Here is a 264,798-nt window from a genome sequence, read left to right as displayed (position 1 = left end):
AAAACATTTAAGAAACCAATAAACAACCTTTTGGAACTTTTAAGGACTTGCAGAAACCTTTTGGACGTTATAGACGTCAGTAAAACCTTTAAAGAATATTTAAAACGTTCTGTGGACGTTCTGCGGACGTCAAGAAAAGCTTTGTAAATCGTCTAGCACGTTCAAAAAACGTTTTAAGAACGTCTCAAAAAGTCTTATGACCCGTTCCAGAACGTTTAGAGAACCTTTCATATCCGTCTAGAACGCCCAGAAAACCTTTTAAGAACGTATAATGTTTTTATTGGGTATTTAAAAAAAGAAGTATAGTTACGAAATTATACAGGCACAATCTGGGATTAATGTACTCTAATCCTAATCCCATATAATCCTATCCTAACCTATTACTAATGTCCTACCCCTTATACCTGTACTACGTCACGTTCCCAATTGATGAATCTGTATCGCATTATTCATATACCAGCAAAATTTTGTGATGCATGAAGACATGGTTACTAAAATTGAATCACACATACCTTATAATTAAGATTATTAACATATGAAAATACATCTTCATTACACAAATTGTGAATAACTAAACACTAACGTAGGTACAATTTTTAACAGAGAAAGTTTGAGCCCAGCATAAATCTTTAGTTTTCTATGTCTTTTATTTATTTCCACTAGTTTTCAAATCTTATATTTTCTTATTTGAATATTTATAAATAGGCATGAATACTTATGATACAGAAACCAATGACGAACACGTAGCGGACCAAATAAAAACGTTTTTTCAACGTTCATTAAGGACGAAGTCGACGTAGCAGACCTCATAAAAACGTTTTGTGGACGTTTTTAAAGGACGAAGCGTACATAATAAAAACGTTTTGTAACGTCCATTGTTGTTTTTAAAACATTTTCCCCAAAACCTGTGCTTTGCGGTAAAAAAAGTCCCATTTTTGACGTTGTATGTACGTTTTAAAAACGTTCATTTTGTACGAAGACGTACGGAACCTAAAACAATAAAAAACTTTAGGAAACGTTTTGAAAACGTTATGTATTTGCTGGGTATTTGGTTCTTCTGGTTCAATTGGCTCTCCATTAATATTCTGTCATTCATTACACAAACGTGTACACCTATGGGTCGAAGGGGACATGTTACCCAGGTTACCACCGTTTGCTTGGACCAGTCACTGCTTATTCTCCGATCAAAGTAACATTTTAGTGAGAGGATACGATAGAAAGTGATAAAGTAGCTTTGAATTTGATTCAAATGTCTTTCTTTTGTCATGGCGTATTGTGCCAGCAAAAAACCTGAATCGTTGATGCCCAGTTGATCAGTATTAATCTTACGACTTTCAACTTTCGTGATGTACTGATTATAAGCTCATGGAAGAATATCATTCTAACCAAAAATCTTCACTACTGTAATCGAGCATTCCGACGGCCAAAAAAGTCGTGATTTTTCTTTTTCTCTGAAATAACTATGAACATCATCCATATTGAAAAAGAAAGTGATAAAAAAAAGAAGAAGATAAGAGACAGCAAAGGACAAAGAGGCAGACAGGAGAAAATAATTTTCACATGGTATAATCTTGCAAGAATGATATTTTAAAACATTACGTGAACAATTCCTAAGTGTTATTTCCACTATTTGTAAAACAAGGTGTGTATGTGATATTAGTGTATGTCAATATACTGTTATTTTGTTGTCCGTAGCATGTCCTAGTACAGTACACTCCCGTTATATCACGAACACGATTATAACGAAATTCCGTTAACAACGAAATAAAGATTTAGGCCGCAACATTTTCCGCTCTGTTTTTAAATTGTTTATTTGTTTGGTTATGATGAAATTCCAGTACAACGAAAAAATGCTGGTTCCAAGGACTTCGTTTAACGGGAGTCCACTGTATACTGTTTCGAGTTGAAAATAAAAAACGGAGTCGTGAACATGCACCCGCACATGCTCCTGAACATCTGCTAAATTTTGTCGAAACTCAACATTAAGCCAGTCAAATCTGTGGACATTGGGCTAGTGACATATACGTTAACCCTCTTGGAATATATTGAAGCTGATTTTGGACCACCATCTCGAATTTTGAGGTATATTTTGGAACCTTCTCAATCCTGTCACGATGGTTTGGACCCGAGCAACCGCCCCTACGGACCCTAACCCTAATCCGGACCGACTCACTGGGGGAAACACGAAGAACACCGATAGCACCAACAGCACGTCCTCTTCTGGTCCGCCATTGCTGACCACTGGTGCAAGACCAGACATTCAACCTATTGTGGAAGCTATCATCTCAGCTTTCACTGACCAGCGGCTGATGGAAGAGCGATTAGCACCTGCCCTGGGCCCCGCTCTTGCCCCAGCCTTACACAGTTGCTTCATGATAGAGCTTGAAAAAAGAGATAGTCAGATCAAACAGCTTGAGAAGAATCTCAGCATTGCCGAATCCCGCATCGAGGAACTTGAGCAATACTCAAGACGAAACTGCCTTGTCATTCACGGAGTCAAGGAAACAACCGGCGAACGCACTGACCAACTGATCTGCGATCTCGCGAAGGGGAAGCTGAACGTCGACATCAAACCGGAGGACATCGACCGATCGCATAGGATAGGTGAGCGAGGAAGGAATGACAGAAAAGGACGGCCACTTCATCGCCCAATCATCGTCAAGTTCTGCGGCTACGGACCGAGGTCGTCAGTCTACGCCTCGAGATCCAAACTGAGGTCGACTGGCATCTACATTCACGAGAATCTGACAAGTGAACGACAGAGTCTCCTGAGAAAGGTGAAGCTGAAATACAACCAACATGATCACAAGGTATGGACCCAAGACGGAAAAATCAAAGTCAAAACAACTAACAGACTGTTCACGATAGCAACACATTCCGACTGGAAAGAACACTGCGAACGGTTTTTGAAGTAACTCACGCGACCCATATTACCATTTCTATGTTTCCTTACTCCGGCCTAATTTAACTTTAATTTATTTGATGTAAACATAGGAGGCTGTTGAGAATCCAGGCAAGTGAACTTTTGAACTCCTCTTGAACTTTTCTCTCTGTTATTTCTTTTCAATTCTGCCTGCCTCAAATTCCGCAGGCGCGCTTGTGGTCACGGTGTTATGTAAGCATTTATTGTTGTATATGTTGTAATGAAGTGTTGTGTCTGTCTCTCCTGTGTACGATGGAATCAAATCAAACTAGTATGTTCATGTGGTAGGCAGTGTCATGTAAAATGTTCTGGCATTAACCTGGACTTGCACTCTATCCATTGGAAATGTGATTTTTGTATATTGAGTGAGCTTCCTTTCAATCATTACATCGACGATCAAGAATTTCAGAGCACTTTGTATTCATGTTTCCATGGCGACAGAAACTCTATTTCCCCAAATCTAAACTCCTATGTGTTTGATGCAGTGCAAATGAATGATTATCATGTTTCAGGTGATGATATGGAGACCCCATGTAATCATTATTTTAGTGACGATTTCAATAAGAATTTCTGTAATGTGAATACTGATGAATATTTTTCCATATTTCATTTAAATTCCAGAAGTTTATCCGCTAATTTTTCAAGTATTTCTGATTATATTTCAACGTTAGATCACAAGTTTTCGATCTACGCGTTTACTGAAACCTGGTTCAAACCATTTGTTCCGTCTTTGTATAGTATACCTGGATATTCTTTTATTCACAAACCGCGACAAAACCGGAGAGGTGGTGGCGTCTGCATATATGTTGACAGCGCATTGACATATGATGAGAGAACTGATTTGTCTTTCTCAAATGATTTCGTTGATACCATATTCATAGAGGTGAAACAGAAACGCGATAAAAACATTATCGTGGGAGTTGTTTACAAGGCCCCGGACACTGATTCTAGTGCATTTAACGACTTGCTCGGAAATTGTATCTCTAACATAGCTAAAGAAAATAAATTTTGTTACATTGTTGGTGATTTTAATTATGATATATTGAAATATTCTACACATTCCGCCACTGGTGATTTCTTGAGCATAATGTATGAAAATTGTTTTAGGCCTTTGATTACTAAGCCCACTCGTTTAACTCAATCTTCCTACACCTGCATTGATAATATATTTACAAATGTCATGGATAAACCTATTATACCTGGGGTACTTTTCTCAGATATAACAGACCATCTACCGATCTTTCATATTACAAAGTCACATTGTGCTCAAGATACCCACTGCCCGAAAAGACATTGTAAACGGACCTTGAAAAAAATTGTGTGTGATGATCTCTTACGTGAATTGTATTCTAACAACTGGTCATGTGTCGAAAACTGTAAAGACCCCAATATTGCATATGAAGCTTTTATGAATGAATTTGAGTCCATGTGTGAAAAACATACGGTAGAATACAATGAGGCATTTAGGGGAAAGAAATACACTCCTAGGAAACCATGGATGACAAAAGGGATTATGTCATCAATTGCAAAAAAGCAGAGATTATATCGGAAACATATCACCTCCCCTTCCAAAAGAAATGAATTTTTGTACAAACAATTTAGAAATAGACTTAATAGACTTATTCGATTACGGAAGCAAGAGTATTACACACGTTTACTGGAACGAAACAAAAATGATATTTGTAAAACTTGGAAAGTTATCAATGAAATTCTGGGCAGACAAAGCAATGCCTCTAGATTGCCTCAACGTATTCTGAAGGGTCACAGATTAATAGAAGATGATCAAATGATTGCCAATATATTTAATTCTTATTTTGCATCAATAGGTTCTTGTATTTCAAAAAATGTCAACAAATCCTCAAACCATTTTTCAGATTATCTGGGCAATCAAGTAAATAAATCAGTTTTCTTTTTTCCTACTGATGAAAATGAAATCATCAAGGTCGTACAACGTTTAAAAAATACTTTGTCTGCTGGACATGATGATATAAGTGTTGTATTTATTAAGAAAACTGTTTTTGCAATTGCCAAGCCTCTTTCTATTATATTCAATTTATCGTTAACCACAGGTGTTGTACCAGATGCATTTAAGATCGCCAAAGTAATTCCAATTTATAAGAAAGGCGACAAACAAGCAATAGAAAATTACCGTCCTATTTCTCTTTTACCTGCATTTTCGAAAATCCTCGAACGCATTATCTATAATAGATTGTATGATCATTTGCTCCAGAACAAAATACTGGCCAAAGAACAGTTTGGATTTCGACCTTTATACTCAACTGAATTAGCTCTTTTACATACCCTCGAACAAATCCTTTCTTCACTCGACAACAAAGAAACCGTGATTGCCCTGTACGTTGATTTAAGTAAAGCTTTTGATTCGCTCGACCATAGCATTTTGCTGCACAAACTGGAACACTATGGTGTTAGAGGTGTACCCCTCAGTTGGTTCAGGGATTATCTGACAGATCGTAAGCAGTTCACATGTATTAATGGCACAAACTCTAGTACTTTACCTTTGACGTGTGGGGTCCCTCAAGGCAGTATTTTGGGCCCTCTTCTTTTTTTAATATACGCTAATGATATAATAAATACATCAAAGTTTTTACAATTCATTCTGTATGCAGATGACACAAATATATTGTTTTCACATAGAGATGTAAATACTCTGTATAGTACTGTCAACACTGAAATGATGTACGTTTGTGACTGGCTCCGAGCTAATAAGCTACAGATAAATGTTGATAAGACAAAATATATGATATTCCACTCTAACAGAAGTTTTCGGCAAGATGTTTCATTGGTTTCGTATTCAGAAATTAAGATAGATAATCGAATTATTGATCAAGTTGATAGTATTAATTATTTAGGAGTTATTATTGATGATAAATTGACTTGGACTAAACATATAAATAATATTCATGGGAAGATAAGTATCTCTATTGGTATAATGCGTAAGCTTTGTTCAATACTGCCGAAACATACTCTTTTTATGTTGTATAATGCCTTTATCTTGCCTCATTTTGATTATTGTAATCTCGTATGGTCTGGAACCAGCTTAACTAATTTGTGTCGTTTATTTGTTTTACAGAAAAAAGCAATTCGAATTTGTTCAAACGCCAACTCTCTTGACCACACCGCTCCACTTTTCAAAAAATTGAATACTCTCACTCTGTCTGACAGTGTCTTAGTCAAACTTGGTCTTTTTATGTATAAATACTCGAATGCAATTTTACCTGACATTTTTGATGGTTCTTTTACACTGAATTGTGCATTACATACCATTGAAATTCGAAATAAGGATAACATTGTGTTGCCATTTTGTCGCTTGAGCATAAAGCAAAAAAATTCTGTTTTATATAAAGGTGCTAAGTTTTGGAATAATTTGGATTCAATTTTTAAGAATGTATCCACTCAAAGTGCTTTTAAGTCTAGATATAAACAATATCTTTTAAATGCCTATTGAATTGTATCAGTCCATCTTTGTTAGTCTTGTTCTGTCTGTTTGTTTTTATTTGTGTAATGTAGTAGCATATGTCTTTTATTTCATCTTATTTGTCTATGTTATCTGTAACTGTCATTAAGTAATCTGAATGTAACTCTGAATTTGCATTTGCATGTATATTCTTATGTATCCAACTCTCCTAAAGGGGATCACTTGTCTCAAGCCTTTGGCTTTCTTTGTGAACTCCCCTACACATTTTACTCTGTATATATTTCCATTTTTATGATTATCAATAAAGTGAATTGAATGAATGAATGAATAAAAAATGAATAAATGAATACATGATTGAACATGTTCTAACTAATCCGTGAGATTTTCAGATACAGATACAGATACATAGGCTCTCCAATATCAGAGACAACTCTCAAATCTGTTGTAAAAAAAAAATGAATGATTTGATGCACTTATTATGACAAACGTGACAAAGATTCAACGAAATGTGTCCGTCGAATACAAATAGTTTGTAACACTAAATGACTGTGACTAATTACTTATCTAGTATTTTGACATTCTAATCACACTGCAAAGTCAGGGCTAGAAAGGTTTTAAGCACTAAAAAGCAAGACTATTTCCTTCAAGTAGAAGCTAATTGTATCAAATAATACTGATGCGTGGTGGCTTACCTATTAGTGCCAAGCTATTGAGCAGCAGATATAATCCAATGTGTGAAATGACCGTCATGATGAATGGAAGCTAAATGTCCGGCCCGTTTCAATCGGTCACTTTATTTGGTATACTATCGGTTGGGAGGCCCAAAATAAGAAGCGCTAATCCGTTCATTATCACAGCCCGCAAATACGAAATGTATGTACAATTAGCTGAAAAAATCTTCTCCCGAGTGACCAGCATTTGTTTGGATTATTGTTACCCTTTGAATCAACTTTGTTTGGTTAACTGTTGATTTCAGAAGGTTCGGACTAAACCGACTTTGTTCTAGATGGAAATCTCCCGACACCCTTATACAACCGCGAGTCCATCGCAATCACTGCAGTGTGTTGGTCGAGACGAGGAGCAATCGATTTTTATCAGTAACTATAAGTAGCGTCCTGACAGTATTGCTAAGACATAATACAATTAGGTTTGTTTTTCTTTTCTTTTTTTAGTATCTTGCCTTAGGTTTTTCCGGTGAGTTAAAGGCTAGGCAAACGGTCAAGAACAGTACAGGTTTGGCTCTACCATACATAATGCTTCTAAACTAAAACAAAAGGGTCAACCCGTCCCGGTTGCCCGGTGCTGGTAATTCACATGAGAAGTTCTTCAGTGCCCCTCATGTTACAGCGGCATAGGAATGAACACGAATAAGGTATAAAATACATGTATATGAAATAAAGTTCCTAAAGCAGTTGTAGATGTTTGGGAAGAATACAAAAAAAAAAAATACTCATCGTCATGAAGACTATATTCGCGTCCTTTGCCAGGGTAACGCCAATTTCTCCATCCCCCTCCCTCTCCCTCCCTCTCTCTGTTTCTATGAATATAAATATGCCATGTATTCTGTGGTCAACGAATCCTTGTGGTGTATCATCATCGTGAGATCAGCATTATCAATAAGCCAGTTCGGGGTTCCACTTTGCACATGAGCAGAAAAAAAAAAAGTAATTTACACCAATTTACACCACGATGGTTTTTACATTCACTTAGTTGAGCATCTGTGATGCATTACTTAAGTAATAAATCCTCATAAATTCAGATGGTGCTCATATTATGACAGCCGTATTTGGCGATATCGTTAGAAAAGGATTAGTATACATTCATTTTAAAACCAATTGAAATGGACGTTTTCCGAATTAAGCTAATTGATGGACCATTTTGGTTACCTGGTCTAGGCAAGCTAATCCCTTGAACATGATTGATGAATGTTTTTTTTTTCTGTATTGTAACGTCAGACAATCTTTTGCATTACCAGGTTTGTTGATCTTCTCAACTACAATGGTTACTACGGTGAGTGATATCTGTTGACAAGACGCCGCGCAAACACTATCATGGGTTCGATCAAATTTGCAGAAAGCATTCGTAGCCTCGGAGATTATCATACGACTGCATCAATCTGCCAAACTCATGTTCAATGTGTGTAGTAGCCATTTGTACTGACGCGACTCTTTTGGTGTGAAGACCAGAGTTTACCACATACAGATATATATCCTTTTTGATATTTTCTAGTTAAAAAAAGTTAAAGTTGTTTGGAAAGTTAAAATCCCACATTCATATCTCTTTACAGTAACAACCAATACCTTCTCCTATGGATTCCTTTTATATCACGTGCCTCTTACAAACTTTATGTAAATGTAACTGCAACAAGAAAAGCAACAAAAATGGAAAGACTTTTTGATATATAGAGGGCGCAACGGCAATCTCGGAAAGGTTTTTCACCGCTGCAAAATTTTGCCCAAAATTCCGGATTTGACCGCGCCCGCCGACATCCTTATTGTTATCACTGTTTTGGTGAGTGTCTCAACATTATAACCCGTCGTTGAATTTGATATGTTATCGGTTGATATTTAAGATTTTAATGCGGATTATTGTATTAACACTGTGGATGATAACTACATCACTGCTGTTATTGTAACACAGAAATAGTATTATGTATTGATTTTTTTTATTGATTGATCACCGGTAATATTTGATATTCTATGTGCGATATGGGTTGCAATAATGTAAACTCTAACATTGTTGTTTTGTACCCCCATGTACGTGTCTAAACCTGCCATTCGTTTTGAATGAAACGGTGGACCTGGTTCTTTTGTATACTTGTTATTCTCACACTTTCTTGAACTTGAATAAAGTCATGATTAAACAACATCTTCCCATAAGACAGGTAAATGTGTTTGATTATACGATGAACATGTAGAGAAAACGTTGATAATCTGAATGATCTGATTTGAGTTTGATATGGACATTTTCGTCGTCGTTGGTGTTACCAAGTCTGCGTTGAAATTTAGACTCAGGTTATCACAGACACACACACAGACACACACAAATATATATATATATATATATATATATATATATATATATATATGTTTCTCAAACTTTGTCGTTAGTTTGTCTTTACCTTCATATTCATCGGTATGTGAGAAGAGGACTACCGCCGTCTATGCTTGGTATGCTTGACTTTGCCATGTATTAAAATCATACATGCATCATAATTTCATGCTACATCGCCGGAGATCATGTTCGACTTCCATCATGTCTGCATACAAACCTTGACCCATATTTCAAATAAGCGATATGACATGATGGAAATTCACGACAGCATTGCTTAGCTTTGTGATAGCTTCGAACTTGAGCTCGGACTTGAACTAATCGCTCGGTATACAGTAGGGCGATTCGTCATCTGTCTCCAAAAAGAATTGGCCACTAAGTTCCTTGTACTGTTCAGCAGGGTAGCCCATGACGGAGCAACCTGTGCCACAGGTCCTGCACAAGCCGGCGAGGTAGGCCTTTAGACCGGGGCAGGGGAAAGCCTCGAACTGGCAGACGTCTACGAGAATGCTCTCGGTGAAGTATCTGAAAGCGTAATCATGACTGCAGCCGCGTAAAACGTCAGCCCCGTAGGGACATTCCGGTTGGTGGCGCCCTCCGTTCGGATAGAAATCCTGATGACCCATCTGTCGTCAAAAAGGGGGCAAAAGAGAAAAAAATAAGCCACAACATATTGCAGAATACCTCAATTTCTAAAAAGCAGAAATCGAAGCCATAACAAAAGGGTTAACCATGACTATCTGCACTTGAACCTAGTAGGCCTATTTACCGGAAGTGCCGTGCCAAGTCCAATGTTGTCGTTGCTATCACTGTGGATGACGTCAACGAAGAGGGCGTCTGTAGGGTCGAGCCGACATTCAGGTTCGTCTGCTCTGTAGAGAGGACCGGCTGGATCTGTGCCTGCGAAGATGTGGGCAAAGCAGAAAAAAAAAATATAAATATTCATAACAGTCGAGTTCTATATTATACCATGGAGACAGGCAGTGGCGTATCTAGGGGAAACGGCGCCCGGGGCAAGCGCGAAAATTGCGCCCCTAATTTCTGAAAAAGTGTTCAACCCCAACCCCATCCCGGTAGGGACTTTAAACAAAGTCTACATGATATGCTTTTTTCAAGCACTTAAAAGGGGTCTTTTGAGGGTGATTTGAAATGTAGCGAATTTTGATAAATTTTGGCGAGCGAGCGCAGCGAGCGAGCCGAAAATTTTTGTATTTCAGCTTACAAAACATGGAATTCTTGTCATTTTTTGCTTATTAAATCTTACAATTCTAATCAAGATATAGTGACGGCCTTACAGATAACAATTTATACCAACAAACTGAGGACTTTAAAAAATACTCTAAATTAGTGCGCGCGAGTGAGCCGAAGTTTGTATATTTCTGCGTCATCATCACGTTTTGTTCTTATCTCTCTTTTTTATAATAATATATATAAATTTTGGCGAGCGAGCGCAGCGAGCGAGCCGAAAATTTTTGTATTTCAGCTTACAAAACATGGAATTTTTGTCATTTTTTGCTTATTAAATCTTACAATTCTAATCAAGATATAGTGACGACCTTATAGATAACGATTTATACCAACAAACTGAAGCCGAAATTTGCATATTTCCGCGTCATCATTACGTTTTTTTCTTATCTTTTTTTGATTTTTTTTTGCGCCCCCCCCCCCCCGTATGTTCGAAACCGTTGGCGTCCTCTTTTGATCCAATCGGCGATCGCCTTCAGAACGAAAGAAATTGCAGCCGCTGCTCAGTGAAACATTTTGCCTGCTAAATATTAAATGACATGTGTGAACACAATAGACATTGTCATTTTGTCCGCGTCGTCACGTTTTGTTCTTATCTTCTTCTTCCTCTTTTTGATAGATTTTGGCGAGTGAGCGCAGCGAGCGAGCCGAAAATTTTTATATTTCAGCTTACTAAACATGGAACTCTTGTCATTTTTTCCTTATTGAATCTTACAATTCTAATCAAGATATAGTGACGGTTATAGATAACGATTTATACCACCAAACTGAGGACTTGAAAAAATACTCTAAATTAGTACGAGCGAGTAAGCCGAAATTTGTATATTTCCGCGTCATCATTGCGTTTTGTTCTTATCTTGTTTGATTTGGGGTTTTTTTGCGCCCCCCCCCCCCGTATGTTCGAAACCGTTGGCGCCTTTTGATCCAATTGGCGATCGCTTCAGAACGAAAGAAATTGCAGCCGCTGCTCAGTGAAACGTTTTGCCTGCTAAATATTAAATGACATGTGTGAACACAATAGACATTGTCATTTTGTCCGCGTCATCATCAAGTTTTGTTCTTACCTTCTTTTTTATATATATTTGACGAGCGAGCGCAGCGAGCGCGCCGAAAATTTTTGTATTTCAGCTTACGGAACATGGAATTCTTGTGTGAACACAATAAACATTGTCATTTTGTCCGCGTCATTATCATGTTTTGTTTTTATCTTGTTTGATTCGGTTTTCTGCCTCCCCCCCATCATTCTCCCCCCCCCATCATTCTCCCTCCCCCCCCCCTTCCGGGCGAGTTTTTTTTCTTCTTCTTCTTCTTCTTCTTCTTCGTTTTTTTTTTTCTTCTTTTCTTCGCTTTTTTTTCTTCTTTTCTTCGCTTTTTTTTTTCGTTTTTTGCGCCCCCAAGGAGTGGCGCCCGGGGCACGTGCCCCCCTTGCCCCCCCCCCCTAGATACGCCACTGGAGACAGGCGAGCCTAGTACCTCCTTGATCATATTGTGGCGTGTACCTTGCAGTACAGGTGTTTTTGGTTGGGCTTTTTTTTTTTGTATTTTCTTTTTACACGACATCAATCTCCCCACAAAATCAGACAGGAACCACACTGCCGGGCTATACTACAATATTGTCATCGCTAGACAAACCATCCACGTTTAACAACGCTTACAGCGGTGATGTGATAGCGAAGAATAGGATAACGTTATTTCTACTGACTATCAATTTTAAAGATAATCTATACAAATCGTCAAGATTCCGAAGTACCAGCGATCAAACACAAAACACATGTTTTTTTTTAATGTGTCAGTATGTAACACTACTCTTGTACAAATCAACAATCTTCCCATTGAAATATAAGACAGACAATTTTCTGTGCCTGCGTCTTTGTTTACTGTGCATGTACTAAGTCTACCGAGACGAACCAAAGGGGGAGAGTGTGGGAGGGGCAGAACATTCTCAAGCAGTAAGGTAGAAAATGATGTTGGAAAAAAATGTTTGCCTATTAAAGGAAACCAATATCCAAAATGTAATGTGGACTGAGTGAAAGCAGCAAGATCAGTAGAACACATCAGTGAAAGTTTGAGGAAAATTGGACAATCGCATTTTTAAATCTTTTGTGTTGGAACCGCTGGATGAGGAGACTACTAGAGGTTATGACGTCTTGTGTGGACAACAATATAAAGAAAATATACTCTCTTAATTTCTAGGACTTAAATTTTAAATCTTTCTTACGACTTAAAATATTTTAAGTCTTTAAGACTTATTTTAGGTGGCTTCGATTAAAAGTTGAGTGTCGAAGCTGTTCGCAATCTAAATCTAACAAGGACTTAAACTTTCAGCCAATCAGATGACTTGTAAATGACGTCATGCGCTATCTTGAACCGCCTAAGACCGGAATTGGCGCTGGCCGTCACTTTGCTTCATGCGATGCTAGATAGCGTAGTCATACACACACATTCAGTTATATAATATTGGATGGCCTTGAGATTGATACAAGGAAATATTGGACGAGCTATGCACAAATATTGGACGAGTCGAAGACGAGTCCAATATTTTGCTTAGCGAGTCCAATATTTCCTTGTATTAATCGAAAATAGGACATTCAATATCATCATTATTATCCTACAGAGGATTTTAGCAAAGAATGTTTTCACTTTGGCGTACCCTTTCTGTCTCCGACTCCGAGTGCTGTTCCTACTGTGTAGTGATCCTGACATGGGGTATGGTACATGTACACTCTTCAGTGCAAGTTAATCCACTTCAGTCTCTGATAAAACAGTGATCTATGTATCCAAGGTAGCCGTCATGCTACTGTTAGACCGAGATCTAGCTAATTTAGACCAGAATTAGATGTATTTCTATCCGAGATCTGAGAAACAATTCACGTCACATCTACCGTAGATCGTGAAAGATCGAATTAGGCTACCACTACCACAACTAGTCCTATACTGTGCTGTATATAACGTACTTGTACACACGTACGTACATGTACGGTAACTGTAATACGCATATATCGCGCATGCAAATGCAAGCGCAGCGGCGGCGGCCGGCTACATTGATCGCGCGCGGGCTATCAGTTCTAGCAGTAGCGCTGAGCATGCAGAGCTGCAGATCAATCGTCGCCTTGCGCCTGCATGCACAAAAAAATGCAACTTGTTTTCATCAAACCTAAATTTAACTTCCTGTTATGAAAGTGATATTTTGAAAAATTGTGTGAAAAAAAATTTCAACTAATTGATATATGAAATTTGTTTGTATAAACACAGAATTTTAGAAGAAACGATATTCTAGTTAATTCGTGATTGACCAATCACAGACGTTTTTACTTCTTATTTCAGGTCATCTCGTATATCTCAACCAATCACGGTGCAGTTTATAAAAACTTTGGGGAATCCCCCTCTGCCGTCCAATATTTTAAATATTGGTCGCCTCAGCAAAAAATATTGGTCGAGTTCAACAAACTTTTTAAGTGGGTTGGAGGTTATGAGGTGCGTCGACAAAATAACACTTGTATTTGGGCTCTAAAAATCCTCTGTATGGATAATAATGCACAATATGTACATTGTACATGTACTATAGTACTTGTACCTACCATCGACCATTTGCAAACAAACGCTATTGACTCGAACAGTTGAGTTGGTCTTGAAGGCAGAAGTCATGCAGGCCAGAGTTTTTTGAGGGCATGATCTGACGGAAGCTTGACCAAGTTGCTTAAAGGTGAGCATATTACTGTATGAATGCTTAAGAATGTGTTTGATAACTCTGGGACTCAGTAACCAAAGATAAAAGATGTTAAGATGTGCACTAACCGCCCTACATTTTTGGCGAGTTTGAGCCTTGCCGCTGTATACAGCGCTGTCCATCCCTGAAGCGCCAGTGCTAACGTTAGCTGTTCATGGCTAATGTGTCTATCCAAACATGGTAACAAGTTACATGTAGGCTAACGTTATACTAGTATTGTGGGGGCTCTATTTCGGTGAAACTGCAAGTACAAGTGTAATAATACAGGGACTCTTATAAAGCGCCCATTCTACCTAAAGATTTACGATGTTGGTGTCTTGACTGAAAGGTAAAGCTATGGGCATTTAATTAAACACAGGCTACTGTAGCGTAGGCCTAACTTTCGTCTAACACTGAGTAACAGTAACAAGTTAGTGTCAGTTCACCCCTTCCTACACTCTTGTAAGGTTTAATTTATCAATTTCTACGTAGAAAGGCACAGTTCTAGGCCTTATCATGCCCCACTATGCTGTGATAAAATGAAGGGCATATGCTGTTAGATGGGTTTTATTTTTAACGTTGTGTTTAGGCAGGGAGATGCTCCCTGGTTTAGGCCACCAATAGTACGTAGACCCTATGGGCGCTACAATAGAACTGCGACCAGCCCAAACACGAAGCCCCCTGTGTGATGAGCGCCCCAGGGTTTAGGGCGCCAATGTTGCAATGCCAGTGCAGTGGCGTCAAGCTCTGAACTGTAAAAACTTCTATCGCATGGGCCATATTGGCTGACATCACCAATTTCCATTGACTCCCATATTAAAATAGGGGGTCTACAATTAATAAACAGTTTCTGTTCCATTGCATGACTAGGTCTACTGAGTCTGATGTCACAATAAACAATTACCTTTGGCGTGTGCACTCAACACTCTTACTATCAAGCGTGTATCATGTCACTCATTTTACTGGAATAATCAACTTCAGTGCTACTTGCACTCGGCTGTGTACATGTGTATGTAATGTGAATGTGCTACTGATTTGCATTCCATGAAAATACTTCTACTATCATTACTACCACTCAGTAGTAGGCCTGGACACCTAGGCCTTATGGTTGCCATTTCTGCACTGAATTCAAGACTCTTTCTTGAACTAGTAAGTCTGTTAGTGTTATTGTTGAAGGCGTTGTATGAAACAAATAATGTATGGGATTAACTCGTGCAATGGAACAAGATTTCGCACCTGGATAAAGGTATTCTACTCCAGTCTTTCTCTTTGTAGCATAATCAATGTGGTGATCTGTGTTTGAGTAGAAGGATCTAGACTTAAAAATTCTACAGATCTACACTTCTGGCTGAGATGTATGCATTAAGCATCACATACACCAGTGAGAGAATGTAGTGAAGTTTTACAATATATGAGGCCTTTTTTTATTTTTTACTTTTAATATTTTTTAAGATAAAGGGAATGCAAATTATCTGTTATTTGTATAATTTGTACTCCAAGGAGTACTCTGTCAGGACTATCCCTTCTTGGTGTTTAGATATGCAAGACATCCCTGGTATTTCTAAAAATTGATTTTAACGATAACATCTGAAACAAAAATCAGAGATATCGGTCTCATTTTTTCCTCCAGCATGAAATACAACCCTCGAGACCAATAAGAAATAATTAATTACATAAAAATCTAGAAATGTGGCTATGGCGACCGTTTATACCCCCGAAGCATATTTGTTTTCTTCTTCTTTTTTTTTGTCAAGCGTTTCTGTTTTTCATTTTCCACTTCCTTATCACTGATATTTCACAGTTTTTGTGTTTATTTTCAGATCAATGCGGACTTTGCCCAGTTGTACCGAGAAAAGTGCAGGAGATGGTGAACAGATGGGGGCCATTTTACGTCAATAGAATCTTGCACTTGCCAAGCGAAACCACCCTTAGTTGCAAGACATCGTAAGAAGATGTGAAGACATGGATGGAGACAGTAAGTCCTTCCGCCAATCCTCATAGATCTTGTGGCATTGATTATAATTACTGGAACAATTTCTGTCCAAAGTGTAAGAGTAAAACTTACTCATTTGTTTATGCTTCATTGCTATTACACCTTTCAGGAAAGTGAATGTGTACGAGTTTGCTCTTCATAGACTGATATTGATAATAAGTCGAAAACGTACTGAATATTAGGGATTGTCAGAGCTGATACAATACGTCATATCTAATATGTTAAAGAGAATGGGTGAAATACTTAAATTTGGAAAAAAAATTGTATTGTGTTCCATTCTATAGGAATTTTGTGGAATGTCACTACTTGCAGCGATGCTTCACAGACCCAACATCCCCATGTAGAAGAAAGGGAGAGGACCTCTCGTGCTCCCGAGGGATGCCCAGCAGTACATGGTGCAGAATGACTATGTGCCTGTAAGTACAGTATATGCTTAATGTTTATAGACTTGAAATCAGTTTATGATCAAATCATTGAGCTTCCAATTTTGAGAATTATCAATATGCATGTTTCATTGGGCTTTTAAGTACCAGCTCATGTTTAGAGAAGAATATTTGAGCTTCGTATCTTACAAAGCAAGACTCGTGTAGAATCTGCATGTACTCAGTAACAGGTAGAATTTAAAAATCTGAATTTCTCATGCTGTCGTGAGAAATGCAAAGTTTTCTTCTCTGATATATCAGTGTTTTTGAAGCGATTCTTCTCAAACAAACTTTAGAACATTCAGCAATGAGTATTGTGTAGGGGTATCTACCGTGTTTTGACAGTTTTCTTTTAAATTCATTAAATTACGGATTAAAAATGCATGCTGACTTCTATTGATTTGTAATAATATGTACATCAAATATCTTATGAGTCTGGAACATGTAAATATCAAGTAGGCCCCACCCCGATGATGGCAAAAAGTAATCTGATTTCTGGGAATTTTTTTCAAGGCTTTGAGGTTTACCAGATGAGACAAAATGTTTTAAAATAATATGTTCCGAAATATATCAGAAATATTTACTTGTACATCACAAACTAAAAGTTATGTGATGAATATGTTATTAGTACATTGTATTTAAGATCAATATGTAAAATTATATTTTAATATTTTTTCCCTCCAGAGTGCCCTCTCACTGAGAACTTAACTTCCCTCTATGTGATGCAAAGTTTATTTGATAATAATTGTAGCCTTTGTCATTTGCTCAAACGATTCAAGTGAAATTTAGTTCGAAATATCAGTAGTGCTATACATGTTTAATCTCTTTTCAGGTAGGAACCAATGTTCATGGCATTGCTGATGCAGAGACTCCAACCCCAGCCCCAAGCATCTTCTGATCTGGAGATTCTCCCACCTGAAAGCCCTAGCAAACGGGAAACGCCAAGTTGATCCGCGCGAAACGTATACATCACGAGCGAGAAGCGCGAAGTTCAGTGATGCTAAAGATGCCACCTTCAGCCAGCCCTGCTTAGTCAGATAAGGGAGTGACTAGACGTACATCCAGTATTTTCTCATCCTGGACAAGACCATACTAAGTCCAGGCTGGAGATGACCGGAAGCAAGAATTTGACAGACTCTTTAAAGCCCACTGTGTCTTCATCGTCAAATATGCTTGGGTGCTTGAAGCATTCTTTGATTTTGTGGCGGCATATTCATGTACTGCTACAATCCCAAGTGAGGGCTTCGTTCTGGGCATTAGCCACGAACTTCAAGAACACGTCAGTGTATGATGCTAGTAAGATTTTCCGACATTGTGCCACAAACCCATGCACACAAGAAGCATATCTGACTTGCCCTGATGTGCAGCAAAGTTTTCTTAATTTTCGGTGAATTCTTAAATCAAAGTAACACAGGTAAAATGCTGCAATGTTTCCTTTGAAGATACTATCATGCATAATGTTTGACTCATGGATATTGAGTTATGTTATGTGTGCCTCACTTTTCCATTTATATTGAGCTACAAATCCATGCACACAAGAAGCATGTCTGTCATGCCCTGGTTGTAGTAAAGTTTCCTTGTAATTTCTTTTTGTGTGCATTTTTAAATGAAAATAACACAATAAGGAAAGTTAATGCCGCAATGTTTCCTTCAGAGGTGCTATCATGTATGTGTGTGCCTCACTTTTACATTTGCATTGCTACGTGAACATTTAAACAATATTTCAAGTTTTTATACATGTCCAGTTTCAATTTATTTATTCTTCATCTTTGGCTTGTTTTCTGTATATTATGTCTGGTTGATTATGAAAAAAAAAAGTAATGCCAGATCCGCATTGATTTAAATTGAAAGAAGAAAGTTTAAGTTCCCCTGAACACTTTTGTAATTATTCAACGATTACCTAATTTTCATCACTCCCACAGTGTTGTTGAGCCATTGTCCATCACATTTATTGAGCGCTGATTTGTTGCTATTTTCATTATGACGTTGTGGCTAAACACTGTAATATGAAACTCTCTATTTATAAAGAAATAAACTTTGGTTTTCCAGCCAAAGTATGTGCTTGAACCCACGAGGAAGGATAGATTCAGCGCAGATGGGCACCTTAAACAAATTTAGAGCATTTGACTTGAAATTTGGCACACATGACCACTATGGTATATAGATATGGAAACAATGTGGTGAGCAATGCGTTGCCATGGTAACAGCTTTTTTTAAACCAAAAAACATACAAAAATATTGTGGATTCAGCTAACTTCCTTTAGTCTTCGAGCATTTAGCTAGAAATTTGGCACAAAAGACCACTGTGGTATGTAGATGTGTAAACGTATTCTTTCGTAAGTGTCGATCAATGTGTTGCCATGGTAACGGCATATTTTGAATGAAAATCATACAAAAATATTGTGGATTCAGTTAACTCCCTCACTCTTTGAGTAATTGGCTTGACATTTGACACATGCAACAACTTTAGCATATAGATGTGCAAACTTAATCTTTCATCAATGGTGAACAATGCGTTGCCATGGTAACAGCATCTTTTCACTAAAATGCATACAAAGATATTGTGGATTCATGTAACAACCTCAGTCTTTGAGCATTTAGCTTGAAATTTGGCACACCTGACCACTATGGTACGTACATGTGCAAACTTAACCTTTCGTCATTGTTGATCATTGTGCTGCCATGGTAACAGCATAGTTTGAATGAAAATCATACAAAAATATTTTGGATTCAGGTAACTCCCTCAGTCTTTGAGCATTTGGCTTGAAATTTGGCACATGCAACCATTGTAGTTCAGAAATATGCAAACTTCATATTTCATCATTGTTAAACAATGTGTTGCCATGGTAACGGTGCATTTTCAATGAAAATCATACAAACATTTCGATTCTCCTGTCTCTGTTTAGAGCATTTTGGCTTCAAATTTGGCACATGTTACCTCTACATTACCTAGATGTGCAAAAAATCTTTTGTCAGTGTGGAAAATGTGTTGCCATGGTAACAGTATATTTTGCATGAAAATGATACACTAATGTGAATTCAGCTAAACCCCTCACCCTTTTAGCATTTAGCTTGAAATTTGGCACATATGACGGCTATGATATAGGGCCTATAGTTGGGCAAACTTCATTTTTTTCTTAATGTCCAACATTGTGTTGCCATGGTTACACAATTTTTAGTAAAAACCATAGAAATCGTCAGTTTATTTATCTTGCTCACTCAGTTTTTGAGCACTTGATTTGAGAGGTGGAACAGTGCATTGCCATGGTAATTTTTTTCTTTATTAAAAAGTAAGAAAAAATAATCCTGGTTGAGCTAATTCCCTCAATTGTGGGTGGGGGTATATTAATCACAATGAGTGATAATTCTAGTTAAAAATTCAGATTGCATCACTTCAACATAGTGCTTTGTTACGAGATATGACATCAAAGTAATTAAGAAACTAGTGGTCCATCTCACTTGAACAGTCTCTTGAGATGGTTCCCTGTCATCAGTTGAGATGGATTCTTAAATATCAATAGATTACCATAAGCAGGAATTTGTATATTCTTTTGTCAAACAGTTTGTCTACCAAAATGCAGTATGGAAATGTACTTATGTAAATCAATTTCAATCGATATTCAAGGAATTTTAGAAGTAAGTTTAGAATGTTAATTGTTATTTGAGCTTCTTAATGTTTTAAGGTGAATTTACTTCAGAGTTTACATAGATCTTGCTCCCTATTGTTGTATGTAATACAGTTTGGATTCAATTGTAAATTTTCCCTACGGAATAGTGGAAAAATTAGGGAAGTCTGGTAAGAAATAAGGAAATGTAACACGTTTTCAGAAAACATTTCTTGACTAGTCCGTATGAATATGCAAATACATGCAGGTGAAAAGTGTAAAAATATTTTGAAGGAATGACATCATCAATTCCCTCATTTGGACGTTCATAAAGACTGGACAAGATCTGTTTCCTGGAAATGTGTGAAATTGAAAAGAGGCATATCTTCCTTATTTCGTAGCTGATTTTCATAGTCTTTACACCATTTTGTGTAGGGAAATTTCTTCTCTTTTCTAATTTGATTACACTAATTTTGGCCTTTACTTCCCTCTTGATTAAATTTATACTATGCATCATTCCAAAAAATCAAATAATTCTTTAAATTGCATGCATGGGACGTACAAAGCGTGTAAATCTAAACGTCAACTTAATGGAGGCTGTATTGTTTATTACACAGCATCATTTCTAAAATTTAAGTTATTAGAATTTTTATATAATCTTATATTTGTTAATAGTTTCCATCTTACGACTTAACGATGCTCACCAGGGAAAGAAATACATAAAATGAAAGTGAATCGAGTCGTATGGAGTCATCTTGCAAGATTTAAAAAAAGTGAAAAAAAGTAATCTATTTGGCAATGAAGGTTCCAGTCGTATTTCATTTTTTCCTACATGTGTATGACAATCATCTGTATATTTTGTAACTTATCGATGTTTGTGAAAAATGCATCAGTTTGATTTTGTTAAAATAAATAGACCTTTACATGTGAAGAAAGTGCATCAATTGGCTGTCATTTTCAGTAGTCTGAGTTTAAATCCATGATGGATTTATTTGAAATAAATCCAAGGAAGGCTTAAAATAAGTCTTTCGTCGTTTAAATCCAAGCTGGATTTATTTTAAAAACAAGTCTAAGAAAGATTTAAATGTAGTCTAATAAGACTTAAAAAATAAATCCTATAGACTTGAAATTTAAGTCGAACATAGACTTAAATTTTTAAATCCTAGCTAAGACTTACTTTTAAGTCCTAAGGTTTTGTCTGTATTTACAGTCCGCTAGGACTTAAAAAAATAAATCCTTAGGACTTAAAAATAAATCCTAGAAATTAAGAGAGTAAAGGGAATTCCACAGAGATTCATTTTTCATGAAAATTGCGCATTCCATCAACTTGATACTGACATAATTATGTTATGGGTAGCAATCATTCCCCCTGCATTCTGAAAGTGGTTAGTCAAGTGCTCTTTCATTAGGCTAGGAAAATGATTTTTTTTTTTTTTTTGCCCCTCGGGATTTCGCCCTTGCTGCAAAGACCTCACCTGTAATTCTACCAAAGCCTCCCTGAAACGCCCCAGCGTAGCCCGCCGTGTGCGCACCAAGACTATGGCCCATCAGGTGAACATCTTTGTAGTACATTCCATGCAGGTTGAGCTCACGGGCCATCAGAGCCACCACTCGTCCAACCACCCGTGTGTTCTGGTGCTGTTTCCAATAATTCATACCGCTAGCCCCGCGACGCCAGTCCACCAATATGTAATTAACGTCCTCCTAAATGCGTATATATATCCATATACCACAAATTAGTATTTAATTTCATTTCTTTATTTGTCCAAATTATTCATAAAAACATGGTATGGAAATGTGGTTGCGTCACTCATAGTACATCATGGACACATCATTATAACAGATAAACAACAAATTACTTTAAATGTAACACCGAATGGATACAAAAAAAAAATTCCAAGGAACTTAACGTTCCATAAAAACACAAACTATCATCGTAATATGGTGAACATACTAAATTGTATACACAGAAAACTATAATCAATTACTGCCAAATATATATATATATATATATGTTCTAAGACACATTCCATTAAAAGATACTTCATACAAACTATACACCAATATCATAATCCATGGATAATTACACATATTGCACATTCATTGCCCCCAGCCAAAGTCTGCTTCCTTTCACGAATACCCTGTGCACAATCGCACAATCGTACAGCTATAATAGGCCTACGAATCTATACAAAAATAATGACTTTGTAGTGACGATCTTATAGCGACCGCACTTGGCATCAAACAAAAATATTGGCATGGCCCTATCCGATATTTTTAGACATATATATATATATATATATATATATGTTATATACAGCAATAATAATGTCACAACAGTGGAATGCATTAAATGCCAATCTTGATTTCAATGAATAATCCGAATTTTCGAGGATCCTTCCTCTCCATCAGGGATGAGAGTGCGAATGAATTTTCACAGAGATATTAACAGTGTATATCACTGTGAAAATTCATTCGCACTGTCATCCCTGATGAAGAGGAAGGATCCTCGAAAATTAGGATTATTCATTAAAATCAAGATTGGCATTTAATGCATTCCACTGTTGTGACATTATTATTGCTATTTCTAGTACTGCCAATACGCGGAGCAACTACTATGTTATATATATATATATATATATATATATATATATATACATAACATACATTGTATATATATATATATATATATATATAACTTTGAGCAAAGAAAATGGGTCTCCATCGGGATTCGAACCAGAGACCTCCGGATTACTAGACCGGTGCTACCGACTGAGCTATAGAAAGCCTTAGTTCGATGTTCGTCCCACAAATCCTTTATTCTCTTTGCTCGTGTGGTCAGAAGCTACAGTGTGCGTATGTGTGCCACGCACACACACACACACACACACACACACACACACACACACACATTAACCTGACATAAACCCAAAGGATGTAAAATTAATTAACTTTGGAATGAATGCGAGGGATCACCGAAGCGATGCAGCTTTTTATCTTTTTAATATAATTAAAACAAGGTAAGGGAAAACTGACCAGAAAAAAATTTAATGATAAATAGCGAAAAATTTGAGCGGGCCTTCCTTGCAGTCCTTCAATCGGTCATGATTAATTACATAAGTACTCCGATTGTAGGACACTTGATAAAGGTAGGGAGTGACCTTACGAATAACTACCGCTGGCCCCTTCCAAGGGGGCTGCAGCTTTCTGCCCCTCCCAGGTCGTGTAACTATAAGAGCAAACTTCATCGTTTGCTCTTCGTAGGATTACTGCGCTTGTTGTTCAAGCCTTACAATCGTGGCGAGTGGTTTGTGCGGCACGGAGACGAACGCAACACGCTGCCTCCCCCATTCTGTACCAAATGTAGTGACACCGAATGAGAATAGCGCTGGCTCAATGGTCAGCGAAAAACACAAAATGGCTCCCCGAGCCACGAGAGCTTCCGAATGGACGCACACTCTCAGTGCGCATGCGCATGAAGAGAGGCCAAAAGAGCCACGCGTCTTCTGGCCTCTCTCCTCCAATCACGGCAGCTCGCGGTCACAATGTTTGTGTATGATGCGTACACACACACGCACACACAGAGTGGCAGCATTGTCCCACACGATTATGGATATAGCACCGAGTCTGGCATTGCGCAATTGCATGCACAAACTTCGGTCGTTCGGGAGATTACGAATTATAAAATGGGTTCAAGAATGTAGCCAATTGGAAGTGCTGAAATGAATCACGTGTGCGTGTATTGATTTCTCACTAACATGCACGGCCTGACGTCACAATGTTTGCACTAGCAGTGCGCACTCAATCAGTTGTTACAAGTGCGTCGCGCGCTACTATACGCGCTGTCAATCCTGTAGACAACTTCTAGTTCGGGCTGCTTGCCGGCCTTTCTTGTGTGCATAACATGTGTGGCGTACATGTACGTATACCCTTATACGTACAGTACTTATATGTGCGGGATTTCCGAGTGCGATGTGCGTAAATGTTTGGGACGAACATCTTCGGACATCTTGACTCTTGAGCGAGTGCTACATGTAGCTGACTGGTATTGACCCACAAAGGTACGTGAAAAATGCTGTTAGTTTTCGACCCATTTTATAAAACAAATGATGCACAGGATTATTTCGTGGCGTTAGCGGAGATGCAGCTCACTCTCGGGTATTTACAATGTAGTGCAACATGCACTCGGTTTCGCCTCGTGCATGTTTCACTTATTGTAAATACCCTCGAGTGCAATACATCCCCACTAACGCACTCTATCCTGTGCATCATTTGTATAATAACGCACCATTAGGGGTGACGATCGTCCGACTTTAAAAGCTGTAAGTACTCTGCATGCCCAACTTTTTCTGTACTATTTATCAACTGATAAACTTTATTTAGGGCCTATCGAGTGTTACATTGCTACTGTCGGTTACAGAAATGTTTGAAACATGATATAACGTCAGTGGTTATTTCAGAGCAGGGGAAACAGTTTCTCCTTCTTAGAAGTTAATAACCGCTTTATCAATATGATATCATAACATTGAGCCGATCAACTCTATATAGACGGGTACACACATAGACAGAAACAAAAAAAAAATGGAAGTGACGGTCTCTATCATAATGCTTGTGTTTTCCCGTTGAACTAGCAGGTTAACCTGCATTGTATTCCTCTTTTTTATGTGAAAGTTGAAATACATGCACATTCCAAGTCGAAACACTATTGAAGCGAATCAAATCAGAGATGAATGATTTCCATATTTTTCCAGTGCCATTTCAAAACCTCCCAGAAACAGAGACTTATTATCTAAGAATCATATTCTGTCTATTTATACCTGCGTAAGTGGATATATACGTGTACATGCACATCCTAATCTCTCACTCTCGTGATGTATCATCTTATAATGCTATATATAGAGCTATAAAATATTGCTATGATATTATTGGGTGTTTTTACTTTTGTTTTATTTTTCTTTGCGTAAGATATCAATACAGCAACAGCGCAGGAGTAGCAAGAATATGGCAGAATCAGAGTTTATAGCATAGCCCATAATATTGTGATCATGGTCAATACTTGTAACTTTCAGAGGTCACAAATTAGAGCAATTGAATTACCTGACGAAGGAAGATATCTTTCCTGGATATCTGTCCTGATCCAAACGCACTGGAGTGCCATCCATGTATGGAGAACTTGGTCTTCTTCTTCGGGTCAAAGTTCGACGCTCGGATGCCTTCGGTGTCGCCTAGGACTAGCTCCTGCGCTGTGTTCAAGTTTCGGCGGGTGAAGAGGTAAAATCGCGTGTTTATGAACTCGGGTTCTTCGGGCGGGAAACCGATGGCATGACAGCTGTCGTCATTGAAACACCCCAGATCATCGAAGCATACCTCATGCACGTCCTGCGCTTGGCCTTACATGCCAGCCATAGATACAATAAATATGACAGTAAATATGGCACACATTGTAATGTTCAAGTCTGCTATGATGAACGGTAAAATATCATTTTAACAAAACAGTAAAACCCCCGAATAATAGAAGATTGACTATCAAATATCAATCTTACTGAGAAGTACTTCATGGAATTGCATTATTTCACATTTCCATTTCCATGATATAGCGATGGTAGGCCCTATATGTTATAATTAATCGAAACTTTAATGCAAATTAAATGAGACAGTGATGTAATTTCCTAGCAACTCTTCCATTATATGATTAGTCTGTATAATTGAATTCATTCATTCATCTATATGTCCATTTCCAAGAAAAACAAATTTTCACAGAAATTGAGTGCATAAATTACATTATGCAATGTACAATAATCGAAATTTACAATATTGTTTCTAATGTGCAAAATATTTTTAGTATATACGGGCGTAGGCATAGACAGTCACCCCGTCCCTTTTAGTCATCATTTTATATTGCAAGTTCCTCAATATTGTGATATTAATGAAGCAATTCTCTTTAATTTTATAATTATGTCACAAGAAAATATTAGAGATGATAGTTTACTTGTATGTCAAGACCAGACTGCTGAGGTTAATAAAGATGTCATCAATATGGATCTTGATTTGTTTCTTGATACACCTGCTTTCACATTTAGGAACATAAATAACTTATAATTGACCATATTGCTATATATCTCATTATTTTAAAAATCTAGAAATAAACCCATATACACTAGAAATGAAAACCCTGCTAACTTTAGTACCTGTGGTGAAGGATTCTTGTTTGAATTTAACCCTCCATGAAGAGCTATAATTACATTTTGTATCCTTCGAATCAATGGAAAATCTTAAATCAGGAGAAATACTTAAGTGAAAAAAATTCAAACAAACATGTCCATTTCGACACTCATCCTTACTCCCCTCGTCCTGACATAATATATATATATATATATATATATATATATATATATATCCAGCCATAAGGGGATATGCGGAATAAATGATAGTTATGGGGAATTTTGATGAAAAGCATGAAAATATTCAGAAAAATGCAAATATTGCCCTCTTTGAAAAATTATGCATTAATATGAGCTCAATGCAGAATTGAACTGACAAGAGCACGAAATGCATCTTATACCACTAAATTCTGTATGTTAATGAGAAAATACAACCCTTTTTTAGAAAAAGCAGATATACCTAAATTTCCCCAATGACCCATCAGGTATTTTTCTATGCACATCTGATACATAGGTCCTACACCCATTTTTTTTTTTTTTTTTAGCATCCCTGCCAATATCCCCTAAATTGTATGTACGGTACAGTCCTCAATCTATACAAACTATGCCATCTGTGCCCTACTGTGGAGTAGTCCCGAGGCCAAAGATCAATAATAAGGCTTTGAAAAACATTGTCAAAACCTTAGGGGCAATCAAAAATTTCCTCTTTGGAACGAATTCCCCTTAAGATACCTCGTTTTCAGACTTATATCCCCCTATGGACGCTTTTATACTTTAAGACTGAAACTGTTCTGGACAAAAATCAGCATAAACAGATGGCAGCGAGATTCAAAAACTTATTCCAAAATACAATGCAGATTCGGGAAGCATATTCAAAGATCACACGGCAATCTCTGCCTTAATGTTAATGATTTTTATGATCTGTGGATTTACCAGATCAAGTTACAAGCTGTCATTTTGAAGTCTCGGAACCATGTACTGCATTATTAAAGGTACTGTTTACCATTTGGAGCAGTGATTTTGCATATGGGGTGTGTAGGTCAGTTGTATCACAAAACATCCTACCATGTAAAAATTTTGCAATAAAGCCTGAAATATGAGGAGATATCACTATTTTTCGCAATAAACCATGACTGCTGACGGTTTAGTCCAGAAACATTTTTTGTTATGACTGTTGTTCACTTTTTGTATACTTTACAATATTCATCATTGACATTGGGCGTTTCTATCCCTAACTCACATTTTAGAACTATTTTGAAGCACTAAAGCTGGGTTTTTGTTTCATCTGCAAATGGTAAATAATGCCCTTAAATTTGTGTAAGAATTCACAACTGGCATCACTTACAGACGTTTGAATCACACTCAGTATCGAAAGCCGCTATAATCTTGTCTTCTCATATCTGTATTGGCTACATTGAGAAGAAGTAAATGTATTGCTCCTTATCAACGATCAAAACTAAAGGCTTAACTTCACATTGTAAGGCTTACATCATAAAACTTTAAGAAATAAAAGAGAAACATATACGTGTTGATGGAAGATAATAAGTGAATTCAAGAGATAGGGAGAGAAGGGTCTCAAGAAGAAAATCGTGCATTTTATACGCCAACGTGAGTTTACGTTCCTAACATGAATAATAGTTATGTCGAAGCCTCGGTGAAAAGGCTTCAAAATACAGTAATGAGAGTGACATTAAAGGTGTAAGTATACACAACGAACTCATTCGTGTTTATTTCTGAGGAGTGAGATTTAATACTACGTTCAGTCAACAGAGAAAATGGCACTTTTGCCCATGTTTGATTTTATTTCTTTATTTTATTTGAATTGATTTGATTTGATTTATTTCTGTATTTTTCACAAAGTATATACAACGTAATAAACAATTTTCCAATACTAATCACATTATATCCAACACAAAAGAATATAAATATAATCATTCTACCAACAATGAAATATTGCATAGGTGAATTATAATCATACAGAAACAATTAGAAAGTCATTGATTATTCAGTCGAATTAATGCATACAAAATGCAGGAGACCGTCATCTTAAGCTGAAGCTTGAATTTGATGACCGCCTCTGGAAAAGCATATGGCTTATACTTCATTACAAATCAATTAATACATATTAAATCATATAACCGAGTAGGGTATAGGTACCAAATGCATCAGTGCAAAGGTGAGTTAGGTTGCAAGTGTATGTGTGCAGTTTTGTCGTTTTATTTATTATTGTTGATGCTACTTTTAAAAATTATGTAGATAATAATCTTCATATAGAAAAATGATAAACATATAGAAAAATAATATACATACAAGTTCCCGCCAGGATGCCAGTAAACTTAGCTTAAAATTGTTATGTATAAGTTTAAGGTGATCTTGTTGCTTACCCTGAAAGGCTAAACTGCAGATAAGCAGACTTATGCTAATCCATGGAGCATCTGCCATGATGAAACAATCTTGACTTTTGAGATCTGTTGTATTTCTTTGCACGAATGCATGCACAGCCTAAATTACAAACCTTGCATCTTCTTTCATCACCATCCGTAAACAACGATGAACAATCAGCTGGCAACGAATATTACTTGTTATCTGTCAGCCTATATAGTTCAAGAGACATTATGTATTTGTTATGATATCATACTTTACAGACAAGTTGTTGGCATAACCCTTAATGTTTAGGAGGTCTCTGAGGTGATCAGATAACTGCTGAGAGCAATTATCGCAAAGACCCTTTAAACGAGTGCGCTCTGTTCCACTTCACAAAGGGCAAGGATCAATTTGCCTAAAGTCAGTAATCAATTAAATTAGGAAGACTTGAATAAAAGCATCCTTAAGTTCACTGCTTCTACCAAAATACTAATCGATTTTAACATTTGGTTGCAAGAAATGTTTCTTAGAAACAGGATTCATGTTGTACGAAGTTAGAAAAACACAACTACACCTGTTATTTCAATCACAATAATTATCTTCAGAATTTAGTCAGCTATTGTATTAGATGCACTTCTATGTGCAAGCAATTGACACACAAAAATATCACTAGTTTCAAAAATATTACAGAACAGTAAGAACGCGGGAGCACCGACTCGGTACTACAATGTCGGTTCGAAGGTTTAGGTGCAGAATGGCTGGTGCGGGATTGGGCATTTATACACAATATAGACCAGTTATGGCAAAATGCGTCGTGAAAATCGATATGTTCCCAATTTCAAATTAGTGCTAAACATTGAAATTCGGAAGAAAGGTTATTAGGCATTAAGCCCCTTCAATAAGCAACAAATTTCCTTAAATTTAGCTTTATTATATCACATGTTTCTCGTTTTCTCAGTTTCAATATCCGCGATTTTGTCAGGATGTCATCGTCAATGACGCAGAGGCACCGTAAGTATGGCGGAGTATATAAGCCTGGTTTTAAAATAGTGGACGGTATTCCTAGATCAATAACACAGAGAATACAGAGGGCAAATCAACTGGCAGCTACAGTTCTCATTTTCAATAGATAAAGAGAATACAGGTAACTACAGTCAGGAGCCTATTGTGATATCAATGTACTGATGTTCAGTAACTGATTACGAGTAAAGGGTGTTGTATTTATATACAATAACCTGACAACAAACGTCGAAAAGACCAAAGTTCAAGTTCACATGCTTTAATGTTATTACAGATAAAGTTTGAACACCTTCGAAACTTTGCTCGCAGCCCATGTCTAAACTATACGTTTCTTAAACCATGCAGTTGTTGATCATCCCTTAACTCGTTCCACCTTTCACGGTGCACAAGCGATGACGAGTACTTGTACTGGCCATTACAAATCGTCGCTATAGTCTACTCACTCGATAAGGGTATGAAATTGAAATCTGAAGATCTTTAGCTACGGTCACTCTTAAGGTTCGTACGAACGATGCGTTCGTACGAATGTCACTGTTCGTGCGAATTCTGGAGTTCGTAGAGATTCGTAGATGGGGCACAGATTTTTACGGCCTTCTTACGAATTTCGTACGAACGCTGTTTGATTCGCAAGAACAACTTAAGACCTTTTAGAGAAATGAAATAATTTTCAGTTATACAATGGCCCTAGAATTCGTACGTTTTTCGTAAGAATGCCTTGGGTTATTCTTTCGTCAGACTTACGGCAATCTTACGATTTCTTTATGTCGTAAGATGGTCGCACGTGCAACTCACGGCACTCTCAAGTCATTCGTAAGAAGATTTTACGATTTTTTTTTTTTTTTTTTTGGGGGGGGTACATTTTGTCGGGTTGTTAAAAAGGCGCTGCCGTGTCCTGTCGAAATTCTGTAACAGGTGAAAGTTTTATACTTCAAGATGGCAGTAGTGCCAAGGAGACTACAACTGCAGCTGCATCTGCAAGTAGAGGAAGAGGAGGAGGAAGAAGAAGGTCTTCCTCCTTTCTTTTCTCCCTCTTTCCCCTATTCCCTTTGATTGCCTTCCCTTTTGGTCCCATATTTAACAGAGATGCTTTCTGGTCGAACACCTAGAACAGAGTGAGGATTTGAACTTCGCGCGTTTGGCTTTATACCCCCTAACTCAACAGTTGCACAAATTGTGTACCTACGCCTTACGCGTGCCTTACGAACGCCTTACAAACTCGAAGAGTTGTTTGTAAGAACGCCGTAAGAATCTCCGTTCGTAAGGCTTACTTACGAAAGATGTAAGAGCCCTCTATGAACGACTTAAGGCGTTCTTACAATCATCGGAAGAATGTTATTTAAGGCTTCCAAAATTGTCTCTCGACCCTACAAAATCTTGCATGGTTCTTACGATGTTCGTACGACGTTCGTACGGCCGCCTTACGAAGAGAGGGTTTCGTACGAAGTTTAAAAAAAATCTTGGACAAGACCATCGACCAGGCTACGAACTTACGAACGGTTTACGAACGCTTGTTTCGTACGGCCTTCTTAAGATCTTACGAAATTGTCTAAAAATCGTTCGTACGGCGTTCGTAGCAGTTCATAATGGTATTTGTGACCGAGCCAAGCTGTTATGGCCACGTTTTACTCTTATCCGTGTGGATTGATGAAAACAGATGTAGTGCTTTTTAAACGAGTGCTAAATTAATATAGTCCCCCAAGCAAATGTTTTTGCTGACTAGTATTTAAACTACATGGTCATGGCAGTGACGAGTTGTATATGAAAAAACAAGTCAGGATGTTAAATATTCTGGCTCTTCAAGTGATCATCATCACGTAGGAATATACAAATAATTCATTTCATTTCATTTCATATCAATTCAGTTCTCAATTAAATTCAAATCAATTCAGTTCATTTATTTTCATTTTTTCAACAACAAAAAAGAATACAAGTTCAGTTATGACTTTCAAATTTCATCGACTGATTTGGTGATAAAGAGACAACGGAACGTTGCACGACCAAGAAGACGTTTCAGTTTCTACGACTAAACAATGCGTAATAAAGAACTGAGAAAAGTAAACTTTACTCTTTATTAATTTTATACTGCTTTCAAAGATGCTTTACATTTAATGCTTCGCATAATACTTCGCATTAGCATTTTCACTTGGTGACAATTTATCTCTAACGTAAAAGGCAGGTCTGTAAAGCAGTTCTCCCTCCCTCCCTCTCTCTCTCTCCCTTTCTCTATTATATATGTAGGCCCTATATATTGATTATATATATATATATATATATATATATATATATATATATACACACATTGTATTATGTATATGTATATATACATACAGTGTAAATATGAGACAGCATTACGTGTTTGAATGACAAGAGAATGGTCCTGGATTGCTTCAAAACATTGTGCCCCGTCTGAATTAGTGACAGTCTAATTGCTGCTCCCGCAGAATGCATTGTTGTTATTTTTGTTGTTGTTGTTGTTGTTGCCAAAAGTGTGGGTGAGAGAGTGTATTTGCGTGTTGTGGGGGGGGGGGGGTTCATCCCTCTCCCCCTCAATCGTTACGCGGTCTATCATATGCAAAATGTATGTATCACAGGAGCAGCTGTGCAATATCATTCAAAATCAAACGTCGTCCTGGATTTTAATGGTAAACGTCATCGTATTAGACACCAATTACATTGATTGATTGATTGATTGATTGATTGATTGATTGATTGATTGATTGATTGATTGATTTTATTTTCGCAAAATAAAATATGCAGATCACTTCTAATTGAATAATACAAAGAAATTATCACAAAAGTACATGAAACTGCGGCTGGATGGCCCTACTCAGCTCCGCCCTCATGGTGGAGCTGTTCTACCGAGGGGTCCAGAAGAAAACACACTATTATTGTCATCGCACCATTTTGTGTTGAAATCTTCATTTTGTAGCTGAAGAGACTATCATTATTTCATTTTATATTTTGGTATTACCACCTAGCAATTTAGTTTTGCACACCAAATCACATTTTCATATAACCTTTGAAAATCAAATCTTTGAGTAATAACATTCAGTATTGTTCTTCTGTTACTTTCACAAGTTTTAAGGCATTTTTAGTCGCTGTGTTCCAGAATTCGGTAAATTGTTTTTGAGGATGCGATTGCATACTGAGAAGTTTATTGACAAATTCTCGTGTCCTTTTCTGCTCTCTCTTTTCTGTACAATCATGTCTGTCTATTTAGACTTCTCCCTCGCATATTTGTCAGTGATATCAGTTTCATTTCTGCCTTTCTGTCTGTCCGTACATTCCTTTTAATTTCTTTCTTGATGTCCTCGTCTGATTTTGCCTACATCCCCTCTTTCCCAATCTCTCTCTCTCTTGCTCATAATGCATATTACATTGTATACACTGATATTTTTGATATTGTTATTTCATGTATCGTTAGGGTGACTCTGTATAGAAGGTATGTTGTGACAAAGCTGATACGTTGGCCTTGTCGCTGTTAAAAAGAACAACATATACACACAAAAAAAACCTCAAACGCTCACCATCACCAAGCTACAGTAGCAAAAGAAGAATGAAAGTGCTGCACACGGTAAGTTCATGTCTGCCGTCGTTCAATCTCCTACTGGGTTTATCGCAAATGTCCTTTGGATATATAGTGCCTTGTTAATGAGAAGTGATTCAGCCAGATAGCAATTAGCGTCTTCTGAAGAGGTTAACAACAATACCCTCTTTATTCAACGTGGGACATTTCACAAGAGTGATTTAGAGGTTAATTCTTTAATTGAGGAAATGTTAAGAAGCCACGTTCTTTCTTACTCACGTTCTTCCTTCAATTAGACAAAATATTAACACATAAAGGTTTCAAACGAAATCTCACTTCCCAAACAGCCAATCGCGCTATATGTAGGTACTCGCCTGTACGTATTATGTAGCTTATTTTAGCTTTATTTTTTCAAGTATACAATATACAAACGGAAATACAACAATAATGTAGAGATCTTGGCAATATCAAATGTATACGAAAAAATCAAGTTTTACAGACAAATTCAATTGATCATTCACATGCAAAATACAGTAAATTATTGCATTTTCTCTTCCATGACGTCATGCTCCACGTTGCAGGGGCAGTCACAAAAAAGCATACGTAATGGGGGATGCTTGATGAAATGACAGCCCTTTCCCCATGACAAACGGCAAAAACCAACAATAACAACCACTATTTCCTGAGATTTACGGGTGCAAGATCGGGAGAGGGGAGGATTCACGAACAGACTGGCTTAGTAATACTAAAAATGTAATAAAAACTAATTCATGATTAACATGGTTATGCTTAAAGCGATAGTGTATTTACATAGCTATATGATTATATTCCGGTGTAGATGTTGTCAACACAACACCTTATCTAAATATTGTTTGTGTTGGTAGTTTGATTATTCGGTTAATGATATTCATCTATCATCACTTTTCTGTGTTTCCCCTCTTTTTCCGGCACTGTGTGCTTGAAAACAAAGGGTAACAACATGGTGTTTACTCTCACCATAATATTCATTGTATCGGCTAACAGTACGTGACATATTATATCTGACTGTCTGGCTGACTGTCTATAAAATACAAGAGGGAAATGCATTGTACTAATCATCATCCAATCAGCTGGACTCGATACTATACATCTTGTGTTATGCAAATTTACATGCCACTGGCCACTGAGCCGTAGATCTGATAGTTTGACGCTTGGTTGCCTCGCCCTCTGGGGAGATAACATAACACATGGAGATTACATAACACTATCATCCTTGATGATTATTGCCATGTATAATTTTATGCAAACTTTGTAAAATCAATGATGTTCTTTAGAGGAGATACATGAAACAATGAAATGCATACGTACATGGAGGGGATGGAGTTGATGATAATTCACGCCTTTTTTCACCCGTCAAACATATTGATTGGGTATCACCCCTATGATACCCCATACCACTAAGATCACGGGACCTAAGTTTAGCCCATTAGCTTTTTATACAGTAGGGCGATTCGTCATTAGTCTCCAGAAAGAATTGGCCACTAAGTTCCTTATAGTGTTCAGCTGGGTAGCCCATGACGGAGCAACCTGTACCACAGATTCGGCACAAGCCGGCGAGGTAAGCCTTCAGACCGGGGCAGGGGAAAGCCTTGAACTGGCAAACGTCTACGAGAATGCTCTCAGTGAAGTATCTGAATGCGTAACCATGACTGCAGCCGCCTAATAGGTCAGTCCCGTAGGGACATTCCGGTTGGTGGCGCCCTCCGTTCGGATAGAAATCCTGATGACCCATCTGTCGTCAAAAAAAAAAAGGGGGGGGGGGAGAGAAGAAAACAAGCCACAACATATTACAGAATATCTCAGCTTCTAAAAAGCAGAAATCAAAGCCATATCAAAAGAGTCAACAAGGATTATCTGCACTTGAACCTAGTAGGCCTATTTACCGGAAGTGCCGTGCCAAGTCCAATGTAGTCGTTGCTGTCACTGTGGATGACGTCAACGAAGAGGGCGTCTGTAGGGTCGAGTCGACATTCAGGTTCGTCTGCTCTGTAGAGAGGACCAGCTGGATCTGTGCCTGCGAAGATGTGGGCAAAGCAGAAAAAATAAATAAATATTCATAACAGTCAAGTTCTAGATTATACCAAGGAGATAGGCGAGCCTGGTACCTCTTTGATCATACATGTGGCTTGTACCTTGCAGTACACTTTTTTTTTCACACGCCATTAGTCTTGGGTCTTAATACACTTACAGGGCTAGGAGTCGACTTGTTATACGCTATATTCCCGTTAATGTGTCTCTCTATTTCCTTGTCTTCCTTAGGCATCACAATATTTTTCTTTTCTTGACGATTTTTTTCTCTCTTTCGACAAACTTCTGTCTAAATTGCTGTCTCTGTTGTGCGTTATTGTCTGTTGTATTGTTTTACTGTTTGTTAGTCTTTTCTCATTCCGTTTTGTCTCATGTAGTTTTTCCTTAGTATTTATTGTTTTGAAATTTCTAGTCTCGCTTCATGCTCATTCGATTCTGTGTAAAGGTGTCTATGTGTTACTCTTTTTTTTTCATGGGGGGGGGGGGGAGATTTCCTGCCCTTGCTGCAAAGACCTCACCTGTAATTCTACCAAAGCCTCGCTGAAACGCCCCAGCGTAGCCCGCCGTGTGCGCACCAAGACTATGGCCCATCAGGTGAACATCTTTGTAGTACATTCCATGCAGGTTGAGCTCACGGGCCATCAGAGCCACCACTCGTCCAACCACCCGTGTGTTCTGGTGCTGTTTCCAATAATTTATACCTCTAGCCCCGCGACGCCAGTCCACCAATATGTAATTAACGTCCTCCTAAATGCGTATATGCATATGCCATAAATTAGTATTTCATTTCATTTCATTTATCTATTTGTCAAAATTATGTATAAAAACATGGTATGGAAATGCGGTTGCGTCACACATTCATCATGGACACATCATGATAACAGATAAACGACAAATTACTTTACCTATAACACCGATTGGATACTCAAAAAAATATCACATTGAACTTGATATTCCATAAAAAGACAAACTATCATCGTTATATGGTGAGAAACAGCTACTTAATTGTTAGCTAAGAATCTATTATCCTGTCTGTTTGTACTTGTGAGTGGATGGATATGTGTGTACACAACATCCTAATCTCTCACGCTCATGATGCATCACAATAATGCTTTCATGCTATAAAATGATGATATATTATTACATGTACTAGGTGCTTTTACTTTTTTTTTCATTCATTCATTCATTCATTCATTTTTTCATCTCCAACAAAACTTTTTTTTCCTCACATAAAACATAAGTGTATATATGTGTTAACAATTAAAAAATATGAAAAATGATATTTAAGGATAAACAAAATATAATGATTGGGTGAAAAAAAAACACAAAAAACATTTTGAAGTTTAGAAAATGCAGGAGATGGGGAGGAATGCTGAAGAAGCAATGCTTGTAGGGTGCATTCCCCCCAAACATAGTGAAACAAAATATACATAAGATATCATTGATCTTTTACTTTCGTACACGAAATTCAATTTACAAAAATGAATTACACAAATTACGAATAAGAACCTAACTAGCCCTATAGACAGACACCCAGACAAATCCAAACACTAAGTCGCTGTCATGCGGAAAATAGAACGGGAAAGAAAAGACAGAGAGATGATGAAGAAGAAGAAGAGAAAATGTGGTTGGAGAATAGAAGAAAGAATGAACTATGTCGATTGAGAAGACAAGAAGTGAAGAGTGAACGGAACCGCTAAGTCATACGCATATTATGAAGGGAAAAATGAAAGTGAATATTCCAGTAATTCTGCAATCATTACAAATTCAACAAAATTATATAACTTTAAAACAATTTAAACTTGGGGCCGTTTTCATATTATCAAGGCTATTCCAAAAGTTTGGTCCAACAAAAGTAAATGTGGATTGAGTGAATATATTTCTGGTTAAAAGTAAATGAAATTCATTAGAATGACGAGTCGGGTATCTGTGGAAGGAGTTGTTTCTCACAAACGTCCCAGTAATAAATTATTACTGAATTTATACATGAATTGGCCAAGATGCTACTTATACTTAAGTTCTGAATTTAATGTATCCATCAAAATGTGGGGATCCGAATGTGAAAAAAAAATACCTTTGAATCATCTGCAAACAATAAAAAAGATAGAGTGTGAGAAACATTTATCATAATCGTTATAAACAAAAGAGGTCCAAGTAAACTGCCTTGGGGAACACCGCATCTGACTGATATTTTAATGGAACTTTGACCAGATATAGAAACAAATTGTTTGCGATCAGTAAGGTATTCCCTGAACCACTCCAAGGCCTTCCCACAGATACCATAGTGCCACAATTTATAAAGAAGTATTAATTCATGATCTATGGTATCGAAGGCCTTGGAGAAGTCCAAGAAAACTCCCACTGTATGATAATGTTGGTCTACGGCTTTGGCGACTTTTTCAACAAAGGATGAAATAGCTTGGCATGTGTCGTGCTCTTTACGAAATCCAAACTGAGAGTTAGAAATGATATACAATATTTTCTAACAATTTAGAAATCGGAGACAGTAAAGAAATTCGTCTATAAGTACAAATATCTTCTTTATTACCTTTCTTATGAATTCTGATCACTTTGGCAATTATAATTTTCAATGGAACAACACCATTACTTAAAGATAAATTAAACACATGAGTTACTGGTTCAACAATACTCTCAATAATATTCTTTAAAATAACATTATCAATACCATCAGGTCCAGAACTTTTTTTATTTTCTAAATTCATAATAATATCTACTATTTCAAGACTAGTGACAGGATCTAAGAAAAATCACTAAGAGTTTGGTAATGCTTGAAATTCATAGAATGAGAGTGGTAATATTTTTAGCAAGTCATATCCAACCTGGGAAAAATAGTGATTTAATGTATCGGCTATCAACACATGTTTAAAAAGGGATATATGATCCATATAATACTTCTTTTTTTCATTACGCAATAATCTTGTGAGAATGTTTTTATACATAGTGTATATTTACGACGAGATTGTTCGGTGCGTTTAATTTTATCCACGTAATACAAATTATTTTTTTCGATTTATGGATCGTAAAAGAGATTTTGTTATCCACGGAAGTCTGGGATTTTTTTATAACCAGAATGTTTAACTTTCACTTATGGAACATGTTTATCTAAATAAGACTTCAAAATTTTCCTAATACATCAAATGATAAATCAGCATCTTGAGAGTCATATACTTCGGTCCAAATTTCTTCATATAAACTATTCTTTAGATTTTGTAAATTTTCAGGTGTCGTTTTCCTAAATGATTCTTTAATGGAACTAATAATGGGTTTAGAGATAACCGGGACAACAGTAAAATTGGGAAACGATCTGATATATCAGACAAAATAATATTCGACTTAGGAAGAGGCATTCCATTGCAGAATATATTATCAATTAAAGAAGCTGTGTTATTTGTAACCCGGGTTGGTTTAGTTATAAGTGGCAGGAAAGACTACGGCGGCAGAGAGCATAATATCAAGAAATTCCTGTGGGGCATTTAACGTATGACATTTGGAGATGTCTATGTTAAAGTCCCCATATTATAAAACAATCTTTATTAATGAAAATTGGATTATGGGTGAACTCCTGCAAATACTCTAAAAACAAATTACTGTTGGAATTACGGGATCTGTACATAATCGCAATCAAAATATTCCTGAAATTGGGAATATTTATTTCAATAATGAGAGATTCAATAATATCGTTCATAGAATTAATTTCGGTATGAACAAAATAATCTAGACCATGTCTAATATAAAAAGCAGCCCCCCTCCTCCTACCTTATTGATTCTATTACTTGTGATAAGATCATATAACCAGGAAGCGCAAAAAAAGAAAATGCAGAATTTTGAGTAAGCCATGTCTCAGTAAGCCCGATAACAGAAAATGAAGATTGGGTAGAATTATCTAATAAAAGTTGTAGATTATCAAAATTACTATGGAAACTTCTGCTATTCAAATGCGTCAATGCAAAATTACTGCTCAAATACTCTAATGACTGAAATTGTTTAGTTGTTATATAATCAGAAGTTTGATTATCTTCATTTATATTCAAATTATTAAAAGAAAAGTTTATAATATCTGCTGCACGGTTGTCAAAACTCAGGAAGTGATTATTGGTTTGCTGATCTTTGGGAATAATTCTAAAAAGGTCATTGAAATCATCATAATTAAGAGATTGAAAAGCAAAATTATTATTCTGTGCCATAACAACAGTCAGAACAGAGGATGTAATATCCTATAACATAAATTTAATGACATACATTTGCATATGCAGAGCGGGACCTGTTAAAGGAGAAGAGATAAGATAAAGACTGGATTGAAACTTAATTAGATGCATGACAAGCGACAACATAAACATGAAAACATAAGCTACAATACACAAACACAAGAAAGAAACGCACATAAAGCTCAAGTCGTGGGAGCATAGAAATAGTTTATAAACTTTTTAAAAGTTTTTTTTTCAATGCTATAAATAGCATAGCTCATATTGTGATCATGGTCAATACTTGTAACTTTCAGAGGTCACAAATTAGAGCAATTTTAATTACCTGACGAAGGAAGATATCTTTCCTGGATATCTCTCCCGATCCAAACGCATTGGAATTCCATCCATGTATGGAGAACTTGGTCTTCTTCTTCGGGTCAAAGTTCGACGCTCGGATGCCTTCGGTGTCGCCTAAGACCAGCTCCTGAGCTGTGTTCCAGTTTCGGCGGGTGTAGAGGTAGAATCGCGTGTTTATGAACTCGGGTTCTTCGGGCGGGAAACCGATGGCATGACAGCTGTCGTCATTGAAACACCCCAGATCATCGAAGCATACCTCATGCACGTCCTGCGCTTGGCCTTACACGCCAGCCATAGATACAATAAATATGACAGTGAATATGGCACACATTGTAATGTTCAAGTTTACTATGATGAACGGTAAAAATAAAAAAAAAAAACACCCCAAAAAACGGTAAAATCCCCGAATAATCACGATAATAGAAGATTGACTATTGAATATCAATCTTTTATACTGAGAAGTACTTCATGGAATTTCATAATTTTACATTTATATTTCCATGATAAAGCGATGGTGTACATGGATATAATTAGTCGACATTAGCGATAGAATACATTGATATTAGTCGAAGTTTTTATACAAATTAAATGAGACAGTGATGTAATTTCCTAGCAACTCTTCAATTGTATGATTAATTCATTTATTTATTTGATCATTTCCAAGAAAACATGTTTTTTTTTTAATTGAGTGCATAAACTATATTATGCAATGTACAATAAACGAAATCTACAAAATGTGAAAAATACTTTGAGTATATACGGACTTAAAGGAATAGGCAGTATCACCCGTCCCTTTTAGTCATCATTTATTGCAAGTTCCTAAATAATGTGATATTAATGAAGCAATTCTCTTTAATTTCATATGTCACAAGAAAATATTAGCGATGATGGTTTACTTGCATATCAAAGCGAGACTCTTGAGGTTGATAGAGATGCCATTACTACATGGATCTTAATTTGTTTACTCATGCACCTGCTTTCACATCTAAGACCATAATAACCTATATTGACAATAATAATGTTGTATCTCTTTCTTTTCAAAGTCTGGAAATAAACCCATATTTACTTCAAAACAAAAACCTGTTGGATTCTTATTTCGATCTTACCCTGGCATGAAGAGCTAGAATTTGCATAGCCTTCTGATAAATGGAAAAGCCCCGTTTCTTTGCAATGGAAAACTGAAGTCAGGAAGAATACTTGAGTGGAAAAGTCAAAGAATCATGTCCATTTCGATGCCCAATTTTATACTTTCCTAAGTGACGACCAACCCCCCTCCCCCCCCCCCGCCAAAAAAAAGGTAAGTCCTCGAAAAACCTGTTTACTGTGGTAATTTGTAGTGTACACAGCCGACAGAACTTTACACCATGATTTTTTTTTTCAGATTCATTGTATCTTTGTTCTTTTTTTTTTGGGGGGGGGGGGGGAGGGGGTTACCATGAAACGCAATATTCCTATCCTTTTAGGTCGGTAAACTGTAACTGTCCTTAGTCAAAAATTAGCTATAAACAGAAGGCTTAACAACGAAATTCGAAACGAACTCCAAAATACTAAGCAATTTCGGGGAGTGTATAAACAAAGATCACAGGGCAATTTCCACCCTTAAATCCTGATGATCTTCAAGATCTTTGGATTTACCAGATCAAGTTATAGGCTGCAAGTCTTGGAACCATTGCACTGCGTAAGAATTCACAACTGGCATAACTTACAGACGTTTAAATCACACTCAATATATAGAATAGCGGTTGTAATCTTGTCTCGTCATACTGCATTGTCTGCATGGAGAGGAATTAAGTGTACTGCCCCTTATCAACGATCAAAACTAAACGCTGAACTTCAGATTGCAAGGCTTATATCATAAAAAAAGTTTAGAAATAAAAGAGAAACATAATACGTGTTGATGGAAGATGATAAAAGAATTCAAGAGATAAGGAGAGAAAGGTTTCAAAAAGAAAATCGTACATTTTATCGCCAGCGTTATTTTACGTACATAACATGAATAACAATTATGTCGAAGCCAGTCTGAAAGGGCTTTAAAATACAGTAATGAGAGACATTATAGATGTAAGTATACATACATAAAGTATACACAACGAACTCATTCGTGTTTATTTTTTAAAGTAAAAAGCAACTCTAAAAAGCCCGTTGGCTCCAATTCGCGAAAAGTTAACGCCGCGAAAATATCGTGTTTTACAGCGACTATGTTCTGCCAACATTCTGATCCAGAGAAAATGGCACGTTTTGCCCATGTTTGATTTGATTTGATTTGATTTGATTTATTTCTGTATTTTCACAAAGTATATTCAACGTAACAAACAATTTTCCAATACTAATCACATTGTATCCAACACAAAATAAATATAAATATAATCATATACGTACCAATCACGAAATATTGTATAGGTGAATCATAAAAAAAAAGTATTAATTAAAGACCGTCATCTTTAGCTGAAGCTTGAATTTGATGACGGCCTCTTGAAAAGCATATGGCTTATACTTCATTACAAATCAATTAATACATATTGAATTATATAACCGAGTAGGTTTTAGGTACAAAATGCATCAGTGCAAAGATGAGTAAGGGTGCAAGTGTATATGTGCAGTTTTGTTGTTTTATTATTCTTTATGCCACTTAAAAAATGTATACTTTAGTTTTCATATAAAAAAGAAATAATATACATACATGTGCCCGCCCGCACGCCAGTATAATTAGCTTAAAATTGATATGTATAAGTTTATGGTGATCTTGTTGCTTACCCTGAAAGGCTAAACTGCAGATAACGAGAATTATGCTAATCCATGGAGCAACTGCCATGATGAAACAATCTTGACTGTCTTATGAGATCTGTTGTATTTCTTTCCACAAATGCATGCTCAGCCTATATTACAAGCCCTGTTCTTCTTTTATCGCCATCCGTAAACAACGATTAACAATCAGCTGGCAACGAATATTACTTGTTATCTGTCAGCTCTTAGTTCAAGTGACATAATGTATTTGTTATAATATAATACTTTGCAGACAAGTTGTTGGCATAACCCTTAATTTGGGGGAGGTCTCGGTGGTGATCTGATAACTGCTGAAAGCAATTATCGCAAAGACCCTTTAAACGAGTGTGCTCTATTCCACTTCACAAGGGGCAAGGATCAGTTTGCCTATAGTCAGTTATCAACATTTTTGAATGAGGAAGACATGAATAAAAGCCTCCTTAAGTTCACTGCTTCTATCAAAATACTAGTCGATTTTAACATTTAGTTGAATTAAATGTTTCTTAGAAACAGGATTCATGTTGTACGAAGTTAGAAAAAAAAACCCCACACAACTACACCTGTTATTTCAATCACAATAATTATTTTCAGAATTTAGTCAGCTATTGTATTAATGATGCACTTCTATGTGCAAGCAATTGACACACAAAAAATATCACTAGTTTCAAAAATATTGCAGAACACAGAAGCAGATCTAGAGGGGGGGGTGGGGGGGGGGGTTTGCAACCCCCCCCCCCCCCCCAAAAAAAAAAAAAAAAAAAATCCGGGGACCATTTTTTTTTAATCTTTTCATTTTTTTCTATTTTCACACACGGATTTTCAAAAATTCTCCCTACCTACCTTTATAAAAAGCTAGATCCGCCCCTGAAACAGTAAGAACGCGGGAGCACCGACTCAGTACTATATACAATGTCGGTTCGAAGGTTTGTATATAGGCGCAGACTGGCTGGTGCGGGATTGGGCATTTATACGCAATATAGACCAGTTATGGCAAAATGCCTCATGAAAATCGATATTTTCTCTATTTCAAATCATTGCTGAACACTGAAATTCGGAAGAAAGGTTATATATTAGGCATTAAGCCCTCTCAATAAGTAACAAATTTCTTTAACTTTAGCTTTATCATCTCATGTTTCCAGTTTTCTTTGTTTCAATATCCGCGATTTTGTCAGGATGTCAGCGTCAATGATGCCGAGGCACCGTAATTATGGTGGAGTATAAATAAAACTGGTTTTAAAATAGTGGACGGCATTCTTAGATCAATAACACAGAGAATACAGAGGGCGAATCAACTTGCAGCTATAGTTCTCATTTTCAATAGATAAAGAGAATACAGGTAACTACCCACAGTCAAGAGCCTTTTGTGATATCAATGTACTGATGTTCAGTAACTGATTACGAGTTAAGGGTGTTGTATTTATATACAATAACCTGACAACAAACGTCAAAAAGACCAAAGTTCAAGTCTGCATGCTTTAATGTTATTACAGATAAAGTTTGAACACCGTCGAAAATTTGCTCGCAGCCCATGTCTAATGCAGTTGTTGATCTTCCCTTAACTCGTTCTATACCTTTCACGGTGCACACGCGATGACGAGTACTAGTACTTGTACTGGCCTTTACAAATCGTCGCTATAGTCTACTCACTCGATAAGGGTATGAAATTGAAATCTGAAGATTTTTCTGAAGCTGTTATGGCCATATTTTGTTCTTATTCGTTTGGGTTAATGAAACCACATGTAGTGATTTTTAAACGAGTGCTAAAATAATTTCAATTCAGTACAATTCACTTATTTTCATTCTTTTTCAACAATAAAAAGAATGCAGGTTCAGTTATGACTTTCAAATTCTATCGACTGGTGTTGGTGATAAAGAGACAACGGAACGTTGCATGACGTTTCAGTTTCACGACTACACAATGCGTATAGTACAGAGAAGAGTACATTTTACTCTTTATTTATACTGCTTTCAGAAATGCTTAGCATTATAGCATTTTCACTCGGTGACAATCTAACCATAACGTAAAATGCAGGTCTGTAAAGTAGTTCTCCCCCTCTCTCTCTCTGTTATATATATATATATATATATATATATATATATATATATATGTGTGTGTGTGTGTGTGTGTGTGTGTGTGTATGTAATTCTCTACATGTAATATATGCATGTATTATTTTTATTTTAAGTATATACATACACACACACAAACACACACACACACACACACACACACACACATATATATATATATATATATATGATAAATCTTAGAGCTGTTAAACAAGAATATCAGATATATCATAATGTCTCCACGAGGGAACTCATACAAAAAAAGAATTTTAAAAAAAATGTTTGTGTTTAAAGCGATAGTGAATTAACATAGGTATATGATCATATTCCGGTGTAGTTGTTGTCAACACAGCACCTTATCTAAATATTGTTTTTGTTGGTAATTTGATTATTCGGTGAATGATGATATTCATCTATCATCATTTTTCTGTTTTTCCCCTCTTTTAAATTTCCTGCATTGTGCGCATGAAAAAGGGTAACAACATGGTGTTTACTCTCCCCATATTCATTGCATCGGCTAACAGTACGTGACATATTATATCTGAGTGTCAGGCTGGCAGTCCATAGAATACAAGAGGGAAATGCATTGTGCCAATCATCATCCAATCAGCTGGACTCGATACTGTAACATCTTGTGTTATGCAAATTTACATGCCACTGGCCACTGAGCCGTAGATCTGATAGTTTGATGCTTGGTTGCCTCGCCCTCTGGGGAGATACATAACACATGCAGATTACATAACACTATAGCATCCTTGATGATTATTGCCATGTATCATTTTATGCAAACTTTGTAAAAATCGATGATGTTCTAAAGTGGAAATACACGAAATATTGATACATACGTAGGCTTATTATGGAGGGCTGGAGTTGGTGATAATTCATGCCTTTTTTTCAATTCAATTCAATTCAATTCAATTCATTTCAATTCAATTCAATTCAATTCAATTCAATTCAATTCATTCTATTTTCATACTTCTCATTTATGTACATTACAACAGAAATAATAATACAAGCTCTTTTACCTTGTAAACAATGTGCAGAAAACAAACAATATACATGGTGATAACACAGCAATTGTAATGATAACTAGTCAAAATCGAAATGAGGTTGAACAAAGTGAAGTATGACGGGACCTACATGAAAGCTAGCTTGTTTGGCTGTAAGCCCCGAGTAATCAGTGTTTGTGAAAAAGAAACGGAGAACGGATAGAAGATAAGACCAGGTGATTTAATGGTACCAAATAAGAAAAGCGGGGTATGCCTATGTGATTAAAAAAAGAAGAAAAAAAAAATAAACTAAAATGTGAACCAGTACTGTGACCGAGCTATCTTAGGTTTCCGGAGTAGAACATGATTTGCATATAAAGTCTACTTTGGTATATACGCTATAAACTGTTGTTGCATTAAAACAGGTTATGATCAGTAAGACACAAAAAGCAACATGTATATAGCCATTAATTCATTTGGTGCCTGCCTTCAAGCTCTGGGTAGAAAGTGAGAGAGAGAGGTATAGAGGAAAGGAGGAAGAGAGGGAAACGAAGTAGAGTGTGGAATTGCTTATAATGAATTCGGAGAGCCTGATGTCAAGACCCAAAATGCAATCTGCAGCGTATTGACAAGATTGTTTGATCGGATAATAACACACCACAATATTAAATAAGACATTACAATTTATTCACTGTCTGCAAGATAATATGCACTCAATAAAAACTCTTTTAATTTGCGTTTAAAGGAATGTAAGGACGAGCAGCTTGTTATTTCGGGGGAGAGGTCATTTCAGTATCTGGGGCCCGTATACATTATCGGTTTTTTAGCGAAAATTGTTCGAGTACACGTGGAAGGTGAAATGCGTCACTTTGGCGGGTGGGATAATCATGAATCAAATACTTTTTCCTGAACATGCGAGTGAAAATATCCGGTAACTCCTTGGCAGAAAATTTATACATAAATATGCCGAAGTTGTAACTGAACAGATCTGATGTTTTCAGTACTTTATTTTTAAAGAATAAATTATTCGTGTGGGACAAAATATCCGACATGGTTGATATTTCTGATGGCGTGTTTTTTTAATTCGGAACAGTATATCAAGAAGATTTCTAGTTGCATTCCCCCACACAAGAATAATTAAGATACGGAGTAATCAAAGCAGAATAAAAATTAAGCAAAATTTGACTTGGAAAAACACTCTTAGGTTCGTTAAGAACACCCGTGTTTTAGAAAGAATATTACTTAAATAACTAGCGTGGGATTTCCAAGATAAATCACTATCAATAAAAAGCCCTAAAGATTTTATACTACTAACTTGATTTAATTCAATTTCATTAAACTTAATCTGAAAAGGAAGGGTTTTGATACTGTTGCTAAAAAGCATACATTGAGTTTTATCAATATTAAGTGACAATTTATTGGCGTATATCCAATATTGCACAGATTTAAGTTCTTTATTCATTGTGTTAACAAGAATATAATGATCTCTGTGTGTAAAAGAACTGATTGGAGTCGTCAGCAAAACATATAAAGGAAAGAATTGGTGAGGAACTAGGAAGATCGTTAATGTACAAAATGAACAATAGTGGGCCTAATAAAGAGCCCTGTGGTACACCACATGAAATTAACTTTAACTGAGAATCACGGCCATTTATAGTCACAAATTGTTTTCTGTCTGATAAATAATCTCGAAACCAGTCCAAAGCCTTCCCACGTATACCATAATGTCGTAGCTTGTAAATCAAAATATCGTGGTCAATTGTGTCGAATGCCTTCGAAAAATCAAGAAAAACTCCAATAGTGTGGGAAACATCATCTATAACGTGAGCAACTTTATGCAGTGAGTAAGGCATGGGTCGTGCTGTGGTTTTTCCTAAAACCAAATTGGGAGTTACAAAAAACTTCACACTTTTCGAGAAATTTGTGTGTGCGCGAATATACCAACCTTTCAAGAAGTTTTGAAAATGAAGTTAAGAAAGAAAAAGGGCGATAATTTGTCACCGATTCTTTTTGTCCTTTGTTAAAAATTGGTACTACTTTAGCTATTTTCATTTTTTGAGGAACTATGCCAGTAGATAACGATAAATTGAAAATAAGCGTTAATGGTGTAACTACTTCATTAATGATGTTTTTAAGGAGAAAATTTGTGATTCCGTCACATCCAGAGCTTTTCTTTGTGTTCAAATTTTACACGATATCTTTGATTTCTTCTTCAATGACTGGTTCGAAAAAAAGAGACTGCTGATTCTGGTCTCTTAGAAAGTAATAAAAGTCAGTGTTTGAATGCGGAATATTGCTGGCAAGTTTAGGTCCTATGCTTACAAAATATTCATTGAATACTTCTGCCATATCAGCTTGATCTTCAAGCCATTAAGATCATGGGACCCAAGCTTCGCTCATTAACTTTTTATACAGTAAGGCGATTCGTCATTGGTCTCCAAAAAGAATTGACCACTAAGTTCCTTGTACTGTTCAGCAGGGTAGCCCATGACGGAGCAACCTGTGCCACAGGTCCGGCACAAGCCGGCGAGGTAAGCCTTCAGACTGAGGCAGGGGAAAGCCTTGAACTGGCAGACGTTTACGTGAACACTTTCCGTGAAGTATCTGAAGGCGTAACCATGACTGCAACCACCTATCAGATCATTCCCGTAGGAACATTCCGGTTGGTGGCGCCCTCCGTTCGGGTAGAAGTCTTGATGACCCATCTGTAGTTGAGGGCAGCAAATTTAGATGCAATGCAGAGAACGGGACAGTATAATATACTGAAGCTAGGAATCGCCGCCAAAATACCATAAATGCCATATTATGGCATTTTGGTGGCAATTCCTAGCTTCATGAATAGAATTCTGCTTATTACATTAATTCTTTGTAAAAAAAAAACAAAAACAAAAACAAAACACAGATGAGATTGTCCTGTAGGATTCTCATAAAAGCAATTAACTTCATTTCTGAACAAAACGGGGTTAATATAACATGAATCATCAGTGCTTTCAGTGCATAGGAATATTTAAAAAAAGCTGGAACATAGAGAAGTGGCAATCAAGTCAGAGCCCCTTAATGCAATCACAGCGAGCAAATGCACAGATGTTGGTAAATGGAACACTGAAACCTAGCACAGGAGAGAAAGTTCTTAAATGGAGAACGCGATCGTGATTGATGAACAGGTGCGACGTTGATTCTTCATAATTATCAGTCACATGATACATATACTACATACATTGTATCTCTCTTTTTTTGTCACCACTATTTTTATCAATATCCTCATGACGATGTGAAATATTGGACGCTTGTAACTTACCGGAAGTGCCGTGCCAAGTCCAATGTAGTCGTTGCTGTCACTGTGGATGACGTCAACGAAGAGGGCGTCTGTAGGGTCGAGCCGGCATTCAGGTTCGTCTGCTCTGTAGAGAGGACCAGCTGGGTCGGTGCCTGTGGAAGAAGTCCAAGTCAATGCACATAATGAAGAAGGCACTACACTGTCCCAAAATTTAGCAAAGATGGACACATGGTGAAAGAAATGTTCATATCTAGTTCTGATCGTATATATATATATATATGATTTTAATTATTAATTTCTGTGAGGACATTTATAAGCCATCGTATGACCGTCCTTTCTCAGTTTCTCAGACTCTGGCAGTCCGATCGGGCAGCAATTAAGCGGCGGCAAAATCTTTGACAAGCCAAAAAATGACCCAAACAGCTTGCGAACGTTGATTTTGCCATATCATAACTATTCAGATCTTCGTGTAGCCTTTAGTGTGATTCGACTTTTTTTTTTTCATTGTGATCTTCTGTGTTCATCATGATTCTTATTCGCTTCTGCTAATGATTGGCATTCAGGCTGGCGACAAATTATCCCGAAGTTTACACACGATGTCAATACGAACATATAATCTTTAAGTCTTCCCCGAACTTGGTCAAAAGCCAATCATCAGCTGAAACAAAAGTATCAACCTGAGAAGCTCCATCAATGGTTATACAATGGCTTTATAAGGTATCCTCACAAAATAATGACCCATGTTTGTGCAATCAGAGCCGAATTTGAAAGTTTCCTAAATTGCGTGTCAGTCTTTGCTCAACTTCGGGAGAGTGTTACGCCTGCTCTAACCAAGTTCTGAGCCAACTTCGTACGACATTGGAAATTTCATTTTCGTATGGTCATCTTGTGTCAATTTCGGGACAGTGTGACGCCACATCCAAGCCATCTGCTTCCCACATCAATGTTGTAAACACGGAGACACCATTATGGTCGGGAACGGACTTTTCTGCATTTGAAAATAGATGTTTTCCCTGCTACGGAGCACATTGTGACACGCATCTCTTTTATCTCTTCAAACATTATGATGTCTTCCTTGTCCGATAACATCCCCTTCCTTACAAACTCAGTGTTGGCTTTTCCATCTTGGTTATTTTTTTTTTGTTAAGTTTTTGATTTCATTTCTACATTTTTGTGCGACAATAATCATGCATGAACTAACAATACTCGAACAAACCTGTACATGATGCGTAATATAATGATCACGATAATAAATTTCAAAATATTTGATTTTTTTTTTCTTACTTGCCAAGCAATGAGAATCATTTGGGTAAAACTTTATTTCTCTGCCACTAAGAAAATGTATCAACAACAAAGTGCTGCATTAACAAGTGCAAGGAACCTTCCAGACCCTGTCTCGGTTTGTCAAAGGCAAAAAGAAAGAAAGAAAGAAAGAAAGAAAGAAAAACAACAACAACAACAACAACAACAACAACAACAACAACAACAACAACAACAACAGCAACAACAACAACAACAACAACAACAACAACAACATATCACTCCTCACTTATCAACTCTGTATGTGTGTGTTCTGGCCAGTGCGTGTATGTTTCATCGCCTACAGTATATGTATTGCGAAATAACATAAATTACTTGCAAGAGGTACATCATGAATACTGCAATCTTTTTCAATGAGTCTCGAGTGTTAAGCTTTCGAAATTTTCAATTTATATATAATACACGAGACAACAACATCTGTATTATCGAGTCCATGCATGCGTTACTTGATTCTTTTCATTTCTCTATTCTTATACATACTGTGATTAAAATGTAAAATTGTCTTTTTATACAAGTATTGAAAAAGACCACTTAAATTGATTTGATTTATCAATAATCACTGCTTAATAGATAGGTATCTGCTCAACTATTGTGTACGAGTATCATTAATGTTAGGCCTTTCAAAATTTGATTTTTTTTTTCTCTTCAAAAAGCATGAAAACTAGACTGTATCCATATGATTCAAACAAACATAGACTTTGGAGTTATGGCTCCGATTGATTCAGCCTGTTCATATAGGTCATAATCTCAAAGAACGTGTGCACTTCGAGTCGAGCTCAAGTTTTCACCCGTAATTCTTCCGAATCCATGCTGAAACGCTCCAGCGTAGCCCGCTGTGTGCGCTCCAAGACTTTGGCCCATCAGATGAACATCCTTGTAGTACATTCCTTTCTCAAGGTTGAGAAATCGAGCCATCAAGGCTATTTCTCGTCCAACCACCCGGGTGTTCTGGTGCTGTTTCCAATAGTTTATACCTCTGGCCCCACGACGCCAATCCACCGAAATGTAGTTTACATCCTCCTATTGTGAAAATCAAGACACACCAGTTTAACAGCACTCTTGTATCAGAATGTTTGTTTATCTTGTTGTTATAGTTGTTGTTGTTGTTGTTGTTGTTGTTGTTGTTGTTGTTGTTGTTGTTATCGACGTCGTCGTTGTTTTGCACTATGGTAACTTTTCGGGATCGATGTGAAGAAGTTATAGCTATCTCATCCTTTACATGAAAGGAATATGATTACGGACATGCATTGTTCAGCAACGTTCAGTACACGCACATATTTTTATGCACACATCCTCTTTTTCTGTCCAGCGCAAAGTATGATAATGTATATCATTATATCTCCAATAAGTTAACGAATGAAATAGGTTGATAAATTATATCTATAATGTGTGTGTGTGCATGTGTTAATGCCTGAGGTCTTTATCAGTAAGAATATGATACACACACTTTATACCCCAACGATCAATTTACAGAAATACAATGTTTTCATATCCATCTAAGATGTTAAAGAATGAACGTATACGAACACATGCAATCTACTCCGTACAAGAAATTTCAATCCCGTGTTATGAAATAAGGGTTCAAAGACTACAGATTGTACATCTGTGTGTTGCAAATTGATAAGTCTATTTTTCATGTTTTATAGATAAGGAAGACGTATCTATACTGTCTTGCCAGATTGTCGTGTATATTTCAAACTTGTACATCGCTTTTTTTGTTCTATATCATGAAATACACACAACAAAAATACCTCACGAAGAAACACATTTTTCCTTGATATCTCGCTCGACAAAAAGGCATCGGAATTCCAGCCATGAATGGAGAATTTAGTCTTCTTCTTCCAGTCAAAATTCGACGCTCGAATGCCGTCTACGTCGCCCCGGACCAGCTCCTGCGATGCGTTCCAATTTCGCCGCGTGTAGAGGAAAAATCGCGTGTTCACAAACTCGGGAGATTCGGGCGGGAAACCGATAGTGTGACAGCCCTCGTCAGTGAAACAGCTCAAGTCACCGTAACATATCTTTTTGGCTTGACCTGCAGAGAAAATACCATAATTTTTTGTTTTTATTTATTATACCCTAACCAAAAAGTCCTGTGGTAATTCCCTGTGGTACCTTTTGGTGTCACACAATACCACACAAATTAGTTATGTTACCACATTATTGTATAGCGTGGTAATGTACCACAAGCTCTTGTGTTAATGTGAATAGCCGGCTGTTGTACCCATGTGGTAATGCAATGTACGCTGTTGTATCAAATGTCACCACACAAAGTACCATAAGAATATCCGATACCACAGGACCTGATGGGCAATAATGTACCACAGGCTCATTGCGGTAATGTGAATAGCTGCCTGTGGTATATTATGTGGTAATGTATATGCCCTATAACCAGTGTTTATGCCCTGTGGGATTACCACTATGTTACCACAGGCACTATGTGATAATGTACTACAGGCTCCACAGGCTTACTAGTAGCTGGCTGGGGTATCTGACGAATAATCATAGAGTATATTTATGAAGAATACAACAAGACGAGAGTATCAAGGACATGCCGGAGGACATGGTTAATCACTGTGACTTACATGCTTGGTATTACAATCATGTAACAAAGCTTGTTTTTGAACTCTCTGGTGAAAGTGGGAAATCTATACAATGTCATAAGTCCTTCAGTGAGTGCTAACATGACATTCCAAATCACATTCTTATGTCATGTCACCCTCCAGTGAAGGGAAGGCACGGAATCAGAAGAACCATTTTAATTTCACATGAGCTCCATAAAAGAAGAAGACTCACTGGTATCGGTTTGTGTTGCATGAAAAAGAGCCAAGGTGCATTGGAAGCCTTACCTATTGAAACCTTCGAAATGGCAACCAGAAATAGTCCAATCCAGGCGAAGAGAGTCATCGTGCCAAATAAAGGCAAGTGGCTATATTGATTACCTTTCCTCTTTGCGTGGTTAAGCCCTCGCTATAAGGGGTGTTATCACATTTTTATATCAACGATGAGTGTGGTAAATACTCCGTTATCAACCGCAGCGATTCTACACGGGTTTGCTATCTCTTGAGTATTGGCTAATGGGTGCACTGAACGCTCTTTAAGCGTGGTGGTCACTGTCTTATCAATATATACATGGTATAGCTTTGTACCTTTTTTGTTGTGCTCAAATGGGTCGTTTGATGAGATTCTGTTTATTGGAGAGAGTAAACGCTGAAGTAAAGTATGAGCCGCCGACAGAGTAGATCTACCTATAAGTGACAGTGAATTCAACTCATTATCTGGATACTGTATCATGCAAACTCTCATAAAGAAATACCTGAGCCCGATGGTTATAGAGAGCTGAAATCTGTTTCATTTCCTCGACTAATATTCTACTTTAGTCGAACTATACACGGAAGTCATATTGTGTGTGCGATACCTCATTAAACCAACACTCAACCGAAGTGCTCTTTCACGAGAGCACTTCACAGGCTCGCCACTCTTGAAGTGTCGAAGATAGGCCTATGGTCTCTATTCAAATAGGATTGTCTGTCCATCCAATTAGTAAGCGCCCTGCTTGACTGCAGTGTGCACGAGCAGGACTTTTCATCAAGGAAGTTGGGAGAGCAACTAACTCAGCACGTCACCCACGTTGTTAATTATGTGTACCGTAATGCACATACCACGTACAGTATACACGAAGTTGGATCACTGATAATGCGTGCTGCATACAAAAATGTGGCAGCCCGGGCAACATAAAATGCAGGGCGAATGTTTCATATTTTCCTTTTTTTCTCAATATTGTCACTTCTAGGCTTAAAATCAGAAGTCAATCAACAACTGGATCCCATTTCATGAAGAGTTGCTACGATAGCTACTCTTGCTGAATAGCAATTGCCATGGTAACAACAAGAATCCAGCTTCCTGACTGGCTGGGAGTTGCTTTTCTAGCAGGTTTGCTATCCTAACATCTTCTATGAAATGGGGCACATGCAGGGAAGACCTTCCTCGAAGGAAGAGTTCTGGAAGCTCTGATTGTGTTTTCTTAATCGATCCCAACATTTTGTTTTTCAAGTTAAACGAGGCATGTATTATGGACGTCCACTGGAGCTTGCTTGCGCATACGAGCATTGACGAAAATATTAATATTACCACCTAAAATGCTTAACTCTAGTGTCTTCTATTGGATCATTATGATATTGATTCCCCTACTTCCTTTCTGTCCGTCAGGAATGCAAAAAGATAACTTAAAGCCTCTAAACGGGCACGTTGCCCAAGTGGCCAGTGTGACCCCCTTTTTTATTGATGAAAAGAATCCTGAGCTGTGTGTGAATTTCTCGTTGTTATACCGTAAGCATCTTTTGAGTAGTATAGACATCACGGGTACTCGGCGCATTTCGTATCACTTTCAGCGACTTTTCCCAGCCAATTTCTGCAAGACCATTATCATAAAAGAGACCAGATGATTGCAGCATACTGGTAATATCAGTTACTTTTACCAGCCAATTTCTGCAAGACCATTATATTATACTTGAAGAGACCAGCCGCATTATACAGCATACTGGTAATATAACTATTATAACTGGTAAATCACAACTGGTATATTAACCATCCTCTGATTCTTCCTTTTATGCCTTCATGTTTGTCCGAGGAGTAGGTTGTGCTTGCCAGGGGCAACAAGTGATAAATGACATTAGTTCGAAGTTGATAATCGAAGGACTTTTTGAGTTAGCCTCTGCGCAAGATTTGGGCAGAAATAAAGAATAAAGACTAATGAAAGAATCCGTACAGACACAGAAAGTGATCTGAGAGGATCACCGAATAAAGTAGCAGCTCGTCACCAGGAAATCGTTTGCAGCGCGAATGTCTGATTTCGCGCGATTCAGATCTACGGGTAATTTCACACATTCTTACGTCTGTAAAATGGTGTTTTGTTACAGTCACTTGAACAGCGCCATCACCTGTGATTCACGGTAATCACTGTCCGCTGACAGCCCCTTACAACAACATCCACACGTATAGATTTAATAACAATAATTATGTGAATCTGTGTTAATTGTATCTGTATCTACGGTATAGGTCTACCCATGCTTTTTTTTTTGAAAAACAAACAAACATTGATTTTGCTACCTAATGTCATCTGTGACAATAGTGGCCTGAAATAAGGAAGAGTTAGAATAATTAAAGTCAAGGAATATAATGGCCATAATGAAAATATTAATACAACGGTGAGTGTATTACTTTGAATGTTCACCGGGGCATAATGAATTACTCCGTCCTCGCAGATAACTGTCGCAATTCTATACGACTTTCCTTATCAGTTGGACATTGTACCAAAATGCACACATTTACAATTAGGCCTATTTATTATATACATTCAATTGCCCCCATGGTAAATTTACTCGCCATGACCTTAAACAATTAATGTTCTTGTTTGCGTGAGTCCACACGCATTTGAACTACAAAATTTGCATAACCCATAATCTACTATCATAAAGTGTAACGTTAGTATATTTTTGTGAAATACCAAACTTTTCATAATCTTATGTTTGACCCCGAATGTTTCAACTCTGATGATATTATAATTTCTTTGCAATAGTTCAAAACAATCGTGTTTTTAAAGGGGCTCACCTAAACACAGACTTGAAATCCCCCGTTTGCTCTTAAAATCTTTTTTTGCAATAGCCCTAACGTACTTGTCAAAGTTCAATACGATGTGCTAGTGACTGTGTTTCAAACACTCCTATATTCCACGTACCATCAAGGACTGGAACTCATTGCCACCCGACGTTCAGAGCACAGTCAATAACGACACTTTTAAACTTCAATTAAGCAACCCCTTTTTCAGCTACAAGGACTAACAGAGCAATACCAATGGGTATTTATCGCGCACTCCCCCTTTCCTCCTCGTTTGGTTCCAGATGGAACGTTGAGGAGTATCTTGAAGAAAAAGAAGATTTTTTTTTCTATTATCTTTCTCCCGCTTCCGTTTCCTTTCATTGCTCCATCCTTAAAAAAAAAGAAGAAGATAATAATACTCAGACGCCACGCTTTGTAACAAGTAGTAAACTGTAATAGCAAAAATAAAGGACCGTAGGGGATTGATTACATTTTCACAAGGCAGACGAGACTAGACAGGCGCATCCGCACTCTGCAAACGGTCGTCGCGGCGGTAGCACCAAAGATCGTACACTCATCTTTGGTACTACGAAGCCATGCTAGGAAGCCGTGCCGAGGCCGTAAACCTGCCTCATCGTCACCGCCGCGACGTGCTGCGTGCGCTTTTTGTGGCATCGCGTCTCCCTATGCATCGGGACATCGCGCACTTCGACGCGCACTCGCGCGAACGATCGTATTTGGCGGAGGTGTAGTCGTGTACTACCGTAGGCCTGCGTGTAATATAACAATACACTGGATCTCAAGATAGCGAGTGACGATCGTTACCGCAGATTGCATGTGTGTCTACCATCAGTGTGTGCGATCATTATTTTGTGTACATAAACCAGCGAAAAACAGAGAAACGCTGTTGTGTGTCCCCGACCTGCCATGTTGCTATCATATACGTGACGGCTCTGAAAACGATCGACCTTAGCGAGAAAGAATGGAGATACCGTGTAAATTTGAATCTGGATCATAATACTGCTGTCGTAGTGAAAATGACGGACTCTCAAGTATTCAGCTTTCTGTACGCGAAAAGCAAATTCAGGATGGGTAATTGCCTGTGGCGGATCCCACATTTAAATGTGTGTGTGGTTGTTTTATGTGCACTGCTGACTTTACTCCATATACCGCAATACGTAATGGCTTGTCAAACTGATGCTGACTGTGGAGCAGACGGCACTTGTGATGCCGGCGAGTGCGTGTGTTCGCCGGGGTGGCGGGGCGATCAGTGTGAACACTGTCATGGAAGAACTAGGTAGGCCTAATTGTTCTCCAGCTCTTGGGCAGTGGTGATTTCTTGTGCTTTATTAAAATTTATGAGGTACACTGGAAGCTGCGACATTGTGGAAGAGTGGTCATGGTGAAGCAGAATCAACGAAACTGCTCACATCACAACTTCAAAGAAGAGTGGCCTATCGTGTGAATAGTGGCAACAAGCTGAAGCCCAGCAAATGAAAAGGCTGCAAAAAATTAATAAATGCTAACTTTTTAACTATTTAAAGGTTACTTTCTAAGTTTAATATTAACTTACCTATTAAAGTACAGTGTACATGAAGGAGGGATTGCTGTTAGTGTTACATCTTTGTCCCTTCCTTATCCAAACTGACTGTGAGCAAAAAGGTTGAGTAGCCGAATGTCGTCATTCATATTTTGGACGGCTTATTTTCATGTAGTATTCTAACAGCGTTAGTCTGCAAGATTTTTACATGATGTCGGTGATGACTTAGGTCACTCTATGAAAATCAACTTGGTGGCAGCAAAGCTTGAATCCTTTGTTTTTTCTCAGCAAGACTTAAATGAATGCCCCCCCCCCCCACTATGTACCTGACCACCACCTGCCAAATGTGGATGTCGATATGTCTGCATGCATATTGCATCCATGTGCATGTCATACAAATGTATATGCCATGTGTATTGCTTTATAAGTTGATAGCATGTACATCTTTGTCTGCAAACTTACAACTTTCAAGTATGGATTAAGGCCAAGGGTAGGATATTTATTGCGGGATTGGTATAAATAACCGATGTGTCTATAGTGTCTATAGCAAAATTTGCAGGGGAGGACATATTGAAGTCTCCCTACTAAATACATTCAGATGTAGACTCGGTATAGTTTTGTCATTTCATTTCATTTTCCTTTCATTTATTTACAATTCCAACAAAAACGTGTTAAGCTATATTGTACAGTAAAGCATTGGTTATAGGTTCCATACCAGTTCAATAGAAGGTACAACTGTAAATTCTACATCGAAATACAGTTTATAAAGGAAAATATTGAAAAGAAATTAAGTTTATACAATATTACATGTACAAGCATACAATTTGTGACCTCTAAAGCTGTACTGAAACAAAGTTGGAGAAGTAGGTGGGGCTGCTGAAAAGCAGGACTTGTTATTGCTGTCCCCTCATGTACATATATTTTTTACAATCTTGAATAAGCAAATAAAGACAAAATGCTCTTAAAAAACACAAAACTGATAAATGAGCATACATGTACAGTCCGTATGACAAGGTATGATCATGTAGTGTACAACTTTAAAAAACCTGGGAAAAGTTGAAATTTAAAACACACACCACACATGTAGGAGCTAGAGGGTAACTTGCTACTTCTCACTATATTTTAATACTGCAGAACTTTGAAGGGGAGGTTCAGATGATTTTCTTGATTTCATTTAATGTAGGCCTACATACTGTAGTACATAAAAGTAAGTTGACAGGCTCCATACAGATTTGTGAAATTGTGGTCCTTGAGCAGAGAAAGCAATACTCTGAAAACCCAAAACAAATTATACTAAGAAATGATGATGACATAGAAGCTCACATATTTCAGAAATTTAACGTTTACTGCTTGCTTAACGAGTGCATGCATTCTTGGGGTGACACTGCCATGTCATCATCCCTGTTCATTGTGATTTGTTATACATGTACTTTTGAAAACATTCTTATTCCTCATCCAGTCACTATAGATTCTAAAACTGAAAGTTTCGAAAGTCTGAAAATCATCTTGAGGTCTCCTTTGATATACTACGTGTATTTCAATCTATCGAGCAGGTATGATTTACATTTCACAAAGTTTGATTTAGATACAAGTATATACTGTATACAGTGTAATAAGAGTGGTAGTGGCCTTACTGTGTGCTGGTACAGCTGTATAAAACTGGTTCCACTCTTTAAGTAATGTACATTGTACATGTGAGTCAAAAGGAAGTGTAGAATTTAAATAAAGGACACCTTCATATACACAAGAATTGAGAGAACATGCAGCAATATTTAGTAGAACACATCAGGGAAAGTTCAATGAAAAATGGACCATCGTTCAAAACTTAAGAATTTGTAAAGTTTCAGTGCCACTATTGCTGGATGAGAAGACTGCTACAGCTTGTGATGTCACATGCCTAGAGCAATATAAAGAAAATACAAAGAAAATTCAACATATTTTCACCTTTCTGGCATGAAATAAGAGCTCTTGACTTGCCTCTTTCAGAAGGCAGGGGAATGATATTTCCCGTAAAGGGTGGTACAGTTTTGGTTGAGATCTATAGGGCTTTGTATGATTTTTTTTTTTCCGATAATGAGAAACTTTTTATGAAATAAAGAAAGAGCATACAAAAATTCTAAGAGGATTCAAAGTTTATTTTATGAAAATTGGGTTTGAACTGGCTGAGATGCAATGTATCTAAAATAAAGCAATAAAAAATAGTTGGGAGACCCACCTTTGATTAGGATTGCTTTGTTTTACTTTGTTTTTGGATGTCAACCTTTTCCAAACCAATTGTCGTCAAATACATTTTGAATATCTCTGAGAATTATATGCTTTTGTACAGTGGTTTTTCTTTATTGATCTCTTAAACCAGTACTATACCATCCCTTTAACATATGTCAGTAACAAGTCGAGGGAATGGGAAGGCCCTACTTTTCAAGAAATAAAAATTTAGTGGAATTCAACATACGTTTAAATTTTCTCTACATGTACAGACGTATGGTTCTACACATGTTACATCGTACACTGTAGTGTTCTCATCCAGCATTGACTGTAGAGACTTTTGAACACATCATCTGATTTTCCTCGGACTTTCACCGATGTGTTCTGCTGATATTCCTGCACTCACCCAATCCATGTGTGTAGATGAACTTGTCCTCTAAGATGTAAATTAAAATCAGAATGTCAGGTGCACGCTGTACACCAGTTGTAACTATATATTAAATACATATAATTGTATGCATGTCTATCAAATACAGATTCTTGAAAGTTGTATGAACCAAACTAAATGATATGATGTAATATCTTTATTTACCCTGTACAATGTAAAGTTGGTGTACACTCAATGCTGTGTACTTAAATTTACTTTGAAATCTTAAGCAGTTATCATCAGCAGCGTGTCATGTACTACACTGCAAATTATAAAATAGATATTGTAATGAGCTGATTCATACAATGCATTTATGTCCTGCTTTCCAACAAAGTTATGGACTATGTATCACAGCAGCTTTTTTGTTTGTTTGTTTGTTTTTCCATTAGGATGCACCACTTTATGTACCAGTTAGTAACCAGTCTTTTTAATACATTGTACATTAGATGTGACCTTGCACCACAAAACCAACAAAAAGTCACCGCACATGGATTTTTAGTTAGGGACAGATTCTGAAAGAGTAGACTGTAAGCTTTAAAATGATATATAACTCAATTCAAATGGACTCCCCTAACCTATCTAAATACTGGAAAGAAAGCACATACTCTGGAAAAGTGGGAACTGAGAAAAGAGCCTCTGAAGTACAGGGTCTATTCAAGTGCTTAATCCTATACCAAGCCGTGCTACAGTGTAGCTGTGCAATGAAAGGGACAAAACATAGGATGTAAACCACCAGAGCAACAACAATGAAGGGATTGTCAGATTAAGCTGAAATATGAGTATGTTCTATGAACACATTATGTTCACGATTAATGTCAACTTTCAAACCAGGAGTTTTATCCTTTCACAAGTTATTAGACTTGAAAGTAGAGCATGTGCAAGGGATGTTAAGAAAACGAAAAGGGGCTTTTAAGACATATCTGATCATTCTACTCCCCTGCCCCAAAAAAAAGGGTTGTAGAAAAACTGATAAAAACACACTTTCCCATTCATGTTATGATCTGAAACTAAAGAATAGCATTGGAGAAGGATGTCTACATGTGGCTCTTTCAGAAAATATTAACAATTCAAGATTGACTCGGTTGACCCATTTGACCTTTTTTGAGTCCTCATTCAAAATCAAGCGGTGCGACTTTTTGTTCGTTTGTGATGCACGGTCACATGTGAACAGTACAGTTTATGTACAGTAGTCACCTTGTATGTGTTACACTATGTGTTTCAATACGGAAAACATGAGAAGAACTGTACTCCCTATAAATTACATGGGTGTATGGCAAATTCTATACTAATTTACAAAATAGTTTAAAACAATACATTGTACATTGACCACATGAACTGCAGATCCTAAGATATCATACTTGTCTGGAGTATACTTTGATAGTTGGTACTGATGTAGGCACTGCGTCAGAGAATGAACTTTGATAATTTGAAGTTGTCATGCTATTTTCTGTGCACAGCACCCTTGCTCTGTTCTAGACGACCACTATCAACAATAATTGTCCATGCTCATTTCATGTTCATAATATCACAACACTGCGTTTCTAGCTTCTTGTGGAAATGAAAATACACGAGTGACTTGAACTTGAATACTATAAAAGTGGTTTCTTTCGCGGTGGTTTTATTTTCACGCTTTGAGGTTGAACCGCAAATTTAACATCACGCGAAAATGTTTTGAACTCGTCGCTTGTTCATCGCTATCATTACTGACCGCGAATTTAAACACACGCGAAAAAGTCGATGGAAACCGCGAAAGTTTCTGTGCGCGAAAGAAACCACTTTTACAGTACCGTACTTTGTTTTTTGAACTGTGGTTTTCAGCCCTCACCCTGTGCTTCCTTTTGTTTTGTGCACTTTTCTCTTTCAGATTGCAAGACAGCTCAGGATATATAATTGAAGCGATAGAAGATTATCAAGTTAAAACAAAGTGTACATGGCTCATTGATGGGGGAAGGTAAGTGTGAGAGAGTTTTAAGACATACCATTGTTATGCCATGTGTTTCAAATAATGCTGTGCATGTATGAAGGTGGGAATAAGATATTGAAAATGCTAGTGCTGCTGACAGATTAAGACATGTATAGTGAGTGTCATGTACACAAGCAAACTTTGGATGATGAGTTTATTTTGCAATGTGTTTGCTTCCTCCAAGAAGGCATTTAGGACTTGGTACTCTTTATGTTGGATTATGTGAGTACAGTTTGTAAAAACGATGGCATCCCTTGAGGAAGCAGTACACTTACGTCATAAAGATCAATACAGACTAATCTTAATTGTAGAATAGTTTTTAAAAAGGCTCAAAATTCATCTTTGACGATTTGGAATTTGCTATTCAATTGTATCAAAAGGTTGTACCGAAAAACTTATCTGGGTGACCAGATTTTCCTGGATAATGAATTGTTTTGGAGTATTCTGAGATGAAAATGGAATACAGACTGTAAATTTTTTAGTACCCAACTGTTATTCCTGAACCGTCCTTCCCATTTTAATAGTAGCGGGTGAGTAGAACATTATCGATCATGCCCTCACAGTAGTACATTTATTCCCAAACAAGCTGCAATCATTTTCCCCATGTGCAGAAGATGGATGGATACTGTTTTAGTCAGATTTGTATTCAATTATAAAACATTACGCAGTATTAATGATCGGGTATGCTGTGAGACTGCAAGACATCTGGCGTACCTTTTTGGCTAATGTTTTGCATTAAATCCAACAGAAATTGTGTTGATGTCACACATTTCTTTTGCATTGATTTTAGTGCAAAAATTGGCAGTTTCTGTAGGCATAATATAGGAAACTACGATTTACCTTTAACTACCAGGCAGTATACTGAATACAGCAAGATAAAAGAATTGTGCGAAATACTCGTATGGCTGCTTAAAAGATGTTGAATTGTGAGATAAACAGTACACACATTGCAAATGATAATGATTTTATTTGATTACATTAGATATAGTCCTTCGTACCTATAAAAGAGATCAGGATGTTATTCCAGGAATATAAGTAGATATCACATCTATTAATTCTCATAAAATATGACAGATTACATGGCTTCACCACTTCAATCTTTCTTGGTGTGCATACAAGTGTATATATTTGTTTCTTTCTCTCTTTCTGTATTACAGGCCTGGTGTAACAATTCGTTTTATTCCTGTTGACTTTGGGACAGAGTGCAGCTGGGATTATCTCTATATTTATGATGGTGACTCAATCTATTCTCCACTAGTAGCCAGTCTGAAGTAAGTTGGACTCATCATTTGCAGTCATGTATCAACATGAATGAAAGCTCTTTACCTGATATGATCTAAACGAAGGGGTGGCTTATAGTGTACACATAGAAAATACCTGTGTCCACTGAACGACTAATAGTAAATCTCTTTACCATTGATTGATAACATGCTTCTTTTTGTAATTTGTACATGTGTACCTTGCACCTGTACATGAATATCTAGAGCTCATGAATGCAAGCAGATTTTCCTCAAACCAATTTGAAACCAAGGTCATATTGACCTCTGGCAATATCTTTTGTAATGACAAATCTTATATGAAAGCACTCATTCTATCACAGTCGTATCCCTCCTTTTGTAATGACAAATCTTATATGAAAGCACTCATTCTATCACAGTCGTATCCCTATGTACTTTAATAGAGGTACTGTACATTGTAGGTAGCAGTTTTCTGTTCTTTGTTTATTTCAGGCTTTAGTGTCGATGTTTTCAAGCATGTCTTAATTTTTACCTCCGCCAAGGGGGGAGGTTATGTTTTCGTTACCGTTGGTTTGTTAGTTAGTTCGTTCGTTTGTCCGTGTGCAAAATAACTCAAAAAGTAGTCAACGGATTGGGATGAAACTTGCAGGAAAGGTTGAGAATGACACGAGTAAAAAACGATTAACTTTTGGAAGTGATCCGAGATTTTTTGGGGAATATATGTAGGATTTTGATATTTTGGCAGGTAGGGTCAATGAACTTGGGAGTTCAGGCTGCGCATATTTGAGGTTTGTGTGCGCACTAAAGTGCGTGCTCTAGTTTCTGCTGGGGAGAGGCGCGCCGCGCATCTGAGGGTTTATGACGTAACAAAGGCTTTTATATTGAGAAATTTGGCGATTTTTCAGTGGGTGAAAATCACTTATCTCTATGGAAGAGCAAGATCATTAGAGGAAAGTAACTGCTTGGTGGAGGTCTGCGCTCTCGGAGTGCTTTTCTAGTTTTTTTTTTTTTTTCTTTGGAAGCACATGGTCTTCAGCTGGTTTTTGTAATAATGCCATGACTAATGACTACATTTGTACGTCTCATGTAAAATGTTCTTGGGTTATATATTCAGTCTCAAGTCAATCAATCAAACATTACAACAATGCTTGAAGACATTTTTTTGTTTTCATAGCAACTCCATAACCTTACAGGGGTCAGTAAATTTAGATTCTGTGATAGTAGTACATTGTGTGTCAACTGATTTTGCAGGTTATTAAAGCATTACCCCCCCCCCCCCCCCCATCATTTTGTGTAACAACATAGTCTTGTTTCTTACCCTTCTCCTTTAATATCTAGTACTTTACAAACTGGCAAGATGCAAGGTTGCATCTTTCACTGATGAAAAAAAAAATCCTGTACAGAGCATTAGTATTCTTAGGATATTTCAGATTATTAGTTTAATACTGATGTTGACATTAGGAACTTTATTCTGTCTAGCATCACAAACTTGAAAATGGCAAGCCATTCTGCCATCTGAAGCAGGCGAGGACCCGCCAGGCACACTCACACCCGTACATGTTCAAACTTTTTGTCTCAATGGCAGAGGATTGTAAGAAAGGCATAATCTGTTACGGTCTGATATGTTCCAAGTCTCTGGTGAGTCGAACAGGTGGAAAAATACTGTCTGTACAGATCGTTACAATAAGAGAGCAGTAGCACTGAGAATAGGTTCTGCCCCTAAGTCATCCCGAGTAGAAAATTATCCACCGTGATCCTTCCCAGGAAGCACAGGCCTCGGCGTCCATCTCATAATGGGTGGTCATTATCATTGAGAAATATTCTCAACATGTGCCTTGCTTTGCTATTTTGCCTATCCAAATGTCATTTTGTGTTCAGGTATCATGCTGTGGGTCGTTGTCTTCTCTTTAATATTTGAGCTTCATTTGAATTTGATCATTGAGTTGTGTTATGAAGTCACACAACCCATTCCCGAAACATATTAAAGCCTTCTGTTGAAAAGTGTAGCGAAAGTTTAATGACGTTCCATATGCAATCATGATTTCAGGCTTAATGTAATTCAATATTGTTCAAGGAAGCTGCATTATGAGACAAGGGGCATCTCCCAAAAGAAGAAAAAGGATTTAAAATGTATTTTAAACAACTTTTGAGGCTTTTGTTCAGTAATGAAAGATAGGTTCAAAGAACTCACAGTAAAGGTGGATATTTTTGTCTTCAGAAGTAATTTTTCACGTTCTGTTGAGTAATATGAATCGCTCCTGTTTTTAATTCTGTGGAATCAAGACACTACACAGTGGTACATAATATATAACAAGCACAGATATTTGCATGTTTTTATTCTCACGCTTGTTTCTGGTTGCAAGAAATGTGTGAAAATTTCCACTTTAACAGTCTGTAACATAGCCTACAAGTATTGGTGTATCACTGCTTCAAATTGCATCTAAATGTACACTCACTGGCAAACATCTCATGTAGATTAATTAACTTTATGTAAATGCACAAGATTGAAAGAGTTTCACATTCTGAAAGAGTAATCACTTGAACACTTTGTTTCCCAAGTTTGTTGGCCATCAAAATTTGTCTATGTTCTCAGAGCCGTACTGTACTTTATGCAGATATGGAAGCGGTAAGCACCAGCTACAATATGTATACACAACAAAGCTATTCAGTCACCAGCAATTGAAGACTAGTGGCGTATGAAAATGTGCATTGTCCGTGTGCTTGTTTGCCTTTATAGAGAAAGTACGATATGTCAACAGTGCCTAATGCATTCTGACATTTTCTGTCTATTCAGTATTGCATGCCATGCTGTACCAGTCGCTTGTCAATGGAGTGACTTAGGATATAGTTCCTCGAACAAGCACACTCAAATAATCAAAGATTTGCGTACAGAGTGGGTTGGGCATGGCTGTTGCATCTGAGAGGACAACCAAAGAGACTGCCAGCTTTATTGAATCTGTGCCTACGCATAGTGTGCAATCTGTGCTATCTGAATGCGCATTGTACCTTACAACTATCCTTCGATATTCAGGTTTGACTTCCAATGAGTAAAAAAAGTTGGTACATCTTTTGAATTTAAGGTTTTTGAGGTGAGGTCACCACACCCTATGCTTAATAGCAAAAAGACCTGCCTACATTCATACATTATCATTTACAAAGTGTATTACTACAATTTTACATTGTTTTATATCTTTTCATCTTTAAGACATGATGTTAAAACTAATCTTAATATTCATCAATGATACAAGAAATACTCACGGACACACTTACAATAATTCTCAAATTCAAATACAGTCAAACCAATCTATAGCGGCTACCCAAGGGAAAAGAAAAAAAGAACGTGGCTGTTGTAGACAGATGGTTGAGCACTACATTTTTGTGTAGACAGGATCTTTCTGAAACAAGGTTTTTCTCTCAGGGATATGAAATACAGTGTATAATATTATAAAGCTTGGCTCTAGAATGAAGAAAGCTCTGTAATGGTTAGCAAAAAAAAAAAGTACCAATTTATCCATGCAGTCTGAAAAAGCATGTTCAATTCTATACATGCAAGCCAACAAATGTTTATTCTTTGACAAGTGTAAACTATTCACAATTCATAGTGAGATTCACATGTTTAGCGAGTTTCATCTTTCAGTCACCTGCACTGATACAAAAACATATCACATGACTATACTGTACGTTTAATGTTGGAAGAGCAATCTGAAGTTGTCATTTCAGGGCACTAAAAACTCATTAGATTGAAGACTTCCTAGTCATAATGTCTGAAGCGTGTAATGAATATCAGTTATCAATTTTGCTGCATGAATAATGCTACAGTGTAGTTCACAGTGATACTAGGGCAAAACTGAAATACAGTGTATCTACAGTGTGATGATGTGTTGGACATCTACAATGTATACATACATAAATGTATCTGCAGGCGGCTCTTTGCCATGTGCAGCACTTACAGTTGTAGTAAGTTGAGGTACTGAGTTTGAAGCACCTACACTGTATAGATACATGCATACTCTGGTAGGCCTACAAATGTACATAAAATAAATGAAATTTATTAGAGCAGGATGGATACCTGTGGAACAGTTCTACCTCACATTAATGCTGTACTCAGTATGGATTTGTATGTGGAAAGTCACTGTCTGACTAATACAATTGTATAAAGGCAGATCAACAGCAAAGGCACTGGCCTATGGATAAACACAACCAATACAAGTATGGTACAAACTGTATTCACTGCATCATATCATGTACTGTACCTCTAACTCAGATATGCATCGCACTTCCATTTTCAGAGTATAGCTCTACTGTAATTAACATTTCGCCTTCCCCTTCCCATCAGTTCTGTGTTTTGATTTCTGTGAGATGGAGAAAGGGGGGGGGGGGGGGGGGGGGGGGGGGTGGGGAAGGGAGGGGAGGCAGAGGGAGGGGGAGGGAAGGCGGAGAGTGGGTGAAGGAAGATATCTATCCAGGATATAGGAGCAATCATGACAAAATGTAGGCCGGAGGCTACCAAGCTCCCTCGGCTTCTGTTGGTCAAGCCCTTCTTATTGACATTGCCCCTCATAAATATCCAATCATAAATATTGGTTTCCTCCTCCGATGTGTGTGCCATGTCCCATTCTACAGTACTACTATACAATATGTATGATATGTGCTGATGATTGCCAGGGAAGGCATGGTGATGTGTGTATTGTAGGAAGTGCAGTTTGTCATGGCCAGCATGGCTTGGATATAAGGGCACGAAGGCTGCTGGATTGACTGCTGAATTTCAGTATGGGATGAGTCACTTATGATTTGATTTGCATATTACACACAGTTCCCGCACTTCACATCTAAAATTGCCTCTCCCCACCTCTCTCTCCATTGTTGATGCTCGCAGGTGCTGCTAAAATCAACATGTGCCATGACTGAGATTATACACATTACGTATTGAAAGCTGGAAAAGAGAAGACAGCAAAATGGGGCTGAGATCATTATTTGGTTACAATCTCCAGCACTGGTTCATCAACATTGTAGCATCCAAATATAAATACCTTGACCACATGTGGATTTGAAAAATTTTACCAAAATTTGTGCGCAAATTGAATGAATACTGGTTCACATCATGTCCCAAACATGATTATTTCATTGTGGTGATCACTATTTTCCTTGTTCCTCTCCAGATTTTCTTCAAGATCTTTGATATAGACTGTTCAACTTGTACCATACAAGGTACAAAGCTCTATTTGAAACTTTAGGGACTATTCGTATTGTATTCATTTAAGAACTGTATTTGCTGTTGTAGAGATATTTCTTTTTTCTTGTAAAGCTACATGTACAGATGGCAAACATTACACTTTTGTCTTGTTTTTTAAAGCTCCAGCATATTATGTTCTTGAAACTGCATGGTCAATTTGCTATCAATGGAATCTCTTGTAGAATTTGGATCTCTGTGTCCCAACTTAGGCATTTAATGATACCGACTCACCCCATGATACTGTACTATAAGCCAGTACGGAGATAGCTCATGTGCACATGGGTACAAATGACCTTTCATCATTCTCAGTTGGTTAGGCACTCCACTCAGTTCAAAGCGACATAATGCGGCAGCTTACCCAACATAGCAATTTATGGAACTTAACAAAGAATGAACCTGTGTAGATGAAGTGACCAGAATGGTTCGTCAATTAACACTTTGGGAAGCATCCATTTCATTGTGCTGTTTTGAATACATTAACAAACTTTTTCTGTTAACATTGCCAAATTTGTACCAGGCTTGCTGACAGGTATCGTACCATTTATAAGGATTACATGAATAATCATAACATTACAAACTTTATGCTTATCTCCGCTTGTCTCTCGGTTCAAATGACCTTTTTCTGCTCATGCTCAAACTGGAACCCCGAACTGGCTTATTGTGTAGATTTGTTTGACATTTAGTTCAGTGTATGTGTATATTCTATCAGGAATGGAGCAGCTGGTGGCATTCGATGTAACAGTTAGACCTTTAAAAAAATAAGGGGAAGTGTGGAAATTAGATTGAATGTGCCAACAAGATGTTAAAATGCAAGGTTTACATATACCTGTAGGCCTGTACAGTAGACCTCTTCCTTGCATCAGATAATTATATATCTGTCCTTATCAATTTTGTCAGTGTTGAAATCATTCATTATTCATTATTCATATTCATACCCAACTGAGTTGAATTTGCTATGAGGTTAACATGCGCCATGCATTTCAGTAACGCCTTGCCGTCAAACATAACACCGTGTGATGAATGATTAATCATTCGTAATCAGTGACAATCTCTTGACACTCTGTTTTTGATTGGTCCTTGCGGATTTGCAATTGACTGCTTGTTCTTTTGAGTTGGACCGTGAAGGACATGTTATATTGGGTGCAAATTTAAACAACTCCTCATCAACAATTTATAGGATATTCAACAGTATGTACATGCATGTGCAGGCACATCGTTGTAAAGACAAAGTTACCTGTGTAATTTCAGAGGTGTGAACAGCTCAGGCCACCTACATGTATATGTAGGAGGTGGTGTGATGTGATATCAAGACAGGTTTTTGCCATCTGAGTAGCCCTGAATGAAACTCTCCAGGGACTCACATGAACTGGAAATATAACCTATTCATAGCAAGTTTAATATTTTTGGAATCGGGACTTCAAGACAACTTTGAGTGGAATGGAGTACATCTGGTATTGCCAGGCATGTTGTTTGTTGTTTGTTTGGTCATTTCCATCTGAAAAGATGGCTGGATAGCCCATATTCAGCTACGTTAAGCTGGTCTTCCATGGGGTCCAGTTGGATGTGAGGTGGGACCACTTCACTGGGTTAAATACCCTGCTCTTTGCGATGAATGAATGAAGCGGGATCTTTGACGTGCACGAGTTGTTACTCTCTCATACACGGGACCTCCATTTTATGTCCTATCCGAGGGACAGAGTGTTTTGCCTCTTGCTAGAGGGGACGGTATGCTTACACGCAACATTGCTCAGTCCAGACTCGGGTTCGAACCCGGGCCCTTAGGATCGTGAGGCAGACGCACTACCGTCTGAGCCAACTCATGTAATATTCATGTACTGTTTAACAGCACATGTACATGTACATGTCACATTCATGGGGGATCAGAGTTAGTATTTTTTGCATGTTTTAAATTTGCGAATAGCACCAGCTGGCAAGATTGGTGAAAACCAAAACTTTGCAAAATGTATGGCATAGTTGTGTATAGAAATATACAGTATTTGATGCTAAATGAACAAATTGTACACACTTGTTAACCATTACCCTCAATGATATTTGATTTACAAACTGAATGCACACATCCCTCATATCATAAGCACTGCAGCTACAATGTAAATCAGAAGACTAACGAATTGTACTCCATCTACTCTCCTGTGAACCCAAGATTCTGATTGGTTGAGAGATACATGTTATTTAGAGGAGAAGGCTAAAGATTTGCAGTAAGGGCGGTGTATTTATAATATACACTCTTCCAATATCATGATGGAGTTGGCATGCGTACTGCTTTGCTCTGCAGAGATGATGTGATCGTGCAATCTGTCTGCGATGCATGTACCGCAACCGTGACATGGTTTTTTATTGATTCTTTCCCCGCTGTCCATTCATTGATTTTCTGTAAGAATAATGAGTGAGAGCACATGTGTGATCAAATCCTGTGAAATTAATTCATACCATTTGCCTGCAATATATGTGAAGCTGTGACGATACCCAAATAACACTACAGTACAAATACTATTGGTTTCTCAAACCTCTGTGTCTCCTAGTGCTGCTCAAAGTATCTATCATAAAGCAGACTGGCTGTGAAATGCACCATGAGCCTCTCAGTATCTGCTAAATATTAAAGTTCTTTTGACATACAAAGTTTGTACAGTGGAAGCTACTGCCCATACATCACATGTACAGCATGTATATCATTACATTGCATTTTTTATAATTGAAGCCTCATACACTGCACCGTGGAGTGAGCGATGCGTATGTTCTTACCAGCGTACCCAGTGTGTGTGTGCAGGTGACCTCATCCTTAATCATAACCTTGCCTTCAGGTGTCACACATAGCCAGGAGGAAATGAAGACCAGTGACTAATTGTTGAATTGTGGGAGGCCAATTCAACCTCTGCAGCCTGGCTTTAAACTTTTGTCAAGATTGTTTCACCTGCAACTATAACCACTAAAAAAAAAGGTGACTTCAGGCCAAAGTGGTCACGCAGTTTGATTTACTTGTTTGGAATGAGAGAATATTTGCAAGACTACAGTAAAAAATGTTTTTTTTTCCCCCTTTTTTTAAAATCAAACGTTTGTTTTTTTAAAGCTCTAACTCTTTTCTACAAATGTTGTACAAATACAATGTGTGTGGCTCACTGGCAATTTGTGTGTTTTCTTTGAGGACAGATTCAACACTATACCTAGAATAGTAGATATAGATATTTTGTGAGGAAACAAGCATAGGACCTACAGTAAAGAATGCTGAATATACAGCATATAAAATCGTGACAGCTGCTCTTCCTTTTGGTGCTTGTCAAGTAGGTTCTTTTTCCAACCATACATGTAGCTACAATTGTATGTAGTACAGTATCAGACAGCAGCAAATTGATAAGTCTCTTCATCCATCCAGTTTCTTTTCTCCAAAGGTTAGCGTATATACAAGCTCCAATAAGCATGTAAACACTTCATTTCTGATAAATCATCCTCCCAGAGCGGGAACGGAGTTAAACAATCGGCATGAAACTGCGATTGATTGCCTGACATTTGGAGTTTGATGGTTTGTTTTGGTAATCTCTTCTCCCTCACTCTCTCCAGGTAGGCAGTGAAAATTTTGTTGTACATGCTTGTATTTTGTAAATAACACACAACCAGCCGTAGATACATAATGTATGAGAGCATACAACAGGGAAATAAAAAGATACTGCACAGCCTTGCATGTACATTGTAGTTATTGATCATGAGTGCTTGTATGGTTTTATCACAGAAATTTCTAAGAAATCAAATATAGATAATTTGATTTATTATGTTGAAATAAAGAAATTAAATATATAGTTCAGTAATATCGTGAGACCCAGATCAACGGTATAAGAAGATGGCATTGTTGAAAATTGTTGTGGGTAATATTTCACTCTCAAGAAAGAAGGGTACCGGTATGATACATGCCTGCATTGTATAAAGCTTTGAAGACTTACGTGATACTGGACATGCAGAACTAATAAACTCCCTGTGTAAAACTAGTAACTGAAGTCAGTCCATTTGTTTCTTCTTTTTTTTTCCACTTGGCTGCAGTGCTAAATGGTGATGCAATTGCACATACATAATTGCAGCTGAACGATAGCCTAATGCTTCCACCTCATCAGTCTGATGACAATTTGATAGTGCAAGTGACTTTTCATTTTAGAGGCTTGGTGGCGTGAAGATCATTGTTTGCGTTTCAGATGGACTGCAATTACTACTCGCCCATCCATTCCCCCACAGCTCGACTCCCCAGACACTTGTGTGAATATTGCACGTGGTGACCTACTTGGTAAGCACAGTGTCGGGAAGCATGTCTCCGAGCTTGAGACTCCAGTGCTGAATGGGTGGATCGTGTCGTCACTCCCGTGGTGTATGCACAGTTGCCTCTACAGGTTGAATAAATACATCCCGTACCAAAGAGACCTTTTGCACATCTTGTCTCCCATACTGCTGGTGTTTATGACTAAAGTATGTGAATTAATGAACGAGGAGGGGGATTGTGCATCATATCTGAACAAGTCTGTCTCACTTTTCAATATGAGAAATTTTAACACAACGTTTTGTTGTTTTTGAAGGAAAAACAAGCTTAAAAAAAGAGAGGATGACTGGGTCTTTAGATAGTTGTTGGTATTAGTCCATACGCGTACTGTCCACTGTGGTCTTCAGGGGACTTTCCCCAAGTTTCGGTTAGAGCAGGGAGGTGAAATCCACCTCCCTGGTTAGAGCAAACTCAACACCCGCAAAGCATGATAGTGTGCCTGTCATCAACTTGTGTGTTGGTAGTCAAAAACTGTATGGTACAGTGTATGGTACATTATATTCCACATATTAAGAATCTTGCTATGTGATTGGTCAAGAGCTGATCACGTGATAAAGCGTAGTTTTGCCCATCACATCACCTGAGAAGAAAAGTTCATTACACTCTATGATGGTAGTCATTTTGTTTCGCTGATCTCTTTAATAGTCCACACAGTCCTAACGCGTGATATAACTGACAATTTTGAGTACGCGCGAAATTAAGTGTGTTGCACTGTGGTCTATCATTTGACCTGGGTCAAGTGATAGACCACAGTGCAGCGCACTTTTATTTCGGTGCCACGCGCAGGGCGCGGAGCAAATTCATTGTTTTGTCATCTACGCGCATACGTCTAAAGCAAAGTAAACTACGTACTCTAAGCCCTGAGGATACCTAAAGACAGCTAAAATGGTTTCAGATGTGGAATAAAGTGGGAATATCTAGGACCCTGGATGTGGAATATAAAGCAAATAATCAACTTTTAGTTTCAGGCAATGAGACAAACTATCACTTCCTCGGCGATCTGGATGTGTACGCTATCTTTCCTCAGCTGCGCTTCGGAAAGATAGCGACATCCAGATCGCCTCGGAAGTGATAGTTCGTCCCATCACCTTCACCAACATTGATTATTTGCTTACTAGATTTAATGTCCCAGTTTAAATACAGTATTTGTTAAATTTTTCTTTCATTTTTCTGTGGTAGTCAGAGTTTGTGTGTGCTTCAAAAGATTTTTGCACACCTGCTCTTTGGTTGGTGTGTGTGTGTGTGTGTATGTGTGTGCCATGTGTTCTTATTTTTGATAGTAAACATGGGACCCCTCGTACATTTAGCTGTTATTCAACAAAAAAAAAAAAAAAAAGAAAATGTTTCAATTGGTTTAAAGTTTTGAGCTATGTATGGTAAACCTGAGTGATTTGATTTCCGTTTTCTTCTCGAGTATGCGGCTGTGTTATGCCATGGGGGTAAACAGATCAATGTTTAATGCCACCTTTGTGAGTAGGGGATTGACTTGGGTCATTAGCAGTGCAGGATGATACCCTGGGTAACCACCACACACCAGTTAAAGCTATTAGCAGTGCCCAAACGTTGATGTGCAGAGTGGCGCCCCAAGTCTAACCCTGGCAAAAAATAAAAAATGAAATAAAAAAGAAAGGTATGTATAGATTGGAGCTTATACAGTCAGCTGGTACATGATATTTAGGGCTTTCTTTGCAGAAATTTGATTTTAGGTCACATTTGTTTCTACTTAATTGCCTTTTTTGGCATCAAGCATGTGTGTATTAAGCACACTCACAAATATTTACAGAATTGCAAGTATTGTATTCAAAATTTGTTATGATTCTGAGCTCTAATCTTTCGATGATGATCAGTTTCAGTTCAGTGAATTGCTGGATGTGGGGGGGGGGGGAGAGGCTTTACAAAAGGTGTACATTCTCTGCTGGGAGTCCAGGCACATGAGGAAAATGTGCTGAGGTTACAACTCATATTGTCAATTACTTGCATTAAAAAGTATCACATCATAACTCTAAAGTTCCCCTCCCTCCCTCCTCCCCCCCCCCCCCCCACACACACAATGCACCTGTTTCAGTCTCTCCCCCCATGATGGTTCCCTTGTTTTTAACAGTAATAATACCCATGATACCAAGTTGACTATATCCCACATGACATTTCTCATCTGCACAACTGCTGCTGAAAAAAATGCCAATAAGTTTGCAGCATCTCTACCCATGGACCTGATGTTCGTGCTCTACCCTACGCAATATTAGTGTCATGAGAATGGGAAAAGAGTACGATTGTAGGAAGAATGGACACCACAGGAAGTTTGTGACAGTGTACTTGTAGTTGTCTGTTTTGAAACCAGTTGATTACCAAATAGTATGTAACACTTTGCCTTAAAGGCATTAATTACCATTTGCACTGATGTGTTCTACTATTATGTTACTGCTTTTACTCGATCCACATCGCTCTTTGGGTTTATGTTCCCTTTAAATCACTGCTCCTAATGGTAAACAGTACCTTTAAACAACAGTGTACAAGTAATGTACAAGCATGTGTCTAATGCAATATCAACCTGTATTCATTTTATGTCTGACTGCCTTTGTTTATGTACATGTACTGTTATTCATAGCGATCTACATACAGAGCTCTATCTATCCATTTGCTTTTAAGGAAATGAATACTAGGATGTACATACATGTATTGTACATCATACATTGCATATTACAAATTGTATGTAGGACCAAATTACTTGTGTCTAGTGCATAAGTGTACAGTGTATCGATCAGTTTGTGTAGCCTGGTTGAAAACGTGCCCTATACCTGCGTATTTGTTTTGGACACTAGTAATATGCACAGAGAGTGAAAAAAAAAAGAAGAAAAATGTGTATCAGGGACTTCAGGGTTGATGAATTGGAGACCGAGTCCGCCTGCTGAGAGCTGTCTAATATCATGATTGGTTCAGTTCATTTGTCTGCCAGACTGCACTTACCAGGAGTAGTACAGTGTAGTTTGCATATTTTGTGATAGCTTATTACTCCTGTTTACAATAGCTGGAGGGAGACAGATCAGTCAGTAGTGAACTTTAGGGGTTCTCCCCCAGTGGAGGTGGGCACACAGGAATGGGTACATGTAGCATCAAAGTGAGATGTCTGTGATGTGTTCAGCTTGCTCTCACAATACAAGAGCTGTTTATGATCTTATTGTTTGATAGATTTACCTTGTCACTGTATTTGTTTCAGCACAGAATTGCAATGTTTTAATAATGGAAGCCCCCTTTCTTTAATATGGAAACTGCAGAATTGCAAATCATACCACTGTGTTCACTTAACATACTTTGTGTGAAGGTGTCCTGTCTTTTTACATAATGAAGCTGATACCCTTGTACCTGAAGAGGTGTACTGTCATATTCAAAGGCAGCTATTGTACATAGGCCTATAGTGAGTTGCATTTTGTATTAAACTTCCCAACAATATATCCTAAATATTGTTTTATAATATTAAGAGGATATGAAGATGAAGCAAGAGACTCTCCATATCATATTGATAATGGTTGCTTGTATGAAACAGTAATAAGTTTGATAGGGTTTTATTTTGTTTGTCCAGTGCACATGTATATGATGCAATGAGTGATGTCAATATCCATGAAATTTGAGTAGTCAAGCTGACAGCAAGCCCCTTTTACTATTCAGTTTTAATGATACAGGAGTTTGTTGTGCAAACAAATATCTGACCAAATTTTAGGCAAATGTACATATGTAGTGAAAATGTAGGTTGATACACTACAATTTTAACTTAGTGACAAGACTTGGAATGGTAATTCAGGTTATTCCAAATTTCATGATTCTAATTCCAGAGTTAAGATGTGTGTAAGATTTAACAGTTGACCAGTTGGGTCAGAGTTAAGGTATTAAACAAGATTCTTCACTTCTATAACTGTAGAAGTGTACAATACAGAGCGTATCAAAAAAAAAAAGGGTAATCCAACTTTGGAGGGCTGTCATTTCTTAATTGTCAGTTATGAAGAGCACAATGTTGGTTGTAAGGAAAGGGGAACTCTTCCTCTTTTCACTGATACCTAATGTTGACAATTGTCATGCATGACTGAGCACATGGACTTTAAAGACAACAATGACAAATTGCACTTTTTCCAAGTTTGCGTGTTATTGTGAAGGAACAATGCATGTCTCACTGCGTGGATGAGATCTGTCAATGAAAGTTGCCAAATAGGCCAGCCTGTACGAATGCAGGTTTGTGTTTAGGTTTTGTGTTTAGGGTTTGTGTTTAGGTTTTCTTCTAATATTTTATAGTCCATAACCTTAAACATGGCCTTTTGTCCGAAAACTTGGTCGCTCCCACAGAGGCCAACCCGCACAATCCATTTTTCTCTGTTCATATTCAGCACATAGCTCCCAGTGGCAAGCCATGTCTTGAATATGAAGAGAGTAAAATGGATAATGGTTTCACCTTAATGGGAAGGACTAAATATCGACAACGTGGCCATGTTGAAGGTTATGAACCATAAAACGTTAGAAGAAATCCTAAAACACGAATATGCAGTCGTGCAGGCTGGCCTGATGATTTTACCACTTTCATTGACAGATCTCATCCATGCAGTCAGACATGCATTGTTCCTTCACAATAACACGCAAACTTGGAAAAAGTGCAATATGTCATTGTTGTCTTTAAAGTCCATGTGCTCAGTCATGCATGACAATTGTCAACAGTAGGTATCAATGAAAAGAGGAAGAGTTCCCCTTTCCTTACAACCAACATTGTGCTCTTCATAACTGACAATTAAGAAATGACAGCCCTCCAAAGTTGGATTACCTTTTTTGTTAGTATGCGCTGTATAATGTTGGGTACTACTGTAGTTTCTGGTCAAAGCAATAGTAGCCTGTTCATTTCCCTATGGATAAAACAATGGTTGTTCTTATGTTCAATAACCTTTTCAATAGAGTCATATAACTGTAGAGTCTTGAAGTCCAATTAGCCTGTTAATTTCCCTGTGGATGAAAAGGTGATTGTTTAGATGTTCAATGACCTTTTCAGTAGAGCCATTTAGTGTACAACTATTTTGTAAAAAAAATTACATTATGGGGGATGTTCAAAAAGCAAAAGATCCTGCATTTGAAATTAAGTTATGAAAAAGGAAAGAAATGTACATCAATTGGCTGACTGTGTTAAGTTGCTATGCTTCTACTCTTGGAGCCCCTAAGATGTCATAGAAGTATTTGTGGAAGCTGTTTGCCACATCATGAGTGTTTAGTCAGGACTTGAAATTAGCGGTCCCTCGTGGCTCAGGGCAAGCAAATATGAGACGTACGCTCTCAAATTTCACCATGTGTTGCATTTTGGGCCTGATCGGGAATCCAAAATATCAGGCTTACAAAGAAGGAGAATATTTCACATATGAATGTCATCTAATAAGCTGCAAACATGTATTCAAGTACTCAGCTATCAAGCACCCACCTGGATGCAGTAAAGTTTTACTTTGTGTTTCTTTAGAGGGGTAGTATAGTATTGTTTGAGGTGAGAATTCAGCTTTTAACTTTTTGTGAGATACTTAGAAACCACTATATGAAATCTTCAAAAGCATGCAATTCTACGAGGAATTCAAAGCTTATTTGATGAAAATTGGTTTTGAAATGGCCGAGATATCCAAAGACAAAGTAAAACGAGGCGATCCTATTAAAAGTTGGGTCCCACCTTGTATCAAGATGGCTTTGTTTTGGATATCTCAGTCATTTCAAAACCAATTTTCATCAAATAAACTTTGAATTCCTCTTTAACAAAAGAGTCAATATCTTTGTAATATTTCATAAGAGGTTTCTCATTATCTCAAAAAAAAATGTCGGAAACCTCAAACCCCATCTTCGCCAAAACTGTACTATGCCTTTAATCTCAGCATTTGTCTCTGCTTTCTACCACATGCATGCTTCCATGATTATATATTCGATCGTATAGATGGAAAGCAAAATCAGAATTGGGGTAACCAGAATAATTTTCGTATAAAATCACTTACAGGGCAAACAGGGAAGAATGTTTTGTTCAGCATTGACAAGTTTAATGAAAAAGGTGGGACCCTTGTGTTCCAATGTATATATTATGCCTACCATCAGGCTCTATAAAACATTTGTCTGGAAAAAACAAACAAACAAACAAGCAAACAAAACCAGAAAGAATTCTGTCACCCATTTAATATAGCACACTAGAGGAGATACTGTAAAACCTGAATTTTTTTCATTATGTATGTCATGGAAATCTATCCAAGACCTAAGAATCTTTTCAAAGTTTTGCATTGACCTTGAGACTTGAGGAGTACATAATGTACAATTTAAAGTTGATGATGGCTTTGGTTGTAATAAAAACCATTCCTGTACAAAGGCATGAATGCTGTTGCCACTGCAGAGCTTCCAAGTTTCCCATGTGACTCTGCCGCGGGCTTCCCGACAACTTTAATGCTGTATCTCTTCATGTCCAGATGAGAAAAATAATGTTTAGAAAAAAATAAAAAAATGATAATGTTAGTCTGTTCATATTTTGATAACTAAAAAGAAAAGAAAGAAGTCTGAGGTGCAATTCTCATGGGCCCAGAGATGTCGATATTATGCATTTGACAGGAATGAAAGTTTCATGTAGACCTGTACGATGTCAGCATTGCAAACAGGTGATGTCATTTCTTCACAGTGAAGCGCTGCCAGTGAGGTTATTTCATCTACGGACCATTGATCCAAAGCTATTTACGACATGGCTGGAAGTGATACGTTCTTACAAAAAGGAAGAAAGAAAAAAAGAGAAAATGATGAAGCACATACCAGAAGAAAACCTTCCTTCATGAGAGTCAGCCTCCCCCGCCCACCCCAAAATAAACCTCAACTACAAAAACAAAGCAAATAGGGAAGTGTACGAAAATTTCCGGCAGCACTTGTAATCTACCGAGAAGCAAGGTGCTCAATTTCGAACCGCTCTCCTTGTTTCCTCGTGGCCAGCAATATTACTTCCAACCTTTAACAAGTACATGTATATATGGTATAATTTTCCAACGCTGCCAGAGCAGTGGAGAATGGCGAGGGAAATTGGTGGTGACGCGCAAGAGGAGGCTTATTGCTGCCGCTGATTGCGTGATGTGCACAAAGCCGTAATTTGGGCTGAGTCATGGGAAGGAGGGAGTCTGTTATCTCAAATATCAAAACAGGATTCGAAGCAAGGTGAGATCCGAGGTGCCAGGCCACTGGTGTGTCCTTAGAATGCCTGCAGCTGGCCAAATTTAGCTCATCGATGTCTTCAAAATTGGCTAAAAGATGTCTCCATTATTAACTTGCCAAATAACTGGGAGAAAAACTAGCTGCGTACAAGATGATAATGACATTCCAGGTTTGATTATCTTGCTGTGATATGAAAGAAGCTATTTTGTCCGTGTGTGACAGAAATGTTCACACATTTACCCGGATGCATTACCCATGCTTTTTCTCATTTCATTACCAAAAAAAAAAAAAAAAAAAAGAGAAAAGAAAAGGTGGTATATGATGATGTGAATGCAGGTACAGGTACACAATTGTCTCTTGTGGCAAAAGAGTGAATAAATAACTATAAATTAAAAATATCCCCCCCCCCAAAAAAAAAAAAATCAAATCAGATATATCTTGCAGTCCTCGACCTCAACATGCCATAGTCATCAGTCTTATGGTGTACTACATTTCAAATGATCAGTTTGCACTTTTAACCCGTTGAGGACGTACTGATTTTGCTACAACACGCATTTCTCGTAGACACCTGCACGATACTCGGGACTCATCCTCAACGGGGTAATAAGAGACTGACCGTGATCCCAACTAGCAGAGTTGGGATCAGAGGTCAAAAGATTAGTTGGGTGCCTTTCAGTGTTACATACTTCATAACAGATTGCACTTGACTTAAATATATCTGTCTTTCACTTCATTGTTAATGCTTCATCATACTGTACAAGTGGTTTCTTTCGCGTACAGAAACTTTCGCGGATTCCATCGGTGCGGACTTTTTCGTATGTGTTTAAATTTGCGGTCGGTAATGATAGCGTTGTACAAGCAATGAGTTCAAAACATTTTCGTGTGATGTTAAATTCGCGGTTCAACCTCAAAGCGCGAAAAGCGCGAAAATAAAACCACCGCGAAAGAAACCACTTTTACAGTATATGAATGGCAGAAAAAGTGTTTTTTGTCTGTTTGTTTGTTTGTTTGTTGTGTTTTTTTTAGTCATCTGATGACTTTTAATATGTGATATGGATTTATGTGTGCACTTTAGTTCTGATGCAGATGTGTGTGCAATTTAAAACCTGTGCAATTGTAAAAACCTGCATCCGTATTGCTTTTGTTTTGTTTTGTTTTTTAATTTCGAGATTTGTCTTTCCCTCTAGTGTAGTTGGCTTAAATGTTTAAAGACAAAAACAAAGACAACTTTTGCCAAAATAAAAGCTGTTTTGATCATTCTGGCGTGTGCAAAATATGACAGGCCGAGAATAGGGCGCCAGTTAAAAGGACTATACAGACTGTGCAATCATGGAATGATTATATGTGGAGCCCAAGGGAGGACTACAGCGTGGATTTAAACCATTTTCAATGTCATGTTGAAGAGTTATCTCCACAATTACCCGTAATAGAAATCTTGAGAGTTTCTGTTTTTTTAAGACTGTGTAGCCGACCAACATGTAATCGGGATGGGGAGCATCAAACATGTAGCCAAGGATTGAGCAGCCAGAAGGCCTGACGTTTGATTACAAGCTGGCGAAATCCAAGTAAAACGTAACAATTTTCTGTCATATTTGTCATGGCTCCGAGCGATTTGGTGATTATTGATTGGATAATCAAATCGGAGGCAAGGGTAGCAACATCTCATCCTCTTCGTGGTGAGGGCCCTCTTTTCGTATGTGACTCATCGAAGCCTCCCCTGGAAGATGGCTGCATCGCTACAACGCAATCCTCGTCAGTGCGAGGATAGGGTTACTGGTTGTAAAATATGGTGCCATGCACACTGTTGGTTAGTATGCATTGCAAGATTACATTTCATGCTGTGTACAGTACACCAAGTGATTACAGTTCTTGTTCATTCAATGTGTGTCTGCACCTACAATATATAACTAATGGAACATTCCTGGATGATTTCAATCGTAAATGTATTTGTGAGGATGGCATTTTATGGCAAAAATTTGTAACCAACCTTACCCTCCGACCTTTGTTAATGCAATCAGATTTTGCTTACTTTTTGCTGTCCTTTTTTATTTTCTTATCTTCAAAAAAAATATGCGTTTATTGGTGGATATCACATTGAACAGATCTGTGGTTTCTTCTCTCATGCAATGTATATCCCATTTTGAATGAAATATTTTAAACATTTGGACTTTGGAAAGGATAGAGAATGCTTGATGATCTTGATGATCTTGTAAAATGTTCTAGGTGACTAAAAAGTAATCTTCGGGTGATATTGCTAAAACGAGACAGGATTTGGTCCAACATTAATGTGTCCGATATACACTTTGCAGGATGTAGAATGGGGAGCTGCTTTTGCCACTTACGCGCAATCCTAAATGTATATAAGTTTATTCTCGACAATGTTCTTAGACATATGCTTGCTTATCTGCCAAGTGCTGGAATGTAACCAAGGAGCGTGCCCAACGAGTATGAATTATTGAATTTTATGGCAGGTTATTAAAGTCATAATGAGACAGACTCATCAATAATGCCCTTAGTACATGTCGGCTTTTCCGCACAGACCTCAACAGGATCACTCAAATCCTCGTCACAAACATGTACACGTACATGGAGATTGTGAATTTGTCATGGCTTCTAAAGCACATTCTTTTAATGGTCTCATTGGAATACTTGCCCCTCAGTGACGTTCAGCCTATCAAGACCGTCATTGCTCCCGCTTTTATTGTTCTTATCATCAAGCATTTTTCACATTGCTGGTATTGAATTTTTAGACTTGGGAAAGGCTGATGAGATGACTTTCTTTTGATGTGGGAAAATGGATATAGAAAGATAGGGTGTAGTAATGATAATTTGCATTAAAGTGCAACAATCCCCACAGCTTTGTTGCAATCTTTTCCTACATTACATACCAGAATGGAAATAAGTAATGTAATTTTCATACTGCAATGGCCACAAAACATAAATTGTGTATACATGTGAATGGGATACTGTAGTTGTTTCAAAGTTGAAAAGTGAAAAAAACACACATTTTTTCTACTCCGGAAAGAGCTGGGTCAAGTGTTCTGTCAGTGTACCGTGTCTGTGTGTTCGCTCTTTTGTGATTCACTTGTCACAGACAAGGCTGAGGCTAAAATCATTTTGTATCAGCTACAAGAAGCAATGTATATTATTACACGCTATCGTAGTAATTTCTGCCTATTCCCCTTTGAAAAACAAACAAAGAGCTTGTATAACATTCGCTTGTGAGACATTTTTCACATTATGAAATTGTATGTCAACAAGGTTGTGAAAATCCCAGAATCCCATCTGCGTCAAACAGTTACACGTACATGCAGTTGTATGTGTACACATACAACTTTCAACTCGTGGGATAATGGAACTCTCAACTGAGTGGATGTCAGTCAGGACGTTGACGATCCAGAATCCCACTTCATGAGGAGCTCATAATGAAACACTTGATTTTTTAATACATTTGAATCGTAGCGCAACGCTCTGCATTGTGTTGTGAAATGGATACATGCACCAATAATGCTGATTTCCACGGTGATGAGATTGACTGGCTTGTCTGCTTCCTGGGTTACTGTCGCATTATTGAATTCTGCGAAAGGTTAGATGTAACGTGAACCTCCCTGTGTCACACAGTCAAGAGTGAGAGTGGCATGGTGCCAGAAAGCTGTATCATTTTGTGATGTGCATTAGGAATCTAATCATTTCACGCTACAAAGTGGAAATCTGGCCTTATCATATAATGTAGCCGAGAGGCTGTTTTGTTACTTCAGAGAAATAGAATGAAAAGATTAATAGCATGTATTCCTTTTTTTTTGCTTGTTCTTTTATGTCTAATGTATTATGTCTGTTTTTCTATCTCATGTTACTGTAGTTGTAATCATCCAGGCAAGCATTAGAATCTGCAGGTGATATTATTTGTTTCTTTTGTTTTCCTTTTGCTTTTGTTGACACAGATTCATACTCAGTTTGAGAGAGCTTAGATACTGTGCTCCTATACCCTCCCGTGTTGTTCAACTTATGTTTGTATTGAAGTGAGCGAATATTACTTTTATGTAGAAAACTGGGTACTGTAAAAGTGGATATTTTCGCGTGAGTAATTTTTTGTGCTCTGACGGGTGAGATGAGTTTCGCATGTTTTTAATTCCGCGGAATCAGGACTGTAACTACTGGAACATATGGCATACAAAAATATTCGCGTGCTTTTATATTCGTGCTAGCTCCTGGTTGCGCAAAATGCGCGAAAATTTCTACTTTTATGTCCAGTATTGTGATCTTTCCTGTGACACTGGCATCTGGTTTGTATTCAACGATCCCAGCGATGACGAACAATGAAATCTTTTAAAGCAATTGGTTATCTGAGAGTTGCCATAGAAATTGCAGTCTGTTTAAGTGGCAGTTTAATACTGATGTGCTGAATTAAGAGAGAGGAACCACATTTGTCAGATGCATTATAACCATTTAAGAAGACAAGTCTCTTCCCATAGATTGGATTATGCCTTTGGTTCATCGATGGACCTTTGTGCCTGTAGATTTTGTAGGCAGTTGTACTCAGGTCCCCAGAGTACATCATCATATAGCTACCTGCCAGAGATTATAAAACAAACCACTCTCAGACACAGTAGCAATTTGTCATGGGTGACCTCAAGATGCAGTGCCAGAATGCTCTGCCTTGTTTATCCTCGCAGTCGCGTACATGAGAAAATGCCATCTCGCAATTGATTAAGCTGTTGCGTGTTGTGGTTGTCTCTCCCTAACAGAAACGTAACAAATGTATACAATATTGTACATGTAGGTCATTTCGGGGTCCACTTCAATAGAAGTGCACATGGCGTTGTACAACGTACAACTCTTGATTGCATTCAGTGCTGATGGACAGGAATTCCAGGTCACGTAATTTGTAGCAGTAGATTGGCAGCATTTTGTGGCAAGTGGAAAATCGTTGTCCAATCCCACAGTAGGTTAGGGTGTGGTATAGCTGTGCTGTACAAGCTTTTCTGAACAAAATTTTTATGTATTAAAAATGAGAGGAGGGTCACATAGCTTTTTGATACCCATGTCATATGACCTCCTTTTGCCACATGTAATTTCTGCCATATCAAAGCTGCTTTTGATTCTCACACAGTAAGAATTAGAAAAAAAAAGTGATAGATAATGGCTAAATGAAAAGTACTTCAGTTCCTTATCCAAACTAGAAAGTGTTTTTGTCGTGTTAGCTAGGTATGATCGATATCGGAAGCTGTCATTCTTGATTAACAGTCACAAGTTCCTGTGAAATATTGTGACTTTTGAAATCGGTCACAAATCAGTGTGGGAGACATTATACAGGTCTACAAACCATTCCACAGCACAGGTATGATCAAGTGCTCTGGCCGTTCTTTTACAATCGATGCATGACATGATGTGTCCTGGCAAACTCTCATTGAATATTGTGCTGTCTGCCAACATGTGGCGTTATTTGAGTAATTGAGTGGTGCTCATTTTGTCCGTGGAGACTCATTGAGTGGGAGACGCTTCACAACATTTGGTGGATCTGCTGTCCAGACTCTTGCCACGCTATATAAAGTGATCTATAGTAGATTTGGAGTAATTGGATCAACAGCGTGTGTTGTTGCCAAGACAATTTACTTTACCATGCTGGTAAACATAACAAAACACGAACATATAATTTTTTGTGTATCATTTAGGAATCACCATCTTGACTACAAACATGAGAAATGTGTGTACGTGTGTGTGTGTGTGTATGTACGGTATGTATGTATGTGTGCATGTAGAAAAGTCAGTGGTCGTACATGAAGGGCTGTTGGGTGGTAATGGCTTGTTTCTCATTTCACGAAACATCTCCCTATCCTGTGGGTACCCTCATCCAAGGCCAAATGATTGGCGAGTGGCAGAACAGGGCTAAACCCCAAGATGCGAGAGAGTACAGATTGTGTGTGTCAGTGACCAGCATTCAATCTCTCTCAGCATGGAAAGAGGAGCAGCATATTTATAGCTTGTAAAACTAAAGCAACATTCATAACATCTCTTGTTGCTTACACTCACTGGCAAGGTTCAGTTGGAAAGAAAAGCGTCAGCTTTGCTGATGAGTTCAAAGATGTTGAGTTTTCTCCATTTTAGCATGATACAAATTGTGCTTGCATCCTGGAAGCCTGAAACTAGATTTTTCTATAAAATTTGAAGAAACGTAAAATTTAAAAATTATTTTAGAAGAAAAGGTTCTGAATGTACACTATATCTTGAGAAGAGTCCCTGAAAAGTGTTTCTTTCCAGAAAATCTTAATTTTTCATGGACAAGAACACTTGTATGTTACAGGTTTTAGTTGTAACATTAACAAGATGAGCAGTCTGAGGTTCTTCTGGGGGCGCTGTGGCATAGTGGATAAGACTCCTGACTCCCAATTGGAGGACCCAAGTTTTGATTCCTGCCCACTGCTTTAATGTCCTTGGACAAGATGTTTTTACCCACACGTCCCTCTCGACCCAGGAGTATGGGTACTTGGCAACGCTAGGGTAATAATGATAGGGCCCTCTGGTAGAGCAGTGGCAACATTGAAGAGGCTACTCTGGATAGATACAGTAAGACATGATTATTATTATTATTATATTACAAGGAAGTGCAACTGGTATTTGATACCCGTGGGTAGACAGCTGTTGTTATGGCTATTTTTCTCTTGTCCATAATGCTTTGATCAAATACTGTATATGCTGAATATTTCGCAAGGTTTTTATTTTTGCGAATTTCGCGAGTCAGCTGCTATTCGCGAAATTAAAAACACGCGAAAATATTGACTCTAATGCAGATATGAATGTGACGTACGCATTATACATTTCTCCGTTCAGTACAGGGCTCAACGATCGCGAATTCAACCTCTCGCGAAATTGTCGGGAAGTCCCGATTCGCAATAATTTAGACTCGCGAAATATATGGCGTATACAGTAGTATCCATTTTGGGGTGGTATTTTTCTCTCTCTCTTGAAAGGGCAGTTACACATTATTAATTATTGTAAACCCAGACAAGCAGAATGGTAGCAGTTTTGCCAAACTGGAACCTAAAATAAATGACTAAGAAACTTTCAAATTCCACTTATTTCAAGAAACAATGAAAGTATTTAATAGCAAGTATAGTACAATTGAGATCAGGTGATGATCTCATAGCCTGACAAGTCTCCCATGAACCTATGCAAATCTTTATTTAATACTTTTTAATGAGAAAAACAACCTACGCACATCTTTATTTATTACTTTTTTAATAAGAAAAACATGTTTTCTGTGCAGCAAACTTTTGTTGTTTGCAATAACCTGCCAATGATGACTTGATAAGAAATGGCTGTAGTTTGTGTTATCATTGACCGGAGACATTTATTTTATGATTTTTTTGCCCTTTAAAAACCAATGGGAGGGTTGTCGGTTGATGCTATCATCGCATTGTAATATGTACATTGTACATGTAGTTGCAATTTATATCACTATCATAAAGCAAAAACATGAGGAACTTTGAAATTCCATCACTTTAACACTTATTGTGAGATTGATAGCGTTAAAACATGTACTGTTCTGTTTTACTCGGAGTCAACTTTAACATTGTGTAGACTTGCACTTCATATCGTGCCCTTGCTGCTGTTGCCGTCATACGCTCAAATTTCATGGCTGCTGAAGAAGATTCATCCCCAACGATGTCGCTTCACATTGCACATTTCAAAGCACTATTTTTTTTTTCCATCTGACATCAGGTGGTGTTATCCAAAATTTGACAAGCGTGATAATGATACCCATTGCTCTCAGCAGTGAGGTGTGGGCTATGCGACCTCTGCTGAGATAAATTAGATTGATGATCCTTCCCATGTTAGGCAGTTGCCATGCTGTTCATTTATTAATGGCAAGATCTTTCTCATCTTTGCTGCACTACAGGTTTTGCTGGCTTTTTCTGCAGCGGCTTCATATCGTTATTGTTATTGCCTTTTTCAGAGGTTGATGGTGATATGACTGGTGGCCAGCATTGACTAAAGTCTTTGCTGCTTGTTTGTACTTTGATACAAACAGTTCACCCACTTTTAAGATGAAAATTCAAGCTGTCCTTACTACTATACATTATGTATCTCTGCTATAACTTCAGGTTGTCATTTGGTATTATTACAATGTAGTTGTCAAGACAAATGGAATCACCACTGTTTTTTCAGTTGAGAAACACTTTTGCTCAGATTCTTAGACAGTTGACTGGATTATTTTTCCAAAAAACAGAGAGAAACTGTGTGTTCTGCAATGAATGGCTGTCCTGACAGTGGAATGTGTAGTTGGCAGTAGTAAGTTAGTACATGTACTTCACTCAGACTTTACTGATCAGCAGCTTCTAAACATCAAAATTACGTTTGCTCATACAACGTAGGCTGCTGATTTTTCATGTCTGAAATGAAAAGACAAGCCACACCTGTAAACTTGCCATTTTTCCCATGTCTCACGTGCATAAAAAATGAGTTTTGAATTTTGTACCGTGATAAAGTGATTAAAAAAAAATATCATTGTACAATGTAGGAAAAAAAAAAGAACATTTCACATTCTGCCGTAATTTTGTACTACAGTTGTTAACCCATATAACATGATATCTTTTCTTGACATACATTGTATTTTCTGAGCTGAATATTTTCATGCTGTGCAAAAAAATTAGAGTAAAATTGATTGACCTGGGCTTGCCAGAATATGGAGGCGCCTTAATTGATTTTTTGAAGCTGATATACACAGCCGCTCAATATTTCCTCCGCATTTCAAGCCCGATCTCGTATATATTTACGAGATTGTTCGAACCGTTTTCCAATTCAATCTCCTGCACATCACATGACGTGTGCCCATACGAGGGAAAACTTGATGGTTTGAAGAGAATTATGGTTGCATACTGAAAGGTGAAAATCAAGGCAGCTTCTCTTGTCTCACTTGTTCATGAGTCCTGCTGTGTTCTGCTTTTTGATGTGTTGAGTTACATAAAGTTCAGTGCAGTATGTGGAATACACGTAAGTGTCTGTTGACCCCCACATACAAGTGTCTACATGGTAGTTTCAGTTTCAGTTTAGTATATTTTGCACCAAGCATTAAAAATATACAGAGCATACAATAAAACATGAATGTACAAAATGAGATACAAAAAAAGAGAAAAATTTATAGGACATACGACATACAAGTAGAAATAATGTGGCGGTATGACTACATACAAAGACAATGCCATTGGTGGGGGAAGCAGCAAGAAAGGAAAAGCCCTAGATTTAAGAAAAAAAAAATGTTATTTAAGTTGACAAAACAGAACAAATCAAACCAATGCAATCATTACAAAAGAAAACTACGGAGGTATGGACGATAACAACACAGAAAACAGCAACAACAAAAATGGTACAATGTATTGCCAGTGCCATTCTGTGAACTAGTCTGTCTTCCGGATATATTGCAACTGTTACGTCTCCTTTTCTTTTTTTGCACTGTTTTTCCTCCCCCCCCCCCCCCCAAAGGGAAAAAAAAAAATATGTCTGTTTCTAAGATATATCTGCATTTCCTGAATTGTGTTACTATGTATGAGTCTATTGCATAATAGGTAAAAATACTGTTATTACCCCAAAATACACCTTTTATCAATCCCTCTGAATATTGCAATGCTGGGTACATGGTTGGCACCCCGGATTTGTAATAGCATTGTGCAGAAGCTTGTAAGGAATATGTACTAATTTACTTTTCTTTTTTTTTTTATTGAGTATACATGGCATTGCAGCAGTTTCTGGAGATGACGGACACATTTTTAGTCTCTGTGTGATGTATGAACAGAAACACCTGTGAATCCGGTTAATTGTGGAATGTCACTTTCACCCCTTTTTTATGACCATTAAAATTATTCTTATGTTATGAGTGTCATTTACCAGTAATGTGGGTACAGTATCAAATACAGAAGAAAATGATATGCAGTGAGCTCAAGAATGGCTAATTCATGGCCCATTCAGTGGCACTACCAACCATAGTGATGATTACGATGTCATATTTTTACCATGTTTTGACAGTGAATGAGTACTGTCATCCTGACTGCGGTATTCACTATATGTTTTGTCATAAAATGTGTTAACTAAACGGTTGAAAGGTGATCTTCAGACAGATTAAGACGCTCAGTGTTCTCAATCTGTCTAAAAATCTGAATCAACACAGTTGTTTTCATCTGTTTCCAAGCACAGTATTGGAAATAGATGAATTGAAAACAACTGTGTTGATTCAGATTTTTAGACAGTGTAGAATTTCAAACAGATACATTAATGCCCAACTTTAAAAGATTTGAACTTGACAAGTAATACAACGTACACTGTGTATGTCAGGGAAATTATAATTTGAAAAAAATATGTATGTTCATGTATATTGTATTTTATATTTCTTGATTCATCCATTTTCCTTTGTCATTTTTCTTTTGCTGTGCAGTGGTCCTATCAGGCATGGTTTAGTGGACATTAAGCAGGAAATTGTCACAACGTCGGGGTTCGCATTTCTCTACTTCTACAGTGATGCAGCCTTCAAACTTGACGGCTTCAACATATCGTACAGGTATGTGAAATTTGCCACTGGCTGTTGTCATGGGAGGTAATCTGCTCGAGTTTCATAAGAATGAAATGGTCCTGCAAGAAGAATCACAGTGTAATGATGATGGACATTGAGATCAATGGCGTGTGACACGCATGACTTTAAAGGACAAGATTGTTGATTATTTTGTCCTTTGCTGCCATTCAGTGAGATGCAACGATACGCCACCATATTATGTGATTGCAGGTGTGTGATGTAGGTACAGTCTTGTGTAAATTTTGGCAGACTTGAAGGTTTATGGGAATGAATAGAAATAATTGGTAAGGGTATTTTGATTTTTAGCAGTAACATTTTAATTCTTGTTCAGCAGTTTTATGGCTCTGCCCCTCAAAAATGCCCAAGTCGTCATTCTGTCATAAACGTTATTATTATTATTGTTATTATTATTATTATTATTGTTGTTGTTGTTGTTGTTGTTATTGTTATTATTATTATTATTATTATTGTTATTATTATTATTGATAAATTCTGATTCTGCCCCATCTGTCATATCAAGATTTGCAGTTGAAAAGAAAAGACAAATACTCTTCGTTTTGTAGCATAGGTCTTTACACAAGCAGAAGAGTATTAAATGGCTTTGATGCTTTATCTTTAAGCAGCATATTTATCTGATGAGAGTGAGGCACATAGGAGTGATGCATAAAAAGCTTTTCCCTAAAGGTACGTGTTCACAAGGGGTTATAAAGATGGGAAGTTTGGATGCATGCACTCAGTGATATTATCTGTGGCTGGCTGATAGTAAACATGAGGTCATGTACATTTCAGGTTTTTAATTGACTTCCATACGTACATTTAAGGTTTTTAATTGACTTCAGAGGTCCTGTAGACTGGTGCTGTCAACACCTTTGACACTTTTTTTGAGACAAATTTAGACAACAAATTAGGTGAAAATATAGGACCATTCAATGAATGGTTACCGAGGCAAATGCATTAATTGCATTTTGCTCCTACTTGAATGCACAGGAAGGTACTATCTGACCTACATCATTTTCCTCACCTACATCGTTTTCCTCACGTGGGTACATGGTTCATGAATTAATTCCAGATGTAAAATTCTTTAGTAGAAATTAATTCTTTCAGACAGATTCAGGGACAAAGACTAGTGCATCAAACGGGTTTCAGTATAGTATCAATTTTAAGTCTGTTAAAGGGAAAATTGGACAAATGGTACAGACAAGTAGCCAATGCATGTTATGAAGCGAACACCAAATCTGTTTTTATCAATTGCCTGACAGCAAGGTTTGTTTTCTCAAGGTACGCTCACATGAAGGATAGCTGTCACATGCAGGGTAGTTGTAGGCTGTTTCCGTGCAAAGCTGTATAAACAGACAAATTTACCATCAGAAAATTTATCTGTGAAGAGACTTCTGAGTTTTTTTAAAGGAAGTGAGAGACATGGGGGTGGGTGAGTTTCAAGTGTTCTTTTCATGTAAACATCTCTGTCCAACAAAAACATAGCGCAGCTTGACCTAGAGCTTGTTTCCCCGTTTAGAGTTTCCTGGCCTATTTTATTGTCCTTGGTAGGAATCTAAGGCTGTGTTTATCTAATTTGAGAGAGAGAATCATGTTTCCAAACGCATTGGGAATGGTGTTTGCGAACATGGTTTGAAACGCAATTCTTGGGGTGCAGAGTTGGTATCCATCATGCAATCACGATTCGTGTGTTGTCACTGCGCAGCTGCTTTGCGCCCTTCGACCCAGGAAGTAAAGGTCAACTGCATGCTACCATATATGTCTCATCATTCACACACAAATAATGGGTAGAAAACACAAGCGGAAACAGCTGGGAGTTGACCTTGAGATATAAATGCGTTTCAAAACGGTATTGCATTTATCTTCTCGCAAAAAGATGATTGTGGTCTCAAACGCGTTTCAAAATGCCCATTGAATGGCGTTTCAAAATGGCATTTCTAAACGCATTTGAAAGCACGGTTGCGTTTAATAGCTAACCCTGGAAAATGCCTCAAACGTGTTTAGGATGGTGATTCTGCCTCAGAAAATTTTTAGATAAACGCACTCTTATTTCAATTACATTTTCTCAGTTCCATCCAAACATCACAGATATGCATTGTATGTGTGAATGCATGTTAAAAGTGTTTTGAAGACACAAGAAAGGAAGGGTGAAATTACATCTTGCTCTTGTGCACTTGTGCCAAATTGATAATTTTCTGCAAATTTTCGTTCTCCAGAATGATTTTCACTATAAGATATTTAAGCCCCTTGCTAACATTTGCAGATCAATGAAAAAAAAAACAACACAGCTTTAGTGCTTCAAAATAGCTCTAAAATGTGAGTTAGGGATAAAAATAACCAACATTGAAAAGTAAATCAGTATCAATGTTAAGTATTGGTAAATTACATACGAAATGCTATAATTATATAATATTGGATGCACTTGAGTGGTATATCAGATATATTGCATTCATCAACATGAATATTGCACGAGTCGAAGACGAGTGCAAATATTCATGTTGATGAATGCAATATATCCGATATACCACGAAAGAAATCCAATATCATTATTATTATACATACAAACCACTTTCCACGACAACACCACATTCAATTTCAAAAAAAAAAAAATGAAAAAGGGTTTCACTCACATTCGACATGAAAGTGATCAAAACGTCCACGGCAATTCTTTCTCTGTTAAATATGCTCTAAAAACATCAAGAGCACTTTTTGTTGCCTTTCGTGTGTTCAACGCATCTTTTTCTTTCAGAATGTTTTCGAATGTTTTCGAGTCTAAAGTCACGAACCGTGGAGGCCGCCATTGTTGTTTACAAAAGCTAACCTTTCAACTTGTATACAGAGGTACAGTACAGTACAGTACACAGCATAGTAACTGCCGCAGACCGGGCCGCACAGACGATTTACGTGTACTCCTATGGCATTTCTCAACCTCATCGCGCAATGCCACTGCACTTTGCTTTCTTTGCAAGCGATACTGCGCATGCGTTTAAAGAAACATTTGAGTGCGTTATTGACAGCAGAGTACAATATTGGAAACAATATTATACTCTTTTTCTCCATTGATATGGGTAATCTAAAATGCATAGGACAGGTATTATGCTAACAATATTGCATGTCACTAAGCAAACCCCTTGCAGAAATATTGATACATGGTTTTATTGTATCAAAAAAGTGGCTTGTATGTATAATAATACAAAATAATGAAAACCCTTTCTAGAATAAACTGTCACCGTGACAGTTCATTGAAAAAGTTAGTGATATCTCCTTATATTCTGTAGCGTTTATTGCAAAATTTTTGTGTGATAGGGTGTTTGTGATATAACTGAACTGTACATAAATACATCAAATGTGATTAACCGAACAGTTCTGTGTCTTATCACTGCTCCCAGTGTTAAATAGTGGCTTTTGATTTTGCTGACCATTTTTTTTAAGATCATTGTGGCAAAAGGTATAGGGAAGCTTTTGTTGTCTGTTCATTGCAGTGTCTACAATAGTACACTGTACATTATATGTGTACAATGTAACTTCACACTCCCTGCTTAGTTGTAATTTTAAAAGACACTTTGGAATTGCATCACCTTGATACTATTGTATGCTAAACCAATACCATCATCAAAAGCACAAAGAAAGAAAAAAATAAAGAAAGAAAATCCAGTCAACCAAAACATATTTCATTTTGGCCTGAGATGAAGTATGATGTCATGTGTGACAGTACAACAACACTGTATACACTGTATATGTATGTAAGTGTCATATAAGCCAGTCTCTATTAATAACCACAACATTTTCAGAATCAGTCTCAGAATCGATGTCCCATGCATTGATATTTTAAACATTCCCCATTATAGATGTTCAGGCACATGGTTTTCAATGAGCCATAGCAATTTAGTGTATATTTTGCACAATTATAGTTAGAGTTGGTTTCACTGCATTGCATTAATTAGTGCATACAAGTTGAAGTCTGTTATTCAGTGTCATAACCATTTGTAACCTCTTTATGCCATATAGGCCTACATGAATATAAATTTGTCAAAAAGCATAACTTGTTCATGGTAGTCCATAGAGGATGTACCTGTAAACGGGAATGGGAGCAACTACAGTGCTGCAGAATCATAGATCCCAGACTATACTGTGTGATGGGTTTGAGTCACTGGGCCTTGACAACCCCATTCATTACAGGGAAGGAGTTCCGCAGTTCTAGTTCTGTGTGTTTTGTGTGATTTCAACTACTGTAGGAACAGCATTGCTCATCCAGATGCGGGCTTTTTACTGTGCATGTATATCCCTTTGTTACGTGTTGCAGTTATCAAATGAAAGTAAACAAAGCGTGTGGGTGTGTTTGCAATGTGTACCCAGTCCTGTTCAGTGGTCTAGTCCTCAGTAAACAAGCACTGCCTGGTATTGGGAGCCCCGTACGAGTCAGAAGTTAATCATTACCAAATTTAGACATTAGACCCAGCAATTTGGTAATTTTGGTAGAGCATAATATTCTTTCCCCTTTACATCATTGTTAGAGACCATATCAGCTTAATTCAAGAGAGTGCAAAGGGATGCTTTGTCCTGGTGGGCTGTGTACATAATATGTTTATAACACACAAAGTAATTGTACCTTGCACCCTCTCAGGTTTATATGTGCTCATGTGCATTTGGAATGTGTGTTATTCTTGTCAGTGGTAGATCTCCTCCCCCCCCCCCCCCCCCCCCCCATCATCAGAAAAAGAAGAAGAAGAAGAAAACAACTCGGCGTCATTAGCAAGAAAAGCTAGGGTAAAGAGCCTCGGGACGTTTTCCACCGATATTTGATTGCCGCGATCACATGATAGCCTCAAATCATTTGAAATATTATAAAAGGAGTACATAGTCTGAGCTGAATGTGGGCTGTAGTGTGGTTTTGTGAAGGGTCGCAGCAGCGTGATCTGTAGGGTTACAGACTGCCATAATGAGAATCAGAGATAATTGTGTCTCTATTCAAGAGATCCAAAAGATTAACAACCTCTGGGACGACGCCTCCTTGGTACAAGAGGCAGTATTTGTGTGTGTGTGTGTGTGTGTGTGTGTGTGTGTGTGTGTGTGTGTGTGTGTGTGTGTGCGTGTGTGCGTGTGTGTGTGTGTGTGTGTGTGTGTGTGTGTGTGACTTGATGATTTTGTGAATACCTGTTGACTTATGCAAAAATTCACTAAGCACCATTAAATACATCTATAGACAAATGCATATTCCAGAAACGCTTTTACCTGTAAGTTGGAACTTGAAATTAAGATAAAAACCACATTATCGGGGAATATACAGTTTATGTAGGTGGCAATGAACATCAATTGCAGATTTATGTAGATACAGTGTATAATTCACAGCTCGGCAGGCCACTATAGGTACCGTTGTTTTACTCTTTTAACATCAAATTTTATGATCGTTTTTTTTTTTGAAAGAAAAATGTTGTATGATTTACATGTAGCTACTGTACCTTAGTGATAAATTTTTAGTTTTGTGTATCCTACATACTGTATGTATGTTAACACTGTTGAATTCACCTCTGATATTTAAGATCGTTACTGTCATTATAATATCATTACTGCTAAGCGTTTCATCCATGTATTCAACAAGTAGGTATAGTGCAATTTAAGCGCTTCCCCCCTGCTTCCGGTATCGGCTGCATTCATATACGCTGCCATCAACATGTTAGGTAGCCGTCTGTGAGAAACGTCATGGAGTGACTAAGGGAGTATCCCTGTAGCCGTCCAATTTAGCACTCATTAGGGGAATCATGCGGTAATGAGCATGCTTCATTGCCCATCTCGCAAGGCCAACTCTCCATCACTCTCGGCAAATTAGGAGTTCTTCTCCCTCCAGTATAGTGCCACATAAAGTCATCAGTTTGACGGCATGAGCTTCAAGAGACAGTCCATGCCAAGTTGACCTTAGAACTTTAAAGAAAACAAAGATTTTCGCAAAGCTCTCAGTGCTTTTTTTGTGGTAATTTGGTTGTTGTTGTTATTTGCTTCTAGAAGAAGAGGAAACTTTGTCCTTTGCATCACATCATATTGTTTTATGATTGGGACCAAATTAAAACAATCTACATTGTATGCAGTCGTGATGATTTTACAAATGGGAGGGGATCATATAACTGCTATTTTATTGATGGAATGAGTTTATAATGTGTGTGTGTGTGTGTGTGTGTGTGTGTGTGTGTGTGTGTGTATGTGTGTACCACAGATTAGCAGTAGACTTGTGAGGTTATAATGTCATCATTTTTTCATCAGGGCCCATTATATTCCAGTTCATGTTGAATTTTATAGTTGAAGCCACGTCAGAAAAGGCGTACCAGACAAAAATGAGCTCATCCAGCATATGGTTCAGAAATGCGATAGGAAGATGAGAGCGACATTTTGCATGGCAACCGTTTGATGTAAAGCCTTGAAGGTTGTGTAATTCTTGTCAGCTGTAACATCACCATTATATGACTCAATATTGTCATGATAATTTTCTCCATCTCTCTCAATCTTGCCATCTCTTTATCTCTCTCGCTCATCTTTTCGTTCATATTTTCTCCTCCTCCATCCTCCTCCCTCCTTCCACAATTGTAGCATCGACACATGTCCCGGTGATGGCTGCAGTGGACGCGGCATCTGTGACAGCTTCCATCTCAATTGCTCCTGCGACCCACTGTGGCTCGGGGAGGCCTGCGACATTCCAGCGTGTCCCAGCAACTGCAGTGGGCGGGGCTACTGCGACGCGGACTCGGAGTCTTGCGTGTGTCATCCCGGCTTCAAAGGTAAAGTGCATTTTTAGCGGGCCGTTGATGGATGGTTGGGATAGTGCAGGAGAGGATTAAGGCGCTGGAATGAGGGGAAGAGGAAAATCTAATGAGACAAGATTTACAGTGACTGGATGTGATGGGGGGAGGAGGAGGAGGAGGAGGAGGAAGGGGAAAGGGTGGGGAGGACTGGAATACCCCCCCCCCCCCTGGATTTCATGTGCAGATATAAAATCTTTTATACTGCATTGTGCATGAGAAATAAGGGCAATTTTGTAAGGAATAAAAAAGAGGAGAAAGGGTAATTACACTGCAGCGTTATGGGGGGGGGGGGGTGGGTGCAGTACAGATTGTAAATTTAATACGCTTGAATCAGTGACTGCCAAGTGAATGTCAGTTCAATGCATTTAGAATTGATGTTTGAATGCATGAATTCATGGAATATTAGTTTCTATTGAAATATAAAAATATCAGAGTTTTTCCTGTGAAGCAAAATAAAATGCAGTATAATGCTCGCATCAAATTTACATACTATATATAGCACTGCATCAAATGCAATGCCATTGATTACTAGCCAGCATTGCTTCAATTAAGGACTCAGGTTTTGTTCTTGGGATAAAGATTCGCTGATAGTCTTCATGTTTCACAATGCCCACTATAAGAATTAAGAAGAGAATCCAGATCCCTTCCAAAATAAAATCAAAAGAGATTCCTGGAAATTACAACTTGGGGGAATGAAAGTAATTTTCTCAACCCATCCAGAAAACCGAATTAGTGTATTAAGTGTCATGTCAATTAATAGTATTCTTGGTATTTTAGGAGCATTTTGTCAATATGTAATCACGATCTCAATCTCACCATTGTGAGTTTATCTTCAGTGTCCTCATGTTGCACAACAAGTAATGTTCAAGGAAGTACATGTATCTTGAGGACAGATTTGTGAAGTGAAAGCAACCAACAGTATTTCCTGTCCTTCATGTGTAGGGCTGGTACGGACCAGTACGTGCAGAGGAAAGGCCTTTTAATCTGGTAGTCAAGGGCCATGGGGGGGGGGGGGGGGGGTACTGTAGGCATGAAAAAAACAAATCTTAAATTTTGAAAAAGGATTTAGGTTCACTGTTTTTGTGAAAGTGCCTCGAATTGGGTGTTCCGTCTGCGCAGACTAGAGTCATGCATGGCATAGTAGGAATTAGGTGTGCACGAAGGCATTTACTGGTACTGTAATTTCCAGCAGAGGACTTAAAGAGCTTTCAGTATTAAATGTTGGTGTTCACCGATGAATGAACATATATCTCAAAATGGTGCCCAGTTTCAAAACTGGGACAGCCAGGAAACTGCTGAGTGAACGTGATCCACATTTTATGATTTACGAAGAAATGATAGTAATTGAAAGGTTGAAAGGATGGGAATACAAGCAGATATTTCATTGATTAGAATCTTGGTTAATCCCATGATTATGAAGGCCAGTGTGGTATAGGTTTCTTATCACCCGTAAAATCTTGAGGGACATCAATGGTATGCAGATAGAGATACCACCCAATGACCAGCCACGCCAGCCAGCTAAGGCTTTCATTAGTTCTCATCCTGTGAAATGGGTTATTGTATACACTAGATATTTCATGAGATTTTTATTTGTGCAAATTTTGCATGTCAGGTGATGTATGTGAATTTAAAAACATGGGGAAATGTTAACTCTGTTCCCGACATAAATGCGATGTGCACGCGTACATTTCTCTATACAGAACTGTATTCCACAATTGCAAATTTAAGTGCTCGTAAAATTGTCATGAGGTCCTGATTTGCGAGAATTAGACTTACTAAATATATGGCGTAGAAGATGGTTTGATAGAAAAGGGGGGGGGGGGGAGAGAGAGACATGTGTTGTCTTGGGAATCAAATTCTCATGTTCCTTTTTTTTTCAGTTCAACTGGAATTTTGACAGAAGCTGTCCTGTCCTAAATATAGAGATGACCTTTTGAAGGGCCTTTTGAGAGATAAGCAGAGTTTTAAGAAATCAGATACCATTCTCATAGCATACAAGTATCGTAATGAATCTCTGTTAAGTTTGTTAGTTCCTGGAGGGATTCTGTGTTAAAACTCAATTATCCCTAGATCAAAAAATGAAATTAAAACAGAGATACAGTCCATCACTTTTTTTGTGTGTGTAGTCTGAATTCATATTTTAAATGTGATATGAATTGTTGTTTTTTTCTTTCAGTGCCTGTGCCCTGAAGCATCCCAGAGATATCATGTTTTGAGGTTATTTGTCTGTAAACCCCAGATATATTGTTAACAAGATTAAAGAGAGAAAATACTTAAGTGGATTTTCATGATATTTGGCCTAGGCATATCATGCTACATGAGAGGTAGATGTGCTGATTAGATTTGGAGATTAAATTTCTGACAAATTTACCCAAGGTTGAAGGCTTAAGGACTGTTAATGTTGCCTTCAAATGTCATTTTCCAACAATTAATCACATAGGGATTATTGATGGTACAAAGGTACAACATAGGAATAATTAGCCAATCATACAAAATGATGGTGGTAAAGAGTCAAAGGTCAAGGTCAAAGTCACTCTGATCAAATTTCAAACAAAATGTTATGTTCCCATGTGTAGCTGCAGCTAGGTCCCCTCCAAAGGGAATGTGATATTAAACATATGGCATCTTTCTTAAAGAAAGATGCCATATGTTTGAAAATATATCTCTCATGTGAAGGGTGTAGAGTTTTGCCCTTAAAAGTGCAAAGGTTAAGATCAAGAAACAAAATGTAAACATATGTGTAAGTCATGGGCCCCACTTGCCTACACTTGGCAGTCTAAAGTAATATGAAACGATGAATTAACTAAACTGCTCCGTAGTGTTTCCTTCGATTCCTAAACTATGAAGTGCTTTTTTCAAAGAAATTGCAAATATTCACTTTCCTCTTGTCAGTTTTTTTTTTTATGATATTGGGATGAACTGTATCACTAATTACTTTGTAGCAGCCCCTCAATATTCATTTCCATCAAGTCCTTAAAGAAACAAGATGTATTCTTTACTGATTCTGATTGTGATACTATGTTACAATCAAATATGCCATTATTTCGATGCTTGTGTTATCCATGTATATTGTTTGGAAAACTAAAAAAAGAAAGAATAATTATCAGTAATGAGAGTACATATTACCTTGACTAATAGACTATAGCATTGATAGCAGTGCAGCAAAGTAACCAAACAGACTGGAGCAATATATTGTATCCCATATTTCTTATTGGGAAGTGGTAGCAATCATAATACAGTTGTATTGACCATGTTGTGTCAGTATTATCCTCCACGTGTAAGTCTCTCACTGCCAGCGAGAATATACCAGATACGCTTCCGAGATTTATGGCCTCAATAGGGTTAACCTTTGTGGACTGACCTGCAAAGAAGCAGCTTGGCGGTCCCAGTCCTTCATCCCCGAGGAAAAGAGGAGCCGATGCTATCACTTTTGCCGCGTGTGAAAAATCCATTCACCGCAATGGATCTATTTACTCTGTCTGGGTAAACACAAGCTGAAGATGCACCCAGGCTCCCGAACAGAATCCTGGAATTACTACGTCACAAACTTTGCCACATTAGGTTTATAAGATGTGTGACAGCTTCATTTGTTCAAGCCAGAGTATAGTTTTGGGACAAGTCCTCAAGAAAATGATAATCTATTGAAAATTTTTCTTTGCGGCAGTCATCCTTGAATGTGTATATTATATTTTCTGAAATGTGCTTTTTCCATGCCAAATTTATCTACTCTTGTTTTGTCATATGTACTGTCAAAACTAGAAACTTCTGTGGGAATGAACATTACAGTCAATTTATTTGATATTTTTCTAGGTGCTTCCTCTCTCATGCCAAAATATTCCTCTTTCGCTTTAATTTTGAGGTTGTGTGAGATCTTTGTAATGTGTATACATATGTCGTCAGCAGAGTTTTATACACAGTTTGCTCTTTCTTTTTCTTCAGTTTCAATCTGCAGCATTACTAAGAATGATATGAAGTGGGAATTTCAACCTGTATCCACTCAGAGCATTACTCTCCCAATTTTTCTGGAAAATAGAATCATCAAAACTTTCATCAGATCATCATATCTTTTATGCCAAGCATTCAGGAGATGATTTGTGATGATACCCTTTGAAAATCAAATACACTGTGCAAATCATAATGACAGAGTGCATAGAACTTTGCTGTATAAGACAGGGCTATACAGCTTGTTTGCAGCGTAGGATTATCATACACTAACCGATTTGTCCCGTCACAAAGTCAAGGCAGGAATTAGCTCGTGGCAACATGGGCTGTTTATTATACGCACTGCAATCTTCGAGTTCGCGAAGAACGCTCTCATCCAATTTGGCATGAATTCAGGATGTTTATGGAGTGAGTGCGGCGGAACGTGCCGAACGAATTGCCGCAAACATTGTCTACCGGGAGGATCAGACAGTATCGATATATATATATGTGGAAGGGGCCTCATGCATGATATCATGTTTGAGAGTATGTGTGTTCGATGCACCGACACACACGACTGGCATCCCGACAGATTGAGAATTCGCTAGGGGGGCAGACATTGATTTTACATGTCATAGACAGTGTTATTTCTTTGTGTGTAATGTGTTTCTCTAATTACATTGACATTTACATAAGATGGCTAGAATAATCCATGATGAAGATGATTTTCAGTTGTTTTGATGGGGTCAAGGAATAAAGCTCTCAGTACAGGAACTTACCAAATTTGCAGAAATTGTCTCTTTTTTTGTCGAGAACTGATGAGGCAAAGTTTATGCACATACAAAGTGCTATATGAGGTAAAAATAGTGCTGGCTCCTGAATGTCATAAGATGACCTCAATTTGGACCAGTGAGGGCCAAAACTTTTTGAGAGAAATAAAGATTAATTTTTTTCAAATTGCCCTCTTTTTCAATACAAAATTGACAGATTTAAGTTTTTGTAGTATGTGTGCACTGTTATCGACAAGGAGAGGTTTTTTTTTTTTTTTTAATAGGTAGTTCTGAATGGCCCGCTTGATTACGTTGGCTTGTGGCAAGTTTATTAAAGTAGTATGCGTGAAGTGGCGAGTAATGAATTGACTCAATTTATTATACGTGGTCTAGAGTTTGGTTACATTTGGCTCCCAAGAAGTTACCAGATGCTTTATTTTTCTTCCATTTGTTGGTTTGCTGAGCACTGCTTTGTAATATTTCTGTTAATAAATTACAAGTGTGCAGACATTATGATTTAAGTGTCATGTGCTTGTTATGGCAAAAGTACACATAGTGTTATGACGTCACCACCCCCCCCCCCCCCCCCCCCCACCCACCCAGACTGCTATAATTATAGGACCTATATGTTGATTGTCATGTCATTGGCTGGAATGTGGTGATATGTTGCAAAGCCATTTGCATGGCACGCAGTAAATGGGGCATGAGTAATTACATTGCACCAACTTCCTCATGCCGACACGGAACAATTACGTGTGGACCTGTATGATATAAAGTTCTTCACTATGCCAGAAGTGGTGCTCTTCAGCACCATAAAGAAGAAGTACAGCTCACCATAAAATTCCCAAATTTGGCGAGAATGAAGTGTTTGCAAATGTCCTAGTGGGTTATCCCATCCAAAACTGTCTATAAATCAGCAGGAATAGGGCTGTTTTTGATTTACATTGTATTTGAGTCTCTTGTGCAAATTGTGGTTGAGCAAAGGTTACTCCAATGACGAAAAGGCTTGCCAAGCCCTCTTGTAAAGAGCTACAATGTCTTCAAAAATAGTTATCCTCCGTATTTACTGAATTAAAAAGGGGGAAAAAGGGATATATAGCATACTGGTTTAAAAAAAAAAAATGCTTGCAGCTGCTTTTGGAGTTGTGTCAATGAAGCATCCAAAGATACTGTACAGGTGCCAGTCAGTGCAGTAGAGAACCTACAACACCATCCATGCATACAATAAGGTTGACAAAGGAACAAATCACCCACATAGCAGAGTCTAGTGAATGCCTTTTGTTAGAATATAAATTCTGGGTCTTCTTCCTGGAAAGCCAGGAAATATTGACAAAGGCGCTGTAAAATTTTGATCATCTGTAAACTCAAAACTGCATTAACAAACTGGTGATTATCACCTTTCCTTGATTAGCAATGAGATGGAATCATGTTCAGTAGTTGGTAAGGGGGGGGGGGGGGGTGTTTTTGTACTGTGTCCGTTTCTATACTTATAAAGCTTGAAAAATGTAAATCATGACTGAATGAAATTAGGTGGGCTACAATAAAAATCAAAGAATGGGGGGGGGGGGGGGGGGGAGGGGCAGAATTCCAAGGTATTTAAGTAGTAAAATATTTTTTGAAATTATTGACTGAAAATATGATTTCAGCAAGTGCTTCAGATTTTTGAGTGATAGGGGAATGCGCATATATAACAATACAAACAGTTATAATATATATATATATATATATATTGTTGTTGTTGTTGTTGTTGTTGTTGTTGTTTGTTTTTTTGTTTTTTTGAAGAAGAGAGCTACCTGGTTGTCCCAAAAGCAATTTCTGGTTAAAAGTGAGAAAGAAAAGGAAGCAGATTATACCGAAACTTGATATGTTCATTTATCTGTAGTTTGGGCAGTCCAGTCAAATTGCCTTCAGGGAAGAAAGAAAAATAGTCAGTTTCCGTCAAATGATGCAGATTCATTCAAGATCATGATTCACCATCCCTCTGTTGAGGACTTTGGTTGGTTGACAATCGCCATGGCAACATTGATTCAATATGCTGACAGCACCAAACACTGGGACAGATCTTTCACTGGCATAGGCAAGAGTTCTTGGCAATCAGTATTATCATATCACTCAACAGCTATTTTCGTGCTTGGCTCTGGAGATAGGGAATACTCGGAAATGTCACTTTTACATTGGCTAGCGTGAACATTAACAGCAAGGTCATGATAACTTACACTCATTGACAATTTAGAAAAGAAGCTATGCGACATTCCAGTTGACTGCAGAAATGGCTGTGTGAGAAACAAGGCAAAGACTGCTGTGTGTATTTCCATTGAAAGTAAAGTTGTTGTACTGAAATTAAATGCATGAAATGCCTAAATGGCATTCTTGCTGTGTTGACAGCAAAAGTTAGTTGTTACTCTTCATTAAAAATCATTGAGTGTTTGAAACATTCTGTTTATAGACTGTTTGAGGGACAGTGCATAATCTTAGTTTAAAAGCATTAAACCATTCAAGACTGAAAGATCTTTATACACTGTAGCTGAACAGCCGTACATGCTAGTATTAATTGCATAATGTGCAAAGGGAAAGCCACGGTGTGATTTTTTTTTTTTTTTTTTTGAAGTGTAAAGCTGATTGTCAGAAGTTTCAAAACAGTACAACTGTTCGTGACCAGATTTACCATGTTGAAGTTTTCCCTAAAGATAGTAGTGGAGGTAGAATAAACCACTTTTTATGGACATAGATTTTCTAGCATGGGGATACCTATTTTGAGATGCCTGTGTGGTGACAGGGTTGCTTAAATTACAATTTTCTCTCCGCTGGGATGTTTCCTGCATCCATTTTGTATCATTAATAACATACAGCTCAGAGAGTAAAGTTTTTGACAATTTTAAAATTTAGCCAACACATTGTCTGTAGAGAGGTAGTGTGTGTAGGGAGTTGACATGCAAGTTGTGCTTTTACTTTAGACATGATATACCTGTGCCTTCCACTATGATTCTGTATGTTTCCGCAGCTTCACAACTGGTGACACAGAGGGTCTCTGTCATCGCTATTTTTAGATTTGTCATCCGTAGACTACGATCAAGCTACCGTAGTCATTCTGTTGTGAAACTGCAGAGCGGAATGCAGTGATGATGTTACTGCATGCACAGTACCGGGGCGCTTGTTATGACACAAACTGAGATTATGATGATAACGAATTTGACTACTGCTGCTTGCTTGAGCAGTCTAATGGCAGGATGGTCCCATAATGTGTGCGTTGGGTCAAAAACACTGGATAGCCTTATTCAAGAGGCTTTAACCCTTGACAGATTTGACAGTTGATGGAGAATTGCAATGATATTAAATGGAAAGCTGGAAAAGATGATTTAAATGTTTTGTGCCTTTGGGTACATTCCCAGTGTGCTTGCATGAGTCTTCATGGTGCTTTTCATAAATACTAGAAACATTTAAGCAGTGGCTTTCACACTTTTGTTTTTAAAATAGATCTGCCATTGACCAAATCTAAAACTGTTCCTCCTTCAATTTCCTTCCCTTTGTTTTGGGTGTTTTTTTTCTACTCTCTCTCTTTCTTTCTTTTTTTTTTTTTGGTGTATGTGTGTGTCTGACATTGACCAATTCTGAAACTCTTTCACGTTCAACTTCCTGCGTTTTTGTTATTTTCGGTGTGTGTGCGTATCTTACAGGACGTGACTGCGGAACTCGCGAAGCCGACAGCCTCTGGGAGATAAGGTCGGGCGTTATCAACCAAGGCCGAGCCTCGGCCAGTACAGTACTGGTCGACGATGACCTGTGGGTCATTGGCGGATACGCGTTTGATGATGACGAGAACGTGACCATTTCAAAGTAAGTCCCCCAATTTGGTTGCGCTTCTGTTACAACTGGTGTGAAGTTGGTCTCCGATGCTATTAATAGCTTCTATGGGCAGTGCATGTATAGACTGCCTTTGAATAATGAGGAGCCGAGCACAGCTGTAATGTGTGACATCTTTCTATGAATGAAGATATATTGACCAAAACTCTCTAATACCTGCAGGATGCATGGAGGATGTTTCTACTATTCCATTGTAGATTATTTTTCCAATCTTTTTTATTGTGTGCATATGTGACAAAACACTAATGTTTGAATGTGACTGAATGAAATGTGAGCAGATCCATAGAGTTGATTGTGTGCAGTTCATCTATTTTGTCATAGAGTTTTGTTCATACTGCGTGAGCTCAAGACATGTCTTCATTCATGTTGTCAGTGGCAGTAAATCCAAAATGAATGGCAAGAAATGATATGCCCCACCCGGATTAGGATACATGCATTTCCCAGTGCCGTACATTTTTCACCCTGGTTATTATACGCCTGCCTTTTGAAGTATGGTATGTAGGGGGCCATATTATGTCTCATGGGGGTCTGCATGTGGTGGGTTGATATTTGTTATATTTTGTCAGAAGGGTCATTGCAAAAAGCTTTTGCAGCAAACTCCTCCCACGCTTTTCGAGCAATTAAGATGAAACTTGGGGCAGACGACCTTGAAATGTACAAGACAATTTTATCTTCTTGTTTGGACACAGTATCAAGCACGGCATATACGTGGCAGCCCCGATTTATCGTTCAAAGCCCTGAGGAGCGAACTCATCCCTCCGCTTTTGAGCAATTGAGATGAAACGCGGTATTCGTGATGACCCTCAGATGGTAGATGAGTGAGGCTTACCTTTCATGCGTGTCGGGGCAAGGTGTTGGTCGCCGTAGCAACCAAGATTTATCGCCTTAAGCCCCACCCGAGGGACCTGCACTAGACCTTTCCTCTCACAGTGATATTTCTGCAACATTACTTTTGAGGAAATTTCTGTTCATTGCTAGTATTGACAAATGATTTGCAAGTTAAGCTAGGATCTTTTATGGCAGGCTGTGAAAAATCAGCAGGTGATTAAACCACCCAAAAATAAGGTGATCTGGGAATGATAAAAATACCGTGCTCATTTCCATGCTTGAAATCAACAGTGCCAATATGACAGACACACAGAGAGAAATGATAGAAAGATGTTGGCCACCTTTATTTTTTCCTTCTTTTCTATCATACTGACTTCAAAGGTCATCCATGACAGATGATGGTTGTTTATTTGGTGGATTTCATTTAAACTGGATATGGAGGTGTGCAATCGGTCATTTTAGGTTCTTAAACATTTTCTTAGAATGGTGCTGTCTCCTGTGGTAGGCCACTGCATCAAAATTCTTGAGTGCGTTCTACCATCCACATTTCTCGCCAAATTTTGTTCAAATTTGTTGTGGCTGTGTATCACAAGTAAACCTAGCTGCACATCAATCACGGTAACGGCTCCCGTAGAATTTGAACTGAAAGACCCCAGAGAACGATGGCTCACATTTTTCACCTCTGTAATGAAATGGTATACATGTACATGATACAGATTCAGATTATTCCAGGAGATATGTGTACAAAGGAACATTTCCAGTGCCACTGTTCTGTTAACGACATAGCACATTCCTCTTTTGAAATGAATTGTTTTCATGCTGCTAATTTCATGATATCCTGTAAAAACAACACACATACACACAAAAAAAAAATAAATGAAGAAAAAAAATCAGTATGATTAATTGGACCTTTTCTTACAGGAATTTTTTGTTTTCCGTTGTTGTTGTTGAATCATGGTATCATTTTAATGTTTATTGGCTAGGTTCAGGTCTGTGCCGTCTGATTGGAATATACAGAACTTCTAATGAAATTTATCTCGGTGGCATGAGGTTACAGAATGAAGTGCTATGATTTTAGATCAGATGGTTTTCCATGCTTGAAATGAGATTATGATGACCCGTTACTGTGAATCATGCTCAGACCTTCGCTCCAGTGTTACTGTTAGGAATACCTTTCAGTATTTTTGTTGATTGTATATGATGATGATACAAAAGGTAGTCTGTGTTGTGAAAGTGACTGTCTTTTGTATTTTTTTTTCCCAAAACAAATCTGCTAGTCAGTGACTTGGTTTAACGGTTCCTTTGTTTGATTGTTAGTTTGTTTGTTTTTCTCAATCACCTCCCCTTCCCCAACCTCTTTGCTTGTAAGCCTTTGTGTGGATGAACTATATCCTTGTTCATTTTTGTTCTTTAAATACCACCAAGTACATTCCCTTTTGACTCATGGAGCTGAAGTTATAGCTGGAATAAATGGAAACTTCCTACTTCTGCACTAGCTCCTTGTTCTTTCCTCCTGGGCTATCAGTTCATTAATATTCGGCATTTATGTCTATCCTTCCTGCCAAATTGTGTTGCCAATGTACACTCCGAACTACGGCTACTTGTACAGGTGTATGTCTTGCAAGACCTTTTTAAAGGTCAGTGACCTTTAACAGTGACCTTTGATCTGTCATCATCCAAACCACAGTGACCTCATCAAAATAACTTATCTACTTTCTATACTGCCTGTCTATTATACTACCTTTGGACATTACTGGTAAAATTATGACAGAAATATATTACATTCCATACCCAAAGCATAATGACCTTTAATCTGGAGGGATGCTTCTAGAAATCTATTTATCAGCATCATTCTCTACCTCCTGAAGCATAAAGCATGAAGCATAAGCTCCCAATTTTCATTCCTTATTTATTTCTTTGTTTAAATTGCAATTTGTAATGAGATCTTGGGTTGACAGAAGGACAGATGGGCAATCAGAAAACATAACGCCTCCAGCATGCTTTCCGGACAGATGCACAAAACGATTATAAGAAGCGTACACTGCTATGGGGGGCAGGCAGGGCTTCACTGCACTTCATGTTCCCATTTAGTGCAGAGTGGCATTTTGCATGCGCTGAATGTAGCTCTCCCATTTTAAAAGCTGCGTACCTCTATTCACTCCTCTATGATAGGGAGATAGGTTCTGCATCATAATTATAGGATCGCAAGCCAAAAAGGTCAAATAATCGGAGTTTCAGAAGTCCATCCATTCCAGGTGCATGGTTTATCTTGAGGTTAGTATAGCTGCCTCAGGTGTCAGTGAAAGTGTTTTCGTCTCTGTAGTTTCACAGTGATTACATGGCAAAGAGGTGACAAAAACTGAATACCATCTTGTGGTTATGGTTGCATCGCTCATCACTCCGTTAGTCTACCCCCTAGTCCCCCCCCCCCCCCCCCAAATGAAACGTGTCACAGTCACTTGAGATATGAACGTCTCGAAAGGCATCCTGTCGATTATCGGCCCATTGTATTCGCATCCAGTGTCGGGTAGAGACCTAGCTGTGAGTGACAAGACTGGTTTCTATCATGACCGTGGCCGTATGGAAATTAGGTTCCCTGCTTATCCAAGATCTGGGGGGGGGGGGGGGGGGGAATCCCTTGTGCTAATGGATGGTTGCAGAGGCCCTGCTATCCCTGCTGAGTGACCGTCTCATCTTCCCAACTCATGCTTGACTCATGCATGCTCCAGAGGCATGTTTGCTTTTGATGTGTGCGTTGTTTTTTCTTCTCCTCCTCCTCCTTGTCCTCCTTTTTTTTTTTTCTCCTTTGTTTATATACTGGGCTAATGACTAATGGGAAATCTTGCATATCAAATGCTGAATAGATGCATTCTACATTGTACACCGGGGTATGCAATGAGGGACTGCACGCAAGGGACTTTGGGTCATCGCGGGAAGGAAGAAAGGGAGCGTGGTTGAATTGGGTGTACTTTCAGGCATGAGGATGAGTTTTGCTGTCCAAATGCTATTTGGAAAGGGGTTGGCAAATCTGTGTTTGCAAAGATGTGTATGTGTATGTGTGTGTGTGTGTGTGTGTGTGTGTGTGTGTGTGTGTGTTCAAACTGAGATAATTATCATTTCACAATCTGTATTACGTAAGATAAAAGTGTACCCATTACCGAGCCAGGTTTGTGAAAGAAAATGACTCAAAATCCCAGCATTCTGTCGAGTGCATCGATATGACAGATTTTCCTTGTTTGGCAGGACACTGCCATGGTGTAAGTCTATACATCATGATTGTTGTTTCTTCAAGACTTTTACACACAGCTATGAAATCTGTAAGACCAGAAATTTTTTGCGTGCATGAAACTTTGATGAATTTCACTCAAAGCTGAGTTTTTCAAAAGTAGAATGCACACAAAAGTTTTTGTCTATAAGCAACATACTGAATGCCAGTCAACAATTTGCAAACATTTCATGCTGCGTAAAAGGTCATTGGCTTCAATTTGCAAAATTGTTTGAATTTTTCTGCTTTGCAGTAAAGATTCATTTCATGTTCAGCAGCAATATGAAGGTGGGAGCCGAATCTCACTGTGATGCTCCACAAGAAAATTCATGAACTTGAAAATTGTCATGCTGTGTAAATGCCACTGATGTGCTACAGGTAGTTTGGCAATCACAGTATCTGCTCTTGGAATGTGGTGTGAATGGGCTGTGGTTAGAATGTCAGATTTGGAGCGAAATCACGGCTTGGGTCGCTGTACACACTCGCGTCAGAAATTAGTCACGCAGTAACTGGATCAGCACGATCAGGTTTGGTCGTCGCTAATCCGTCTCTGTCAGTATCCAGTTTCATTGATGATAAATGAGTCAATATATCACCTTACTCAGCCCGGCCTATTATCTCTCATCCACCTGTCTCTCTCTATCTCTCTCCATCTCTCTCTCTTTCATGTTACCTGCCAGGTTCAACATTCCACTTGGGACATCAGAAAAGATAGAGGGTTCTTCGGATACAGGGGAATTCCCACGATCGAGATATTCGCATACCACAGTCCATTATCAGGTACGTTGAATGATTGTGACATTGTGTTTGCCATTTAGGCATTTTGTGCTGTGCCATTTAGTAGATTGTGTACTATTTCACCTACTGTAAGTCACAATGACATTTCTGTTTGTCCTCCATTATCTCTCAACAGATTTTGATTCTAATTGATTCAAACCAGTGAAAAATTTGCTGCATAATTACGTTTTGTGTTGCAGAATGCCACACGAGCATCATGTCTCTGTTACAGCTTTTTTCTTAGAATTCCCCATGCTTGATACAATGATATCATAATAAATATGGTACATTGTTTAATATGATATAGGGTCATCCGATATCAGTCGGCCATTTGATTAATATCTTCATGTTATAGTAGATGATTCAAAACATTTTCTCACTAGCAGCAAATTCTGGGATGTTCTCCTGTATAAGAATCAATTTTTTTCCCTTTTCTATGGTAAGCAAATGATAGATGACAACAGACTTACAGCTGTACTTTCACTTATCCATGTATCAGATATAGAATCTTTGTAGTCAGGGAATAATCCTTGATGTCTTAGCCTCAGGTTCAGAAACGTTTTGTCTGAGGCCGTAACTCGAGACATGAAGTCAAGGAACTTATATAACCTCCTGCAATTGCATTTCAAACCCTTCAGATGGAACAGTTAATGTGTTCCCTCACTCCCGAACATCATGTACTTAGTACAAAAGTAAAATTATGTGACAACACAGGTATTTATATTTTCAGTGTAAGAAAATCCAAAAGCCTCTTTCATTTATCTATACTTGAGAATTGCGTGTTGACAATGTTATTAAATTTTGTTCCCATAGGATGACTTTCTCATGTTTGGTGGCTCACTCCACGGGAGGTCATTGTCCGATGAGCTGTGGTCATTCAACCATTCGTCGCGGACGTGGTCAAAACTGACCAATGGCTTCTACTCCCTGGAGGGACACAGCGCACACGTCGTGGACGATGTCATGATCGTCATCTTCGGATACAGTCCCGTCTACGGCTACCTCAACTCTGTTCAGGAGTACAATATAAGTAAGCCTCTCCCTGAGTCCCAGAAAGTTGTAGCACTTTTTAATTTCTTCTTATACTTAAAATTAAGAGCTCATTGACCTAGAATTCAGGGGTGGTATTCTGAAAATCTTCCTAAGTTTCTTCCTAAGTTTCTTCCTAAGTCAGAAACTTAGGAAGTGCCTAGGAAAGACAAAATTGGTATTCTGAAATTTCTTCCTAGGCACTTCTTAATGCAAATTAGGCCATCCTTATTCCCGCCCACGTCCTTTCCTAAGCCAATACGAAATGCCGTATCATAAGGAACTAACCGATGTCTGCCAATGACAATCGCATATTACTATGACGTTACGTCAAATACACGAGGGCGCGGCATGTCCCCTTTCTCACGCTCATTTCGCGCATCAAAGTACATGTGCGCGCAATGACTGACAAGCGCGCCTATCACGATGCTTGCAGTTTGCTATTCTTAACAACGTACTTAGGACAGGGGTGGAGCTTTCCTAAATATTTTCCTAAAATTCTTTCCTAAGTGCATTCTAGAATACCAACTTCTTCCTAAGTCAGAAATTTGCATATTCCCGCCCCCTTCCTAAGTTTCTTCCTAAGTCTACTTAGGAAGAAACTTAGGAAGATTTTCAGAATACCACTTAGGAAAAAATCCTGACTTAGGAAGAAATTTCTTCCTAGGAAGGATTTCAGAATACCACCCCAGGAGTCTGCCATTGGATGGGGCGATGTTCATCTCCATTTACGTTACAGAGATTGACGATACAAATCTAGTTGACAGGTCAATCAATTTGTCAGCTACTACGTAACTGTTACATACAATATGCACGCACAAGATTGCGCGACTAGCAGGAAAGCAAATGTTTTCTTTGAAGGATCCGTGTGTAGTAGGCTGAACCAGCCAGGAACAAGGGCAGACTGAATCAAGAAACAAAACTGATATTGATGTTATTTCGACCATTTTCGAGACATCGGACAAAATGGTTTTATTCTGGCATTTGGAACATGGCAGATTTGTAAGCTGGGGTCCATGCAACAGTGCCCTCTCTAATCCTGGGTTCGTTTCCCGTTAAATTCTGGTGATCAGACAGTGCAGGTTTAGATATACATATTTTTCCCACATCATGTGGATAGCTTGAGCCATTTCAAGAGCACATTTCAATTCAGAGTGTATTTTGCTTTCTGTAGTTGTTAGATCAATCATCTTCGTTGACCATAACCCACTATCCTCTTTCCCTATTGAATCAGAGTGGTACTTATTGCATCTTTGCTGCTGCCTTTCGTCATGTTTGTGTATCTACAGCATCTGGCATATGGTCTCTGGTCTCTGCAAGAGGGTCACCGGTCAAGGGTGCATATGGTCACTCCAGCGTGTACGACCCGGTCAGCCAGAAGATCTACATCCATGGCGGCTATAAACTCCGCACGACAGAGCACATGCTGTCGGACGACACATACAGCTATAACATAGTCACAAAGTCATGGTACATTTGTAGGTCCAAGTTGGCCTTTTCTTTACATTATGAAATGTTCTGTTGTATACAATATAGATGTAGACATAGATGGAATAACTTGCATGAGTAGAGCCATTTGTCGTAAAACCTGGTGTGAGGACAATTGGCACTGAAATCTGGAACACAGCTCTACATTTATCCAGTAAAAGTAAACAAACAAAAAATAGGTTAACATTATTGGAGGCCAGAGAAAAATTCATATCAAGTTTTATTGGTTAAATGTGCTCCAGTGCTGATGCTGTGCCAAAAATATTCAAGGTCTTTGAAATGCAGAGTTAACTATTTTCTTATCACCACCAGTTCCAATGCCTTTGACAGCAGGTAACAAATGTGTGAAAGGAGTGCAAAAATATGTCTTTGGAATGTATCCGAAGTAGCAAATTGCACAGCAATCAAACTATTACTTCATGATGTGTGACTACAGGCAGGGTAAATGGGTGTGGTAGCCACAAGACTAACTCAAAACCGATAATCCACATGATAATGTGCCATGTGCATGATAGAGATCAGCACACAATTCATGGTTTACAGACCTTTCTGGCTTGTGTATGGGCAAGTCTCTTCTCTAGAGTTCTCCTTTTGGAAGATTTATCCCTCCCCCCCCCCCCCCATTTTCTGCTCGGAAAGCTCTCGCTGTTGAACTGACATCGAGATATTTGCAAGGACCCAGCATTTGCTTTTGAGACAGATATCAAATCAAAGCTCTCAGATGTACTTATAAACACAGAGGACTTTATTTTTCAGAGGTTAGTTCTTCTTAGATATCAGTAAATCTAGTTTTCATGCTATAAAAGATCAATGTTGTAGGCTTTTTTCCCCACACACTCCGTAGCTCTTGGCTGTATGTCTGTGAGGAGACATGCTTTATCATGGTATGTGATGCTCACGTTGTTCGTGAATTTGTCTAGGATGATCCTGCAACACAGTGAGGAGCCCAGATTCCTCCACTCGGCAGTCATCCTGAACGGGCTGATGCTCATCTTTGGGGGAAACACCCACACGGACGCCTCACAGTCCACCGGAGCCAAGTGTTACTCTAGTGACTTTCTGGCCTACAACATTGGTGAGCCGAGATCAGTCACCTCCATCTGCATAACTTCCAAACCATTGCCCCTGCGATCCTAATAACACGTCCCAGATGTAACTTTGACCATTTTGTTGAAGACAGGACTTAAAGATATACATCAACACACTTCCCCCCCCTCAAAAACAAAAAACAAAACGCAAAACCAGACAATGATTAAAAAGAAATAAAATTGAATAAACAGATAATGATAAAAAATGAAATAAAATGAGATAAACAAATAAAAAATCAGTATTTTCTTACACTGCAGTGGACTTAAGTGTTATTTTGTTCTCTTTTTTTTTTTTGATCTTCCTGCCATTAATAACTACTAAAATGACTCCAATCAAAGAAAAGAAGTATACATATTGCATAGAGAGTTAGGAAAATGTTATCATATTCACACATTAATGTCTAGACACCCATTTGCCTGGGAAAAGTGTCATCAGATCTGAAAGACACTTGCAACTGACCCATATATGGGTGTGATTCTGCTGAAGATCCCCGCATTATCTTGTGTGAAGAGTCTCTGATTTCGCCATCAGATTATTGTTCCGGCACCATATATCTATTATGTCGGCATGCTCCCTCTTGACTTCCTGTGTGGCTAGTAGGAATGTCTGCGCTTCAGCTTGAACTGGAAATCAACCTGCCAAATAATTATACAACTTCCTCCCACCCCGTTCAAGTAGGACACAAATGAAATTGTATGTTTTGAAAACAACTGTCAGGGTTATTTAATCATCATTCACTTATTTGTCATAATAGTGTTGTAGAAACATCTTAGAAGTGCATGAACGCAACAATTCTGCTTCAAAGCAGTTTGCAGGAAAACGAAGCCAAGAGGCAAGTTGTACCTTGTCGCAACCACTTGCGCAATCTTAGGCGGGATATAAAAACAGCCTTCAAGAGCGGGAATCACTATTCCATGATGGAATCATGATATCAAGCCATTTTGTTTTTTATGTTCCAGCAAAATTGGTGACTGCTGTTGTCAGGGTATGTCAAGTGCTAAATTTCTGTTAAAGTATTTGTGTGTGTATGTGTGTATTTGTGTGTTTGATAGATTAAACTGCATTTGACAAGTGTGAGAGAATGGGACACATGAATACAGCCCTTTCTCTCCCAAGAAAAAAAAAAACAGAAAAGAAAAAAATCTAGTAAAATTCCACTCGCTCTGTGCTTGATGTCATTCTCATGAATGCATCAATGATAGGTTAATGATATGCAAGCTTGTCTTTCAAGTTGTTTGTGTAGTGTGATTACGTTTCTGTGCATTTTCTTTATCCTGTGATGCCCACAGAGTGCGGGAGTTGGGAATTCATGGACCTGAGCTCAGGACTGTACAACGAGGTGTCCCGTTTTGGCCACTCGTCGTTTGTGTATCAGGGATCCATGTGGATATACAGTGGTTACAATGGGCTTCTAACCACCAGTGCCTTACACTACATCCCAGGTAAAAGATCACCCCGCTTTCGAGACTCTGTTGAAACAGTCAGTAGAGCTGTTCATAGTTCATAGGGCCGTGCATTGTTTTTAAGATTACAACTGTGTAACTTAGCGTTGCCAGTTTTAAAGCTTAGAAGTGCATCATCTGTAGTGCTACCAGTTTTGCTGATACTGTGTAAGGCGAAGCTATTGAAGAAATCGTAGTTGCAAATGACCCCTGAATGCTCAATTGAAAGAAGGATAAATTGTTCGCCACCAGATGTGCTATACTCACTTGTTCCCTTAGACTGTGGTATTATTGTAAATAGTTCATCAAACAGTTCATTAGCATGGTGATCTTTGTTCATAGATGTCTTGATAAGGATAGCATAATTGCCACGATTTTCAAAACTTTCAGAGCTTTTTTTTCATCCATGTGAATATCAACTTTCCATGTTTGAATCTTGTTTCAGTACCCACTGCTACAGAAAGGAGCAGACATTTGAAATTCATGGTGATTGACTAGGATACATCACAAATAGCAACAGAAACTTCCCAATTTTGCATGTATTAAATGAAATTCAAATAAAGAATATCAAAAAAATGTTTGATTCATGTCAGTGAGTTCTGGGATGGTCCTGCTCGTTGGTTTATCATTTCCATAACTTTGAATTTGCCGAGGTTGTACACTGTTTGCAAACTAACCTCTCTTTCTGAGGCACTCTCGGTTGCGCTCTTACTTTCGCTGGCTTCCTGTCTGACTCATACAGAGATAGAGTTGGTTTCAAAAGAGAACAATTTTTTGTGAGACGGAAGTGTAAGAATCCACCTCCACATTGTTAAAAATCAACCTGTACTCCTTGAAATACATAAGATTGGCGGTATTTGTCTAGCTACAGTTCGTGTTTCAGCTGGACCATGCATGGTTGTATACCTCTCTTTAATCTCTTCTACAGCAGCCCTCCTTCCTCTTGGCAGATACCGCACCAAAGTTTGTTGACTCCTGTTGTTGTTGTTTTTTATCTTCATTTGTTTTATTTTTGTTTTCTTTTATTTTTACCATATGTGTGTTACCATGTGTTATCCCGATCCATATCTCGCACATTGCAGGGAATTGTTCTGTTATCACTAATTCTTCCGAGTGCATGGAGGGACTGCCTGGCCTGTGGTGTGGCTGGGATGTTGCCAGAAACAGCTGCGTGCTGGCCAACTCGGTGCCGGGACTTGCCGGCAACAAGTCCATTTGCCCCGAGGACAACAGTGAGTGCATACTTAATCATTCCAACTTTGACACTTGAGCAAGAAATCTTCTGGGTTGCCTAAGCAAGGCATCAGTGACAACATGAAACGAAAGAACTTGACAACATGAACCTAAAGAATTTAACGACTGACATAAACCTAATTAGATAATTGCATTTAACTGTATCTGCAGTGTAACTGAGAGTTTATGTCATGTTTTGCACTGTTTGTACTCCACACATATAAGAGTCGTTGGTGGCATCTCTGCTGTTTTAGAGCAAAAATATGCCTTTTCACCGAGACGTCCATTTTTAATCAGAAAAGCTGTTTGCCTGGATGTCATGCTTTTTGTGTATTGTCTGGATTGTAAGTTACCATACTTGATGAGGATGCATCCCAGCTTAGCCGTGTCATATTTCTCAACGAGAGTGATAATCCTTTCTCGCCCTCCAGGTCAGCGCTGCAACCCAATCACCTCCTGCAAGATGTGTGTCGAGACACCCGGCTGCGGGTGGTGTAATGGCAACTGCAGCAGTCAATGTACCGATGAGGTGACGACCATTTCATTGAAGCTATGCATTAGCTCGTATACCTGATATGCTAAGCCATCATATCGTCCCTTTGGTGATAAGACCTCGTACCTCAGTTGGTATATTACAAAACCACCTAACTCAATTTTGATTATTAAAGAGACTGATTTGAGTCTTAAAATGATACAATTCTTGATGTAATCCAAAATAATGTTTCTGCATCATTTGATATCGACATTGAAGCTATTATCAAAAACTGTAGCAAAAATGAAAAAGTTTTTCGCCCCCCTGAAAGTTTATGATTTTGAGATTTGAGGTCTTGTCACCTCAGTGATGATGTATGGCTGCTCTTACCTAAAATGATTAGTACGCCAAATGACTTTCTACACAGATATCGCACTACCTTTAAGTATGAAGTATGTATGTTCCAGAAATCAGAAACAGCAATATCAGTATTTCACCTGCACATAGATTTTACTGAGTTTTTTTAGTAAATGTGTGATCACTGCATATTAAGAGACAAATTATGGATAGGTATGGAGAATAACCTCCACTAGTTGGTTAATTTGATGAGAAGTAAAGAATTTCATTAAAATGTAGAGGAATTACTCTCATCCGGAATAGGCAAGCCACCTCCATGGTGAAGTGTCTAGATATCCTCTGATGTCTAATCAACCAACGCTTAGTGTCGTGGGCGTTAAATCCAGGGATTCTTGTGGTGTTACAAATCGCAATCATAATCAGTGCTGTAGATTTACTTTTTAATCCCATGCTTAATGTGGATCTGCACCCGTATTAATGTACGTGTAAATACATGCTCTTAGCATCAGAGAGAATAGGCCAAAAAAAAAAGCAGGAGTTCAAGAGCAGGGGAATTACATGGAAAGCAGATATGACTGCATGAAATATGACATATTATTGGCATCATTGTTATGATTGTTGTTTTATATTTAGTAGTAGTAGTAGTAGTAGTAGTAGTAGTAGTAGTAGTAGTAGTGGTAGTTGTAGTAGTATAGTAGTAGTAGTAGAAGTAGTAGTAGTAGTAGTAGTAGTAGTAGTAGTAGTAGTAGTAGTAGTAGTAGTAGTAGTAGTAGAAGTAGTAATAGTATTAGTATGGTAGTGGTTGTGGTTGTGGTCGTGGTAACGGTAATGGTAATGGTAATGGTAATGGTGGTGGTGGTGATGGTTATCATCATTATCATCATCATCATCATCATCATCATTTTCACTGTTCTGATTATAAGAAATGATACAAACGCAGCGTCATTAGATGTTGAAATTACAAGTGGTTCTTCACTGTCAGGTGTCAAGTCGGGAGTGTAGCGAGGTGCAGTGCTCGGTCCATACAAGCTGCCGTGTGTGCAATAGCAAAGAGGGTTGCCAGTGGAAATCAAACGTAGGGTGTCAGGCATCCTCCTCGTCAGGTGAGAGAAAGATTATGACCTTTTGATTTGATTTGTCAGCCTTTTGATTTGAAGAAATGCAGCATTTAGCGTCATGAAGAGAGAAAGAAAATCATAGAATTATTACTTTTCCTTCCCTTTTTTATTTGGGGGGGGATTTAAATGAGCTTAAGTTATTGGTTACTTATAATTGAGATGCAAGCTATTAATCAATGCATTAATGTTAGGTTACATTTTAATCTTTCACTGGCAGTTGGTTATAGCTTTTATGCATATATATATTATTATATATGATATATTTATAATTACATAAAATGCTTTGCAAACTCTGTTATCTCTTTGACCTTGTTGTATTGCAACCCCCCCCCCCCAAAAAAAAAACAAAAACAAAAAAAACACCACAGGAATTTGTGGTAAAAAAGATATAATGTAATGTATATATATATATATATGTTTTATTGCAAAACAAGTTAATTCCATTCTTAAATTGAGATATTTGCAAGTAAAACTGCTTAACGACAAAGAAAATAATAAAAATGTTGGACATTTTCAATCATAACTTCAAAAGTGTGGTACAACTAAAGGTTCTATTTTACTGTATCGTGATGATGGACTTACTTTAAAAAGTTTAGAAATTTCGCTCAGCCCATTTTGCGATCAAACTCTACATTATTATTTGTGTATTGCGAGTATATCATGGGAGTGCCAAGTTAAGTGAAATGAGGATTCAGCGGGAAGTATTGGCTTTGTTGCCTTCGCAGATGACCCGGTGTCCTGCGACGATCCCTGTGAGAACTACAGCGACTGCGCCAGCTGCCTGCCCAAGTCCAACAGCCAGTGCATGTGGTGCGCCAGTCAGCAGCGCTGCATCGAGTCCAACTCCTACATGACCTCCTTCCCCTACGGACTGTGCCTGGAGTGGAGGACCAGCGTGGAGGGTTGTCCCAGTGAGTCGTCCGTCTGTGTTCCCCCCCCCCCCCACCCCCAGCTAGCCCGTACTGGTCATCTGTCCTTAAGTCACCCTCTTCTTTGTCTGTAGCCTCCTTTCACTCACCCCCTCACTCCTAGTTATGCTCGTCCAAGTGAATGCATCATTCACCACCCCAACCCCATACTGTAAAAGTGGAAATTCTCGCTCATTTTGTGCAAAAATGAAACTAGTGCAAAAGTAAAACCAGCAAATAATTGTTCTTGTTATATGTACAGTCAATCCTGTCTATAGCGGCCACCCAAGGGAGACGAAAAAAGTCGCCATTGTAGAAAGGTGGCCGCTATAGACATGGTCTTTGACCTGATTTTTCTATTGGGGGGAATTGAGTTTTGTTGGTTGTATATGACAGCAGGTGCCCCCTATAGACAGGTTGTCACTATGGCAGGTTTGACCGTAATATTGTTTTATTTATTGATATTTGTTTACATTTCATATCTTTTATCACAAGGTAGGTATATTGAAGGGGTATAACTGTTGTGGAATTTATAGTTTTGTTCATGTTCACTAGTCTTACAGCATGATACAATTTTTTGCTGTAATGCGGACCAGTTACTTTTGCTGTAAAATGTGCGGTCAAACCCCTTAACTGCCGCGGCAGCACTCAGTCTTCCGAAGTGCTGGCTCCATTGCCGTGACCGCACGCGAAATCAAAATCATGCAAAATTCATCTTGCCGGGCTGAGCGTAAAAATTTGCTCGAGCAAAACTCTCCGCCTTAACAGTACTCCCACTCTGAAAAAACAAAACAAAAACCAAAACAAAATGATGAACCCATGATATTGGTAAACTCAACAGTCCTTACTTGTGCTGAACTGACCCCTACACCCCCCCAAAAAAAAAAAAAAAAAATGAAGGAGAACATATTTTTCACATAACTGCAATCAATCACTGCCTCCCATGTGAGTCCCCCTTTTCATGAAAAATTAAACGTGTAGAGGAAGGATTAGACTGGGAGGGGGAGAGCATGCAGAAATGTATGAGTCATCTCCTGTCACCCCCTGCTGTAAATATTTTGTTTCATTTTTTTTTTTCTGAGTTGACCAAGCTGATGTGGCCGTAGCCTAATGTAACATGTATGAAATTATTGTCATGGACAAAAGATATATTGTGATGGTGTCAAATAAGTAGTACAGGGCTCAGATTGGGTTTAGACTGTGACGTATCTTATTGTCACACTTGTCAAATTGCAAGTTCAAACATTTTGGTGAAAATAGTAACACTTTATATGTCAACAACTGGGAGCTGCTCTCACCAGTTGAGAAACAGTAATAAGCAAACACCTTTGTGTACTTGACATAACTTCGGTGGGACATTATTACATGAACATTTCCCAGTCATGTTATTTTCTACATCATGTATTTGAACCCCCACCCACCAAAAAAAAAAAAAAATTTGATTCAAAAGTAGCTCTTGTTACCAAACCATTCCAGGGGGGAAGTTGGCTATTACAAACGATAATTACATATATAATCGTCATTCCGTTGCTGAAATGTCACAACTTCCGATAAGAAAAAATTCGGGAAACAATGTGAATTTCATGAAGGTGTGATGATAATGCGACAGGTTCTTGCGCCGACCACCTCACATGTGGGGACTGCGAGGCGGACCCGGCGTGCGGTTGGTGCGACTCGGGCATGCGGACCGGCCTCGGGACCTGCATGGAAGGTAGCTACACGGGACCCATCAACGTCGAAGGCCCAGAGCCGGTCCTGGACTACAATCTGTGCCCCGCCAGCAACTGGTACTTTGTCCAGTGCCCATGTGAGTTGTGTCTCAGAACTTTGCCTCTGCCCCGTCAATTCCAACTGATGCCTGTATTATCCTTTTCTGTCTAAAAGGTTTCTCAGGGTGTAAATGTAAGTAAATTATATAATGTTTTACTAAAAGATCAACATAACTTTCTTTTAAGGCCACATGTGATGCTGTGAGACCACAGGGGATAATATAGAAAATGTCCTATAAATTGAAATACATAATGATGCACATTTGTCCTTATAGTACCACTTGAAATTTGCTCAAAATTTGTTTTTGGCATATACAATATACTGTTAAAGCCTTTGTAGCTTTCCCCTTTTCATACAGCGTATGTGCTGCTCATGTAATCTCTGAGATGTAATATTCTGTATGAAATGCAATATTATTTATTGTTCATTGTTCCAAAGTTTGTATATGTAAATATATGCAAATTATAGCAATAAGCAGCATTAAACTGAAGTGGCTGTTTCAAATTATATGACTGTACGTAAAATATTCAGTTCATTACACTTCTGCTCAAAGCAAGCTAGGCATTCATAGCTTGGTTTATCAAAGTGTTCCTTTATAATTTTTGTAGCAGTGTGTTAGGCATTGTTCTGTACATTTTCTTTCTTGTAGTGCTCATTGTCATTTCTTTCAACTATGTGTGACAATTTGCTTGTGCATGGTTTGACACCTTGCCTTTACCATTATGCATGTCCTTCACCTGCACTGTATGTTCTCTCTCCTCCCTCTTGCACTTTGTGAATGTGACCTTTGACCTTTGCATTGGTGTATTGCTGAATGAGTTTGAATTTGTCAATCACCGTCTTGGCATTTGTCAAGACGTCCTCTTATATAATGCTTTATGAGTCGTGGATCGAGGAACTCTATATTCCCAAATATTTTGCAAAACAGTTCTTGCGCAAAGCTCTTCAAAATGATAATGTTTTGGTGCCTTGCCTCTACTGTGAAGATTGATTTCCTATATGTGTATGTACAGAAGTGCAGCAATAATGCAGTCATCGATAAATTGTGATGGATGACCATACAGCATAGTTTTAAGCATCAATGATATATTTCCAACCATGGTAAAGTCCCTGACCCATGTCAAAAAGATTAGTGTGTGACTGGTTTTGAAATCCCTTCATATACAGCTGTTTAATAACAAGCATGCCACCTTAAAGCGGAATTCAAGAGTTGTTTCGAGCACATAATAATGGTGCACATTCAAAACCTTTTGAATCTAGTTATCAAGTATCCAAAGTCAATCACACCATATTTACGTCATTTACTTCTGGCATGCTTTCCGCGGTCAAAGTTTTGTGAGCATGCATCGGAATGTGCTGCCTTGAATAATAAGACGACATTTCGGCTTTTCCTGGAGGTCCATGTGCATTGTGTACACATAGTGTTTTGGCAGGAGTGAAAATAGGTCCTTTTTAACATGCAATAAATTCAGGCAATAAATCGAAAAGAGCATGTATCAAAAGCCATCTTAGCACTGCATACATCCTCCAGTGTTCTTACCAAAATGGGTATATCTATTAAAAAGTGGAATGTTTTATGAACATTTTGTGAGTGTGTGTGTGTGTGTGTGTGGTTGTGTGTCTGTCTTTCTGGGGTATGTGTGTTTGTGATGAACTTCAAATCTTTTTCGGCCATATAGTTTCTCAAGAATGTTGAGTTGTCACTCTCACCTTTCACCTCAGTATCCTTTGTCTTGTCTTTGTCCGAATCTGCACTGCCCTTATTTTGTTCTCATTGCTTATAAGTTTAGTGACACAGCAAGTTCATTACATTATATATTCTTTTTTAATTTTTTATTGTGTTTTTCATTTTGATTATCATTTGAGCTCATGGTAGGAAATTTCATTTTACCAGTTTCGCTGTTTCAACTCATGATTTCATATGATTTCTCTTTTTTATGTTCACAGTATTTTAAATATCTGAATGTTTGTTATTAGCTGCTGAAGATATTTTTCTTTTTCTCGTTTTTGTTCTTACCGTACCTCTAATTTCCTCCTTCCTCATGGATACCGCTCTCCCTTCGTTCGACCGTTGGTCCGACGACTGTTGGTCCGACCTTCGTCATTTGTAACCCCCTGTTGGATTGAATGAATCCCGTAGCATGCCAGTGCAATGGTCACAGTCAATGCCCGCAAAATTCGTCTGAGTGTGGCTTATGTGAAGACTTCACCCAAGGTGCGAAAACTCAACAGCTTCTTACCTCTTTTTTTTTTTTCCAGTTTGTTGTCTTCTCTGTGAAAACTGTCTGTCTGTCTGTCTGTGTCCAGCAAGTAAGACCACTCCCCATTTTTTAGCTCAATTTCTCATTCTGGCAGCTTGCGTGATCACGGCTCGTCGAGAACAGATACACATGTCACGGTCTATCCTGTGTGATGTCGTAACAAAACACTGTCAAATTGTCTGTATCAGCTGAAATAGCAGCTGGTGTCTTCTACAGTCATGTGCTATTTTATACAAGATAGGTTGCTACATACAGTATTGATTATGAAACATTTTTTTTTTTCTTTTTGGTGGAGGGGGGGGGGGCTGCATGTACTGTAAGGAGACATGCTTGATGTATTTTACAATACAACAGTGAACTGGTTGCTAATTACAACGTGTTCTACTACATGTATAACCCTAAAAGCTCCACCCAGCTCCCTCCTCTGCAAAAATCAGTGTGTGTGTTGTGGGGGGGGGGGGGGGAGCTATTCCTGATTTAAAATCTTGGCATTGTATGGGCAATATTTCAACAAATGGCAATTATTGATATGCTATTTAAACAAGATTGTATCCTTTTGTTAAGGCAACCGTTGTGTGTGTACTGAGGAGAGAAAAAAAAAAAATTGGGTATGCGTGGTTGAAAAGCCCACTGAAAGAATGAAAAGATGAGTTTTATTTGTCAGAAGGAGCCAAGATTTTGATGCCAGAAGAGAGATTGTTGCTGAACTATGGTGATGAGAGAAAAGTAAAAATGAAATGAGCTAAGTTGGATGTGTCTTCTTTTCTGAAGCAATGTGGAATCTGTTAGTCACATTAATCACATTAAAATGGATGAAGGAATTTGAAACATCCTGCATCATGCACAGCAGCCAAAAAAAATAAGCAGTAGTGGTAGCATGAAATTGATTCTTCTTGTTCAAAGTGCTCAAAGTTTCTAGGAAAGGGCATCCTCACATTATCAGCATTTCTACTTTCCTCTCATCTTGTCTTGGTTTACAGTATATGTCAGATCGTGAAACTGTTGGTGTTTCACATGTTCTTGCAAAACGCTTTTACCATTGTTTGTGGCATCAGTGAATTACAACATGGGAGATGGCAGTTGTTTTGTAGCAGATGATATGATTAGCCAAACATCATACGTGTGTGTATACCTAGTGACATAGTCTTGTGGTCATAAATTGCAAACATGATATGTGTTGATTTGTAGCCTTTCGTTCAGTCTTCCTCAGCCTTGGGCAACATTATCGAAAGTGTGTTGAAGCAATGTGCAGCCATGACTATTAGCTTTGCTTAGTACAAGGTGTGTATAGCTGTGTGTTTGTCGTGTGTGTTGTGTGCATGCATTTAAGTTACTGCCATGTGTACACCCGTTATCCACTTACCTACACTACCTCATAAAAGGCTATTATAATATCATGGATTCTTCAACAAAGAACCTTGTACTAGAAATTAGAAAGAGCTGTGACGTATCGTGACTTTGTTATGTGCATTACTAGCTGTTGAGTGGTAGTGTTGATTATTAAAAAAAATTGCAATCATTTTCAATTCTCTGTCATAGGGGCTATACTTTAGTCTAGCAGCTACAAGCATTAACTCATTAGCATCTGTACGTTTATGTGAATATTGAATATAACGCACTGTGTGAAGATTTCACATAGAGATGATGCATATGTACAGAAACTGAATGTATTTGAACATATACACACACACACACCCAAAAACTTGCATACGTGCATTGCCTTGAAACACATTTGATCACACACACACACGCCGACATGCACATATGCAAAAGCTGCATGATTGTAATAAGAGATCATATGTCAATATGATTGACAATTAAAGGGTGTGTATAGTTCTGGTTGAGGTGAGGATTTAGCTTTTTAATGTTTTGCGAGATATTTAGAAACCACTCTATGAGATGTCAAAGAGCATGCAATTCTAAGGGGTATCAAAAGTTTATTTGATGAAAATCGGTTTTGAAATGGCTGAGATATCCGAAAACAAGGTGAAACAAAGAGATCCTAATAAAAGGCATGGCCTGTCGCCTTTTATTATTATCACTTGTTTTGGATGTCTCAGCCATTTGAAAACCAATTTTCATCAAATAAATGTTGAATCCTTCTTAAAATTACATGCTCTACCATATTTCATAAGAGGTTTCTCCTTATCTTACTTATTAATGTTATAAACCTGAATCCGTACCTCAACCAGTACTGTACAGTCCCTTTAATGTCCCTTGTCGTTGAAATGTAAGATGGAGTTTAGAGTTTTGATAGATTCATTTCATCTCTTTCCTGTTCATAAGAGCCTCACTGAGGAACTCCCAGAATAATATTATCAGTGTTGTTGATGAAGCATGAATTAATATTGTGACTTTTCATTACTTATTAACCCTTCTGTTGTCAAAAAAGCACTGCAAGAAATAAATAAAAAAATTGTCTGTCTTATCTGTATAAAGGGGCAGGGCAACACCACAATATGTCTTTCACATTCGTGAGTGGGCATTCGAGCAAGGGCCGTGTACAATGAACAATTAAGTGCCAATTCCATTTTGCTTGCCCAATAGTTAGTTTTAGTTGCCCTTGGCACCTGGATTTGTAGTGCCCTAGAGGGGTATAAATTCATTGACAGATCAGAGTGGTTCATGGGATGTTTAACGATAAGGACTGAATTGAACCAATTTGGGTGTTTGTGATCGTAACTTTAAGGCCCCCGCCTTTATGCCCCCAAAAAATTGACCCAAGCTGATCTGCACCCATCTTGGAAACTCTTCCCCAAGCCTGGCATCCAATGATATGCATGTTAGTGAGAGTTAAGTGAGCTTTAGATCTGCAACACAAACATCAAAGGGGCATAGTCCCGGTAGTGTAGAGGGCGCTGTTGATGATACTGCCGATCACCGTTAGCATTGATACGAAGATTACTGAAGTTGAGCTGTCATCAAGAGTAAAGTGCGTAGCTGTTGCTGAGTAACGTTGCCTTCGTTGTCTTCTCTGCGCATCGCGCAGTCTGTAGTAATGCCAGGGTGCATGCATATGTGCTTGTTATTATGACATCACAAAAGAAGTTTGCTAAAGCTGTCATCCCCCTCAGCCGAATCATGAGCCGAACTGTGATCCGACCACTGACGACAGTGAATCGGACTTCTTCGGACTCGGGGAAGTGGGCCAAAGCGTAAGCGCTAAAGAGGAGTCGATAGCGTAGGTCTCTATAGGAAACTTGCGCCGTGCGCCCGCATACGCATTTGACTAAAACACCGGGACCATGCACCTTTAAGATGATGCTACAGCAATTGGCAAAAAAAGAAGAAAAAAAAGTGTGTTTTGCACATATGCAAGACAGCTGTTTCCATTGTCCAACCAGGGAGGCTGCATCATCTTAGCGTTCATGTCGCAGATCTAAAGCTTGTTGATATGAGTCATTGAGCTGATTTATGCTGTGATGCTAGAAGTTTAGGAATGTTGCTCTTGTGAAATAGCATGCTGCACCGTGTTTGAGTTCAGTTTGTTTTGGAATGAATGAAAGATACCTAGCCCTTAATGTGCCCCGTTTCCCCTATTCATTCACCTCCATCCTCCAGAATCCCATGGTGTGTATTTTTCAAGTGATGGGTATACAGTCATTTTCCATGCATATTGAACTGGTTGATTATATTGTACATTTGACCGATTCCAATGTTTTGGTAGTCCCTATAACAGCATTTCATTTTTTTTCTAGTTTTGCGTGGTAAGGATTCTTTTGCTGGCCTAAGCTACTATTACCTATCCAAAGTCTCCAAAGAAATTTGGCACTGGAGGATTAATGCCATGGAGCTGGTGAAAACTTTAGTGGGCACATTCAGGGTTAGGATGAGGATTGTTGGGATTTTTACTGAGCAAGGGAAGTGTCCACATAAGACTGTGTATAAAATGGGCTTTAGAATCTCTGCAATCTGATTGGTCAATTGTCATAAATTGATTTTTTACTGATCTACACTGAGCCATGCGTCCGGTAAAATCCAAACGCATGGCTCAAGTCTTGTATAGTGTTGTAGGTGTGCTGGATGCATGATGGGGAAAATGGTTGTATTTCATGAATTTACAGGCCCATTTTATAAAACAAATGGTGCACAGGCCTATTTCGTGGATCAGTGAGAATTGGATGCTCTTGTTTAACTTTGGAAACTGCCTAAAACCCACTCGCTGTGCTCGTTGGTTTCAACAGTTCCAAAGTTAAACTTGCGCATTCAATTCTCACCGATTCACTCTGTCCTGTGCATCATTTGTATAATGTTCCATTCTGTATTTTTATTGCACTTGGTGTAGTGGGAATGTTACTTTTAGCTGCATTGTGATTAGAAATAAAGTTTTTTTTTTTTTTGTGCAGTTGAGGCCATGTATTGTTGACAGACATGAGTATTGTACCAGTACCCTTCAGTGTTCAACATTTGTAAATTAATGTAGATCGATAATGGCAGCATGTTAGTTCAAAACCGTTTTCGAAAATGAATTCATTTTGTACCACATGTTCACAGACCTCAAGGTTCTTTTTTTTTTTTGTATCAAGAAATAACCCACAGTGGACAAGGTAATGGCAGATGTCTGTGCCAAGATTGTTTGCAACTCATCTTGATGGCATTATGCCACATTTTTGCCACATTTAAGAGAAAGACTAATGGAGGAATACTAGATGTAGATAAAGTACGTACCCAATACTACTTCATTTCTTTATAGGTCGAAACTCAACTTTCAAGTGGCATTGAGTCATGAAAGATTTTATGAGATGTAAACAATCTAGGAATAAAATGATATTCATTTAGAAAAAAAAAAGAATATTGGCCCTCTTTTTTTTCTGGATTGCCCCTCCTCTCCCCCCCCCCCCCCTCAAAAAAAAAAAAAAGAAAAAAAAAAGGAAAAAAAGACAGGTAAATATTGCATGGTAGTAGTTTGAATGGGCTGGATTATGTTTTCAACAGGTGATTCCTGCGAGACGTGCCAGCTAGGGTACTACGGTCGGCCCCAGAACGGCGGAGTGTGCTACCCTTGCAGCTGCAACGGCCACTCGGACGTCTGCGAACAGACCTCGGGCGAGTGCTACTGCAATGCCAAGGGGGTCAAAGGTCACACGTGTGACAGGTGATTAGCATGGCATCTTGTCATGTGACAAGCCATCTTTTACAAGTATTGAAATTGCTGTGGAAACAAGAAGTATGATTATGTACTTAAGATGGGAACAAAATTTTTACAGGTGAAGTAAAGTACCTGATGACATACCATGTGTGCATGCAGTTTTACTCATTTTGACCAATTCAGTCTTATCATATTTGTGTAATTTTTTTCTATTTGTGATAAAACATACATCTTTACTCCTGAGAGTGGCATGAAGAATTTAAGGCATTCTATTTTCTGTGTTATTTGAGTAATGTCTGCATACTTGAGTAATGCAGTCCAATATCCGATGGGATGTACTGTTTCACAGGTGAAGCTTTAGATAACCAGAAATTTATATTTTGTGTTGATATGGTCTAAAAATTGTTTTGTTGTGAAATGTTTGATGTGGCTCAGTTATACTTGTGAGTCATTGTGACATTGTGCCAGGTATTCCTCAAGTAAGCCTGTCGTTGATTTTTACACATCTTGGATGTGGTCAAGTGAAGGTTTGATAAGCGTTCTTCCTTATGTGAGCACGTAAAACTCTTAGGCCCGAATTAACAAAGGTGGTTTAAACCTGGTTTAAACCTAGACCATTGTACGAATCTAGACCTTGGTCTAAAATAAGCGTGAAATGGGCTTACTTATGACATGCGCGTCTCAATGGGCGTTAATTACTGGACGTCTGTTGGCGTACGCAATCTGTCATTTATCGTATTTACAACTGTATGCTGAAGAAATTTGCATAAACCATGGTTTAGATTAATTTGTAACACCGTCGTGAATTCAGGCCCATATGTTTTTATGTGTGTCTGGATTCCACAGATGTGACTCAAGCAGCAAGTACTATGGCAACCCCAAGGACGGGGGCTACTGTTACTGTGAGTATATCACACCAGTATCATTTTCTTCAATCCCCGACCCCACCCCTATAATGGGGAAAATATCAAATACCTGTATTATTTTTCTTTTTTTACCTCCGCCAAGGGAGGAGGTTATGTTTTCATTACCGTTTGTTTGTTTGTTTGTTTGTCTGTTGTGCAAAATAACTCAAAAAGTTGTGAACAGATTTGGATGAAACTTGCAGGAAAGGTTGAGAATTTTGGTAGTGATCCGCAAATTCTTATGGATTTTATGAAGGATTTTTGATATTTTGGCAGGTAGGGTCAATGAACTTAGAGCTCAAGTTGCGTATTTTTGCGGTTTTCATATGTGCACTGATCAAGTGCGTGCTCTAGTTTCTGCTAGAGCAAGGCGCGCTGCGCAGCTGAGGGTTGATGACATAACAAAAGCCTTCTATATTGGGAATTCAGGCAATTTTCAGCATGCATACGTATGGAAATCACAGATCTCTATGGAAGAACAAGATCAGTGGTGGAAATTAGCTGCTTGGCAGAGGTCTGCGCTCTCAGAGTGCTTTTCTAGTTTTCTATGATCTACTATGACTACCTGTATGTTAGCATTCATATCACTGTGATGTAAGTGTCATTTCGATTCAAGAAAATGTAAGGAAGAACTTGTGACGGTGAAAAAGTTGATTGGGCAGAACTTGCTTCAGCTTCTCACCAATTAAGAAGGTAGGACATAGTCAAAGTTGCACTTAGTCACACTTTAAAATAGTCACCTACTTGCACACACATTCACAGTGCCATGCTTGTGACAGCAGTGCTTTCTGCTCCTGTCCCCCACTCTCAAAAAAGAAAGAAAGAAAAAAGTACTGATGGCACAAAAAACTTGCTTTATTGACCCACTGGGCTATTTCCTCATATTTCCTGAGGTGATTTGTGCACATATGTGTTCTGATGTTACCCATAATATCCCAAAGTATTTGAACATGCACACATACCCACACCCATACACAATACACATGCAGACACACATAGACACAAATAGGAACTAGATTGTTTGTTTGTTTTTTGTTCTTGTTGTTTTCATTCATTCATAGCACAGGACTCTGGCAAGTTTGTTGCAACAAACTTGTCCCAATAAAGCTGAATTTAAACTCATTTGTGTATGCACTGCGCCGCCTGAAAAGTTTCTTGAAAGCAACTTGTCAGTCAAAAGAGCTGCCAGTATTCTACCATGGAACAGAGAGCAAAGACCTTTGTAATGATAAGGAAGTGATAACCTCTGATTGGCCATCGTAATCAGTCCCTTTTGTGAACATTTACCCCACGCACCTGTGAAAGTGTGTGGCATTGCGTTTAAGGATTTAATAAATCTGGTTATATCATTTAAAGGCATGATTTACCATTTGCAGATGAAACAAAAACCCAGCATTGGTGCTTAAAATAATTCTGAAATGTGAGTTAGGGATAGAAACAACCACTGTAAAAATTTGAATCCGTATCATATAATCAGTGTTAAGTATTGTTAAATACTCAAAATGTGAACAATATTTATAATAAAAATGTTTCCAGACTAAACCGTCTACAGTTATGGTTTAATGAGAAAAATACTGGTATCTCCTTATATTTTAGGCTTTATTGCAAAGATTTTATATGGTAGGATGTTTTGTGGTACAACAGACCTACACATATGCATCAAATGTGAAATCTTGAAAAAAATTTAAATCACTGTTCCCAAAGGTAAAACAGGACCTTTAAAGCAGCAAGCGTCCACTTTTTGATCAGGTATTTGGAAAATGAAATTCTGACTCCCGTCTTTTGCCTGTCCTCCGATACAGACCAGCTTCTGATGAACTGGCAGTACACCTTCAACCTATCGGAGAATGAGGACAAGAACTACACCAACATTGCCATGATGACGTCGCCCAACAGCCCCAAAAGGGACATAGAGTTCCAGCTTCGAGTCAGCAACCCTTGTTACCTCAACATCACCTACACTGCCAGTGAGTCTCCCTGCTCCCTGTGCATAATTGCATTGAAACTTGATTTAGAAAGATAGGATTACCTCCTATACCACGTTTCTCCACATAGATCTAACTATCACTTTAAACAAAGTTTATATTGCTCTGTTTGACACATGAAAGAGTATTTCATGTAAAAAAAAAGATATCAAAAAACCAGACTTTACTCATGTATAGTATGAATGGTTTTGTGTGGGTGTATGAATACAGCCATTTTTGCCTAAGTTGAATCTAAAGGGACAAAAAAAAATCCTTTAGCTTTATGTGAATGTGGACTTACAGTAGAATTCAACATGTATATTTTCAGCTGGGGTAGAATTTTTTTTGATGCAGCTAGTTTTTCAACTTGTGCGAGGTTGATGTAAGCAAGGTTGACTAGAGTGTTTAATACATATCAAATTGTTGATATGTGCAGGAACCTGATAATTCTGTTTCTAGGCTTTATCGTTCTTTAGTCCAACCTCAGGTATTCAACCATTTTGGGACTACCAGCCATCTGGATAAGTGACGATGGCTGGATAAGCGAGACACACTGATGAATCAAGTTTGAATGTTGTTATCAGCTGAATAACACATACTTTAGTGAAAATTAAAAGGTCCTTCATTTGCGTAGTGCATTGACTCCATGACTGTATGAATCCAAAAAACAAAAACGGAAACAAAAAACAAAGGGATCCAAACATAATTTATGTTTCTGATGACATGTGGGAAGGTATTTGATCTTGCTCATGCAATGGTAGTGTTTTCCATGAAATGAATTTGCAGATAACTGGTGCTTGATGAGTCAGGGAATGACGTTTAGTTGGGAGTTAAGTGGCAGACTGCTTAGAACTTGAATGTTGCCCATTTTAACTTCTCCAACATTGACTCCGTAATAAGGAATTTTTGTCTCGTGTTAAGAGTCCTTGACATTTCTGCTTGCGCCCCCGTCACAGACGATTCAGACGGAGAGCAGACCGTAGTCGACGGAAGGAGGGTGAACTCGTTCTTCAAGATGAGGTTCTCCCGCTACGACTTCGACTTCACGGAGGAAGGCAACACCACATTCTACATATACCTCTCCAACTTCACCACCCCGTTCTCCTTTCAGGTCAGATATGGTCCATTTTCCGACATTTTTTTTTCCTCCGAATATATTCAGTAATACAGAGTTTGTCGTAGACAGTGTTGGTATTGCTGGAAAGCATTGGCTGATCGAGGTGAACAAGTAGGGAAGTCCACAATATTTCACAAACAAACTTCATCTGGTGTTCATGATACACCTCTGTGAAGGAATGTACAAAACTTGTAAGATTACGATCAACAATATCTTTCAGGATTTTATTCAGCCATGATTAAAAAAATAGATAAACCTTAAAACAGCCTATGATTTCAGAGAATCAACACTGTCTTCAGATCAGATGTCACATATGAGATACATGTTGATAGACAACAAATTTGTTCATGCCAAAAGGACATTCAGAGAGAGCTGTGAATCATGAATGTATTGGAAGGATGTAAGTCTTAGCATTTATATACTGATGTGAAGTTGTTTGCTGGGTTCTCCAAGCCAAATACCAACTGAGTCGTTCTCTGTCTGTAGGTCTATGCAGTCAAGCCCCGATAGAGCTGGAAATCCACGTTTTGTAGTCTACATGATGTGAACTTACATGGTCGTGATATTAGAGAGTCGATAATGCCAAACACAAACGTTGGTATGACTGCTGTGTTGATAATCGACACAAACCATACACACTACAATTTCCAGTAGGAAATATAACACACAAACACACAAGCATACGTGTACACACATACCAATACACACACATGCACATTTATACGAAGACAATATCCCATTTGGACATATTTTACCCCCAGTATTCCACTCTGTGTGTTTTGAAATCTCTAGCATGGAAGTGCATACCATTATTGGTTTTCCTTCTTTTTTTTTTCCAATCAATTTGTTTATTTCCGGCCTGATTCTCGTGTTCAAAAAGCATAATTTCAAGTGAATGATTAACAATAATAGCGCCATATTCCCTTACTTTAGTTTCATGATGCTCTGTATTTATTAGTTGGCAGTATTTGAAGTGTGGTTATAACTCTTTGACTGGTTATTGCATTTTAATTTGACTATTTTCTTTATTCCATTCCCCATCATATCTTTGTACATGCATTGATGTTATATTCTTGGATTCAAGATTTATTGTGTGGTTCGTGCTACTTAATGCACTGCTGGTCTTTTTCCACCATGCATGTTAATTGTGACGCTGGGTTACCTACAACCGTTCCTGGAATTGTGCCATCTTTTCAGTTAATCCAGTGCTCAACATTGTATGACATTTATGTTAAATACGCAGCGATATATTTATATGCATTCCTGAGATATTTATTGTTTAATGAGAAAAGTCGTTTTGTTTTTGTTTTTTTTTAACTGCTGGAAACTGCTTACCCTTTGCAACACAGTTATTATTTTGAGTGATTATTCGATGAAGAGCTACACAGTGGCAGATCTTTGAATTGCTCTCATAGGTGTGCAAATGATTGTCCATGCATTTTGACAGCCCCGGCTGCTTTGCTGCGATGTTAGCAGCCATGTCTGGTGGGGATGAAAGAGGAACTGTTTTTTCTTTCTTTCTTTTTTTCTTAATGTGTCTATTTTGTGTTCTTTCTCTCCTTCTCTGTGTGTCTATCTGTCTGTTTGTCTGTCTGTCTATCTTTGTCTGTCTCTCTCTCTGTGACATAAGATGCCTGTTCAGAGTTTGAAGTCAACATTCTTAAGCATCCGTACTAATCTGTATTGTAATAACGGCACTGCTTCTCCAGTGTTGTGACTACTACGAGCCCCCTTCTATTTTTCCTTCCATTTTCTTTCTTTCTTTCTTTCTTTTTTGTAGCACATTCATCGCAGCTGACTGTTCCAAGGATTCTAGGCATTGGCATTTTGATTCTTGGAACAGAGCTGACTATCTATAGCATCGTCAGCACATAGTTTTTACTCTGGCATGTCGGCATGTCGTCATCAGCCTCGTTCATAATATCTATTCCATTCTTTCCTGACAAATTTGCAGAGCTTTCGTGTATGAGGTGGAACTGGCAGTTTTTATTATTACGCCTGTTGAGAACTGGTTCCAAGTGTTTATGTTGCTGATGGTGTGATTGGGATATTAATGTTTCTGTAATTATGTCATTTCCTTCTCGGGGGGTGATATTGAGATAAGGTCCATGGGACATGATTTAGCATACATCACTCAGTGTACTGTCAGATCCGATGTTGATGTTTACAGTCACATTGAGAATTTAAAGAGGTCCATTGGAAGTCAGGGAAAGATAGGTAACATATATCGCCTTGTTAATTTCCCTAGCAATCTCTCCTTATTCCTGATTAGTACTGTCAGTACTATCTGTCTGTCTGTCTGTCTGTCTGTCTGTCTGTCTGTCTTTCTGCCTGTCTCTCTGTATTAAGTTTCCTTGTATTCTGTGTGATAGCCTGCCAGACAATGAAAAAAAGGCAAAAGACCATGTCACTATTCAAGAACTTTTCCTATGAGAAATACAGAGCTGCCAAGTCTCCCTGATTCTGCAGGAGTCTCCCTGAAAATGTCAAAATCTGTTCATGTCTGAATAAGAGAATATTAAAATCTCCCTGATTTGGGAATTATTTTCGCCCATTGAAATGCATGTAACACACAGATATCTCCCTGATTGCTGCGTGGAATTTCCCTGATTTGGATGTGGGAATGTTGGCAGACCTGGAAATACTGCACAGATGAACTGATGCACTTGTTTCACTTTTAAACAGAGTGATCTAATAGAGGTGCTTTCAGATTGGCTTTATGCTTGTTACCTTCAGGTATTATCAGGACTAATGTTTGTATTGAATACCAGTATGTCATCTCTGCTAGGGGCACACTTTAAGGGCTTGAGCTGAAGTTACAGTGCCCAAGTGTTGTGTGCACTCGTCAGTGAAAAAAAAGGTGGCAGCAAGTAGTTGGGAGGTGCTTTTTATTAACAGAAGAATGAAAAGATAGATCAGAGATATTTTACACTAATTTTTGTATATACGTATGAAGTACTTATCAAAATTATAGTCCTAATATCTGTTGAGGTCTGGACATCAAATTCTAATTTTTGATAGATTTCCTCCCTCGTTGAACACACCAGCCTTTAGTGGATGTATGAAAGCTAACTGCAATTATCTTATCGGGCAGTATTGAGTCTAGTAGCATCTGATAAATGTCATCTAAAAACATGAAGATAAAACTAAACCAAATTTTAATACTGGTCAACATTCTTCATTCTTTCTTCCTCATGTCTTCTGGGGGAGGGGGTACATTGTGTTTGATTCTCCTTCTCCCCTCCTCCCCCGCCCCCAATATTTTATCTTACTCATGTCTTCTTTGTCTGGGGCCAAATTCCATTTCTCAGTGGACCCCTCTACCAGACAAGACATTTACGCCCATTCTTTTCTGAATAACCAAACTTTACAGCTGAGTCCACTTTCCGACCCTCCGATCATGATTACCACCTACCCCTGGGACGATCACACAAACGAAACCGACGGCCCGTCGCGCCACTCCACTCACATTTTTGTGGTGATATTTGGCCTGGCGCTGACCGTGATGGTCGTGGTCATTGTCTTTTCCTTTGCCATTTTTGTGGCCAAGATTGCCTGCACGCTGTGCTCCCGTCGGCAGGGTACGCGGGTAAGTGCTTCCACACCCAACCAACGTACGACAAGGCCCCCCCAATAGCATCAGTGCTGGCGGCTTACCCACCAACCATACCCCACGTTACTCTTCACTTTCCTGTCTTTCCGTGGCTCCTTTGCCATTAACATGTCCCTACTTGTGACTCTTTTTCCGCTATGCCCTAATTTATGAGTGCGTATGTGTCACATTGCTGTGGTATGTTACTCAGCAGCATATATTGGAAAATGCATTCAGTATTGTAGTAGCAACATGATAGGGGCCTGCTCTCCCTATTCATGTTCGGAAGAGAGTTGCCCTCCGCAGTAGAGTCCGGTGTTTTCTGACTAACACACTTGTGAGTTATCACAATGCAGCTACTCCCCAAGGATTGTTGTGATGATCATGTCAGTCTTCTCAATACTTCCAATTAGCTAAAATATGTCATTCAGTCTCTTTCTTGCTCTATTTTTTTTCTTTGAGAAAAAGCCCCATGAATACTAACTTCATACCTTTCACTTTCTTCTGTTGTATGTTTGACTCCAAAATAGGCTGTGTGGTTGTCCGTTGGCTTGATTCTTTAGGCAGAGTTTTCAGAATGAAGTGGTCGAACATGTTACAGTTCGACCTCGATTATCCGGCCATGTCGGGACCGGTGCTCATCCGGATAAGCGAATTGGCCGGATATGGGAGACACAATGTTAATGAATACAGTGTGTAGCTGCCGTCCAAGCTGCCGTCCCAGTGCACTGGCAGCTAGGCAGGTAGCGTACCCCGCAACGGTGGTGATGACTGCTTACTTTTACAATGATAATGTGGTGTGAATTTATGTTAGTTCTGTCGGGAATATTGTAGGTAAATCGTGTGAGTTTTGTAGAAATTTTAATTGAGTTTAAAGTCACTGTTTTTTTGTCAATTTTTGGATGAAAAAAAAAGTCCTTCACTGCGTGAACGCGTCCGGATAATAGAGATTTCCGGATAAAAGGAGGCCGGATAATTGAGGTCGAACTGTATTTGATGCACAATTGAGTCTCTTGGGCATGTAGTGATTCTCCCGGTGTGAAGAGCTTCGTGTTAGGTAACCAACGGCCACCTGTAGCCATGCCTGATGCTGTGGAAAGTCTCTGCATCTAGCATCGACAATGTGGAATTGTAGCAAATGGCTTCCATCCGTTAAATGGAATTACTTCGTTATAAGTGCTCGGAATTAGCGAAAGGATTGAGATGGATTTGTCTAGCTAAAGGCTAATACGTAACAGTCATCTTAATAGAGACATGCTTATAGTGGTTTGATTTTTTCCGCTATATCACATGAATTTCAATTTGTATTCATTGGATTAAAAATACAGTACCCTCTGACTACTAACGACAGTTTTTAATTTCATCGGCAGAACATATATTGCGGTGGTGGGAATTTGTGACCGTCAGAAGATCATGCTAAAAACAAAACACACACACACACACACACACACAAACGAGTCTAATGAAGATGCAGTGCCAGTTCCTTGACATGCATGTGTCTCTGGGATCAATGATAGGTTGTCCAGGTCCTAGAGTGGGGATAAGGTTTGTTATCCATCTCTTTGCCCAGGGTTATCCAGGGCTAAGGTTCAGCATCATGTATTCAGTCGAATCATCGTCATGGTTAAAAAATGATGGAGAAAAAACTTACAGTGATGGATAGCAAGCTGAGAAAACAGGTATAGGAGAAAGGGTTGTCTACTGTCGTTTCTATAAAACGAGAGAGAGAGAGAGAGACAGAAGGGGGTAAAGAAGAAGAGCACTCATTAATAGGTGGAGAAATATGGAGATGAAGAGTTCTGATATCACTTTAAGGATCACATACTCTGTAACAGGCAACACTGCCACTCCAGGAATTACTTGTAACTGGGGCTAGTGATGAGATCTCAAATTTTGTGTTACCTCTACCTCCTCCCCCTCTCCATCACTTTCCCCCTTTCCTCCTTCTCTCCATTCCGCCTTCCACCTGTTCACCATGTGACCGACTCCCCCCAAACCCTGCCCCCCTCAATCCCCCCCCTCCCCCCCAACAGGTTCCCATCCAGTACAGTGGTGACTTCCAGGATGTGCTAGAAGCCCTTATTGTCTTTATCTCCTGTATGGTCCTCCTCCTGGGCTTCATGACGCTCACGTGGCGAATTTACCAGCACCTAGAAATCCGGCGTCTGCGACAGGTAGTGTAGCCGGCAAATGTCGCCCGCCTTGCGATGCATTTTTCCCCTCCCCCCATGCATGGCACACTCCGGTTATACTAGCAGAATGATGCATCGTACTGCACGTTTTCCGTATACTCACATGAATGATGTATCTTGGTCCCTTCTGCATCGATATTTAACGGTTGGACTCTTTATACGGGCTTGCCTTGTTTGAGGTGCTCTTGCCCAGTGCCATCACGTCCAATCCTTATGGTAGTAGATCTGTTCAAGGAATCATGCAACTTGCACCTGTGCTCATGTCAGTTCACTAGACTCATTTATGCCACAGGATGAGACCAAACAGCACAAGATCGATGCGGGATTAGGCTGCCTATTAAGCTCATATACTGACTTTGGTGTGTGTAAACCAACACGTCTGTCACTTCCTCACTGATAATCCCAGCAGGTTACTAGTAGAGAGCATCAAGCAGTCGCATGTCCATACCAAGCTTGGAAATTGCATGGTGGTCAGTGGTTTCCAGACACGTACATGTACATCAACCACCAAGCTTCCCTCAAACCACTAATTAGCCGTCCATGTTGTTTGGGCTTCTATTAACCCTCAACCTGTCTTCCCTCCACCTCCCCCATGCCTTCCCCGGCGTAACAAAATGGTAATGCCAACGAGCAGGCTCTGTACATTGACGTTGAGCCGGACCTCCTGCGTTACATTGCCGCAGCACTGGGCGCCTTCATAGTCACGCTGCTGGTGTTTTTCCTTGGCGTTCGTATCCAGACTTGCTTTTTAAATCATCAACAACGGCAGGTAAGCTTCCCCCTTCTGAGTGCGGAGTGGCGCCCTCTCTTGTCCAATTACCGAGATAACAATCAATTCAGGGTGTGAGCTTGTTGGTTGTGAGTCTGTCTCTGATTGCACTCGTTTCTCCTTATTTCCTCTGCACCTTCTGGCCTTCATCTTTCAGCACTTTTGTTTTCGATTTCTACTAATTCCTCAAGGTGTTTATCTGACTTGGTGTGTTGATGCTCACAACTAATTTTATTTCCCTTCCACAATCTGGAACTTCTTGTAGCGCACAAATTCTTTCTTCACCCGGGCATTCATCTGCTTTGCTGTTTCAAATCTAACAATATTTCTTTCTCCTTTTTTTTTCTCTCCAGGTTGTTGTTATTTTTTTTTTCCAGACTGGCTGATTTGCAGTTGCTTTCCTGTTCATTAGGCAAACAACTTCAAAAACCCAAGCAATTTGCAGTGCTTCAAATCCATGAAAAAAAGAAAAGAAAAGAGAATCGCTGCATTCGTACTCTGCCATGTAGTTTAGAGGGTCCTCTAGGTCATGAGAACGAGAGATCTTAGCGTAGACTTCTATGACCATAGTGACACAATGGGATAGCAGTTGTCCATGCATTCATTCATTCACAATCTTTTCCCTCCCCTGCTCCCTTTGTGATATATCCTTTCCGGGTCCGCAAAGCAGTGCGTTCTCACCCAGGCCTTTCTGGTGTTTACGCTGCTCCAGTTTCTAATCGTCTTCTTCAGCTGCTTTCTTTTCTTCCTGCTCTTCTTTGTGCTGGGCTGGAAGTTTAAGCAGCGGTGCGATGCGTTCAGACACCGGCAGGTACGTTGCCTTCGTGCCCACGTGTGAACGTGTGCATGTTTGTGTGTACGTGCTAGTGTGCGTGCAGGCGTGCAAGAGAACATGTGTACGTGGGTGCATGCGTCTGTGCGTTTGCGTGTCTGTGTAGAGATGCCAGGGAGTGGGAGGTTGGCAAGTGAATGAAAACTGGGCGATGAATATTGTAGCTGATGTAGCTCAGTAAAAGATGTGTAACACTCCTCCCTAAAGCTACCCCCTCCTGCCTGTGTCTTGCGACTGTAGCACCATCCATCGGCCTAACAAGTTATTGCATGTTCGCTGTCCATTCGAATTTGCCTCATAGTCCAGGAATGCAACTGTTTATAGTCACATGGAACTTACCTCTAGTTTTAATAACCTTTTTCAGATATTTTGTATGTTTTTTGTGTGCATTTGTTTTTCATTCATACTATTTGCTTACTGCACTACAAATGTCTTCCTCTGTCGTTTTATTTTGGAATGTATGCCACTTGCGTATCTTATCTTTTAAATGGATATCTACGTGTAAACTTTATTCGATACTGTACCCTCTGTGTTTGTAACATACGTAGATCTACCAGTATTTCCATGGAGACAACTATGACTATTTGTGAGTGCATGCTGCATGCTCAGTGTGACTGTCTCTGTAATTTTTGGCAAAATTCCCCCAAACAACCGACTTCTCGTGCATTTTGTGAACCTGTTTCGGATGTTTGTGAACCTGTTTCGGATGTTTGTCGACGCAAAGACGTGGGAAAAAGATGTGCTAGAAAAATCATACAAATGAGAGTGGTCTCTGCCAAAGCATGCGTACAAAAATGAAGGAGATCCTTGTGGCGCCTGTTTAATCAAACAGCAAGCTTGACAACATGCACAAATGCTAGCGCAGCCATGTAGTGTTGCACAGTCTGCATATTAAACAGACAACGGATCTGTGGATAGCATCTTGCGATCATCTTTCAGTCTACCTATACATGACAAGGATGAAAAGATTATTACATCTTCTTAACAGTATGACATATGCAAAGTTTTACCATGATTGTAGAACACTTCAGTTCTACTATGATTTTAAAGACTAGTGGAATATGAAATTGGGTTATTGTTTTTCTCTGATGTTACAGTCACAAACTTTAATACTGTAGAAAATGGCTACGTATTGAAGCAACATCACCATTTCTTTTATTATTTACTTGTTCGTGAGAGTCAGTGTTGAGAGGGTACATGGGGATGAGGTAATTTGCAAGTCATTGTAGACATCGTCTTCAGTAGATGATATGGAAATAAGTGGCTATTTTTAGAGACACATTTTTAATGTGTTGATTGTAAGGGACAGATACGGTAATGCTTTTCTAAAGTTCCGCGTGACTTGAGAGGTTGATTGTTAGATAAGGTTCATAGATCAAGTGTAAAGTTCTGTGTAAGAAAATTTGCTCTGAAGATTGAAAACTCCCCCAAAATGTAGGCATCAATAATATATGATTTGGACATCTTTTTTTTTTTACTAGTGGAGTATTATATTCAAAGGGATTGATTATTAAGCTTCACTTTGCTCAGTTCAGAATATCCACTTTGGAAAGCAGCCAGCCACATTACTTAATATTGTTGTGTGTTTTACCTTCAAGTCGTTTTGTGTGTCAAGGGTATGTGTGATCACACTGTTGTATCATTTTATTTGATGTCACCTATTTTTTTTTTGTTAGTCCATGCAATCTGAATCGGATGATCTGTGCCAAGATTTTATTTTTTCCCTGTGGTTGTAAACCTTGATGTGCAGAGCTGCCATGCAGGCAGACTGCCTTACTTTGATGCATATTTTACTTGCTGGCATTCCTCAGCGAATTGTTTCTATTTACACTTTAGTTATGCCCGAGTGATTTACTTCAGTCTGTGAACACCCCTTCCTGTGCATTGGATATTTTTGCATACAAATCATTTAAGAGACTCATATAGTCATGCATGCATAATCATACACACAAACATCAAAATCTTCCAACAGTGCACCGAAGAATATCACAACCATAAACACATTCACATGCACATCAACACAATCCCAACACCCGTACAAATGACACACACCCTTGTGAAAGTGTTTTGTCGACAATTGCTGTACCATTCTTGCTTCAGATACATTGCAATGATAACATTGTTGACCCAGTGGTTCTCTAACTTTGAATGTCAGTCACTCTTCCATGGGAGATGATATTTGTTTGCTAGAAAGAAATGAATGACAGAACACAAACAAACATTTCGGGTTGCTGAGATACGGCTGTACAAACCTGTAGAAGTCAAAAATCTAGATGTAGGTTGATGATTGTTTTTATAGCAGACATGTTTTTGATGGGTCTTTGGTCCAAAATGGCCATGACTCTGTCTTTAAAGTGGAGTACAGCGTCATGTTCAAATTCAATCTAATTCAGTGTAATATTTGAAATCAAACAGGAAGAATGCTTATGTGTTCATTGCAATTTAAATGTAAGTTAGACAAAGTTATTCAGGCATAAAGAGTCATTGTGTGGTTTCTTCTTGTGAATGAGTATGCAAAATAAAGAATGCATACATTTGTCATCCAAATTTTGCAGTAGCCCTTGAAATGGCATGTATAGATAGATATACATGTAGTTGCACAAGAGGTCAAGTATCAAGACGATATGTGAGACTGAATTCAAGTCAAACAAGAAAGTGATGTGTTCAGAAAGTTCAGTTCAAGCTCTTTATTAACATGCAAGAGTCTATCTCCATTTTGTCAGCATTTGATGTACAGAAGTTTTAAAGATATTGTGCTTAATTTTCTCAAAGCATACTAACCCTGATACATGATGTGTATTGTTGAACTCTTAAAAATGAAAAGCTACCCTGGTCCATTCACCCCTCAGAATGACTGGAAGTGCTGATGAGTGGTTTTTGTTTTGATTGTTATCGCTGAATCCTGTTAGCTGCCGTCGGTCGGCAGTGTTCTCAGAGAGTCAGCGAGGATGCAGTCATATGGATTGTAGTTTGGCCCAGTTTACTCACTTGTTTCACCCACACCAATGTGATCAGCTAAGGATTTTCATGAAATTTGTGAAGACCTTGCACAAAGCACTCCCATGGAACCATTTGGTTTCATTTCTCTACCGTCTCCATGTCCTGTCTACTTCAGTCACCTTTGTGTTTAATTTGCTATTTTCTCTCACTCTTTCTCTTCGATTTTTGTTTCTATCTCATGTCATTTAATTGATGCAGATTGACATTTTTGTGCTCATTGGTGTTGATTTCTTTCTGTCTTGTGGTTTCATGCTTCACTTATGTCAGACTGTCACTCCGAGTCTGATGGAACTCTTCTTTCATTTGTTTGTTTTTTGTTTTCGTCAACTCAGTTGTTGATTCCTCTTGTTACAGAAAATAAGGAGAGAGAGAGAAAAGAAAAACAAGACAGCAGGTGGTGTGTAGTACCTCCATAACCAATGCAGTCATACCACAGCCCATGTCATACTAGGACCCGAGCTTGAAACACTTTAAACCAAGGGAGAGGGGTAGTCAGATGGGTGCATCACTCTGTAATCCTTGCCTCCCTTTGGCTGTAGGTGACCCAGTATCACCCCTCCTAAACTGGTGACTGTACTGGTGGCCTTCTTTGTCTGTTTCCTCACACTGCTGCTGATCTTCCTGGCTGGCCTCAAGCTTAAGGACCGCTATGACCACCACCACCGGAGACGGGTGAGTTAACCAACCCCCGCCCTAAAGGAGGCACCCGCCAGAGTCCCTGATTCCGCAGGAGACCCGTGCTGTGTGCAAACCAGAGGCGGAATCTGCTCCCCGCTATTTCTGCTTCCCTCTTCATCACTCTAACCCCTCACCATCTTCCATTCTCACTCGGCGGAGGTATGCCGGCTGCTGCGTCTCTCTCTTCCGCGCAGGGAGGGGCCGGTATCGAGCAAGATGCTAATGTAGTGTCATCATTTGGTCCCTTTAGGCGACCCCGTTCCAGCCTTACAACGTCTGGCTGATCATCGGTGGCCTTCGTTCTTAGCTTCCTTGCAATTCTGTCCATCTTCGTGATTGGGCCTCAAGTTCAAGGACCGATATGACCGCTACTACCGATTGCGGGTGAGTGCACTGGCCAGCGACGGAATAGTCGTGAGTTAGTGTGCCATGCTTGTCGCCCATTGCTTCGTCAAACACCCGGTCATTGCCCTGCAACATTTCACCACTTACAAAGTCATTAAAGAGACAAGTGAGATGGGGGGGGGGGGGGAAGTAAGCAAATGGATAAAAGAACAAGATTTGATGAATATGACCATGAGTTGCACAGTGATATCTCCATTCATTTAAGTTGTAGAGAGAGACATCCAAAAGCATTTTAAAGAATTAGTCTTTTGATCGAGGAGAGGCAATAACTTGGAAACAACTTTAACATTTAAACTAGAGAGAAAAACCAATATCACAAGTTTGTCAAGAAGGCTGCTTATACAGATTGATTGTGCATCCAGTGAACCTGTCCTTATTCCCAATGCCTTTTGAGATGATATATTAAAATGTATATATGAAAAATTTTTTAAAAATTAAATTACATTTGCCACAAACTGGTAGATATGACAGATTTTTGTGGTTAGAATCTGTAGTGAAAGGAATTAAAGTCCACATAAACAAAGTAGTTACCTCTGATATTAGGAAATTTTTGTTGCGTTGGAGGGGCAGGGATTAGAGCTTCACAAAGCTGTCAGTAGTGTCAAGAATCTGAGACATGAACTAGCCATCGGTTTTACTCCAATTTTCTTGTGATGTCATGACCAGCTGTAGCCTTCTGATGCGAGCTCTTCCCAGTTTACTTCAGAATCGCGTAGTACAAACTGTACATCACGTCATCAAATTGTTATCAAATTGCAAATTCTTTGTATTTGACAATGGGGGATTAAGAGTGTGACTTCAGTGCACCCTTCTCTTCAAATGCTCACTGGTCACTCTAAGATGGAAGTTCCCGATGTGAATCTATGTTCATAGTGTAGTGGATTGGTTGCGTAGTTAGGCTTACTGCATCCAAGCTGTGATGAGCCTGTCCACCTGCCTACCCCGCCCCCTACCCCCCCTCAAACTCTCAAGTGCTCTTCAGGTGGAGGCTACAATGTTAAGTATAATAATCACTTTTTGTTAGCCCAAACACCAAATCAATCAAGACAAAATGGGGCAGGAAGCCACAAGTGCAATACACCACCAAGCTCCCTACAGTCAGTCATGGCCAGGTTTGCGATCGCCCTTCACCTTTTAAAATTTAAAACGCAATCATGCTGCCCCATCGCGGCTTGCGAAGTATCTTCATGCAATTGTCGTTATTCAGCACGATAAGAAACCGCCTATCATGCCATATCAAACATTCAAACTCATCAGAGAAATAAGCATCATCCTGGAAATCCAGAAGCCAGGCCAGTTCACAGTCTGTTCTGAGGCACCATCACAATTCACAGTACGTGTCTTTCATTAGGCATGTCTTCGTCAGACGGAAGTTCAAACTCGTGGGCTATTTTGTGTGGGGAAAATAGCCCAATATTACAAAGGTGCGCCTTCATCAGCTTGAGAACCAACCCACTTGGGAAACTAGCCTGGCATTGACGCATGCCTACGTTGCATCATTACTTGGCTCAGCTCAGCACAAAGTTCGAAAGTGGTTTCCCCAGTATGATGGGATTGAAAAAGTTTCGGGGAGATGGAGATTAAACCCAAATAATGCACTAATTGACAAATTAACATGTTATTTCACGAACTAGACCAAGCTTTGGGGAAAAATTTTCTCAAGCAGGGAGAGCACTATTTGTGTTTTCATTGCAGGTTAATTTGATATGGGGCTAATTTCATAACCACAAAATAGCACGCTATTTCGAAACTTCGGTCTGATGAAGACTGGCCTATTGTCACCATGTTCACACGGTCATGCTATCATCGATGGTAGGCATACTGACTCCTAATTACGAATTACGTTGACACAATCCTTATCATCAGTGATAGGACTCGTAGTAAATTACACTTTGATGAGGAAATCCAGAAGAGCAGCATGCCACATGCAGAGATCACTATTTCATTCTTACCAAGCATTTGTGTTCATTTACAAGAAATATTTCAAGTGCTCATAGGGGTCAATCTCGACCACGCTCGACCACACTCTCGTAGTTAACCGTGTTCACATGGGCCTGACACCTAAAGACGGTGCCCTTATTATTGATCTGGGTACAGAGGCTAACTGCAAAAATTTGTTTGGTTAGGAACATCATGCCAATATTAGGTTAGCAAACTACGAGTGTTCGTTCACACAGTTATAGTTTAATTTAGAGACCTTTGGTGCACTGCTGTCATTGAAGTTAGCTAACTACAAGATGATTAAAAGTAAAGGCAACTCTGCATGAATCCAGCTAGTATTATTGTAGATGATCCAGCGTACAAAGTTTAGTGAAGTGTCAGAAAGGACATTTTTTTTTTTCCCTACCATATCTCAAGTTCAATAATGAAATAGATGTATGCATAACAGACAAGCATCATCTTGGTTATTACGATGGTGTGATAATGAAGAAAAGAGGAAAAGAAAGAGTTGGGAGACAAAAATGGCAAGCGGAATAATCAGGCAGGTTGAAATCAACTTCACAAGCATTGCATTTTTCAAATTCTTTACTTATGCTGTCACCGTAGTGTTATTCACCATAATGTAATTTCACAGGAGCACACACATGTACACGACAATGTCAGGGCTGATACACCAGTACAGTTGAAAACAATGGTCCACCTTTACTTCAAAATTGCAAGAATTATTCCATTGAGAGAGGTACACGTGTATGATTATTAGTAAGAAGTCCTATCACCACAAGATTGTTCATCCCCCACCCCACACACACATTTTGTTCAATTAATCCCTCATGTTCTTATCATGGCTAGTTCTTGGACATTCATTGCTGCCATGTGCAGTGAGAACTGAGTACTGCACTTTGGGTAGAGGAATGATGTTTGATGTTAAATGGCAATTAGCATCCTATTGGATGACTGTTTAAACATTTAATTTATGAGCTACATTGCTTTCATATCATTGACTGTGAGGACGAAGGTGTACGAATTTACATGTCGATGAAGTACAGTATAGAGACCAACTGAAAAAGAGGCGTGAACTAAAGCCTACAGGTGATTTTCACAGAGCATGTTCATGTATGGACTTTTGCATTTAAGATGCAACAAAAGGTCATATGTACTACATGCACAACATCAATGCATAAATGGTATTTTAGCATTTTACAAGAACACATCATGTTCTAGTGGGATCTTAGGGTGATTTTTTTTTTCTTTAAAGGATGATGAGATCGTGTGAAAATTGGTGGAGTAATACACAAAAAGTGCATCACAGATTTGTCTTGTTTTCGTGCTTGTGAATGTGGCAAGATGGTTGCATGGAGAGAAATATCTTTGCTGTAATGACAAGATCATTTAATTTTTGCATCAGCAGTTCCTTCTCTCCCTCGTTCTGATAACGACACTTATGACCTTCTTGAATGCAGCCCATGAAACCCAGATTTCACTATGTAATGATGTGTCGTTGTTATTATTTTCTATGATGGGCAAAACACACATTATTCCTTTATTTATTTCCTAATTGGGCATTGTCTTGAATCGTCCATCTGTCACTCTGTAATTAAAGTGAAAGTTAATTTAAGCTGTTATGTTGGTCTTACTCCTTATAGAGCAAATTATTCATTCTTATCCACTACCAATTTTACCTCGTGAAAATGGGTGCTTGGTAAACATTCTAAATACAGAGACCAGCTTAAGTACAGCATTGAAAATTAGGGACCGCCGAATTGACCTCGTTAAAAGTGGTACCTTGTAAGCGAGCGTGTTATAATGGGATTTTCCCTAACTTGTATTATCATCAACTTGGAAACGGTGCTGCATTGCACTTCAGCAGTATTGATGACACTATGTTGTTGCCTCGCCCATCATGAAACACGCAGAGTATTCATTCCGTCATCTGTGTTGCGTACATGCTCGAGGGGGGGGGGGGGGGGGAGGGAGGGAGAAGAAGAGGGTGAGGAGGAGGGGTCCAACCTGGTCATGCTCATTGTACATTGTCACATGACAAGTCATTCTCTTCCAGTACAAAAAAAAAAAAATTGTGTGTTAACCATATCTGCTCCTGCTCCATATTATAATTATTGTTTTCACTGTCCAACTTCAAGTCCTTTGGTCCTCCCAATAATGCTTGTGAAAGCTCATGTCACACCTACACATTAAAGGGTACGCCAACTCCCCCAAAGGACATACATACGTAGGGCATCTTGAACCTTTTCCCAAGTAGATGATAAAAAAGAAATTGCAGTCACCATATTTTGGTTTGTGGGGCAAATTATTTTCAAGACGTTATATGAGTATAGGTGCTAATAGTGATGTGGTCCTAAACCATTGGGGATATAATATGCAGCCAATTAGTAAACAGTGGTGTATGCAGCTTGGTGATAAATGGTTTAGTCTTTATTTGAGTTGTCCTATAAACTTTCAGGGTCCAATCATAATGCAAGAATTAGACCAGCTTCCTAATGCCCAGGAAATGATAATTTGCATTTTGCTTTATGCATGTTTGTTTGATTTGTTTTTGCTGAGAAATGAAGATGTAACTCTTTACTGTTGTTAAGCTTTTTTTTTTTCTGAGGTACTAGAAACCAAGGACTCAAGTCAGTTTGCTGCAATTTCTTTTACCTGCGTGCATCCATTCTGTTGTATTCAGCTTTTACTTCTATGACGTGCTCGTCGAGTTCCAGCATCTCTCGCAGCAACAGCTTGCATCTACTATTGAATGGCCAGCCATAGGATTTAGGCTAATTCTTCAAGATTCTCAGTGATTTCATGTATTATAGGGAAACAATAACAGCCATTTCTTATACATTTCATTTCAGAGTGATTGCATCTGTGGTTGTTTTTTATGTGTGTTTTTTTTTTATGTACATTTGTTTGTGCATTTGTTTTTGGCTTGTCTGACCATCTATCTGTTTGTTTTGTTGTTCTGCCAAGATTTGTGAAAGGACTTTAACCAAGGATTTTAGTGAGAGGGTTATCGACGTTTGACGGTATTTCTTTGTGAAGTTATCCACTCTAAAGAAACACAACACATCATCCACACATAACACCCGCAGTAAAGTGATGTCTGTGGTACACACACCTTTTGTCTTCACTTCTTTCATGCGCTCTGCTGCCCTCGCTGGCCATGTACGGTCATGTTGGCAGTGACAGCTGGTTGTGTGTAGTTTGTCCTCACACGGGATTCCATTTTCTCACATTTGTGTGCATCTGATGGGAATAAAGAAAAAAAAGAACACATGAAGAGCACTTTGCATCTGTGTTTGTGATCTGTTCACGATTGATTGACCTCTCACCTCTAAAGTCGTATTTGTTCATTTGGTTGTTGTGGTTGTCATGTTGACATTTCAGAATTTCTTTTGTCTCTTTGGTCTGTTGTGTATTATGTTTCATATGTCCTGTCCATCTGACCCACAAGAATATGACGCATAAGGTTGTACTCTGCTTAGAATGAGAGGAACAACAACCTACAAGCATTATGTATGCTCCTCTGGAAGAAGTGCCGACGTGATGACCTACATAGTACACTAGTTCTGTTGCTCTTCCTTTCCTGTTTTTGCTTCTCCCTAACCCCCGTTAAACGAGTGAGAATTTCACATTTGCCCACTCTTTTAAAACATGCATGTTCTGTGGCTTTGCGCTCTATCTTTTTTTGTGTGTGTATATGTGTGTTGGTTCGATAACATTTCTCCATTTCCACTCTAATCCTCTGTATTTCCTTCCACTTGGCAACATCATAACACATCCAAGTGGCACACTCACCTTGTATTTATGCCATTGATTTTAATGTATTTAGCCTTGCACTCAACTAACAATGTAGCAATGTGTGTGCACTGTAATCACTGTTACAATGTATGTATGCTTTCTTTCCTTTTGTCTGCATGTGCTTGACTAATCAGTTTGTAGTGTAGATGACTAAACAGTCTAAAGGTGCATTCACACACCTATCTTTATCGCCACCCATGAAGTACAGTGAATACTGTTGAAAAAGTGCTATATTTGTGTTTGGAAATTGTGATAGGATGTATGCGGAAGAATATTAAGTCTTTGTGACATGCTGGCCCGGATTCACAAAGGTAGCTTTAAGTCAAATCCATGGTTAGATTTAGTCAATAGATTGCAAAAAGCATGAAGTAGGCATTCTTACATCTTGCACATATACGCATGTCAGCATGTGTCTGTCCGAAAGTGGATGTACCCTTGGAGTACACAATGTGTCACATACAATTATGCAATCACAATTTGCATAATCCATGGACTATAGACTTAAACAGCCTTTGTAAATTTTGGCCATCATGTCTGGAGCAACAAAGGTCCTACCAATTCTGCACAGTCCATTTGTCCAAAGCTTTTGAAATGAATGAAATATTATGTGCTAGATGTTTTCCCATCAATAAAAAAAGGAAGAAAAAAAAAGTAACATTCATTCAAATTTGTCATGAGAGAAGATATGGAAGCTAGTTCAATTCAATGCATGATAAATGAGATGATTGTGATTAAACCTATGTGATCAGCGGAAGATACAAACAGATTTGCCCATAATACATTTGTATATCAATGTCAGATAATGCAGCATAAACATATACATGTATGCATGTTTCTCGAAGTTGAACCGACCTTTGTATTCAAGCTGAATTGGTAAATGTGTGTGATTGATTTGTGTTCTGACATCCCGTATTCTTACAAGACATGTTTCTCTTCTCTCCCCCTCCCCCCCCCCCCCCCACTCTTTTTGTAGCAACGGGCCGTGGAACTAGCAGTTATGGCCAGTAGGCCTTTTGCTTCCATCGATGTAGAGATCAGCAAGTCAGCCCCACCCGACCTGGTGGCAGAGTGTCGTGTAAGTACTCTCCCTTCTTCATCCTTACCCCCATCTTCACTGCTTGCCCACCAGCTGATGTTCTCAGTCAGGAGGGAATGACTTTTAAAGCAAGATACAATATGAGCCGTGACGTGAGAAAAGGGCCCTTAACGCTGTGGCGCACAAACGCCGGAAAACGGCGCGGAAGTTTGACAAACCCATACGCGCAAAATGCGATCAGCTAGCTAGCTGCGCGCACATGCATAGATGCATCAAAAAGTGGCAGGATTTGGACAAAACATGTTTTTCAAATATCATAATTGGGCATTTAGGCTTGGAATTTCAGAAAACGGTTTGCATATCTAAATATATGTCAGAGTTCATTCCACAATGTGGCGGCGAAAATTCGTTTTCGATATTTTATGCCCCAAGGGCCCTTTTCTCACGTCACGACCCATATGTATTTTTGCTGCATGAAATTTTCGCAAATTGGAGCCGATGACCTTTTTCACACTTTGCACCAGGTACCCTACCAAATTTCCCTTGTATTGTTCCAGTCATGTGATCTCTTCGAACTGGAAAAGGAAATGACTGCCTATACTCTTGGTGCTTGACATTAAAAGCGAAGGAAAATTATTGCCAATTGCTGGAGATGTTAATTTGCAAATTGTCAAAACAAACACACAGATTTTAGGTTTGCTCCTTGTAAAAGAAAAGAAAAGAAAACAACACATAAACAAACCAAAAAATGGAATCTACAACAAAATATTCAGAAATTGACCAAAAGTGTCCAAAGAGTTAAAGGGATGGATCATGAAGAGCTTTACTGCCAGTGGTACTGATGAGCCAGTTTGAAGCAAGATATAACAGCCAAAGTCATCAGCATCAAGCTACTGCTGCTCCTCATTTGTCAATCTATCAGTAAGTGATAAGCTGAGCTACATGTGCAGAAACACGTAGGTCATTTGTTTGCACATTCTGATAGAAATAGACCTGAAGGCATGATGACAAGTTTTGTAATGATTGCTAGTATGCATAAATGTGCCATCATTTTAAGGGTTAAAAGGTTTTGCAATCCTTGCATGAATTATTCCACAAAAGGTTAGTATAGAGTCATAGGGTACATCCAACATCAATTAATTCATTTGTAGCTTTCAGTTGTTTGCAGATCACTGCTCTGTTGGTCACTGTTAGAGGTTTTCTGCATCTCTAGAATGTAGTGATTAAAAGTCTGAAATTACCTGAGGTACTGGTATGCATGTTTAACATCAAATAATTTGGCTTATCCTCCCTTTGTGCTTCCAGAGCAATCAGGTGTTAACCACTCTTGAGCCATGCAGCGACAACAAGGCTGGCATCATGACGGTACTCATGCAGCTGCCCTTAGCAGAGGGGGATGCAGCGCCCCGTACGGTCAGCCACGCCTCACCCTCGCCTCGGCCCTCATCCAGCTCAAACCAAAGAAGAGCGAGCTCCGGGAACAGAGGGACAGGGAGCGGGAACAGCGGAGCGGGAGAGGGAGCAGCGGAGCCGGGAGCGGGAACAGCGGGAACGGGAGCAGGGGCCGGAGGGACAGGGAGCGCCCCCGTTGCGAACGGCCCCGCTGGCCCAGCTTCCCCCCGATGACCCCCTGACGGTCAGCACAGTGCCTGTGCTATCGGGGGGCGAGGATCCCAGGCACATACGACACTACGCAGAGTATGACAATCCTGCGATGGTATAACGTCCAAGAGAGTCCTCCCCTTATTCCTCTTCTTCCTGCTAGTCTGGATTCAAGGAGATTTGATTTTTCTCGTGCTCCCGTTTGCTATGCTGACGATGGTCGCAGGACCCCGAGCATCTCATGTTGCCACTCTCTTCACCGTCGATGTTCTTGCATTCCCTTCCTGGGGGTTTGGTCTGGACTGTGACTACATCCTCCTCCAAAAGGATTCTTGAGCACAGAGTCATGCAGCGTGAAGCAGCAATTACAATATAACTTCAAAGTTTATTCATTCCAAATTGAAGAAAAAAAAAAGAGAAATTAATTCATACATGTAATCTGTCATGAAATTTCCTGTTTGTGTTTCTGCCTCATAAGGTTCTTCAGATTCACTGTGACAGGGAATGTGTGGAAAGTAAGTGCAATCGCAATGTGATGTAAGGAGAGTTTGATGTCACACATTGCGTAAAGGAACTTGCTCAGAAATCAGTGCATATACCACTGTATGCAGGTTTCTTTCCATTCTCTTGTTTGAATGTGTGGAGGTGCAGATTTCTACGTTTTAGGGTTGGATTTATTGAATGCACGCAAACAAATAATTTAAGATGATATTGCTACAGATCTCCAAGCGATATGCTCCCTTCTGGTGACGACGTATCACATTATTTACATCTGAAACACTTTTTGCACATCAGTCCCAATTTAAGAAGCTGTAACAATATCCAGAATAGCCCTCTGAAGGCTGTGAATGATCAACCTTTCCCATAGTAATATGAAAAACCCAAACTCCTTGGAACCAGACTACTTTTTTTTTTCCTCATGTTCTCGATCAGTGCCTGAACTGTTGATTTGTTGTTTGTGTCGTTTTCCTTGAATAGTACCAATGAATTTTATAAGAATTGAATGCAATTTATATGTCTGGCTTGGTTGCAGTCCTAATTGTGTAGTTAAATGAAAGAAGTCGCAATGTTGTGATGTCTGAAAGAGCATACACCACAAAATGAGTATAGCGACTTTGAGAAATATCAGAAAAACATCTTCTCTTTTTTATCATGCTTACTAGTATATCCTACTATGATAATGCTATTGATATCATCTCCAAGATTATTTTAATGTGAATAGTAGCCCTTTGTTTAGGTACTTCACAGGTGTGATGGGAGATATGTGGGTTTAGAGAGATTCCAAAACCTAAACCCAGCCCTGAAATGCTATTAATGCTTTTTGCAAAATACGTCAATTGTATTTTTAAAATTTCATTTATATAAATACCATGATAAAATGTGCTGTTTTATTGTTTGGGGAGCCTACTGAATGATGGTTATGCATTACATGGGAAAATTGTAGCACTGAATTGCTGAAAATTGTTTACGGCAATTGCTTAAGTAGGTGGTATATACAATGACCACAATCTATGTTTTTTTTCCATGGCATTTGTGACTTCCAAATTGATGTTATGCACATTGTCAGTCATACAATATGTGTGTTTAAAGTATGTGAATCAGATTGTAGTATTGCAATGTGTGGTTTCTGCGTTATCGTCTCTGCTTGCCTATTGCCTCGAGCTAAACTTGGCATGGAATGCATATTTGATATGGGTTGACGTCATTGTAAATGGGGGGGGGGGGGGGGGGGGTCGCAATTTCTGATGGTTGTGAGCTGATTTATCAAAACATGGCACGATTTGTCTTGAAAGTCCTTGTTCTACGCAATCTGTCTCCTTTCTCTCTCTCCCTCTATATCCCCTCCCCCCTTTCTCCCTCTTGTTCTCGCCCCTCTCCCCCCCCCCCCAGTCTTCGTCTACCCATCTATCCATATATCTATCTTACGCAATATCGCCTGTATTTTATCTCTGTGTCTTTGTATGCGCCCTTCCACACAGGCTTGTAATCAGTGACCATAAGGCGAGTTGTGTGTACCCCAGGTTAGCCATATTTTTAACAATGCATCAATCTTCAAAAGCATACATTTTATCTGGGCACTTTTAAGTTTCACTGTAGTGACCTCATTCAATCAAATGCCCACACAAAAAAAAAGACAGAAAACAAACAACATTTGGTATGTAGTCTAGTCAAGCCAAATACATTGCTAGTAAGAAGATGCAATTCGTTTTCGATGAGAGACCAGAATTGAGAAGGTTTTCCTGACAGAGTGTGTAATTCAAGGTGTTCATGTGGAAATTGTGAATTCAGTAGTTTTGGAAGGGTTGTCAAATGTCTTGTAATGTATACATGCTGCCAACTATGAATAGATACGTGTATTTTAAAGATCTGATATCTTACGTCTGTATGATTCATTGCTATGTAAGAGAAGGGAAGTAGACTATGTGAATATGAATTCTTCCTTCAAGACAAGAAAAAAAATAGATGAAACAGTACTCTACATAAGTTGTGATGTATTGCACATCCGTCATTTTAGCCTCGTGTATACACATTTAGCTGTCCACAGAAACTTTAGGAAAATACAGCAGCATTTATCCAAGATTTTATCTGTTTTAGCATATTCTCTTCTGTACTTTAAAGATAAATGAATTGCGTTCCTTATTTGTCATCCTTCAAAATTTTGTGGACAGTTTATTGTAAATGATATTGACATGTTTGTCTTCTCATGGAGGGCTGTAGGACCACGACTTCATGTCATCAGTGTTTTGTGGTTATGTATCGCCATGACAACAAAGCATCCATGACTGTGAAGTTTCGCCGTGGCGAGAGAAGGATGTGTGCCAAATGATTTTTATCAAGAGATTTGATTTTTATCAAAGATTCTTTATCATGCCAATCTGTGGATACTTAATTTTAACAAAAAAAGTTTTTTGTACATTTTATAATTGTATATGATACTGGTACTCTCAGAGGTTATGGGTAACGTTTGAGTCAAAAGTTGTGTAGATACAGTCACAAATATTTTCAAGGTGACTTGCGCTTTTAGCCTACCCGTGTTTATTTGCAAGGGATGGTGTTTCATTTAAATGCCGAACTGCTATAAGAAGTGATTATCTTTTAGATATTCACTTTTGCCTAGGATATGGAGGTTTTGAAGGCCTGTTCATATCTGGAGCACGATTAAAACGTGTTCAAGGCAGTCAGTTCGTGTGAATTACCATGATTGTAACTTTATGTTTGTTCACAAGCTAGCAATTTCTCCCAGAATAGCAGTCTGATAAAATGAGAGCATGGAGAAAAAAAATTACAAAATCAAATCCCTGTTTGAGAGCAAACTAACATGCAAACAAATGTTGATTTCAGCATGGTTTTGTTGTAGCATTGTGCTGCAACTATTCATTATGTCAGTACTAGCAATTTCAATATACCTGTGTAATGACACTGCCACGATTTTAACAGCAAACTCAATGCAGAACAAAGGAAGCACAAGAGGAAATGCCTCTGAAAGCATTCTGTGCTGCCCCTTTCATGCAGTATAAATGAAAATGCACAGCATGCCTTTTAAACATTTCCTTTAGTGTATGTTAAGTTCAGTTAAATTTGAGTAGTAATGATGCAGCAGCCAAATGAGTATCAGTTTAACCCATTTTGAATACGCGTACAATTTCAATATTATCAATACCATGGCAACATGTCGATTCCAGAAACTACTGTATTTTTATGAAGTCTGGAACTTAGTGAGCGTACACACTCCGATATAGTTGTCATGATTTCCCATGCAATCATTGGTTTGATGTCATCAAATGGTGCATAGCGGAATAATGTTTTGAATTTGTGGGACTGGGCAGTGTGTAATGGTGTTACTCAGGTCTAGTCTGAATAGAATCGGCATGTATTTATAGATGCTAGAAATCGTAGCTCAAAAAATGTGAAACATTTCATGATGTTCCTGGCATGGTGTGGTGTATTGAGCATGTTTGTTTGTCACGTGAGAGGTGTGGCCAGGTTCGTACTCGTGTTGTGATGTTCTGGGGACAACTCTCCGATGTGGTTATCATCTGCATGCCACCATTTAATCTCCGCTTTCATGCCAGGCCAACAAATATGCTAGGATGAACCCTGACAGTGGATGGGGATGGGGGGGGGGGGGGGTTTAGGGCCTTTTAACCATCTCAATTTAATATTTGCAAACCATTTCTTTGACCAGGAAAAGAGCTAAATTTTATTTCAAATGTTCAAGTTTGTATCTTGTTTGGCAGTAATTTCCTTGTATACATCAGGCCAAATTTTTATATACCTTTGTATAAATAAAGCTATAACTATTTTTATCATTAAAGCACATTGTTCTTTGTAGCTGGAGAAGAAACCGTTTTTCTCCTTTTTTTTTTTTTCTTCTTCTTCTTCTTCTTCCTTCATTCACTTATTTATTGACTGGGGGAAAAGGTTTGTCCGTTACAGCAAGTGTATAGAGTACCGAAGTGATGATATCGCAGTCTCGTGTTAGAGCTTAGTGCTGGTTCCACAAAATACCCTTTCACAAGGCTTTGGGTAGTGGGTCAGAAATGGGTACAAGCATGGTTAGCAACCATTGTGTTCACAGATGTTCTTGTTACGTGAGATTGTGTAGAACAAGTTTCCACGGCGATGAATGCCTGTGACATCACATTTCGGTGCTCTATCGGCATTAGCATCATGAAAACCCGCCAACAGGAGGTAAAATAATGAGAGCTGCTATTGTTTGTTTTTTTTTCCTCCCTGTCATTCTTCAAGATGACAAACAATACTATAATAGGTCAGGCAGTGTGCAGACTGTTCTTTGACTCATCTTTCTGTTTAAAGCAAACAAACAAGCAAGCACAATGTTGGTGGTGTTTTTTTGAACAAACAATCGCTTAAAACAGTAACAACTTGAACCCATGCTCAAACCAAGACACAGGATGTGTGTGAAACATCGCTGACGCAGTCATCAACATCGCATGTCAAATTTTATTCTTTGCTTCCTGATTGTCTCGCTTCCGAGACTTAAGGGCTTTAGGCTGGGGGGGGGGCAGTTTCGACACTGAAATCTCCAGATTCTCTGGAAGTAGAACGACTACAGCCATGACTACGCAAAAATATTTCTTTGTCCAGAATTCCCCACCCCACACATCTGATCTAAAAATCTCTGGTGGACTCTGATATGCATACAATTTGGTGTGAATTTGAAGTATTGACTAAACAAGCAAGTAGACTAAGCAACAACAACATGACAAGGAGCAAAAGAAAGGAAATATGGATTTTATCAGATGGAACCTGCTTTTTCTTGAAGCTTTCATAGTTTTGATCACAAATGCAGCCAAACATTCCAAGTACACGGTGTTTTAAGGTGATAAGTGTTCTAGTATGGGAGGATTCCATTCCATGTATTCTTCATTCCAAGTCCAAACCTGTTCTTTCATGGTTTAAGTAGTTGTTTTTTGTCAATGGGGACCAACAAGCTGTGAAGGGTTTATTTTTCTATTTTTTGAATATTTTTGTCCATGTCATATGAGAAAAACAGAGTGCACATACAGACAAGAAACCAAGCAATAGCGCGACTATATGCAGGTCTGAAACTTCAGTTCAATAACTTTGGCATATGGTGTAATACCACATACAGGTGTGTGAAAAAAAAAATGCTACTTTCACAAAGATTATCTTTGTCTGCAGATCCATGCTTAAGGATTCTTTTTTTCTTTCTTTTCTCAGTAAACACTTCGGCAAGTGTGCGTAGATGCAAGTGTGAAAGGGAGGGTAGTAGCAAAACGTATGTCTTTAATAGGGTCAGGGCAGTTTTAAGCAGGCTTTACATGCGATTACTTTCACTTTATGGTATTTCATAGACAAGTATTTTTAAGCCTACCCTGTATTTGGGAGGGGAGGGGAGGTGGGGCCAAGTTTTTACCGTGAATACAATTTCATTATTGGCCAAGACACCACAAAAGCACCAATGGCATCAATTTGTTTTTCTTCTTTTTTTGTGGTTGAGCATAGAGAGCCGACATTGTACCCTGATATTATATTCTCTCTGAAATAAAAGATCTTCTGGACTCAATCAGTGAAAAACTCAAAACCTTCTATAAACTCCAGCTATATATAATACCATTCAGCTTAGTTGTATGATAGAGCTCCTCATCTTTCATTTGACACCGCAAGTTGCTGCTCTTCAGCAAAGATACCAGTGGTATCTTCAAGATACATTGGCCATTTCTGTATGAGCCCCTCCTCCCCCCCCCCCCCCCCCAACCATATGTCATGCAAATCAGGTGTATGGATTATCATGTTTGTGTAGATATGATGTTATAGCATTTATATTCCTGCCCATTCCTGTAGATTTTCACTGCTAGTTGCAAAGTGAGAAACCTGCTTCATTCTTGCGCAAAGTGATCAATTTTGCAAACAGGAGAGAGAGAGAGAGAGAGTTGTGGTTGATTTACTTACAAATCATTGCTCATATGAATATATCTTATATGCTTCTTGGAGTAAATGAAATGTACATATTGTAATCATTGTATATTCCAGATGCTTTTATTTTGATAATTAAATAGACACAAACTGATTATTAAAAAAAAAAAAAGAGGAACATAGACAGCAGTTTGGGTCTTGAATATAAGCACCCATTTTATATGATTATGGATTGTATGAATGTGATTATGATGAAGTTAGGGTCATGTCGATTAAGCTGTGCAATTCCTAAAGTACGAGATGTGAATATATGATTAGCTGATATGAATGTGTATATGTTGGGACAAAATTCTTTTCTCTCCTTTTTTTTTTTATTAGAAATCATAGTACATACATGAATGATGAAAATGTCAGGAAAAAATCAATATTGTATGGCAAAGATACTAATGTTTGCTTGGAGGATCAGATTGATTTAAATAAACTTATCACATTTGGTGAAAGCAAATGATACAACATGCAGTATCCTTCATTGTGCAGTGTTTTCTGAGGATTTTTGAGATTGATAACAGCAAAACTGACAAAAATATGGTCATATTTGGGATCAGCGTTGTTGCTGAATTGTGGCAATTTCTATTGCAGTGGGTGTGATGATTTCAAAGCTAATGGTGATGGTGGCATTCTTGGTGATGATGGTAATTACAACATTATATTGGTTTACCTAGTTGCGTTAAGGACAGGGATGGTGTTTTGTGATGATGGTGATTATGATGCTGAGATGATGATTAACATGTTCTTGATGATGGCAATGATCATCATGGTTATAATGCCGTTTAGAACAAGGATGGTGTTGTCTGATGGTGATGGTGGTCATGATGATGCTGAGATGATGATAGTATTCTTGATGACAATGGTTATGATGATATTGGTGCTGTGCTGTGTATAGATCAAAGATGCCGAGGTGATGATCATGGCAACACCGGTGTGATGATCATAGCAACAGCGGTGCAATGCTGCATAAAAAAAAAGATGATGTCTTGTGATGATGGTGGTGCTGATGCTGGGATGATGATGATATTGTTCTTGATGATAATGGTGATCATCATTGTCTTGGTTACAATGCTGCTCAGAACAAGGAGGATGATTTGTGGGGTACACCAAAAAAGGATGATGTTTTGTGTTGATGATACTGTGATGACAATATGACATTGTTCTTGGAGGTGGTGGTGATCATTATGATATTAGTGGTGAAGGTTATGATTGTCGTATGAATGAGACTGATAAAAAAGATGATCTTTCTGATCTGTAGTACATGTATCATGGTGTACTGGGTGTTGATATTTTTCACTCTTCTTGGCGTTTTGGTCTTTCCAATTTCTTCCATGTAGATTCATTTCAGACAGATGTTGGTAATCCAAAGGTGTATTATTACTGTTCTCTCATTACAATACACACACACACACGCACACACGCACACACACACACACACACTTTTTTTTTTCAAAGATGTTTATTCTGTTCCATTCAAAGTAATAGAAAAAAAAATAACAATTTTCATTTGCTACAATTGAAATGAAGAAAATGTACATTTGTGATCATAATAGCAAATTTGCTATTGCTGTACATAATGACATAACAAAAATTACATTTTCATGAACAATTATCAATTTACATACAGTCACTTCCCCTGTGCTCTCAAAAATTGCTTGAATTTAACAGTGATGATTCAATTCTTCTAGCATTAATCTTAATAATAATCCAAATGAATTATGCAGCAAAATTATACAGTAATGAATAATGGAACCATATTATTTATCAACCAATACCCGCCCACCTACTAACTCATATCCCTTCCTGAGTCCCTATGACCACCCCCACCGGTTCCCTCCCTTCCTGTTTCCTCCCCCACCCCTATCTGTACACATGCAACACACAAACACACACAAACACACCCATACACACACACACATACACATGCACCTAATTTGGTTAACTGCTCTTGCCTACACATCACAATATAGTAAATATAGTTATATAATAAGCCCGCCAACAGGCTGACAGGAACGCATGGGAAAGGAGGGGGAGAAAATACAAAACAACACAAGAGAAAAAAAAAAAGAAGAAGAAGAAGAGGAGGAATGAAGGAAAGGGAAAAAAAAATGAAGATAAGAAAGAGTGGAATACTATGGAAACATTACTATTTTCATAAAAGTCACAGATGTTGCACGTAGCTTCAGACTGGTTTATTCAACGAAGTCTCAAAATATTCCCATTTTTGTAAATGTACATGGAGCTTCCCAGCCTTGGTCGCAAGGATTTTTTCCTCATTTATTAATTCAACAATAATCTTTTGCATCTTTTCTCCAGTGGGTAACTTATTTCCCGTTGTAGATTTAAAAATGATGTATTTTATTAAGATAATCAGAGTATTTACACATTTTGATCTATTTGAATAACCCGAGATTCCCCCAAATATATCTCTCCAATCCATATTCCTTAACTCATTTATATCAAAATAATTAATTATGAATTCCCATAACAGATTCACTTTAACACAGTATGAGAATAAGTGCAGATAAGTTTCAGGCTCATGTTGGCAGAAGGAACAAAGGCTGTCTGTTACAAAACCAAACTTCATTAAACGCTCCTTAGTGTAAACTACACCATGTAACATCATAAATTGAAATTCTCTATATTTTCTTATCAATGTACACTTACTCGGTTTAATAAAAAGATCTTTTATTTCTTTGTTTGTATAATCATAGCTACTGTGGTCATCTTTAATTTGTAAAACATAAGATGACTGTAAATCTTCCACCATAGCCTCATACACACACACACACACACACACACACACACACACACACACACACACACACATCCACACACACACTTTTTTGTTTTTGTCAATCTTTGATTTCTCTTTCTTTTTCATTCAAACAATATACGAATTAGTTAATTACAAAATAATACAAATTTCATTATGACAACATAAATTCCACATTGTCAATAATACGAATGATAAAGAAAGAATTTTGTATACCGGTACACAAAAAGGGATAAAGAAAAGGCAAACACATCGAACAAAAGGGAACAAGGTACCCCCCCCCCCCCCACCCCATGTCCGGTGAACCCGCTCACATTCTCACTCATTCAAATACTTAAATCACAAAGTTACATTGCTGATACTACTAGGCAAGCATTAGTTAAGGGTGTAAGTATTTGGCACATACGGGAAAAAAGTTGTGGGACTTCAACCCTCAAGGGGGGGGGGGGGGGCAGAATCTGACCCCCATCAACATTTTGCACAATAATTCTGCAACGCGCAAGAAGGCCTCATTGTGAGGCTTCTTGACTTAATTTTTTTCAAATATCACGCAACTTTTGAGACCAAATTTACAACGTGGGCGTACCGTTATGAAGCCACGCCCATTTTTGCAACTGCATGTTGCCCCAAAATGGGCACAATTTTGTGATTTTGTGTATATTTCAAAGGAAAAACAGTCCTCTGTCATGAAACTTATAAAAACCTGACTATATTTCCCATTGAATACTTTGATTAATTTAATGATAATTATGGGAGAGAAATGGCCAGTGACAATTTCCAGTGAAAAAAAAGTAAAAACAAAAATAATTAAATATGTAACAAATGCTGAAAACAATAAAATACATAAGAATTGAAATGAGTTTTGGAAATTCTTATGATGTACAACATATATTGTCGATGATGATTTTATTCAAACCAAAAAGTAGACTCTCAATGCTTTTGATTAGTGTTAAACAGGCTATAATAAGATCTTGGGTTTAATTAGCATAATTGATTGATTGAAATTAGAAACTCGAAAGACACATTCTTGTAAATTATGACTCGGGTGTTGCAGGTGCCAAATTCATTGTGATTGCACCACTGGTGGCCGAGATCTTGGGGGGGGGGGGGGTGGGAGGGGGGCAGAATCAGTAATCAGATGAAGTAATAATGTCACTTATCACAGCTCACTAATTGACCTAAACAAAAATCTTCTCAAATCTAAATGGGAATCATTCAATGGGAATCTACTTTTTTTGTACAAAAATAACAACAACAACAACAACAACAACAACAACAATAACAACAACAACAACAATTTCCTTTTTTTCAAATCTTTCTCCAGTGGAGAACTTTCTTCAGACTTGATCTTGGGACAAAATTAAAGTGATAATGTTTTTTGCATGTCCTCCTCAGTGAATAATTATGTTCTGTCTGTGCCTAGATATTTGAGAAATTTTACATTCAAAACAACTAGAGAGCTGCTAACTCAACACCTAGGTCACAAGAGTTGCCAATTTGTCTTACTCTCATAACTTGCAACTGATTGACAAATTGTCCTGCATCGACATACATAAGCACTGAATTGATCAGTATTTTAGTAGTATCCATGATAAAAAATCATGGGAGTACATATTCGAGCAGGATCCGGACCTACGACCTCCTGATCACCGGACAGGCGTCATCTTCACTAGAGACCACCGATCTTTCGCCCGACAGCAAGTGTTGGTTCTAATTCTTATAGCATGCAGCGGGTACTGCGTATATTATTCAAATTCATGAAATTCTTCCATCGAAATGTTTTCCATTGCAACTGATTGACAAATTGCCCTATAATTGACGTAAATAAGCTCTTAAACTTGTTGACAATTCATAACATTTTATATCTATGTCTTCTTATTTTCCCAAATTTTCTGTGATATACTTCTCTGATATTATTTTCTTCATTCAAAGCAGCATGATATCAGATGGGAATTTCCCCCCAACTGTTTAGGACAATGAAGCAAAAAAATCCACTAGTCAATTAAATTTGCTTTGGAGAAATTGTTCTGGACAACGTAATTAATGAGACTGTGGCTTTCTCAAAGTAACCCAAGGGAGAGACTTCTCCCCTTTCTGACCTGAACAAGGTGGTTTGGTGACTTTTGCCAAATTGCCGTCTTCTGTTCAAAATATTTAGTTGTTGGTACTGCATTGCAGTAACCTCATATTCCTGAAATTGGCATTACACAAAACAAGCAAGAGGTAGAACATTTTTTTCTCAAATTCATATCATTTGTAATATTGTGCATAATCTGAGAGAATCAAATTTTAATTTTTATGATGTTTGGAGACAAGTGAAATTAATGTTTCCATTAAAATTGCAAGTAGTTATTTTGTTATGTCCCAATTATGTTTCTTCCTCTCTGTCTTTTGCTCTCACTTTACGATTATCTTCACAAGACAAATATTCTACGCACTAAGATCTGTTCTCTTGCAGGAATAAATCCAAGATCTTTTGATTTTAGCTAGGTGCCAGGCTATGATATAACCACTGAGGACATTCAAAACCATGTTTGAGATACAACCAAATTTGTAAAAAAAAAAAGACTTTGAATTCTGCTGAAGGAATGCACAAAGAATGGGATTGTAAATAATCATCACCCATTGATATGACACAAGAAGTGAAAGATTCACTAACATGGAAGCGTATATATGTAATATATATATATATATATATAATATATATGCTTCAAATGGACTGCAATATGGACTGTAAATAAACCGGGGGGGGGGCAAAATTTCATATCATCTCAATTGATAATACTTTTAGAAATGTTACCATTCCTTGTAACAGAAAAAAAAACCCACAAAAGAATGAAAGATAGAAAGTTGTTCAGGACTCTCTTCTTGAAGTGTAACATATCATTTTGCTAAAGAATTCTGCACCATCATCTTTCCTTTGCTGACTTTCAAATTCCTTCTGATGATACCATTTTTTTAACTGTTTGAAAAATGTTTTCTGGTTCTCTCCATTAATAAATGTGCATTAAAATCGTCTTTTTCGACAGTTTTGATTTTCAATCATTGGAGGTAAGTTGTAATCAGAGAGAATAAAAACTTCAGCACTGCACGAATACTTAGTACAGTAGTTGGCATGTGACGCTCTTGAGCCCTCTACGTTGACCGTCTGCAAGTCAACAAACTTGGAAAAGTACAGCGAGCACCGTGTACAATCCGTCGCTTGCCCGGAAGAAGGGAACGAGCGCGCGAATACGCGTAAAAAATAGATTTCGAGAAAATCGCAATTTAAAGTTTCAATTGACTATATCTTTGATATTTGAATATCAATACTGCTGAAAATTCACAAGTGAACAGATAATATTCCAATTTGGTACTAGCTAAAGTGGCTATAATGAATAATCTACAAATCTTATGATATTGCTTATGATCTTACCTCATGCAGGTCTTTTCTCGAAATCTATTTTTACGCGTATTCGCGCGCTCGTTCCCTTCTTCCGGGCAAGCGACGAATCCATCATGTGTGCTGGCCGGCTGTGTGTGTATGTGAACGTGTACCCTCGGCCCGTGCGTCGCGTGTCCACGCATTGCATATGCAGCAGGGCTGTGTATTGTAAAAATAGCACATCATGTACCCACCTTCGTCCGAGGAGCGAACCCGTGAGTAATGTTTACGTCCGATTTTGCGGCGAATTCACTCACTTTCGAACGTAGGAGTGGCATCATTGTATCATCATTAAGTCATTGAGTAAGATAGGTCGTGCAGTCGACGAATCGAGAGAGTTTCTTTTAACTAGACGAGTAATTTACGTGCGGGAAACCACAACAACGCAACGAAGCTACCCGGTTGCCTTCTGCATCGAACCGCCTGTACGCTCCGCCTCCCTGAGATAACCTGTGCTGTGGTTTGTGGAGTCCTGCGTGTCGCATGACAGGCCTACATGCTACATCGGTCGGTAGCACATGATCCGTGAGCCAGCAAGTAATGCATTTTGCATGACCAATTCGTCACAAGGCGCTCCGAGACATCGAAGAAGACTCAAGGAGGTGTAGTTAGACGGTCAAATCTTCGCCAAGGCTCTAACACGACTTTATAGAGAGAGATAGAGGAAACAAGCCAATGGTTTTATAGCATTAAACTTCAGTGATTTGATAGTTTGCAAACATGGCTGGGCATTTTAGGACGTTTCAACTTGAATACTGCTGTAACTTTATTTTGTTCATTGTCATATTGATAGGTTGTGTGAGCGATTGCCTTGGGCAAACTTCATCCATCAGTGTGTTGGTTGCTGGCGATGGGGTGACTACTGGCATTGCAGGACGAATGGAAGTCATGAGGAATGAAGCTGGAACAATCATTGTCTTTGGAGAAAATTTGTACAAAGATACACGAGTTTACCTGACCAGAGTTCCGGCCCCCCGTGGAAGCGAGTGCAATGAGGAGTTACAGAGAGAGGTTGGAGTATCAATACAAGCTGGTGGTGCAAGCAGTAACAAAAGCGTCTGCTCCTATTCATCTTGTTCCATTGAAGTGAATCTAGAAGGTGAATCTGGAAAGGATGTTGTTCTCTACATGTGTGTCAAACAAACCAATGGGTCTACGATCCATCAGGGTGATGATGAGTGGCTGTCCATTGCTGTCATGAATCCACCCAAATCGCTGCTCCCTCTCTGGCTCGCAATCATCGTCATCGTCATCCTGCTCTTGCTCTCTGGACTTTTCAGCGGTCTCAACCTCGGCCTCATGGCTTTGGATCCACTGGAATTGCAGATCCTCCTGAATGCTGGAACCCGCAAGGAAAAACAGTATGCTAAGGTGATTGCACCCATACGACGAATGGGCAACTATCTTCTGTGTTCGCTCCTCCTGGGTAATGTCCTTGTAAACAGCACCCTCACCGTACTTCTGGATGACCTGTCGTCAGGCATCTGGGCAGTATTGGGTTCAACTGCCGGCATCGTCATCTTTGGCGAGATTGTCCCCCAGGCGATATGCTCCCGCCATGGCTTGGCCGTGGGAGCCAAAACCATCTGGCTGACGCGCTTCTTCATGGCCCTGACGTTCATCATCTCGTATCCCATCAGCAAGATCTTGGATTTAGTCCTTGGGAAGGAGATTGGTGCAGTTTACGATCGAGTCCGCCTGATGGAACTGCTCCGCGTGACAGACGAGTACAACGACCTCGAGAAAGAGGAGGTCAATATCATATCGGGTGCGCTGGAGCTGAGGAAGAAATGCGTGAAAGACGTCATGACGCCGCTAGATGACTGCTTCATGCTGGACGAGGAAGCCATTCTGGACTTCAAGACTGTGACCGACATCATGCAGAAAGGATTCACTCGCATACCTGTGTATAGTGAGTCACGGGATAACATCATTGCGCTTCTCTTTGTGAAAGATCTAGCGTTCGTTGATCCAGATGACTGCACGCCTCTCAAGACAGTCATCAAATTTTACCAGCATCCAATTAACTTTGTCTTTGAGGACACAACTCTGGATCTTATGCTCCAAGAATTTAAAAAAGGTTTGTATTATGACGATTTTTAGCACAGCATTTGAAGGCAGAAGTAAACCGTGATGACGTATTTATAGCGTCAGGTTCTGTGAAATAGATAATAATGTAAAGAAGCAAAATTTTTTTTGCGTGCATGAAACTTTCACGAATTTTGCATGAAGCCAAAAAAAAAGTTTCAGCCCACAGCACAGGAAAGGCTGTCTGCTCCAGTTCATGAAAATTTGATGCCACAAATATTCTGGTATGACAGAAGTTGTATCAGTGGGAAGAGATCTGCATCAGATACGTGTCATTGCATGTATGTACAATGTGTATTTGCATATTGTAAGAGACATTCACCAGCTTTAATACCACTAGTTTGTTCTTTGTGAGGGAAAATATTTGGGTAGCGGGAAGTACATAGACCCTATTGTTAAACAATATTTTCGCTGCATTAAATTATCGTGAATTGGAGCCGCTGCCTTTTTCGCGGCATGAAATTTTTTGCGAGTTGCCCCTAACATTCAATGCGTATTTTAATTTCGTGGATCTTGGCTCTCGCAAAATTTGCGAAATTTAAATGCACACAAACATTCCTTGTTTTACAGTACATACAGTATGTATAATATGCAAACTGGGTTTTCACATCCTTAATTCAAGGAACAGAGGTACAGTTGTACCTTGCCTCATAAATGTGTCAGTGTGGATGGCATCACTCGGAAAATAATGGAGCTGTACAAAATGCATAAATTTGAACAATTAGTGCAGTCTTTCTATAAGGCTCAGGATGCTGACACTTTTTCTTTTCTTTTTTTTTTACACATATTGTATGTAGACCATGCTCTTCAGTTAGAATTTCATGCAACTTTGCTTCAATGGGCCTCAAACCCAAGAACCCAAGCTTTGTGATTGCAAGATGTATGTTGGACACAAAACCACCTGAGTGACGTGGCTGCTGTCTTGCAGTGTAGGATGCGGACTTATTTTTAGGCCGTTTAGGAAGAGTCCCGAGTATGCGCGGGCAGGTGTCTATGGGAAATGTACAGTGAGTCCTGTACAATGTATGTTGGAGCAAAATCAGTTTATCCTCTACGGGTTAAGCTACACAACTACAAGACTATTTAAAAGTATAGTGTATACTTTATTTTGATAAACAGCGTCTTCAGAACAGAGCAGTGGTGAAGTGGGGCTTAATGTACACTGTAAATGAGGTGCAGAACCAATAGGCCTATGCGATGAAAGTAGAACTTGAAAAAGAAGAAGAAAAGATTACAGTAACTCAATGTGAAATAAAAGAAGAATACATAGAAAGTTAAACATCAGGGTTGAGATGAAGGAGATGTTTTAATCTAAGCGACATACTATAAAAGTGGATATTTTTGCATGAGTATTTGTTTTTTTGCACCATGCCAAGTAACTAGTAAGTTGAGTTTTGCGTGTTTTCAGTTCTGCGAAATCAAGACGTTGACTACTGGATCATACGGCAAGCAAAAATTTGAGTGCTTCTGATTTCCGCGCTAGTTTCTGGCTGCGTGAAATGCGTAAAAATTTCAACACCGGGAAAATGTCCACTTTTACAGTACTCACTACTGAACCAAGAATCGGTGACAAAACAAAATTAGAGTCGTGTTACTGGTATTTAGAAAACAAAGTGAAACATAGAAACAAAAGTAAGCTTTAAACAGGGGCGTACTCGGTGTTCATATTTGTAGCATCAATACCAAAGGAACAACATCGCTAATGACTTTTTGAGTTGCCAGTCCTGGAAGTGCTTACTCGTTTCCTAATTTGTGTGCAGCTACGTGTCTGGTTTAGCTGAGGAAGCTTTCTGAATTTAAGAAGAAGAAAAGAGGTGGGAGAGAGAGAGGGAGATCTTGTAGACAGTTCCTGTCTATCCCGTCTATCGGTCTCGTTATAATTAAGGCTTCCTCATGAAAGGGTAGAGTGTACAGGTACTGTACAATGTACATTGGAGTGAGGCACCTAATACCATTAAGTATTATACCTTCACAGACCATTGACTCCCAAGGCAATACAATTTGCTATTAAAGATCTATCAATCTCTTTGGAAGGCTGTACATTGCTTCCCTACCCCCCCCCCCCCCCTTATCACTCTTTTTTTTTGGGGGGGGGGGGGAAGGGGAGCTGGGAAGGAAGCGATACAAAGTAGGGAAGGGTAAGATGCAAGATGTGTTCCACTGCATCACAGTACATTGTACAAGTATGCACATTTGCATTGTATGTGCCCAGAGACTCCAACCCCAAGCACCCTCTGATCGGGAGATTCTCCCGCCCGAAACCCCTAGTAAACGGGAGACTCCAAGTTGATTTGTGCGAAGCGCGAAGTTCCTAGGGTTCTAGATGTTCTCTGGTGCTATCTAAGGCTTATTTTTTCAACATACGATAGCAAAAAGTAAGAAATCCTTTCCACCGGGAGACACAGAGCCAGGGCGGGAGAAATGAAATCTCAAACGGGAGAACGGGAGATTTTGCAAAAATGGGCTTTCGGCGGGAGATCTCCCGTCAAAAACGGGAGAGTTGGAGTCTCTGTGTGCCAACAGGTTATAGGTAATGCAATTTTCATGATTTTCACACTAGAAATCAGAGCTGCTTTAGCGGATGGGGGGGGGGGGGGGGGCATTTCATCAAGTGTTTTGTCAGTGATTTTTACTGACAAATTTGCTCTCAGCCAATCAGCTGCAAGGATTTCAGTAGCCTTATAACATGCAGTTGTCAGTGACTGACAAGTTTCATGAAATGCTGCCCAGGAATAACAAAATTAAGCATGGGATGGCATGTAATGGACAAGATGTTACATGGTCTAATGCTGATATAATTTAGTTTTGCTTGACTGGATTTTCAGTCTTGATTGTCAGCACAGGACTTACATCCAGTGTCAAATTAGTATATTCCTAGTGAGAGGAATGACTAGGCACCCTCATGATCACTAACACTACTTTTAAAATACCCCGAGTCAGAAATTCCGAGACTCTGCTTCCCCACTCTCTCACTCCTTACGAGCTTTCACCTCATAACTCCCAAAATTAAGAGCCCTAAAACACAAAAAACATGAATTTCAAACTTGAAAAAGGGTCACATTTTGAGATTAAAGAATTAAAAGATCAGAATAGGCCCTACATTTTATGCACTAAATTGCGCAATTTGTAGCTTAAAAGGCTAAAGCTCCTTACTGCAGGAAAGAAGTTGGTGTACACGTATACGTACACCCTCACCCCCCCCCCCCCCCCCCCCCCAAGGCTGTACACCACAGATACACAATCTCACGCCTTGCTGCCTCTCTGACCTTGGCATCTGTATGGTTGCTGCTTTCGGCACTTGCATCAAGTTTTTGTTTTTCTTTGTCTTGTCTTGTCCTCTGGAGGTCTAAGCTGACAAAAGATGCAGAACTTGTGGTACTAGACTGTTCTATCAGTATCATTGATCCCAAAAAGCAGTACATAAAACAAATTACTTTGCAAAGGAGGAGAAGTGCACTATTACATCAGTGCAATAACACTGTTTATCTGAAATCATTCCCAGATTTCATCGTTAGTAATGATGTAAAATCTAGTGCTGCAATTAAATCCTGTAGTTTCTCATTGTTTTCAGCAATTTCCATGTACCCGGTTAACTAATTTATCATGAAAGTAAGCTCTTGATAAAAAAAAAAAAAGTGAACATACTGCAGTATGTGAAAAAATATGAAAGATTCCTTGAACCAAAACCCATTAGGGACAGAAATCACTCGCAGCAATTCCTGCAGAAACACAGAAAATTAGAAGCAACTGCTAATTCTTTTTTTAACCGTTCAGCTGCTGAGTGGAATAAACTCATGCCTTCCACAGTACAGAAAAGGTCGATAGAGACATTAAAAAAAAAATAACCCTTTTTTGGATTCATACAAGTAGCTCATGCTGAAAAAGATAGGCCACTCTTGGTGATGGACCTCCGTTCAAACTCCATCAGGAGTATAAAGGGGAAGCTACCATGTAAGTACTGATTCGTGAAACAGTCACGTAGTATACAGATACATAGTCTGCATTACATAACAATTTTTAGCATCTTGCAAAAGATTAAGTTGTAGGCTCCTTGGTGAGAGCAACAGCCTCATATGCATACCACAGTAGATACTGAACCTGTGAATCACTCTGGTTGTTTGTGTCAATACACGATAAAATCCAGAAAAAGACTGCTGGGCCTCTCTGTTAATTTACGAGTAGCTATTGTGGTGGGAGCTCAATCAGTGCGTGTGCATGCCGTAGAATGTCAAATAGGCAGACAATAAAAGGCACTGCTACTCTGTAAAAAAACCCCAACAAAATAAAACTTAAAAAACAAAAGAAAATCTAGTAATAAACCATACATCTGCTCTTTGGGAGTGACCTGCCTATCTATCAAATGACAAGGAAACCTTCCTTTGCTATTTCAGAACGAGCTCTACATCAAATTTTTTAAACTGAAAGGAAGGTCAGGGGTTTTTTTTTTTAGTAGTGTACTGTGTGTAAATGCAACCATGCTTCCTAAAGTGAGCTTGTGTCCTTGATTTGTTCTACTTGTTCATTGAGAAAGAGTCCTTTAGATATTGCCAAGTTGCTCAGACGGATTGGCCAGTCTGTACAATGTAGCTGGAAATTTGTATGGACATATCGTTCTTCAAGGGCGTAGTCAGATATGTTCCTTTTATCATGTAATTTTCTTCCTGCTGACACATGCCATACAGATTGCCTTGTAGATGTTATTATGTGAGCAGCACAGGTCTTCTTCACTAGCTTGTGTCTCTGCCATCCTGATTGTGATCATGAAATGAGTCAAGATGGGCTATCTGTGCAGTGTTTTACGCAACCCCATTGTACTCGCCGACAATTCACGACATGCAGTAATAACGCTGAGCATTGTTTGTAATTTGCTTGCGAGTCTGTTTGAACAGGGTGGCTTACTTCAGACGCTGAGAGCCTGGCCTCTTCCTGTACTGTATGTGGGGATAGATGGCTTGCGAGCGTGCTTGGACCCCCTTTTCTCTCCCCCCCCCCCCCCCCCCCCATGATGTCATTGTGATGTCATTACTGATGCAGTGTGTCATCCAGACAGGAGGGGGTTAGCTGTCTCCACCCCCAGCCCATACACATGTGGTGTTTGTGCCAGCAGTGATCACCCACAAGAATATGCCCTAAAGAACATGCCCTAAAAGAATCTCTTTTTTTTTCAGTTTTCATACCCAACATGTATATACTTAGCACTTGCCCAGTTACGTAGCACAAGGCTAATGTAGTATTTAGAGGCAATTACATCTTCATAACTTCAAGTACAGTGTGACAGTACAATTTTGCATATTGTGATGTTACTGTACATCGTTGCAGTTTTTGTGAGTGAGAGGACATACAGCTGTACTCCTCCGCCATGTTTGATGTGATGTACAGTTGGTTTGGGTTTACATCTAATGGGCTCTGCAATGCAGCAAATCTTAATGGAATAAGGCGTTGTTGTCGTTACATACAAATTTTTAGTTCAGGTTATTATGGAACACACAGACACAAGCTTTATGAGTTTCCATTATTCTTTGTACAGAGTGTATTGGGATGTGAAACATAAATCTGTACTTCTCGTTGTGACACTGTACATTGTAGGCCTACAATGTGAGTATGTGTACATTTGTAGTTGCTATTTGGTATTGGTTATACAAATGTAGATGCCATATTAAGATACCAGTATCATCAAATTCCCCGCATCCACCTGCGCATTAATCCTACAATTGTATGTATTTTTTACAACCTTTCTTAAAGTGTAAAGCTGTGTAATGAATGTGTTGTTATAGCTTTTTTTTTTTTTTTACTTGCTCTAACTTCCATGATAGATTGCAGACGAAAACCCTTGTCACCGACCTATTTTTATTTTTGTTTTTATATATTTTTTTAAACAATTATACTTATTTGTAATGAGAATTTTTCCCGTCATTCTTTACACTCCTTCCTTTTACTGACACTGTATTCCATCCTGCCACAGGTCAATCCCACATGGCCATTGTCAACCAGGTCAACAGTGAAGGCGAAGGAGACCCATTTTATGAGGTGCTGGGCTTAGTCACTTTGGAGGATGTGATCGAAGAAATCATCCAAGCCGAAATCGTGGACGAAACAGATGTTTACTGTAAGTATTGGAAGTGTTTCGTCAACAAATGAATGTGGAGTTCCAGGAGTCGAACATTAAACATACCAACACATCATGGTGTAGATTGTATGTAGAAATTGGAACAGTTTCAAACAAATCATTAACCATTTAGTGAACTTTGCCAGTATAACAACTGAAAATACATCATATCGTAGACCACTCTAAAAGATTTATTTTCTTTCATTTATTCTTGAGTTTGTAGTAACAGTGTCAATTGTGTTACTACCATTGTCATGGATAGTGTTGAAGGAAATGATGACAGTTGTGCATCTCAAGAAGAATCATAGAAAAATAAAGATTATTTGAAATGGATGGCTATCTGCGAACAATTTATATGAGGACTGGAATTCGAGCAATGCTGTGATCTCATAAAGATTAGGGTCCCCACAGTCCCTGTGGGATAAATGTTCGTAACATTTGTTCGCTAAAAGCTCATTTGGCCACAGCTTTCAAGACATTCACATTTGGGCATAATGTTTGATTGATCTGTTGCTCTGGATCTGCTACAGTCATATCAAAATCTTTTCTCTCAGAAATATTCCCTTTAATAGAGACCATGCTTATAAAACATGCTTATTAGATTTCATCGTTGTCAGTTACCTCAGAGTCCCCCTTTCCTTAACCATTCAGGCTAAGTGACATTACCATGCTGTACAGATTCATAAACAATGGCCACACTGGCAATGTTACAGAAGATAACGAAAGGTCGCTCTAACAATCGCTCGTGACCTCATGCAATTACTGGGATTTCCTCTTCAAGTTTTAGATTTAACCGAACGTTAATTCTTGGTTGAAGTCGGAAGGAGAATCGCCGTACTGACATTTTAGACAGCATGGCATGACCTCTGGGTTTCGTGTGACACAGATACCAGTGAGCTCCCCCCCCCCCCAAAAGTGATCCATGTTACTACCACGACGCTCACTGTCTTGATGATATTAGCGTGCCACTTACAGTAGATGCACACCATGTTAACCATACCCCTAAAATTCATTTGACATCACAGTATTCTCTTCTGTATGATATCAGGTCATTGAGGGCAGGGCTGTAGGTATTCCGGGAATGCATGATACACAGTCGGTAATGAGATGGTAGTGATCTCTAGGATGGGATAGTTATAGGTTAAAGAGAGATAGTCCATGATTGAATTTGTTTTTGGTATTAACTGCTACAACTCGTAGGTGTCCAAAATTAATGAACTGATGTTGTAGAAGAATTGCACAAATAATTGTTACGCACATTTAACTGCTAGGTGTCAAAAATTGATAACCTGGGCCCCATTTCATAAAAGGTTGATATGATAACAACTCTTGCTGGAACGGCAATTGTCATGGCAACGACAGGAATCCAGCTTCCTGATTGGCTGTTGCTGTGGGAAGTTGTCATTCCAGCAAGAGTTGCCATCCTAACATCTTTTATGAAATGTGGCCCTGATGTTCTGAAAGTACTCATATGTCAACATGAAATTTTTGTTCTTCCTGTTAATTTAAGTATCACAGTTCCTTTGTTTTTAATGTAGGGAAGCAGTGAAAGTTAAGAGAGTATAATTAGAAATTTTCCTATATTTCGTGGGACAAGAAACTAGTGCCAAAACAAAAGCACACAAATTTTTTTCCTTGTGTACGTAATACTGTTTTATGTTTTGATTGCACAGAATTTAAGACGTACAAAATTAATCTTACCCGCCCGAGCAGGAAAGATGAGAACATTTCCACTTTTACAGTAAGTCTTCAGTTGTAAATAGTGGAAATATCATACGCTCTAAACCACATGGGAAATACTTCATACATTGTAGGATGAATGTTTGATATCGCAAATGTTATGCAAGATAAATATTACATTATTGTACGGTGTATTTTTCAAGAGCTGCCTGCAATTCAAGCATTGGAGAATATCAAGGGGAAATAACAGTCACAACACATGGCACACACCATAGTGATTACAATGCAGAATTAAGTATTCCTGCCATGGAATAAAGAGTACATGGTAGGTCTTTATGTTACCATCATGAAACTGCTGTGTAAAGTGTACGAGTCAATAATCCAAACTGCCTTAATAGTCTGTAAGTTATTATAGATGCTGCAACATCTATTCCATGAATGCATGCATGTAGAGTTGTACAACTGAAGATGGAAAAACAGTAACATACAAAGGATCTATACGTATGAATGCGAGAAGATCTTCTACTAAATTTCCTGTTTCACAACTACGTTGTAGGTGATAGTTACTGCATGAGGACTGTGCGTGCATTCTCTAGTTTTCTTTGAAAAATACATGTACACTGGTTGATTATGTAATGAATATGACGGATCCAATTGGTAACTCGGGATACATTACTCAGAGTAGCGTGACTGAAAGAAACAAGAAACAGAGAGTGGGAGGGAGAGAGAGTTAGGAAGCCGGGATTTACATTGTATCCATACGTTTTTTAATCATACAAGCTTTAATTTATGAATAAGACAACTCTTAATCCAATTAGCATGTCCCAAGTGTGTTGGCCTCAAGCTGTGCCTTCCAAGAAATTCTTTATTCATGACTTCCTTTGTGGAGCTTTTATATTCTAGGCTGTTTGCAACGGTACTTGTGACGGTATTCATGAGCTCAGTTTATGGAATTAAAAGTTCTGATGAGTAAGTATAAGTATAGAGATAAAATGAATCCAAGATACTTGTGGGTTTGAGTCCCTAGAAAGAGCGTCTTTGGAGTTTTTGTGAAGTTAAGGCAGAACAACAGTGCGGATCTCAAATGGCTGTCGAATACCCATGCCCCTATGATCTAGAGCACAGAGCCGCTCGTGACTCTGTGTGCTGTGTGGGTGGAAAATCGAGTGGCATGAAAACATGGCAACGGGATGGGCGCAGGCGCTGCTGCTGCTTTTTATCGGATTGCTTGTTGGTATCGTGCCGAGCGTCATCGCTAGCATTGTTGAGCATGTGAGCGCTCCCGCGCCGGGTTACTCACAATGGAGTGCCTTTTCTGGGCGTCTGACTCAGAGGCGAGTCTGTTAGATCGGGGCTCTTGATAATGCCGCGATGACATTATCGCGCCGTGAAAAATAGGAACCACCTGTGGAACCGTGATGAGAAATATATAAGGAAAATACAGCCAAGGTTTGAATGGCATTGAAACCTAAAAATATACTACGTACGAGGGATGTGTCCCTAATCAAACCAGTAATGGCGTGTTTCCTGTTACAGAAATGTTCAGGATTAAGACTTTATGAAGCATGATACATCAACTAATGTACAACTTGTAGATACAGCATTGATTATCTATAAAAAAAAAAAAGAAGAAGAAGAAATTTCTAGAAGCAGAGATTTTTAATAGTGATGAAGCCCCAACTTTCTCCAACAACGCAATGCCCTAATAATAGGATTTAAAATGTATATGAACTTCAAGTATGTTTGTATGTGTGTACATGTATGCACACAGTAAGTTTTATAAAATTCTAATTTCCCTGCCAAAGACTTATCACTTTAATTGTGACTTCTTTCTTCTTTTTTTTGTAGGGGAATCTCTGTTTTCCTTGAAAAATCTTAAGTAAGGAGGAATGCTGTCAAGGGTTTGAATCTTTAAATGAAACTGATGTGGTCAATATAAAATCATACACAGGAATTATTGGTAACTACTTTCAGTTGTGTCTGAATTTGAATATATTGCAGATGACACCAGTTGTGGAAATCCCCCAAGGTTCATGTTCGGAATCTGTGCTTCGTCTTGGCTCGATACTTCAGTATGCTGTGTTGCCTTGCAATCTCTTGTGTTTTGGCTGGTGTGGAAAGGGTTGAAACTGACTCTGTAGGATAATTAGATGAATTATACAAGAAAAGAAAATCAAGAACTCCAAAACAGTACTTTCCAGTGTGGTTAAAGGAATCCAGGAAGCCCAGTGGGACGCAGGTTACATAATTTGTTTCCCCTAGCCTTTCACAAATCACCCAGCACATAGCGACATATTGTCAGAAGTCAGGAAGATGCCGATAAATTCTCTGCAAAGTCTGGTTTTGCTGTTCAATTTCCCTATTGATATGATCTCTTTAATGTCACGTTTAATAAAGACCAATATTTAGGTTTCTTTTAGAGTATGTGTCATAGTAAAAACATTGTTGTATTAATATGATCATGAGGCCTTAGATTATCATTGTTATTGTTCCAATTATATTTTTTTTGTTTCCTAGTCTAATAATTATTTTTCACATGGCATTTTAATAATCGTCATTTTTTCATTTTTTAAATTGAAAACTAAAATATTAGCCATGAAACAAAGTACATACCTGTGAAAGTATAATGCTCAATGGAGCACATTGATTACCATCATTGTATAAAGTGCTACTATCACCAGTAAATGTTGTTAAAAAGAGTGCTGTCATTAGTCGCAAAAACCCATTGTGATTGGAGCTCTTTAAGGTTCATGTCCCTACATGCGACACTGATCAAAACAGGTTATTTAATTTCTGTTTTAAAAAGAAGGAAACAAATGTGCAGAAATGCCTGTGCCTGCCGTGTGTGAATCATTCATGATTTCATGGCTGTAGGGATGGAATCCCCGTTTGCCGGCCCCGCTCATTACCTGGGCGCTGTATACAGAAATTATATCAGCCGATGACATGTGAATGCATATCTAGCTGATAACCTTTCATTACTCTTTGGGAAAGGCATAAATATTGACAGTTTTAACTAAGGGAGGCAACCTCTCGCACCGAGCGGAATTTCATTTGCCCAGCGCATTCAATTATTGTCTGAAGGACATTTCGGCTCTATGATGGCCTCAGCGGTGGCAATAGGGCATGAATACTGCAAAAGAGATCTTGCTATTAAAATATGTGTTTTTGCATTGCAAGTGCAACATCCTCAGTAGGTTTTGATCAATAACTATCGTAGCAATATTATGCCTTTACCTGTAGAATGAGGTTTCTCGTTCAAGAGATTGAAATCTACCTACGTTCCTTGCACAGACCTTCCTACTATGATACACAATTTTTATGCATTGTTTATCCTACACAGGTGCTGTACAAACATAGCAATAGCATCTAAAGGCTTTCCAAATAGAAACTACCAGTAATGAGAGCATTAAATTTGAAAGCCAAGTTGTTTTTTGTGTGTTTGTGGAGTGTGTGTGTGTGTGTGTGTGTGTGTGTGTGTGTGTGTGTGTGGCCAGTCTTTGTGTTTGAATTATAAGTTGGAAAGCATGAAAATGATATATGGATCCTGGATATTAATCAGGGAAAAAATTGTAAGTTTACACAGAGAGACAGACAAAACTGACAGATTGAAAAGGAGAAAAATCACCCATCAATATACAATGCAAACCTCATGACCTTTGTACCACACAGTGATAGGGTGCTAATGGATTCCAGTTGTACACTTGGTATCCTCTCCCCTGTGGGCAATGTGATCAATAAACAAGGAGTTCAAGTGCATGTGTTGCTCATGGTCTGTATGTTGTGCTCGTCAAAGGATAGCTGTTGTTATTATGTACAGAGAACAACAACAAACTTGCTGCTGTGTGAATGCATTTTTGTAATTACAAAAGAGTACCAAGTGTGATGTCATAGCCATTCATCGCCATGGCAACTGGTTCTAAATAACCTCATCTGGCTCGAGTGTTCCTGTGTGTACCTCGTTCTAACCCAGGCTACAGTACAACAAAAGATTGTGACATCATCATTTCCATGCTCTACACTCATTAGGGTGTTGCTTATGTACTCTGGCGGTGTGGGCTTGTATGGTGACAGACAAGACTCCAAATTAACAGCATAGTGTCTCCCACCATGCATTCAGAAACAAGCCATGCATGGCCCCGTTTTATCAAAAGATAAAATTGATTGTAAGTTTTCTTACCACACAGCCTGCCATACACTTACAGTTGAAATCAACTTTATAATCAATTCAATTCTTCATAAAACAGGGCCCTAATATGGTATTGGTAAGAAACTGCAAGAATAGGGCACATTTGTCAGTCACTTCTCCGGTATCATTTTTGGATATCGCTCAGCGTGACTCCCATTGAACTTCCAACTTGGTACTTGCTCCAACTCCTCACATGGCTCTTGCCCCCCCCCCCCCCCCCCCAAAAAAAAAAAAATACACATACACACACACACACACACACACACACACACACACACAATAACAACCAACAACAACAAAACACAACATCAGTAACATTAGAATGGCATAGATATATTAATGTGTTTTTTCTTTAATGCATGTTCATATAGTCATCATGTCAACAGTCTTTGATTATCAGCAATAAAGAAATATGAGAAATGTGAGTGGTTTGAGACTTCAAGCTTCAGTTCTTAATCAGCAAGCCATCATACTACTTGGCTTGTACTGCTGTAGCTCTGTATGATAGTGTAGACAAACATGTGTATTACTCCTGCGCAAATACACACATTGAGAGTTGACAGTGCAAATATATTATGATTCATATTTGGATATTCTTAAAAGGTGTTTGAAGAGGGAGACAGAGTTTTAATGAACCTAGATAATGAAAAAGAAATAGAAGCCACTCCTATCACAGCTATTATAAAGGCTATAATTTTGTACATGTATTCATTGTACATACTGTAAAACATGATATAATCGCGGCATGAAATTTTTCGCGAATTGAAGCGACGGCTTCTTTTGTGGCATGAAATTTTCGCGAATTGCCACTGGCGTGCAATGCATAGTTTAGACAAGAACTTTCTTTTGCATTTTATTCTAACGAATCTTGGCGCTTTCGAAATTCATGAAATCAAAATGCATGTGCACGTTCCTTGTTTTGCAGTAGTATGTCCTGTGATAAATGATTATTTTGAAGGAAGTCAACTTGGTAGAATGAAAAACTGTTTGTTAAGTGGAATTGCTTTCCTGTAAAACTGCAAGGAAGTGTTCTAAGAGGAGTACCATACTTTCAGAGAGCAGAAATGCTGTATCTTCAATATGTAAAAAGTTCATCAGCCTGTCAGAATGTGTGCCATGCATACATTCAGGCTCAGAGTCCCTGGTTCATGCTTGTGTTGGTGGACAAGTTCTGGGCTTTTAAGCTTATTACTAAACAAGACAGATGTAATGGAAGTATGCATCTAATTCTTTCGATGGTGGAAACCAATAACAAAAGGACGTGAGGTGATTCAGTGAAGACGATACTAACCAAACAGCTGTACAGAACATACATAAAACTATATGTTTCTTTATCTCTGATGTGAAAAAAAAAGAGTATTGATATACAAGATCCTCTTTCATTTTAAGACTGCTTGGATATAGTTAGTGCAACCATGTGGATGACCGATTACTGATTAATCGTGTGTTTTGAGTGCCATTTGGCACAGAAAAACCACATAGCATTGCTCACATTGTCTATTTTGAGTCCCTAGCACAGAAAGGGTTATTTCTGCCTTTGATAGGTGGAACCCAAGACACCTGCACAGGATATAACTGTCTTGGCTACAGTTATATCAGCTGTGAGCTTTGTACCAACAGCTCAGCTGCTGCAGAGAGTGGACACAAATGAAACTTTAATGGCATGGATAAAAGCAGGGCAAAACTCTCCTCGTTTTGTTTTGTTTTGTTTTGTTTTGTTTTTGATGGGGGGGGGGTTGAAGGAGGTACAATTGTCTAGGTAAGTGGGAGTTCCACAAATAACAATGGCAACATAGATCATACAGAATGAATCATGATATGTGTATTTTGAACAAAAATTTCTATACCTTGCAATCGCAGAGTAACCTCTAGTTATCCTTCCATCTATGTTTCGTTTGTGCTGTGGATTATCATTGTGCCATTCATACTGACTGATTTCCACAATTTCATGCACTTTTGTTTCTCACTGAAAGACAGAAGATTCTGTAAATGAAGATGATTATTAGTTACATGTATTCATCGTAAAATTTGTTGGCTTTTATCATAGGTTATTTGTACCACATGTTGAGGCTTGCCAAATTGAGAGCATGTTTTGCGCTCTAATATTGGCAAGCCATTTTGTGGTAAGCAAGCTACAATGTAGTAGTAATATATTCTAATAATCGAATCACATTCACTCTGACATGCACCCTTACTCATGATATTGATTTTTAACTTCTGTTTTTGTTTTCTCTTTGTTTTGTGTTGTTGTTTTTCCCCCCCTCACAGTGGACAACAAGACCAAAAAGGTGATCTCACATCCCAACCGGCGGGATTACTCCATCTTTGCCCAGCAAGGTGAAGTGGCGCGGCCAAAGATCACCCCTCAGCTCTCGCTGGCGACATTCCAGTTCCTCTCAACATGTAAGAAACCATCTATTAATGATTCATCACTTGTCCTTTTTCTTTCCTTTTCTAAATTATGGGTGTATTCTCTTCCCATCTCTCTCTCTTTCACCCTGAAAGTATCAGCTAATAGAATCCCATTTTATTATTTTTTGGCTCAGTTTTTCCACTAATGAAGTATACTTACTATTTAGGTGGACTGCAAGATGTTTACTCAGCATATGACAGAAACTATCATTGATTAACCAGGTTCCAAACACATGGGGGGGGGGGGGGGAAGGGGAGTAGTTGTATGATGTCTTTTAGGTATGTTTCAAGACCATTTGAACTGTTTTGCTATTAGAGTACCATGAGCTTGGGTTTATACAGGCATAGATATAGAAAACAAAGTAAGTTGGTGGTAAAATAAAAGCTCTATTCCTTCTATGGTAGACACATTATTCCCATGCAAATTTTGGGGATGAGATCTTTGCTGTCAAAGGTACTGAGCATATCTTTGAATTTATCACTTTTCTGTTAGTATGTATCTATCTGTCTGTCTGTCTGTCTGTCTATTTTAGATCTATATCTTTCTTTATTTCCTGTCTGTGCTATGTATTGTACAGGTATATGTGTGTGTCCATCATATAGTAAGAGTCCTTCAAATGATTTACCACATATTATATGACTTTTGACAGTGAATTTCACTGCATCTCCCCCTGTCTTTCTAGGTGAAAGTAGTTGTATATCCACGATATACAAGTTTGTAAGAACAGTAGCATTCCCTCATTATCCTTGACCTACGCCAACTCTAAAGCCTTTTTTTGTGTCATCCATAGTCTTATGAGCCCCATATTCTGACTCCACTAGAGATTAGCTGGATCATATACAGTGGGATATAATCACTGAGATGTCCTCTTTCACACTTTAAAACTAAGCTGACAGAGGCTGACGTTTGGTGTGATTATTTCATGGGAAGTTCATGGGGTTTATTGTGGGATTATTATCAGACTACTTGCTGTATGATCTGAGATATCTGCTGTGGTGTCATCCCTAACTGATTCTTATTTGTAATGCAAGCCCTCAAGGATGGAATATGCAGATCTATGTATAGTTACATTTGGAGATCATCCATCTAGCTTTAGTCTAAGGGAAGAAAACAGGTGTATTTTTTTCCTTGATGTAGTGCTAACTTTAAAAAAATGAATAAAGAAAGAAAAGGAAGGTAGCTGAGATATTGAGTGATAGTGCTGAGACTGATGTATCAGATTTAATTGAAAATGTTTGTCATGATAAGTGATCTGCAGCTGAAATGACAAAAGTACTTTTCAGATCTTGCAACAAAGCACTTGTATTTATCCTTGGCCAACATAATGTTGATTTTTGGACTAAATTCAAATTTGTAAGAGATTTTTACTGATCATGACATTTTCAGGCTCTGTGAGAAGTGACTGTTGTGTACCATATTTTCCGATGTGTAAGCCGCACCCATATATAAGCCACCCCCTTTTTTTTATGGGGGGGGGGGGGGTTCCCCACTGGGAGAGAAAAAAAAGTTCATGTCAGAAGTTGTAATCTTAATGAAAGTTTCTGAATCCTTCAGATTTTTTTCTTTTTCGAAGACTTTGCACTTTTTTTGAAGTTAATTAATCGCTGGCATGAATTATGGTATTCACTTTCTTTCTTGCTACTTTTCTACCGGCACACATCCTTAGTGATACAGGACTGCAATGCCATTGAAGCAGAGGTTGGGATAGAAGGGTCAGTAGTGCATATTTGCATAAAATACCTAACATTGTAAGAGCAAATGACACTGAAATAAGAATATTTGAATAGTTTCATTTTTGTCAGATTCAATGGCAATAATTGTAAATGGAGGTAGGGGTGCATGAATATTGGATAATTACATAGAATGCTTGGGTTTTACACCGATTTTTCCTTGAATATACTTGTGTATATAAGCCATGCCCCTTTTTTTCTGCATGTAATCCAATAGAAAAAGGTGCGGCTTATATACTCTGAACAAATATGGTAGATTTGCAGTGCCAGTGACCACCAAGTACAATAAGTCTGGGCTCGCCCTTGTCTCCCAGAAAGTAATAAGTTAATGAGGGTTTACTTCTCAGACATGTCCGACTGGTGAACAAAACGTCAAGTCACTCGAGTTGCTGTCATACCCAACACCAGACAAGCATTTCACCGTCTAATGAAATGAGCGAAAGGTCTAGACCACAGCGCCAGCCCTGCCAGCCAAAAATGTGCAATCCTTCGTTCAGCTGCACCCCTAGAGTGGAAATTGACACATGCGCTGGGTTTTTAGCAAGTCACTTTTTACTTTCGTTGTCCAACGCAAAAGGGTAACCTTCCTCAACATGCAGTACGCACAGAGACCCGTATTCACGAAGGTGGTTTATATTTAGTCCATGATTTCTGCAGATTTGTTCTGTATAAATGCGTGTAATAGATTGCATATATGCCAACAGATATCCCATGATGATCGCACTAGGATACTTGGATATGTATGGTTTGCCTATTTCACACTTGTTTTTTAATCCATGGTTTTGATTTGAACCTCCTTCATGAGTATGGGCCATAGTGTCTACATAGTCAACTTTAACAAAAAAACACACAACAAATGACACTAAAAGATGATCATATAGTACAAGATCGGTGGGAGAGCATTTTTCCTGTGTGTTTAGAAGTAACTGCTATTTCAAGTTTTCAGAGAAAGGTCAGATTACTATCTGTAGCCAATATATAAAGAAGAAAATATTGTACACATTTTCTTGTGAGCACATAATTACTGAGTAACCAGTTTATGGAGTTATTGCAATGATATGATTATATCGCAGCTGGAGACTGAATTACTAGACATGTTTATGGAGAGAAGAGTACCAAAAGTTCAACATGGGTCTCCTTGTGAGAAACCAAAGTGCATCTTACTAGGGAGGAATATTCCATTAGGTTTTATTTAAACAGGTCTTTTTTATTCAAGCTACTTCCATTAATTCAATATGATTGTTATCATAGATCTTATAAGCTTTGGTGCATTTACATTTACTGTGATGCCATAATATCTCAAACATGCATGTCATGCATGTATTTACGGGACCATAACTTGACATAACTATTGACCTTTTAAAACTGATACAAACAATGGCAATTGAGCAGATAAGAAATGAGCTAATCAGAAGATAATAGTTTGCAAGGCTGTATTAGACAATATTTAATCCCCCCCCCCCCAAATGAAAGAGATATTGTAAATGGAAAGGTGTGGAATTGATTGTTTTATTTTTCAATTTTAATATGTCATATATTTCATGACAGGTACGTTTGACAAGGATGTTAACAGCAAACAGAACTGGAGAGGGTTTTACAACATTGTACAGGCCTACATACGATGTACCATCCTTTTTAGTTTAGATAGTTAACTTGCTGTACGAGTATTTTGCATCTGCTATACCCAGTTCAATTACAAATTCAGTCTGCACTATGTGAATCTGAATTCGCTTAATAGCTACCAGTCTGATCCAGGCACTTAAATACACCTTGCAGTGTGCTAAGACGTCAATGTAACACAGATGGTGGGTACTTATTTCGTACACCAGAACACTGTATCTCCCCCCCCCCCCTCCCCACTCCAAAGCTCCGATATCCCAGGGATGCGCGATGACATCACAGTCTCCGTCTTGCCGTCAACATCAGGAGCAGAAGGGGGATTGGGTGACTGGAGGTTATTGGAAAGGGCTAAAAATAAAACGGGAAGATGGGGGATGGGGGGGGGGGGGGGAATCACGGTGCATTTCAATGTTAGGCAGAGTAAGAAACCGCAGCCACTTGCGTCAGTGGGAAATCTTGCTCATCTTACACGGCATCAGAGGGTGTTTGCAAGGATGTGCTTTGAAAATGTAAATGCTGGCAGCAGACAGGCCAGGGGGTCGCGTCGGTGTCTGAGGGGTTTGGGCTATGCAGTCTCACAGAATGCTCTTACACCACGTATATTGTGAGCTTGTGCATTTGATACAATAGGTTAGTGATAAACTGTGGGTATGGGGTCTGTGGATATTGGATAATACCAGCATGTTTTGACAAGAAATATCAATTCATGTAGGATGCATGTAGGCAGTATGAGAGAGTGAGAGAGGAGAGTATGTTATGCATTTTGAAGTGGCCTTCAATTGTGAGACATGGCAGGGCATCAGATTGTAGTGACAACATATACTTTAATAGAAATATTGCCTCTAGCTTTTCTTCCAACATTTCATTTGTTGTTCCTTTTTTTTTTCTTTTTTCTTTTTTGCTGACGCCTGTCTTCCTGTTAGTACTATGTTTCTTACTTTGACTTGTCCCATATCACTGTTTAAATGTCTTACTGTCTTTCTGGCTAATTTGTTCCTCCATTTGTTTATCCTGCTCTTTCATTTGTGTATGTAGGCCTATGTTTGTACATTTGTATAAGGTACAATGTATGTATGTATGTATGTATACTATTTATTTGTTTACAAGTTTTCACGTGGCCAGGGATCTGTATAACATTCATTCTCTCGATCAGCGATGTGATATGTTGTATGTGGACAGTATATTCATGTCGGCCTGTGTGTTCACATAGTTTTATTTGCCCCCTCAACAATCCACATGGTGGTCATTCCATTAATCAGTGTCACATTCTGTCCGTTTGTCTGGTCTGTCTGTTTGCCATCCCAACTCCATCAACTAGACCTCTTATCTATCTAGTCCACTTTACTCTGCTACGGAAATCAATTCCAATTTTACTCAACCCTCAGTTCTCTTTTATCCATCAGTCAGCATCCTGTATCAATATCTGACCCATTTTGCGATGTGTGTTCAATATTATGTACATAATGAACTGCTTTCAAGTTATAGCAAGTACAATAGCCCTACAGTGTACAATGTAAATTTATGCATCATGTATTTGGAGCCCCTTGATAGTCGGGAATGTTTTGCTGCGGGCCTACATGTACATGAGGGATGCGTCACCACGAAAGCCATACATTGTCGGGGAATTTTTTTTTTTTTTTTTCGTTTTGGCAAATATGAATTTGCCAGGTGCTATTCAGCTTTAAATAGATACATTGTATGAGTGGCCTACTTCATTGCAAGGAAAATTTCACAAAAACAAAGTTAAAAGTTGCCCATGAAAACTTGAAGGGTTCTATTGCCAAAGGTGGCTTTATGCGCATTTTTCTTCTTTTCATGATCTCTGACTTTATATGGGTAACGTGATGACCCACATATGAAGACAACAAATCCAGTAGCCTTTAGAAGCCTGCATTTCATTACCTGCATTGCCATGGTTACTGTCTGTTTAGCACAACAAGGAAGCATTTTCAGAAATTCTTGATGACTATGTTTCTTTGTATGTATGTCAGTTTGCTTTTAGTAGAAAAGAGATAAGGCTTTACAATATAAAACTCAGGCATGCTTGAGTATGTCTTGGGAATTCATACAACAGCACTAGATTCATGTTTTAGTGTGATAAAAGGTAGAGCTTCTTGCTGAGCTACAGATACTAGTATGTAGTCCCTGAGAGCTGCAGGGAGCTAGTGTTAGCGCTGCTAAAGCCCCATCTGATGGAATATCTGAGCAGCGAAAAGGTGAAATCTATTACAATCTTAACAAATCCAGTTAAAAGCGAGTCACCGCGGGCAATTGTGGTATGTTGATTGCAGAGAGATGGCGAGAGACACACATAGAGGCTATTACAGTAACCTTTGTAGCCTCATTCTTCCTGTGACCATCATCAGTATACGCTCCTAGCAGGGGGAGGCTCTCGTGCAAATGTGCTATCCACCCATGTCCTAACACCTCATAAATTAACCCTATATGGCATATTACTGCACATCAAATTTGCACCCCTACATGGTATCACAGCTGTTTAACATTCGTGCCCTAAATGTTGTCACAGGGGGCGTCACATACCATAAATGGCATATTCATTATGGTGCCAAGTGTAATACCATATACGGTTTTATGCCATTTTGAATAAATGTTTCTCCCAATACACTCATTGGAAAATAACTACAAACTACCACTTTCATGAAATAGGATGAGGAATCCAGTTAGACAGATGTGAGGTTTGATCATATCTAATCCACAACACTTTATATACAGAGAGTACATGCAGCAGTGATCTCTTCATGTTATTCTATTAAATCTCACCTCTCTCATCACCAAAGTCGTAGCTTGTGAAATAGAACCCTAAATGGCTATTGAAAGATGGAAAAAACAAACAAACACACACCCCTGGGCCTTTTTTAAAGGAAAAAACATTGAAGATGGGTATGTTTGAAAAAAAAACAGACCTTCTTCAATGCTTGCTTTCAGACACAGGTTAGTGGCAAGAAGTTGAAATAAAGAACATTTGTACACTCCCTTAGTGTAAACATACATACATTGAGAATATTGCAGGGTGTGTTTTTGTTGTTGTTGTTGTTAGGTTGTTTGTTGTTGGTTGGTCTTCAAAAAGAAAGAAGGAAGGTGGGGAGCATGCAATTTCCTGTGTGATGTTCAGTGACGTCACGTCCTTCTTTCTTGCCTTCCTTCACCTCACTGCAGTTGGCTCTGTGTCAGGTTTCTTCTGCCCTCTTAAAGGTCGAAGGCAAAAATTATCCAACTGCAGCATTTGATAATGTATAAAGGATGAAGGTTTTTGCCACAAAGCCGTAGGTGTGTGGAAGACGGTAGACCTACACACTTACGTGTGAATGTGAACATTCACACCCTGGGAAGCAGTCTCATACAATGTATGTTGGTACCCGATAAATGTGGGCCATAATTACCATATGTACATGTACATTATGATTGGGTTTTTCAGCAGTGAGACCTTTAGCACACTTTTGGCAGTGCCCTGACCCACTTGCTGCGACCGTCTATTCCTTTTATTTTGTGTTAAGTGTACAATGCAGTGTATCCCTTAATAATGTTCACTCTGGTTTTTGTTTCATATTTGTATAAAATGTTTATGATAATATTATGTATCGTATGCTCTTTACCTGGTTGAATAAGTCAATGATCATAATAGTGTTAGGAATAATCAGTGGGTGATCAATGTTTTTCCATAATACCTTCAGTCTATTAAACTGGTGTGTTTATTCAGTGGGAATTAGTCAATGTATGCTTTAACAGTCATCATATGCACATATGACTTTATAGTTCTAAAAAAGCAAAGTAAACCTGAGCATCAGACTTCTTAAAACATGTGTTAACGGTCTCACACTGATGAATGGAATGGGCCTTCCTGAACCCAATCATAGTTGGTAGTCTAAAATGTCAAAATGGGTCTAAAATGAATTTTAAGGGCAAATTTGTACATTAAAATTTTGGCAAAAAAATATACGTATATGTACAATATAAGACATGCCAGCATGGTAAACGCTTCTTAGGTGCAATTGATGGGGGCGAATTCCTCTGGAAGATGTTCCTCATTTTTGACCCGGACATACTTTCCTTTGAATTTGAGAGGGCATTCATTTAATTGTTTTGACATGAATTCACAAAATCTTGAGTGGTGAACTGTAAACTAATCTCAAGAATCTCTGAGTTGAATCTGAGCAGAAAAATCTTTTTCTGTCTTTCTTTTTCTTTTCTATAGAACTGTCAGGTTTCTGTTTTTGTTTTTGTTTTTGTTTTTGTTTTTGTTTTTGTTTTTGTTTTTGTTTTTTTGGTTGAAATTTCTCACTGCAAAATGATCCATGGGTGAGAGACCATATAGTACAACTGAACATAAAGTGACTCTGACTCTTTTATGCTAGAAATAATTCAAGCCCCAACCCTACAACTCGCAGTCACAATGACTGCTACTCTTATCTAACCTTTACAAAACCCGTTTAGTACGTAATAGGACAGTCATCGAGGAAATGAGCTCATTTGAGTCAGTGACATCACAACAAGAGGTCTGTGATGACAAGCGTCTGTGGTTACAAACCTTTCTTTGCAGCGAGCCTGTACAAGTGACGATAATTGAATGCGCCATGTCCTGAGTGTTTTGTTCAAACCAAAGGAGTATGTTTAGTTCAAGGCAATGCCAGTTTAATTCTTTTTTATCACAGTGATTGGGAGACAACTTAAAAAAAACAATGAATGAAAAATCTTTGCTTTTGTATTTCCCCGTACCTGATAACTTACACTGACTTAATCCATTTATTGTCCATAAAGCAATCTAGAATGGTAACTGGTGTCACATTTTCTTCGGAATTGTTGCTTCAATGGGACATAATCAGAGAGATCATTCAGACTAAAATTCCAATTGTGCTACCATGATACATGTTGGTTTTCTTTGAGGCAACTGTAAGACATTTTTTCTGCTAAAGATCAAAGCCTGTGGATGTTTCTGTTCAGTCCCTTTGCCATTTAGATTTGCTTCAGCTCAAGATGAAGCCAGAATTTTTTTCAAAGGTATCATTTCATTCAAGATTTTGACTGCTTCTTGCAATTAAGCCCAGTTGCCGATAAAACAAAAAGATGCATCATCTGGGACATAGGAAGCTCTTATTTCTCCTTTGTTCCTCAGCTGTCATTTAATCAATGCAGAAGTATTATAACTCCTTTGAGCAAATACCAGGCAGTTTTGTGTGTAGACTGTAATCAAATTTGTGTGATGCATAAGAGTGAGGCTTGATGCACACCATTGATATTGGTGTTGTGCAGTATAAGCTGAACATCCATTCCAAATCCTGTCTTTCTTGTAAATTGGTAAAAACAAACGAGTATAAAGGAGTTGCACAGTACAGATTTAATAATTGAGCGAAAATATGTTTTTGTGAATATAATGATGTTTACAGTAGTTGTTCATATGTTGCGGTTTCCTTCTCCTCCAGCTGTGGAGCCCTTCAAGGTAGAGCTGATCTCAGAGACCATCCTCCACCGGCTCCTGGAGCAGGACATCATCTTTGAGGTCCAGCCACCGGAGAAGAAGTCACCCGTGTACCTTTACCAGAGGGGCAAGCAGGCCGACTACTTCATCATGATCCTCCAGGGCCGCGTGGAAGTCACCATCGGCAAGGAGAACATCATCTTCGAGCAGGGCCCCTTCTCCTTCTATGGTCAGCACGCGCTGGTCAACCCCAACCAGCATGTTGGTGAGTTATCGGGCATTATTTCCTCTTGTTGCAACATTTTTCTCCAGCCCCTCTCTGTTTGATTATTTCTCAACTTGACTCTCCTCACGCAGGGATAATGTCATGTCAAAGAAGCATGAAGAAAAGCAGATCACTATTTTCAGACAGCAACTAAAGAAGTACTGCAGCTGGTCACCTACATTTCAATTTCAGAATCAATTTATTTCATTATTTAGATCATATTTGATCCAAATAATCTGTTTACAGCCTACACTTGGGAATACATATTCTTATCACACTGCTCAATGTGCAAACACATAGTCCCAACTATATCGAAGTGAAACATATACTATATGTCCCCCAACTCTGTGAAACCCTATAGATGTTCTCAGACTTAATGGTCAAACCTGGCTCATCTCAGTAAAGATACACCTCACTCTCTTTCTCTCTACTCTCCACAGACAACAAGCACAGCGGTAGCCGGGGCAGCATCCGCAGCCTGGGCACGTCCAGCAACCCCTCCCCCTCGTCGCCGTACACCCCGGACTTCACCGTGCGCATCCTGTCGGACGTCCAGTACCTGAAGGTGACCCGCGTCCAGTACCACGCGGCCCGTGCCGCCACCCGGATGGAGCGGGAGCGCGAGCGACAGGGCGGGGACCAGGCAACAGAAGAGGGCAAGGATGTCTTTGAGAACGAGTGGCAGAAGGCGCTCACCCAGGAGAAACTGGAGCACAGCGTGGAGGACGCCAGCAAGGACAACAACGTCAAGTTCTTTCAGGTCGGCAACGACAAAAGCAACGAGAAGAACAACGACAAGTTGTGACCCCGGATCGGCTTTGGAGGCAGTGAAAGTGGTGATGGAGGTGGCGGGGGTAGTGACTGAGGGATGAATGCCTTCTTCTCGACCATATCATTAGCCAGTTGCAAATTCTGAACTCTTTGACTGTACAGACTCTCTACGACTGCGACGGAAAATAGTCTATTGCCCACTCCTTGGTGGTCGAGGAATGCAAAGAAGGAGTCGTGTATAGTGCATGTTTACATTTGCTGAGCAGACCCCTACGCAGACTGAATAATCATAGCACGAACATGGCATCTGGTGTCATATGTCATTCGTCAATATGCTGGCTAATCATATATTAAACTGATGTGTGGATGCTTTCACATTAGGACTCAATGTGAGGCATTTTTCCATTTTGGCACTTTTCTCTCACCATTTCCAAGGTCTGCATGCAAGTAAAATATTCCTTGGAAGAGTTGTAATGACATTAGGTGTAAGGAGGAGAGCAGCCAACACAATATTACTATGCACCTGAATCCATATGCACTACCATGTAGTCACTGTATAGAATTGTTCCTCTTTCGTACAACTGCCATCAGTTTGACTCGATTGGGGGGGGGGGGGGTGACGTATTCAACGAAGCCTAAATCTTATGTTGAAAATCTGCTAAACATATTGTAAGATTCATCCTCGACTGAAAACCAAATGCATGCATGCTACACTTAATGATTAAGCTAAGATGTAAAACAAACACACACACACACACGCACACACAAGGTTGTAAATTGTATATTAGAGGGGTTGATGGAAGCCCAAGTTATTATATCTATGGGGCCTTGCATGAGGCGTAGCATCAGTGTTAACCAGTACCCTGTGTTGAACGCGATAATGACACATGGGAGGGAGCAGTGATGCATGTCAGGGAATGTGTACCAGACCTGTGCGAAATTGATGGGGGTTGCTCGCAAAAGGTCACAGGTGGGACGCATTGCCATCAACCTACATCATGTTATTATCATGCTTGCAGCCGGGGGGGGGGGGGGGGGGGGGAGAAATTTTCAGCCGGTCAGTCCCAAGGCACTGACACACCCCTCCCCCTCCCCCTTACCACGTGAAGGGAATCGAGGTCAATGCAACTGGATATATGTGTCAAGTTATCGCCTCCCTCCCATGTCATGAAAGCATTGATTCTCTCACACTGTAATATTCCGTGTGCTTTAATATTTTAAGTCATCATTTTGTCGGTGTAAGATTCGACTGCTGGGATAGGTGCAGTCGTGACACAGAGTTCAAGGAAAAGCGGTAGTACTCCTCCTCTTGTTCAAAAGCACACGCTCACATTTACAAGATCCCTCCAATTCTCAGCATCAAATATCTCATGCTAGTTTTTGCTAGGTATGAATGGTATTAGTGAGTAAATCCATTAAATCTCTTCAGCCTTTCAATAAATGTGGAACTTCATCTATGCATGCCTCTGGCATAAGTGTGCTGATAATAAAATCCATCATCTCACTATTCTGCTGACTGTTTGGAAAAAAAAGTCAATGAAATGCTCTGTGACTCATTGCTGTTGTTAGACTTTAAATGGCACCTGTCATTCATCACCAGGAAAAAATGGAAATTCTCACCGTTTCCGTGTTGTTACCGAGATAAAAAAAATATGATACTTGTAGTGAAAGGGTCACTGATGGCGATATGTCATTCTTATTTGAATTATCTGATCAAAGATTTTATTAGTTCATCCATCCACATTATGAAAATTATACATGAAGATTAAAAAAGAAATAGTAATGACATGTTAAATTCTAGGCTATTGGGGAATATCGAAAGCCCATTATAATACATGAGTGATATGTTTAAAGAACAAAAAAACTCAATATAATGTTTGTCTGGTGTCGATATGCCTTACTTGAGAGGTATGGGAATATATTTTTTATTCAAGATTATAGTGTAGAAATGGATGTATGCAAGTAATTGTTTGTAGAATGTGCATTGCTTGTTCTAGGAATGCATGTGCCAAGTGTGTGAATGCCTTCGAATCTGAAAGCAGATTTTGTTGTACTGTTGTGATGTAATATCTTAAACAGGAATGAATTATTAGCACCACTGAAGATTGATCTAAATGGTGTAGACTCAATATCTCTTTAAATGATTAAACAAGTTTATATGGCGTAATGTGTCCCTTTGGCCCAGAGTTTAAAAAAGAAAGAAAAAAATATATCACTGTAGTCACAGTTTGAATAAATAGCATTTGACTAAAGGATGACACATGGGGGGCAAATAATCTTGTGATGTTTGGTAGGCACCATATGAACAAGAGTATGTTGGTACTCTTGGTAAGTAAATGTTTTGAAGTATTCTGTACAAGCAATTTACGCAATATTAACGGTCGAATGTGTTTATTCTCCAGCAGTTCTTACGCCATGGTATTGTCTGTTGTCTAAATACACTCCCATCGAGAATTCAGACCTTAAAGTTACAGATGGGACAGGGAGAAGGAAGAAGTGTGTTCGTGCCCTACGATAGGTGTCAAAATCTCTTTACTCGGTAATTGGCTTCTGGCAAGCAGTCCTTTGTTACTACGCTTCGGAGGGGCACGCAGAAATCCCGACTGGACTCTAATACCGTTTAGTGATCAAATTGCTCTACACATACCACGCATCTTAGTGGCCGTGTGTCTGTCTGTGTGTCTTTTTGTCTTTGTGGGTAGCAAGTTCTCCATCCATTGTATCAAAGCTCTATCAAGACCCTAACTACATGATTCGTGAAGTCATATGCTACGAGCTGAATCAGCTCAATACCTGCCCCGCCAAACACGACGAGTTGCGATTGTGCCGTGTCTTCTTCATAGTGGGCCTGACAGATACAGAAGGCACGCATCAAACGTGGCTGTACAGACCTTGTATTCAGCTTGTGTTTGGTTCATTGGCGTGAATGAAAAACCAACTTCTGTGTAATTGTGTTGTTGAACTCTTGGGACAAATATTTTGCAAAACCTGAAATGCTGCAAATGGACCAATACTCAGAACGCAGCATGAGATGTTACAATGAGTAATGACATACTGCGCCATGGGCTGGATGTTTATCGTTTTCTCAGCTATTGTTCAGTTTGGCAAAGACTTAACTTTGTACCACAAACAAAGTGGTAATCTCTGTATTGTATTTCTTATACATTAAGTGTCAAATTACCACATTGTTATAAGAGTGAAGAAACGACCCCCCCCCCCACCACTCATTTTTACCTGTGTGAGAAGTTGTAGTTTGAGAAGTCGCACTCCATAAAATTCATGTTCTGAGTGTGCGGAGATATATGTACAATTATATTATCTCTTATTATCAACAAGAAATGCATGTACCTAAGACAGAGATCTGCGACAACTTGTCATCTCTTCTGATGGTCAGATTTTTCTGATGCCGTCGTTTCCAATAATCTATTTGCAACGTTGAAAATGTGTACCTCTCCTCTGCAACATTTTCACTGCATATTCACATTGATATCAAAATTTTTCCCCAACAGTGCAGTGTAACAACATGCCATACTAATGCTAGTAATTAGGATGAATACAGTTGACAGAATATTTGACTACTTCACAAGTACTGATGGCAGTATAAAATGGGGAGCTGATAGTTCTTGGATCAGGATAGAGTGCGTTACAATTGTTTGTGTGAGCATCACGATAACTTGTCCCTTGACAAAAGAAGCTGCAGAGTTATAATGTTGTAAAATTAAAGAAGTTTCACAAACCAGCTGAGACAAGTGTAATGCTGTTTTAACCCGTTGAGGACGGGCTGACTTTGCTACAACACACATTTCTCATAGACCCCTGTCCGAGTATACTCCGTACTCGTCCTCAACGGGTTAATCCGAATTCAATGTTACAACTCATATTGTGTGATTTTTTTTCTCTCTCTTTTGTAACCAAGAATGCATGAAAGAAGCTGACCGTATGCTGTAAACCAAAGGCACGGTGAGATCATTTAGTAAGCAGACCTTTAAAAAAACAGATGTACATGTACTGATAGTTGAGGCCTTAGTTTTCAGCATAATATGAAATGACAACTTTCCTTTGGGAAAGCAAAGGTCTATGTTTCAACAATTCTATGCAGCCCATATGGTTGTAGGCAGTGTTGTCACGAGCATGTCCAACATTGCCGTAGTCAACAAAGTTTCTGTCGTGTTCAATGTCAAAAAGCATGAAATATGCATGTGTAGATGATTAGTGGGGGGGGGGGGGGGGAGAACATTATCGTCATGACTAATCTCCCAAATCTTAAATATGTGATGGTAGTATAGTCTCTCATGAGTACTCATGGTTAATTTCTTGCATGAACAGACTTGATTAGACGTAGGCATGCAGAGTTGCCAGGCCCCCTTGTTCTGCAGGAGGCTTCGTGACAGCTTAAAGGGATGGTATAGCTTTAGTTGAGATGGGGGATTCAGATTTTCAGATTTTAACTGTGAGGAGATTTACAATAAGAAACCATTTATGAAATTTGAAAAAGCATATCTAAGACGAATTCAAAGTTTATTTGATGAAAATCAATTTTGAAATGGCTGAGATATCAAAAAAATGAAGTAAAACAAAGTGGTCCTAATAAGAGATGGGTCCCATCTTTTATGAGGACCTCTGTTTATGGATATCTCAGCCAATATCATTTCTTGTCCTGATGAGGTAGATACAAGAGGCCCCCCAGATTTAGGAGTTTTCTTCACCTATTGAGGGGCATGTGCCATAGCACGTACATCTATCTCCCCGGTAGTTGTATGGAATCTCGCTGATATGTGATTTAAGAATATTTGCAACCCAGGTGGTATATGTGAATATACAGGATGAGTTACACCACCTCCCAGCAAATATGATGCATTGTGTAGTGGTGAAAAATTATCACAAGTGGAACTTTGAGCATGGGGATCCATTTTTCTGTTGAGAAAATACCGGAAGTCCCTGTATCTAACGCTGCCCCTTATTGGCAGTGTAAATACCACATTCCCTATTCAATATGCCAATACCTCGCTTTTGTAATCTTTATTATACCCCCGCCACACTTTGTTTTTCTTTCGAGAAGGTTGCAGCTTTGAGCTTTCAAGGGGAGTGTATGACAGTATGTAACGATATACAAAGCCATGTTTGAAATTTGAAGAGAAAAATATCTTCATGTTTGAAGGGTTGAACTAAGAAAAGGGCTTTAGATCAGTTAAAAATTAGAGAATAATGGTCGCCGACCAAACTGGGCCCTGTTGCATAAAAGTTCAAGCATTAGTTGGAAAATCAAACATACGTCTCTGAATACCAGATTCTGATTGGCTGGTACCCAACTCATGTTTGATTTTCTAACTTGTGTGTGATTGTATCTTTTATCGCAACAGGGCCCAGTTGGTTTGTATGGGTTGCATATTGTTAACTATCACTCACTTGATGACTTGACAGCTAATGACAAAGATTTTGCCATTTGAAATACAGGGTGCAGTTGTTGGGAATGACGTTTGTTTATCTATAAAAGGCAAAGCCTGGAAGAAAGGCTTGTTAATATTGTTGGTCATGTTATCTGGGGTCTGTTTCATGAAGTCATCACATAAAAGTCTTTGCATACATCTCAGAATGGCCAAAGTTGCTCATAGCTGTGGGAGATTTTCAGAGAGGAGTCAAATCCATTTCATGAAGTCTCTCATAAGTGCGTCCGATGAGCGAAAAGTCTCTCACGAGACGTACATGAAACAGACCCCCTGGAGGGTCAAGCATTCGATTGCATCTGGCAGTGGGCATCATTCATCATGTGAATATTACTGGTTGTTTGCATATTTTGGTGTGCTTTTTTGGTACCTAGGTTACTTTTGTACAAAGAGAGAAAGAGAATGTGAGAGAAAGAGAGAAAAAGGGGAGAAACAGGAGAAGGGAGTGCCAAGTTTTTCTGTTCCGTCTCTCCACTATGGTGAGACACCATGTGACGTGGTTTTAGAGGGTTTGCTTAGGGTCAGCACTGCTAGTAATAAAATGAAATATAAGGTCAGTAATCGATGATGCCAAATGACTTCATAATTCCTGCTGGAGTTAAAAAACCACAGGCATCGCTTATGGTCATTCTCTTGTCCAAGATAGACCCTGTCATTTCAAATTACTCCCGTCTATTTTCATTGTCCAGGCTATCAAATGACAGGTCTCGTTAATTTTGACCTGCTGTATATAAGGTTGTCAAGTCACACTCTCTACCTTGCCCTCTTGAGGTGACCAAATGCCAGAACCAATTTCTATCTTTTTTCCCCATGATTCTGTTGACCACCTGCTAATCATCCAAGAGTGTACATGTAGCTCTCCTTTTTGCCATTGGCAACCTCAAAATCAAGTGACATTGGTTCAAACTTACAGTAGTGAACATTTTTTTTCTTCACTTTTATGTTTGTTTTATTCCAGAGACATTGACCAAATTTCTTTTGAATGGTCAAGCATACCGCCTATCATGTATCATTTTATGGTGCTCACTAAGAAAAGAGTAGTACAGTAGTCACAGTGAATATGCTGGAAATATACTTTTAATGCATGCATGGGGTATATGGATCTAGCTATTACAGAGTATTACTGAAATACATTCATCTCAAACAGTGATGTGCCATATTGTAATCATGAGGTGATTTTTTTTTTTTTTTTTTTTTTTTTTTTTTTTTTTAACTCTGCCAGCATTTTATGTACTGGTAGTTCTAAGTTGGAATACACTTGATTATGAAATGAAAAGGATCATTGCCAGTTGTAATCCCTCTGCATCCTAATACATGGGCATGAATTATATAGGGCAGCAAACATCTATTGGACTTTGTAATAATTTCATATTCATTTGTGGCAAGGTGTTTCACGATATATCAAAGGTAGCTGCTAGTAATGAGACGGAGGCAGTTCTTTAGATGTTGGATACTGTCCCCGTCATATCTAGTATCTCAACCACTTTGTGAGACCCCTGTTTACAGCTAGGAATGAACTAAAACTTGCAAAGTCTCACAATTAGAGATTGTTTAGATTCTGTTGGCACATCACCAACTTGTATATGTGTGGATCATCTTAACGAGTTAACTACCAGGATGAAGGTATTATATGCACCAGTTTGGTGATGATTTAGAATCTGTGCGTGCATTGCGTCTAGATTGACCGCTCCCGTGCACTTGCAATGCATTTTACTGTGTATAATAGGGTCTGCATGCCATCATTAAAAGAGTTGCAATCTAAAAGTTTTACTGATTTTTGCCGAAACATGGTATCGGTGCCGTCTCGTGCATTTGCTTGAACACATTGTAATCGCATGATGCTCTCCTATATCCAGTTGTAGAAGATTCCAGTCAAGCGATTCTCAATTTAAAATTTGCTGCTAGCTCTTCAATCCCCATGTAAGTTCCGTTTAACAGATCTTTTGCATTCATTCTTCATATCTCTATATTCTTCTTTTCATGTTGGGAAGTTCCTCAATCTGAACTCAGAAGTTACCCCAACCCCATCAATTTGTCTTTCCTGTACATAGCCAAGTAAAAGATTTGACTGTATTTCATGTTTACCTACTATATCGACAGAGAATTAAGAATATGTTTACTAAATCGTTGACGCAATATAATTTTGTGTATGAGATATGCACTTCATGTAGATTGCTCTATAGCATGTCATTAAAAGTATTTCATATGTGAGCATGCACCGCATTGCAGTCACTGGTTATTTTAGTGTTTTGTGTTCTTTGTTTGGTTGTGGTAGGTGTGGGTGTGTGCGTGGTTCCAGATTATAGGAATAGTGGACCAACTCTCACCTTGGATTAATGCTGGGGAAATTTCCAATTCACTTTTTTTTCTTTATATGTATCACTACCAGCAACAGCAATAATGATGGCTTATAACAGACTGCTGCTGATTGGGAGAGAATTTATGGTTGATGCGATTCGACTGCATGTTCAAGTCGGATGCTGAATGTGTCGTATCATTCCTGTGATCGATCAAGATCCTCTTCCTCCATTACAATTCTCGGTATCGCCAATGCGCAAAAAACTTCTGCAAATGCTGCAGAGCCCTGTAACAGATGCACTGTCGCTTATGTTGTCTTGCAGGGGTCTCGGTTCCCATGCGATTCAATGCAATGTTCATCTGCCTTTCTTTAGTTGCTGCATTTTTCTTCGGTAAGAATTCAACTGAAAAGAATTTGAAATTTCAAAATATCACTGATTTGTGGTCACTATAGTCATGGTTCACTACTACAAGGCTTCAATGTGCTGGTCACATGATGGAAAGCTAAGAAATCTTCAACAAAAAACACCCCTGGATAAAGACGGAATGTGACCCACGTGCATATTCTCTATGCAGCCAAAACTGAAGCAAGTTTGTCCCCTGAGCTATCCCACAATGCATCTAAAATGCTGCTCGCCGCACTGCACCTAGGTACAAAGTATTGGCAATACCAAGAATTTCTATTGAATTAGAGCAACGGTCTCATTTACTTTGGGATTATGGCACTTACAAAGCAAAACCGGAACAACAAAAACTTGTTTGAGCGAGAGGAAAGCACTGCTGAATTTTCTCAGATTCTTTATTCAATATATGAATTCAGACAGAAACTTTCTAAATTAGTCTCCTATGTAAATACATAGTGTATGATGGACATATAATAGTGCAATATGTGTGCTGAGAGGCAACATGAGGTACATAAACATAGCTAATGTTAAATTGCATCCAGACACATGGACCAAAAAAAAAGTATAAAAAAAAGTATTGAAAAAAAAAAGAGCTCTGGGATTGTCGGCATAGCACAATCACCATGGTATGAACAATATTGCACAAAAACGTACAAGGGTAGGCCATCTCAAGATTTAGATAAAGGAGCACTGATGTTTATACCACACCTAAAAAGAATCTAGCTATCTGATTGGTCAATTGCTCATCATGTGACATGCAGTTAAAAGTACCATTGCATGCCGTCGCTGCTGAGCCACGTAATTTCGTTTGAGAAAAAATGAAAAGCACATGGCTGACATCACCAAATTCACAATGACTCCTGTGTTAAACTCGTGATCAACTCATAGATATTACCCATTGCACGCCTCTGACATCATAATAAACATACCTTTGCTGTGCACACTCAATCAGGTACAAGTGCGCATCCAGTCACTCATTTAACTAGCAGTCCACAACTCAAACCATCGCTTTTGCATACGACTCACTATACAGTGCCATCAATTCTCCTTTCGCAAAAAAATGGTTGCCATTTCTGTACTACATTCAGGGATTGATGTGGACCACATCGGTAGATGTCTGGGGTGTTGTATAAAACAAATAATGTATGGTCTTATGCAATGGAGATACATTTTGCACTTGGTGAAAGATGAGGCGCACTGTTCAACTCGGTTTCACCTCGATGAATACAGCACCTGTACCTTTCACCTCATGTGAAATCTTGTACCCTCGCACTCATGACAATTTACTATATGTATAATACTGTAATGTCTACATCACAGAATACCAAGGACAGATCATGCCAAATGGAAAGTGGGTTCTATGGGTTGTCAAGGCACCCACAAGCATCCTAAGTTGCAGTCCAGATGAATGTTTTAAGCCTAACCATCATGATTTTAACTCACCGAGTGCTACATTTGATACATAAGCCCCCTCGTCTGGACCATTATTAACATACTGCATCAACATTGTCCTTTGTGCGTAGAATTACAACCATGACTGAACTTTGGGGAAGGTGGGGGGGGGGGGGGGGGGCGTGTTAATGATTTCATAAAGAGGTTTGCAGTTACTGTGGCAACAGTTTAAAATATTCACGACTGACGGTTCTTTCCTGGCGGCTGCCATGGAAATCGCACATTAATATTGTAAGAAATGAGCCATCGGTTTTTCAAAGATAATGATATAAAACAACAGATCATATGAATCGGGTCATGGCTGGATTATGGGGGCCTTGATACACATAGGCCCTACTTATGCTTCAAGACTTTCAAGAGCTGAATTTTTTAGTTTGAATGAAAAAAAAATAATAACAATGATAATCGAAGAACAGATGACAAGCATTATTTCAAGACTAAGCTGAAATTCTGCATTGCAGCTCCCTGTGCGATGTGCTTGCACAGAGAATTGGGCAATTAAGTTACATCAACTTGCACACACAATATATTACTGTTTACTGCCAAAACTTTGGAGACTGCATGATCAAAATGGAAAATCTAGGGTTGGCTGCAAGGCAAGCACATGATTAATCTCGAGGGCAGATGTCAGAAAATATAAAAAAAAGAAAGATGTCAAAAACCTCAGTGGACTACAAGCTGTATGGCTAAATTCAAATCAAGTCCTCTGCATGAATAACTTGAACTATATATGCAAAAGGATGAATGAATTCATACAGGCAACAGAGTCTTGCTGGACTTGCTGTCCTCACACAGTTCTACAAGCACAATTGCTCCTTCTTTTTGACTTTCTACAGCTGTTTAAAAGCTGAGAGTCTATGAACACTGTGACGGTTGGAAAACACACGTGGGCCAAGTATTTCACTACCTACTAAAGACGCAGATGAAACAAGGAAAAGTAGAAATTACGCGGTGCGTAACATATGTCCCCGCCGGAAGTAGCATTTTGTAACAAAATGTGCAATATAGGTAAAAAATCAAGGTCAAAGGTCAAAGAAGTCAAAGGTCAAAATTCTGTGTAGAAGTTTTGAAGCCCTCACCTAGTGCCATCACATAAAGCAAATGGAATCGAAATTGGGTTAGAAATGGCGAAGGAGTAGCATTTTGTAGCCAATGTACAATATAGGTCAAAAATCAAGGTCAAAGGTCAAAGAAGACAAAGGTCAAAATTCTGTGTAGAAGTTTTGAAGCCCTCACCTAGTGCTATCACATAAAGCAAACGGAATCGAAATCGGGTTAGAAATGGCGAAGGAGTAGCATTCTGTAGCAAAATGCACAATATAGGTCAAAAATCAAGGTCAAAGGTCAAAGAAGTCAAAGGTCAAAATTCTGTGTAGAAGTTTTGAAGCCCTCAACTAGTGCCATCATATAAAGCAAACGGAATCGAAATCGGGTTAAAAATGGCGAAGGAGTAGCATTTCGTAGCAAAATGTACAATATAGGTCAAAAATCAAGGTCAAAGGTCAAAGAAGTCAAAGGTCAAAATTCTGTGTAGAAGTTTTGAAGCCCTCACCTAGTGCCAACACATAAAGCAAACGGAATCGAAATCGGGTTAGAAATGGCGAAGGAGTAGCATTTTGTAGCAAAATGTACAATTTAGGTCAAAAAATCAAGGTCAAAGGTCAAAGAAGTCAAAGGTCAAAATTCTGTGTAGAAGTTTTGAAGCCCTCACCTAGTGCCATCACATAAAGCAAACGGAATCGAAATCGGGTTAGAAATGGCGAAGGAGTAGCATTTTGTAGCAAAATGTACAATATAGGTCAAAGGTCAAGGTCAAAGGTCACGACTGAAATTCTGTGTAGAAGTTTCAAAGCTCCCATGTAGTGCTATCATATAAAGCAAACAGAATCAAAATTGGCTCATAAATGACAGAGAAGTAGCAAATTGAAGATTTTGATCACACACGGACGCACACACGGACACACGGACACACGGACACACGGACGGACGGACGGACAGACGGACGGACACACGGACACACACACGTACGGAGCCCGTTTCATAGTCCCCTGCTCGAACTCGTTCGGCGGGGACAAAAAAAAGAAGTCATGTGTTCACTAAAAACAGAGTATTCATCCTGCAGAAGGTTCATCATAAAAGCTAGCATCGTTAGCCTTTCCACATGATAGATATATTCAAATACTCTGCAGTAGGCTATGGCAAACTCGTGCGTTGACAAAATGAAAGCCATCACTTTTGTTTACAGATAAGCAACCACGCAGCCTGGAAATTAGGTAGAAATCAAAATGCTCACTGCATTCTGGATTGGGTATATTTCTATGGCCTTTGAGTGTGAATGTGTGGAACCATGAGCCATCGTAGTTTCTTCAGGAACTTAACTGAATCACCCATAGAGTATCAATGAGGTACTGTATACGCCAAATATTTTGTGAGGTTCTTATTTTCGCAAATTTTGCGAGTTGGGTGCTATTCGTGAATTTAAAGACACATGAAAATATTGACTCTGATCCCGATATGAATGTGAAGTACACACATACATTTCTTCGTTCAGTACTGTGCTCCACAATTGCGAATTCAACCACTCGCGAAATTGCCGGGAAGTCCCCATTCACCAAAAATTAGACTCGCTAAATATATGGTGCATACAGCAACTCACCGGACTGCAGACTGCCAGATATGTTTGATTTTCACACGCTTTAATAGATGAATATCAATCACAAATTATGTAGCTGTATTTCAAAAATTGCACGCTGCTCACATATTAGATGACTCTGACAGTGGGAGACGCTTAGCAGTTAAAATTCACACTCTATAATCGTTTCTGATTAGTCTGAATCAGGATTCAGCTAAATCGTAGGTCTAACACAGCATGAGTCCTGCAACTTTTTTTTTGTTTGGTTTTCAAGGATTCAACATACACACAAGTCTTACTGCAAACCCTACATAATGAAGTAATGCCTTTGGCATCCTTCAGGGGGTAGGCAGAAATCTGACTCTAGGTGTTATTCACTAACATATTTGAATCAACAAACAAAATGATCTAGACATAATTATGCAGAAAAAGAAATGATATCTACAGAAGACTGCAGAAATGGCTACCACTGTATGGAGCAGGTTGAGAACACACTCGAAACCCTAGTGTCATACAATGCATATGTGACCATATATCACAAAACCATTAAAAAGTCACACTACCCGATTCTACACAAGAACCTGAAATATGCAAATAGGGTCAACTAAGTTAAAGGGGATGGCTAGTAACCGATCAGTGGGAATCAGTGGGAATGCTGAGGGATGATTGTTCCAATCCTTGTGGGATTCATTTAAGAGTACATTATATTATCTACTGTTGTGTGAAAATTATTTGCTTCAAAACGGTCTCATATTCAAGTAATGTGCAGATTAATGCCCCGTCACTGACCAGGCACGCTAACCTGGAAACATTAAACTGCACATTACTTAAGTATGAGACCATTCTGAAGCAAATAATTTTCACACAACAATAGATATATAATGTACTCTTAAATGAATCCCACAAGGATTGGAACAATCATCCTCCAGCATTCCCACTGATTCCCACTGATCAGTTACTAGCCATCCCCTTTAATCTCTACATTTCTATTTTTTCTGAAGGAGATTTTCTTCTTCAACATAATGGTATAATTTGAAATCATAAATGAATAGGAAATTGTGTATTTTAGCATTTTTTCTAGGACACATTTTGGTAGAATAGCGTAATAATGTATGATTGAGAAACCCCTTTACATTTCTTAAAAGACCCCTTTCAGACACTTCACTTTTAACTATAATAACTTTTGAAAGGATGATGATGCCACTATATTAAAAGCTGGCATTAGTCATGAATAGAATGTGCTTAATGAGTGTGACAAATTCATAATTAATCTGATAATTATTTCATTGCAGTTGTTAATGAGAGCTGTCTCCTGTTGTTGTTTTTTCTTATTCATTACAAAGAGTGTCACTGGGAGAGATTAACTGCTTGAATAGACCTTAAGCTCCAAAGCCTCCTTTCTGAGTAACACTTTTGAATAGGGTTTACTTTCTTTCTATTATATAGGTAAGTTAGGAAAGTCCATTTGTACTGAGTTACATGTACTTAAAGTCCATTCTTTCAGAATCTGCCCTAAACTAGAAATCCACATCTGGCGACTTTTTTCTTTGTTGATTTTGTGATGTCGGGTCACATATATTTGTTGGGAACCCATTTGTGAAAATATAAGACTCAAAGCTTATTACTTAATTCACAAGCATATTAAAGTATAAGCATGCAGCATAAATTATAACAAGTGTGCACAGCATCACAAAGGCGAACCATCCAAGGGCAGAGCCAGGAAAAAATCCTTGTTATGAATACAATTTAAAATGTATAAAATGTATTTCTGTTTGTTACCAGAAAACATGCATATTACTGCTGGGGTGACAAGACCTTATATCTCAAATTATGGTGAAAATTACTCTTTTTTTTAAAATTGATGGTCAGATAATCATTTAAATATTGTCTTGTCTAAGTTCTAGCTGTCTTATCCTAATGGAGCCACCAGTGACAGTATGTTTTTATTTTGTTTTGCTTTTTTTCTGTAGAAATATGTGTGTATATGCCCCCACCATGCTACAGACTGCCTACTGCTTTCATTAGTACACGTTCCTCCACTTTGAAAAACAAATAAACCAACAACTCAGTATTCAATATCCTCATACTTGAGATGCCCATAAGGTACTTCACAGCACATGGCAGTGATTAGCCAAAAATGAAAGAAAGAAAAAAAAAGAAGGTACATGAGATACAAAGAGTCACTGAACAATGAATTAAAAAATCATGATAATTCAATTTTTTATAAGCAAAGACATACCACATACTGGAATATCATGCAAGCTGTTCACTTTTTTGGTGAAGATATGATGGCAGTTGCACAATGAATAAGTTAGTAAATGAATTCAAACAGTATTGAGATAAAAGTGCACAGGGACTAGTTGAGGTTAGGTAAATCACACAAACTACACTTAGGTTTACTGGCAAAGGACATGCCAACTGTGTCTATCATTGTGGGCAACACTGGATAAAAAAGTCTGTTACAGGCATGAGCGATGGATGTGTCACAATCGGATCATGTTTTCGAACAACATCCCCTACAAGAAAAATGACTCCTGCAGTGGACACACACTGGAGATCGCATCTGTCAACATGTCACCCAGAATTGCAGGGGTGGGCGGGCGTTGCCAAGAGGTGGGAAGCAACGTTGCAGCAATGGTCGGCACCACGTCCTCCTGGCATCGAGTCCTTCGTCTCCACGAAAGCAGCAGATGGGCTGAACGGGCAAGAATGCGCGCCACAATAATGTGTGTGTGTGTCAGGATAGCAAAAGGGTCACAGAGGAAGGTCAGAAGAGACCCACTACTGTGCCCCTCACTCCTATCATGGTAGATGGCTTCAGAGTACTGTCTTGAGATGGTTACTGCTATAACTCTGGATGGTGGAATACCACTTTCCCCTCCAAGCACCCACTGGCCAGCAGGCACTGCGTGGGCGAGAAGCGCGATGTCAGCACCGTCGCTCTGTGGCACGAGAGGAGTTTCACCTGCGTCAGCTCCCGCGCCACAGGGCGCGTCTGCGAGGCCTGCAGGTCGCACAGTTCGCTGCAGTGGCCGTCGAAGGCCAACAGTCTCACGCCGTGCCCGTAGGACGAGCATATGACGCGCCCATCGGGACTGATGCTCAGTTCCTTGATGTAGCCCTTCCCGTCGTTGGGCTCTGCGGTGTAGTACAGGAGTCTCTCTTTGGGTGTGAAAGCTGGATGTCGTATCCTACCCACCTCCTCCAGTCTGTCCTCCTCGTTGCGCACTGAGGTCTCTTGTAAATCATGGACACAAGTCCACTGGATCCACAAACGTCAAAAGAGGGGGAACAGAGAGTAATGACAGTTTGTTATCCACACGCATGCAACAAGTTTTGTTTCATTGAATATATGTAGGAATAAATTGAGGTATCTTTGGGAGCAATCACAGTCATACATTTGCAACCAAACAGTACAACACACAAAGAAGTGCACAAAGAAGTGCATTAAATCATGATACTGAATACAAAGTGCCAAAAACATGTGGCCGACTAGTGCAAAGGCGGCTAAAATCACATATCATCTTCTTTGTTCTTTTTGTTTTATTTGGGTATTTCTAAATTCTCTGCTTTCTAAGCATTGCAATGATGCAATAATTTGCCGCATCTTATTGAAAATGGAAACTGGTCCACTACATGAAACCCCAATAACATGAAAATTGTCTTGAAAACATGCAGAAGATTCTACATAGCAGGTCAATCATGGCAGCAGCTTTATAAAAACTGAAGCACTGTGCATTTGTCAGACTTCCAAAATTCTGATAGGAGGTAATCTTCTATCAAACTTTCAATTTCTGATGAATAAGCGTAAGGGGTAAGCCATACAGCATGGACTACTCATCTCGACCCAATATTACACAGTGTTTTGCAGTCAAAGCAAGTTACAGCGATTGATACAAAGACAGTTTACGGTGATCAAAATGTGGGCTGATACACAGTTAATTGATTGTTGCCTAGCTATTTCTGCATAAACTGCAGATATTGCAGGCTGAAATAAGTTTGTGGTCAACAGCAGCGAAAAACGCAATCGTTAACCCGTTGAAGACGAGTCCTGAGTATACTCGGGCAGGTGTCTGTGGGAAATGGGTGTTGTGGCGAAATCAGCCCGTCCTCAACAGGTTAAGAGGGACTCTTTCACAAGCTGCGGTAACATCCTACATTTACCTCTTGATCTTCTAAGGCCGTTGTATATCTCGACACCATGCACCAGCCCTGTGGGTGGATCAGCAGCGACGATATACACTCGCCGTAGCCGTCTTCCGGGAAGTCCATCACGATCTCGGCCCGGTTCCTGGACCTGTGGAACATGTGATTACTGTGGTGGTCCCGGAGTTCCTTCCTCCTCTCGTCGTCGAGAAGGTCAGCATACACGGAGGGGTCAAAGTTCTCAAAGTCCTCTGACAGAGAGGTCAGGCAGAGGTTGTGAACCACAAGGTAGAAGCCCTCTGACGACGACAGGACAAGCTTGGATGAGTCTGGGGTCAGGCGTGTTCGCATAAGACTATCCATGTGGAAAAGTTGAGTGTATTGCATTTCCTCTTGGTACCTGCGGAGCACACGCATATGCAGGAAAACTGTAGTTCTGCTTTGTTGCTTTTAAACATGTTGACGTCTACACAATAACATCAAATGTTCTTCTGGCAATCAAATTTGGAAATCTTTTGAATTGGTCAGCTACAACTAGATGCTTCTCGAGTGCTCACATTGAAAGGGATTTTGCTACTTCATTGTTGCAATGCAAAATCTTAACAAATTTATTGGCAGTTTTATGATTCCACTTGCAAAACCCCAAACATTGAACATTCCATCTTGTCAAAAAAAATGAAAAATTTTATCAATCAAGCATATTCAAGAGTTTCTTCATGATCAGCAATTCACTTGGGAGAACAATTAATTAGCCCCCACAGACAGGTGGTCACTATGAACTACTATAAAAGTGGATATTTTCGCGCGACTAATTTTTCGCGCTCAGCCGGATAAGAAGAGTTTTGCGTGTTTTTAATTCTGCGGTATCAAGACATCAACTACAGGAACATATGGCAAGCAGAAATATTTGCTTGTTTTTATTCTTGCGCAAGTTTCTGATTGCGCGAAATATGCAAAAATTTCAACACCGCGAAAATTTCCACTTTTACAGTACATGGTAGCTGTGTTTGATATTTTTACGATAAACATTCTAGTTTGCATTTCTAGAATAAATTTCTCGTGAAGTTATCAAAGGATTCCAGTATGTCATCGGACAAAATGTAACAAACCTGAAAATAGTGGCTACTTAAGTGAAATAGTGATCACAGGAGAGAAAATAAATGGCCATTGGCTGTATCAGGCAGGTGGCTGCTGTAAGCAGGGATTTAATTCCCACTTTTAAAAGGAAATTTTTATGGCTGCTTTGTGCAGGTGGTCACTGAAGACAGGTAGACAATACCCATAAAGGCTAAAAAAAGTACTGGCAAATATTCCAATCCATTAAGAGTCCAGAAGAATAGGTGAAGGTGCTACAGGTACTGGTGATCTTTTATTGGATGCAACCTAAAGTGAATACAATCCCCTATTTAAGTCATTTTGGATACTGTTAGTGACTAGTACAACATGTATAAATTTCTTTGAAACAACTGATACATTTTCATACCTATTTATGTCCCACGCCAGGACATTTCCATCAAATGCCGACGTGACAAGAAGACCCGACTGGGAGCAGTATTCTATACTCTTCACCCAGTTGGAGTGGCCTCTCAATGTGCAAATCTTGCGCTTCAAGTTACGTATATCCCACAATGCAATAGTCTTGTCATCAGAGCCGGAGGCAAACGTGCGACTGTCAAGAAACCTGTGAGGTAAATATTTAAATGAAGATTTATAGAGAACAAATAAAAAAGGGAATTAAAGAATCTGCAATGATAACTCGTGATGCTGGGTGTATGATTTGCACATACCTTTTTGTAGTTTGAGGTAATCAAAACCCTTTTGCATCTCTTGTGAGTTGTACCATATACTGTATACGCCATATATCTAGCGAGTCAGATTTTTCGTGAATCAGGACTTCCTGACAATTTTGCGAGTGGTTAAAGGGGCATTCCAGATGATTTTCATAATTTCACATCATGTAGTACATAAATTGATAGTTCCACGAATAGATTTGTGAAATTTATTGTAGTCTTTGAGCAGAGAAATCAATATTCTGACAAATCTTAAAAAAATTACACTGAACAGTGTTGATGACATAAGAGCCTCACGTATTTCAGAAATGTAGCAGTGTAATTCCATCACAATACCGCTTGATTGACAAGTTCACCTGTGTAGAATGTATGCATACCTTCTTCTTTTGTTCTGTTTCCTTGAGCCCCAACTCGTGCATTCTTATGGTGAGGCTGCCATGTCATCGTCCTTGTTCATTGCAATTTGTTATAAATTTTGAATACATTCTTATTCCTCATCCCAATCACTATAAATGCTGGAAGAAACTCTATACTCAGTATAAGTAATTTTATCGTTGTTCAAATGTAAAAGTCTGAAAATCATCCGGAGGTCTCCTTTAAATTTGCTATTTTGGAATACAATACTGAAAGGAGAATTATGCATGCATGCACGTCACAATCATGTAGGGATCAGAGTTAATATTTTCATGTGTTTCTCAATTTGCAAAAAGCACACGACTTGTGAAATTCGCCAAAATAAAAACCTTGTGAAATATTTGGTGTACACAGTAGTCATTCATCTGCTGAACTCTACTCTGATTTAACAGCATTCTCATATACAGCTGAAAAATATTTGCCCAACTGTCTGCCACAACAATAGCACCAAACTGCCACATTTACAGTTGTGTTGTCATTTATCATCATTTCTGTAGTGCTCATAGACCCATGCAGAAATCAGAAGAATATTGGAGGGAGCTGAGAAGACGTCTGGAGCTCGTGAATATTTAATAAAGTCTGCGTTTTATTCCTACACCGTGGCAAAAATTTTGATGATGTGAACTCACTGAACAAGCACATAGCACATTAACAGCTCAGTCTGAGTCTCGACATCTAATGTCAATGTATGGGCATTATTAATGAGCAGTGGCCACAAATCCCCTTCGTCAAGCCATAACCATATTTCTTCTTTTTCCTGTTTGGTGCAGTCCGCTGCTGGCATATCATCATGCCTTAAATGCTTGTCAAGTGCTGGGTGTACAGTGTGCAGTTAAAAATCCTCTACAATTTTCTATGTGCAGCTAAAAACAAACAAACAAACACACAAACAAACAAACAAACAAATAAGCAGGTGCTCATCGCAGCTTTAAAAGTTGCATCTTCTTCTTGAGTTCAAGGAGGTGCAGCTGATGATGAAAGGTGGTAGGGAGTTTCACAGCCGAATAGCATCTGGGTAGAATGTGGATTGAAACAAGCGAGTTCTGGCAAATGGAACCTGAAGCTTTTATGGGTTTCCATGTGTTGATGGTCCATGCTTGTACAATAGTCAGAAAACTCAGGAGACAGGAGTGATTTCCATTAATTCTCAGTCTAGAGCTGACATTATTTCTATCATATTACACTCAAAATTGATGAATGAAAAAAAAAAAAACCCAGTCAGGGTGTGTCTTTAGGTCAACTGTCAACCTTACCTGATGCAGTTGACACAGTCTGTGTGCGCCTTGGGGATCTTTGTGATGAGTTTGGCTGATATCGGGTCAAAAAGCTGCATGGCCTCCCCCTCATACGCTGTCACAAGTGTATCCCTGATGAGAGAAAAGTCACATGATTTTCCTTCTGCACACATGTGATTAAACAACCAGGGGGTGTTTCATAACGCTGTTCTAAAGTTATGAACGGCTGGTGATCAGTTCTTGTGCTGAATTATTGAAATACTGATAAGTATAGCACATCAGAACGTGTTCCAGTCGTTCTTAAGTCGTTCGTAACTTTAAGAACAGCTTTATGAAACACCCCCGAGACATAACATCATCATATTAAGCCACTGTTAAACATTTGCACCATCTCGCATCATTGGTTCACCTTCCAAGTACTGTCACAATTTTTAAAATGTTATACCACACAGTAGGATTCTCTTGCAATATTTTTCCCTGTTAATGTTATATCAGACAGGTTGCTCTCGCAGTATTTTTTTAAAGCCTTGACAACATATTCAAGCATGATTATGAATACAAATGCATGGATTATACACACAAAAAAAAACCACACACACACACAAAAAAAAAAAACCCACACACACATACATAACACAAAATACCGAATGTTTTGCAAGCAAAATTAAATTATTTTGAAAAGGTTGGTACTAGTAAAAGCTAGAAAGGTCAAATGGAGCATAAACCACACTTTGGTGTGGCAAAACAAAGGGCACCATAATATGCCTTAGTCCCACCTGTACACGAAATGAGAAGTGTTTAGGGCCTATCTCATTCTCAAGCACATGTACAAACGATTCATATAAGGCCACAAAAGATGGGGTTTTCACACAAGGAATAACTCAAAACATACTCTCTTCAGTTTTGAGAAATAATAATAATTGACAAAGTCACACTTAAATTAGCAGTGAAACTCTATGTCAATCCTTTTTATACCGGTATACGGTAGCAGTAGAAGTTCGCAATCTAGCTGCCACTCCACAGTTCATAGCTTTACCTTGGCATTCACGCTCAGATTCAGTGACAGTGTCACAGGCAGAGAACTGAGTAGTATTTCTGGATTCACAAATCTTACTTAGTTGCCATCACATACCCATTTGGTGAAAATTCCAGGTTGAATACAGCTCCACATCCCACCGCAGACTCGGGTGATACTTTCACGGGAAGGAGATGATGATATAAACTACTTTGGATTTTATCTTGAATCCGCACGCCACACATTTTGAGGCCAAGTCGATATTGACATTCAACCCGAGTCGTGCTTGGAGAAGGCCGGGTAACTCTCCCGGTGGTGTCCTGTCGGGAGTCCGATGACTTTCGTAGAACACAAGAAGGAAGGGCAAGCTGTCGACGATGAACCCATATCATCGTAGAAATTTGCTCATTGCTCTCTCCTTCGCGGCATCCTACATAGATTTTGTGTCTTCCTATATTCTTCGCCATTTGTGACGATTTGGAGTCTTATCAGAAATCGATTTTGGCTGGCGCTGGTGGTTGTTGACCCGCAGTTGTAGTGTTCTAACGTACACGTACACATACTATCGTATTATCATGCACGCAACTTTTCCAGCCAGCTAGCTACTCGCTGCGCAGTTCGACCTCAAGACAGCCCGACCCAAAAAAAGACGGCCCTGACCCTACATAGCTCGACCCTCAGATAATATTTTAAAAACTAGATATATCGCTACGGCGACTGATATGCCTCCGCCATAATGCATGGTTCTCCTAATAGGTCTATAGTACAATGTCTTGACAATGTGTGATGACAGTTTCAAACAATTGGCAAAATATTAAAATGACAGGTTTAACACAAATGTGCTGAATGTTCACTTTCCTAGAACTAGGTTCAATTGGATGAATGATTAAAATGTCAGAGTGCAGGTATTTGGGGGACTGATGATTTTTACTTGACTTTTGACCCTTTTATAAGTTTATGCATTGAGTAATTTTTCAAGGTATTGAGAAAAAGTATAATTTCAGTATCAAATGGGAAAATAGCATTATCTAAACCTGGCCTTTGACCTTTGACCTCACAGTTCCAAAGAGAATCACTGTTAGGTTGAACATGCATAAATAGGTAAGTTTCATGATGATACCTTGAGTTACTTTTGAGATATGGACGAAAAAGTGCAATTCAGCACTTTCACTTGACCTTTTGACCTTTGACCTTTTGGCAAGAAACTTCCCACAGAATATGTATTGGGTAATACATGTATACATCAAGTTAAAAAGAAAAAACCTTCATTCATTGCATAAATAAAGGAAAGTAGTGATATTTTGAGGAGTTGACCTTGACCTTTGACCCATGACCCCCAACTTCCCTAGATAATCACTGCCCATCGGTACAAGCATATATACTAAGTTCCATGAAGATACCTTGAACCATTTACGAGATATGGAGAAAAACATGAAATTTCAATTTTTTTTTCACAAAATAACCTGTGACCTTTGACCTTTGACCCTGTGACCCTTAAATCCACACAAAGTATTATCCCCAAGGATATACCCTCATACCAAGTTTGATGTAAAACCACCACACGGTTCTTGAGATATCGACAAAAACAAAACGGGACGGACGGACGTACGGACGGACGTACAGACGTACGGACGGACGGACGGACGGACGGACGGACGGACGGACGGACGGACGGACGACCCGAAAACATAATGCCTCCGGCCACTTCGTTGCGGAGGCATAAAAATAAACCTAACGATACAAAGATACATTGAATAGTCACAAATTAAAAAAGCATTCAAAAAACACATAAACATGATGATAGGTTAGTACAGTAGAAAAAAAAAAATGTTTTGCTGTTCTTCCTCAAGGCTCTGTGTACATAATTTACCATATATTTTGATATCTTTATACAAAAACCCACCTACTTAAATAAAAAGACATTATTTACACATAATGTTTCAATGTTTCTGTGGATATCATATATAAAAAAAAAGAATCGTTTCAGGTTTTGAAACACGTTTATAGCTCGCGACGGACCTGCCCACTAACCACTGCCAACTACTAGGATAAATCGCTTGCTCCTCAGGGTCAAACCATACATGGAGGTACATGTCAGTGGCTTCCTCCCCGACTCACAATCAAACATAGCAACTCAAGAAATGCGATCCAAAGGACTTCTGCGTGTGCATTTTTGATAGATGGGTATTGAAATGATTGTGTTTAGAACATGTAGAGGTGATAAACACAGCCATAGATAGATAGATAGATAGACGAGATAGATAGAAATGAGATAAATAGATATAGAAATAGATAGATCATAGATAGATAGATAGATAGATAGATAGATAGATAGACAGACAGATAGAAATGAGATAGATAGAAATAGATAGATAGATAGATAGATAGATAGATAGATAGATAGATAGACAGAAAGATAGATAGAGATAGATAGTAGCTATAAATGAGATAGATAGATAGATATAGAAGACTTTAGACAGGGAGATCGAGAGGGAGACACATACACACATGCGCACAAGAGAGAGAGAGAGGGGGTGGGGGAAGAGGGATAGAGAGAGAGAGAGGGAGGGAGGGGGATGGATGGCGGGAGAAGAGAGACTCCGAGAGCACTGAGACGGAGCCGGATATTATACTCTATAATAAAAGCATGATAGCAGAGACGACCGCACTGGGTCAAAAGTCTTTTCCAGTGGTACATGTATAAGTTTACCATCAGTGATGACGTCAAAGTCTCTTGCAAAGTTAATGGAAATAGCCTACTTGGTATGACAAAATGGGAGGACTAAATATTCCATCTGCCCAGAGATTATGTACAATGAGCTGCTGCAAAAAAGGGAAAAAAATATTATATGAATTTTAGCTTTGTAATTCTTATTCTCACGGAAAGGCAAATACGGGTATACTTTATGAATGTATTTTCTCTGTAATGAACGACAAGTACGTGATAAGTCTTCATGTAAAATCGCCAGAAGTGCTATATAGTAAAACAAACGAATAAGAGGGCCGAGCTCTCCGATCACAAACCCAATAGTGAAAAACTCTGCCCGGTCGAGCTGTACAGGACCCGGGGCATTTTGTCTAGGGTCGAGATTTCAGGAATTTGGTTCAGACGTACGTTCAACCAGCGCATGCTCATAAATCTTTTTTCGCCAGCCAAACTTGTTTCTTCTTCTTCTTCTGCCTTTTCTTCTTCTCTATGAAAGTGAAATGAAGTATTCTTCATATAAATACACTGTACTAGTAAGACATTTTGTAATAACTTATATTCATAGCTTAGACAGGTGACTGACTTTTCCGAAGCAAAGTTTTGCCAATGTGGAAATGATTTAATTGCTATATACATGGCTCCTTGAGCAGTATATACTCAGTAGATGAAAGACTGTTTCATTCATTCATTCATTCATTCATTCATTCATTCATTCATTCATTCATTCATTCATTCATTCATTCATTCATTCATTCATCCATTCATTCATTCATTCATTCATTCATTCATTCATTCATTCATTCATTCATTCATTCATTTATTCATTCATTCATTCATTCATTCATTCATTCATTCATTCATTATGATTCATTCATTCATTCATTCATTCACTCACTAATTCTTTCTTTCATTCATTCATTCATTCATTCATTCATTCATTCATTCATTCATTCATTTTTTTCCTCATTTCCAACAGAAACATAGAGTTGAGGTTATACAATGAACAATAAACGAAGTTTAGGCCCTATAACTTTGCAAAATATTTGAATTATACGGAAATTATGAGAATGGTGAGGGATGCTAAAAAGCAATGCCTTTGTCCGGTACACCCTACACACGTAATACACTCAAACAGTTTGAATTGATATACTATTTATGCAAAGTCAAAGTTAATTAAAATATAGCCTTACATAAATAATATTCCATTCAGATCAGATCAGTTACAAAGATACATACATGCCATGGACCACAATATAGCTATACAGAGAATACATGCAACGAGAAGTTACACTATACAGGTAACTTGTGTTGGGATACCCTGATACAGTATGACAGTGGAAATGTAATTCATACAAGAATACTGTGTCAATGAACACATACAAATCATACACAAAAGAAGAACTTGATAAGAAGAAAAGAAATAAGCAAGTTACAAGTTTACAGACACCATAACGAAAAAAAGGGGGAAATAAATAGTGTACGTGTATGCTCGTCACTTTATAAATCCTGTATGAACAATTCACGGCAAATCTTACTTTTTACAGGGCATTGATAACAGGAATTTCTTAAATCTGCTTTTAGATATATTCATGGATGAAGCACTAGTAACATGCAAGGTCGTGAGTTCCACAGTTTTGGTCCAGTGAGATATACTGGTATAGAGGTCTTGCAAAAGCCGATGATCGTGTGCTGTGGTTATGAAAACTCCTATCGAGGGGGAAAGGTCTCTCTACTAAAACAGGATGGTATGGTTTTGTTAACAGTTTTGTATACAAAGCACCTTGTTGGAAAAGTAGAAGGGACCTACAATGTATAGGCCTATAGGCCTGTCATGTGATGAACAGTCATATGCCTCATTTCATGGTAATGTTGTTCAGCATTATGCCCTACTTCCAGGGAATGTATACCAACTATTAATCGAACAATTTCATTTTGAAAACAAATTATGTTTGTTTGTTTCTTGTTTTTGTTTTTTTGCCAGTTGGTTTGGAAGTGTTTGCTTGCTTGTTTGTTTGTTTGTTTGTTTTTAGGAGCAACTGCCATGTCATTAATTGTTTGCCCATACCAAATTGCAGTGAGGAGAAATAGGGGAGGATGAGTGTAGAATACAACATTCGCAAGATATTTTTACACTAAATGTGCCGGAGTCCACAAACAATACCTTTTTGATACCATTTTCTCAACTTCCTTTATATATGAGATACTTTATAAACTTAACTCTGAGTCTACATAAACCCAAAGAAACTTGGTGTATTCGACCATAGAAAGCCCATGGAATTAAGAGCCAAAAATAAGACATGGAAACCTAATTAGTCCTTAACAGACACGTAATAATCCCTACACGAAATCTTGGAAGCCCCACATTAATAGGCCTAAAATTCAGAATAACGTTGCTAAAAGTGAAAGTAATCTATAATATTGTCATTTAAATTTAAAGTTCAGTCAGTGTGTTCCAGCAATGTTTATGGTGTATAAAATCATACACGGAAATTTAGAGGGCCTATAACATGTTGTATACCTCTGCAAAGCAAAATCATAAATATTCTACATGTTGTACACCGCGGGTTCAGGCGTGCCGAAATACAAGCTCTGCCACGCCCCTTTGCAAAGAACTCTCAAAATTGTTATTACTGCCTGGCATTCAGATACGCTGTGCATATAACAGATCAACTACAGTAAAACCTGTCTATAGCGGCCACCTAAGGGATACGAAAAAGTGACTGTTATTAGACAGGTGGTCACTTTAGACAGGTCTTTAGCATGTCTTTTGTCTCGGAGTGGGGGATCGAAGAAGCAGAAAAAGGAAGACAATAATCAAAAGAAAAGGGGGAAGAGAAAGAACGTAAAAAGAAGATCAAGATTAGGAGAAGTAGAGGATAATACAGACTAATAAAAAGAAGAAGGAGAAGAAGAAGAAGAAGAAGAAGAAGAAGAGGAAGAAGAAGAAGAAGAAGAAGAAGAAGAAGAAGAAGAAGAAGAGGAAGAAGAAGAAGAAGAAGAAGAAGAAGAAGAAGAAGAAGAAGAAGAAGAAGAAGAAGAAGAAGAAGAAGAAGAAGAAGAAGAAGAAGAAGAAGAAGAAGAAGAAGAAGAAGAAGGAGGATGAGGAGAAGTACATCATTGATAGTGAACGTACAAGGTAGCCCCATACTACAGTACTCTGATCAGGTGATCGATCTCCCTCTCACACGCACTGTTTGAAGCTGTGTACACTGTCTTCTCTCTCTCTCTCTCTCTCTCTCTCTCTCTCTCTCCCTCTCTCCCCCTCCGGCCTGTGTTCACGTGACTTCTGTGACTTCTTACATCCTTCTGGTTGAGTCTGTTTTGCATTCCTCCTTCTATTCAGTAAGCTGAAGATTCGTGCAGACTCAGCTCTTCGGACGAAAATAAAAATACTTGCATTGGGGCAATTTGATCTACAATCAATGGTTGGAGAACTACTCGGAACTCTTCCCACAAGAGTGACTTTCAAAAAAAAATATCTACACGACTCAACAAGGCCCTGCCTTGCAGCTGAAGCCCTCCAGTCGTCCACCACACATCGTCCGACGTCCGCCCGTCGCTTAGCTTTGGGGAGCTGCACTCTAGCCTTCGTGGTCACTGCTGACAACCTGCGCACGAGATTTATGTCGATAGGTGCATATCTTAAATTCCTACTTCTATTTTTACGTCGTGTTTTGGTGACAGTGCTGTCAACCTTATTGAATCAGAATATTGGTGAGAATAATTGTGAATTGATTCACGAAATTAGTACTTCTACTGGATCAGGTATGATAACTGTCTAACACTCTCATTACCCGGTATATTATTAAACCCTGTAAGTAAATAGCAACTGAAGATTCTGTACATATAACGGTTACAGCTCGTTATTCCGAAGGTTCGTTATTCCGAAGGCTCTTCAGTCCGGAGATTCGTTATTCCGAAGGTTTGTTATTCCGAATTTCATTTTCGAATTAACAAATCTTCGGAATAACGAACCTTCGGAATAACGCCACAAATGTTCGGATTAAAGGACAAGTTCACCTTCATAGACATAAGGATTGAGAGAATGTAGCAATATTAGTAGAACACATCATTGAAAGTTTGAGGAAAATCGGACAATCTGTTCGAAAGTTATGAATTTTTGAAGTTTTTGTGCAGTAACCGCTAGATGAGAAGACTACTGCAGTGTGTGAATAACTTAGATGTCACATGCGTACAACAATATAGGAAAATATAAAGAGAATTTCACAAAATTTCATCTTATGAAAAAAGTTCCCATTCCCCCGACTCGTTACCGACAAATGTTATGGGTAACATTATTCCCCCTGCCTTTAGAAAGAGCCAAGTCAAGTGCTCTTTTATTATGTGAAAAAAGTAAAAATATGTTGAATTTTCTTTATATTTTCTTTATACTGTTGTACGCATATGACTCACAAGCTGTAGTAGTCTCCTCATCCAGCGGTTCCAACACAAAAAATTTAAAAATTCATAACTTTTGCATCGATTGTCCAATTTTCATCAAACTTTCACTGATGTGTTCTACTAACATTGTTGCATTTTCTCAATCCTTATGTTTATGAAGGTGAACTTGTCCTTTAACGAACCCTTTTTCATTTTCGGATTAACGAACCTCTAGGTATAGGGAATTTGTGTTTTTCGGATTAATGAACCTTTGGAATAATGAACCTTCGGAATAGCGAACCTTCGGAGTAACGAACAGCACCCGATCGGCCTATGGCTATGGTTGGGAACCCTAGAAGGTACAGCAATATTACTCTCATTTGCTTTTGTCTAGTATAAGTTATATTTAAGCCTTTAAGACTTTACCAAGAGAATAGAGTGGTAATTATGTGTCACAGAAGTAATTATGCCGTACTTTTGTTCACCTTTGACCTCTTTCAAATTATGTAATTATATATTTTATATGAAAACACAAAAAAAATGGTAGATTATAAAACTATAAAAAAGCAGGCGGGTGGTTTTGGGTATTTTAGGGAGTAATAAAAATGCCGTTTCGGCAACCCAGTTACTGATGGGTTAACTTTACCAGCAGTAGGCCTATTTCAATACGGGAGCCTGGTAAGTGGTATATTAAAGGACAAGTTCACCTCCATAGACATGGGGGTTGAGTGAATGCAGTAATATAATAGTAGAACACATCAGTATGAGTGTGAGGAAAATCGGACAATCCGTTGAAAAGTTATGAATTTTTGAAGTTTCTGCTCAGTCACAGCTGGATGAGAAGACTACTATAGCTTGTGATGTCACATGTGTACAATGATGTAAAGAAAGAATAAAGGGAATTCAATATATATTTTCACTTTTCTCGCATAACAAAAGAATACTTGACTTCTCTCTTTCAGAAGGCAGGGGGAATAATATTACCCTTAACATACATCAGGAACAAGTCAAAGAAATGTGCACTTTATTCAAAAAGTAATGTTTTGGGAAATTCTCTTTTTATTTTCCTTATATCGTTATACGCATGTGACATCATACACTGTAGTAGTTTTCTCATCTAGCAGCGACTGCGCAGATACTTTAAAGATTCATATCTTTTGAACAGATTGTCTGATTTTCCCCAAACTTTCACTGATGTGTTCTACTAATATTGTTGTATTCACTCAATCCACATGTATATGAAGGTTGACTTGTCCTTTAAGGTTCCCAGAATGTAGGCAGGAGTGCCTGCATTCTTGGTCTAAATTCATGTTGATTTTTGTTATGCTGCCCAGAAAATGGCTTTTGAAAAAGAGTAAATTGGAATTTCATCTAGCAATAGGCCCATCTGTTTCCTTTCTGTATGAAAACTGCATTTATTTATTATTTGCCTTTTCTCCAATGTAGCGTGTGCTTGTTTTGATTTATCAAACTTGTATTTTATAAAGATGAACATAATGATCACCAATGAGCTCAGTAGGTATTTGATTTCGCTGACCCCATTCAGGTGCATCTTTTGTGTTTAGACAAAATGGTTTGTGAGCCCATCAGCGCACGCTCTATTCACACCTTGCGCCCAATCAATATTTCCATTGTTCGATGGCACATGTAGTTGACCTTGGGAAGGGGGTACATGCACTACGGGACTGCTTTTGCACAGGTGGATTACCAACCTCTCCGTTCTCTGTCGACCTGCAAAAAGAGTCTTTTGGGGGCATTGAAGGCACTCAGAGAATTGCGGGAGGAACAGGTTAAATTCTTGAAAAAGGGATGAATAAGGCATATAATTATATTTTCAGTTCCATTAAGCTATGGTCCTCCATTGCAACATTTTTAAAACATTTTCTTACAAGTCCAGTTCTGGCAAGTAGTATGTTCACGACTTGAAATCATGGCATTACAGAATTTACTAGATGATAGATCCATGCTTCTCATTCCTCAATCTCAGTTTTACTTTTTATACCTTTATATGATAGTCTCAAGTCTCCATTGACTCTTCACAGGACTTGCCAGATTCTCTCAGACAATAGGTTAAATTTAATTCCTCAAGTAAACTTCGAATGTCAAATTGACTGCATAAACATTGCCTTTGAAGTAGACCTTTATATCAGAAGGGGGGAAAATGTGAACAGTTTTGAATATGCCAAGACAAGTTTTTTCTTCTTGGGAATGAAATGATTAAAACTGTTGGCTGGACAATAGAGATGCATCAAGACAAATTATCTCAGCAGATGCTGTATAGAAATCCTTGCCATTATGACTTTGAGTGCATCAGTTTTGAAGGGGAAAAGGTGTTCACTTTTCTGTGATTTTTTACCCCTGTGTTGTAGTTAACTGCTGTTTGTTCATATCATGTACTAGTGAATGGTTCACTTCCGTTTTTTTTTTTTTTTCTGTGTGCGTGCAGTATTTGATTATAATATGCACTTGATGATAAAAAAAAAGAGAGAAAAAGAAATCATCTCTTGTATTACTTGTGAGATGGAAACAGGAGAACCAATACAAAACGCAAGACAAAGAAACAAGCGAAAAATGCCACCGAGGAAAACATTACTTGACCTGTATTGATGTTGTTTTTTCTAAATTGTCATTCAACATATTGTGTAACATTCAGATCTTCTGAGCAGGTTATCACAAACCTTGACTTCATTCCTCTGATTCTCTCTTCCTATTAGAAACTTTCATTTACAATGAAGCTGTTGTTGCCCCTGACCATCGTAGGACTAGGACTTGGGATGGTCCTAGCTTGCCAGCCCCCAGACTGTGACAGAATCGACTGCGGGACTTGTGGTATGTCTAACACTCAACAGTCTGTTCCCCCATATCCATACGAGATATTCCACCTATGGAAACTTTCAAATCAAATCTAAAATCACATTTGTTAAATTTATTATTGTTTTCCTTTGCTTTCATGGCCTTGGTATAGAATGTTAACTGAATGTCCACATGTATAACTAGAGAGGGGCCGTCAAAGGCGGCAGACCCACGCCTAAGTACAAAGTCGGGGTAAACATAATGTGCATTCGGTCATCTACCAGAATTCGGCCACTTAATTGCCAGTGTCCTTTATCACCAGCTAGTGAGTTCTACCAAAGATCGTACACTGAAGTGTACGATCTTTGGTTCTACAGTCACGTCACACGCAAATCACATCATTACACATACGGTATTAACACTCATTCACGTACAGGAAAGTCCTTAAGTCTCCTCCAAAAATCCATCGAAAATCCCAAATTCCACCGTCAAAAGTGCAGAATCGGAACTTTTCCAAGCGCGCGCAAATTAAGTCCAGTTTTAAGAGTATTGTCTACGCGACGGGTCGCGGAAAAAGCGCTAAAAATCGAGAAATACGCCGTTTTCTTACGGGATATTTTGATTATAGCAAGCCGAGAGTGTGATGATATCAAAGGTCGTATGAGTGTACGATCTTTGATGGTATCCACAAAAGCGCAAAAGAAAAACAAAATTTACGTACCCCCTAGGCAATTACCCCTATGATTAGTGTCTACGGGAATTATTCAATGCAAGGGTTGAATGCAAATGTCTACTGCACCAGTATTCGGCCACCAACGAGCGCGGCAACGTCCCCGATGCAATTTTGCACCAACAGTGTAGAGCGCGATGCATTTTCAGCGGCCTTGCACACGCGTTGACATTGAGCACGCATATCGTGCAGTGTGACTGCGACCGAGCAAATGCTCCTCCAACGAAAAAAACAATCAATGTTAATTTGAAAAATCATCAAAATACGGGCCAGTTTGTGATGACGGAGAACGAACTTTCATAAATCTAGAAGGACATAGTCCCTCAAATAGGCCTAAACGTAAATTTCGGAATTCTTACGAACATTTGAGCAGCGAAGTCGGATCGTTTGGGAGTTAATGTTTTCGTATGGTAGCGGAAAATCGCAAAGTGAGAAACGGGAAATTTTCGGAGTGGTCACTATACCATGGGGTCAAAACTTCAAGGTCACACAGAATTTGCAAGGGTCAACCGATTATCACCAAAATCTAATCGATTCTTTCCTGCCATTATCCAAACATCCCCATAACATTTCGTGCAAATCCATTTACCCGTTCTCTTGTTATCTTGTACACAAACAAACAAACAAACAAACAAACAAACAAACAAACAAACATACGGAACCCTTTACATAACCCCCTGCCGATTTTCATCGGCGTGGGTAATAAACTTGACAAGCTTAGCATAATAAATCAAACCAAACGAAACCATGAAGAGTCAGAATTCAAATATATGTGCCCTTTCTACAGCATCATAGAATGATTGGTACTAGCTCACAACACAGTTTTGTGGGTTCCACCAACATTTTCAGCAGTAATACATGCTAACTTTCTTTCTTTCTTCTTTCAGGCAACGCCTGCTGCACGCTGGAGCTAACATTCAGTAAGTGATTTGCTGAGAGTGTGAAAAGTGCTGTGTTAGAATGGTGAAAACAAATAAAAACACCTAAAACAAACAAAAACTGACGAACAAACCATTAATATTATGTAGAGTTGCTGTACAAGCAGAAGTCGAATATCGCCTAGTTGATGAGTTTTCCATGACCCCGTCAAGATTTACTCATGCAGAGTTGACTGTACGTTTTAATTGACACCCATTGTATTTCTTGGTGTAAAAAAAAAAAAACCCAAACGTAAATGCAGATGTGATTAGAAATTCTTTTTGGACAGGGAACAAATGAGAAGATATGTCCTGGCATAGTTGTCATTGTGTTAAGCTATAATATGATACACAGATAGCCATTATGCTTCTATTCTACCTTAAATGATAAATGCTAAGACTATTTCTCATTCATATTGAAGTGTATTATCTGTATTAACAACTTCCAATGCATAGTGAAATATTATTGAAAAATTTTTATTTTAATCATAAGATACATTTGTGCTTGTCTTACAGAAAATCAAAGCAGTGAGACTGTGTACACTGCGTACGTTGACAGCTTGAAGGAAGGTGAGATTCTGTAAAATAAACCTTTTGTAACCTTTCACCACAAAACAGAGATAGGGGGGGGGGGTATTTTTGTTTTCACAGCATATCACAGCAGTTGTATTATCAATTGTATAACATATATGGTAGTTATGTTAACTTATGGATCTTTAATCATAATCATAAGTGGTCAATTATTCCACACCATAGATGTAGATCTTATGCCAAAAATGTTGAGATAGAAAGGGTGTGCAGTTATTGCCAATGAATTGTTTAGGCTGGTTTGCAAATTATGATACTCCACATTATCGTGCTGAGTGAGTACTTGCTTCGTTATCCCAAAATTCACAGGACTTTACTGAGTAACTACCAGCTACCAAGAGTTGGGGCAAAAACCATTTTAATGGCTTTGGTCTTGAAAATAAAGGAAAAGCTTTAATTATTCCTCCACGCTCACTCTTGAGTTAGAGGTATTTTTGAGATTAATCCAAAATTATTGAGGGCTCTTGCCAGAGATGCCAATTTGTGGAAGGTCATGCCGCTGGTGAAATATTATTCTCCCAGAACGAACAAACGTGAAAGGTATACAGTGATGACACCAAATCCTGTAAAAAACAGAAATTTGGTGTGCATAAAATTGTGAAAAATATCCACAAAAATAAAATGCACCCCAAAGGTTGTTTTTTTCCCCTACACTTTACATTTACTGCCAGTCACCTGTTCACAAAAGTGTCATGCTGCGAGAAGGGCCATCGACCCCCATTTTGTAAAAGTTTCATGCTACGAAAGTTTCTGATTTTACAGTATACAGATATTTCCTTTTGAGAGTTATAATTTGTAGACTGCTGGCACTAAGCTTAGAATGAACATTGCAGAGGTCACTAGGAGCATACCTTCTATAAGAGGTGGAAACTGTCTTACCTCCCCTTGATCATGATTGCGTCGCGAAGAAAACTTTGAAGGTGGTTTTCTTTCAACACTGATTTCCTAACCACCCAACATGCTCTCATAAAATCATTGATATCTCAGCAACCGAGTACTTTTATGAGTCGTGTTGTATATGAAATTAAAGTGGAAGAGTAAGGGAATAATTTCATGTCATTTTCAGAAATTCGACCTCCCCCAACTTTCGGATCCTTTTGTTGTAGCGGGTCACATATCGTCGGTTGAGAATGATAAGGGCGTTAAGTTGCCACAAAACCTATCACTTCTCACGATACGAAACAATTTTCAATCCTCAGTGCATTAGTCATGTGATTACATTGTGGCCAATCACCAACCGGTATTTATGTGTATAGACCATTTAATATTCCCCAATGTTACATCAATGTGTGCAGGAGGGGCTGATGAACGCTACATGTACATAGGGAGTGATGACCTGAGGCCATACAAAGTTGGAGCTGACTTCATTCTCCAGGTGAATACTTAAAAGTCCCACTCACCCACCCGAAATTAATTGTTTTTGAAATTATATTTTTACAATGCTTGCAAAAATCAGTGTGAAAAAATTGCTATCAATTTGATAGCAATAAGGTTAAGGAACTTTGTTATGAAGTTAAGATTAGATATTTTATGTTGCTTTGGGGAGTCTTGTGGAGGGAAGAAAGAAATCCTCTTTCATGGGAGCCAGCAAATTTTTCTGAAATACTGCCCTCTAGTGACCACATCCTATATTCTTTGCATTGATTTTATATCAGGAAGGCTGGATTGCCTCTATTTTTTTTCCTGTCTTTTCAGATTACAATCAATCAAAACTTCTAAACAATAGGTCATTATATTTATTACAAAAATAGTTTTGCAATATTGAACTTTGTCTAGGGGAGGAAGGCTTGACAGCTACTGATGATGAAACACAAATTAATTGAAATGATTGTTTATACCTCGGCAAGAGAATTTTTCAATTTACAATGGGTTGCTGTGTTTTCTTTGCGGAAGGAGTCTTTGAATAAGGTTAAGTGTTTCATTGTGATTTACCTCTTGCTGTATCTGAGAAATGTGCTTTGGTTTACATGGGACTTTATATCCCAGGACTTAACCCATCAAGAGCGAGCTGATTTTGCTATAACATACGTTTCCTGTAGAAACCTACTAAGTATGCACAGGATTAGTCTTCAATGGGATAATTACCAAGTGGTTATGATTCTGTATAGTGTTTTCTTCCCTGTTTTCACAATATTTGCTTTGTGTGTGTGTTTGCTATAAGATTGCTACTTTTCTCAGTTGAATGAAATATTGCCTCCAACCACTCATTGAACTGTTACCATTGACAAGAGATATTGTTATCATTATTTCATTGTGTGTGTGTGTGTGTGTGTGTGTGTATGTGTGTATGGAGGGGATGGGGGAGTAGCCATGGCTGTTTAACACCTGTTTGACCTCAAAACATAACCCGCAGCGGTCCCTTGATGGGCTTCATCTTTTCTAGGATGCATGTGCCAAATTTTCTGTGACAACTGGGCTAGAATATAGCGAAAGGGAATTCCCTCAAAAAACCTGCGACTCTAAATAGTCCATTTGAGACCCTCTGTTCACAATACAGCTGCTAGTGTGATTGTACGATGTTTCCACCCAGGCACAGGTGACTGTACTAAGACGAAGATGATCTTGATCTTGAGCCAGAATGATATGTGTTTTATTTTTGAGATCCACTGCAATTCAAACACTTTGCATTTCATCTATTCCAAAGAGTAGAAACTTTTATACAACACCTAAATAGATCATTGCCATTTGATTGGCTGTTTGATATTTATAATTTGTCCCATTTTACTATTGTGCCATCATTCATGTAATTATGGCTCCGTTTACTGTGCAGTCTTGGATCTATAATGTGATTTGCTCCAATTGCATGCATGCGTAGAGCCTGAAGTGTGTGTGTAAAACACTAGCGTTTGTAGTGTGCATACCATCAAGCATATTAATGGACAGTGTGCTAGTATGTAGTGCTCAGCACTCTCGATCTCAGATTTCGTACATTCTCTCTCTTTTTTTCTAAATCCATAAAACATCAAATGACAAGGATCTATTTTTATGTGTTATTTTAAAAAAAATAAATATTTTTAATTCGTGCAATTGACAGAATGTTTCATTCTATGAAAGTGAATTTATTGATCTATATACAGATTCAATTTGGCTGCGCCTCATTGAATGGATGATTTCATCTATCACCTCGCGAAATATTCTGTCCATTGCACTCATATGTATACCATGATCTCCTATCAAATGAATGACTTCTTTGATATAGTATGTACTTCAGATGTCCCACTTCGTACAGCTTGGTCATGTCATCTTCAATGTTTTTCCTTCTGTGAGCTAAAGCTCCTAATCCACTTTTCATAATGTGATGATGCTTTATTCACATAGTTGTATCTCTACCATGCATTTCTATTGAAGATGGGGGATACCATGGGCTGTTAGGGCTTGCCTGGCTGCGATATATTAGAGAATCCCCGTAACAAATCGGGTACAGCTTGGGTACAGTGTTTACTGATATCTCTCTTTGTATAATGTAAGTACACACACAGCCGAAAAATCTCGACTGGAGCTGACCATTGCCAATGAATGTACGCTTCAATGCACTCGTATATTCGCTGATGGGCGCTCTTTGTAGTTTTCAAGTGTACCCTGGTGGGCAGCGAATGAGGATCAATTCTCGGTATTGCCAATAACCAGGTTCCGTGTGCTGAGCAGCGTTTTAGATGCATTATGGGATAGCTCAGGGGACAAACTTGCCCTGGATTTGGCTGCATATGCACTCGGGTCACGTTCTCTCTTTATCCAGAGATATTTTTTGTTGAAGATTTCTTCGCTTTCCATCATGTGACCAGCACATTGAAGCCTTGGCGTTGTGAGCCATGACTCTAGTGACCGCAAATCAATAAAATTTAGAAACTTTCAACTGTTTTAAAGCTGAATTATAGCCAAGAAAAAAAGGAGTAACAACGGAAAAGCAGGCAAATAACTCCATTGAATCGTATGGGAACTGGGACGCTCGCAAGACAACCGGAAGCAACAATGGCACCGAAGAATCCCACAGTGCATCTGTGACAGGGCTCTTCAGCGTGTGCAGAAGTTTTCTGCGCATTGGTGATACCGAGAATTCAATCGCACTGCCCATACTTCTCTGCGCTGCTGGTTCTTTGAGGTGAATGCTTGTGCTTCTTTTTAGAAGGCAAAACAGTCTTCCTTCCAAATACCTCATCAAAAACTAGAATACTGGTACTGAAACCTTCCTATCTATTTCAGGCCGGAATGTCATGGCCTCCTTTAGTTGCTTTCTTTTCCAATCCTTCACTTCTTTCTCGTGCTTGTCATGTTTTTCCTTGTTATTTCCCATCATTTTTTTTCTTTCTTTGTCGTTGAAAACAGATAAAGAGATTTCCCACTTCCAGAGGGACTTTGTGTTCTTGTCATTAGCATGAACTTTCTAGATAAAGATGACATCTGGGTCACTCTATTGTCTTTTTGCATCTATTGTGCGAGACTCCGGTATTGGCCCCAATGTTGATAAATGGCAACATAGGAAGTTGGTACCTTTGTTCTTTAGAAAATGGGTCACAGCCAAACTTAAGGGGGGGGGGGGAAACCCTGCATTCCTCTGGAAGCGAGTCACCACTGCGATAGGATAGAATAAACAATCAGTCAGCCACAAAGGTGGTGTTTACATATGAACAGCTGCCGAGCATGATTGTGCATGGAAAGGTCAGTTATCACTATAGTGCATTTTAGAATGATTAGTTAGCTGTCTCCTTTACTATCTGTTTAAAAGAATAACAACCTATGGTTCTGAGTATTTCCTAGAGCTATAATGTCAGCCCTTAGTTTAACCCTATTCTAACTGGGCTATTTGAGACCAAGTTTTTACTGGGGGGGTCAATTTGACCCCCCCTTCAGATCTCGGCCGCCGATCACGCGATCGCTGCAAAATTTTGCCTGAACATAGAGCCGGATGTCAACTACAAGATTACATGGTCATACAATAGAAAAATGTTGATTTCATATTTTTTTAATAAATTAATTATGCAAATTAATGCATGAAATCATATTTTCACCTATAACTCCATCAAAAAGACTGAAGGATTGCTAAATTTTTGTGTCAGAGTTCCTCAAGACACATCAAACAATTTTCTTGCAAAAAAATAGCGCAATCAAAATCAGGTTCTTTTGTTTTTGTTTTTTTTTTAATATCTTATGTATTTTATTGTTTTTTTGATCTTTTGTTTTCTATTGTTTTTTGCCAAAATTTGTTGGAGGCACTTTTTCAAGCTTATCTACATTAGAATTGATTTATATCAATGGTTAAAAGTTGAAATAATCTAATTTATATCAATTAAACAAAAAAATAAAGTTTGCATTGGATTTGCACACGAAATCATGAATTTGAGCGGTTTTCGGGTCGACATGCATATGCAAAACATTGCGTAACTTCAGAATGGTGTACCCTGACGTTGCAAATTTGGTCTCAAAATATGTGGGAGACTTCAATGAAAAAAGTCATGAAACGACGCGGCAAATTGTGGGGCGTTGCGGAATCGTGGCTCGAAACGTCGAGGGGGGAGTCAATTTGACCCCCCCCCCCCAGTTAGAATAGGGTTAAAGGACAATTCCACCTTCATGTCAACTACATCTTTGCTAAGAACCAATTTCAGTCACTGCCTTCATCATATGATGAGATGACAGCTTAGCCATATCCATATATGCTAAAACATCTTTCGATTTTATATGCTCCCGAGCATAACAGGGCCGTATCTTTTAGGGAGACTGGTGACGTCACATGCGTACGTTTACTGCTTACCGTGTTTTGATTGGTTGCTCATGCAAATCACTATTAGAGCTTAAAAGTAGTCACAATATGTTATGTTGCAATTTCATTTCAGATTTTAAAAAAGAAATACAAAATATTATGTATTGTGTGCTTTTTTGGCTAATACCGAATAACATGTTCATGCAAGTGCTGTTTTCAGCGCTTGGCACAGATTTCTGGGATCTAATTGCCAATTAATAGAGCTCACCTGATCTCATTCATACCTATTGTGTCCCCATGGTCTTCCTGTTGGAAGAAGGCACATTGTTGTATGTTTCAGTGGGCTGGCCTGTTGTGCTAATAAGGCTGGTGTGACCATTGTTGATTGTCTTTATGATTACACAGCACATGGTGAAAAGAGATCAACCATACTGTCAAAAGTTACGTTCAGACGGCAGGCCCTAACCTCGAGGTTTAGCTCTTGCCCCCTAACTACGACGTGTGTCCACACGACGAATCTTAACCTCGAGGTTACAAAACCTCGAAGTTATAGCTTCTGCCCCCCGTAACTACGAGTGGGTCCCACTCGATGTTAAAACCACAAAACTGGAAGTTTCAGCCCACACTGCAACAAGGCGTCTATTTATTCTTTAGTCCAACCCTGTCGGACTCGCTTACAGGTACTCTTTTTCTCTGTCATGGTAATATGTATGCAGAGATAGCACTGCACTGATGACTTTATGCCTTTATGAAGATATTCATCGAAAACATTTTTTTTTAGCGTCGGAGAAGAATATAGAATACCGTAGCGAGTTTGACGTGTTCAGTTTCAGAGATCAAGCGCATGGGAAGAAAAGATGATGTTGTTGTGTCATGCGTCATAGGTTTTTCACGTGTAGTGTATTTGTGGTGTACGTTTGGGAGGTTGACCCGGAAGCAGAGGGAAATTGTGGGGGCTGGAGTTTACGGCGAGGTCACTCTTAACTTCGAGTTCGTTGTTTTTTGTGTCCACACGGTGCTTAACTACGAGTGGGGACCCCCCGCGGCTCGTGGTTAGAGCGCTAACCATAAGATTTCTCGTGGCTCGAAACATCGAGCAAACCTCGAGGTTTGCTAACTACGAGTGCGTCTTCATGGTCCCTAACTACAAGCTCTAACCTCGAAGTTTCCTAACTTCGAGGTTAAGGGCTCCCGTCTGAACGTAACTAAAGTGTAGCGCAGAGCTTCAATTCAAGGGATCAAGTTATTCTGAAATAAGTGAAAGTGTCTTGTAGATTTCCACAGGACTTTGAGACTCCGATGCACATGTTTTAGGTTGTGAAATATTTAGGGCGAATTGATAAATGTTTGGAAATCATTGTCAGTTTGTTCTGTATTGAAATTCGTTGAGTATATAAAAAGTTTGCTTTAAAAATGAACTAACTCCATTTTTGTTAATTTGAGATAGTTGCAATTAAAGCTGCTGAAAGCGCAAAGAAAATAAGAAGAAAATAGGGGATATGCTTAATCATGACTTCAAGAATATTCCTTGTATGTAACAAGTGAAGTTATCACTGGAAGAGTTTTGTTTTGGTGATGGACTTTCTTTAAGATGTTTAAAATGACCCTTCACTCATTTTGTGATGAACTGTGATACATGTATGTCTACATCAGGTAATTTTTTTTCTTTTTTTTTTTTTACTCATGAGGTCTCAAAAGGAACAAATGCATATTTTGAACGATTTGTAAGACTATACCCCTCTACATCAGATGACCTAGGAGCAGAAATATTAACTGTTTGTCCCTATCATTGTTACCCCCCCCTCCCCCCCCCCCCCCCCCACTCGCCCACTTACTCAGTCTCACTAAAGCCATTTACTGCAGTACATACCCTGCTCTTTCCAATTTCATCCGTGGTAAAATTCTTCTCAAACTCATCACATAATTTATTATACAGTAGGTATACTGCAGGTAGCCACCGATACAGAGGTCTGTCTAAAGTGTAAAGGCACGCTGGAGACTTTGAGAAGATGACTTGATTGAGGGTACAAGTTTTGGATTGGCGCGGTGTTTGTCATTATGAAAACTTGCAGTCTGAACAGATGATGTGGGTAGAGAAATTTGTGATTTTAACATGAGATGGTAGATACCTCACACTGATACTGGACATACTTGATGTGTGATGATGGGGTTGGATTGACTTTGTAGAAGTAGATCCTGCATCAATAGCCTCAATTCAGATCTTATCAGTCTGGGATGGTGACTTGGTTTTCAAAAGAAGATATCATCCCAGGTACGTAATGGACCATTTTTGCAAATACAGTTGAACCTCTCTTATCCGGCCTCCCTTTATCCGGATCTCTCTATTATACGGACGCAATCTCGCCGTGATTTTTTTTTTAAATAATTACTGGAGGAAAGGGGGATTCCCAACTCCTTGAGAACTCCTACACAAACACACATGAATTACATATACTTGATACATTTCTTAATAATTATTTAGGTAAATCATCCCAAGAATTTATAAAAGAAAATAATTTCATTCTTGCAAACACGAACCTCTATTTTGGGGTCTGTTACTGAGTGTAACAATGGAAAGGTTGCAGTATACACATTACTACATGTACTACAATGGGCTACATCAGTACATGTGTATGTATATATATACATGTATAAAGCATTGAGTCTCCCGTATCCGGCCAAATCCCTTATCCGGATGAGCCCTGGTCCCGACTTTTCCGGATACGAGAGGTTCAACTGTAGTTAATTTGAGGAAAAAAATGTCATCTGAAAATTAACATGTTGTGAAAATGGTCCATTATTTGAAGAGCTGGAGTGGGGAGAGAAAACTGAGATCAGGGGCCCGTTTCATAAAACTCGTTATCAGTGACAACTGTCACATTTCTATGACAAATTTGCTCTCAGCCAATCAGATGCAAGGATTTCAGTAGCTTGTCACATCTATGACAACTTGTCACTGATGACAAGTTTTATGAAACAGGCCCCAGAACAAGGCAAATGAGACTTTTATGGAATGTGACTAGAATAGATGGGCTGGAAAATCCGGCAATAGTGCCATTCTCATTGCAGAAATTTTGAAAGTTTTGGGGTTGTGATTATTTGCAAAGAACTGACCTGCACATGTTTTGAATGATATGCTCTCAAGTCTACGTTACTAGATGAATTCAGTATACCACGGTGCACCACACCTGGTGAAAATAGCAAGGAGCAGTGCATTGTGGGATATAAAATTTCGGAATTTTTTGCGGTCTCCGTTCTTACTACACAGTTTCGCGTCTTTTTACACAAATCGCACAGAGTATTGTGATTTGGATTGCGACGCAAATCGCATGAAATAGTGCATCATTTCTGTTTTCACTGTAAACATTCTGAAATTTGGGTCGCAATCCTGATTACTACGAAATAATACATTATTTTGAATGCAATGAGAATGGTACTAGTGACAGGAAATGGTTAGGGAAAGAGGGACATAGGAAGGAAATGGATGCTTTGGATGACCAATCTAAATGCATTGATAACAGAGAGAGAGAGAGAGAGAGAGGTATCAGACATCAATAAATGGAAGTGATTTAGAAAGCTAGACACCAAGATTTGTGGCCCTCTATGATTGCCTATAGATGTTTCCAGATACAGCACCTAGATAGAAATATTGATTAAATTTCAGATTAAAGTGGAAATTTGTTCAGATTAATGAAGAAGATAACAAAGAAATAGATTAGATGTGGTTTTGCCAATGCCACAAAATATACAAATACAGTCAAACCTGTCATAGCAACCACCTGTCTATAGCGACCACTTCTTGTCTTTATTATTGACCATTAATGTTGTGAACTCTTGGAGTTTAGCATCATTGAATCTTGTACACCCTTTAATTTGTGACTTTTTGAGGCCTTTGGAGCAAACTGAAAGACAACTTTAACCACAAATCTTTGCAGATATTGTAAAAGTGGATATTTTTCGCGTGACTAATTTTTCGCGCTTGGCCGGGTCGGAAGAGTTTCGCGTGTTTTTAATTCCGCGGAATCAAGACATCACGCACAGGCACATATGGCAAGCAAAAATATTCACGTGCTTTTATTTTCGCGCTAGTTTCTGGTTGGGCGAAATGCGCGAAAATTTGAACACCTCGAAAATTTCCACTTTTACAGTAATACATATATTGATCATCCTGCATGCATAATCATTCATGGTGACACCTCTCCCCCGACATTCCATTAGTATATTATGCAACCAGTCACAATTACTTAATCGTGATGAATATTGCTGGTATTGCTAAAGAGGGGGAGTAAGGTGATTTTGTAGAATATCCCCAACACGTTGACAATTTGATTTGCAGGCTGCAGGAAGAGCAACAGCTGTTGCTGGGATTTCCCCAATTTTTGACCAAGAAGTCATGTCAACACATGCTACGTGTCTGTTGACTTGTACACACTGTAAATCATATTATGAAGAAACACAGGTAGAAAATTTCCCATGGAGTTGACTTGCATGACAGCAACTTTGGAGAAGTTTACTGCAGATGTATGTCAACATATTGGAACTGTGATCATCAAAGTGTTTATTGTTATTGTTTTCATGAATGAACATTCCTACACTCGTATATGATGCAGCATTTCTCACAATTTAGTGTATACATATTTGTTGTTGATCTACTAGCATCACAACCGGAGCTCTGGTAATACTCTGAATGCATTTAGGCCTACATCTATATCATTTTTGACAGTTTTCTTTTTCACAGTTAATTTGGTGTCATTCCACCAAAAAACAAGAATACATCTCTGGTACATTGCAGATACACTTGAAATACCCCCCCCCCCCCCCCCCATGGCAGCAACAAATATTTATGATTATAAAGATAAATGTTTTGAGGCAAGTTTACAAATCAGTCCAGTTATTTGTTCTTTAGAGGGAATATTGTTGAATTGAGTGTGTAATGTGTTGATGAAGACGGGATAAGAATTCTAGACTTTTACCTAATTGAAATATATTCATTACCATGGTGAACTGTGAAATGCACTTTTTTGTTTTTCAGTACACACACACACACACACACACATGCACACACACACACAAACAAACATGCACACACACAGTACATGTATATACAATTGTAGGTATACCATTGTGAGGTTTTGTGTCTTTTCTACTTTTGCCACTTATATTTAGTTTCAAACACATTGATGTGACCTCTACAAATATTATTCATCATGTTTGATATGACACAGCATTCTAGGCTTACAAATAGCATTCTAGGCTTACAAATGAAAACTTTTGAAAACAAAGACAGTGGAGTAAAAAGTCCTTGGTTTCGTAACAACAGAAATGATATCACTTTTGCGTGAGTGTATAGGCCTCAGTCGGTGGCTCTCTCTCTATCTCTCCATGACGACGATGGAAGGTTGGCCTCTCTCTAGTCATTCAAAAGTGACGGGATTCCTTGAAATCCATCTGTGGAAAGAAAAGTGCAGTGCACTTTGGTAAATTATGTTCCTATTTTTACTCGTTCACACTCCACAAATGGGCCCGATACGTGAATGGCTGCCCTTGTGCCACATTCTACTATCATGATGCCAAACAAACATAAAATATGTTTTTTGTTGTTGTTTTTTTTTTGTCCTCAAACTGAGGGACTTTATTTAAATCAATTGTTCAGAATCATGCAAAGGTCAATACGAGCATAAAACAATTGCAATCATAGTTCAATTTACATCAAATGAAAATTCTGTATGTAACGGATATGCTAAAATATGTTGAATCATGTCATGTACACCAGCAACAGGAAGACATACTTGTACATTTATTGAAAATCTGTAAAACACACATGCATAGATACAAACATTATACTTATGAAGTATATACACACATAAATGTATACATACATAGATACACCCTTTCATCATAAATAGTACATACACACATACAATGCACATACAATATATACGTGCACACCCACATACTGTACATTCATAAGTACACATTCACATCTGATGAATAATAGGGAGGTGACTCTGCATATGTGTATGTCTGCATGCACATTCACACGTAATCATGTTTACTTTACATGTCTAAACAGTACACCACAAGACTGACCACTGGTGATGTGCAATATGTATTCACTCATGTGTGCCAGCATGTGCCCTCCCTTGATGAATATGCATAAACACGGGGGGGGGGGGGGGGGGGGGGGGGGGGGGGGGGGGGGGGGGGGGGGGGGATGGTAGAGAGGGAGAGAGGGAAAGGGAGAGAAGTATACAGAAGTGGGTAGAAGGACAACAGCATGTACTTAATACCACTGAATCATTCACTCACATAAACAGAGCATGCTGATCTATATCTTAATTGGGGTATGGATGATGGAATAAGATATGTTACAGTATCAATGCTGCCCTACTTTGGCATAAGGAAGCAAGTGACATTTTTTATGGATATTTACTTTTTTTTTTATTGTATTGGCATATTTGAAGTATGCTCTATCTAACTGAAAAAGTCCAAAAGTTACAATTTTGACCCATTTCTGAGATTTTTGGGTGGCAAATGGAAGCAAGCGCACAAAATTGCATGAAATACTTTGGCAAAAGGCAGCAAGTTACAAAATCACTATTTTCATTGAGATTATCAAAATTCCTTAAATTGTCATAAATACATCACCATATGACTTGCATGAATATTAGCATTATTTCTCATCACAAATTTCCATGTTGAAGGGCCTACACAAAAACATTTTCTTCATTTGTAGCATTTGTACCCATTGTCACTTGCGTCCTTTTGCCAAAGTAGGGCAGAATGACAAAGACTCCCCTCTGAGCTTTGTTCAGGTAAAGTGTATCAATACCCTGAAAATCAACTTTTGTGGCACAGAAGAGTGCCTATTAAAGAGATAACCCAAATATGCTTGCTGTTCACTGTTCGTCAATTTCATTTTCACAAATGAACTCCGTAAACGCCCTTTTTTCGTGTGTTCATGTCAACCTCGTGTGCGTCCGCTCATGACAAAACTGTTCTAAAACTATTGAAGTCATGCAATCATGAATGACGAATGCTGTATCTCATGCTACATATGTACCGTACGCCCTTGTACATTGCATCTTGTCTCAATACCAGGGATATTTTACAGCATATGACATATGTGTCACAAATCCAAACAGGCTTCCAATGCCCCTTCAGATTTCATACTTTTGTATACATGTGTAACTATTTCTATATGATTAACAGTGTAATAAAGATAAAAGCAGTAGGGCATATGGGCAACATATAGACCTATAGTGTACGTATATTTGATAGAGCATCGAATAGCGAGTGTCTGTGCCATTATACAAATCTATCTATTGCTTCAAGGGGCATGGTTAAAATTATTTGCTCAGAGAAGGCAAATATTGTATATAGTAGCCATATATTTAGTGAGTCTAATTTTTCGCGAATCGGGTCTCCCCGACGATTTCGTAAGTAGTTAAATTTGTGATCGTGGAGTGAAGTACAGTGAACGGAAAAATGTATGCATGCACGTCACATTCATATATCGGGATCAGAGTCAATAAGTTTGTGTGTCTTTAAATTTACAAATAGCAACTAACTCGCCAAATTTGTGAAAATAAAAACCTTGCAAAATATTTGGTGGATGCAGTACTTTTAGCATGCCCTGAAAGAAAGCAGTCAGTATTTTTTTTATATACTGCATCCCACATAATTTAAGATATTTCTGCTGAATTAGGGCATTGAAATGGCCTTGTCATATTAGCAGTCAAGGAAATTACCTAAAGTATAATTTCACAATACATAAATATAGATATGCTGGCAAGATATCATTCACACACCCACTAGCTCACTGCCAGGCAATATAGCAAACTAATGATTGATGTACCTTCACCAATCAGAGGCCTAGAAACTCCAGGAATCTTAGAGTAAGGCATTTAATATGGTCTAAATGCTGTCAATATTGCCTGTTTACTAGTCTGAATTCAAGATACACACAATTTTTGGTGTAAATGGGAATATGTTTCTTTTCATTATTTTTGCCCATTATAAGGAACTTCATATAGTGTAATTGTGGTAGCTTTTGCTTACATTTCAGTCGTCATGAGTGCTTTTGTTTTAATTCTGCTTTAATCCTGTTCACCTTTGGGAGCAGTGATTTTTGGAATTTTCAAGATACCACTTTTGATGCATATGCAACCTGTGCGTATGTGTAGATCAATTGTGTCACAAAACATCCTTCCACATAAAATTTTTGCACTCAAACCTAAGATATAAGGGGATATCACTATTTTTCTCAGTAAACGATAACTGTAGACGGTTTAGTCTTGAAACATTTTTGTTGTTCACATTTTGTATATTTAACAATACTTAGGATTGATTATAAATACAATACTAATTCAAATTTTTACATTGGTTGTTTCTATCCCTAACTTTTTTGTTAGGGACCTAGAACTATTTTGAAGCAGTAATGCTGGGGGTTTGTTTCACCTGCAAATGGTGTACTAGTAAATTATGCCTTTAACTCTTTATGTGCCACGTTCGCACGCCCGACTCAGTCGACGGCGTTCCAACTTGGCATATTCTGCTCAAACGCACAAACCTGCCCAATCCAATCGATAAATTGCCAAATGCCACAGTACAATGAAAGCATTTCTTGCGATTCCGTTCTTCTGACACATACCTTGCATTTTAAGTGGTAATTGACTAGCAAGCGGGGTTCCCTGCTTGATTTACGTGTAAATTCTTATTTTCTGTCACTGTTTTGTGTGCAAAAGTCGTGCCTTTACAATTACGTAGCTATTGGTCATTGAAAGAAAAACAATCATAGATTTGTCATACAAATTACATCAAATCAAAACTTGTCATTTGTTAACAACTTTGCTCACTCCATGTCCAGCTTAACATAAATTTATACAAGTTACAAAGATTGAAAAACAAGAATGTTTTCCCAAAGTATGACTGCATTGGTGTCTCAGAATACATATGTGGCACACAGGGGGTTTCTTCCATAGCACGTAAAGAGTTAACTCTGCTCTACCGTACCTCGTGGAGTGCACTGTGCAGTAAACACAACTGTCACACCTTTGTTTAAAGGTAGGGGATACCTTTTACAGACCTCCCAAAATGCAGCAAAACATTAAATATGAACCTCAGGGGACTTGCTTAGGCCACTGCTTCGAAATTTAGAAGTCAACCGTTATCTAAAATTTGAATAATGCACAAAACTCAACTACTCAGTAGTTCTGTGTGTCAGCCACACTTAAGCCTTTTTGTTGCATTCTTCTGTATTTGTGATCTATAAACACAAATCTAAAAGTACTAGAGTTGATGTAGTAATTAATAGAGTGTGTGGTAAGAATGTATATAGAAATGTTTGTAAGTGTTGACGAACTTTCTTCACAAAATATACATGATGGACACACATGCAGTACATGGGTCTGCAAAGGTAGCCTAGTAATGTACTGGAATTTATGGTGAGCCCCGAAAACAATTCAATTCAAAATCTAACTGTCAAAAAAATGTACTAAATGTTACCTTCCACTTTGAATACTTTATGGGAGTTTCGAAAATGATATTCTCTTCAACATACCACTGTATTAATACAACTCTTCATTTAAGGCGTGCAAATGGGATTCCCTACCTTTAACAATGCTTCCACAAGTGACAGCTTTCATTTAGGATGTGTTTTATATTGTGTTTTATTGGCTGTACTGTTATTCCACCTATGTGGCAATGTTATTGTGATCATTACCCCCTCTTTAAAAGTGTGTGTTCATACCAGCAGGTTGACTGCACATGTACAATGTCAGCACCTCAAATTCAGAAGGTCATTTCTGGGTAAATTGATTCAAAATACCAGCACAATTTTATAGTATGGAAACAATTCTCCTTTGTTGGGGGGGGGGGGGGGGGGGGAGGGGAGAGAATGTATAGGGGGTTGGGTTATGAATATCACTTTGTCAAGTTGGAGACTGATATCAACCAATGGCAGGGACGATTCCGTGATGAGTAATGATATGCTTGTGACCTTAGTCTGACATTCATGAAGGTATAGTATGATTAAACAGAAAGTGAAGGAGAGAGGCCTCGAGTTCAATATGCTGGCGTCCTTGCCCGACACACGTGTCGTGTGTCGTGTTCGCAGCATTCTTGGTTTGCAGTGGGGAAATAACCGTTTACGTCACTTGCCATCCACGCCGCCGGCCTTCAAAAGCTGGGAGATATATCTCAATTTATTTGTTCCACAAGCATTATGAGGCTCCGTGGGGGGATCGAGCTTTTTGCACCTGATTTCACCTTGCAACATGAAGCGTGGTGGCCTGATATCAAGTCTGCCAGCACTTATTGTGTCTCTTTGCTTACTTTATAAAGGCAAGAACCGTTACCCAGAAGTACCTCAGTACTTCAAGGAGAGATAGAAAAACATTGTGATCCATTCGTTCGTGCATTTTGCTTGTGAACAGCTGGTCTGTTACATATGTCTGTACTTTACAGTGGACTAACATTATAACCAAGTCTTCGGAACCAGCAGTTTTCTTTTTGTTACATCGAAATTTTGTTATAACCGAACAGTAAACAATAAAAAACAAAGAAGGGATGATGTAACAGCCTCAACTTTTACTTCATTGTAAACGGAATTTTGTTATACTGTATACGCTGAATATTTCGTGAGGTTTTTATTTTCGCGAATTTCGCGAGTCAGATGCTACTTGCGAAATTAAAGACACACAAAAATATTGACTCTGATCCCGATGTGAATGTGACATACGCATTTCTCCGTTCAGTACAAGACTCCACTATCGCGAATTTAACCACTCGCGAAATCGTCAGGAATTCCCGATTTGCGAAAATTTAGACTCGCGAAATGTACCGCATTTATACAGTAACCACAATTTTGTTATAAATCCATATTCATCAAAATGGGAGTGCACTGTATGTGTCTTCTGTGCAGCTCCCTCTCCCCTTCCTCCTACCCCACCCCATCCCACCCCACCCCACCCTTTCAGGCAAGACCTTCCATAAATGACAGACTTGACACCTCTTCCCTTGAAGATCCGGCAGTATGGGGACACCATGCAGTGGGAAGCTGACGTTATTCGGATCATATTCCAAAATCCCCGTAACGAATCGTGTGCAGCTTTATCACCAATCTTCAATTCAGGACGCATGTGGCCGAATAATCTTGACTGGAGTCAAACGATATCAGTGCCCGTACATTTCAACGCTTTTATTTGCTCATGGGCAATTCTATTCTACCAGGCTTGCAGTAGTCATGGTTTTTTGACCGATTCCATCCAGCCTTTCTTGTCCCTCCATGACACAGGGTCTTTAAGCCAGGCTAACATGTAAATAGTACAAGAGACTGTGATCGCTGGCAGGAATGGAATTCAAGTGGAAAATTCCATGATGGTATAATCACATATATGACTCACATGCTTTCTGCTTTGTTTTTGTTTTTGTTTGGGTTTTTTGCTTCCAAAGGATGCCAAATGCAAAAATGACAATGTTGGTCTCTCCCTCTCGCATCTTCTTTTTTGCAATGTAAGAAAAAAACTGCTCAGTATATATTTTCTTGGTATATTGCCAAGGTATGCTTCATATGATGAAGATGAGCTAATGTGATTTTGTGTGAAATCCTTCAAACTTGAAGGTCAAAGGTCTGTAAACTTTGGCTGAACTGGTATTTTTCCAGTTTTGTGTATCCTCATTTAGGAGCCTCCACAAGTGGCAGTATAAATGGATAGAAAAGATAGAAATGTAAAGACAGTTATTTCTATTTAAGGTCATGGTCGATTATCTCAACACTTTTGCAAAATAAAGTCATTTCCAATCATTGCTGTAGACAGTCCAATGTCCTGTGATGATATAAGTTGGACAGAGTCGAAATGAAGTGACAAATTATTGGTAGGAACATGATAGTGGCTATAGATCAAAGGTCAAGGTCAAAGGTTACTGTTCTTACATCATAGCATAATACTCCTCAGTAATAGTCGACTCCTGTAAAGATTATTCAGCTATGTGACGTAGAGCTCAGTGATAAAGGTGTACACAGTTCAGCTCCCGCTTCATGATCCCCCATGCTACCCAGTCGTTCATGGGGGGGGGGGGGGGGGGGAGGTGATGAACTCTCCTGTTCATGTGTGCTTGTCAACAGAGCAGGAAGAAAGTAGGTCATAGTGCCACAGTTTTTCCAAGTCCCATGGTAGTAAATAAACTTAACAGGGTAAGTGCTACATGGCTTTTATGTATCATCTGGAATAGTAAATCAAGGAAGCAAATGGTTGTAGTTCTACTGCAACATCATTCAGCCACATTTTTGAATCTCTCTTCCCCTCTCTCCTGTGGCTTACCTATGGATGAAGCATGCTCGTGTTTTCTTTTTTTTTTTTTTTGTATGGGGGGGGAGTTTACACTGACACAAAAACTTGTTTTCTTTCCCATTTCTGAAATCTATGTCTCCAAACATGCTTAAAATGTTCAGACTCTTACAGGAGTCTTCTCACTTGCCACTAGCTATAAATAATTTTTCAGACAATTCCACTGTCACGACACACTGTGGCCTGTCACTCAAACACACAACTTGACTTTCCACCCACTTTACAAGCGAGAGTATGAACGCACCCAGGTGGAAGTAAATCGAAGGTCAAGCCAGGCTCTGCCTCTCTAGAGGTCCCAGAGGTTACATCGCCCAGACTACAAAGAACCCGGCCTCGCAGACAAGTGGAACACACCTTGAGACCACAGTTGACCAAACATGAATTGAGAGACATGTTTGGGTGAAACTCCATTCAAGTTTGCTTTCGGACTTGTGCAAAGAAGAAGAAGAAAAAAGAAATGAGGTCACCCGTTCACCCTGAAATGTTCTCAGACACACAACACAGATTGGTCGAGTTGTTTTGGAGAAACTTCATTCAAGTTTGCGCTTTCGGACTTGTCCAAGGGAAAAAAAGAAAGAAAAAGAAGTCAGCCGTTCACCCTGAAATGTTCTCAGATGCACTACACAGATACTTAGAAACCACTTAAGACAAAGCTTCATAGTTTATTAAATAAAAATCGGTTTCGAAATGGCTGAAATATCCAAAACAAAGTAAAACAAACCACTCCTAATAAAAGTTGGGTTCCACCTTTTATTAGAATCACTTTGTTTTGGATATTTCTGCCATTTCAGAACCAATTTTCATCAAGTAAACTTTGAATTCCTCATAGAATTATATGCTCTTTCATATTACATAAGAAGTTTCTCATTATCTCAATAAGTCATTATAAAAAAAACATTGGAAACCCGATCCCCATATCAACCTAAACTGCATCACTCCTTTAAATGTCTCAGAGCTGTGCACTGGCCTCATCAAATGTTTGGGAAGGAAGGCCCCTTTCTCAAGGTGAGGCAAGTGGCCCTTTCCTTCTCCCATGCAACCAGCTGCTGCATGCAGCAGAAGAACGCCAGATACCATGGCCATAATGCTGATTTATATGCAATTATATACTGTTATCACAGTATGCGCGCAGCCTTGTCACTGCTTGTACCAACATTGTCATAGTGAGGATAACAAAAGCTGGTGAGACTTTGTAGCAATTACAGTAATGAGCAAATCTGAGACAATAGTGCATATAATGATGATACTGTTATCTATAATTTTTTTTATACTGTCATTATTGTTATTACCATAACTATGATGATGATTATGATGATGATAATAATAATAATAATGATAATAATGATGATAGTAATGATAATAATAATAATAATAATGATAGTAATAATAATAATAATAATATTAATAATAATGATGATAGTAGTAGTAGTAATAATAATAATAATAATAATGATGATGATAGTAATAATAATAATAATAATAATAATAATAATAAGATGATAATGATAGTAACGATGATATTAAGCATAGTGATCTGACAACGATGATCAGATGACAATTAGAAGAAGAAGATGTAAGGATAATTGGTATGTTGCACATTGCCATGGATGGAAATGTGTCTGTATTGTGCTTTCACTAGGGAATTGTAAGATCTCTTCCACCTCCCTGCTTTCACCAAGCATTCGCACACACACACACACAAAAAAAAATGCTTGTATAACAAAACAAACAGTATTCTTGTTATCAATTTTTACACATATATCCTTGATTGACCTTGAAGTATGACATTGGATTCGGTGATCCCCCATGGTAACAGTTTTGTTAGATACGTGGTAGAGTGAATCTTTAGGCCCGTTCACAAACAACGAAAATCGAAATTTCAATCGCGATCCAAATTTCGATTTTTTTTTCGACAGTTCATACACAGGAAAAAATCGCACTTCGCAGCAAGGAAAGAACGATCAGTGGCCAAACTGCGCATGCGCGAATCTTGCATGACCGAAGACTGACCCCGCAGTCCCAATAGAGTTTCGCACGCGCTACGAACGATGGGATTAAAAATACCGATTTCCGAATCTCGATCGCGCTCACACACACGACGCTTGGCAAAATAATCGCGATTATTCTGAAAAATCGCACTAATAGTGCGAGTTGGATCGCGATTAGGATCGCGGTAATTAGTGAGATTTTTCTGTCCACACTGGAAAAAATTTCGAAATTTTGATCGCGATAAGAAAATCGATTTTTAAATCGCACTTTTTCCCTTGTGTGTGAACGGGCCTTATATTGTCTACTGGCCACACAAACTATTGAATATTCATGCTTGCTGACCTCTACAGAAAATGGGACCTTCTTTGTTTGCGCAAATGACATGGTCGGTTCATCTGAGAGGACATAATATATTTAAAAAGTGTTCGATATGACCTTGATCAACCAGAATGAAATTTATGAAATATTGATAATCCTTCATCTCACACCTGTCAATAATGTTACACTTCACTGATGTTAGTGTGTGTCAAGAAAGACCAGGGTCCCATTTCATAAGAATTTGATATGAAAGCAACTCTTGCTGGAATGGCAATTGTCGTAGTAACAACAAGAATCCAGCTTCCTGATTGGCTGTTGCTATTGGAAGTTGTCATTCCAGCAAGAGTTGCCATCCTAACATCTTTTTATGAAATGGGGCCCAGGCATTCTGTTGTTCCGTGATTTGAATGAATGATAGCCATAGGTGCAGTGGTCATTTTAACCCGTTTCATACAGAATTCTGAAATGCTCATTAGACTTAAGACGTTTTGTGATACAACTAACCTACACATATATGCATCAAATGTGATAACTCAAACATTTTTTAAATCTCTGCTCCCAATGGTGAACAGTACCTTTAAATTTTTCTCTGTCTTTGCTCTTTTATGATCTTTTTTTTTTCCTGGCTGAACCTTAGCTGACCCATGTCATTATTCTGTCTTATGATGCATGTAATTCCGAAATGAAAGTGGAACTCATCGCTGCATTCTCTAGTTGCTTGTTCAAAATATATATATAATATATGCAATAGGAATATGATAAGTGTGTTTATATGTGTGTGTGTGGGGGGGGGGGGGGGAAGGGGGGGGGGGGGAAGGGGGGGGGGGTAAGTGTTTGTGAGGATATATTTTTGAATGATGCTTTCTGTGCACAATGAATTCAAGCCTCGATGCATCTCAATTTGTGTGAATGCAGGCAGAAATGACAGTTGTTGCCACTCGCTATTCAAGTGTTCCCCCCAGTGGGAGCCAGCACAATAAGCAGGGGTCGGAGGCAATTTTTCAGAACCAGTTCCACCCGAATGCTTGCAATGAAATGAAATCCTCGCTCAATCAGCTTTGTATATATATCCTTGCCAGTGCTACAATCAACTGTGACCTGCTTTTTTAGCTGTACGCGCTCCAGATACCATATAAAATATAGATTCTGCCAAAATGTTCCATGTGTTTCCAAATTTAATTGCTTCCATATAAATGCGTCTTTAGGGTTTTACACATGTTCGTGCCTGTTTTACAGGGCAACCAAGTTTCTCCCTTGGGGCAAGTACAATCAGTCTTGTATTTGTCTGGTGGGAATAGCCTTATACTGTTTTATAATACACAGGTACATGCATTAAAGAGATTCCACCTAGATATACTGTAGAAATTAAGTATAGGTACAACGTTCATGTAGTACTGTAAAACACGATATATTTGCGGCATGAAAATTTCGCAAATTGCAGCCGATGGCCTTTCTCGCAACATGAAATTTTCGCGAATTGCAACTGGCATCCAATGCATATTGTGTGGGCAAGAATTTTCGCGTGCATTTTAATTTCGCAAATGTCGGCATTCGCGAAATTAAAATGCACGCGAACATTCCTCGTTTTACAGGATATCGTATCAAGGGTACTGCTGCCACGCAATGGTGTTTGAAGAAGAAGTGATCATGCATTGTGACCGATTCATTCACTTGAATCTGATATTTGGGTTCTGATTTAGATGGTTCTGTGACATATTTGCTTCTGTGACAACTGCTCCCATGAAATATCTGTGTGCTATAAGCCAAACATAAATTCTACTCACAAACATAACCCTAACCCTAATCCTAATCCTAATCCTTGCATCAAACTGAACCTAAAACCCTTTCACGACCCCAATCCTAACCCCTAAGTCCTTCGGGAAAATTAGACCGGAGCAATTGTCGCAGGAGCAAAAGTCGTGTTGTTGTTTTGGGCAGGTGCATTTTCAGATTTGGTGACTTACGACTACACCTTCTTTACCTTTCTTCCAATTGGTAATCTGTAAAGTTTTGTTTCTGTTGTTACCTTTTGTCTCCTTTACCAATTTACAGACAGTGTGTTTACCGGTATACATGCGTCTGACATGAGAGATGTGATAAGGTGGACATGACCATCGATGGCTCAGATCATCACTCAATAATCCATGAATGTTCTGCAGTGAATGCTCTGTCCCCCAGAGATGTTTGTGGAGAATATTTAACTGACAGAATCTGCCATGAAATCAAAGGATATGAGCTATCGATCATGTGACCTACGCTCTATTGCTTCTGAATGTCTGCTGAGTGACCTACATTTCATACATCACATCACATAATGGATTACACTGTATATCCTACTGTCACAACAACCTGATACTGTGGGTCACCAAATGATACATTTTCTGACTCGCTTTATTTGTACTGGTATTAGGTCTCCATGTGTAAAACTATCCAATGATGTGTAATTCGATTTGATTTATATGCACAGCAACACAAACAGTACAATAGCAGTTTACCCCATAGGCTCAGCTTTAAGGAAAATTGCCTTCTTAGTTTAACATGTAATCCAGTGCTTATGACATTAGGTGCAAAAGCATCTTTAAAAAAAAAAGAAAAACATTTTTGGAAAAACATCTTGCTAGAATCCATTATATCACAGAAGAAATGTCTGTGTAATATTTCTTTCAGGTATTGATAACCAAGAAACATATGTCTGTTAATGTATTACATATTGTGATAGATTGTTATGACTACTTCGAGCAGTCTTCAATGATGTAATCTCCTCTGCTGCAACTTCAGGTCAACTTTTGACAAGTGCAAGAACAACATGTACCCATCACCCATCCCCCCCCCCCCCCCCCCCCCCCGGAAAAAAAAAAAAAGTTGGCACTATTCTATTTGAAAACATCTATGAAGCTTGACATTTTGTCAGAAGGTAGGTAAGACATGGGCCCTTGATTTAAAAAAGAAATAACTCAAAATTTGTGCTTTTCACCCATATTACATTTGTGTGCAATGTTATTGGATTTGTAACATTATCTGAGTAGCATCGCATAACAGGTCACATATTTGCTTTGAATTGTTGTTAATATACATTTGAGAATGGTTGAGTGTTTTTACCCCGAGTCCTTACTCCCTGTCAAAAAGAAAAGAAAAGAAAAGAAAGAGGCAAAAAGACAAACCCCACACTAACAACAATGTTTACAGCATCATGCAAGGTATTGAGACCACAAGATATTACATAATCGCTGATCGGAGTCTTTTAGTATTTTTTTTTTTTTAAGTTCAGGAGATAACTCCCAGAAATAAACAGAATTACTGTTCTGACCTAGGATTGGTCGTGCAGATCAAGTCACAAAAAAAAGAAAAAAAAAGAGACAGGGGAGGTACCTTTCCCAGGTAAGCCATCAATACACCTTTATCCTCTGCAGCTTTGAAAAGGAATTGGCCACAAATCTCCCACTCCATTCATCCACCAAATCTCTCTCATTCATCACATTTGTAAACAAGTTAGGGCATGCGGCTTGGCCTGAAATCAGTGCTGGCAAGATGTATTTGTGCAAAAAAAAGTCACCAAACACAGAACTTGGTTCCCTTTAAATTTCGTGTCTGACCCTCATTTTGTTATTTTGTTTTGTTTTTTCTTTTTTTTTCCCTGTGTCACCCAATCATAGAATTCATCTTAAAATGTCCATTAATGCTATCAATTTATCACTTTCTTTCAAACAGCAGAAGGTCGATCTTTAGTCACAAATAAAAGCATTTCTCAAATCTTCCACTTTGGCATCTTTGATGCCCTAGGGCTCCTCTCATTTGTCAGATTACGTTGAAAAATGTGCCATCCTCATGTCGGTGTCTGTTTTACGAAGGACTTTGGTGTTTAGTCACTTATGTTTCTTTGTTGAAAAGCTACAGTGGGCAAACAGCTGTCAAAGATACACTATATGATTATATGAACATGGCAGCACCACTTTATTTGCATCTATCTATTTGTGGGAGTAGTCAGAAATAAAATGACGACATAATGGTGGCATGGTTTGATCTCTTTGTGATAGCTGCATGGTTTGATACAGGGGATTTGCGAGTAAATTCTAAGTTTCTGTCAGTGTTTTGTGGGCAGAAATTATGCCTCTACGATAATGTACAAATACTGGTCATATAAAAGAAAAACAATAATAGATTTGCCATGCAGTTTACACCAAAGCAAAGTTTGGTATTTTCTCTACAACATTGCTCATTACATGACTAGGTTAACAAAAAACTGTAAAAGGTATATAGATTTGAAAAACAGAATGTTTTTCAAGAGCATGGCTATATTGCTGTCTCAGAATAATGGTGCACACAGGGTATGTATTTACACCCTGGTACATAGAGAGTTAAAGGATAAGGGTTCATGACTGACAATGATAAGTACATAGGCCTATACTTCATATTATGTCTCTGAGCAAGACACTCTTTAACTTTATATCTCTCGAGGGCCATTCATACTACCAATGAAAACTTGTGACATTTGGGGATATTACAGCATTTGGGCAAAGGTTGCTAGGCAAACCAAAACATGGCCTGAAAAAAATCCCAAACAATAGTGGTTTTTCTCCAACTTTGGGTGAAGTTTGCCATGACACGCTGATGAGAAAGAGAAAAAAATCTCAATATTTGTCATGTGTATTTACCTATATGATTGAATTCCTCTATGGATGGCCCACAAACAAGTACAAAGATAGCCCCTTAGGCTCTTGTTACTTCTGAGCAGGGTAGTGCATTGTAGGAGGCTGCCGCAGAGTACTATTTTTATCTTCACATATTAATTGTTTGTTTGTTGTGGGTCTTTTTGTGTCGTTGCGGTGCAAATTAAAAGCTCATACAGCGTAGTTTTCAGTGAAGAAAGAAGTAAAATATACAGAAAATTCAACAAAATTTCATTTTTTTATGAAAAGTACACTCACATGAGAATAGTATCATGGCATTTCAGTTTATTTTCCATCTTCAGCAGATTGGTGCCTCGAGGATCGTAATGAACATGGTACTAGATTAGAAGAAGTAGCTTCACTTGTGACAATGAAAAAGGAAGATAAGTTTTAAAGATAATAAAAAGTTTTTTTTAAAAAGTTTTGGTACCGGTACCTCAAAAGTTTCCTTGAATTTCCCTGTCTTAGTTTGTGTTTCAGGTTAAAGTACCTTTCATATAACTAACACTGTGAGACTTACTCGCCCCAAAGTGCTCTCATGTCTTAGTAATCATGCAATTAACTGCGACCAGCAGCCCCATACGTATAGCGACCAGCAGTCCCATACGCATAGCGTAATCGGGCTTCGCATTGTAGCATTCAGGATCATGACAGATTTAGTATCGCAGGATAAATGTCAACTTAAAATCCCAAAAATTCTTCAATTTGAAGACTTACCAATTAAGGTGAAGTATTGAAAACAGGCTTCAGGCAACGTTTGGTTCTGCCTATAGTCCCTTTCTGTTCGAATTGATGACTGAATGTGACTCGGTCGAGAGGACTTTGGGAGAGCTACATACACTGAATACTACAGCCAGTGCATGCGAACACATCACATGCGCACAAATTTTAAATCCATCAACGGATAAGATGTTTGTGTGCGCATGCGCTGGCCGTAGTAGTCAGTGTATGTAGCTCTCCCAAGGTCCTCTCGACCGGGTCACATTCAGTCATCAATTCGAAAAGAAAGGGACTATTGGCAGAACCAAACGTTGTTCGAAGCCTGTTTTCAATACTTCAAATTAATTGGTAAGTCTTCAAATCGAAGAAATTTTTGGATTTTAAGTTGACATTTACCCGCGATACTAATTCTGTCATGATCCTGAATGCTACAATGCGAAGCCCCATTACGCTATGCGTATGGGGCTGCTGGTCGCAGTTAGCTATGCGTACAATGGGCTGCACGCTGCTGGTCGCAGTCAGTGGTTTCGTACAATATTTATCGACGCCATACGGCGACGGCTCTGGTACGAAACCATGATTCCTAAGACATGAGAGCACTTTCGGGCGAGTAATTCTCACAGACAACGTACTTTAACGTGAAACACAAACCAAGACAAGGAAACTCAGGGAAACTTTTGAGGTACCAAAACTTTTTATTATCTTTAACAATAGAGAATTAGATCTGTTCAACTGGACTTACTTATGAAAGTCATGGAGAGTAAAGTTTCGTGACTTGTCCAAATCACTTCTTGATCTCAGACTGGCTGGCTTGTGATTTTTTACAAGTAAGTGTAAGACCAGTTGAACATATTGAAATACATGTTGTATTATACTACCTGGCTGAATTAAAATCTACATAGAAGATAGTTTTGTTTGTTTTTTTCTGTTATAGAACCCACCATACAGTCTATTATTGAATTAGATTTGTCACATGTTAATCATATTCCTCAGCTGCATTGTAGTTTTGCAGTCATATTGTGGTTTGTGGTTTGTTTGTTTGTTTGTTTAGGGTTTTTATGGGGGGGGGGGGGATTACACTGCCCCAGTTGTGTCTTGATTGCCCTTTTGTCATGCTGTGAGTGATTCCTTCTTTTTTTTCTTTTTTTTTGAGTAACCCAAATGCAGCAGCTCATAGACAAGCTGCAACATGTTTCGGAAACCATCATGAATTTCTTTTACTTCATAGTTTTAATTTTGACATTCACCTTTAGTGCTGATTGGCTTGCACATGTGTGGGGCTGGGGACTTTGATTGCTAAAGTCAATTATTGGGATAGTGTAGTATTGGGTGAGGTGAGGATTCACCTTTTTAACTGCAAGATACTTAGAAGCCACTTTATGAAATGTAAAAGAGCATACAATTGTAAGAGGAATTCAAAGTTAATTTTATGAAAACCGGTTTTGAAATGACTGAGATATCCAAAAACAAAGTGAAACAAACGATCCCAATAAAAGGTGGGTCCCACCTAATATTAGGATCGCTTTATTTTGGATATCTCAGCCATTTCAAAATCGGTTTTCAGCAAATAAACTTTGAATTCCTCCTAGAATTGTATGCTCTTACATGTTTCATGAGAAGATTCTCATTATCTCAAAAAATTATTTAAAAAGTTGGAAACTTGAAGCCCCATCTCAACCAAAATGGTATCATCCCTTTAAGTTTTTGTAAGATATGGCAGCAATCATCCTATAAACCACAGTTAGTGTATCCGCCATACATTTCACAGGGTTTTTATTTTCATGAAGTTTGCGAGGCAGATGCCATTTGAACAGGAATTTCGCAACATGTGACGATATTAGCTCTGATCCCAAGTTTAGCATGTGTTTGCAAACAGTGATATCAGTCAAATTAATTATGCAAAATAGATATGATAATGATTAATGTCTTCCCTCACTATTGTCACATTGTTTTGAACATTTATTAGTGACACATGAATCTATAGACTTTCGGGTCTGGACATTTGGAATAATCTCCCGGACAATATAAAGTCATGCTCAAGTATTTATTCTTTGAAAGCTTCACTTAAACGATATTTCATACAATCATATTCTCCAAACCAATCAAGATAACAAATATTTATGGTAAATGATTGTCATTTTCTTTTTCAATCTCTATTTTCTTCCTTCAACTGCATCTTGCACTCACACCTGCAACTGCACTGCACCCACCTGATCACTTTCCTCCAAGAGAGTTGTGTCGTTGGGATAGTCCTTTTATGAGGCCTCCATCCATTTCAAGCTTAATCGCTTACGATGGTGGTCTCCTGCATTCAATGATCTCTGTTGTTTACTGAAAAATACTGTATATTTTATTTTATGTTTCTGTATATCTACATTGCTCAATGCAATCACCTATGTGTATCTATTGTGTACTGTTATCGATTTATTTCACTGCACTTGCTATTCTTTGTCTTTGTACTTTTTGAAATTTGTATTCAAATTGTATCTGATTGAATGCAGAAATAAAAACAAACAAACAAACAGACAAACATGAGAATGTCATAAAGCCATTTGTTTAAATACAGTGGAATGGATATCCCTTTCCCTTCACAAAGATATGTGCCAGTCGATTTACACTCCAGAACGGTAAAGGGGTTATTCTTTTACTCACGTCAGTAGAGGAATTGAGGAGAGATATGCGTTCAAGTAGAAGACTTAGTAAGGGCATTACATCACCTAATTTCCTTGTGACTCTGATATATACCACTGCTCTTAGAAATGTGAACTAGAAATGTATGTATTTTTTTGTTTTGTTTTTTTTGTTTTTTGGTTCCAATGTGAAAGAAACGTTCTGTACATTACATTGGTTTATGTCTATTTGTAAAAGTCAACTTGATCATGAGTTTGTATACTTTTCTCATTAACTTGTGAGTAATCTTATGGTAAACTGCAACACCTTGAAAATGACCAAATGGACTATGGTGTAATGCAGCTTTAATGAGACATTCTCAAATGGTTGGAGAGTATAGTCCATGAAAACAAGCACAGAAAACAACATGATGTCCTCAATTGGACCTGGAAACTAGCCAGTCTTTATCATGTGATTTTGGCTCTGCTTGTGTAGTACTCCTTTTTGTTTTGTCCACTTCAAATGAAGATAAACAAAACATGCGGTTGGTCTTCTGTACACAAAACTTAAGGGCATAAAAGTACTGAAGATTACTTTTGAAGCGGATGTATGTCAAAGCACTTTCTCGGACCTCATCATTCATTCTTTTCTTCCTCTTTTTTCTCTTTTTGTTGCAACAATGGCAACCTGCGGTTATTGCAGTTACCTTTATAACAGCCTCATAACAACCAATTACCTCTTAGTTGTTCAGTCAATGCCGTGGTAACCTGCAATAATTGCAGTTACCATGGTAACAGCCTCACCACAGCAAATCGCCTCTTAGTTCAGTCAGTGCTACAGTAACTGCAAATATTAATTGCAATGTGCAAATCCCTCAGAAATGGGACTCTGGTCATTTGACAAGGACACGTTCTGTCCTGAGAAGATCAGGTTGAATGAATCGCTGACTTTACTTTTTATTTCTAGTTTCATTTTAAATACCAGTAATCAAAACCATGTGGAATTGTCCGGCTTTGTTTACATTATTTTGTTCTGATGCAGCAATTTTACATCAGCATGTTCTCACCTTTAAAGGATAAGTTCACCTTCATATACATGTGGATTGATATAACACAGCATTATAAGTAGAACACATCAGTGAAAGTTTGAAGAAAATTGGACAATCCATTCAAAAGTTATGAATTTTTGTGCAGTCCATACTGGATAGGAAGACTACTACACGTTTACAGTGTATGATGTCACATGTGTAGAACAATTGAAAGGAAAATATAAAGAGAATTCAACAAAAGTTTTTTTTTTAAGTTCACATCCCTCAACTTGTAACTGACATATGTTCCGGATAGGCCTACTATTACTCTCCCTGCCTTCCTGAAGAGGCAAGTCATGTGCTCTCATATTATGAGGGAAAAGGGAAAATATGTTGAATTTTCTTTATGTTTTCTTTATATCGTTCTACACATATATGACATCACAAGCTCTTCACATCCAGCGATCGCGGAACTGAATCTCGAAAAATTCATAACTTTTGAACGGATTGTCCGATTTTCCTCAAACTTTCACTAATGTGTTCTGCTAATATTGCTGCATTCTCTCAATCCACATGTTTAAGAAGGTGAACTTGTCCTTTAACATTGCTTGTGCAGTATATGGGGAAGGAAGTGAGAGGTGCTGTTCTTTGACGGAAGATGCTGAGTTTCTGTTTTTCTTCAGGTTGTTATTGTGTTGACACTGACTGTTTGACTGTTTTCACACGAGCGGAGAAACTTAATTCCAATGCCGAATTACAATTGTGACCCGCTACAACAAAATGATCCTAAAGTCGGGTGAGGTCGATTATTTGAAAATTGCATGACACAATTCCCTAATCTTTCTGCTTTAAATTGATATATAACACGTCTTATAAAAATAATCGGCTGCGGAGATATCGATGTTTAAAAGAGAGCATGTCAAGACGTCTGGGAAATCACTGTTTCGAGAAAAGCGCCCTAAAAGTTCTCCTTGCGACGCAATCACAATCAAGAGACACGCAAGTCAGTATTCACCTCCGGACAATAGAAGTTAAGCCCTAGCTACCCACGAAATGCTCATTCAAACACAGCGTCGGTGGTCTCCTCACCGACCAATCAGTGACCAGGATGTCAGGAGAAGCGGCTAGGCATAGTGCAACCCGCCCGCACGCACCAGTCGACTGGGCAGTGTGCGAGCTTCACGCTTCGGTTAGCGGCAAGCAGCAAACTGACCAATGAGATCACTCTGGTTGTTGTTAGGGGCGGAGCCTATGTGTGGCGCTCAATCCAAACGCCAAAAAAACATGGTCCAGAAAAACGCTATTTTTTTGGTCTTTCCTTTCATCATTATGCTTCCAAATTTCGACAGATGATAGAAGACATGTCAGACTCTAATGATATGTCAAATTCAGAAATTCGTAAGTTTTGACCAATTTTGATGCTGTAACTTCAAACTCGATTTTCACGGCTTCGACCGTGCGCGACTTTAGGACCATTTTGTTGTAGCGGGTCACAATTATGCTATAAGAATTATCATCTGTAAGCACAACCGAGGAAGGCTTCGTGGATTCTGCTGTTTTGCTTTTCAGAGCAAGGAATGGAGGTGTGGCTTCTTTCCAGGTGCCCATCAATCACTTTTGAACGGAGCTTGTGATGCCATATGAGTGGTAGATTTGAATTTATCATTTTGCAGTTTGGCCAGACTCAGCAGTAGGGGGACATATTCATGAGTAGACTCTAATTTGACTGACAGTAGTATTTCCTCTTGTGTTCATCCTTTCATTCATAAACACACATACGTAAAAATGCCATGCACAAATTTAGCATCATACACATTGCATTTGAAACTGATGATACGAAGAATCAGGTTCGGCCTCCCACACTCATATTATGAAACAGTTGCACAACTTTGCATGCATTGCATGCATTTGAGTTGCGCATTCTTTCTGCTGAAGTAGTACAAAGCTCCTCCCCCAAAACACAATTTAGTGGTCAATCTCTACACACGACTGTTTCGTTCCATCAGTCGGGAGAATCGTCACTGGAAAACATCTCCAAATTTTCCTTCGAACCGCCCAATTCGAAGTAACCTCCGTGAGCCTAATTTGCGTACACACGACCAAAATGCATCATTAGAATGATGGTTTTAGTGATCATGTATACAGTAGATAGAATCATCATGCAAATGACGTACTCTCAGCTCGTGTGAAAACGATCACCGTCTCTTCTCCTTGTGGTAATCCGATACTCGCCGGTATTTAACTTTCAGTGATGTTACTCTGCGTAAAGGGCGATGCAGATGTGATGTTTATCTGTGCGTAACTGCCACGTGCCTTTTCCCTGAACTAGCTCTCAATGTTGCCCCACTTCCACTGGCCTTTCTCCTGTCCTCTGTAATCATCACTTCATGTAATTGTTTCTACTGACAGGTGCAGCTTGATAGTCTTTTGAGCATCGGTTAATGAGGCATGCAATTAAGATATTGCCAGGAGCATCAATCATCCTACAAACGATGCATCCTGTTAATGAGTCTCATTGTGTGTAGGTTGATGCATATTCATGACATTATGCTGCATTTCCTTTGTTTATGGATACCCGTTGTTTCCTTGGGACATGGTGAGTCCCTTGTCATGGAAGTTGGTAAATATAACATACCCCATTTATACTCAGCAAAAAGCGGGTTCTGAAGTCCCCTCAAGGATCAGCTGTGAGCAACCTTTCACCTCAGTATAAAAGAGACAGAATTCAGGAAAGGAGATCTGATCAGATCCGCCTACAGGGAGTGGTTTCAGAGCCTCCTGCAGCAGCCTCGAAGGGAGCTCGGCTGTAGTATAGACGCTGTGGGTTTTGAGAAGCGGCTTTCTTTGCTGATCCAGAAGTTAATCACTGAAGGCAGAGACTCCAACCCCAAGCACCTTCTGATCGGGAGATTCTCCTGCCTGAAACCCCTAGCAAACAGGAGATTTCAATTTGATGTGCACAAAGCGCGAATAAAGCACGAAGTTCTTTGCGGCCGGGGTCCAGGGCCCCCTTAAGGGCCCTGGAAGCTCTAGGGTTCTGGATTCTCTCTCATGCTATCTCAGGCTTATTTTTCAACATATACTGTATACGCTATAATTTTCGCGTACATAAATTTTCGCGAATTGCCGCTGTCGCACATTTTCGCGAACGGTTAAATTCGCGATTGGGGGACCAGAGAAAATATGAAGTGGCAAAGAAAGTGTGAATTTTCAACTTACTAGCAAATAAGAATGATACTAGTTATACACTGCATGAAAAAAACTTACCAAACTCTGCGAACTAGTAAGTTAGAATTCAACATTTTTGAAGTGGTTAAGTCCATCGCGCTAGATTTCTGACGAGTGGTCCCCTTGCGATAATGGATTGGCTCTCTACAGTATTCGTAAGTAGACGTGGACGTGCGTAAACAAGCTTAACCAGTATGGTCTGTTCGGTAAGCCGTGACATGGTATACTAGTACTGAAATGTTCGTATCATCAAGGCAAGGGATTCATTTTGGAAGGTAATATTTTCGCGTGTTGTTAATTTCGCGAATAGCTCCCGACTCGCGAAATTCGCGAAAATAAAACCCACGCGAAATATATAGCGTATACAGTAATGATATTAAGTAAAAAATCATTTCAAGCAGGAGACACAGAGCCAGGGCGGGAGAAATTAAATATGAAGCGGGAGAACGTGCAAAATTTGGCTTTTGGCGGGAGATCTCCTGTCGAAAACGGGAGAGTGGGAGTCTCTGTGAAGGTTATCGCCAGCTAATGTAAAACAAGCCTGCCATAGTGACCGACCGCTGCTGCTGAACGCCACACAACTTGCACACTTTCGCATTCAGTCATGTTTGCTAGTTATATGAGAAATTCAAAAGTCTGAGCTGTTTTTCAGAGGGAAACTCGGTTACCATGAAGCAGAGCCAGTCAGGGCCCGCTTTGGGTGGGCAACCTGAGCAGTAAAAACAGACAGGAAACCATTTTTGAGTGGGCTTTCAAAACCTCCTCAAGGAAGCTACAAGTTTCACCTGCAGTTTAAACAGGGTAACAGTTATATTCTCATCATATTTATGAAGTTTTTTAGGCCAGGGCTTCAAATTGATGTTACATGAGATAGGTTTCCTTTTATTCACATTTATTTCTGGTGTGAAGATATATGTGTGCATTTAAGCTGCTGCCATCCATGTAAATTGTTTTAATTTCCATCGTTGAATTGAACAATTTATGTGGCGATTCTAAAGTCTTGTTTTTCTTTGTCATTCTGATATGTCCTATATCCCGTCCCTTGTGCTGTCTGCTTGAAACAAATTCTAAAGGTTGTAGTAAATTTCTAAGGCACTCTTTTTCTCAGTTTATTAGGTATTTTTGTATTAAAAGCAAAGGTTTGTGTGGATATTCCTTATGAGATAAAGTAAGCACAACAAATGGAATTATGAAAACCTGACTTTATGGGAAAGGTGATACATCAGAGATAGTTGTTAGATATTTTAAGTCTGAAAACTGATACAGACACACACAAAAAAAGCAATTCTTTACACTGTATGCAGCTTTAACTCTCATAATTTTTATGACTATTATCTATCACAACAAACTTGATAGTTAGTTTGGAAAAGATGTTTGTTATTTTGTACCATGCGCTTGAACTTCCAGTTCTGCGTACGTGACAGGCTGATTGCACAAACATGCTTTTTTTGTACCAGGTATTTGTTTTCCCATGATGTAAATGTACAAATGTGTGGTTATCGCATACCTCATGTAGTAGTGAGGGATGTACATATATTCAAATATCAAAGACATAATTTACCATTTGCAGATGAAACAAAAAATCAGCTTTATTGCTTCAAAATAGTTCTAAAGTGTCAGTTAGGGATAGAAACAACCAATGTAAAAATTTGAATCAGTATAATTAATATTAGATACTGTTAAATATACAAATTCTGAACAATCGTTATAATAAATATGTTTCTGGACTAAACCATCTACAGTTATGGTTTAGTGAGATAAACAGTGATATATCCTGATATTTAAGGCTTTATTGTAAAATGTTTACATAGTAGGATGTTTTGTGATACAACTGACCTACACATATAGGATGCATCAAATGTGATATCTCGAACATTTTTAAAATCACTGCTCCCAATGTCAAACAGTACCTTAACAGAGGATGTTACTTGGCTGTGTCCATTTCCAAAATTGTATTGATTACTAGTCTTTGGCCTCATGCTTTCTTGTGTTGCCATGGTAAAATTTTAGTTCAAGTGGGGGAATTATCAGACTGTTATAAAAACCAGGGATTAGACTTGTAAAAAAATTTGGTTTGTGTGTGTGTGTGTGTGTGTGTGTGTGTGTGTGTGTGTAAAGTGTGTGTGTATTATTATATTATAATCATGGTTAGGAAGGGTGGTGAGGTTAGTTAGGGGATGGGTTTAATTTAGATATAATATGCTTCCATTTTTTTCTTTGGTCATTGCTGTACTATTGCCATTTATTTGTCATATTGAAACATGAAAATGTATGATTATTTCAGTTATCTTTAAAAGAGTTATGCCCTTTATGTTTGTCCAGTAATACCATAGAGAATTATGTATTTTGCATTGTTTGACTGGAAGTGAATAAATATTTTTTTTAAGTGTGTGTGTGTGCATGTGTGTGTACATTTATAAATGTGTATGTCGTGTGGAACGTAATTAGAAAAATTACTAGTGAAAAAGTAAATGTGTAAGTGTATTTGTGTGTGTGTGTGTGTGTGTGTGTGTGTGTGTGTGTGTGTATTTGTGCATATACGTACATGCATTAAATCATGTATGTATGATGAAAACAGCTTGTAAACCTTTTATGTAGCATGACCACCACACATCATTTAACTGTCATGTATGAGTGAGTATTCCTGGGAACTGAGACTCATGTTCATGTGACTGTAACCATGCATCTCACACAATCAGGTGTGTTTGATGACTCAAACATAAGGAGAAAGATTTTAACATTAAACAAAAATCAAATGTGACATGGTGTGCTCCTTGATCAAGTTCACTGTATTTGGCAATAATATCATTAGTAAAAAAATAGTGTGTTATTCAGTTTGACCAAAAATGAAAAGATTATGGAATTTTGATAATTCATGTTTGTTTTCCCAATGTAGTGACATCTGTCACAGCCATACAAATTAGTTGAGATGTTGCCAAGCTCTCACAAGTCTACCATTTGTCTTCACGCAATCCTTTACAAAATGTCTATATCTGTATATTTATTCAAAGAGAAGAAATTGTATTTGTTGTATCAAATCATTCTAGAGTTGTAATTACACATATTCAAATATTTTAAAGAACTTTCCAACTTTCCAACAACATGAATAATAAGATTGTAAAGGGGAGGAGGTTGCAGATTCTGTTTTTTTTTTTTTTTGACAAAGAAATTTGGAATGTTTGTACACTTCTGTGTGCAAACCAATATTAGAGTTGTGAGGCGATGAAATTTCCTCCACTTAATTTGCATATTATTCACACCAAGGAGCTTCTTGAAACTCTCTGGTTACAGTAGTGAGCAATATCACCGTACTGTGAAAACATCTGGAGCTGCAAAATACAGATCTTGCCTATTTTGTTTCTGATTTCAATGAAAATTAACAATTTTGTTTTGTTCCACCTCACTGTGCTTATAATCAAAGTTGGCTGGACCATGGAGTGGGTTGCATGTCACTTTACCTTTGGTTGAGTCATTGACATGTCCACTCATTTGATGTTCTATAACATGTTGCTTTTATCTTATATTCGTTACAATTATGCAAAGGGCTGGCACCGCACGCTAGAGAAGCATTACAATGACACCCTGGACTTCACCTTCTCCACGATGGCCGATTCTTGCCTCGTGAGGGCGTTCTCCATCTCTCAGATTGCCGGCGCGTACTGCGACGCGGGACAGAACTACAAGAATCTGATCGGACTGACCAAGGGCTTGTGTAAGTTTTCAATGAATAGCCTTTAACCTAGATTCATGTTTCATACATTATCTCCATGGCAGGTACAGTTTTGAATGTACAGTAGTACCAAGGAGGTATGAGAGATGGAGTTCCAACTGGCTGTAATTATTCAAACAGCCCTCATTTTCCTATTGATGCTCAGAAGAATTCCACAGGTGCACCTGTGCCTTTGATGATCGGGTTCCATGCCGCCGTCTGTTTGAGCAATCTGAAGATTCATTTTCAACTCTTAACATAGTATCAGCTACATTCTGCTTGTTTACTTGTCAAATAGAATGAATGTTCACTTAATGATAAAGCATATGAAACAAAAGTAAATCCTGTCCAGGATTATGTGCAAAAGTGTAAACCTGAGCTGCGTGTCGTGAGAATAGTTGAAACTGTACCCTCACTACAAAGCTGATTTTATCATCTTTCCGATCACTTGCGACAAATGAAACTGATATGGTATTATTTTCAAGTATAGTTCTTTATTCATTTATTTGTTAGATTAGGGTAAAGTAATGTAAAGTCAAGTAATTTTGATTTTTATTTCATCAATTATTGAACAATTTTTATTCGCACATCTTCATGTCTGTATACATGTATGTACCACTTGTTTTGTAAGAAGGGACAGCGAAAAGTAATTGCCATCATAAAGACATATCTTCCATTGAGAGTGACAAGTCATGATGCAATGACACATTAATCAATTGTCTTCCTATCTGTGAGGCAGCTCCAGTTAAGCGCAGATATACTTCAAATATTTCTGAGAGGCGGCATGAAACATGGGATCAAAGGGAATGAGACTGTTGTTACTCCATTTCTTAAACCTTCTTGGTAGTACTAGGAAATGATACTATAGCTGAAGATTTCATGCCTACCTGGGATACTTCATCTTTTAGAAAGGCACTGACTAATAATGCTATTGGTAAACATACATGCAGAAATGCTTGAAATCACATAGGGAGATTAAATCAATTAACTCAAATCTATGCTTGAAATCACTGTACCTTGCACATGCATGTAATTGAGCATGCATTCTTTATTTATTTTGACGCCTGTTGCTGTTTATGATGTGTTATGTGCATTTTAATGCTATCAAAATTTGCATAATTTATGGACTAGATTTAAACTACCTGTATGTGTTCGGACCAGAAAAGTTGCACTGAAGTGTTTGGCAAGACTTTTGACAGTAACCGAGTTTCTTTTTGTGTGTACAGTGCGTCAGCTTTGCAAATAAATCTCTTTGATTAATTCATTGTCACAGAATGCACAAAGCATGCAGTTTTGTTTACACTCGCGCAGCTTTCAGTTTTCTTTTTGTGCTCAGACTTGCAGCTATACCAGTATGTTGTTGTGACATAAAAAGAGTACAGGCTGCAAATGAATCTCTTTGATGAAAATGAATCTCTTTGATGAATTTCGTTGTCACAGAATGCACAAGGCATGCAGTTTTGTTTACACTCACGCTGCTTTCAGTTTGCTTTTTGTGCTCAGTAATACCAGTATGTTGTTGTAACGTAAAAAGATTACATGCTAGAGCATTTGTATACAAGCTACAATAAGATTTCTTTAATTCGCTGAAAATTCTATCCCTTGTGGATATCCTAGGATATTTTGTAACAGCGTTGCTCATCCTCAGTCGTTAAAGAGGTATTTTTTGAATCACTGCAAGATGAGGTTGTAGAGTTAAAAGTAGATGGTGTAGTGACGATCAGCGAGTGAGCTGTGTACAGTTTACAAAGTTACAAAAAACACTTGTCTTATTACATAATCATTCCCGTATCTGACCATCCAATGAGTTCCACATAAAACTGATTTCTTTGCAATGAATTCCTCGCCTTGCCACTCCAGTAATTTCTCAACTGTGTTCAAAAAGTTTTATCAACTATTTGTGTAACTTAGACTCGACCAAGCAGAGCAAATTACAGTTGAACCTCTCTTATCCGGCCTCCCTTTATCCGGATCTCTCTATTATACGGACGCAATCTCGCCGTGATTTTTTTTTAATAATAATTACGGGAGGAAAGGGGGATTCCCAACTCCTTGAAAACTCCTGCACAAACACACATGAATTACATGTACTTGATACATTTCTTAATAATTATTTAGGTAAATTATCCCAAGAATTTATAAAAGAAAATGATTTCATTCTTGCAAACACGAACCTCTGTTTTGGGGTCTGTTACTGAGTGGCACAATGAAAAGGTTGCAGTATACACATTACTACATGTGGTACTACAATGGGCTACATCAGTACATGTGTATGTATATGTACATGTATAAAGCATTGAGTCTCCCGTATCCGGCCAAATCCCTTATCCGGATGAGCCCCGGTCCCGACTTGTCCGGATACGAGAGGTTCAACTGTATCTAAAATTTTGCAAGTACTGGTTTCAAAGCACAAATGCTACCTGGGGTAACATTCGTCCCTCTTGCAACATGGTTTAGCTGCTTCCCACCTTGTCACTGATCACATGACTGTAAAAGATGGCACCCTCTTCTTGTCTCCACAGCGCTGATTTATGAGGAGAAGACCATCAGCGGCTGCCCTCTAAAGCGCGGTTTCCATGGCGATGTGTAGCAATCCTGATCACATGACAGGAGTCCAGCGATAAGAATACATCCTCACTCTCTGGTGGCAAGAAGTTTCAGCACAAAGTATTTCTCATGTATGGAGGGTGGTCATGATCTGTGTTCATAAAGGGGAATGAAAACTGAAGATATGTATGGACTTAATGAATTCAGCAATATTAGAAGGACACATTTAGTGAAAGTTTGAGGAAAATATATCAGATAATCCATGCAAAAGATATGAGTTTTTAAAGTTTTAGTTAAGCCATCCCTGGGTGAAAATACTACAATAATTTGTGATGCCATGTATGGAAACAGTATTAAGAAAATATATCAAAAGATTTCCACAAAATTTCATTTTTTTTAAATGAAAAGTACACATTCTTTCAACTTGTTTACTAACATAATGTTGAGGGTAATATCATTCCCCCTGCTTTCTGAAAGAGGTGGGTCAAGTGCTCTTCTATCATGATAGGAAAGTGCAAATATGTGGAGTTTTCCTTATAAATGTGGTTTTCCATACATGGCATCACAAAGTGTTGTAGTCTTCTCATCCAGTGATGACTGCACCAAAATTGGTAAACGATCATAATTTTTGAACGGATTGTCTGATTTTCCTTATACTTTGCTGATGTGTTCTACTAAAATTGCTGCATTCCCTCAATTCACAAACACAAACACATTTCATTCTTCTTTAACCTATTTCCTACCTGGTTGGCAGCAGGATAATGAACTGTTTGTGATATGTTAAAAAAAGAAATATTCAGTACTCTGAAAATGTGTGATATTTTTCTAACAAGTGACCTAAAGGTCTTTCAAATTCTTCTAGATTAGTATTAACTTTGCATAAGTTGTATCCTGCAGTGTTGATTTCAAGATATTATGAATCTATACATCTCACCTGTGATAATAAGTTTCTATGTGATAGACAAAAAATATTTAGATATATATTCAT

At 38.6% G+C, this 264,798-nt stretch overlaps 6 protein-coding genes and 1 pseudogene across 6 annotated transcripts; 3 read left to right on the top strand and 4 right to left on the bottom strand.

Moving 5' to 3' along the window:
- Nucleotides 1-9,727: 9,727 nt before the first annotated feature.
- LOC139726751 (pancreatic lipase-related protein 2-like) lies at nt 9,728-25,823 on the bottom strand (annotated as a pseudogene).
- Nucleotides 25,824-34,917: 9,094 nt separating this feature from the next.
- On the bottom strand, nt 34,918-41,076 carry LOC139726750 (inactive pancreatic lipase-related protein 1-like). Its single transcript, XM_071637744.1, has 5 exons — nt 41,055-41,076; nt 40,068-40,360; nt 36,038-36,266; nt 35,375-35,505; nt 34,918-35,223 (listed from the first exon to the last, which is right to left on the bottom strand). The coding sequence occupies exons 1-5, from the start codon at nt 41,074-41,076 to the stop codon at nt 34,918-34,920; spliced, it is 981 nt and encodes a 326-aa protein (XP_071493845.1).
- Nucleotides 41,077-48,302: 7,226 nt separating this feature from the next.
- On the bottom strand, nt 48,303-54,541 carry LOC139726749 (pancreatic lipase-related protein 2-like). The gene is made up of 5 exons (XM_071637743.1): nt 54,358-54,541; nt 52,252-52,535; nt 51,289-51,520; nt 49,202-49,332; nt 48,303-48,608 (listed from the first exon to the last, which is right to left on the bottom strand). The coding sequence occupies exons 1-5, from the start codon at nt 54,539-54,541 to the stop codon at nt 48,303-48,305; spliced, it is 1,137 nt and encodes a 378-aa protein (XP_071493844.1).
- A 2,355-nt stretch (nt 54,542-56,896) lies between these two features.
- LOC139726792 (attractin-like protein 1) lies at nt 56,897-154,746 on the top strand. Its single transcript, XM_071637784.1, is given in 26 exon segments — nt 56,897-57,395; nt 62,135-62,221; nt 63,391-63,504; nt 90,625-90,747; nt 97,336-97,523; nt 105,913-106,072; nt 110,873-110,972; nt 111,783-111,999; nt 113,288-113,468; nt 114,407-114,561; nt 115,865-116,017; nt 117,100-117,249; nt 117,682-117,779; nt 119,062-119,182; nt 119,923-120,108; nt 121,715-121,912; nt 124,016-124,090; nt 129,072-129,231; nt 130,072-130,127; nt 131,933-132,097; nt 133,051-133,205; nt 140,435-140,575; nt 151,392-151,493; nt 152,760-152,855; nt 152,858-152,957; nt 152,960-154,746. Coding segments are annotated over 26 exon segments (3,759 nt in total). The 5' UTR covers nt 56,897-57,135; the 3' UTR covers nt 153,178-154,746.
- An 11,499-nt stretch (nt 154,747-166,245) lies between these two features.
- On the top strand, nt 166,246-192,047 carry LOC139726775 (metal transporter CNNM2-like). Its single transcript, XM_071637765.1, has 5 exons — nt 166,246-167,786; nt 173,757-173,900; nt 182,038-182,172; nt 190,971-191,231; nt 191,672-192,047. The coding sequence occupies exons 1-5, from the start codon at nt 166,427-166,429 to the stop codon at nt 192,034-192,036; spliced, it is 2,265 nt and encodes a 754-aa protein (XP_071493866.1). The 5' UTR covers nt 166,246-166,426; the 3' UTR covers nt 192,037-192,047.
- Nucleotides 192,048-206,863: 14,816 nt separating this feature from the next.
- On the bottom strand, nt 206,864-213,237 carry LOC139726773 (DDB1- and CUL4-associated factor 10-like). Its single transcript, XM_071637764.1, has 5 exons — nt 212,950-213,237; nt 211,836-211,949; nt 209,862-210,059; nt 208,397-208,778; nt 206,864-207,494 (listed from the first exon to the last, which is right to left on the bottom strand). The coding sequence occupies exons 1-5, from the start codon at nt 213,222-213,224 to the stop codon at nt 207,078-207,080; spliced, it is 1,386 nt and encodes a 461-aa protein (XP_071493865.1). The 5' UTR covers nt 213,225-213,237; the 3' UTR covers nt 206,864-207,077.
- Nucleotides 213,238-222,636: 9,399 nt separating this feature from the next.
- LOC139726772 (uncharacterized) lies at nt 222,637-264,203 on the top strand. The gene is made up of 6 exons (XM_071637763.1): nt 222,637-222,748; nt 224,330-224,362; nt 224,876-224,929; nt 226,243-226,322; nt 261,098-261,266; nt 263,786-264,203. The coding sequence occupies exons 1-6, from the start codon at nt 222,649-222,651 to the stop codon at nt 263,851-263,853; spliced, it is 504 nt and encodes a 167-aa protein (XP_071493864.1). The 5' UTR covers nt 222,637-222,648; the 3' UTR covers nt 263,854-264,203.
- Nucleotides 264,204-264,798: the final 595 nt, after the last annotated feature.

Source organism: Diadema antillarum, unplaced genomic scaffold (assembly GCF_040938485.1).
Source record: "Diadema antillarum isolate AM-2024a unplaced genomic scaffold, OU_Dant_1.0 seq00000098_RagTag, whole genome shotgun sequence".
Taxonomy (NCBI): domain Eukaryota; kingdom Metazoa; phylum Echinodermata; class Echinoidea; order Diadematoida; family Diadematidae; genus Diadema; species Diadema antillarum.
Note: the sequence above shows the minus strand (reverse complement) of the source record. Positions and strands in the feature narration are given on the sequence as shown.

Excerpts from the sequence above, each read along its gene's own strand:
- LOC139726750 (XM_071637744.1), bottom strand. The coding sequence starts at position 41,076 with ATGGTCTTAGATGTGAAAGCAG. Across the intron at positions 36,267-40,067 it reads AAGATATCTTCCTTCGTCAG|GAGGACGTTAATTACATATT; the intron begins GTAATTAAAATT and ends ATACGCATTTAG. Across the intron at positions 35,224-35,374 it reads GACTTGGCACGGCACTTCCG|ATGGGTCATCAGGATTTCTA; the intron begins GTAAATAGGCCT and ends TTTTGACGACAG.
- LOC139726749 (XM_071637743.1), bottom strand. The coding sequence starts at position 54,541 with ATGTTGGGATCGATTAAGAAAACACAATCAGAGCTTCCAGAACTCTTC. Across the intron at positions 51,521-52,251 it reads AAAATGTGTTTCTTCGTGAG|GAGGATGTAAACTACATTTC; the intron begins GTATTTTTGTTG and ends TTTTCACAATAG. Across the intron at positions 48,609-49,201 it reads GACTTGGCACGGCACTTCCG|ATGGGTCATCAAGACTTCTA; the intron begins GTAAGTTACAAG and ends CCTCAACTACAG.
- LOC139726775 (XM_071637765.1), top strand. The coding sequence starts at position 166,427 with ATGGCTGGGCATTTTAGGACGTTTCAACTTGAATACTGCTGTAACTTT. Across the intron at positions 173,901-182,037 it reads GGACGAAACAGATGTTTACT|TGGACAACAAGACCAAAAAG; the intron begins GTAAGTATTGGA and ends CCCCCCTCACAG. Across the intron at positions 191,232-191,671 it reads CAACCCCAACCAGCATGTTG|ACAACAAGCACAGCGGTAGC; the intron begins GTGAGTTATCGG and ends TACTCTCCACAG.
- LOC139726773 (XM_071637764.1), bottom strand. The coding sequence starts at position 213,224 with ATGATATGGGTTCATCGTCGACAGCTTGCCCTTCCTTCTTGTGTTCTA. Across the intron at positions 210,060-211,835 it reads GACTGTGTCAACTGCATCAG|GTTTCTTGACAGTCGCACGT; the intron begins GTAAGGTTGACA and ends TTTACCTCACAG. Across the intron at positions 207,495-208,396 it reads CGGCCTTAGAAGATCAAGAG|TGGACTTGTGTCCATGATTT; the intron begins GTAAATGTAGGA and ends TTGTGGATCCAG.
- LOC139726772 (XM_071637763.1), top strand. The coding sequence starts at position 222,649 with ATGAAGCTGTTGTTGCCCCTGACCATCGTAGGACTAGGACTTGGGATG. Across the intron at positions 226,323-261,097 it reads GAGCTGACTTCATTCTCCAG|GGCTGGCACCGCACGCTAGA; the intron begins GTGAATACTTAA and ends AATTATGCAAAG. Across the intron at positions 261,267-263,785 it reads CGGACTGACCAAGGGCTTGT|CGCTGATTTATGAGGAGAAG; the intron begins GTAAGTTTTCAA and ends TTGTCTCCACAG.